This window comes from Schistocerca americana, chromosome 1, assembly GCF_021461395.2.
Source record: "Schistocerca americana isolate TAMUIC-IGC-003095 chromosome 1, iqSchAmer2.1, whole genome shotgun sequence".
Taxonomy (NCBI): domain Eukaryota; kingdom Metazoa; phylum Arthropoda; class Insecta; order Orthoptera; family Acrididae; genus Schistocerca; species Schistocerca americana.
Genome location: NC_060119.1, coordinates 513,126,993 through 513,415,350, shown reverse-complemented (window position 1 = coordinate 513,415,350; position 288,358 = coordinate 513,126,993). Strand labels below are relative to the sequence as shown.

The following is a 288,358-nucleotide window of genomic DNA, read 5'->3' as shown; positions in this document are numbered from 1 at the left end:
TCATTCTGCCCTCATGGTACCTTGTGCAGAAAGGTACACTGAGGTAATAAAAGTCGCGGGGTACCTCCTAATCTCGTTTTTGACCTACTTTTGCTTGGCTTAAGCTGGGTTTACACTAGCAAATCGCCTGCAGAAGTTATTTCTGCAAGTTAATGCTAGCCGCTTGCAGCTGTGTTTACACAGGAGCGCAAGAATTAAGCAAGATTCTTCCGCAAGTTCTTTGGCAAGAAACTTGTGTCAACAACTTGCTGATACTGTTTACATATGCTTTCAGTACCACTACGAGTGTCAGCCGAAGTGTAAAATGACAAGTAGGCGGGTGAGATATGCTGCAGCTCTTGTAATTGTAATGCAAAACGTGAAAAAGAAAAAGAGAAGTATTTGGGTTAGAGAGTAGATAATGAGAAGGTCGCAAAATGGTGGCCGTAATAACCTTTTACAAGAACTTAGTATCGAGAGCATGGATACTTTTGAAAACTTTTGCAGAATGTCCTCAAATGATCTGGAGTATTTGTTGATGTTAATAGCACCCGTCATATCAAAACGAGACACAAACTTCGGTACTGCTATTTCAGCAAAGGAACGTTTGCTAGTCACTCTATTATTTATAGCTACCGGTGAGCTACGAATAAAATTGGCATTTCATTTATTTATGTGAAACATACAACCCAAAAAAGATTGAATTTTGAAATCTTTTCTTTGTAGGAGACTCATACAAGTCCCTAATGTACTTGTGTCATATTCCCGTCAGCACCATTTCTCTGATCGTACCCGATTTATGTAGAGCCATTTTTAACGTCTTGAAAAGGAAAAATTATTTGAAGGTATGTGAAAACACAACAATGAAATTAAATTTTTATTGAAATAAACTGCATTTTACAGAATGATATGATTATAAAAATGTTTTTTTTTCTAATGCTCATAAAATGGAAAGTGACAAGCTAAGTAAATAGAACATGTAATAATTACGCATTGTCTTTTTCTAGACTCCTAAAACAACAAGCGAGTGGATGCAGATGGAAAAGGTGTTGTGTCTTTAAGTTATGCTACTTTCTATGTACTTCTTTTATAGATGTGTCGAATATCGACGAGATTTCATTTAATGCGCTCATCTTCTTCACTCTATCCTTAAAGTCTCGGTTATGCACGTTCCGTATTTCGGGGTAGCTCTCCGCGGCTTCAATAAAATGTTCTGTATCCTGCTTGATCCATTTCCGTTTCTCCTCCATTTCTGAAATTTGTTTGCATATAATACGTAAGATGGTTGCATAAAATTAAGTCACCACATTAAGTAAAATGTTAAATATGAGTGTTAGGCAGACGACATAATACTATAACTTGCGCTTCCTACTTGCAGGAAATAGAAATAAATCCTAAAAGCTGCAAGTTATTTGCAGATACTTCTTGCGTGGTGTTCACACTGGAAGCAGAAACCGTGCAGCAAGTCACTTCCGCAATAAATTGCTACGGTGGCAAGTCGACATGGCGATATGTTTACACTTGCAAATCGCGCGGCAGGTTCCTCCGCGCAAGTAAATTGCTGCAATAACTTGTTAGTGTAAACCGAGCATTAGTGCAGCAACTCGACGTGTCCCAGAAAACATCCAGTGCAAACCCACTTGCTGAAAATAGGGTCATAGCTCCAGTATGTAACGTGTGCAATCCTTATCTTTTACTTTACATAAGTATAACTGCATCTCGCACATGCTGGTGCCCATATGCCAGTACCATCTTCTTTTGCGATCAGCAGTACCTTCTGTCCCAAAGTTCAGAGTCAGCTTCATTGGCTAACGATGGCTTGTGAATACCGCATCCTTCTCTGCCTTGTCAAGAGTAATCCTGCTTCCAGTGGTAGTACATGAGTGCCCCCACTCCACTCCTGGTAAGGTGGTGCAACACTGCTAAGATAAGGACTCCCCTCATCTTTTACTTTGACATGTGGCAAACTGGGAAGGCGGAACTCTCATCGCTCCCCTGCCCCCTTCGAGATGTCTGCCGTTACGTAGACATACAAAAGAAAACCCAACCCTACAGCACCTACCCTAGACTCAAACGAACATAACAGAATAATTCTACATATAAAATAAACGAAACTTCTTCCTCCTATCCTCATCCTTTACTGATATGCTAATCCTTCATGCTCACACCCAAACATAAACTATTCGCTCCTGCCACGTGGAGTGACCGGGTGGTTTGAGGCGCCATGTACCGGATTGCGCGGCCCCTTCTGCCAGAAGTTCGACTCCTCTCTCGGGCATGGGTATGTGTGTTGTTCTTAGCATAAGTTAGTTTAAGTAGTGTATAAGTCTAGGTATAAGTCTAGAGACCGATGACCTCAGCAGTTTCGTCCCTTAGAAATTCACACATATTTGAACATTCTATTCCCTCCTATTTCCATGGTCTTAATCCATACAGCATCTTCTTCATAGGTCGTGTAAGGTTTCCGTCTTCCTCTTCTTCCGACTACCCACATTTATACCCTCAATAGACGACGACACTTGTGTCAATGCAATTGGAACACCTCAAAATGGCTTCAAACGCCCCACATGCACAATTGTTGTAAGAGTTGGTAACTGAAGTTTGACGTTTACTGGTGATGTTGTCTTTACTACATGATAGGGCCCTTGATAACGAGTTACAAATTTCTTACCATTCAGAAATATGGGTTCAATAACATTATCCACTGACCAATTTTATATGGTGGTAATTGCCTACAAGATTCCTCAACTGCTCTTGACGTTCCAGGGCTCTAATGTTTGCTCTGTCAACACTCTTCCAAATTTCTCTCACATTTATAACAGAATCCTTAATGGACTACCCATCCATGGCAATTTCTGACCTTGTTTTGTCAAATGGCGATGGTTTGCACCCCCTGTAAACTATGTTATATTGTGATAACCCTGTCCAGAATTGACTTTTGAATTATATGCACTCACACTAAAAGATAAATACATATGCCAATCGTTAGGGGGTATGCCTAAATAATGGCTAAACATCCTTCTGATTGTGCAATGTACCCTGTCTGTCCTACTGTTAGACTGAGGGTGGAATGGACTCATCCCTGACATATTAAGCCTTAGTCAAGTTTCACAAATGCTTTAACAAATTGGATATAAAGTATGTCCTTCGATGAGTGATCATATTTTCCAGCACTCCAAAACTGAGCACTCAGCCGTTGACTAATGCTTGTGCTACTGTTGCTCTCTGTTGATTAGGGTTCGCAATCATTTCCATATATCTAGAAAAATGCTCAATAATGGTTAACACAAATCGGTTCCTGGCTGGAGTCTTGTTGAATGGCCCAAGGACATCCAATCCTATCGTTTGGAAAGGCTTCATTGCTTTTGATAACCTCCGCAAAAATATGAACCTATGGATCATATCTGCCGACTGCATGCATTTCGCACAACCCCTTGATATCAACCCACATCAGTAGTGCTCTGCCACTCGCCCATTCATTTTTCTACAACCCCGTGCCCTGCCAACATGTGGTCATGCACAACTTTCACAACTGGTCATAATTGGTAAAATCTACTTACATTTCCTTATTTACACTACATGCAGCAAAAAACTAAAATCACAGAAGTCCACCTTGGTAGGTGCATGGTCAGTGCAGCACATTCCTATGTGAAGGGGCCCACGTTTGATTCCTGGCTGGGTTGAAGATTTTCTCTGGGTGAGGACTGGTTGTTGTGTTATCCTTACGTTCATGTCATCATAAATGGAATTCTTGTGTTGAGACAGCTGTGTAGGTGCATTCTGTAAATCGAAAAAAAATCGCAGAAGCAAAATGCAATAAACTTTTAGGTCATAGTAGAACTAAATGGTCATCTCTTCTACCGGCTATTGAAATGGTCATTGGTGTTTTACAAGAATTAAAATCCTACTTCCTATCCTTAGACAAGCATCCTACCACCCTAAAAAAATCTCTCGAAAATCCCCCTTGAGTTCATTTCAAGCCAATTAAATACACAGCCTGACAAAAAAAGCGAAGCACCCAGAAGGCGAGAAGCAGATGAAATGAAATTTAACAGTCTGAGAGTATGTAATGTTACTCTATTTATTATAAAACTGAGTTAAAGCTACAAAAAAACTTGGCAGTATGAACCCACTTATCAATATGAGATTGTACACCCTCTGGCCTGGATTGCATGCACTGATTCGGTTGGAAGGGCGTCATAAGGCCACTGTATTCTCTCCTGAGGCAAGCTAGCCTATGACTGTTGCTACTGGTCCTTGATATCCTGGAGACTGGCGATGGGATGGAGTTGACATCCGAACTGGTCCCACACAAGTTCTATCATAAGCAGATCTGGGGATCTTGCTTGCCATGGAAATACCTCAAAACCCTGCAAACAGTTCATAGAGACATGTATCAAGTGTGGGCGAGCATCATCCTGTTGAGAAATGGCACTACAATACTATCACTTGAGAACTAATACACTCAACGGGAAAAAAATGAGTTCATGAAGGAATTATCTGAGTGGGATGTTAATCAATAAATGCGACCTGGATGTTCAGACAAAAAAATAATTACAATTTCAGAAAAAATGGAAGATTTACTCAAAAGAAAGGGCTTCACAAATTGAGCAAGTCAATAATGCATTGGTCCACCTCTGGCTCTTATGCAAGCAGTTATTCAGCTTGGCATTGATAGAGTTTTGGATGTCCTTCTGAGAGATGTTCTGCCACATTCTGTGCATTTGGCGCGTTATATCGTCAAAATCCCGATTGGTTGGAGATTCCTACCCATAATACTCCAAACGTTCTTAATTTGGGTGATCTGACTACCTTGCTTGCCAAAGTAGGGTTTGGCAAGTGCGAACACAAGCAGTAGAAACTCTGGCCGCTTGCATGCAGACATTATCTAACTGAAATGTAATCCCAGGACGGTTTACCATAAAGGGCAACAAAACATGGTGTAGAATACCATTGACGAACCACTATGCTGTAAGTATGCCGCAGATGAGAACCAAATGGGTTCTCCTATGAAATAAAATGGCGCCTCAGGCCATCACTCCTGCATGTCGGTCCATTCAGGAATGAAAGTCTGGTTCGTATCCCACTGCTGTTGGGGTCGGCTCCAGACACATCGCCTCTGAGCAATGAGGCTCAGTTCAAAGTGGGACTCAACACTGAAGACAATTTTACTCCAGTCAGAGAGATCCAGACCGCAATGATCAGCAAAGATGTGCCTAGAGACACCACAGACAGTGATGAGATACCAGCCTGTCACCTACTGTACGGTCCAACAATCAAAAGTGATTGTCTGGGATATCATTCCACTCCATGTCAGGGCCCCTTTGGTTGTCATCCACGGCACACTTCCAGCACAGCAGTATGTCGACGTTATTCTACACTCTGTTTTGTTGCTCTTCATGACACACAATCCTGGGCTTACATTTGAGCTAGATAGGGCCCATCCACAATCGGCGAAAGATTTTACTGCTTGTCTTTGTACTTGCCAAACCTTACCTTCGTCAGCAGGTCGACAGCTCTCTCCCCGGTTGAGAACCTTTGGAGCATTATGGGCATGGCCCTTCGAGGAGCTTGGGATTCTGACGATCTAGCATGCCAATTTGGCACAATTTTCCACAGTATCCCTCAGCAGGACATTCAACAACTCTGTCACTCAGTTCTTGCATGATGGCCAGAGGTGGACTTAACGCATTATTCATTTGCTCAATTTGTGAAGCTTTTTCTCTTGAATATATCATCCATTTTTTTATTTGTAAATGCACTTCACATTAACTGATTTCTGTTCCATTTAAATAATTCCTTCGTGGTGCGTCGTACTTTTTTGTCTTAAAGTGTACATGAGGATGCAGGTGTGTCAATGTACTGTTATGGTGTCAGAGATCCCTGAGTCACCACCATCTGTCACCTGAAGTCCTACCAAATGGTTCCCCACAGCATGACACCGGGAGTAACACTGCTGTGACCCTCCAAAACATTGGATAAATGGGACCTTTCACCAGGTCACCGCCATATTTGCTGAAGAAGGTCATCCAGGGTAGAGCAGAACCATGAATCATCGCTGAATACAGTGCAGTGCCACTGATCAGCGGTTTATGTTTCATGAGCACAACAGCACTTCAAACACAGACGTTTGCGTTGCGGTGTTGATGGCAGCCTCTGCAAGGGATGCTAATTCCCTAGTCCGGCTGCTGATAGTCACCAATCACTGGTGTGTAATGACACAGAATGTTGCATGGAGTCCATTACTTGTTCTCGGATGGCAAGCTCAAATGCAAAGACCCACAATGAGGCCCCTTTCAGACTCAGTCATGTGATGATAACATGAGTACACGGCTTGGTGCACAATACAGTGATCCTTCAATGTAGCGGTCAGACGTGTTTGACCAGAATCTTGACGATGAGAATGCCTGTCCTCATGTTCCCGTGCAGTCCAACATCTGGTCATTGTCACGTTCAAATGCCCCATAAATCTAGATATTGCACCATTCGACCAGATGGGGAAACTAAGACCCACAATGAGGCCCCTTTCAGACTCAGTCATGTGATGATAACATGAGTACACGGCATCTTCGTGTCATTCACACTGATCACTCAACATCTGTCACAGAGGGATGCAATTCTAACCATGTCTTCTGGGTACTTCACTTTTTTTGTCAGACTGTAATTTTATCCAACAGTAAAAATTAATTCTACTGAGTTGCAAACAGAACACGAAAATATGATGCTTAACAAATTAGAACCCAGAAAAACCGAAAGATTTTTGACGTCTGCAGTAAAACGACACCTACTTGAGATGTAAAGTAATGGGCTAGTGCCATTTAATCAGTTTAACGATATCACAACAACATTCTATGATACCTGCATTGCATATGTTCGTGACTTACGCGAACATTTTCTGTAACCACTTAAATCAATGAAGTGGATCAGCCTAAAGAAAATCATCATCTGAATTAGTGTTTAAGAATTGTACAATTTTGTAAAATCTAGTGTCAAGAACTTGAGGGTGTGGACGAGAGAGAACTGTTTGACAAGTACTGTTGTGTAACTAAATACTGTGAAGGTAAACTGATAGACTGAAATATGAAATTAAATTTTACTGTCAGGATGGGCGTCCAAAGAAGTTTATCCAGGAGGTGGGAAAATTCTGAAATTTCCAGCTTTGGTATAACTGATTTAGTGGGTTAGAAACCGTGTCACGGCTGTAGACTAATTTTCGAAGAAATAACCGATTGTATTCAAACGACTGACAATCAACTACTGCAAGTTTAACTATAGATTACTTTGATAGACAAACAGTATCCATATTTGAGTAGGTACGCAATCTTTAGATACTATGAATATTAAATAAGGATGCTATCTGTTTTCTTCGAAAATCTGAAATTATATCATCATATGGTTACATCCAGTGTATCCAAAGAGTTATGAAATATAGGTAAAAAACATCCACAAAAGACCGAGCGAGGTGGTGTAGTGGTTAGCACACTGGACTCGCATTCGGGAGAACGACGATTCAATCCCGCGTCCTGCCATCCTGAGTCAGGTTTCCCGTGATTTCCCTAAATCGCTCCAGGCAAATGTCAGTATGGTTCCTTTGAAAGTGCATGGCCGACTTCCTTCCCTAATCCGATGAGACCGATGACCGCGCTGTTTGGGCTCTTCCCCCAAACAACCCAACCTATCCACAAAAAATCTGTTTTATTCCCAAAATGTTAGGCTGAAACAAAAATTAAAAATTTGTAACATAAAAATTCAGATGAGATAAAAGGAATCATTCAGATAGTGAAGGGACTGAAATACGATAGTAGGAAAAGGAAGAGAAGGAAAAGTTGTAGGCGAATATGGAATGGGGATACGGAATGAAAGAGGAAGCTGGCTGGTAGAATTTTGCAGAGATCTTAACTTAATCCTAGCTAACACTTGGTATAAAAATCATGAAAGAAGGTTGCATACGTGGAAGAGGCCTGGAGACACTGGAAGGTTTCAGATAGATTATATAATGGTAAGACAGAGATTTAGGAACCAGGTTTTAAATTGTAAGACATTTTCAGGGGCAGATTAGGATTCTGACCACAATCTATTGGTTATGAAATGTAGATTAAAACTGAAGAAACTACAAAAAGGTGGGAATTTAAGGAGATGGGATCTGGATAAACTGAAAGAACCAGAGGTTCTAGAGAATTTCAGAGATTGACAAGAACGGGGGAAAGAAATACAGTAGAAGAAGAATGAGTGGCTTTGAAAGATGAAATTGTAAAGGCAGCAGAGGATCAAGTTGGTAAAAAGACGAGGGCTAGTAGAAATCCATGGGTTACAGAAGAGATATTGAACTTAATTGATGAAATGAGAAAATATAAAAATGCAGTAAGTGAAGTAAGCAAAAAGGAATATAAATTTCTCAAAAATAAGATGGAAATGAAGTGCAAAATGGCTCAACAGGGATGGCTAGAGGACAAATGTAAGGACGTAAGAGGCATATGTCACTAGAGATAAAATAGATACTGCCTACAGGAAAATTAAAGAGACCTTTGGAGAAAAGAGACCCACCTGTATGAATATCAAGAGCTTAGATGGAAAACAAGTCCTAAGCAAAGAAGGGAAAGCAGAAAGGTGGAAGGAGTATGTAAGAGTCTATACAAGGGCGATGTACTTGAGGGCAATATTATGGAAATGGAAGAGGACATAGATGAAGATGAAATGGGAGATATGATACCTGCGCGAAGAATTTGACAAAGCACTTAAAGACCTAAGTCGTGACAAGGCCCAGGAGTAGACAACATTCCATTAGAGCTACTGATAGCCTTGGAAGAGCCAGCCCTGACAAAACTCCACCATCTGGTGAGCAAGATGTACGGGATAGACGAAATATTTTCAGACTTCAGAAAGAATGTAATTATTCCAATCCCAAAGAAAGCAGGTGTTCACAGGTGTGAAAATTACCGAACTATCAGTTTAATAAGTCACAGCTGCAAAATACTAACACGAATTCTTTACAGACGAATGGAAAAACTGGTAGAAGCCGACGTCGGGGAGGATCAGTTTGGATTCCATAGAAGTGCTGGAACACCTTAGGCAATACTGACCCTACGACTTCTCTTAGAATACAGATTAAGTTAAGTCAAACCTACGTTTCTAGCATTTGTAGACTTAGAGAAGGCTTTTGACAATGTTGACTGAAATACTGTCTTTCAAATTCTGAAGGTGGCAGGGGTAAAATACAGGGAGCGAACGGCTATTCACAATTTGTACAGAAACCAGATGGCACTTATAAGAGTCGAGGAGCATGAAAGGGAAGCAGTGGTTGGGAAGGGAGTGGACAGGGTTGTAGCCTTTCTCCGATGTTATTCAGTCTGTATATTGAGCAAGTAGTAAAGGAAACAAAAGAAAAATTCGGAGTATGAATTAAAATCCATGGAGACCAAATAAAAACTTTGAGGTTTCCCGATGATATTGTAATTCTGTCAGAGAGAGCAAAGGACCTGGAAGAGCAGTTGAACGGAATGTACAGTATCTTGACAGAATGATATAAGATGAACACCAACAAAAGCAAAACGAGGATAATGGAATGTAGTCTAATTAAATCCGGTGATGCCGAGGGATTAGATTAGGAAATGAGACACTTTTACATCTACATCTACATCCACACTCCGCAAGCCACCTGACGGTGTGTGGCGGGGGGTACCTTGAGTACCTCTATCGGTTCTCCCTTCTATTACAGTCTGGTATTGTTCGTGGAAAGAAAGATTGTCGGTATGCCTCTGTGTGGGCTCTAATCTCTCTGATTTTATCCTCATGGTCTCTTCGCGAGATATATGTCGGAGGTAGCAATATACTGCTTGAGTGCTCGGTGAAGGTATGTTCTCGAAACTTCAACAAAAGACCGTGCCGAGCTACTGAACGTCTCTCTTGCAGAATCTTCCACTGGAGTTTATCTATCATCTCCGTAACGCGTTCGCGATTACTAAATGATCCTGTAACGAAGCGCGCTGCTCTCTGTTGGGTCTTCTCTCTCTCTTCTATCAACCCTATCTGGTATGGATCCCACACCGGTGAGCAGTATTCAAGCAGTGGGCGAACAAGTGTACTGTAACCTACTTCCTTTGTTTTCAGACTGGCATCTGCTTTACCGACGATTAATTTTAAATCGTCATTCCATTTTAAATCACTCCTAATGCCTACTCCCAGATAATTTATGGAATTAACTGCTTCCACTTGCTGACCTGCTATATTGCAGCTAAATGATAAAGGATCTTTCTTTCTGTGTATTCGCAGCACATTACACTTGTCTACATTGAGATTCAATTGCCATTCCCTGCACCATGCGTCAATTCGTTGCAGATCCTCTTGCATTTTAATACAATTTTCCATTGTTACAACCTCTCGATATACTATAGCATCATCCGCAAAAAGCCTCAGTGTTATTCCGATGTTATCCACAAGATCATTTATATATATTGTGAAAAGCAGCGGTCCTACGACACTCCCCTGCAGCACACCTGAAATCACTCTTACTTCGGAAGACTTCTCTCCATTGAGAATGACATGCTGCGTTCTGTTATCTAGGAACTCTTCAATCCAATCACACAATTGGTCTGATAGTCCATATGCTCTTACTTTGTTCATTAAGCGACCGTGGGGAACTGTATCAAACGCGTTGTGGAAGTCAAGAAACACGGCATCTACCTGGGAACCCGTGTCTATGGCTCTGTGAGTCTCATGGATGAATATCGCGAGCTGGGTTTCACAGGATCGTCTTTTTCGAAACCCATGCTGATTCCTACAGAGTAGATTTCTAGTCTCCAGAGAAGTCATTATACTCGAACATAATACGTGTTCCAAAATTCTACAACTGAACGGCGTTAGAGATGTAGGTCCCTAGTTCTGCACATCTGTTCGACGTCCCTTCTTGAAAACGGGGATGACCTATGCCCTTTTCCAATATTTTGGAACGCAACGCTTTTCTAGAGACCTACAGCATACATCTCCAAGAAGGGGGGCAAGTAGTACATGACTTTTGCTATTTGGGGAGGAAAATAACTGATGATGGTCGAAGTAGACAGGGTATAAAATGTAGACTGGTGATGGCAAGGAAAGCATTTCTGAAGAAGAGAAATTTGTTGACATCGAGTATAGATTTGTCAGAAAGTCTTCTGAAAGTATTTGTATGGAGTGTAGCCATGTATGGAAGTGAAACGTGGACAATAACTAGTTCAGACAAGAAGAGAATAGAAGCTTTCGAAATGTGGTGCTACAGAAGAATGCTGAAGATTAGATAGGTAGATCACGTAACTAATGAGGAGGTACTGAATGGAATTGGAGAGAAGAGGAATTTATGGCATCACTTGACTAGAAGAAGGGATCAGTTGATAGGACATGATCTGAGGCATCAAAGGATCACCAATTTAGTATTGGAGGGCAGCGTGGAGGGTAAAACTCGTAGAGGGAGACCAAGAGATGAATACACTAAGCAGATTCAGAAGGATGTAGGTCGCAATAGTTACTTGGAGATGAAGAAGCTTGCGCAGGATAGAGTAGCTTGGAGGACTGCATCAAACCAGTCTGTAGACTGAAGATCGCAACACAACAACAAACAACAACAATGTAAAAATTCAGAACGACAAATAAAATTCTGTGATATATCAAGAAAAACATGCAATAAAAAATGGCACTATAATTTTCTGCGAAGTGGAGGAACGGGGAATAAACTTTAAGAAGCACTTATTCAACTTGATGACGTCTATAACACTTTCTTTGCGTATGAAACTTCACAATTGATCACATTAACGGATTTATTGGATTACTTCCATGTTGACTGGCGTAGTTAAAACCGAATAAGACATATTTTGAAAGCTATATTTTGGGCTGGATGAAAAAAAAAGCTTAACCCAGAGCCAAAATTTGAGTGGATGAACATGGAAAATCTCTAAAAACCACTCCCAAATTGGCCGTTAGAACCTGCTTCTGGCATACTAGGACTGAACCAAGGCACTGAAGGCAAGTGCTCGTCTCTTCAATTTGTCACTTATTGTGCAATCAGGCCAAACGGACTGCAGAATTCGTAGCGCTTGCGCTCTGTTGCACTCCAAAGAGTTTTAGCGAGGTCCAGTCCTTGGAGAGGGCATCTTTTTCATATTGAAATTTCACACTTTTTTCCTCTCTTCGCTCACAGAAAAATGTATTATCTTTTTTCGACTCATGTATTTAGCTCTCAGTATTGCACCTAAATATACACACCTACGGAATACCATGACAATGTTATTCAGAGAACACTGCAATAATTTTGGCGTGTAGAACTGCATATAGCTACCATGAGTCGTCTTCGACCACAGAAAATGATAAACTACTGTTCTGATTCTTTAGTGTACCAAAGGGAAAGAGTGTCCATATCGAAACTGGAGTCGGATGACGGGCGCATCTACCATGTCCAAGTTCTCCTGGGAACTGACGACGGGGTCCGCGCGCCAGGTAATTGCACGTCAATAATGGCTGTATGAGGAAGTAATAGAGCAAATATTGAGAACACTATTTCGGAACGCCACAGTGAAGTTTCGCAACCGTCCTGACTGCAAAAGAGCGCGGAAATCGCCGCTACATCTAGGAATCTGCATAATTTCTCCTGAAGTGCGTGACAACCAAAAAAATTCCAATTCCAAGATATGTAGTGATTGCTAAAGTCACGGTATTTCCCGTATGGCTCAGCAGTGTCAACCCCCTGGGTTACCCTCTGTCTCTCGGTTACTGGAGCAAGAAGATTGGTCGCACGCCGAGCCATTGAGCTGTTTACCTGTGTGCTTAAAACCATGCAAAAGACATGCACCGTATGACGAATGTTTCAGCGCATCATAAGGAGCAGTAAAATAATAAGGAACTTTTGGGCACAACCAGTAATTTTCTGGGAAGCAAATATAATCGATACATCTATGAACAAAATGATTTATTATTTAAAAGTGGGTAATGTACCAGTAACAAGTTGTAAATTAATACTTAATTAAAATTAATTATGTTACGAGAACACTCCCAGACAATGATCGTCAGCTGTCTGGTAATTTTCGAAACAAAGAGGTACTTGTAACGCAACTTGACCATTTTTTACGTTTCTATGTCATTTTACTCCATTTCTTATCTTTTGTACGTGCTTTTCAAGACCTTATTGGATACTTTTTCAGTGACGTGGGATCTACAGGATGTTACAAAGCGACAGCGACGAACTTCGAGGGGTTGTAGAGGGCGTCTTGAGGAACAAATTGAAGTTAGGAACAAGAGTCCGGAAACGTCATCCAACGACGCTACGTAGCGTCGAAGTTATAGGTGCCGGCACCTCCCGCCAGACCACCCCTTCGGCAGCAAAGTGTCTTTTGTACACTGACAGACGATAGGCGGAACGTCGCATAATACTGTATGTTACTCAGTGCTCACGACTAATTGCCACGATCTCCAGCGGAGAAAGTGGAGCTAGCTGCTGCGTAGACACGCCTTGTCTCCCTTGATTGTGACGCTTTGTTTCTCGATGGATGACGGTTTCAGATACGGGTTTCCAACCACAGTTTATTTTTCTTCCGGAACAGTCTAAAATCTCCGTTGTTTTTTGGTATACAGGAGAAAAATAAACTTCAACTGGAAATCAGTGTCCGAAACTCCATCCACCAAGGCAACAGAGCATATTATTCGGAGGAGACAAGTCCTATCTATGTAGCAGCTAGCTCTATCTTCTCCATAGGCGATCGTGGCATTCAGTAGTGACACTGAATAACAAACAACATTGCAAGCCATTCTGCCTACAGTCAGGTGCTGTCTCCTATCACTTTGACGCTCTGTAGCGTCATTGGATGACATTTCCATTCACGGGTTCCTATCCTAAATTTGGTTTTCAAGACATCCTCTACAACCCCTCGAAGTTTGTTAGTATCGTTTTGTAGTACCCTGTATATATTTTGGAAAGTGATCCCAATGTTTTGTATCTCTGAATCCCAGGATCCCGGGTTCGATTCCCGGGCGGGTCGAAGATTTTCCCCTCCCGTGGACTGGGGGTTTGTGTTCTCCTCATCATCATTCAGGAAGTGGCGAGATTGGAACTGGAAAGACCGGGAACTTGTGCGGGCGCTGATGACCACGATGTTGAGCGCCCCCACAGACCAACATCCTCTTCATCATCGTCAGCATCACCCAATGTTTTGTGTTTAGTCTCGCTGGTACATCTCTACAATTTTGTGACGGCTTATTTTAATTTTACTTTTTTGCGATCACACCCAACGGACTGTGCACTGCTACAAGTTTACTACTCTATCCATCGCTGCCATCCACCATCTGTCCAGATCTATCGCTAGCTGTTGCAGGTCTTCATGGAGAACTCCACTCTTCCTTGGTCTTCCCAGGGATATCTCCAACCCGTGAGGATGAAATCCAAGAGCTTCTGTGGCCACCTGGTGTTGTCCATCCAAACCTCATGTCCAGCACACTGTAGTTGCTTGCATCTTGTGACTGCTGCTATACTGGCATCTCGGTACATTTCACCTAATTCATGGTTGTGCCTGATCCTCCATTCACCAGTTTTTGCGTCCACATCTTCCGTGGGGTAGAGGCACAGACTCAGGTGCCTTGTCGCGGTTCGCACGGCTCCTTCTGTCGGAGGTTCGAGTCCTCCCTCGGGCATGGGTGTGTGTGTAGCCCTTAGTGTACGTTAGTTTAAGTTAGATTAAGTAGTGTGTAAGTCTAGGGATCGATAACCTCAGCAGTTTGGTTCCTTAGTGCCTTACACCCAAAATTTCTTCCACAGGACTTTTCTCTCGTAGAAGTTTATGAAAGTCCTGCTTTCAGATACTCCACATCTCACATCATGGGCTAGATCAGAGTTTTATATAATCAAATTTTGAACTATCTTGAGAGACACATGGGCCAAACAAGTTGGGCTAGATCAGAGTTTTATATAATCAAATTTTGAACTGTCTTCAGAGACACATGGACCAAAGAAATTGTGTTAGGCTGTAGAAGGACCAATCTCCTGCCTGTATCCTGACACTGCTCTGTACTTTGTATGACAAGTTCTCCATGAAAAGCGCTTTCAGATATTTAAATTCGTGGACAGTTGTTGGGCCAGTCTCCCACCAACATTTCAGTGCCCTGGTGTTGTCGATGAGTCATAACAAAGTAATCCGTTTTGGATTCGTTTATGAGTAACCCAAATTAACTAATATCCATCTCCAGTCCCCTGATCACTTGTTTCAGCTCCTTTTCAGAGCTGCTGATTAAACAGATATCATATGCATAAGCTAGATATGCTGAGTTCTTCCCTTTGACTTATATTCCTTCAATGTTCTTTTTAAAAGTGTCACGTGTGATCTTCTCAAGGACAAAAGTGAACAGGGTAGGAGATAAGCCATCTCCTTGCCCAAGATGCATCACAATTTCAGAGTCACCTTTACTCAGTTTCCCATACTCATGGTCCACGTGTTTCACTCAGGCAGATCTTTAACGCGCTGATGAGCTTCTGTGTGATACCAAGCACCCGTAAACAACTGAACAGGCTCTTGTCTATATGCAATGATAGGTTTTCTTGAAATCTACAAACAAAATGTATAGTTCTCTAACGCGTTTCCCGTTTTCATTGAGCTGTCGGAAACATCTCAGGCAAATACCTCCCTGATGTTCTCCAATTACTGATTCTGTCTGAGTGTTGAAACCTCTGTACAAGACAGCTGGACAGGCTCTTGTGACATACATCAAGCTGGGTGATTCTTCGATAGATGTCACGTTTCAATCCGACGCCTTTCTTTTGGACTGGATAAATCAGAGTCGTTTTCCATTCTGTTCATAGTTCTTCTTTATTCCAAATTATTTGTGTGGGCTGGTGTAGTTTTTCTCAAAGTTCCTCGCCTTCTGCCTGGATCATTTTCGGCTGTATTCCGTCTTCACCACTTATTCTTCTTAAGCCATTTGATTTGCATTTTGATCTCCTCCACCGTCAGTGGGGAGTACTTTGGGTCAGCTGCGATTAGAGGCTGGAAATCAAACTCTATTTTGGGACCATCACAGGTGAGAAGCTGGTTGACGTACTACTTCCATCTTTCGGCAATTTCACTATCGTTGGTCAGGATTTTACCATTTTGAGTCATGGCAACCTTCTGTCTGGCCTGGCAACCTTTACTAAAATGCTTGACTTTTTGGAACATTTCCCCAGTCTTGTTTCCCATAACGTTCACTGCTGCCTCAACGATGATGTCATTAACTTACTATGGGGTTATAATTAAAGGATAGCTGATCACAAGGGTCCAGTTTTGGCTGTGACTGTATTATGGTAGTGGAACTTGGTAGATATTCTGATGTGTTAATGTGGAATCGATTTACGCTGGAAAAAATTAGTTCCAATTTTGGCCACCAGGTGAAAATCTGGCACTGAGAATGCGCACAGAAATGATTCCATATGCAATGGATTAGGAGTGGGATGTGGACAGAAAGGGTCAAAGAAGTGAGAAAGGCATAATATTGATTTTATTATTCACTGATGCTTACATAATTTCTTTAATATCAGCACCAAAGACATCGATAAGATGCTGCATCCATAAAACAACGTGATCAACAGTTGCTCACACCAGTTCTGGTGGAATCTGGGCATGGTGCTCCTGTATATTGGCCTTTGATCAGGTAGCGACCATATATGTCCCTGGTAAATGCATTGCGTTAGAAGTCCCCAGAGCCAAAAGTCACATGGATTTGGATTAGATCAATTTTATTTAGCGTATGGCTAATACAGACATATCATGAAATTAAATTACATATACATATGTACATATTGACATACAAGAAACTAAAGTTTGTCTTTACAACTGAATATCCAGTCCTTCAATCCAGTGCACTGCATCTGGAGTTGCTAGCAAGAAGTCCTCGTCGGCGCCGTGATAGGCTCGAATGCTGCATTCACTGACAATGTGGTGAACAGTCACAGGCTGGATCAGGCAGCTTCTTCCACTTAAAGAGAGCATCTCTGCATCGGCCATGGCCGGTACGGATTCTGTTGAGAGTAGTCCTGGTCTTGCCATGGTAGGTCGAATCCACTTGAAAGTTTAGCACATGAGAAGATGTTATGCATGTGCACATCTGTCACTGTTTCCCACCGACCTTACCATTCTTCAAGAGGTTTGAAATTCTTAGCATGTCAGCAGCATCGCACAGAGTTGGATGGCGTTATTTCAGTCACTTACGATTTAAAAGTGGCAGGTCGCTATGCACGGGTAGGTTAGAATTCCTGGAGATCTTGTGGAATTCTCTCATAAGGGCAGTACATTTGCGTAAATCAGGAGGCATTATACCGACTAACAGTGGAAGCCAATAACCTGGAGTAGATCTGATTGCGGCAGATATTATGCGCATTGCTGTATTCAGCTGGGTATCAATAAGCCTTATATGATGACTGGGAGGTAGCGTTGTTCACGTCCATAGATTTAAACTTAAAATACCCTACACATGCCTCCTGGGTGGAGCTAATTGAGCAACAGTGATTACAGGCAGCCAGACTGTCCATAGGACCTCCTAGGAATGACATATCAACTAAATAGCAGGAACAGTTCTTTCCGGAATAGATCAATTTGTAGGCTATGCATCTGGAAAACCTCTGGAGGGAACAAATTCGTAGAAGGTTACATTAAGCAGATCTTTCACTGGGCGAGTGAAATGAGGTGTTACCCCATCTTGCATGAAAACAGTGGTTTCTACACAGTTGTGCTCGTCCAGACCAGAAATCACATACCATAAAAAGAAATCTCGATATGCAGACACACACCACACATACAGATATGGCGAGTGCAACGGCTCTTTGTACACAACACGCAGTTTAACAGTATCCCAAATTCAGCCAGTATGAGTATTCAATGCACATTGTAGTATAAAGTGTCCCTGTGTCCCTTGGCACTCCATGGAATATTATCTGGCCATATGTCATGATCTTTGATGCACGTCAAAAACTGAACAGCAAATTCAGAATGTTGCTGTGGTTCATGAGGTTCCAGTTGCTGCACAGTCATTACCTTGTATGGATACTGGTGTAAAATAGATCACAAAACTTTCCATACTGTTGATCATGGAATGGACAATTCTTATGACACTGCATGAGGAATAACACTAGAGTCTCTGAAGGATGTGGTGGCCAATGCACTGTGACCAGTTTTCGTCCAAAGCATTGGGCGAGTTCATTCGTTTGTTTGGAAGGGGAGGTCATTATTGTTTGACACCTTTTGGCTAGTTGGCGATGGCAGAATCGAGACTCACCCCCTGAAATCTTCCTCAAACGATTTTACCGAAACTGTTCGGTAAAAAAGAATGTATTTTTTGAGTTACTTTTAGCTTTATATTTCAGGTTCATGACGATGCGCCTATCAATTCGTTAATGGTTATAGTTATTGTGATATTTATGTGGATGTAAGGCACAGCGAGAAATTCGAAAAAGTTTCAAATTAAAAATAGGGGTCGCTATGATTTCGCGTTTGGTGCATATTGTGTAATATGTTCATGCACATAAAATTTAGCTAACATACTGCATTTTTTCTTTAGACTTGGGTGGACCTCTGTCTCCAATCTCACGAAAACTGATCTGGTGTAGCACAATCATTTGCCATTGCGCCATGCCAGCGACCCAGAGAGAAATACTCACAACATTCCTAATGTTTCATGAACAGTTTGAGAGATCGAACTGAGATTTTAGCAAATGATGGCAAACAAAGAGGAGACTATTTTACCATGTGGTCATTATGCTAAACTTAATTATCACCATGTTACTCCACCAACTACTGACTTTCTCGGTGAAAGAATTTGATTTTTTAAGGGACATCGATATCTGGCGAAACAAGAAATGTAAGTGAAGACATATACATGTAATTTGTACCAAGGATGTGCTGTTTCATAAGCTAATGACTTTACTTTTCCTCACTTAATAAACTTAATAACAAATGTTTCAGAATTCTCTTGCAATTGCATCTGCATGTGTTAATGAGATGACCCTGTGTAAACTTGGCTGTGATGTGGCAAAAGAAGCAAATTTTGACATGGCAACAAGAGAAACATGTAGCTTATATTGAAAATTCGCCAAACGGTTAACAAGCCAGACGAAAATAAACTGCTGCATTTACAGTGGAATTCCTTTTAGATAATAACAAAAGCAGAGGTGACATGTTTTTGAATGGTCACCATGTAAGTGTGGGTGTGGAGGGTCTAAACTTAATATGTAGAAAAAGTGTAAGCACATGTTTCAGTTTAAAATGGCGCTTCCCCTTCAGCGCTTGGCATTTTCCCAACAGCGCCTGCCGGTAACCCCCACCACTACCTCTCCCCCAATGTGTGCCCTGCCAACTACGCATCCACTGGCCACCGTATTCTGTTTGAACTCTACCCGAGGCATATGTTGCATGGTCAGTTATAGTAATGGCAACCTTGTGAATAACTTCCACCAGAATAGGACGTCTTCCTCTTCCAGGTACCACACCAAGCGCCCCCCCCCCCCCCCCCGTGATTCCGTGATTTCGAATTTCACTATCATCTTGGGGTTTAAATCATTTAATGACATCGAGCCTTTCCTCAGAACTTTTAGTCAGTGACATTCTTTAATTCAGTACTGTAATTACTGCTGTTCACAAAAAGCAGTTTCATTAATAGTGAACAGTTTCTCTTCTTGATAGCCATACTGTTCACTCTAATTACGGTTTGGCAAATTACAGCGTGGATGTCATGGTCATACAAACAGTGTACAGTGCCAGGTTTACACCTGTTGTACATTACTGGAACTGATTTGTTTCCCCATTACCGCTTTAGCATATCTACCAAATTTCACTGCTATACGATAATTATGGCCTACACTGGATCTCTGTGAGTTGTAACCACCAAGTACTTTCCCTTTACTCTTCCCAGAGTAGCTTGGGTAACTCTTTTAACCTCCTCAAACTGTGCTTTACCCTGCACCAGATCTGCAGCCACTTCCACCTGTATTCTTGTCTCCATTCTAAAGCATCAGTGCATTCCTTTCCAAACTAGATCATCTTGCCAACTGGGTTTCTCTTTATTGTTTCCTTTGATGTATCAAAACAATGAGCTCCTGATGTCTCTCCTTATTCGACTGGGTCTTCTCTGCAGTCCCATTCACTGTTTCGAGGGGGCTGTTAAGTGGCAGCTGAAATTCGGTCTTTTCTGTTTGATCTTTTAGCCATTCAACATGGTACCTGAAAGCCTTCTGTAGTTTAGCCCTGCTCCTTCCTGTATACTATACTTGTAACATGCCTATGGCTAAAACTGGTCACTTCCACATCTCATACTGTCTTAAAATCTAACACAATTTTTTTGGCTCATCTCAATGGCCATGTGGTCTATCTGGTTTACTGTCTTCCCATCTGGTGACACCCAGATTCACTTATGTCTTAACGTTGGAAGTTTGTGTTCGAGACGAAAACACCTTTTGATGCAGCAAAGCTAATGAACCTCAGACCATTACCGTTGCTTTGGTTATGTTGACTGTGCCTTTCTATTGTGTCTTGGAATACTTGTCTTTCCCAATTTTAGCATTCATATCACCAATGAAGACCCTCCAGTGTCCATTTGGGATGATATCCACCACTGTTTCCAGCTGTAAATAGAACTCATCTATCACTTCAGTCTTACTTCTTCTGTTGGAGCATGACAATTCATAAAACTGTTTTTTTTATGCTTTGAATTCAGCGACAAGACAGACATTTTTGGGTTGACAGATGCAAAATTTGAAACACTAATTGCAAAGATCTTGCTCACACAAAAGCCAGTAGCTAGCATACATCTTCACTCACAGGCTCCTGAAAGATTGAATAGTCTTCAACATCGAGACTGGCTGAGTCTTTCCACCAGATTTCTTGCGGAGCAGTTCCATCTAGTCATTTCTTCAACCACACTGGTTGCAGCTCCTGCCTTGTATAGAAGTATCACATTCCATGATCCGTATTGTATACCATCGTCGTCATCTGGTATTTTAATCAGTGTTCTGAGGCTTACTTGTAGCTTTATAAGCGTGTTAATTTTTTTTTACGAAGAAACGTTGCTGGCCTGACCTGAGGTATTACATCTGCAGCTCACAGTGTTGCTGGCTTTTTTGTAGCGGTGGGCTTCCATAGCATTTTTTGTATAGCTTTTCTCTTTGTTAGCTCATAAAGCATAGCTGAGGTTGATTTCTCAGCTCTCTAATACAATCACCCAGTTTCCCACTGCGATTTATTACCCAGCCTTCCACTAGGTTACTCGACTTATCAGCAGACTGTGTTTCACATTGGAGTGGAGAGGATCTACAAGGATCCTGTTCAATGAAACCTTAAGCTACCAATGCTGTCGTCCTGTATCAACGCACTACATCCTCATTTGTCCAGGCCTCCTGCTGGTCTGTGACATATTCTTTAATAATGCTTCCGCTATTTGAAGTCTATCCTCGTTGCACTTCTCGTTTTTCATACTACTTTTGTTGTACAGAATATATGAATTATGAAGTGCCATATCAAATATCTAAAAAAAAGATTTTGCGGTACCCTTTCAAGTATTTCCTCATAACAGGGAAATTCTCTAATTTCTGATCTTTAAAGTCAATATTAATCATTCCCCTGTTGAAATCAACAACACAATTGCTTTGAAAGTACAGTTTCATTGGCTTCTGTATTGTTTAGTAATTCTTACACTTTCATGCTTTGTAGAAATAATGTGGACATCCTGTTTATCCTTCCAATTCAATGCTGAATACATTTTAAAATTATAGCAATAGGGCGATGCTGACTCCCACAGTTTATGAAATTTTATCCCAAATCTTGCCCTCTTCAAGGTATTAAATTGTTTATAAGACATGTGTCCCTTAAAGTTCATTAACAATCCATTAATAAGGATGTTCTCTTCCATCCCATGTATTTCTTTGAACTTTTTATTAAAATAGTTTGCCACAGGTGTGACTTTACGTAATTTATCCATCTTGTTAATCACATCATTACCTGCAAAAATCTTTTTGGTGGAATGGTTTACCTGAATATCAGTGTTTCTATGACCACTATTTTTGATCAGTACATCTGTTTTTTTTTTCTTTTGCTTGAGCCATTATTTTGCATGATGCAAAGTATATTTTAATTTCGCTACAACTGGCTGCCACCCACATCTCATCAATTTTCACTGCTCATTTCATTTTGCATGCGGATTCATTTCCATGATAAATTTATCACAAAACACATTGTCGAACATTATAGAAAAAAATTCTAAATCTCTTGCATTTCCATCTAAATGCTCTGAAATTTGTGCTCTTACGCCAGGAGTCTGCAAATACTCACAGATTTTTGTTTCTTATTCTCTTCTTTTCAAATTCATTGCTTTGATGATTGGTGATTGATACTGTCTTCGTCATCGCTGCCATCTTCAGTAATGTCAGACATGTTTCATACAGGAAACATAATAACGCTATTGTCTTTGTCGTTATCAGCAGGAACTACTGAATCACTGCCCACAATAATAACACACACACCACGACTATTATCGATGTTATATGTTCATTTTACTGACATGTTAGGTGCGTGTGTCGTTTAATTCCATTAGGGAATTATAAATGGCACATGTGAATGCAACAAAGCAGTATACATACCTGAAGTAAGAGACTATCGAGAAATGTTGAACCACAAATCTGATTCTAGGTGTTGTCGTTTGTCCCAGGCTCCATGAACCAGGCTGGTGTTGTTTACAAGTGGTCTGCACAGAGCACCATGAGGCAGGATACTGCTTATAATTTATGTCTCAACTTCCTTCATACGAGTCTCATCTGAGGTTGTAGGTCGAGGAGTTAAACCTGCGGTTCGGATGTAGTCGCTCACAATCATTGCTACAGATGCGTGAAAAATCTGTAGTGAATATAAAGCTCGTACCCAGATTCCAGGAGGGGGAAGTGCCCCCTCTTGCCACCTCACCCCCCCCCCCCTTCTCTTCTGGACACTCATGAGTGTCATTGAAAATGGCAAGGAATATCTACTCATTTTCACAATAGTGTACACACAGGAAGAAAGTAGGTTCCCTGCGCATGAGAGCCCAGTGTGAAGCAGCATGAACCAACAAGGAATATATCCCCCATTATTTGCCCATTTTGGCGCCCTGGTTGGCGATGCACGACGCTCACAGAATCGAGGCATGCGTCCTACAGTCTTTCTCAAACAATTTCACAGAAACTATTCTGTAAAAAAATTGATTTTTACCTTACTTATAGCTTTATACGTCGGCTATGAGTCACTATGATTTTGCGTTTGGTGTATGTTACACCACTAGCAAACTCTGCAACACTTTGCAATAGCTAAATATGTATGGGAATTGGATATACATCTCAAACTTCACCCCCCCCCCCCCCCAAACCCTCCTCTCTGCTCGTCTCCTCCTCCTCCTGCCCCCTCCTCCCCCACTCTGTCCTCTTTACCCTCTCTCTGATATTGACTGTTGCTGATTGTCATCATGAACGAAATCTTGACAAGAAACTGAAGTGCTTAAAATGAATGGGTAAGTCAATTGGGTTCATGGGTATAAAGCGTGTTAGAGAGATCTCTCCAGCTGCAGTATCTGTGAGAATAGTTGCTTCAATGACAGTATTTCGCATAGTTTTAACCTTCACATAGGTAGGACTCAAATTTTCAAATGATTCAGATTCCTTAGTAATATTCCAATCATAAACCAGTAAGACATAAATACACTACTGGTCATCAAAATTGCTACACCAAGAAGAAATGCAGATGATAAACAGGTATTCATTGGACAAATATATTATACTAGAACTGACATGTGATTACATTTTCTCGCAATTTGGGAGCATAGATCCTGAGAAATCAGTACCCAGAACAACCACCTCTGGCAGTAATAACGGCCTTGATAGCCTGGTCATTGAGTCAAACAGAGCTTGGATGGCGTGTACAGGTACAGCTGCCCATGCAGCTTCAACACGATACTACAGTTCACCAAGAGTAGTGACTGGTGTATGGTGACGAGCCAGTTGCTTGGCCACCATTGACCAGACGTTTGCAGTTGGTGAGAGATCTGGAGAATGTGCTGGCCAGGGCCGCAGTCGAACATTTTCTGTATCCAGAAAGGTCCATACAGGACCTGCAACATGCGGTCGTGCATTATCCTGCTGAAATGAAGGGTTTCGTAGGGATCGAATGGAGGGTAGAGCCACAGGTCGTAACACATCTGAAATGTAACGTCCACTGTTCAAAGTGCCGTCAATGCGAACAACAGGTGACCGAGACCTGTAACCAATGGCACCCCATACCATCACGCCGGGTGAAACGCCAGTATGGCGATGACGAATACACGCTTCCAATGTGCTTTCGCTGCGATGTCGCCAAACACGGATACGACCACCATGATGCTGTAAACAGAACCTAGATTCATCCATTCGTGCACCCAGGTTCGTCGTTGAGTACACCATCGCAGGCGCTCCTGTCTGTGATGCAGTGTCAAGGGTAATCGCAGCCATGGTCTCCGAGCTGCTAGTCCATGCTGCTGCAAGCGTCGTCGAACTGTTCGTGCAGATGGTTGTTGTCTTGCAAACGTCCCCATCTGTTGACTCAGAGATCTAGACGTGGCTGCACGATCCGTTACAGCCATGCGGATAAGATGTCTATCATCTCGACTGCTAGTGATACGAGGCCGTTGGGATCCAGCACGGCGTTCCGTATTACCCTCCTGAACCCACCGATTCCATATTCTGCTAACAGTCATTGGATCTCGATCAACGCGAGCATCAACGTCGCGATACGATAAACCGCAATCGCGATAGGCTACAGTCCGATCTTTATCAAAGTCGGAAACGTGATGGTAGGCATATCTCCTCCTTACACGAGGCATCACTACAACGTTTCACCAGGCAACGCCGGTCAACTGCTGTTTGTGTATGAGAAATCGGTTGGAAACTTTCCTCATGTCAGCAAGTTGTAGGTGTCGCAACCGGGGCCAACCTTGTGTGAATGCTCTGAAAAGCTAATCATTTGCATATCACAGCATCTTCTTCCTGTCGGTTAAATTTCGCGTCTGTAGCACGTCATCTTCGTGGTGTAACAATTTTAATGGCCAGTAGTGTACTACTTGCCTGTTTTCTGTCGAACTGACAGTGAGGAAGAAAACAAATCAGCACATTGTTGTGTATATGATTTTTGTTTGAAAATATATATAAGGTGACAGAATAATATGGCAGAAGCGCTTTCTGTAATGCCCTCCTAGCGGAGTTGAAACATAAATAATAATTCGAAACTGCAAATTTTCACAGCACAATATTTGCTTCCTCCTTGTCGTTTTTAACAGACAACCTTTATATTGCCATTTTTTAAAAAAATACGTAGCCTATATCCTTGCGAATGGTACTGGAGTATACGTAATTCGGTCAAAACTTTTTGAGATTTTTGGTAGAAAATGTTACCCATTCTTATGTTACATGTATATTTATGTATTGTTTGTCCGAATGTTCATAACCAATGTTCATAAGAGAATTATGCAAAAATTCGAGGCAAAACCGCCAAGAATGTTTCGAGATTTCCGATAATAAACGTTTCCCCTTTTTTTCTGTATCTCCTCTTTAAACCCAACCAAACATAATATTTGTATTATCAGCTGAGGCAGACACAAATTTTGACCCCAAATAATGGACCTGTAGAACATGTGATAAGACAGCTGATGTTTCATTTTCGTCAGAAAAGAAATCTAGCAACTTTACGTGTACCCTACTTCCAGGTTTGAAATATCCAACAATGAGAGGAAGTAATTTAGTAGATCTATGATTGCTGGTATCGATAGAAATGCTTATAAAATTCGCTACATTAAAGTCTTCAGTAAGAAGCTCGTGGAGCCAATATAGTATTAACAATACATTCTGTTTTTGTCCTTGCACAACTCAGCTTGATATCATACAGATTTTTAATCATTTTAGATGTGTAGTCCATGGAACTACAGCTGTGAGACACAATGTAGTAGGCAACTGTTCCTTCTGCTGCAGGAAGTTTTAATTCTTCATTGCCTGAGACAGAAGGAATTTGTAAAAGTTACTAACAAAATAAAAAAATTGCGGTAGTTAATAACAAAAGTATAAGATTTCAATATTACAATATTCTGTTCACATACCTAATGTTGTACTGGCGAAGAATGTGCTCATTTTCGGTGATGTTGCAGCAGCTGTTGAACCCGATTTACGTTTCCTAGTTTTCTCGTACTACAGCCTGAACTTCCACCAAGTGCAATGGACAATGTGTTGTGACAAGTTGTGAAATAAACCTCACAATGATTCTCTGAATACTGAATATATTTGTCGATATTCAAATATGTAAAACATAAGAACATGGTTAAATTTAAACCTGCACTAAACAATAGTTTTACTTAACAGCTGAGTCATGCATTGTTGCTGTTTGAAAGTGAATATTCACATGGTTTACTGCAGTTGAGATATAGGAGGTGTGGAAAGAAGGAGCGATTGTTGATCATTGTAGTGTTGTGTGGAAGCAAACAGGTACTTCAACAGTATCCTAATAAAAATAAATAAAGCAATAACGTAGGAAATAAGGTAATATTACGAAGTATTTTCTAAATTACAAATCCCAACATTTTCAAACAGTTATATGTAACTGAAATGTAAATCAGGTTAATTTGAGAAATTTTAATACATGGGACATTTGTGCGTCCCGACAAAAATTACGGAGATGCTTGACACCTGGGCCAGAAAGAGGGACTGTCCCCTATTTTACGGGGCGTATGGTAGACTTATTACCTTATGAACTGCTTGAGACTACTCATTAAGGTTAAAAAAGATTATAAATATATGTAATTTACCTCTAACACGTCGAAACATAGTTAAGGTGAAGAAGTTCATTCTGAATGGTACACTGCTTGCTGCAAATTATTTTCATATTTCTCAGATGCAATAGGGAAAAAATCATTTGGCAAGTTTCCATTCCAGTCGTACCCTATTAAAAAATACAGTGGGTTACAGGATCCCACCAAAATTGCAACACCATTGGCGTCTTTGTCTGAATTGTTAACCTCCTCTGGTGTGAAGAAAAGTCATACATACATTAGTTGTGAATAACGACTACACTGCTTTTTCAGACAGGTTTAATTGTACTTTCTTTGCCATAACACAGCATAATTTGCACAAACTCACCTTGTATTAGCTATTGCGACAGAATTTTGAAACAGTGTGTCTGCTTAAACGAGCAACTAGCCAACAGAGAGGTCAATAACTTACAGAAAACCCCAGGTTATTGGTTTGCAGTAACATAAGAGCAAAAATACCATGGTTTTTTTATAACAGCAAATTCTCTTTTCACCAATATCGATGGTTTTTTTTTAAAAAATTACGGTACTGGACTGAAAAAACATTAAATAAAAACTGTAGCTTTGGTTACATTATCGTAGATAAGAAAGTTCGATTTGTTAACCCTGCATCCTATCATTTGCCAAAATCTCGTTCCGTTACCTTGAAGAGTTTAGGAGATACAAGCTATGTTATGAATATTTTCACTCTCACATGTGTTCGATTGGAAGTGAACACGCTGCATAAAATCCAATTTCTCAAGACTGGAGACAGGTAGGGACCTCATCCCAATTCTAAAGAAAAAATCAATATCTTAACGAAATTTCATTCACAGTAACTTATGTTGTAATATGTACCAAATGAAAAATCACAGCCAGCCCTCTTTACCATTGCAAACTTTTCGAATTTCGTGCTGTGTTTTCCAGTGGCGGACATAAAAATTTTGCGCCCCTAGGCACACCATATTATACGCCCCCCCCCCCCCCCAAAAAAAAATACATGTTTTAAATAATAACTATTACCCGATCACTTCACAATTGCCGTTTTGGATGGGAGCGCTGTGAGCTGTTTCCGTACTCTGCTATTCGTCGTTCTGAAGGACGCGACAGCGGTCTGGTCGTGCTCAATCAAAATACACTCCTGGAAATTGAAATAAGAACACCGTGAATTCATTGTCCCAGGAAGGGGAAACTTTATTGACACATTCCTGGTCGTATGCAGTCCTGATTGTGGCGCTCACCTGCACGGCGCCAAACACGCATACGACCATCATTGGCACCAAGGCAGAAGCGACTCTCATCGCTGAAGACGACACGTCTCCATTCGTCCCTCCATTCACGCCTGTCGCGACACCACTGGAGGCGGGCTGCACGATGTTGGGGCGTGAGCGGAAGACGGCCTAACGGCGTGCGGGACCGTAGCCCAGCTTCATGGAAACGGTTGCGAATGGTCCTCGCCGATATCCCAGGAGCAACAGTGTCCCTAATTTGCTGGGAAGTGGCGGTGCGGTCCCCTACGGCACTGCGTAGGATCCTACGGTCTTGGCGTGCATCCGTGCGTCGCTGCGGTCCGGTCCCAGGTCGACGGGCACGTGCACCTTCCGCCGACCACTGGCGACAACATCGATGTACTGTGGAGACCTCACGCCCCACGTGTTGAGCAATTCGGCGGTACGTCCACCCGGCCTCCCGCATGCCCACTATACGCCCTCGCACAAAGTCCGTCAACTGCACATACGGTTCACGTCCACGCTGTCGCGGCATGCTACCAGTGTTAAAGACTGCGATGAAGCTCCGTATGCCACGGCAAACTGGCTGACACTGACGGCGGCGGTGCACAAATGCTGCGCAGCTAGCGCCATTCGACGGCCAACACCGCGGTTCCTGGTGTGTCCGCTGTGCCGTGCGTGTGATCATTGCTTGTACAGCCCTCTCGCAGTGTCCGGAGCAAGTATGGTGGGTCTGACACACCGGTGTCAATGTGTTCTTTTTTCCATTTCCAGGAGTGTATAATGTGGTTCCTGAACTGTACCTGGTGTACGGCAGCGGATAAAACAAACTTAAAACTGCGTTATGTTAACACATTCTTCTGTCGAAAGACAACAGAAACTAACACAAGGAAAATAACTTTTCTTTTATGGCCTAAAAATTCAGAAGCGCGAGTAGGAGACGACGGATTTTTGTTATACATTCACTTTTAATATGTTCTTTTACACGAAACCGTCGAAAATAAAAAAATTGTGTGACGATCTAAAAATTGAAGCGAACGTGTCATACATTAGAAATTAATACGTACTTTTACAGAGATGCGCGTTCAAAATTAAACTCTCGTTTTACGTTCTGATAACTTGGATGTGTAGCGCATAAAAAAAAAAAAAAACACGTTCGGTATTAATACGTGAATCTGTAAGAAAGCGTAAGAAATGAAAATGAAATAGAGATTTCGGTGCACGAACTAATAACTAACTACAGACAAACAAACACAGAACCGGAATTGCTATTACATAATTTTACAGACTATAGTGCAAAAATCAAAAGTGTTTTATAATCTAATGGTTAACGTGTAAAGCATTAGGGTCGTATAGCTACATGCTGCATAATAAGTGTTCACAATACCTTTAATCCGCGTAAGGGCTGAACAGTTTTGTACTGCAGCTAATACTCTCACCATAGCCCTTTCTAATGGTGTTAGCAAAGCTTTTATGCGACAGAACTGAACAACGTTGTTTATTAACATTTTTTCATCTGAGCGTACTCTCCGATAACGTATATTTCCGCGATAATAATACATTTTAGCAGACGCCAAGAATAAGCATCAGTTGTACTGTAGTATCAATATACCTTGACTGTACAGCGCCGAGCGGCCTGTGTCACTCGGGTTTTGTTTAGTCTTGTCGGGCGACTTCTGTCACATCTGCACGTAAACGAGGTTTAGTTTTTTGCGTTCTGCCGTAGTTTGTAAATCCAGAGAATGTGCTCTAAGTTACAATAAAAATCACATTACAATCTTAATTTTTTTTAAAACTAATATGAATAAATAAACTAACTCACCAGTCGGTAAAGTTTTCGTCTGTCTTTGGTGGCAAAAAATTCGTTGATCATATCTTCATAGTCAGACGATTATCAGTTAGGAGGTCGGCTTCGATGTGAAGAATGGACAAGACGTTCAATCTCTCCTCAGACAACGTAGAACGTAGGTACGATTTCAGTCTTTTTGGAGCCGAAAACGAGCGTTCTGCTGAACAGTGTGTAAATGCCATACATATAAATATTCTAAGAGCAATGTCAACATTCGGAAACACGGACTGTAAACTATCTTTTCGTAAAAATTTACTTATTGCGACTGATATATCACTAATCTCAGAATATATCAAAAGTTCCGCGAAATGTAGACATTCGGTGGGAAAGGAAGGATCTAAATCTGTGTCATATGATGCTTGGAGTTTTGCTGCACGTTCAGCAATATCGTCAGGTGAACTGTTCTTAAGGTTACTGAAAACTGTGAAGGAGTCCAACAGTGTTCTGTAGTTTCCTTTCTCCTCACTAATTCGGCATACAAGTTGTCGAGTGCTGGCAGAAATGTTTGGAATCTACATTTTTCCCTTCCAGTCATAAAAACTTCTTCAGAGTCCGCTTCTTCGTCATAATGAAGTTCGCGTTTTCGGGATCTTTCATAGGTGCATTTGTAGTCTATATCAGTCACTATCTCCATGGATTTATTTTCATAATAGTGAACGTGCCACGAATAGATGCAATAAATCCTACAAGTGATTCATGTAATTCATGCACTATTTTAGTATCAATATTTACACTTGCAATTTCAGATTTACTCTATTAATTCTCTGGAGTATGTCCTTCCAATCTGTCATCATGAATACTGTTTCTAGTCTGCTGAGTTGATTCAATAAAGCTGGAGCCTCATTTTGCACTAGTAGTTTTTCAAATGTATCATTGGAAATATGTGTGAGGGCATTGATAACGCCCTCCCAGTTTTCATACAGACTTACACATGCTTCCTCTCTTGCTGACCAACATGTTTTTGAAAAACTTTTCAGCGTTTTGCTTCCTGGTTTCATGAAAGAAAGAAGTTTATCCCAGCACTGTGTAGAAGCAGATAAAAAATTAGAACGGTTTTTCTCTACATTGAAAAATGAACATGCTTCCCGACAACAGTTTGCAGCACTAGTGCCGACTAAATACAAAGAATGTGCTCCACAAGGCACATAATGCGCTTTCGGATTTCCTTACTGAGTGCATGCCTGCAAACCAATGTAGGTTCCTGACATATTGCTTGTGTTGTCATATGACTGCCCTCTACGGTCAGTAATATCAATGGAATTTGTAGATAGGACTTTTAGTACGGCCTCAGCTAAGTTTTCGGACTTGGTTCCCACGTTTGGTCAAAACAGAAGGAAATGTTCAGCAGGTTCACCATTCTCGTTGACATATTATAATGTGAAATGTCCGCAGTAGAATCTACTGTTATAGAGAAATATTTGTCCTGCTTTATTTCACTTATGATAATTCTTTTTATTCGTTCAGAAATAAGCTCTATTATTTCATCACAGATTGATGAGGAAAGATAACTTGTATGTCCCTGCCCTGGATTTCCATATCGTTCAAGGATCGAACTCGGCTATAAGTTCAAGAGACATCATAAATTGACCATTATGTAATGAATGATTCTTTCAGCGTGTCCACGTAGGGGAAGTCCACGACTTGTTAGCTTCTTCACTACGATAAACACCCTTTTCAACACACTGTTTTTTCTGTTTCAACACGACTTGAAATGGTTATCTATTGCTCCAAGTGACTTTTTCCTTTTTAAGACTGGTAACTCAGAACTTATCTGTAATACCATTAGTGTCAATCGTGGCCTTACTCCGAACAATTTACGTATTAACATGGTGCACAAAAAACAGCACTGGTGCTACAGGAGTATACTAGAAAATCACGCGAAGTTGATTCACCAAATAAAAATTTACGGTAAAATATATTTTTGTTCAAATATCTTGTTTTATCGCCTATTGATCATCTTGAATTAGAAAAATCATCGTTACAATTCTGATTAATTCCACGTTGTAAGAAAATGTCGATTGTTCATTCATTGACACACCATTCTGCAGGATCACCACTGATAAGGTTATTTCTTTCTATAATGGCTGACTCGACACTTCGTTTTTTGTGAAACTCGAAATCAGGAACAATTTACTTTTCTTCATTTTTTTACTTTTGTTTCGTCTGTATTTACCTCTTTTACAACGGCTGCTGTGCCAGAAATATCATCCGTACTACTTGAACACGATGACGGAACAGCAACATTTTTTTCGAAAAAATTATCTAGTCTGTGTAGCCTTTTTGGAACATTGGCTTCTCGTTCTCGCCTTTCCTTTGATAATTTTCGAAATACCACCCCACTTAATTTTGCACGTTTGTTTTTTTTCGCTGCTGTTCATGTTAAGGCACTTACAAATTGTCAACCAACAGTCAAAACAAAAGAAAAAAGTTGTAAAAGGACACAAAGTAAGTCTGTATCCAGTTCCAATCGTACCACACCGCACATGAGCAAAAGCTTTTTACTTTAAACATGGCACAGAAGCACAAAGATTTTTTCTTTAAACATGGAGCGATGAACTAATCAAGTCGGATTACTCGACGTAACTGTGCTATGAAAGAACGACAAAGCAGAATAATTTAATTTCATTGTCCCCTGTTCCTCTGTTCTCAGTGAACTGTAGAAGCACACATGCCGGCTGGAATTCGTCTCGTAAAGAAAACGGGACAGTCCCTTTTTTTGGCTTTTGTTTCCCGCGTCACCGGAGTTTTAGCTGGGACGCAAATATGTTCTGAAGATTCTTGATACTGTCTGTCTAATTTAAAAAGCAAATAATTTTTGCAATCTCTTGCAATGGGGTGTGCTGTTAAACAGGTGTCATTAAATCAAATCTCAGATGTTGAAGACCACATAGCTTTCACATTAATTACAATAATGGAGAGTTGACTTGATACTTCCCCGTAATTTCTACATGAAATTTAAATAGAGTCGGATTTTACATACTGAGGCCCACACATGTTCCAGTAATTAAGAAACTGCTGATTAATTTATCACAGCGTTTCAGGGGTCCCGGTATTTTCACGGGGAAAATATGGTGTGGTTTAGTAGCGGCCGACAACGTTCTCGGAATAATAATGTTTCAGACATTGTATTGTAGATTGCCGTCTTAACAGCTTACTTCAAAATATTTTGAACGATCATGATGATACCAGACAGAAACCCAATGTTAAATTTCCATTCAGTCACCAAGTAAACTACGTGTATTTCCAAGCTTGTATTGTCGAATTTCTTTCTTAAGGCTTCTTTAAACTAGCAAGTTGTTTAACAATATTTAAAAAAATTGTCGTTTGTAAGCGCAGTTATTTTAAAACGTAAAAGGTTAAAATGAGAACAGAACAAAAAGTGGCACCCCATGTAAGGTGCCGCCCCTAGGCCCGTGCCTAGTGGGCCCATACGTAAGTCCGCAAATGGTGTCTTCCTTAAATGTGAATATCGTAATAAGTATCGCCGATATAAAAATGACGGCTGTTTCATCATGAAGATGACACATAAAGCCACAAGTAACATAAAAGCAAATGTTTTGCCAAATAGTTCCTGTAAAATTGTTTGAGGATGCGTGCTTCGATTCTTTCAGTGTAGCGCATCATCAACCAGCACGCTGAAAGTGGATAAACTACGTTTCGTTCATTTCTGTTTGCCAACAGCCACAAGACCGCACCGACACCTTTCTGCTATCACATTAGACGAAAGGGAATATTTTCCACACTGGGTAAAGCTGCATCGTGCTGCTTCCTGGCTCTCCATGCTGGCATGCCAAAACTTTGATGCACAACAAAATACTACCGAATACTACACAATGCAAACTCATTAAATTACCTAACAGAAACAAGAATAAAATCGCCAAAACGAAACAATAGAAACCCCCAACAGCTACAGCAGAAACGAATGTATACAAATAACAAAAGGGAACTAAACATGTGGTCTTAACACATACCATATGCTATGGGAACAGTTTTAACTTCTGGATTCAATCACCTTCCTAGAATTTTTATTCTGTACACCTTTGTCAACTGATTTGGGCCCTGGTACTTGGTTAAGAAACTTTTTTGTTCTTCCTTTTGGTGTGTACAAGTATGTTATCAAAACCCAATGATCTACATGATACTGTGATAAATTCCCTGTACGTAGTCTCACCTTATCTTGATGTTCAGGTGTTTTTCTATTTGCTCATCCAACCTTCTGCCAAACTTCTATTATCCATTTCACAAACTTCTTCACCAACTCCTCATACCTAATTTATGTTTCACGACCCCAAAACGACATGGTATCTTTCTACTGTATACCACCTCATATGGTGCAAGTCCTGAACTACCATGTATTTTTTAATTGTGCTGACGTAACATATTTTCAATATAAAATGTCAAATTAGAACATTTTCTGCCACCTAAATTTCCAGTTTTATTTTATTTTTGCTACCAGTTTTAGTGTTACACTAGCCATCTTCAAGGCCCTCTGACTGATTTGTAGGAAGAATCCCACCTCTTGTACAATCAAAATGGGGACAATATACAGTCACTGGTATCTGTAGATTTCTTTGTAACAAAGTGATTCCTTTGATCATCACCTGCGGGTGTCAGGAGGCCTGAAGATGGTGTGAGTGTAATGCCGAAACTGGCAGGAAAAATAAGATAAAACTGGAAATTTAGACAGCAGAAGATGTTTTATTCTACTTTTTTATTGAGCAGTCGAAGTCCCACAACCAGCCAAAGACTTATTGCAAAGATATGTATCCCAATTATCACGTTGACTATTAACATAATGACTTATCATCTTGAAAACTGTATGGTGAGCTCATTCAGTACAACTGTTCACTTGTGGATGGAAAGACTAGTGAGCAGTTTTCAAATCTGACACAGGTGACATCTGCTTCAAAAGGTCTGTCAAAACATTTGTACCCTGATCTGTAATTATAGTATCAGGAATGCAAAACATTAGTATCCAATTATTAACCATCGTGCTCATGACTGTACTTGCTTGCTGGTCCAGAATTGCTATAATTACTGTGAACTGCGAAAAATGATCTATTAACATTAGGATGCACTTGTTACCAGATGCTGTACTAATAAAAGGTCCAAGAATTTTGTCATTTCTGGTGATCTTTGCAATAGCACACATTAGTGACTCCAATCTGCTCCTTGTGCACACGGCACACTGTCTTTCACATACTGGTCACCATATTGCTTTCTGCTTCTCCGCCAAAACTTTTCTGCTATGCATCTATCTGTCTTTCTATATCCTCCATGACTCATCAACAAATGATTACGATCCTGCTGCAAAACGTCATTTCTAAACAACGCAGAAACCACCATGTGTGGTCCATACTTTGTACTTCTACATAGAAAACTGTCATGCGTGACAAACTGTGGTTGTGATGTTAAGGCCCAGCAGTCTATGTCCATTGCTTGTGCTTTTTGTCATTCTGGCAAGCTTTTGCCCAGTGCTCACAGAATTCCAATTTATATACTTAGTGTGACTGAGTTAGTGTAGCCACTTAACGGTAGAATGATCAGTTACTTCCTTAAATGTCTATACATACAAATAACGATGAAAGTAGGAAACACTATAAATGACAGCAAACATCTCCGTTTATGTTGTTGAACAACTGCATTCTGCTTTATTCAATCATCTCAGTGCATAAGTCACTGGATGTTCATATTACCCATGATTTGGCTCAAAACACAACCAACTGCATATGGCTTGCATCACAGGACAGGATGAACTCTTGTCTGAAGTTATGAAATACCAACATAGGACTGGATAATAAAGCAAGCTTCAGTCTCTCAAATGCGCATTGATACTCTACTGGCCTCTTGAATTTACACTCTACTGAACACTTGAATTTTGATCATTTTCTTAGTAGACAATTTGAGGGCTCAACAATTTACACAAAAAGCCTTTTGAATTTTCTATAATAATTAGAGATGTCTAAAAATGATTGAAATTGTTTTGTACTTTGTGGTGGTTCAAAATCACAAACTGCTGACATTAATTGTGGATCAATGTTTACTCCTTCCTGATTAATTATATCTCCCAGATAGTTGACTTCTATTCTAGCGAAATTTCATTTATCGGCTCTGAGCGTTAAGCATACTGTTTGTAGTCGTTTAGAGACTTTCTCTAATCAGTTCATGTGTTCTTCCATATCCTTTACAAATAAGATTATATCATAAAGATACATCATACATTTCTTTGGTTTAAGTCGGCGAAGTACTCTATCAAAGAGTATCTGAAATGTAGCAGGTGCATTTTTTAGTCCAAATGCCATTCTATGATACCGCTTTGATTTGATTTGATTTGTGTGGAAAAGCTGTCTTTGGCCAGTCATCAAATACTACTTCAAGGTGGTGTAGCCACTCGTCAGATCCATAGTCGGAAAGTATTTACATTGACACAGATTGTCAGGTGTCTCCATGATGCTTGGGACAGGATATACATCAATGACAGTTTTTATATTTAAGGTGTGATAATTGCACCCAAACCTGTAATTTTTGGTACTATCTGATGACTTTTTGAGCACAGCAATCAATGCTGTTCACTGAATTCCTCCATTAGTGGTTTTAATTGATTTGGGACCCTCTATGGCTTTTTATGTACCAGAAAACTGCTTCCTGTTGGTATACTATCCTGTGTGACTGGTATTACTGGTAATGGACATACTGTACTGAACAAATTCATGAACCTAAGCAATTAAGCTTCCATGTCTTTCCCATCTTTTTCTCGCAAGTGTTTAGCTTTATCACATAGTGCAGAACTACTAACAGTATGCTTGTGACTGTGGTCATCACCTGATCTGTCTGTATCGTCTTCTTCTATGACACTCAAAGTGGAAACCATCAGACAGACGCACCTCAGCCATACAAAAATTGTATAAACTCATGGGAACCATAAATTCCCCCTCTATATCCCAAACACGTGCTATGCTCCTGCACACCATGCAGTTTAACTTATGTAATACCTTGTTCCATGCCAGTGGTCCTACAAAGTACAACAGTTCCCTCAGTAAGCCTGTACCTACACTAACCAAGATCAATTTTCCTGTACCTGCTGGTATGTTATCCATATTATCCTGCAAATTAACCTCTAGTACACATATACGTAGTTTAGCTAGTACTACTTACATGACAGGCACACCTTACAACATTGCTTCACTAGCGGCTTTCTCCCGCAATGGAAATAATTTTCTACCAAGTTCAGTCATACACTGGGAGGGATCAATTGTTGTGTGAAACTTATTCAGAAAATCGACTTTGAGAATTGCATAGTACGCCTCACCAACATGAGACAACACACCCAAATGTTCCTTGAACTGTTCAGCCCTTAACCCTGAAAGCGAGCAGTGTTGTCCCCAATGAGTCTACCTCATTGTTACACAGTCCATGTAATGTGTATTGTGGAGACAGAAGTCTCTTCCTACCTAAGAGATCCAGGTTAACAAATGACACTTGTGCAACCTTGTCAACCAAGAATTTATGTTCTTTATTCCCTATCATGCCAGTCAAGCAACAATCTATCTTTGTGCTCATCCTTACAGTGTACTGTTTTTTTTTTTTTTTTTTTGGGGGGGGGGGGGGGGGGGGGGAGGGAATGACCTTTGATGGTCAACACATTCCTGTTCCCGTTTAGCAGTTACTCCTTATTGCACTTCTCCTGCTTACTGTTTCTGCAGTCACACATCTTATGTCCATCCTCATCACATTCAAAGTGCCGCAGCCAGTGATATTGCTTCTTCACATGGCCCATTTGCCAACATCTGTGGCTTTAATATCAGAGGAGAAAAAACCTCATTCACCCCATGTTTGAGTCAAAACATTAGACTTGTAGTTACTGATTTAGAAAACGTTACTGTTGAATTGAGTATTCTGCGTGTAGATGCTTTTGTAATATGTATGCACTTTCAAACTAGTTTTAGAAGCAAATATCGTTCTGAGGGGAGCCAGAAAAAATTATGGATTTATTGAATTCAAACCCACATTCAAAAGGTATAAAGAGTTTGTTGACTGGCATCTCAACAGTGCCAGATCTTTGGGTGATCCTATCAAAGAGGGTCCTCTAATTGAGACAGTAATCTTCAGACTACATCTTAGAGTGAGAGAGAAATGACTAGAGCAAGACAGGTTAATGATTTGTTGACTTTTGGATTTTTTACAGTAGTTAATATTTGCCAGAAAAAATGGAAAAGGGGAATCACAGCGTTTTTTTAATTACATTGTCAATGGGAATCTAATTATGGAAGAGGAGATAATCAATTAAAAGTTTGAGACATGTTTAAAGAAGAAAAGTCCACACATTATGAGATAATAACAACATGAATTATGGAGAAATCAAATCAAAATCAACCTCAAGTGCAATGTTGGATTAACAAAGAGGGGAATAACAATTACCACTGGGAAAAATGATAAGCTTCAAGTTCATGACCCAGTTCCGTGAGCCAGCTGCAATATTGCCTGTTGTGATCTGCTCAAAATTAATTTGGTTCCAGGCTGACAATAAATTAAGGTATGAATTAATTTCAGAAAGGTTGTGTTGAATCTGTGGATATTGTCAAACCTGTTGATGAAGTTACAGACAACTGAGGCAGTGGTGCAGTACATTAGTGACCAGCTGATACCATATGTTTTTGTAAGCGGAGGGAGATTGCAGCAAAGAAGAGGGCTAAAGGAGGGAACTGCTCAGCTATCAAAGACTTTTTAAAAACATCAAACCTGTAAGTTTCACCCTTATTGTTAGGCCTAACTTTTCAAATATGTGTAACCATACAATCATACTTTACAATTCAGATCATTTTATGTTTCCCATAATAATTTTTGAAGGGTGCAGTATGTACATAACAAACACTTGTAACTAGCATTAAGTAAGAAGTCAGAAATATTAATATAATAGTGATCTGGCATGAAAAGAGGGCGTTTTGAAAGGTACAATTGGAACTGGAAGAGTGACTTTATAGAGCTCCAGCCTACCTGGCTTGACCTTCCCACATAAGGCTGGATAGTCAACAGTTTACTGTAGTGCTATCTCTACATCATGTTCTGGAGTTGTAAAGGAAGAGCATGAATTGTGAGCTTGAATACTCCATGTTTGTTCTATGTTTGTTCTAAGAGAGTAGCATATTCCTCATCCATGCATCCAACTGGCACCACGTAGGAGCACGGAAATGTGCGGTTTTTTTTTTTTTTGACCTTTGGCTCATATAAAAGCTACAAGAAGGGATGTCAATGTGATAGAAACATTGAGAATGATACAAGAGAGACACAGCAGTTATAGCAACCTGTCAGTTGTACAGCGAGGAAGGCAGATGGTTCAGTAAGACTAGTAATAGACACCAGAACCTTAAACCAGTTAATTAAAATAGAAAGAGTGTGGCCTCGTACTGTATAAAAGTTATTGGATAAATTTGGTAGTTTAATATATGAATATGATGGATCTGAGAGGAGTATATTGGCAGATGCTTCCTGCAGATTGGCCTCACATTATAGAAAATTTGAAGCGTGCGCACGAATAACACTGTATGGCACATTTTGACATTTCGTAGAATCGTGTGGAATAATGCTGTATACGGCAGTCTGCATTGCCTGCTGTTATAATTGACATGTTCACCGTACGAGGGCACCACTAAACAGCGACGAGAAGCACACACTTTTCACACCTCTGCGCGAGCAATGCTGTATGTTACAAGAATGGCGGAGTACAGCAAGGTGACGCTTACCGCAAGTGGTTTGAAACGAGCAAATAATGCATGGAAAAGGAACATTAATATTGGTAGTTGGCAGGATATTAATAGGAAAAGGCTTCATGATGCTGGACTGGAACATAAATCAGAAAAAGGAAAGGTAGTTCCTGTGAAACAGCCTCCAACACAGGTGAGTGGAATAATGCCATATGGGTTTTGTAAAAAGGTGTATGTCTTTAGAGAAGCATATGTGTCCTGTAAAGCGGCCACATGCCCTGTAGAGTACATGGCTCTAATGACATGTTATGTGTATCTTCTGAAAACATTACAGTAAAAGTATGTAACGTGAATGAAATTAACTACAGTTCTGTAGTTATCATTGGCGAAAAAATAGAATACTCAGTCTGAGTAATGCTATATTATTAAAAGAAAATGTGAAATTTGATAATGTAGTTGAATATTAGGTAGTAATAGTGATTGTTTTCGTGATTCAGGATCGTGTATGCAATGCAGAAGTGTGCTCAAAAGAAGGATGCAAGGACATAAACCTGGAAGAAGTTAAAGCTGTACGAAGAATATCATGCCTTAACATACGATGAGCAGTCCATATACTTAATAAAATCCATGGAAATAGGTGTGCCAGCCAGGCGCAAGAGTGGTAAGACAGACGATACTTCACGGAAACAAGCTACTTTCAAATACAAAGTTTACTCAAAAGAAGTGTGCCAAAAAACATTGCTTGACATATTCTCCTTCACCCAGCGACAAATGCAGACTCTGCAACGTAAAGTGAAAGGTGGAATAACCACTCCTAAAGACGGTAGAGGAAAACATTGCAATAGGCCAAACACCGTATCAAATGACAACAGGGCTCTTATTCAGCAACACGTATCAAGTTTCCCAAAGCAGATGAGCCATTACAACAGGAATAAATCCTCAAAAGAATGTCTGCACCCCGATCTCAACCTCTGTAGAATGTATCAGTTGTTTACTGAAAAGTTTCCTGATAAGTCAATGAGCAGGTCATACTATCAAAGTCTGTTTCAAACACATTTTAATCTGCGTTTTGGAACACCTAGATCAGATACTTGCAGACTGTGTGATTTGTTGTTTAACAAAATGATTGCAGCTTCAGATGAAATAGAACTGCACAAGATTGAAATTGAGAGTCAGTTGCATCATTCAAGGGCAGACCAAGCATACAAAGCCCTAAAAAACAATACGGAAATGGCTAAGAGGAATAACAATACACATATGTGTTGACCTACAACAGGTTTTACTTTGTCCTGCATTGACTCATTCCACGGTATTCTACCAGAGAGAGCTGTCATCGTATAATTTCACGATTCATGACATTGGTACTGGAAACATCACCGTAAATTTGTGGGATGAATCCACCGCAAGGAGAGGTTCAGCCAAAATAGTTTCTTGTCTGCTTAAATTTGTGATGCACAATTATGATACGCTTGAAGAAGGTATGGAACAAAAACTGATTGTTTGGTCTGACCGCAGAGTCAGGCAGAACAACTGTAGAGTTTTAGCACTTTATTTCTATCTGATCAACTGCAAGTACTTTACAGAAATACATCAGAAGTTTTTATGTTCGGGTCACAGTTTCCTACCTTGTGACAGGGATTTTACAGTCATTGAGAAAAGAAAGAAAGTGTCAAATATTATGGTTCCTTCAGAATGGAAGCACGTCATTGCTGAGGCCTTTGTCGATCCTTCAAAACTGACCATTCACGAGATGATGATGGAAGACTTCAAGGACATAGGATCCATCGAGTTGCTTTTGAAGAAGCCACCTGCTTTGAAAATTACCGATGTACTTTGGTTGAAGCTGTGTAATGACAATCCTTGAGGTTTAAGCATGCGCCGTACCCACAATGTGCTTCGCCCATGGGATAATGAAATGTCGTGTGGCTAGGGCCTCCCGTCGGGTAGACCGTTCGCCTGGTGCAGGTCTTTTGATTTGACGCCACTTCGGCGACCTGCGCGTCGATGGGGATGAAATGATGATGATTAGGACAACACAACACCCAGTCCCTGAGCGGAGAAAACCTCCGACCCAGCCGGGAATCGAACCCGGGCCCTTAGGATTGACAGTCTGTCACACTGACCACTCAGCTACCGGGGGCAGATGCCCATGGGATAGACACAGTATTGTAAAGCATGGTTATGAACACCAAGTAAAAAATTGTCCATTGCCTTCTGAATTCCGGTTGCTCTATAATGGGACACTGAAAGTTCATAAAGAGAAGAAAAGGGATCTATTGGACATGACAAAATATATGGAACCAAAATACAGGCAGTTTTATGAAAACCTGTAGTGTGACAACTGACTATAATGTACTAGATTTGAGCCTAAACTTGATAAACTAATGTTGTATTATTATTTTTTTTAAGATCAAGCAATTCAGTTTCCAATAAATATTATTTAGTATCTTGTTTTAAATCTCTTACTTACTATTTTTGGATTCTAGATATCTTATAATTACAGCAGAGCACTGGCTGATCTGGAATAACGCTGTATATCCATTGCCATACAGCGTTATTCCATTTTAAAACTTTCTTATTTTCGAAAAATCTGTGCTTAGCGCAATTTTAAAAAACCAGAAATTAGTATTTTCCACAGTCTGTATGCACAAACAATACATATCTGCTATTACATTATTATATGGTATTAATTCTCTGGAACTAACAGTTTTTGTCGATTTCCCAACAACTGCAAAATGTGCCATACAGCATTATTCATGTGCATGCTTCATTTATTGGATGGGTTTTTGGTAGTTTAATGTATGAGTATGATGGATCTTGGAGGAGGATATTGGCAGGTGCCTCTTATAGTAAAATCTCACCAATCCCTCAAATTTTTAATTTAAAATTTTGCTCTTCACGTTAATTTTTCAGTTTCTTGTAATGAGCCTAACAATGCCCAAGAGTCCTGAACTAAAGGAGAAACTAAACTTGTATATAGACAATGTATTTAAACCTTGAGTGGGCATGCCGATTTTCATAACACAAATGGGTGCATGGTGTAATTTGTACACATATAAGGAATACATGTCTTTATGTTATCAAGGTAAAGGTGTAAGGGCAAAATCATAGTTTAATCTTAGTTTGATTAAACAACAAAAAACAAACTTACATAATATGTGCTAAAGCACTCTTTAATTAAACAGTAGTGAAATAAACTTCCATTATATCACACTGTTGCCATGGACAGGTGTTACCCTACAGTAATAACCCACTCGCTGAATTAAATAGAACAGGCGCATCAGATACAAGCCAACCACTTATTTGATTACTCATTATCTCATAGACAACTACTCCACTACGGGATTGTGCTGCAAGCTCATAATGTGGGTCATGTTCTTGCATGGATCGTAAATTTTTTCTCACCTATCTCGCTGTTTATTTTATATTACTGGTGCTCGCTTGGATGCATGACAATGAAATTTATCACTGTGTTAGCTGAAACAATAACAATGGAATCGGTATAGGCTTGCCAGTGTGAAACAACAATGGAACAATGCAAAACAATTTAATATGTGTTTGGTGCAATTTACACACAGGTGTGCCCACATGAGGGTTAATGTGTCAAAAACTTGGGATGATTTACCCTGCACAGAGTTGAGAGTACTGACAATTATCAATCTGTACCTATATCAAAAGCAATTACAGAGAAGTTACAGTAAGGAAAGAAATTCATCATTACGAAATCAAAGTTAATGTATATCTGAATATACCAAGGGCGAATATGAAAACTCATACAAAATAAATCCAGCTGGAATCTTCAATAAATTGTCACACTCTACCTACAATTTTATTTTAAAGTTAGGTGATGTAACTTGACTACCAAACAATCAATTTTATAATTTACGAGAGTATTTTGATACATAAGAGACTGACAGATTTTAAGAATTTTTTGCTTCAGTATTTTACACTTCTATATTATTTAAACAATGGTGATCGTAATTGTAAAGAATTTTGTACTAATCTATAGTATTCTTGAAACTTCCTGGCAGATTAAAACTGTGTGACCAACCGAGACTTGAACTCGGGACCTTCGCCTTTCGCGGGCAAGGTTCGCAGGAGAGCTTCTGTAAAGTTTGGAAGGTAGGAGACGAGATACTGGCAGAAGTAAAGCTGTGAGGACGGGGCGTGAGTCGTGTTTCGGTAGCTCAGTTGGTAGAGTACTTGCCCGCGAAAGGCAAAGGTCCCGAGTTTGAGTCTCGGTCAGGTGCACGGTTTTAATCTGCCAGGAAGTTTCATATCAGTGCACACTCCGCTGCAGAGTGAAAATCTCATTCTGGATATAGTATTCTTGTTTACTAAATTAATATGTATTTTATTTTCTTTCTAAAAATTTGGTGAATCCTATTTCATTGCAAAATGATCAATGGCCAATAAATATTCTTAAGTCTCTGTTAAAAACATTATGAGTTCCTCCACAGTAGCTACTGGAACTGAATTGTTGCTTCACATGGTAATCTTATAGCTACACACCCAAATTTCCTGCTATGGCTGCTTGAGGAAAAAGGGATTACTTATTCAGACTCCTCACTATCATGATCATGTCTCTTCTCCTGGAATACTACTTCTCCATGGGACATGTAGACAAGGTATATTTTTCTGATTGGGGGAAGTACAATGCAGTTCCACAAAATTCAGTATTAGGTCTTCTGTTGTTTCTCATATTTGTCAATAATATTACATTTAGCACAAAATGGCTCTAAGCACTATGGGACTTTACATCTGAGGTCATCATTCCCCTAGACTTAGAACTACTTAAACCCAACTAACCTAAGGACATCACACACATTCATGCCCAAGGCAGGATTCAAACCTGCGACCGTAGCAGCAACGCGACATTTAACACATATCAAGCAAAATTACAAAGGGCATTCAGTAATGCAACACATTTTATTTCTTGGCCAATTTTGGGTGAAAAAATTCAGAATTTGCTGTAGGATATCGTGGAATATTTTTGTTTCAGGCCTTGTAGTTTCTTGAAGTTCCGATAGGAGGCAGCACTTTACGTAGCATTCAAAGTGTCATCTGTAACAGAGGTGCATTCCAAGCAGAGAGCTGTTTTGATGGGAAACCAGAGCATTGCAGATATTCATAGGCACTTGCAGAATGTCTGTGGAGGCCTGGCACTGAATAAAAACATGGAGAGTCACTGGATGAGACATATGTCACCATCACAACAAGGCCACGCAAACCTCTTCATTCTCCTGTGTGCTGGATGGCCACACATACACCTATGACTTCTGCTATACTGGAACATAGCAGACACACTCATTTGAGGGGATCAGTGGATCACAATGAAACACCTCACAGCATAACTGGATGTCTCTGTTGGTAGTGCTGACACTCGTCTACCAGTTAGGGTGCTCAAAGATGGGTGCCCGCTGGGTTCCTCACCACTTAAAAGAAAACCAAGAAGAACAATGAAGGACTATCTGTGCAGAGTTGCTTATGCATTACAAGGCTGATCATGAGAATTTTTTGTCGAACATCGTCACAGGTGATGAAACATGGGGTCATCACTTCAAACTGGAAACAAAATTGCAGTCCATGGAGTGGTGCCACACCACCTCTCCTCTGAAGAACAAGTTCACCCAGTAAAGTACTGGCTATGGTCTTCTGTGACTCTGAGGGGTTATCCTTTTTTGACAGTGCAACAATTAACCACTCCAGTGTGTCTGTCACCACAAAAAGTGCAAATGAACCTGTCCTTCTCTATAACAAAGGAAGGCCTCACACAAGTCTGTGCACCTGAGAGACGCTCATGAAACTTCATTGTACTGTTCTTTCTGATCCACTCTACAGCCTGGATCTTGCACTTTAGGACTTCAATCTGTTTGGCCCAATGAAGGACGCACTCCATGCAAAGCACTACGTGGATGGAAAGCAGTGTGTGGATGATGGGAAGTTATTGACACAGCAAGACATTGGCTTTGACGTCAACCAGTAGAGTGGTATCATGAGGGCATACAGGCCCTCCCAGTAAGGCTGTCACATTGGGCAAAGTTTATGTTGAAAAATAGAGTTTTGTAGCCAAAAGAGTGGGGGACAATATGGTGTACTAAAAATCTTGAATAAAATCAGTGCTTTCATAAAAAAAAGTGTTGCATTACTTACTGAGTGCTCCTCATATTTCCTTTAACAAATGACCTATAATTAATCTCAATGGACATAAAGCAACAGAGAAAACTGCAGTGTGGCTAGAAGGATAGCCTCTCTCTTAATTTTAAAAAAAATAATAATCATTTTCAAATATGCATAGCAATGGGTATAACTACAGTGATGAACCTGAAGCATGTGCAGGTATAAGCAAGGAAGAATCTTCAAAGTTTTTGGGCGTATATACCAACAAGAATTAAATACATAAAAATAAATAAATAAAAATATTAAAGCTTTATAAACAACTCAGTTCAGTTGCTTGTGCAATTAATGTTATTGCAAGCCTTGGAGATGCATAAATAAATATGTTAACAAACTTTGTTTATTTTTATTCAGTGATGCTTTAAGAAAAAAAGCCTTTACTGCACAAAAGTGTGCCTCAGGTATGTGTAGCGCTCACTCCTGATTATTCTGCGATAAATTTTTCGGAAGTTAGATGTTTTAGCTGTAGCATCATAGAAGTATAGATGGCATTCATTGAAACTGACTTTAGCTCGAAAAGGGTGAATAATACTGCTACTGAAATCTTGATCTCTTAAATGACGTTTTAAATTTCTGGCAGATAGCAGATCTTAATTTGCAAGTAAGCTGAGAAAGTTTATCTGGGGCAACTCATCCTATAGCATAGAATAAATTTTATTTAGAAGCTTGCAGATTATTTAGTGTAAAAATGTTACATACATACATACTTTTAAACTAAACACTGTTTTGTTTTGTGAACTCATCTGTAAATGGTCAGCATGCAGCCATTTGTAAATACCAGTTACTTTAAAATTCTCTGAACTGTCTTTTCTCACATATTTATAATGTATTGGAAAAAGTGAATTATGGAAAATAACCATGACTTAACATCTTTGCAATCTGTCAGAACATTATAATACGTTGATCTCGTCCCTTCTACGACACCATGTAAAAGTGCCCTTAGGAGACAAAATTATTGTCTCCACTGAACCTGTGCTGTTTGCCACATACTGTTAAGTCCAGTCATTATCCATATATTACAAAAAACTGAGTCTCCTCTTTGGTCAGGTAAAACATGGGTAATGCCACATATTTCTCCCAAATCTGTGAATACCTCAGGATATATTCGGTTCAGTCACTGTAATGTGACCACCACCTATGTTTAACGTCACTGTACAGGTGACAGCACTAGCAGTGGAAGGTATATAAAGTGTGTTTGTGTGTGTGTGTGTGTGGGGGGGGGGGGGGGGGGGATGTAGAAAACAGAGTAGTCATTGTAATAGTGTAGAAATGGAGGGATTAACCTGCTGGCCAAAAGGGTGTGATCAGTGGCTTTCGGGCCAAAGGAGGAAGTATTTCAGAGACAAATAAGTTTGCGTACTGCAACGATTAAAATGTACTATGCATGGTGAAATGGCACTACCCAAAATTGGCGCTGAGGCAACTATGGTGCACCATGGACCATAGGGGTGAATGATGGCTGCAGAGATGTGTATAGGTGAATAGATGTGCAACTGTTAAGCAACTGCCCACCCAGATGAACCAGGCAACATTTCATGCATCCATTCTGCCTGCTGTTCATTGGTGACGAATGCTGTAATTTGAATAATACTGCAGCTGGATGTGTCACCTTTTCAGGTGAATCATATTTATGTGTCATCAGACAGATGGGCATTGGCATGTACAGGGTGAGACACCATGCACTGCAACAATCGAGGGATTGATATGGTATGAGGAACGTTTCTGTACCATTCCCCAGGTGATCTCATCATTCTGGAAGGCACAATGGATCAACACACATTTGCATCTATCCATAGGGACTATGACCATCACTATGTGCACTTTATAATATAATTGCAATTGGATTGATAAAAAATTTGCCCACTAATTGACAGCAGAACAAAAACATATAAAGATTCAGAAATCCGCAAGATTTTGAAGACAGTGACTCCTTCTTCTGTCAGAAGGGTTGGAGTGGAAGGAAGAGAGGAGAGGTTCAGGAAATGCGTGGAGTTCGGATAAGTTCCCCAGAACCTTGGGTCAGTGGAAACTTACCAGACAGGTGAGGGCGTCTGAAGAGGTGAGGGGGTCTGAAGCATCTTGCCTCACTTGACGTTGTTGAATACTTTTTCTATACCAACAAATCCTATGAATGTTTCTTTATTTTTCTTAAATGTGACTTGCATTTACAAACATAACATCAGTACTGCCTCTATGGTGCCAATACCTTTCCTAAAGCTGACTATAGTGTCATACAACAGGTCATTAATTTTCTTTTTTATTCTTCTGTATATTATTTTTGTTGATATCTTGATTGCATAAGCTATGATTCTGACTGTGCAATATTGCTTGCATTTAATTCTGTCAGTATTGTTATGAGTTGGGCTTCACACACTGCGGCGTAGCAGTTAGCACTGTTCTCTGTCTTGTTGCGGGTCACCAGTTCAATTTTGGCCACCAGAAACTAATTGTTATTTAGTATTTATGATTTCTGGAAGGTTCTCAAAATTTGTTTCAACATTTTGGAATATTCAAAGTTTCTGTAAATAGCAGCACTCACCATCCATATGTTGAGTTCCATTTATTCTATCCATAGCTTGGTGTTTGTAATGAACATGCTTTCAGTGCTAAGTGTTACGTATACTTCATTGGTGACTTGGACATGATTCTGATTACAATGTGACCTTGTTTGGTGGAGATGCCAGGTACTTTCGAACATCTGCATCGCTGCGGCTCCAATCAGGCAAGGTGTGAAAGCTGTCACCTATGGAGACAGGAACTGGAATACAAGGAGTACATCATTCCCATGGTCTGTATTAGCAAGAGACTAATGGATTCCAAAATAGCAGTAAGTCTGCTGACCATCAGTGTTTTCTGCAGATGCAGATCAGAACCTGATAAAATGGCTGAAATTATTCAACCTAGTTGGCAAATACAAGAGGTGATAACATGATATGTTTGGAAAATTTGTGCATTTACTTGGACAGCATAGCCCAGCAGCAGTTTGAGAGCAACAGAGATTAGCTTAATAGCTGGAATAGATTTCAGCTCAAACTGAAAAAAATCTTCCGGTGATAGCAGAAAGTCTGCTTAGCAGAAGAACAATTGAACAACAGAGCAACATAGGTGAGTAAGTTACTACTGGACTCGCAATAGGACTGGTCCGGACTGAGGAACAATGTTGGCAAGTATTAGCTGATCTGTGCAATTTTTTTTGCATGCTTTCAGATCTGAAGTGGGGTAAAGGCAGACCAAGATCCCTTGGTTGTGGTGATGATGATGATGATGATGATGATGATATTTGGTTTATGGGGGATGATGATGAGGATGAAATGATGAGGACAACACAAAACACCCAGTCCCTGGGCAGAGAAAATCCCCAAACCCAGCCAGGAATCGAACCCAGGACCCCGTCATCCAGATGCAGCAATGCCAGCCACTAGACCACAAGCTGCAGGCAAGAGCCCATGGTAAAACACGTATCAGTGCTAGGGATCACCAGCCAACTAATCTTCCTGGTGATATCTGGCTGTGGGAAAATTTTCCAACTGAAACTAGTATTAGAGGTAATGTCACGTTCTGACATCACCCACAGAATGAAAACTGCCTACCACCCACAGGTGAATAGTCTCACAGAATGATTTAATAAGATGTTGGCAGATATGCTCTCGATGTATGTTGATGTGTAACAGTGAGACTGAGATAAAATATTGCTCATTGTAACATTTGCATACAACACTGCAAAGCAAGACACATCGTTCTTTCTGCTCTGCAGTCACGAGGCTGAAGTATCAATGGGTGCACTGATCAATCAGATGACACTCAGGCTGACTGTTTGAAACAACTCATCATTAGAATTGAAGAATCAAGACAGCTGGCTTGCATACGGAACCTGGACGCCTAGGACAAGGACAGAGAGCCCTATAATGCCAGGATCTGGCCAGCAAGATACAGACTGGGAGACTTGGTGCAGATTTTTTCAGCAGAAAGTGGGACTACTGGCTAAGGTATTAAGGTACTACTGTAAACCACATTGTATTCTTTGTCTATTACAGTCCTCAGGTGCAGATGACTGTGGGGGGCTTCTTGTTCAAGGAAACTGAAGAGTTACTCGATGATCATGAAGCTTCGATGAAAGGGGCTACCTTCAGTGCTCATCACAGTGAAGAGGATGTGACAACACGACAAAAATATAAGGATCCACCATACAGAGTATCATTGACAAGATATATATCTAGGGTACTGTAATCAGTTCCAATGATAACTTCTGAAACAGTGAGTCACTCTTACTCCAGGAGAGGGAGGAATGCTGCGAGTTGTGGTTCAAGTGGCTCTGAGCACTATGGGACTTAACAGCTATGGTCATCAGTCCCCCTGCGAGTTGTGCTGGATGCAATGCAGCATAGCAAGTAGCACCGCTGGCGAGGGTGCTGCAAGTCCCAGTTCAATCCTAACCACCAGAAATTATTTATTATTTAGCATTTATCATTTCTGGAAGGTTCTCACAATTTTCTATGTTTGTGTATTCTGGATTATTTACTATTTTTTATGAATAGCAGCACACACTGTCCAGAAGTTGAACTCTGTTCTCTTCTGTCATACATTAGTGTTTGTAATAAATGTGCTTTCAGTACTGAATATTGTATACTGAGGTGATAAAAGTCATGGCATGCCTCCTAATGTCATGTGGGTCCTCCTCCCAGCACAGTGCAGAAACTCAATGTGGCATGGATTTAACAAGTTGTTGGAACAGAAAATCGGTTCTTACCAACTGAAATCAGGATCCATCTGACCTGGCCACAGTTTTCTAGTCATCTAGTGTTCCGTATGGTCATGAGGCATTGGTTGTCTGCTGCCGTAGCCCATTAACGCCAAAGTTTGCCGCACTGTCCTAACTGATAAATTCGTCGTATGTCCCACATTGATTTTTGCTGTTTTTTTTTTTTTTTTTTTAATGCAGTGTTGCTCATCTGATAGCACTGGCAGCTTTACACAAACTCCGCTGCTCTCAGTTGTTAAGTGAAAGCCATCAGCTACTGTGTTGTCCGTGTATGAGGTAATGCCAGAAATGTTGTATTCTTGGTATACTCTTGACACTGTGGATCTCAGAATATTGCATTCCCTAATGTTTTCTGAAATGGAATGTCCCATGCCTCTAACTACAACTACCATTCTACATTCAAAGTCTGTTAATTCTCATTGTGTGGCCATATTCACACCAGAAATATCTTCAAATGAATCACCCGAGTACAAATGACAGCTCCGCCAATGCAGTGTCCTTTTATACTTTGAGTACACGATCATACCACCATCTGTACATGTGCATATCACTAGCCTGTTGAATTTGTCATCTCAGTGTATTTTTTTGACAACCCTGCTTTTGGATTTGGATTTGATTCTGGTTATAATGTGACTATATTCTCGGCACTGTGTGGGTGATATTCTTCCAAAAGCCCAATGATGTATCTCCAGACACATAGATTCTACACATTAATCTGAACATTCATTTTGATCCACTGATTTTTAAGCCTTCTAAAGCACTGTTAGACACTGTTCCTGATACTACATTACCTAACGCTTTCAAATCGGTATCCATTTCATCTTCTGTTACAGTAGCAGGCAGTCCTCAAAGTGCTCTTTCCAACTATCTGCTTTCAACTTTGATTTTAATAGTGGCATTCCTCTTTCGCTCATAGCTGTATTAACATCATTTTTATCTGCTCTCAATAACTTGTCTTCTATCAGTTCCACATGTCCCTGTTTATCTTGTTCTCCCACATCTCCTCTCGTATTCATTGCTGCCGTGGCCCACAGCTTTAATTTTCTTCCCTGAAAAATATCTCCGTTATTTTACTCTTCACAAACAAATAATATAAACTATTTTTTCTGCCATAGCTACTACTGTTTTTACAGTGTGAGATACCATGCTTAATACAACACATATTGTAAAATCCGCCATAATGATTGTAATGATAAAGTAAGAAGAATGCCTACTTAGCTGTAATATTTCTGGGATAAAAAAATGTGTCTATGGAATCACAGTTTGTGATTTCACACTCAGTTTTGTTTCTCTTTTCATACAAGAATGAGGCTCTTGTGAGCCAAGATTAATATTTCAATGTAGTTAGTGAAGCAGAATGTGGATAATAAGAAATTTCTGAGCTACACGTCCAGAAAATCACAAATGAAAGGAATGCTGTCATTAAGGTGTAGTTTTTATAAAAACTTAAACTGAAAACATTACATAATTGTACAGCTAAAATACACAGTGTATACATCATAAGTGCACAAACAGAACCTGATAGCACACAAAGTAAAACAGGTCAGAAACCTAAGCAGGCATGAAAATGTAAGAGATCTGATTATTATTTTATATACCTCATTTGAACAGAAAGTGGAAGCAAATAAAAATTGTGGAATGTGTTGCCTGATTTACAAATCTATATAAAAGAACAACACTACAGTAGTTTAAAGCTATTACACAATTACAAGGAAATTGTTTCTTTAAAAACGGAAACACTACTCTTGCTATACCATGAATTTAAAAGACAGAATTTACTGTATAAATGGTATAACAATACAAAAATACACTGTAAAAAATCTGCCATTGATTAAACATCTTTGCATCAAAGGCACAAATTTCAAATTATGTCCCCTGTGTCTCTCTCTCTCTCTCTCTCTCTCTCTCTCTCTCTCTCTCTCTCTCTCCCTCCCTCCCCCCCCCCCCCCCTCACAATCCCTCAAAACACATAAAAACAAACAAACAAACAAACACACACACACACACACACACACACACACACACACACCAAAGTACTGATACAGCAGTATAATAAATTGTTTCAGCTGGTTGAACACCATATGACACAAATCTTTACGGAAAACATTGACCAGGTATGTTCTGAAAGCTGTAAGATGTCACTTGGTGTTGGAGTCATACAGAAGATTAATGGCATCTAACATTGCTTTTCTGTTTAAAAGTATATTAGGTTATATACATTATGTAAAAATAGTACCAAATTTTCCAGTAAAATACCTCTAAAACATTTCAATTAAAATGTTGTAAAAGTTGTACCATATAAATATCACGAGTATTAGTGTAGCTTACAAGGAGCTATGAGATTCTTTCATTTCCTAACTTTGATTGCCATGCAAAAATCTGAGATAAAAATGCAGCACGAATTGCACTCTTCTCACCTGAATGTACCATCACATAAGTCTATGTCTATGTAATGAAGCAGCAATTCTAGATGTTGCTTTTGTTACGGTTTGGTACAAGACCCATAAAGCGAAAATATTTAAGCACAATTTTCTTCACTAAATCAGCTTCATGTACTACTGGCACTGTAACTGGCAGTACTGCTGATGGAATTTCCATTGACACTGCGATTCGTGAGATATTCCTGGCTAAGTAACAGGGGTGTCACTTCAGCTGGACCAGCCAGACCATTCCATGATGCGCTCGGGCTTAAGTTTGGTGGAGATGGTGTATAGGTAGGTAATGGCTGGGACCATGGCATCTGCAGTTGTTCTCTGGCTCCACCTGAAGACCAACGCCGATAGACGAGACTGTTGAATAATGCTTGGAGTGGATTTGCAACAGCCTACAAAAAAATCACCACCCTTTTATTGCAATATCAATCTACACACACACACACACACACACACACACACACACACACACACACACACACACACACATTCTAAAAGCTCATTCAAAAGCTCATTCTAAAGCTAAAAGCATTCAAAAGCTCATTCAAAATATTTTTATTAAATTATATAATAAAGAATTTAAGAATAATTGTATGATAAACAGGATTAAAGTGTTTTTCATTTAGTTTTGTTTTATTCATCATTAAAATGAGTATACTGGAACTGGATTCACTGAGACCATTCACCACAATGCCATAGCTGCTTTTCGTTATTTACATCTCTTTCAAATCTGTGAAAACTAACATGGGTAAAACAAGTGCAACATTTAGCTTCTAAATCCATTTAGCCCAAGATCACTCCCCCTCCCCCGCCTCCAAATTCTTTAAGAGCCACTACTGAAAACATTTCTGTTTTGCTTTATCTACATGTGAAATTCATTGTGCTGTCCACCAAGTCCCTTGAACTCGGTACCTTCTTTCTAACTAGGTAAGTACCACAGCTCAATCAGCTCAAAAAGAATACAGAATATGGAAATTCCACTTCCTATCAAGGTTATTTATCTGTACAATTGACGTTTGAAAGTTAACAAATCTAAAGAGTACAGTAGCACAAGTTGTCGGAGAAACAATACCATGCAGCAGGCAATTAAAACTGAAAGTTTCACAAGAGTCAAAAATGAGGTATTATTTGGCAAAAAGCTAAATATCTGCTTGACAAAATATATGTTAACGCATGCAGTACTTAGGTATACATTAGGTGGAAAGTGGCTCAAAGTGACGTTACTAATAATGTTGTCTTTCACAATTCATGGATGCCAATTGAAATCATGCAGACGTAATTTTTTATTAGACTGATGTTTCTAGAGTAGCATATGCATAAATACACTCCTGGAAATGGAAAAAAGAACACATTGACACCGGTGTGTCAGACCCACCATACTTGCTCCGGACACTGCGAGAGGGCTGTACAAGCAATGATCACACGCACGGCACAGCGGACACACCAGGAACCGCGGTGTTGGCCGTCGAATGGCGCTAGCTGCGCAGCATTTGTGCACCGCCGCCGTCAGTGTCAGCCAGTTTGCCGTGGCATACGGAGCTCCATCGCAGTCTTTAACACTGGTAGAGTGCCGCGACAGCGTGGACGTGAACCGTATGTGCAGTTGACGGACTTTGAGCGAGGGCGTATAGTGGGCATGCGGGAGGCCGGGTGGACGTACCGCCGAATTGCTCAACACGTGGGGCGTGAGGTCTCCACAGTACATCGATGTTGTCGCCAGTGGTCGGCGGAAGGTGCACGTGCCCGTTGACCTGGGACCGGACCGCAGCGACGCACGGATGCACGCCAAGACCGTAGGATCCTACGCAGTGCCGTAGGGGACCGCACCGCCACTTCCCAGCAAATTAGGGACACTGTTGCTCCTGGGGTATCGGCGAGGACCATTCGCAACCGTTTCCATGAAGCTGGGCTACGGTCCCGCACACCGTTAGGCCGTCTTCCGCTCACGCCCCAACATCGTGCAGACGGCCTCCAGTAGTGTCGCGACAGGCGTGAATGGAGGGACGAATGGAGACGTGTCGTCTTCAGCGATGAGAGTCGCTTCTGCCTTGGTGCCAATGATGGTCGTATGCGTGTTTGGCGCCGTGCAGGTGAGCGCCACAATCAGGACTGCATACGACCGAGGCACACAGGGCCAACACCCGGCATCATGGTGTGGGGAGCGATCTCCTACACTGGCCGTACACCACTGGTGATCGTCGAGGGGACACTGAATAGTGCACAGTACATCCAAACCGTCATCGAACCCATCGTTCTACCATTCCTAGACCGGCAAGGGAACTTGCTGTTTCAACAGGACAATGCACGTCCGCATGTATCCCGTGCCACCCAATGTGCTCTAGAAGGTGTAAGTCAACTACCCTGGCCAGCAAGATCTCCGGATCTGTCCCCCATTGAGCATGTTTGGGACTGGATGAAGCGTCGTCTCACGCGGTCTGCACGTCCAGCACGAACGCTGGTCCAACTGAGGCGCCAGGTGGAAATGGCAGGGCAAGCCGTTCCACAGGACTACATCCAGCATCTCTACGATCGTCTCCATGGGAGAATAGCAGCCTGCATTGCTGCGAAAGGTGGATATACACTGTACTAGTGCCGACATTGTGCATGCTCTGTTGCCTGTGTCTATGTGCCTGTGGTTCTGTCAGTGTGATCATGTGATGTATCTGACCCCAGGAATGTGTCAATAAAGTTTCCCCTTCCTGGGACAATGAATTCACGGTGTTCTTATATCAATTTCCAGGAGTGTAATTCAAAATAAAATCATTAGTTTCACTACGAATTCACAATTACAAAAATGTTGTGCATGTGTTATTTTGCCCAGTGGGACAAAATGACACATCTTTTCTCTTGGTAGATTTATTCCTTTATTTTTTATATTAAATTTTTAGCAAAATCATAAATTATAGTAATAACATACATTATACATTAATTAAGTGTTAGAACAGTAATCTTAACAAAATAACAATGTCCATTAGTAAAATATACCAAAATTTATGGCAAATTATTTCCAGTAACTTAGAAACTTACAATGTAATTTCTAATAGCTTTTTTATAAACAGACACACTGCATTTCAGCAATTGACACTGCATTTCAGCAATTGATAAGGTATGTGATGGAGTAGTAAAAAAGCAACAAAGTCCTGTGTCATTTTTCCCTCTTCAGCACAAGCATAATATTTGGCCATAAACTCAAAAACTAACAAACACACAATAAAAATATTTTTAAAGACTTAACTTTACACGATCTCCCCCTTGATAGTAAATCTTCCACAGAAACAATCAAAACCAGACAATTTTGAAAATATTCTAACAGAAATAATGGTTTTGTTGACTTTGAAAATAGTTCCCTACATGCCACCCCACCAAATGGAAGCAAGCAAATATTAATCATTTGTGGGAAAAATGCAGCCTGCACAAGCAACTAAGTAAATCAAAGACTGTGATCTTAACAACTGTCAAATTTAGCAAAAAAAGTCACAATGTCATTTGAACTTCTATGTCATTTTGGGCCACTTTCCCCTATTATATTTTTAGAGAACGAAAATTCTACTGCAATAATCAATATGACTTCTTCAAACAGAAATACTGTGAACTCAGCTCACTCTTCCTATCCATGACATTCAGAGTGCCAACAACATTGGCACACTGATTGACATCATCTTCCTCGACTTCTGGAATGAACTAATACATTTCCACACTGCTGTTTAATGAACAAAATATAAGCCCACGAGTATCAGATCAAATTAGTGATATGCAAACAGAAAAAAATTGACTGGTGTAATTCTGCTCAGCCACTCCGACTGGCAACATCATCTACATTCATTATACCTCATTTTAAAATTATTTTAATTATATAAAAGCTGTTAAATTATTTAAAAAATTGCTTAATTTAATAAATTTAACTGTAAAATGTGAAGAAATGGTGGGTGATACAGTTTTTAAGTGTCATATTTGGATTTCCCACCCTAAAAAACATAATAATAAGGTATTTTCACCAAAAAAGTTTTTCCATCATTGGCTTGTGTTATCAGCCAAGTCAAGGTGGCAATGTTTTCTACTTGTCATCTTCAGGCAAAGTGTCCTGATCACATCCAGTTTCTATAGCCACTGGACTGCAGGCTTCTCTGCCTGGTCTGTGATGGCTGCACCAGTCATGCACCTCCAGATTGCCAGGATACTGGAGAAAAACAACATTAAAACCATTTCCCACTTATCAGCTAAAATCAAAAATATCCTTGACTCAATGAAAGACAAACTAGGACTTCTGACACCTGGAGTCTTCAGCATCAATTGTGAATATTTTTGCCAGGCGTATTGGTGTATATTGCAGTACTGCTCAGTACTTGTGAGAAGCATTTGCATCGGCAAAACGGGTATATCTTCAGTGGCAGAGTACAGTCTCAATAAAGGTCATACATTTGACTTTGAACACTTGGTGCTGCGCAAATGGGTTCTGGGACTCAATCTTCAAAGAGGTGGTGGAGATATGGGGACAGAATCAAACAGACAGGCAGGCAGCACTAGGATGCAATAACTGGACCCTCCAATGTGTCACAGGGCTCCACTCCCTCCCGTCCCCTCTCCTGTCCACAGTTCCCTCCCCATCACCATCTGAAGGTGTGCATCTGGCCCAGCTGTGGCAAATGAGGCAGGGGAGCCTATGGTCCAGAAGCTATAAAAATATAAACTGGACATGAACCTGAACTTCACTAAAAATGACAAGTAGGAAATTTGGCAAAACGTTGACTTAACCTGGCCGATTACCTGAGTAAACTTCATCATCAAAATTCACTGAGAAAGCCTGCATTGCCACATTTAAGGAGACGTTGACCAGATGTTCTAGGGTGGACAACACATATTATCCTTGTTTCAAACCTCTGTGCAACAAACACTTTTACTTCCTCAATGACTCATTACCCCAGAATATGAGTCTTAAGACATTAGTGAATGAAAATAGTACATCATCCAAAAGGAGCTAAAATATTTGATGTCGTATAACATTGGAGAACATACAATTGCATCTCTAACTTGGTCAAAGAACTGCATATAGTATTTCAGTTAGTTTGTGTATTCATGCCACTAGGCCCTCCTCTGATGTTAAAGCACAAGCATATGCCAAATGGTTCACAGTCCACACACAAAATCAAAAAGAGGCATTAACATCTGGTGACTGTAACAGTCAAGGGACAAATCAGCCTCCAAAAATCTACTGATCTGAATGTGCATAGGACAAAGCAGTCATTTCTATATTAATTTGACAATAGAGCTCCTCTGCTATCATCAACCTTACTGCACAGGTACATAACACTAACTATCCAGTTCCATTGAAAACTGACGATTATGTGACACTAATTAATAATCTGCAGATGTTGGTTGTATCATTCTTCATTTCTGTTTCTTGTTTTCATATTCAATTACTCAACCACAGTTTATCTTATTAGGAACAGGGTAATCAAAGTAAACTTGATGGCTCTATTTGAATTTTTTTTTACTGTATTGTACAAAGCTTTCTGCAATACACTAACTGGTTTCTGTCTTTTACAGTTTCATCATATAGTCTGGCGCTCCCACAAATTTTCAGATATTTGTGCACGCACGCATACACATGCACGCTCAGAGAGAGAGAGAGAGAGAGAGAGAGACACACCCATCCTCAAATCATTCCTGAATTTTATAAGTATTATTAATGTTACTATTGTTATTGCTGTTATTTCTACTTACCATAGTGTACCAGATAACAACAATGACTGTTTCTGGAAGATTAAACCAAAGTGTCCAAAGAAGAACACCATTCACAATGTTGGGTAGCCAACAAAGATAAAATGCAAGAATAATGAAGCAATACTTAAGTTTTATTGCATCAACCAAGCTACGTTCTTTGCTTGTAAATTGGCTCAAGCTGCGTGCTATCACATTTTCAACATCTCTTGTTGTGCTAACATAGAGAATAGGATTAGCTATCATAACAACTGCCATTGGTGCATATGTTGCTATATAATTTGGCAGTATTCGCAATATTGTTGCTGTAAGGGATCCCAAATGATGACATCTGGAACAGAAATATAAATAAAACTTAATAACTAAAAGACTGCACAATGGTCAGTGTAAGAAATACAGAACTACAGATTTTATACAATAAGTTTTATTTATTTACTTGCACAACACCCAGGCAATCATCAAATCGATAATTTTTGTTAAGTGCCAGAAATATTGGTAATACAACAATTATATACACAAACTGTTACATAAAACAACTGATGCATCCAATATCTACAGTTCATGTGCTACTGCTCCAAATTATCCTTAACACAAGCATTACTGCCAATTATAATGCTTTCAAGAAAGTTAAACAGTTTTCTTTCAAAACAGATTTTAATACTGTACTGAAATCATTCCCATTACTGAGACTGGCAGTTTGTTAAATCAAACCAAACCATTGATAAGTATCCTTAACTGTCATTTTGATTTTGTTCTTCATCTAAAGTTTTTATATTTTGGTGGTTTTCAGTAAAATACAAGTAACAATGCAGAAGCATTGAGTCTTGTTAAACTTTAATGATAATCTATTTGCCTTGAACCATCTACAGAAATTTTCAAATACTTCATTAACTGTCCTTTCAGTAAAGGACAGACATTACTTTTTATTCCTGTATTTAATCACCTGCAAAAAGGACAAAATTTGCATCTTCTGACAACACAAGAGGAAGATCATTTACATATATAATCTAAAACATCAGTTGCTAGGTATCATGATCTGATAGATCATCAACTATAAAATTTACACATTGGTTTTGCAATTTCACTGTGCCTATAAAAATTTTATCAATAGCAGAGCTGCTGGTTCCCATAACTCCTATCGAAAATTGTACGAGGGGAATTAGATTATATGAATGGCACGGGATTCTTGTATAGCTCTAGAATAGGTATTCTCTAAAAAAATAAATTAAAGTTCCCACTTACTACTACCACTTTCTGCTTCAAAGCCAATAAATTTAATAATTGATCAATATTGTGAAAAGGATAGTTGCTACTTACCGTTTAGTGGAGATGCTGAGTCACAAATCGGCACAACAAAAAGAATGTCACAAAATGAGCTTTTGGCAACACTGTCTTTGTCAAAAATAGATGGCATGCCTGTTGTCTTATTTTCGACAAAGGCCTTGTTGGCTGAAAGCTCATTTTGTGACAGTCTTTTTGTTGTGCCTATCTGTGCCTCGTCACCTTCGTTATACGGTGAATAGCTACTATCCTTTTCATAATAATGTTACATTCCATCCTGGATTTTCCATTGATAATTGATCAAGTTGTTTGATGAATATCTCAAGTTTACTTGTTGGAGCCCTGCTTATTGTGTTTATTATTATCAGCTGTCCATGAATCACTACTTTGGCTGATTACTGTAAAATCTTTGAGTGTCAATGTTTTCATGTTAAACAATGGAAAGTTCAGGATGAAATGACAACAATATTATAAAAAAGAATAGATTGCTACTCACCACATAGAGGAGGTGTCCAGTCACAGACAGGCACAATAAATTGATAACCAACATTTAAGTTTTCAGACGCAAGCACAACTCACACACACATAGCCACTGTTGCCTCCTATTTCTGAAGATTGACTTTTTTGTGCCTGAAAGCCTAAATGTTAGCAGTGTTTTCTTTGTGTCTGTCTGTGACTCAACACCTTCTCTGTGTGGCCAGTAGTAATGTTCCCATATTTGTATTCCTTCTTAATGTACTCCTCCTCCTCCTCCTCCTCCTCCTCCTCCTCCTATCTCGATACTGACCCACAGTAACTGACTGCTGAACTATATGCATCCATATTTAGCTTTCGTATTAGAAATTTCAAATTATGCTCAAAAATACATATTAAATCTAAATTATCTGTAGGGTACAAATCATCTAAAAATATCGTATATTCACTGATTCATATTTTTTAACACCATAATATTTAGTGGAATAAGAATAATATGAAGATAACAGATTTCTATTCACCATGAAGAGGTGGTTTTGGGAGACAGGCATAATGAAAAAGACCGCAAGATATTATACACTATCAGATAACGTCCTTTACTGGATGCAGATAAAACACACACACACACACACACACACACACACACACACACACACACACACACACACACAAAATATATATTGGCCAATGTTGTCTCAGATGCCAACTCCTGACTGTGACTGCATCTGAGGTGAACAGTGATCTAAGAAAGTGACACATAGCAGAGTAGAGGTGGGGTAAGATGCTAGTGCTGCCTGCGGGAATGTCAGGATGCAGGGGAGGTGGGAGGGGGAGGGGGGGGGGGGGCACGTTAGTGGGTTGCTAGGTACAGCATCGGGAGGCTGTGCTGGAGATGACATGAATGGAGGGGGATAGCAAACAAGAGTAGAAAGAAGAGGAAGGGACTATGCAGGTGTGATTATAGGATAGAAGTCATGTTAAGGCTGGCATGGTAGCAGGGAAGGGGATTGACATGTGCAACACAGGGACTAGTGAAGGATGAGGTTGGGGGGAGGGGATGGGAATTGTGAGAATGAAGGGTATGTTACAGTGAGAGTTCTACTTAGTGCATTTTAGAATAGCTGATGTTGGTGTGAACAATGCATACGACACAGGCCATGAAGCAATTGTTGAAGTCAAGCATGTTGTGTTGGACAGCAAGGTCAACAAATGGGTGGTCCATCTGTCTCTTAGTCAGAGTTTGGTGGTGGTCATTCATGCACACAGAATATGTTTATGGTCAGGTCCATACAGAATGTGACACAGTGATTACAATTATGAAGGTAGATCACATGGCTGCTTTTGTAGTTTGCCCTGCCTTTGATGGTTTAGGAGATGTGTGTGACAGGACTAGGGGTAGGTGTTAGTGGAAGGATGTATGAGACAGGTCTTGCATTTAGATCTATTGCAGGGATATGATACATGGGGTAAGGGTTTGGAAGCAGGGATGGACGAGGATATTGTGTAGGCTTGGTGTGCTGCAAAATACCACTGTGGGTGGGCTGGGAAGGATTGTGGGGAGGGCACTTCTCATATCAGGGCATGACTGAAACCCTGGTAGAGAATGTGATTCAGCTGCACCAGCCCTGGCCTGGGTAGTACTGTGACTCGTTGCGGAGGAGGGGGGGGGGGGCAGGGTGCTCCTTTGTGCCCTGTCTGTGTGTACATGGGAAATGGAAGATAAAGCACAGAGATCTGTTTCCATACAATGTGGGGACGGTAATTTCAGACCGTGAAGTCCTCAGTGTGACCCTTGGAATATTTGGTGAAGGAATGCTTGCCTCTACAGGTGCAACAACCTTGGATGACTGGGCTGTATGGAAGAGACATCTTGGTGTGGAATGGGTGGCGGCTGTCAAAGAGGAGATACTGTTGCTGGTTGGTAGGATGGATGTGGATGGAAGGGAGCATAGAAATCAAGGAAGGTGACTTGTTGGACTAAGGAGGATCAGGTGAAGAGAAAGTGGGAGGCTCTGAGGGAATGTGGATAGGGTGTTCTTGTCGTCAGTCCACATCATGAAGATTGTGAGGGTTCATTTATATTTTCTACAGACCCCCAACTTGTTAAATAATCTTCTTATCTGTATAATTCTTATCTGTAGAATAACTTTTTTTTACTAAAACAAGAATGTGGCAGCTCTGATCTTTTAAGGGTTTTATTGCATCTTTAAATAAAACACATATTAGATGGTAAGTATCTTTATACAGGAGACCTTAGGGGTTCCGAATAATAAGTATTTTCTTCACTACATACATATATACATCAAACAATAGAAAATCCAGGATGGAATGTAACAATAAAAGTGGAAGTTGCTATTCACCATATAGCGGAGATGCAGAGTCGCAGATAGGCACAACAAAAAGACTGCCACAAATAAGCTTTTGGCCAACAGGCCCTTCATCGAAAATAGACCACACACACACACACACACACACACACACACACACACACACACACACACACACACAAATGCAACTCACACACACGTGACTGCAATTTCTTGCAACTGAAGCCACACTGCGAGCAGCAGCACCAGTGGATGACGGGAGTGGCGAGGTAAGGAGGTGGGGGTATGGAGAAGGCTGGGCTGGGGTGGGGAGGGGGAGGGATAGTAGGGTACGGTGGGAGACCGTGAAGTGATGCTGGGGAGCATGCAGGGAGGAGTTGGAGAGAGAGTAGGGCAGCTATGTGCAGTCAGGAGGTTAGACATACAGCAGGGCAGAAGTGGGGTAGCGGAATAGGAGAGAAGTAAAAAGACTGGGTGCTATGGTGGAATGAGGACTGCATAGAACTGGAATGGGAACAGGGAACAGGATGGATGGGTAAGGACAGTGACTAATGGAGGTTGAGGCCAGGAGGGTTATGTGAATGCAGGATATATTGCAGGGACAGTTCCCATTTGTGCAATCCGGAAAAGCTGGTGTTGGTGGAAAGGATCCATGAGGCATAGACTGTGAAGCAGTCATTGAAATGAAGGATGTCATGTTGGGCAGCATGCTATGCAACACGGGATCTACAGTTTGATGGTGGTCATTCATGTGAGCAGATAGCTTGGTGGTTGCCATGCCCACACAGAATGCAGCACAGTGGTTGCAGCTTAGCTGGCAGGACTCTGCCAGCTGTCAAATACATCCACCTAGAAACCTTGCCACAATGACCCCATTCCAGAAATCCAGCAGGATCTCCAATCACTCCTCAAATCCCTAAAGGACCATCACCGGAGTCCATCCCTCTGCTCACCCCTACCACTCCCCGCAGACCTACCTTCTACATGCTTTTTAAAGTCCATAAACCCAACCACCCGGGATGCCCCTTTGTGGCCAGTTACTCTGTTCCCACTGAGAGAGTATGCCTGCTCATCACCTTTACACTGACATCCCTAATGTCCACTGCCTTACCGCTGTTGAACACTAACTTTCCCAATGCCCAGTACGATTCCAAAGCAATGACCTCCTTCCTAGTCGCCATGACCAACTATGTCTTCACCCGCAATTACTTCTCCTTCGAAGGCATTACCTACAAACAAACTCAAGGTACAGCTATGGGCACCCACATAGCACCCTTTTCATGGGTTATCTAAGAGGAATCCTTCCTAAACACGCAGAATCTTAAACCCCTCACCTGGTTCTGATGACATCTTTGTGATCTGGATTGAGGGTGAGGACACCCTATCCACATTCCTCCAGAACCTCAAGAGCTTCTCCCCCATTTGCTTCACCTGGTCATATTCAACCCAACAAGCCCCTTTCTATATGTTGACCTCCACCTCCAAGATGGCTACATCAGTACCTCTGTCCATATCACACCTACTAACCACCACTACCACCACTTCGACAGCTGCCACCTCTTCCATACCAAGAAGTCCCTTCCATACAGGCTAGCCACCCTTGTGTGTCACATCTGCATCTTTTACAAAAACAAATCTCCTGTGCCCTGTCATTCCACTCTCCCATCACCTCCCAAAGTCTCACTGTCCGGCCACAAATAAGCATTCCCCCCATAACTCAGTACCACCCACGACTGGAGGAACTGAATTAATTTCTTCGCCACGGTTTCAACTCTCTCTCATCGTGCCACGAAATGAGAAACGTCCTACCCTATCCCATCAATGGCAGGGCTACCTGTGAAACTTGTCATGCGATCTACAAGCTAAGCTGCAACCATTGTGCTGCATTCTATGTGGCCATGACAATGAACAAGCTGTCTGTCCACATGAATGGCCACCGACAAACTGTAGCCAAGACACAAGTGGACCACCCAGTTGCAGAGAACGCTGCCCAACGTGATATCCTTCATTTCAATGACTGCTTCACAGCCTGTTCCATATGGATCTTTCCCACCAACACTAGCTTTTCTGAACTGCACAGGTGGGAACTTCTCCTGCAATATATCCTACCTTCCCATAACCCTCCTGGCCTCAACCTTTGTTAGTCATTGTCCTCACCCATCCAGCCCCTTCGCTGTTCTCACTCCAGCACTACACAACCCTCATTCCACTATTGCATCCAGTCTTTTTACTTCTCTCCTTTTCCGCTACCCGCCCCCCCCCCCCCCCCCTCCCAACCCATCCCTGTGGGCTCCCCAGCAGCACTGCACTGTCCACCACCCCTACCATACTATCCCTCCCCCTTGCCACCTCAGCCACCTCCTCACCCCAACGCAGTCACCACTTCCATCATGCACTGGTGCTACTGCTCGGAGTGTGGCTTCTGTTGCCAGAGACTGCAGTCATGTGTGTGTGAGTTGCATTTGTGTGTGTGTGTGTGTGTGTGTGTGTGTGTGTGTGTGTGTGTGTGTGTTCACCTATTTTCAACGAAGGCCTTGCCGACCAGCTTATTTGTGAGTCTTTTTGTTGTGCCTATCTGCAACTCAGCATCTCCACCATATGATGAGTTGCAACTTTCCTTTCATAGTATTGATAAATATATACATTATTGATATAAACTTCTGGTCATTGGTATTTCTTGACAGCATGGCTGGTGCAGAAGACTCTCTGCCGCCTTTTGACTACTTTGCCCGTCAAGACTCCAGGTATGTCTTCAATTCTCCTGGAACAGCATATAGGCTAGCTGGAATACCTCATGCAAATCTCTATCAGAGCTAATTGATAGGTTGAGGACAGTAGGTATTTTCTTTGATTTAACAAAAGTATTTGACTGTGTGGTCCATGCAATACTTCTACACAAGTTAAACTATTATGGGATTATGGAAAAAGTTAAACAATGGGCACTTCACATTTGGAAAGTAGAAAGCAGAAAGTCAATGTATATCCTCAACAAACAGGGAAGAAGTTTGAATGTGATTGGGGTCATGTTAAGTGGGGGTTGCTATAGGATTCAGTCCTGGGTTCAGTGCTTTCCCTGATACATATCAATGTCAAGCCACTAAATATGACAGATGACTTAAAAATATTACTCTTTGCAGATGACACAAGTGTTTTAGTGTAACCAGTATCATCAGCCCATGGCTTTCAGAGAATAGACTAATGGCTGACAGCAACAAAATGTAATACAAACAGGTTCTGACATGGAACTCCTTAAAAGTGAATTTTACTGCCTCAACCTGGTCAAGCAGTCAGTGAAGTCAACCACTTTAAATTCTTAGGACTGAGGGTAGATAGAAGGCTTTCTTGGAAATACATGATTCAAGATCTTGTGCAGTAATTAATTGCTGCTACCTTCATTAAAAGAATATCTATGAGGTTTTATCTGGCAGACTGGTCTTATGTGAATAGATAAAATCAAAAAATGAATAAAAAATCGAAACACACCTGTTCAAAGTTTAAAAACATAACGACTTCTTGACATCAACAGTTAAGAAAAAGCTGTTTCATAATGCATGGACAACACCTGAATCAATCTGGTAAAAAGATACTCGCATCAAATATGAACAAAGCTGTTGACTAAATATATTAAGGAACGCAGTAAATGCAGCCAAAAAGCTCCAGAATGATAACTACCTCAAATTGTCATCAAATAAGAGCAAAAGCATGTGGCAACTTCTTAATATGAATACTAATAGAGGAAAACAGCTACAAAGTGATATTAGCTTAAAAATAAATGGAAAATTAGTCTCCAGTGGGAAAGAAACAGCAGAGGAATTCAATAACTACTTTACAAAAACAGTAGAAGACCTGGCGAACCATCTTAAAAATAGCTGTCCCTTACAACTAGAACCAAACTTATGCTCTGAGACTCTATTTTTAAGGCCTACATCTGAAATTGAAATAGAAAAGACACTTCATAGCAAAATTAAAAAAAAAATCATCTGCTGGACAAGATCAAATCCCATGCTTTCTCCTTCATAATTGCAGTAACTTCATCAGTAAACCCCTAGCCCACATAATAAACTTCTCATTCCTGAATGGTACATTTCCTGGTATGCTCAAAATTGCAAAAATTATACCTGTCCACAAAAAAGGAAGCAAAGAGGATCCCATTAATTATCGACCCATTGCACTGCTTTCAACTTTTAGTAAAGTATTTGAATATATAATGGTCACCAGAATCATGTCCTTTCTAGGCAAAAAAAAAAAATATCCTGTCACCTGCTCAGCTCAGCTTCCAAAGTAAGAAAGCTACAACTGATGCAATACAAGAATTTCTAGATCATGCACTGGAGCTTGTGGACAAAGAACTCCCAGTCATAGGTATCTTCCTAGATCTAACAAAGGCATTCGACATGGTTAATCATAGTATACTTCTGCAAAAGATGCATTCCTATGGAATAAGAGGAAATGCCTATGACTGGTTTAAAAGCTATCTGGAAGATCGACAGCAGTATGTCGAATTAAAGGAAACTAAGCTCTCAGGTACAGCTAGCACTGTACATTCCTCCATACGTACCATAAAGCAAGGCATTCCCCAAGGCTCCGCCCTGGGCCCCTTGCTGTTCTTACTTTACATAAATGACCTTCCTCACAGCCTACCAAACACAAAAACCCTTTTATTTGCTGACGACACCTCTATACTCATATCTGCGCCCGAACAAATTCTCCAATCTAATATAGATAGGACCACAGATCAAATAAGTCGATGGCTTCAAAGTAACAGGCTGCTGCTTAACGCAAAAAAGACAATTGGAATAACCTTTCACACTGCCCAAAACAGAAATCTATTACTACCAACTATATCACTGGAAAAAAATAATGTTAAACTTGAAAATGAAATAAAATTTTTGGGGTCACTATTACTGATACGCTCATATGGAAAAGGCACATTGATGTTACCAGCACAAAACTTAGAAAGTATGCTTCATGATTAGATCAATAAGGAATGTCACTAACACAAGTACCCTAACCACAATGTACCATGCACTCTTTCACTCTGTACCTAACTACGGAATCATCTTCTGGGGCCAAAATTCTGAATCAATTAAGATATTCAAACTGCAAAAGAAGATAGTCAGAACAAATATGTTCAAAAAACAAAGAGACACTAGTAAACCATTATTTAAGAAACTAAATATTTTGCCCCTCCCATGCCAATACATACTAGAATTATTATTCTTTACCAAAAAAAGTATCAACAAAATTAGCAAAAATATGGATTACCACGATTATGACACAAGATCAAAAACCTCTCTAAGAATACTTCCCCACTCAACAAAACTGTACAGTGATGGTGTCAAGTGCATGGGAATAAAATTATATAATCATCTTCCAACTTTTATACAAGAAATCCAGGAAATAAATAAATTCAAACAGACAGTGAAATCTCTTTTAATAAAAGACTGCTTTTATACCATCCAGGAATATTTGGAATCAAAATTGTCTTAGTGCATGATAATGTATCAAAACTGAATGTTGTTAAGTCAATTTTGTCACATCATGTAACAATTCTCTGTAAAGCTGTAACTTTAAGTAACATAATTTTGTAGGTCATGTAAAATAATCATTCTTCTGTGTTCTTGTTTACCATTTTAGACTCCTGTAAACTGTATATTTGTATTGACTTATCCCATATCAGTTGTACAAGCCATTGTACTGATTTGATCTATGGGACAAATAATAAATAAATAAATAAATGTGAAAGCAGCTGCAAAAACAAACAAGTGATCACTTCAAATGCTCACAGACACGGAAGCTTGTGAAACACTAACAATCCAAAAGAAGTGTTCAATACACAGGTGGGAGCTTCTTTATCTCGTAATCATAATGATCAGTGGTCTTTGTGGTATACAAATCCTATTAGAAGGAATTAAACAGTCAGTAAATGTAATATGTGTAAAGGAACATTGGTATAAAACTGAAAATATCAGTATCCTCAGTGAACTTAAGGGCTACAAACTGTTACAAGATTTGTAGAGGTAAGGGGCATTGAAGCTCTTGCATACTAGTTCATTCCTCAGTACACTATGAAATTACTGAAAGCTGTTGTACAGAACTTATAACGCATTATTCATTAGTATATATCACATCCCTGGGTACCATATAAGCTCTATATTCTTATACAAATTTGAAACATTGTTAAAAACTGAAAAACAGCATAAGAAACTAGTTGTAAGTACTGAATTAAACCTAGCTGTAAGAATTGATGACAAATCTGCTTCACATTTAAGGAAACTGATTGCCACAAATGGGCCAAATCTCAATTTTGATGAATGCACAAGAGTTATTTCAACTGCTTTAACATTTATTGATAATATTGTAAGGTATTAGGCTATGCAGCACTATTTGTATCACATTCAAAATTAAATTGCAGCTGCACACCAAAGGTGTAGAAACTTCTGTCAAGAAAGTAAGGAAGTATTTTTTTAAAAACTAAGCCTTATCTTGTGGCTAGTCATCAAACACATTTCAATAAATGACAACTGCAATAACTTTTTAACTGATTACAAGATCATGTTTAACAAAAGGAATTAAAGTGTGTAGGATTAAGAAAGGGAAACTGCATATGGATGTAAAAGTTAATTGAAATCATAAATTTCTTAAATATGTAAGCACACACACAAAAATTTGATAATATAGTTAAAATAGTAAAGTGTACTGCAAACAATAATTTCATGTCCAATACCAAAAACAAACAAATCAAAAGCTGTTTGGTCTGTTATAAGAAGTGAAGTTGGCAGTGCAATGGAGAGAAAATGCCCCTCTAAACTAACGAAAAATGGTAGAGCTGTTATAGATCTCAGTGCCATATGCGAATCTTTTAATGACTTCTTCATTAAGTGTAGTAAAATTTGTGACTGCTCACCACCAAGTACAGACCCCAGTATGACAGACAGAAATTGCTCAGGTTTTACATTTGCCCATGTTTCAAGCTCTGATGTTACAAAAATCATAATGTCCCTAGAAAATTTAAACTCAATGGGTTGGGATGAGCTTCCCACACTAGAATAACAAAACTAATCTGTTACAATATTGCATACCCAGTCTCCCTCATAATCAAGCAGTCTTTTGAAGAGGGATGTTTTCCAGATTGATTAAAATATGCTGGAGTTTGGCCAATTAAAAAAAAAGGGCATACAATGTGAAATGGGGAACTAGGACAAAGGTTTTCAAAAATATTAGAAAAAACTGCATGTGATCAGACAGAAAATTATAATCCATCCCACAACAATATTTTATACCATCAGTTCAGTTTCTGGAAAGACTGCAGCACAACCTATGCAATAAATGAATTGGTCACAAAAGTTAGCAGCTGCCTCAGAATGCATGTATCGGGCATCTTTTGTAACCTTACCAAAGCCTTCGATAGTGTAAAACATGACCTGCTTCTCCAGAAACGGACAAGCTATGGTTTTCAAGCAAGATCTCTTAGCAGGATGTCATCATATTTGTCGAACTGAAAGAAAGACTACTTGTTAATAACAGTGGCAAGAAATTATTCTCTGGCTGAAACCTCACCACCTACAATTAGGCATTCCACAAGGTTAAGCAGTAGGGCCACTGTTATTTTTGCATCACGTAAGTGATACGCCATGCCAGGTTCAGTCTGAAATCATCCTTTATGAAGATGACTCAACTGCGATAATCTGCTGCAAAACTGACAAAGACTTGTTACATATTACATGCCCACAGGCTAAAACTATATTTAAAAAACTGCACATAAGATGGACATGAAAATTATAAATAGAATCTGGAGGAAGAAGTGTGATGCAAATGTAAAAAATAATGGAGTCCTACAAGAATATCTGAAAAGTAAACGGTATTACAGTACAGAAGATTCCTTTAATGATATCCATGTAAAATAAGAAGAAGGTAACAATATATGCATTGTAACCTTAGCTTAAGTTTGTTAGTCTGGGTTTGCTGTTAGAATTGACAAGTCCCCTGTGCCACAATAATTGACTGTATGAGGTATGTTATCTGATGATAAAAATATGATTTAATTTGAGAATGTCTATGACAATAACGTGTGAAAGTTTATTTACTTAGCTTACTACCCATTTATCTTGTATGGTGTTATATTTTGTGGGAACTCTGTGCAGCCACCAAGAATATGAAGAATATTCTTAGCTCAGAAAAGGGAGTCAGACTAATCTGTGGTATCAGTCTGCAAACATTGTTCAGGTATCTTGAAATTCTAATTCTGCTGTCCCAATACATATATTCCACCATGGGATTTTTTACTGATAAAAATGATTCATTCAGAAGTGACTGCAACATTCATTCAGTGAATATTAGACAGGAACACAATATGCACTTGGATGACAATTCCTTATGCAATGTACAGAAAGGTGTGCACTATTAGGTTTCCAGAATAAGTGAAAAAAAAATTGTGTGATAAACCCCAAGTATTCAAATGCAAGTTAAAATGATTCCAAGTGGCACACTGCACTTAATCTGTGCAAGATTCCTCGCAGCAGTTGAGAATTTTTCTTTGTAATGTGTTATTTATTTGTATACTCTCTACCAAGTTTTTTTTATTTTATTAATTCTTTCACCTATAAACGGTCTAATCAGCATTCTGTAAATTCTGTACCAAGTAGCTGTGGCTCACATTGTTCCCAAGAACCTAATGTATAAATGATTAATGGAAAATCTCATATAAAGATGTGAAACAAATACTAACAAAGAGATAGAGGGGCTGGCCAGTACTTACCTCAGCTCAGTACAGCCGATAGATACACAAAAAACAGAACCGAAAATTTACGTTCCTAGCTTTTGAAACAAATGTTCCTTCATCAGGGAGGAGAGAGGGGAAAGAAAGGGAAGAAGGGAAAGTGGATTCCGTTACTCACAACCCAGGTTATGAAGCAACATGGAAAGGAAAACAGGGAGGGTAGCAAGGATGGAGGCATGGTTGTCAGAGGGAAGCCAAAGATATTCTACTGTAAGTACTGTGCCAGCTTCAAACCAAACAGGATGCATACAGAAGTAAAGAGGTATACAGTATAAAGATAAACACAACTATGTAGGATGAATAGATGCGTGAATGGCTAAAGAGGAAAGGGAAACAGGAGAAGACTGAAGAGTAAATGGGAGTGAGGTTGTTTAACATAGGTTCAGTCCTGGGGGATGGCGGGATGAAAGGATGTGTTGGAGTGCAAGTTCCCATCTCCGCAGTTCAGAGGGACTGGTGTTGGGTGGGAGAAGCCAAATGGCACATACGGTGTAGCAGGTTCCTAGGTCCCTAGAATTATGCTGGAGGGCATGCTCCGCTACTGGGTATTGGACATCTCCTAGGCGGACAGTTCATCTGTGTCCGTTCATGCACTCAGCCAGTTTAGTTGTTGTCATACCGATGTAAAAGGCTGTGCAGTGCAGGCATGTCAGCTGATAAATGACGTGTAGTTTCACACGTGGCCCTGCCTTGAATTGCGTATGTTTTACCAGTAGCGGGGCTGGAGTAGGTGGTTGTCGGGGGATGCATGGGGCAGGTTTTGCAGCGGGGTCGGTTACAGGGGTAGGAACCACTGGGTAGAGAAGGTAGTCTGGGAATATTGTACGGAGGTTAGGGGGGCGACGAAAGGCTACTCTGGGTGGTGTGGAGAGAATTTTGTCAAGGGATGATCTCATTTCAGGGTTTGACTTGAGAAAGCCATATCTATGGCGGAGTAATTTGTTCATGTTTTCGAGGCCAGGATAATATTGGGTGACAAGGGGGATGCTTCTGTGTGGTCTGGGGGTAGGAACATTGTTGTTGGATGGGGAGGAATGTATTGCTCGGGAGATCTGTTTGTGGACAAGGTCTGCAGGATAGTTGCGGGAGAGGAAAGCACTGGTCAGGTTATTGGTGTAATTGTTGACGGATTCATCACTGGAGCAGATACGTTTGCCACGAATACCTAGGCTGTAGGGAAGGGAACGTTTGATGTGGAATGGATGGCAGCTATCAAAGTGAAGGTACTGTTGTTTGTTTGTGGGTTTGATATGGACAGAGGTGTGGATGTGAGCTTCAACAAGATGAAGGTCAACATCCAGGAAGGTGGCTTGGGTTTTGGAGAAGGACCAGGTGAAATTCAGATTCGAAAAGGAGTTGAGGTTATGGAGGAAATTAAGGAGTGTTTCTTCACCATGAGTCCAGACCACAAAGATGTCATCTATAAACCTATACCAGGCCAGGGGAAGCAGCTGTTGGGTCTTCAGGAAAGCCTCCTCCATGCGGCCCATGAAGAGGTTAGCATAGGACGGAGCCATCCTGGTTCCCATGGCCGTTCCCCTGATTTGTTTGTAGGTCTGGCCTTCAAAGGTGAAGTAATTATGGGTTAGGATGAAGTTGGTAAGTGTGATAAGGAACAAGGTTTTTGGAAGATCTTCGGGTGTCATTGGGAGAGATAGTGCTCAAGGGCAGAGAGACTATGGGTATGTGGGATGTTTGTGTAAAGGGATGTCCCTCTGAACTGCGGAGATGGGAACTTGCACTCCAACACATCCTTTCATCCCGCCATCCCTCAGGACTGAACCTATGTTAAACAACCTCACTCCCATTTACTCTTCAGTCTTCTCCTGTTTCCCTTTCCTCTTTAGCCAATCACGCATCTATTCATCCTACATAGTTGTGTTTATCTTTATACTGTATACCTCTTTACTTCTGTATGCATCCTGTTTGGTTTGAAGCTGGCACAGTACTTACAGTAGAATATCTTTGGCTTCCCTCTGACAACCATGCCTCCATCCGTGCTACCCTCCCTGTTTTCCTTTCCCTGTTGCTTCATAACCTGGGTTGTAAGTAACTGAATCCACTTTCCCTTCTTCCCTTTCTTTCCCCTCTCTCCTCCCTGATGAAGGAACATTTGTTCCGAAAGCTAGGAACGTAAATTTTCGGTTCTGTTTTTTGTGTATGTATCGGCTGTACTGAGCTGAGGTAAGTACTGGCCAGCCCCTCTATCTCTTTGTTAGAACCTAATATATAGATAGATAAACTAACAAAAATAATGACATAGAGGAGTGGATTGGGAGGGGAAGATAGTACACAGGATGAGGGAGATTTCATAAATGGTGAGAGTGCAGGATGACTAAATTGAGGGTCATAGAGGCTGGGGTGCACATGGGTGTGGGACAAAGACTAGCAGAGATGAGGACAGATGGATTATAGGATTGAAGACTGTATTGTAAGGGCAGTTCCCATCTATGCAGTTCAAAGAAGGTGGGGTTGAGGGAAAGTTCCAGATGGTGTAGGTTGTGAAACAGCCACTGAAGTGAAGCATGCTGTGCTCGGCAATGTGTTCAGACACTGTGTAGTCAGGTCTGTTCTTTGTCGTGGTTTGACAGTGGTCAGTGATTTGAGCGGACAGCTGGTTGGTAGTCATGCCCTCATAAAATGATGTACAAACGTTATGTCACAGTGGCTATGATATACCTCCTTTGGCAGGTGGCCCTGCCGCTGACAGGGTAAGATGGATGCATTAGGCAGGTCCTGCACCTGGGTATACCACAGGGGAGTGACCTGCATGATAATGGCTTGGGAATAGATGTGATTTAAGGATTGACAAGGTTATTGTGTAGCTTAGATGTTCAGAGGAATCTAACTTTGGAAGGAATGGGGATTGTGGGAAGTTCTTCATTTCTGGATGTTATATTAAGTAGTGTGAAAGATATGCTTCAGTTGTTCTAATCCAGGATGATAATGGGTGGAGGGTTGCTGCTTGCAGCTGTTTCCTGAGGGCATTTGGAGGATTGTAGGCTTGTGTAAGTGTGAATATGGCATGGGAAATCTGTTTGCAGACTAAGTTTGAGTGATAGATTTCCAGAAGGCTTTCGACACCGTTCCTCATAAGCCTCTTCTAACCAAACTGTGCGCCTAAGGAATATAACCTCAGCTGTGCGAATGGATTCATGATTTCCTATCAGAAAGGTCACAGTTCATAATAACAGATGGAAAGTCATTGAGTAAAACAGAAGTAATATCTGGCATTCCCCAAGGAAGTGTTATAGGCCCTCTATTGTTCCTGATCTACGAGGGTCACTCCAAAATAAATGCACACTATTTTTTGCAAAACCCATCTTTTATTCTACATGTTTGAAAGTTTTACAGTGTGTAGATACATCCTTTAGGAACAATATTTTCATTTCTCCACATAATTTCCATCCCTCTCAACTGCCTTATGCCATCTTGGAACCGGCGCCTGTGTACCAGCACAGTAAACCTCTGGACCAACCTGTTGGGGCACTGTTTGGCAGCGTGCACAAGGTAATCATCATCTTCAAACCTTGTTCCACGAAGAGAGCCTTTCAGTTTCCCCAAGATATGATAGTCACGTGGAGCCAGGTCAGGACTGTAAGGTGGGTGTTTCAGTGTTGTCAATCCAAGTTTTGTGATCGCTTCCATGGTTTTTTGACTGACATGTGGCCGTGCATTGTCATGCAACAGCAAAACATCCTGCTTTTGCTGATATGGTCGAACACGACTCAGTCGAGCTGAAAGTTTCTTCAGTGTCATCACATATGCATCAGAATTTATAGTGGTTCCACTTGGCATTATGTCCACAAGCAAGAGTCCTTCGGAATCGAAAAACACCATAGCTATAACTTTTCTAACAGGAGGTGTGGTTTTGAATTTTTTTTTTCTTGGGTGAATTTGCATGATGCCACTCCATTGATTGCCTCTTCATCTCTGGTGAAAAATGATGGAGCCATGTTTCATCACCTGTCACAATTCTTCCAAGAAATTCATCTCCACCATTCTCGTACTGTTCCGAAAGTTTGCAGCATACCATTTTTCTAGTTTCTTTGCAAGCCACTGTCAACATCCTGGGAACCCACCTGGCACAAACCTTTTTTAACGCAAACATTTTCAGTAATCTGCAAACACTTCCTTCCCCTATCCCAACGTAGCGTGACAATTCGTTCACTGTGATGCGTCTGTTAGCAGTCACCAATTCGTTAACTCTCTGCACAGTGTCTGGAGTGTGTGTAGTACGAGGCCTGCCGCTGCGAGGACAATCCTCAATATTGCCGTGCCCGCTTTCATCACGTAGCCTGCTTGCCCACGATCTAATTGTACTGCGATCGACAGTAGCATCTCCATACACATTTTTCAACCTCTTGTGGATGTTTCCCACTGTCTCATTTTCACAGCACAGGAATTCTATGACAGCACGTTGATTCTGACGAATGTCAAGTGTAGCAGCCTTCTTGAAGACGTGCTGTGATGACGCCACTCACGGGAACAGGTTGAACCAAGTTTGAAAACAAGTGGTAAGGATGTATCTACAAACTGTGAAACTTTCACACATGCAGAATGAAAACTGTATTTTTACGAAAATAGTGTGCATTTCTTTTGGAGTGACCCTTGTATATTAATGACATAGGAGACAAACTCAGTAGCTGTCTTAGATTGTTTGCAGATGATGCTGTCATTTACCATCTTGTAAAGTCATTAGATGACCAAAATGAATTGCAAAATTATTTAAATAAGATATCTGTATGGTGCAAAAAGTGGCAATTGACCCTGAATAAAGAAAAGTGTGAAGTTATTCACATGAGTGCTAAAAGAAATCCACTAAATTTTGATTATGCGGTAAGTCACACAAATCTGAAGACTGTAAATTCAACTAAATACTTAGGGATTACAATTAAGATAACCTAAATTGGAACAGTCACGTAGATAATAATGTGGGTAGAGCAAACCAAAGACTGTGATTCATTGGCAGATCACTTAGAAGGTGTAACACCTCTACTAAAGAGACTGCTTACACCACGCTTGTCCGCCCTATTCTGGAGTATTGCTGTGTGGTGTGTGATCAGTTTCAGGTGGGACTGATACATGACATTGAAAAAGTACAAAGAAGGGCAGTTTGTGCCACATACATGATACGTGAACTGGAGTGGCAATCATTAAAACAAAGGGGTATTTCGTTGCGACAGGATCTTTTCATGAAATTTCAGTCACCAATTTTCTCCTCCAATTGTGAGAACATTCTGTTGGCATCAACCTACATAGGGAGAAATGATCATTACAATAAAATAAGAGAAATCAGGGCTCGCACAGAAAAATTTAAGTGCTCGTTTTTCCCGCACGCCGTTTGAGAGTGGAACGGTAGAGAGACAGCTTGAAGGTTGTTCATTGAACCCTCTACCAGGCACTTTATTGTAAATACCAGAGTAATCATGTAGATGTAGATAGTGCTTGTCTGTGAAAGCATTACTGAGACCTTCAGCACATTGGGCGATGGTATTCTTGTCACTGCAGATGTGCTATCCACAAGTGGCCAGACTGTATGGGAGTGATTTTTTGGTGTGTACAGATGACAGCTCTTAAAATGCAGCTACTGTTTACAGTTAATGAGCTTCATATGGACAGAGGCTTGGAGGGAGACACTGGAGGGTGGTCACCATCCAGAAAGGTGGTGTGATGGACTGAGGAGGACCAGATGAAGCAAATGGAGAGAAGATGTTTGTCACTGTGGGGAAATGACAGTACAGTGTCTTCATCCTTGGTCTTGATCATAAAGATGGAATGAGGTGGTGGGTTAAGAGTCATAAGAACAATGGGAAAAGTAGCATTTGATAGTGGCAACATCATGGTCATGGAGGAAGTTGGTCTACAGGGAAGCAGCATCTACACTGGTAAGCTGGAATCCAGATGCTATCAGAGTGCAAGTTACTCATAGTCAGCAAAGGTTTACAGAGGTTAGCAGTCAATGCTTGCACATAATTGTTGTTAGCTAGACCAGTTAAGACCTTTGTGTCATTCTCAATAGCTCTTAACCGATAGCTGAACAAATTTCCATTACCATGCCTACAAACCAAAATGTCAGGCACACTGCTGCTTCCTCAATAACAATCCAACATAGATGAAATAGACATACAGTTAAGAAAATAAAACATATAACAAACAAAAGGCAGTTTTAATGGCAGAAAAATAGTAAAAACTATCATCAATTTAAACATTTATGTAACAGAAAGAGAACTGTAGGAGGGTGAAAAGGAGCAAAATGATTAGGAGAAACAATCTCATTCTCCATGTTCAGTTTAAGCACAAGTAGCAAAGGAAGTTATTGACATTTATGACACTTTTCTTTTAAGAGATGTTCAATAGCAGCTTCGGAGGTGTGGAAGACAGTGTAGTGCTCCATTTTAAAAATTAAGTATGTTTTGGGCATGTTTATGCCTACCAAATAACATATTGTTGGAATGAAAAAACTGCAATAATTTATCATTAGGAAACATATCAACATAATAAAAATATTTAAAAATTGCTAAATGTCACCAAAGTCAATCTAACTACACCAAGTCATAGTACAATATATGAACAATCTCCAGCTCACAAATTATTGCATCTTTAGCAAAAACTGATTGGGCAATGATCCAGAAACTACTCACTTTATATCAGGACTGTATAATATGGAGAGCCCAACTGATGTGAGCGCTCCAGGTATTAGCCAAGAAGCAGTATGGTACCACACAGGATACCCTTCACGCTCTTTCAGGACAAGACGAACATCCACAGCATAGCAAAGGGTCCAAATCCAGGTAGCTGTGTAAAAGTATTGTATCCATGCCTACAAGATAAAAATCAGAAAGAAAAACATTTCACATTGTAACTATTGCATGTTGAATACCGGTGCCAGAAATTAACTGCTTTATAAGATAAAGTAACAATGAAAGATTTGTTTATAGAAGTTTTGGTACACTCAGTATCAAGTTGATGGCAGCATTCTTACCTCGGAATACACATCACACGAATGTGAGAATTTACACAGTGTAAGGGAAAGGCAGCCACTAACTATACTTGATATGTAACAGCTATGCTGCAATTACTGTGAAGCATTCAATGTGGAATGACAAGTAACCAACTGTCTATTCACATGACTGGTTTCTGCCAAACTGTGGCAAAATGCAGATGAGGGAATTCTCCCCCAAACACATCCTACACTCTTGCAGTCCTCTTGGTCCAAATATCTGCGAATCTGTTCTCACTGCCTAACTTTACCTTTTCCCTACTATTTTTTCCACACCACTCCTTCTCCATCCAGATCATGCATCACCTCTTCTCACCACTCTTTCTCCCCACTCTCTCTCTCTCTCTCTCTCTCTCTCTCTCTCTCTCTCTCTCTCTCTCTGCGCTATCTGACTCTTCTTTCTTCTCTCTCACCTCTCTTTCTCCCTCTTCACCTTCACCTTTCTCCTTTTTCTCCCCTACCCTTTTGTCCCTCCCCCTTTTCTTACATATCTTTTTGTTATAGCCTCTTTACTCTTTTTGTCTTCTGCAGCAACATAATCAGACATGCCTCTTTCTTGCTACCCTCTCCTTGCATCCTTCCCTGCCCCTGCCACCTCCATCAAATTAGGCAACTTCTTTCAAAAATTGAGTATTAATAATTAGTCTTGCTGTGGCCATGGGAGTGTGTGTTTGGGTGTGTCTATGAGTGAGAGAGAGGGGTGGTGGGAGAGAGAGGGAGACAGTTAACTTAGCTGTAGAGCTACAATAATTCTACCTTTGTTTAGAGTAATTATATACGATTTTTTTAGTGTTTGCTCCTCTAAAACTTTTCACTGAAAGTAAGTGACTTGTTGTTAAGTAATGTTTATACAATTGATCAGTGCTAAACAAATTATAAGAACTCACTGAAATAACCGCACAAGCAAGAACATTTTGTGAGGTATCAGGAGGCTGCAGCCAGCTTCTGTCATTTATCCACAATGCCGATCGTACAAAGACACCTAAAACAAATGAATTACAGTCAGGCATACTGTCATTCAGCAGCATAATACACAGACAGAATTTCTGTAAATTGATATACTTGTTACTCACAATAATGATGACAACAACAACAACAACAACAACAATAATAAGATTACAGCAAATAGAAGAAAGTTACTAAGAGCGACAGGTATGGGAACATAAGGAAAGATTATGATACTTCTACAGGGTCTTTGGGATGCTCACATTCATGTGCCTACAAGTTTACTCTCTAATGGCATTTGTGGTAACTAATAAGAAAGAATTTAGTTTCTATCACAGTAGTGATTGCTTACTTGTTTGAAAGCAGAACCCATGACTGACAGGTAAACAGTAAAACTGCTTGCTGGCTTGGTTAACAAGAAAATACATTGCCAACAAAAATGTGATGCACCCAGAAGGAGAGAAGGAAACAAAATGTAATTTCTCTGACTGAGAAGGTAAATGAAGTTACATCAGTGATTACAAAATGGATTCAAATTTACAAATATTGATAAATTGGCTAATATTGCCAAATTATAACAATGCACCCCATCTGGCATGCTGACATAGTTAGGATGTGTGTCATAAAGCTGTTAGATACTATCCTGATGCAATTTGGTCCACTTGATATCCTGGATACTGGCACTGGATCGAGTCATCTGAACTGGCTCCACACACAGCCAATAGTGTACCTCAAGATCATGCAGACACTTGACAGACTTGTGGATGAGCATTGTCCTATTGAAAAATGGCACCACAATACTGTAGCATACACAGGCGGATGCAGTATGTCCACACAAAATGCTGTTATGCCAAACTGTCAACAACAGGATCTGGCCTGACCCAGGAGCAATGTTGGTGAGCCTTAGTATTCTGTGCCAGTTTTTGAAATCCAGAATGGACAAAATTTAGGCAACATGGCCCATGGTAAAACACATATCAAGGGAATCATCGAACAATTAGCCAGTGCTTGTATAGAATGTTGCCAGCTGAATACTGGATGTTGTTGTTGCCATCTTCAGTCCAGAGACTGGTTTGATGCAGCTCTCCATGCTACTCTGTCCTGTGCAAGCTTCTTCATCTCTCAACCTACACCTTCTGAATCTGCTTAGTGTATTCAGGTCTTGGTCTCCCTCTAGGATTTTACCCTCCACTCTGCCCTCCAATACTAAATTGGTGATCCCTTGATGCCTCCGAACATGTCCTACCAACTGATCCCTTCTAGTCAAGTTGTGCCACAACTTTCCCTTCTCCCCAATTCTATTCAATACCTCCTCATTAGTTATGTGATCTACCCATATAATCTTCAGCATTCTTCTGTAGCACCACAATTCTAAAGCTTCTATTCTCTTCTTGTCCAAACTATTTATCGTCCATGATTCACTTCCATTCATGGCTACACTCCATACAAATACTTTCAGAAAAGACTTCCTGACACTTAAATCTATACTCGATGTCAACCAATTTCTGATCTTCAGAAATGCTTTCCTTGCTATCACCAGTCTATATTTTTTACCCTCTCTACTTCAACCATCATCAGTTATTTTGCTACCCAAATAACAAAACTCATCTACTACTGTAAGTCTGTCATTTCCTAATCTAATTCCTTCAGCATCAGCAGACTTAATTTGACTACATTCCATTATCCTTGTTTTGCTCTTCCAGGTCCTTTGCTCTCTCTGATAGTATTACAATGTCATCGGTGAACCTCAAAGTTTTTATTTCTTCTCCATGGGTTTTAATACCTTCTCCGAATTTTTCTTTAGTTTCCTTCACTGCTTGCTCAATATACAGATTGAATAACATGGGGAGAGGCTACAACCCTGTCTCACTCCCTTCCCAACCACTGCTTCCCTTTAGTGTCCTTCGACTCATATAACTGCCATCTGCTTTCTGTACAAATTGTAAATAGCCTTTCACTCCCTGTCTTTTACCCCTGCCACCTTCAGAATTTGAAACAGAGTTTTCCAGTCAACATTGTCAAAAGCTTCCTCTAAGTCTACAAATGCTAGAAACATAGGTTTGCCTTTCCTTAATCTATCTTCTAAGATAAGTCATAGGGTCAGTATTGCCTCACGTGTCCCAACATTTCTGCGGAATCCAAACCGATCTTCCCTGAGGTCAGCTTCTACCAGTTTTTCCATTCGTCTGTAAAGAATTCACGTTTGTATTTTGCAGCCGTGACTTATTAAACTGATAGTTCGGTAATTTTCACATCTGTCAACAACTGCTTTCTTTGGGATTGGAATTATTATATTCTTCTTGAAGTCTGAGGGTAATTTGCCTGTCTCATACATCTTTCTCAGCAGATGGTAGAGTTTTGTCAGGGCTGGCTCTCCCAAGGCTGTCAGTAGTTCTAATGGAATGTTGTCTACTCCAGGGGCCTTGTTTCCAATTAGGTCTTTCAGTGCTCTGTCAAACTCTTCACGCAGTATTGTATCTCCCATTTCATCTTCGTCTACATGCTCTTCCATTTCCATAGTATTGCCCTCAAGTACATCGCCCTTGTATAGACCCTCTATATACTCCTTCCAACTTTCTGCTTTCCCTTCTTTGCTTAAAACTGGGTTTCCATGTGAGCTCTTGATATTCATATAAGTGGTTTCACCAAAGGTCTCTCTAATTTTCCTGTAGACAGTATCTATCTTCCCCTAGTGAGAGATGCCTCTACATCCTTACATTTGTCCTCTAGTCATCCCTGCTTAGCCATTTTGCACTTCCTGTCAATCTCATTTTTGAGACATTTGCATTCCTTTTTGCCTGCTTCATTTACTGCATTTTTATATTTTCTCCTTTTATCAGTTAAATTCAATATAACTTCTGTTACTGAAGGATTTCTACTAGCCCTCATCTTTTTACCTACTTGATTCTCTGTGCTGCCTTCACTATTTCAACCCTCAAAGTTACCCATTCTTCTTCTATTTCTTTCCCCCATTCCTGTTAATCGTTTCCTAATGCTCTCCCTGGATACTCGGTATGAAATGGATGCTGCAAGATGAGATCATTGAACCTTCAGAGTGTACTTGGTCCTCTACTGTGGTCCTTATGAAAAAAAAAAGGATGGCACATAGCATTTCTGCGTTGGCTGCTGATAACTGAAAATGGTCATGAAAAAATATGTCAATCCACTGAGGATACATTTGTCTGCTTGAAAAAACAAAATATTTGTCAACCACAGATATATTTAAATATATCTGCTTGTGTCTGTATGTGTGGATGGATATGTGCGTGTGTGCGAGTGTATACCTGTCCTTTTTTCCCCCTAAGGTAAGTCTTTCCGCTCCCGGGATTGGAATGACTCCTTACCCTCTCCCTTAAAACCCACTTCCTTTCGTCTTCCCCTCTCCTTCCCTCTTTCCTGATGAGGCAACAGTTTGTTGCGAAAGCTTGAATTTTGTGTGTATGTTTGTGTTTGTTTGTGTGTCTATCGACCTGCCAGCGCTTTTGTTCGGTAAGTCACCTCATCTTTGTTTTTATATATAAATTATTTAACAGTTACATTGCAGACCCATACATATTCCCTGATACACTTACACATGGAATAACTTATCTGAAACCTAAAGATCAAGCAGACACAGCAAACCCAGCTAAATATCGCCCCATAACATGCCTACCAACAATCTACAAAATATTAACTTCAGTCATTACACAGAAATTAATGACACATACAACACAGAACAAAATTATAAATGAAGAACAAAAAGGCTGCTGCAAAGGAGCACGAGGATGTAAAGAGCAACTGATAATAGATGCAGAGGTGACATATCAAGCTAAAACTAAACAAAGGTCGCTACACTACGCATACATTGATTACCAAAAAGCTTTTGATAGTGTACCCTACTCATGGTTACTACAGATATTGGAAATATACAAAGTAGATCCTAAATTGATACAGTTCCTAAACATAGTAATGAAAAATTGGAAAACCACACTTAATATCGAAACAAATTCAGATAATATCACATCACAGCCAATACAGATTAAGCGTGGAATATACCAAGGAGACTCATTAAGTCCTTTCTGGTTCTGTCTTGCTCTGAACCCACTATCCAACATGCTAAATAATACAAATTATGGATATAATATTACTGGAACATACCCACACAAAATCACACATTTGCTATACATTGATGATCTAAAACTACTGGCAGCAACCAATCAACAACTCAACCAATTACTAAAGATAACAGAAGTATTCAGCAATGATATAAATATGGCTTTTGGAACAGACAAATGTAAGAAAAATAGCATAGTCAAGGGAAAACACACTAAACAAGAAGATTACATATTGAATAACCTCAGTGACTCCATAGAAGCGATGGAAAAAACAGATGCCTATAAATACCTAGGATACAGACAAAAAATAGGAATAGATAATACAAATATTAAAGAAGAACTAAAAGAAAAATATAGACAAAGACTAACAAAAATACTGAAAACAGAATTGACAGCAAGAAACAAGACAAAAGCTATAAATACTTATGCTATACCAATATTGACCCACTCATTTGGAGTAGTGAAATGGAGTAACACAGACCTAGAAGCACTCAATACACTTATACACGTTCACAATGCCACAAATATAGAATACATCACATACATTCAGCAACAGAAAGATTCACATTAAGCAGAAAGGAAGGAGGAAGGGGATTCATCGACAAAAAAAACCTACATTATGGACAGGTAGACAATTTAAGAAAATTCTTTCTAGAACGAGCAGATACTAGCAAAATACACAAAGCAATCACTCATATAAATACATTGGCTACACCACTGCAATTTCATAACCACTTCTACAACCCTTTAGATCACATAACATCAACAGATATGAAGAAAGTAAATTGGAAGGGGAAGGCACTACATGGCAAGCACCCGTATCATCTAACACAGCCACACACCGATCAAGACGCATCCAACACATGGCTATAAAAAGGCAATATATACAGTGAGATGGAAGGATTCATGATTGCAATACAGGATCAAACAATAAACACCAGATATTACAGCATGCATATTATTAAAGATCCCAATACCACAACAGATAAATGCAGACTTTGCAAACAACAAATAGAAACAGTAGATCACATCACAAGCGGATGTGCAATACTAGCAAATACAGAATACCCCCGAAGACATGACAATGTAGCAAAAATAATACATCAACAGCTTGCCTTACAACATAAACTTATAAAACAACAAGTTCCCACATACAAGTATGCACCATGAAATGTACTGGAGAATGATGAATACAAATTATACTGGAACAGAACCATTATAACAGATAAAACAACACCACATAACAAACCTGACATCATACTCACCAATGAAAAGAAGAAATTAACACAACTAATCGAAATATCCATACCCAATACAACAAATATACAAAAGAAAATTGGCTGAGGAAGTCAAGGGCATGTGGCATCAGGATAAAGTTGGCATTATACCAATTATACTATCAACTACAGGAGTCATACCACACAATATCCACCAGTACATCAATGCAATACAGCTACATCCAAACTTGTATATACAACTACAGAAATCTGTAATTATTGATATATGTTCAATTACCCGAAAGTTCCTAAATGCAATATAACATATACCATACAGTTAAAAGGAAGTGACACTTGATCAAGGTCCATGTCACTTTCCATTTTTAACCAGACTTAATGGCTGAGAAAGTAAAGAAATAATAATAATAATAAATGTATGCATAGTGTAGTGACCTTTGTTTGGTTTTAGCTTGACATGTCACCTCTGCATCTATTATCAGTTGCTCTTTACATCCTTGTGCTCCTTTGCAACAAACTTTTTGTTCTTCATTTATAATTTTGTTCTGTGTTGTATGTGTCATTAATTTCTGTGTAATGACTGAAGTTAATATTTTGTAGATTGTTGGTAGGCATGTTATGGGGCGATATTTTGCTGGGTTTGCTGTGTCTGCTTGATCTTTAGGTTTCAGGTAAGTTATTCCATGTGTAAGTGTATCAGGTAATGTATATGGGTCTGCAATGTACTGTTAAATAATTTAGTTACATGTGAATGTGTTGAGGTGAACTTCTTTAGCCAGAAATTTGCTATTTTATCTTTACCAGGGGCTTTCCAATTGTGAGTAGAATTAATTGCTTGGGTGACTTTATGTTGCAAAATTATGACTTCAGGCATTTGTGGTATCATCTTGTATGTGTCTGTTTTTGCTTGTATCCACCATGCATGCCTGTTATGTTGTACTGGGTTTGCCCATATGTTGCTCCAGAAGTGTTATATGTCTGTTATGTTTGGTGGATTGTCTATTTTAATGTGTGTGTTATCTATTGTCTGATAAAATTTCTTTTGGTTTGTGTTGAATGTTTGGTTTTGTTTCCTTCTATTTTCACTTTTTTTGTATCTTCTAAACCGTTTGGCCAATGCTTGTAATTTCTGCTTCTTTTCATCTAATTGCTCTATCGCTTCTTATTGTGAGATTTTACCAAACCTTTTTCGTTTTTTGTCTGATATTTCATTTCTTATAAATTGTGTTAGCTGTCCGATGTCTTTTCTCAGTTTTTCTATTCTGATCTGTAGCCTGTGTTGCCATGCTGGTTTTGTGGGTTTCTTCTGTGTGTTGGTTGGTTCTGATCTCTGCCTAGTGTGTATATTTAGTGTAGTGAGTGCACCTATATTAACCAGTAGTTGTAACTCTTCCATAGTTGTATTTTCATTTATTTTGTTGTGTACTATTGTGTTTATAGTTGTTATTGTTGTTTCGACTTGTGGGTTATTTGGTGGTCTATGCAAGAATGGTCTAATGTCTGTATTTGTGTCTTTGTATTCAATATATGTCAGCTGAAATTTTTCTTCTATATCTAACATGTGTGCCACTTCATGTTCTATTTGTGCTTGTTCTGGTGGCTGTCTTAAGATTTCGTTTTCCTCTGATTGTTTAATTGATGCATGTTGTTCTTTGTTTGTTTGCTCTGGGATGTTTGAGTCCATTACTGTATTTTCTTCTTCTTCTTCTGATTGCACATTATTTTGTTCTAGTATTTGTTGTACTTGTTGTTTAATGTTCTCTAATTCTGACTGGGGTATCTTGTTATTTTTGATTATTACACGGATCTGATCAGCTAGTCGTTGTTCTGTTAAAAATTTTAATTCTGGGTATCTGGTTGGTTGGTTGGTTGGCTTGGGGAAGGAGACCAGACAGCGAGGTCATCGGTCTCATCGGATTAGGGAAGGACGGGGAAGGAAGTCGGCCGTGCCCTTTGAAAGGAACCATCCCGGCATTTGCCTGGAGCGATTTAGGGAAATCACGGAAAACCTAAATCAGGATGGCCGGACGCGGGATTGAACCGTCGTCCTCCCGAATGCGAGTCCAGTGTCTAACCACTGCGCCACCTCGCTCGGTGGCTATCTGGTAATAAATGTTGTGTATACTTGTGATCTGTATCCAGTTGTGTTGCTTCCTAAGTTTGTTGCTTAGTAATAACAGAACATGAGGTGTCGGTTAACTTCATCTGACCTTCTCATCCTCTGTCTTTGTTTTTCTTCTAGAGTGGTTGGAGGAAGCATATCCTGCAAAACACCTCTATTTGGATTTAAATCATTTTCCATGTGGCTAGCAGTGTCATTACCATTGTGGACGGGCATAGTGTACAAGCGTTGTCCCCGACCATTACAGCGCTTGTCCGAGGCTTCATTAGTTCTGTCCTGAACCAACTAATCATACTAAAAGGGGGGTCAGCCCTATTAGTGGTTTGTTCTTTTCGTTGCCTTTTACGACTGGCAGAACGCACCGACGGCCTATTCTTTTCCCGGGCCTCCACGGGATTACCAAAAAACTTTTGATAGTGTACCCGACTCATGGTTACTACAAATATTGGAAATATACAAAGTCGACCCTAAATTGATACAGTTCCTAAACATAGTAATGAAAAATTGGAAAACCACACTTAATATCCAAACAAATTCAAATAATATCACATCACAGCCAATACAGATTAGGTGTGGACTATACCAAGGAGACTCATTAAGTCCTTTCTGGTTCTGTCTTGCTCTGAACCCACTATCCAACATGCTAAATAATACAAATTATGGATACAATATTACTGGAACATACCCACACAAAATCACACATTTGCTATACATTGATGATCTAAAACTACTGGCAGTAACCAATCAACAACTCAACCAATTACTAAAGATAACAGAAGTATTCAGCAATGATATAAATATGGCTTTTGGAACAGACAAATGTAAGAAAAATAGCATAGTCAAGGGAAAACACACTAAACAAGAAGATTACATATTGAATAACCTCAGTGACTCCATAGAAGCGATGGAAAAAACAGATGCCTATAAATACCTAGGATACAGACAAAAAATAGGAATAGATAATACAAATATTAAAGAAGAACTAAAAGAAAAATATAGACAAAGACTAACAAAAATACTGAAAACAGAATTGACAGCAAGAAACAAGACAAAAGCTATAAATACTTATGCTACACCAATATTGACCTACTCATTTGGAGTAGTGAAATGGAGTAACACAGACCTAGAAGCACTCAATACACTTATACACGTTCACAATGCCACAAATATAGAATACATCACATACATTCAGCAACAGAAAGATTCACATTAAGCAGAAAGGAAGGAGGAAGGGGATTCATCGACATAAAAAACCTACATTATGGACAGGTAGATAATTTAAGAAAATTCTTTCTAGAACGAGCAGAAACTAGCAAAATACACAAAGCAATCACTCATATAAATACATTGGCTACACCACTGCAATTTCATAACCACTTCTACAACCCTTTAGAACACATAACATCAACAGATACAAAGAAAGTAAATTGGAAAAAGAAAACACTACATGGCAAGCACCAGTATCATCTAACACAGCCACACATCGATCAAGACGCATCCAACACATGGCTAAGAAAGGCAATATATACAGTGAGATTGAAGGATTCATGATTGCAATACAGGATCAAACAATAAACACCAGATATTACAGCAAGCAATTGTTAAAGATCCCAATACCACAACAGATAAATGCAGACTTTGCAAACAACAAATAGAAACAGTAGATCACATCACAAGCGGATGTACAATACTAGCAAATACAGAATACCCTAGAAGACACTACAATGTAGCAAAAATAATACAACAGCTTGCCTTACAACATAAACTTATAATACAACACGCTCCCACATACAAGTATGCACCACAAAATGTACTGGAGAATGATGAATACAAATTATACTGGAACAGAACCATAATAACAGATGAAACAACACCACATAACAAACCTGACATCATATTCACCAATAAAAATAAGAAATTAACACAACTAATCGAAATATCCATACCCAATACAACAAATATACAAAAGAAAACAGGAGAAAAAATTGAAAAATACATCCAACTGGCTGATGAAGTCAAGGACATGTGGCATCAGGATAAAGTTGACTTTATACCCATTATACTATCAACTACAGGAGTCATACCACACAATATCCACCAGTACATCAACGCAATACAGCTACATCCAAACTTATATATACAACTACATAAATCTGCAATTATTGTTACTTGTTCAGTTCCCCTTAAGTTCCTAAATGCAATGTAACATATAGCGTACAGTTGAAAGGAAGTCACGCTTGATCAAGATCTGCGTCACTTTCCATTTTTAACCAGACATGACGTCTGAGAAAGAAAAGAAATAATAATAATAATAATAATAATAATAATAATAATAATAATAATAATAATAATGCATTGAGATGCATACTAAACAGCATGCAGTTACCAGACTCAATGTTGAAAGGCATAATTAGTGGAACCATGGTGATAACACATAGAGATAGTAACCTAGTTTGGGCGTTATTCGCAAAGCACGTTGCTAGTCCTACTGGTAACATAAGGCCCTCACGAAATGTAATGGACGTGAACTAGGCAAGAATGATAGTTGGTACTAATCTATGGGATCATTGGAGGGAGGTACAAAGAAAACAGGTTTCGCATTTAGTAGCTGAAGTGGTGCGAATAAATTCACGCCCACAATGTGGAAAGTGCTTCTTCCAAAGCTGACCAGTTTTCCATTTCTATGACTGTAGTACGTAAGTGCAGATGTTTTCTAGAGGACCTGCTGCAATCGCTGTAGACGATGGAAACGCCACCTGGACTACATTTACCAAATAAAAATCATATGCCTCAACCCAGGATCGAACCCTCAGCCTGCTGCATGCTAACCCAAAACTTTATACACTGCACCAACTGCACAGTACAATGAATATGTGTTGACAGAGGTAGCCACCATACACGTGGTTACAGTGTTGCCAGATTGTCACTCTTTAACATCCTTTTTCTGTCAGATGTACTTGTCAAACGAAATTTTTTTTATCGCTGGCATGTGAGGCGTCGGGCTGCGAAGCCTGAGTGCGCGAATTTCGCTTCCCCCTGTATTCTTTTAGCTTGTAATGCTCATAGCATATTTGGGTTACTTCGATCGGTTTTGTGTATTACTTGGTCATTACATGATTGATGACGAGTTTGGAATGGTTTCTGCATGTGTGCTCTTTAAGTGCGGTTTCATCAAGTTTAGTCATTATGGACACCATGGTACTGGTCTTGACTTAACAGCTTACTTCTGCATTGACCACTTTGTCGGCTTCCACTAACAGACACTGTCAATCCCCCCACTTTTCCTCCATGTGATGATGCAGCAGAGGATTGGGAAGGTTATGAAAAAAAAGACTCAGACAGCACATTTTGGTTTTCAGTGTGACAGACTTGTGGATTCCACGTAAGGTGTATCAACTACTGTGTCAGCTTGCCCCTGTACAAGAACTGGCAGCTCTTACTTTTGATTACATGTGCAGCTTACTGTCCAACAACCATCGTAAATGAACTCATGTCATATCAGCGTAAGTTGAATTCTACCAATGCCACAAAACACCAGACCAGTCATACAGGGCCTGGGCAGCCAGACTTCACTCGTGCCATGCCAATTCGTTAGTGAGGCCCATAAAGACTCTTATGCAGACCCGACAGCATGGGACACAATTACCTGTTTAGCACCTGATAAGGTAGTGCACCAGAAGGCTTTACTCTGTGAAAATCCCCCACTGGCAGAAGTTTTGCAAACAGCACAATCTTTTGCAGCAGGTGACCAAATTGAAGCGTGGGGCTATGTGGCAGTAGTGCCACAAGATGTGCCCACTAGGACGACAGGCAGCTCACACAAGGAAGCAGCAGTGGTGGCGGTAAACATGGAGGCCCAGCACCGAGCACACCAAGGCCAGATCTCGCAGCCGCGACCACCACAGCACCAGCATTAGCGTTCTGTTTCCATCTGTCTGTTTTGCCCACCAACATTTGGTGTGCTCTATGTGCTGGGATACTGGTAATGCTCACCAGAGAAAAGGCAACATCGCTTCCATGTCTCATTCACCAAAAGTTACTCAGGATATGGGCATGCGTGTAAACGTATGATTCCTTGTGGCTTCTTCCAAGTTATTTATGGACTTAAGTGTTTTTCACCAAGTGCTCTGGCTACAGGCCAATACAGGTGCTGCAGTGACATTAGTGAATTCTCAGACCTATGTGACTTTAGGCTTACTGCCATTGGCACCGATCATGTGGAAGCTGGTCAGTTATAACAAACAGAAGGTCAGTTATACCAAACAGAACATTGTCCTGTTGAGACAATTTATGGTATCTGCCTCCTATAAGTCAGTGGTCTGTTCCACTGAAATTTTGTTGGCTGTTCATGCCGGTGTTGAGAACTGATTTGTGATGGACGTATTTCTGGAATTTGGATTTTCTGTCGCTGATGCAGTTCACCTTGTGTCCCATCAGGTACAGTGGTCTCAATTGGAAACATTGTGTATGGAGTTTTTGGACTTGTTTTTGGAAGGTATACAGTGTGCCACGAATTTTTCTGCTCATATTTCTTTGAAATTTACGATTTGGCCCCGTTTTTGTCATGCACATCCTATTCCTGTCGCTCTGAAAGATCAAGTGAAAGCAGAATTGCAACAGACTTCAATCTCTAGGGTTGGTGCAACCTGTTATGACTAGTGAACAGTCGTCTCTGGTCGTAATTCAGAAGCCATTGGGGAAATTTAGCCTCTGTGGCAATTTCAGTATTACTGTGAATGAGCAGTCGATTGTGGATGTCTATTCTCTCTCATGCAAGAAGGAACTGTTGGCGAAAATATTGGGTGACCATATCTTTTCTAAAATTGATTTGTCTGAAGCGTATCTGTAGGTACCTGTGATTGGAGAGTCTCTGTGAGTTCTGGTTCTGAATACCCTTTTTGGTCTCTATCAGTATTTGTGCCTTCCTTTTGGTGTAGCTAGCGCGCTTCCTATTTTCCAATGATTTTTAGAGCAACTAACTATGCCTGTTGCGGGTTGTATTAATTAATTGGATGATATTGTTGTCACTTGCTCCTCCACAGCCGATCACTTGAAAAATTTGGGCATTTTGTTTTCTGTCTTACAATCCACAGACTTAAGGTGTAATCTCGCAAAATCTCAGTTTTTTCAACCTTTTATTATTTATTTAGGGTTCAAGGTCTCAAGGGATGGGTTTACCATCTGCCAGACCACATCTCCGCTGTCACGTTTATGCCTCATCTCTCATCCATGAAGGAGTTTCGTGACTTCCTAGGAAAGGCAGCCTACTACCATAATTTCCTGCCGGGGACGGCCACTTTGGCTCACACACTGCATGTCTTGTTACGCAAGAATTTTGCAGGCCAACGTGGTGTTAAGGATAAAAAAAGCATTATAATATTTTCCAAATTTTGCATTAATTTTCTTGCAACTACCACTACGCCCCAGTGCTGTGTTGTGGGTTACATAAGCAGCTCCACAACACCGGGTATGGATGCCACGATCGGTTCCGCTGAGCTCAGGATGCTACCCATGGGGCTGCTGAGCAAGTAACACTTTCAGAAGGTTCAAATTCAACCAGTGGGAGAGCAGAGATCTGTCATGTGGGGTGTGCCAGTTGGCCGGTGAGGCAGTAGCCACATCAGCGGATCACACTGTTGTCCATAAGCCCTCCTGTGCTACGGATCGAGCTGCTCCTCTCATCGAGAGCGAAATGCTCTCATCTCTATGCACAGTTCCCTCTGCAGTTATAGCAGACGATAGACCACATATACCCTTAAAATAGGAGAAGGAGAATAAATCTCCATTTTTCTGGCACTCTCTTTTTTCATTCCATATGGTAGAGTGAACAGGATCAGTCCTGGATGCCCATTTACGCTCCTAAACCCTTCCTGACACGTATAAGTGGTGTCCTGATCTGGGATCACAACTGTTAGGTCCACCCAACCTCTCATGTGCTGGTGTACACACACACACACACACACACACACACACACACACACACACACACACACACACACACACACACAAGCGCGCGCCCGGCTCTACTTTGCCGTGGGTTACATGTCCGCCTGAGCCGGACGTGCACCTGATGTGATCTCACACATAATTTTGCCTGGCGAGTGCAGTCAGCTGGGAGGATTAAGTAACGCCGCCGCCCGAGCCAAGCAGGGGCGAGCTGCTGGCAGTAGTTGGACCGCCACAGGCCACATCACTGCGACGGACTCAGTGCGACGCCCCAGGCCGCCTTCAAAACTGTTGCCGCTTCAGCCGTGATGCTACTGAGATGGACACCACCTTCGAAGCTCCTGACAATGCCGCCCCCTCCACATGACTTAAAGCATTGCTGCAATGCATTCTGCTAGTTAACAGCTCCACCGAGGGATCTTTCATTGCCTAGGATAGTGCTATGCATCTTTGTGTGCATCTGTTTCGCCCAGTTTTGTAACTATGCCTGATCTATGTCCTCGCCAACCAGCAGAGAGGACGGAATTGGCGCCCGATGCTGCAACTGCGGCCACAGACGAGCCTGATTACTTTACTGCAACAGCAGATAAGCACCCTGGCACTTGAAAAAATAGAGCTACAGGAATGGTTTAAAGTGGTAACTTACGAACGTGAAGCCCGATCTGCCAAAAATGCCGCAACTCTGAGACCCTCAAGAGCCCCTAAAGTTGGGCCTGAAAAACTAGTACTATATATAGCCAGTATGATTCCAGCTGTAAAGTTTGTACCTTCTTTTACTGGAAAGCCAGGCGAAAATGAAACACGATTTTTGCAAAATGTCAGGGACATGGGACGTACATGCGCATGGCCAGACTTTTTTCTTTCTTTCTTTTTTTTAAATGTCACCAAACCGAAGATTCCAGGTGATGTGTGAACTTACTTTGAGTCTGTAGATGTGTTGAGGGAAGTAGCCACTTTCGAATTTTTGGGAAAAGGGTTAGCAGAGCGCTACTACTACAAGTGTGGGATTAGCTATTACCGTGATCGGTTGTCCACCCACAGACAGAAAAGCGGCGAGAGCTTAGAAGCATTTGGTTGGCTGGTTCGGGGTATAAAGGGACCAAACTACAGGGTCATCAGTCCCTTTTTCCTGACGCAAGCACGGCTCAAGGTACAAAAACACCCAAAGCACGTTTGAGAAAGTAAAAGGGGGAAAAGGAATGGGGTACCACAACTAAAAAGAAAACGAATGGAATGAACAAAAAACGGGGAAAACATACACCACAAGGAAAAGTAGAAAGAGTTATTAAAACCATAGAGCAGATGGTCTTGGCTGGCTGATCACAATAATAAAAGAGGATGAGCCAGCCACTCTGCAACACATTAAAATGTCCACCCCAAAAAGACAAGGCGAGATGAACGCATGTATGGAGGGAGGGCAGCGGCCTCAGAGAGAAGGCTAAATGCCCACTCTTAGACGGTACGATAAAAGCGCCCTCACGAATAAAATGTAAAACTAAATCTGCTGTTGAGGCATTGTCACCCAACACCGAAGGCAGGGTGCTGGGAAGCCACAGAGCAGCGAAATGTGGGCAGTCCAGCAAGATGTGGACAACAGTCATATGCGAGCCACGGTGACACTGAGGTGGGTCCTCGCGATGGAGGAGATACCATGTGTTAGCCACTTACGGCCAATGTGTAGCTGGCAGGGAAACTACAGAGTCCCTGTGAGATGCCTGCATGGACGACTTACACACATTTTTTGTGTGTACTGAGATTATGCCATTCGTCTCCCAAAACTGAAAAAACTTGTGGCGTAATAATGGTCAGTTACAGGGCTGCTGATCTCCAGAAGCAGTTTCCATGTAGCCTGTTTGGCCAGCCTGTCGGCAAGTTCATTTCCTGGGATTCCAACGTGGCACGGGGTCTACACAAACACCACAGAATGAATGGACCATTTCAGGGCATAGATGGACTCCTGGATGGTCTCTACCAAAGGATTGCGGGGTAGCACTGGTCGATAGCTTGTAGGCTGCTCAAGGAGTCGGTACAGAAAAGAAACGACTCGCCAGGGCATGAGCAGATGCACTCAAGATCACGGGAAATGACCGCCAGCTCTGCTGTGAAAACACTGCAGCCATCTGGCAAGGAGTGCTGTTCAGTATGTCCTCCATGAACATATATGAAGCCAACGTGGCCATCAGCCATGGAGCCATCGATTTAAACCACTTCATGGTCCTGGTACAAATCAAGAATCGAGAGAAGTGACAGCATAGAGCTGTGGGGTTAACTCAGTCCTCAGGACCATGTGAAAGGTCCAGGCAATGCTTCAGCTTAGGTGTACACCATGGAGGTGTATGTGAATGGACCTCGAGTATAGGTGGTAAAGGCAAGGACTCCACTTCAGACAGAAGAGATCGGATGTGAACTGCAATCTTACACCCTGACCTGGGCCTCCAATGTGGGAGATGAACCTCCGTGGGTGGGAAATGTAGATGGTAATTTGGATGCTCAGAACTACGAATGACCGCAATATAACTGGCGAGCAGTTGTACACACCTAACCTTCTTCAATGGAGGGACTCCAGCCACCACCAGGACACTTGTCAACAGACTCGTCATAAAGGCTACCGTTGTCAGTCTAACACCACAGTGGTGCACTGGGTCTAGTTAATGCAAACCTGATGGCGCCGCTGAACCATGAACCAGACTCCCACAGTCAAGGCGGGATTGAACAAGGGCTCTGTAGAACTGCAGCAGCGTAGAGCTATCTGCACCCCAGTTGGAGTTGCTCAGGCAATGGAGGGCATTGAGGTGCTGCCAGTAGTTCCGCTTCAGCTGACAAAGATGAGGAAGCCACGTCAATCGGACGTCGAAAACCAGTCCTAAAAATTGATATCTCTCCACTACAGTGAGTGGATCATTATTAAGGTAAAGTTCTGCTTCTGGATGAACGGTACGAAGCTGACAGAGGTGCATGACACACGACTTCATGGCCGAAAACTGGAAGCCGTGGGCTACAGCCCATGATTGCGCCTTGTGAATGGCTCCCTGTAGGCGCCGCTCAGAAACACCAGTACTGGGGGAGTAGTACAAAATGCAGAAGTCGTCTGCATAGAGAGAGGGTGAGACAGGCGGCCCAACAGCTGCTGCTAGACCGTTAATGGCCACTAACAATAGAGATACACCCAGCAGAGTGCCCTGCGGGACCCCATTCTGCTGGATGTGGAGGGAACTACGGGAGGCACTGACTTGGACATGGAAAGTATGGAGCGACAGGAAATTTTGGATAAAAATCATAAGCGGGCGACGGAGACCCCACTCATATAATGTGGCAAGGATATGTCGTCGCCAGGTCTTGTCGTAAGCTTTTGATAAATCAAAAAAGACGGCAACCAGGTGATGACATCTGGAAAATGCTGTTCTGATGGCAGACTATTATCTACATCATCACTGGTAAAGTGACCCTGGCGGAAACTGCCCTGGCATGGAGCCAGTAGGCCATGTGACTCCAGAACCCAACACAACCGCTGACTTACCATACATTCTATCAGCTTACAAAGAACGTTGATGAGGCTGATGGGCCAATAGCTATCCACATGAAGTGAGTATCTGCTGGGTTTGAGCACTGGAATGATAGCGCTCTCTCGCCTCTGCGATGGAAAGAAGCCATTGCACTAGATCCAGATGAAGATGCCGAGGGGATATCACTTGTAGTCAAACGAGAGATGTTTGATCATCTGACTGTGGATCCGATCTGGCCCAGGAGCTGTGTTGGAGCAATGTGCGAGGACGTTGAGGAGCTCCCACTCTGTAAATGGAGCATTATAGGGCTCACTGTGACGTTCAGTGAACGAGAGCACTTTCTTTTCCATCCGCCATTTGAAGGTGCGAAATGCTGGGGGACAATTCTCCAATCCAGAGGCTCGAGTATAGTGCTCAACAAAGTGTTCGGCAATCGCGTTTGCATTGGTAGATAACACGCCATTGATGTTAATGCAATGACACCTGTTGGGGTCTGGTACCCACAAACACGTCTGATCTTCGTCCAGACTTGGGACGTGGTATGTGGCACCCTATGGTTGAGACGTACCTCTCCCCCAATATTCCTGTTTCCGTCTTTTTATGAGCTGGCAAACGCGGGCATGAAGTCGTTAAAAGCTAATAGGTGCTCTATGGAAGGGTGCCGCTTATGTCGCCGTAGAGCTCGCCGACGTTCTTTAATGGCCTCAGCGATTTCCGACGAAAACCAAGATACTGACTTCCGCCGCGGGCACCCTAAAGAATTTGCCACAGAAGCAATCGTCCTAGTGACCCGCTCAAGTACCACATCGATGGTACCATGTGGGGGAGATGCAACAGTGACAGCAGAGGTTAAAGCTTCCCAGTCTGCCTTGTTTAAAGCCCATCTTGGTAGACGTTCAGGGGAATGGCTCTCGGGGAGTGAAAGGAAGATGGGAAACTGGTCACTACCTCACAAGTCATTGTGGGCTCTCCAGTGGACAGATGGGAGAAATCATAGGCTGCAGAGCGATAAAACAATGGCCAAGTAAGTGCCATGAGCCACACTGAAATATGTGGGAGCCCCAGTATTTAAGAGGCAGATGTCAAGGTGAGATAAGAGTTTCGACATCTCTAACTCGGTCAGTAAGCTCAGAGTCACCCCACAAGCCGTTATGGGCGTTAAATTCTCCCAAAACTAGGAAAGGTTTAGGGAGTTAATGAATCAGTACAGCCAATGTGTTCAGGGGTACTGCACCTAAGGGCAGCGGTCCGCATTGCTGGGAACTAGTTTTCCTGGAGGACAATGCAAAGAGCAGGTGTGAAGCTTAACAGTTGCCGTAGCTCAGCCAGGTGGTGGAAAAAACCGCAGCAATTCCACTGGAGTATGACGTTATCATGAGGCTGGGAAGGCATGAAGCATGCAAGGAGCCAGGTTACACCTCAGGGTCACCTGCTGCGACCGACTGAGTATTTGTATCCATTACAATTGAGGATGAAGACTCAGTGAGTTCCAGGTCCCTAGGGGGCGCTGAAATCTCCACCTCATCCGCAGGTGCAGAATTGGCAGGGAGTGGTTGTGTTGGGGCCACCAAGAGCATCCTTTTTCTTAGCAAACTTCTTTGCTCGCTTGCCCTCTTACTTCTTGTTAGAGGTTTGCTGGGAGGACTTCTCTGAACTAGCTTCAGGCACAGAGGAAGACTGTGAAGCTCTTCATACAGCAGCTTTTGGCTCCTTAGCCACTGGCGAGTGTCTGCTGTGGCATTAGTGGAGACCTTGGGAGAGAGGGCCCCAAGGGACGCCTTCCACACGAGGGGAACCAGAGGAGGCTGTTGCTTCTCTGGCTGGGGGGGGGGGGGGGACTGATGTCCACTGCATTTGAGGGGGGGGGACTTGCTCCTGAAGTAGGAACTTTCGGAGCAACGGAATGAGATACTCCTCCCAACCACCAAGTGAGGAGATGTATTCTGGAAGTCGAAGGGCCTACTGTCTGTGGCACAGAGTGTGGTATGACTGATACTTGTGACAGTGATGGCAATGTAGCTGCAGCATATGTGGACATCAACCGAACGGGGTGTAATCGTTCAAATTTACGTTTAGCCTCTTGGTAAGTCAACCAGTCCAGGGTCTTGTACTCCCAGATTTCTTGCCCTTTTGGAGTACAGTGCAGTCTGGTGAGCAGTTGATACATGGGGGAGGAGGAGCACAGGGAGTACCTGGGTGCTGTAGACGTCAGCAGTCTCGACATGTGGCACTGGAGGTGCAGCAGGAAGAGGTGTTTGAATTTCCAGCACTTAAAGCACTGCATAGGGGGAGGGACATACGGTTTAACGTCACAGCGGTAACATGGCTGTGTTCTTTATGTAGCCCTACGTTCCTCCCATGGTGTAGCGAGGGAGGGAAACGATTTAGGGTCATATCTGTCAGCATTGTACTTGATATTGCCCTTCTTAGAGTTTGCTGGCGCCGTACAGTCACCAGGGTCATCTGCTCTGATGCCACCCACTCCGATCAGGGGCTCTCTCTACGGGTGCCACCCAAACACAGCAAAGGCCACCTGGCATGATGGCAGTTGCTGGGAGTCTTGATAACTCAGAAAGACAGGCATTTACTCCTTGGCATATGTGGGAATTTTACAGCTCAGGCATTAGCAGTGTGATCCCTCTGTTGTCAGGGGGCTATCACCAAATGGGTACATGACAGCCCCACCACAACGGACTGGCTGCTGTGCTGGATACTGGGGGCAGAGAAATTCAATACTGCCATGGGGCGAAAGAGGGCAGGAGACAATGGAAGAAGATGACATAACGTGGAAAGTGCCCTTGCCCAAATAGCTGAATTGCAGGTGGAGATGCAAAGCCATGACGAGAGGTTCAGGAGACCGAATTTAAGGGCACTATGGAGAACTCCTGCACCACGTAAGGCGTGTACTTCTGCATATGGCCCGCTCTTCTGTAGAATTTGAGAAGTGGCAGGTCAAACCATAAAATGGGACCTCAACTTATAGGGCCGAAAAGAGTGAGACTCCTTTTAGTCCCCTCTTACGACAGGCAGGGATACCTCGGGCCTATTCTAACCCCTGGACCCACAGGGGGCTCGAAGCATTTGCAAACAGAATTAGGGTAGTATCTTGTCGCACATACACCCTCATGTAATGGAAGTGTTAACTGAAGCACCTCAAGCAAGAGCAATCGATATATTCATACATGTAATAAATCCACAAACAGGGATTGATGTAAAGGCTGTCTCCCCCCCTCCTCCTTGCATGAAGCACTCACTGTTAGACTTGCTCTACTATGCGAGTAAGAGGCAAGATTCGTATCAGCCCCTGTGCGCACCAGCGAACCGCGACATGTATTTACAAATGACACGAACTGCCAAATATGCGGAAAGCCTAACACTATGGTTGAGTACTTCCTGTTGTAAGAAATGCCATATAGTTGGACATGAACAGGGTGGTTGTCCGTAAAACAAGTGGCCGAATTTCCCCAGGACTAATGTGACCGCAGGCAGCAAAAACTATAACAGTCAAACAGGAGTACTAATACATGGGGAAATGAGTGTGGGGCACATTCTGCCACCCACCCTCGCCTCCAGTGAAATATACGAACATTATAAAAAGGGAAGAGCCCACTGAGGTGGCAAATTTAGTTTTAGAGGCCAAGCTCAGAGGGAAGACTGTCAGAATTCTTGTGGAAAGTGGAGCTCAGATTAGTGTTCTTTTTGTTTCTAGTAATGACATGTGACAATCTTGTGCTAAAACCCCAACGCTACAATATACAAGGGCGGATCAAATATATACGGAATTTTATTTTTTATTTACATTCATTTACTGAAAAACTCAAAGCAATTAAAATTTATTTTTCCACATAGTGTCTTGCTTTGGAAATACAGTTGTCCCAGCGTATGGGCAGCTTTTTGATGCCATCATCATAAAAAGAACTGGGTCGTGTCACCAGCCAGTTGTGTACGAAGTCTTCTACACTCTCGTCATCTACAAATCGTCGCCCTCCTAGAGCTTCTTTAGGTGGTTTGAATAAATGGAAATCGCAGGGCGGTAAGTCTGGGCTGTAAGGAGGATGAACAAGTGTAGTCCAGCGCATTTCCTGTAGCTTGGAGACAGACAAAGCTGCAGTATGGGGTCGCGCATTGTCGTGAAGGATGATGACCTGTCGAGTCGCTTGGTCTTGTCTTTTGCGGCGATATGAAACTCTCGTCTTGTTCAATAGTTCGCCGTAGTAAGCAGCATCGACTGTGCCTCACTCATGCAAAAAAACAATCAGCAAAATACCTCGCTGATCGAAAAAAAAAAAAACCGGTTGAAAGAACCTTGCAAGCTGACAGCCGAGTCTTGGCTTTCACTGGTGCTCCTCCCTCCCTGTTCCTCCGCCACTCCCTATTGGTTTGTTTGGAATGTAGTTTGAAGTGTAGTGATGAACCATGTTTAGTCGCAGGTGGCAATCCGACTAAAAAATGCATCGCCTTCTTCCGCACACCTTGCTGTAAGCCTCTGACAGACCTCCAAACGTCTCAACTTTAAGAGACCCTTCTGGGACACGCTTCACGGAACTGGAGGTTGTTTATGATGATTTTTTGACAGCTCCCAAACTGATTCCGAGTTTTTGTGCAATTTCTGATACTCTCGCCCGTCGATCGTCGTAAATAATGTCTTTAACCACACGAATGTTTCTGTCTGTAACGCTGGTCCAAGGACGGCGATCGTGTTGCTGATTTTCCACATGTTCTTGCCCTTCCTTGAACTTTTTATGCCAGAAAACACACGCGACCTTGATAATGTTTTATCACCGAACTGTGCAGTCAATCTCTGGCAAATTTCCGCCGCTGTAACTCCTTTACGAGCAAGAAATTTGATAAATATGCGTTGCGCTACCGTGAGTGTTACTGACGAAACGGCGGGAAATATCTAACAGCCCGCTCTCCTCACTTCTAACGGTTCCTCCTAAGCACAGTATAAGTGCGGGGCCAGTCCTACCAACTCTTGATGTTCAGGAACATTGTTCCCCCTCGTAACTGCACTTGGAGACGAGATTCCTGCAGGCACCTGCACAACAGGTCTGCACGCTGAAGGGAAAAAGTATGTCTTTGATACGGAGGTAGTAAGGAAAGACACACAGGACTTTGATGTTATCTTAGAGAACGATTTCCTAACACGCTATTAGACTGTGATGGATCAAAAGATACGCACAGTTTGATTCAGAGATTCCATACATAGTTTGAGCAGTGATCGTGTATCACAATCGCGAGAAACTCGTGAAGGCGGGCCCATTGGCAAGATGGCGGTGCAAGCAGGAAACTGCTCATACAAATCTATCGACCAAAAAAGTGCCTGTTGCAACTTGTTACCGTTATGTCCTGTTAAACATAAACATGGTGTTAACACAATACGTGACAACAAGGAATGGCAAACAGAAAAACAAACAGTGGCGGAAAAAGAAGAAATTTACGTTCTATCAACGAGTCATGGTAAGGGACTAGCTATAATCATGTCCGATATCCAGTCAGACTACAAAGTCACTGGAATTACAAAACCTGGAGCTCCTTTACGAGAAGTGCTTAAAAACTGTGAAACTCCAGTAAAAGGTGGTGTGAACTGTATCGTAATCAGAGGAAATAACGATGTGTATAAAAACGAGAGTAGCCTTGCTCTAAAAGCACTGAAAGAATCACTAGGAAAAGCATTCCTAACCGGAACGACTTAATTGCAAACTCGTGTGTAAATAGTGAAATCACTGCAACAAACCGAAAACTCAGAAAGATCTGCAGCAGTTTTGTGCACACAACCTTCATTGAGGCAACCAGCTCTGTCAGAGAGCATTTATAAGACATGCACTGTATAGAAATCAGCTAGGCAAGAAAGTGCTGGCCAAAGAAATTCTCCATGCAATAAAAGTGGTAGGGGTAGACATGCACAAAAAACTTGCACTACCTGCAATAGGTTCATTGCTAATGGAAAACAAATGGAGAATGCACCAACAGCACATGAGGAAGAAACATCTCTAGAAGAAATTAGGCCTAAATCAGCAGCAGAATGGGAACCACCATTGTTACCATTGGCACCATCAGAAGCAGTTGTAGAAAATATACCAGCTATAGAACCACCTCCACAAACCGCAGCAGAAGTTACACCAGCAACAATAACTACATTCCTGCCAAAAGGAGGGAAGAGAACTTCAGCAGAACAATCAGTATCAAGTGTTGTAAGCGAAAACAGTGCCTCCTCTCCATCTACATGATATTTTAGTGGAACACAGCAGGATGAAGAAGCCCATAAAATAGGTAGTGTAAAAGATATTATAACTCCTAAACAAACTGTTAATTCTAAAAACAATAACAATTCTGATCTTAAAATTTGCTCTCAATATTCAAAGCGTCAATGTAAATAATTTTGGACTAGAGAACAAATTTGATATTTTTTGTCTGAGTGAACACTGGGCAACTTAGAGCTATCAAATTTGATAACTATAAAATAGCAAATGGTTACTGTAGAAAAGTGCATAAAAGGAGTGGTGTGGCATTGTACACTAACCAGTCACTCAGTTAATAGGTTGGATCTAGATTATGTGTGTGATGAACAAAATTTTGAAGCCACTGGTATATTTAGTGACAATTTTAAGTTAGTGATAATAGCCTTATACATATCACCTAATGGTATCATTAGTGTATTTTTAGAAGAACTGGATATGCTGTTAGATGTATATAGAAAGACAAAATGTTTACATTATGACATTGTAATAGTTGGAGATTTGAATGCAGATTTTGATGTAACAACAACCAAACATAGTCTCACTGAGCTCAAAAATCTTCTAAGACTGTACAATCTGCACTTTATCAATAATAGACCCACAAGAGATGAAGCATGTCTTGACAATATCTTTGTCAGTTTCAATACTACAGAAGAATCATGTGACGTGACAGTATTCCCATTCTCAGATCATGATTTGTATCATTAAATTACATAAGTAGGTTCTGTGCTGATAGGAGTAACACTGATAAGTCTGTCCCAAAAATGGTAATCACTAGATCGGTCACAAATGATAAAACTGACAGGTTTTCTAAGTCCCTTACTAACAGAGACTCGTTTGTCCAATTGTCTGGTGATACAAATTACAGCCTATGTAAATATCTGTCAGCAAAACTAATATTTGAAAGGTTTTTCAAAGCATTTTTGAAACAATTTAATGACTGCATCCTGATAAAGAGATGTAAAATAATTGACAAAGGCTCCAAAGGCGAGGGTATAAACAACAGAGCCCATGGTATACCGCACAATTAAAAAATCTGAAAAACCAAGTTACGTTGTTGCACACTATACATAAAAATCTGTAGACCGAGCATGCCAGATCAGCCTATGTTCAATGTAGGAATAAATACAAAAAAGCCATTGTGGAAGCCAAAACAGCACACAACTTCAGTAGTATTGAGAATACCATGAATAAATGGAAAGCTGCATGGAAACTAATAAATAGAGTTACTAAAGACGAAAGAAACAAAAAAATCAATATATGCCTTCAGAAATTCAATGATTTCTTTATTAAATCAGTTCAAGAAGTAGGAAATGCTACCACCTAACCTGTCATTAGCTCATCTGAGATTCTTTCAAAAAATGTCTGTAAACCACTAGTAAATACAGGTATGTTTACCTTCTCTGAGGTCCAACCTAGGCTCGTCCTAAAAATAGTTAAACACCTGAAACCCTCTGAGAATGTAGACATATATGACATTTCTTGTAACATTCTAAAAAACGTAATACATTGTATTGTATATCTTTTAACATATTGCAATAAATAAATGTATTTTCCTGATGAGCTAGAAGTGTCTAGGGTAGTCCCAATATATAAAAAAGGAGATACTGACTCACCTTCAAGTTACAGACAAATTTCCTTAGTCCCAGCTCCCTCTAAAGTGTTTGAATGTGTAATATACCAACAGTTATCCATGTACTTTGAAAATGCAGGAATAATTAGCAAATTACAGTGTGGTTTTTGGAAAAACTTGTCAACTGTTGATGCTATAGACTCAGTAGTCAAACATATATATCAAGTGTCTGAGGATAAAGGATTTGCTCAAGTCATCTTTTGTGATCTAAGTAAGGCTTTTCACTGTGTAGAGTATAAAATACTCCTAAAAATGGAGTGCTATGGCATTGGAGGTAACAGCCTTAAACTATTTAAATCATACCTACAGGATCGCAAGCAAGCTGTTTGTGTAGGTAAAGAAAAGACCAGAATTGAATTAGTTAAAATAAGTGTACCACAAGGATCTGTACTGGGGCATTTTATGTTCCTAATAATGATTAATGATCTGCCATCATTCATCAAGTCCATGACAGTCCTATATGCAGATGATACAACTTTCCTTCATTGTAGTGATGATTTCTGTAGCTTCAAAGCTTGTGTTGCACTGACAATGGGCTCAAGCATACTACTGGTTTAAAGCAAATGGCTTCCTACTGAATGATAACAAAACACAGCAGATAGTTTTTAGTCTAAAAGACAAGCCTCCATCAGATGATCCTAGCTGTGTTAAGTTCTTAGGGCTGTATATATAGGTTGAAAATTATCCTGGGGTCAACATGTACAATATATTAGTGGTAAAGCGTCTAAAGTGATGTATTTACTATGGCGACTTATGGACTGTGTACCTCAAAATTATGTTAGAAAGTCTTATTTTGCATTTTTCCAAAGCATCCTAACATATGTTATTATTTTATGGGGCAACTCGAGTTCTGTGTGTGACATTCTAATACTACAAAAGAAAACCATTGGGATAATTACTGGTTATCCATATAAAGCACACTGAAAACCACTGTTTTGTGAACAAAATATCATGACTGCAATAAACCTATATATTTCTTACGTTTTACTCCCACAAAAAAAGAAGTTACCAGAAGCAAAACGTAGAGAAAATATATATTTCTACAACTCAAGAAGGAGCACATGCATTTATACTCCTTACCACAGGCTGTCCAAGTCACTTAACAGCTGTGACCTGATGGGGCACAAATAATTTAATAAGATTCCACAATATGTACAAGAACTACCTGAACAAGCATTCAAACAAAAACTGTACAAATGGCTATTGTTCACCTATTCTTTGACATAAATGATTATTTCAAATGTAATATCATTGTGTAGTATTAATGACGTGCCTCTTGTTTTCTTTGAATTAACAGTTATTTTGTATTAAATGCCTGACTTTGTCTATTGCTGTAATGGCCGAATGACAGTAAAATTACTATTATTATTATTATTATTATTATTTTGCAAGCTCCAACCAAGCTGCTATGTGGGCGCTGAAAACTACCATACTTGTAAAAGTCAGTGATGGAATGGGAAGAGATCATTGGATCGATATCAATGACCGGGAACTGCCGACATCGGACTTTCTCGACAGGTTGCATGTTAAAAGAGGTCTGAGTAAACCCAAAATTAAAGGGAACAGGTTTCAAATACCTGTGCGTGTTGACAATTTTGGTCAACGGGATATAGAAATACCAGTGGTGAGGTGTTTACAGAAACTGAAGCGGCAAAGCCAAAGCAGGTTACAAGAAGTAAAAAGAAGTATTTACCCGTACGTCAGGTCTGCATGATAGCACCTTCATTAAGGGATCAGTTAAAGAAGAAGTTCGCACATTGCCAGAGTCAGAGCAAAGTCTTTTATACCAATTTTAGGGGAATATGCGCGGTTGGTTGAGGAAAGGCAGTATTTGCCAGCTACTGACCTCAAACAGTACAAAATTTCCAAGGGATACACAAGACCAATCGTGCAGGACAGATATCGAATACAATACCACCTACAGTCTGTTGTTAAAGATACTATTCAATAGCAGCTGGCTGCGGGGATAATTCAACCCTCTGCAAGTCTGTGGTCGAGTTCTATCGTCGTCGTGCCCAAAAGAATCAATCAATGGGTGGGGGGGGAATCTAATGTTTATGGGTGGCAAACAAGGTTACCACATCTCATACCTACTCCTGCCACGTAGCTATGAGATCTTACAGAGATTTTAGATATCATCAGATTCTGACTGCATTACAAAATAGACTGAAAACTGCCTTTGTGGTTCCGTCAACACTGTATGAATTGTTGTGCATGCCTTTTGGTCTAAGAAATGCGCCAGCTACTTTTCAAAGATTGCCAACATCTTGTTATGAGATTTAAAACCTATCGTGTATCTCAACAACGTCATTATTTTTTCAAAAACAGTTTAAGAACATGCCGAGAAATTAAGAAATGTATTATCTCGATTTCAAAATGCAATTTGACGTTTAAAGTTAGAAAATATTCTTTTGCACAGTCACAGGTTCAGGTTCAGTACCTGGATGTGACATTAGTTCAGGAGGAGTTCAGCCAGATCCTAGGTTAATTGATGCAGTGGGTAATTTCCCAGTGCCAAAAATGTTAAAGAGTTTTTTTGGCTTAGCCAGTTATTATTGTCGATTTGTACAAGATTATGCTACAGCAGCAAACCCATTGACAAATCTATTAAATAGAAGTACAGTGATTGAATGGACAGAGGAGTATACCTGTACACTGACAAACCATGCACCCTTTTGATGAATGCATCAGATTACGCAGTTGGGGCTGTTTTGAGACAGGAAACTGATGGTGAGGAAAGACCAATACGTTATGCCTCCAGACAAACGAATGCTGCAGAAATTAACTGCAGCGCTACCAAGAAAGAGTTGTTAGGTCTCATGTTTGCCATAAATTACTTTAAAGGCTACTTGTATCGACGCCACTGTGGTTACAGACCACACTGCACTAGTATGGATGCTGGGTTTAAAGGACCCCAGCAGTGGTTTGACTACACGGGCATTACAATTATCTACATGTAATTATACAGTTTAGCATAAACCCGGCCGTTTGCACGGAAATGTTGATGTGCCTAGCAGAAAAATTAGAGTAGCACAGACAGGTGATGCTTCCATAGAAGAATGTCTGCATCAGTCTCTGATTTTGTTACAGATGATGATATACTATATCACAAGACCCCATTGGGTAGCAGGGTAGTAATACCTAAAGAATGGCAACAACAAATAAAAACACAGTGCAGTTTACAGGCCTGCCATAACTGGCTACCAGCCACAGATACAAGAATAGCCTCAAATTACTGGTGGAAAGGTCGACAAACTGCCATTTGTAAGCATATACAAAACTGTCTGCCTTGTGTGCAAAGAGAGCTCGACCAAGGACTAAAGCTCCTTCACAAACATTACAAGATGCATTGAAACCTTTTTCAAATTGTTGCTTGGGATATATATGCGGCCCATTTCCCCAAAGAACCACGAGTAATAAATATATACTATCAATAATTGATCACTTTGCAAGGTACTTAATTTTGATCTAACACTGCGGATATGACCACTGAAACTGTTTCTTGCATCTTTGTCAATCACTTGGTACTGCCGTTTAAAAGTATCGATGCAGTACTCACTGACCAAGGCTAAAATTTCATGTCGGCGCTGTTTGTACAAATTTGCAAAATGTTACGAATCACAACATGGCAAACTAGAACCTTTCAGCTTAAGGAGAACGGGCGCCTGGAGCGTGTGCACAAAACTATTGTGCGAATGTTACCACGTTATGTATAAAAAATACACTTAGACGGGGACAGATGTGTAGGATTCGTCGTTTCCGTGTACAACAGTCGTGTCCACGAAGCAACTGGGTACTCCCCATATGGATCCGTTTATGGCAGATCCATGAATTCACCTTTTGAAATTGCCAAATTGCGCATGGGTGCCTATGTAGGCGAAGTGAGAAGGCTATCCCGTTGTCTCAAAGGTATTTGGAAATAGGTTAAACACAGTAATCCCATATCTCCACAAAATACACTCCTGGAAATGGAAAAAAGAACACATTGACACCGGTGTGTCAGACTCACCATACTTGCTCCGGACACTGCGAGAGGGCTGTACAAGCAATGATCACACGCACGGCACGGCGGACACACCAGGAACCGCAGTGTTGGCCGTCGAATGGCGCTAGCTGCGCAGCATTTGTGCACCGCCGCCGTCAGTGTCAGCCAGTTTGCCGTGGCATACGGAGCTCCATCGCAGTCTTTAACACTGGTAGCATGCCGCGACAGCGTGGACGTGAACCGTATGTGCAGTTGACGGACTTTGAGCGAGGGCGTATAGTGGGCATGCGGGAGGCCGGGTGGACGTACCGCCGAATTGCTCAACACGTGGGGCGTGAGGTCTCCACAGTACATCGATGTTGTCGCCAGTGGTCGGCGGAAGGTGCACGTGCCCGTCAACCTGGGACCGGACCGCAGCGACGCACGGATGCACGCCAAGACCGTAGGTTCCTACGCAGTGCCGTAGGGGACCGCACCGCCACTTCCCAGCAAATTAGGGACACTGTTGCTCCTGGGGTATCGGCGAGGACCATTCGCAACCGTCTCCATGAAGCTGGGCTACGGTCCCGCACACCGTTAGGCCGTCTTCCGCTCACGCCCCAACATCGTGCAGCCCGCCTCCAGTGGTATCGCGACAGGCGTGAATGGAGGGACGAATGGAGACGTGTCGTCTTCAGCGATGAGAGTCGCTTCTGCCTTGGTGCCAATGATGGTCGTATGCGTGTTTGGCGCCGTGCAGGTGAGCGCCACAATCAGGACTGCATACGACCGAGGCACACAGGGCCAGCACCCGGCATCATGGTGTGGGGAGCGATCTCCTACACTGGCCGTACACCACTGGTGATCGTCGAGGGGACACTGAATAGTGCACGGTACATCCAAACCGTCATCGAACCCATCGTTCTACCATTCCTAGACCGGCAAGGGAACTTGCTGTTCCAACAGGACAATGCACGTCCGCATGTATCCCGTGCCACCCAACGTGCTCTAGAAGGTGTAAGTCAACTACCCTGGCCAGCAAGATCTCCGGATCTGTTCCCCATTGAGCATGTTTGGGACTGGATGAAGCGTCGTCTCACGCGGTCTGCACGTCCAGCACGAACGCTGGTCCAACTGAGGCGCCAGGTGGAAATGGCATGGCAAGCCGTTCCACAGGACTACATCCAGCATCTCTACGATCGTCTCCATGGGAGAATAGCAGCCTGCATTGCTGCGAAAGGTGGATATACACTGTACTAGTGCCGACATTGTGCATGCTCTGTTGCCTGTGTCTATGTGCCTGTGGTTCTGTCAGTGTGATCATGTGATGTATCTGACCCCAGGAATGTGTCAATAAAGTTTCCCCTTCCTGGGACAATGAATTCACGGTGTTCTTATTTCAATTTCCAGGAGTGTGGTTGGGATGTCGCAACAAATGCGCCAGTACAAGTCTGGCGATTAAGTATTGCTTCAAAATCCCATGGTGAAGAAAGGACAAACGAAGAACTTCACTCCTCCTTATGAGGGCCCTTACCCACTCTTATGGATAATTTCTCCGGTAAATATTGAAATACAAGTACCCGATAGTGCTGCCACGGCACATTTTGATCGACAAATCGTATCACGGTCCAGCTGCGTCGTCTCAATTAGCTCCACCTGTCTCTCCTCCTAAAACGGGTATGGCACGTAAAAACGCCGCAACGGTGAAACCAAGGAAAAAGGAGGGCCAGCTGATGCCAGTCCGTCCCCGCTATGCCTTACGCTCGGTTTACACTAGCAAGTTATTGCAGCAATTTACTTGCGCGGCCGGCCGGTGTGGCCGTGCGGTTCTAGGCGCTTCAGTCTGGCACCGCGTGACCGCTACGGCGCAGGTTCGAATCCTGCCTCGGGCATGGATGTGTGTGCTGTCCTTAGGTTAGTTAGATTTAATTAGTTCTAAGTTCTAGGCGACTGATGACCTCAGAAGTTAAGTCGCATAGTGCTCAGACCCATTTGAACCATTTTTACTTGCGCGGAGGAACTTGCCGCGCTATTTGCGAGTGTAAACATATCGCCAAGCCGACTTGTGACCGTAGCATTTATTGCGGAAGTGACTTGCTGCACGTCTTCCGCTTCCAGCGTGAACACCACGCAAGGAGTATCTGCAAGTAACTTGCAGCTTTTAGGATTTATTTCTATTTCCTGCAAGTAGGAAGCGCAAGTTATAGTAAGTATGTCGTCTGCATAACATTCATATTTAACATTTTACTTAATGTGGCGACTTAATTTTATGCAACCATCTTACGTATTATATGCAAACAAATTTCAGAAATGGAGAGAAACGGGAATTGATGAAGCAGGAAACAGGACATTTTATTGAAGCCGTGGAGAGCTACCCCGAAATACGGAACGCGCATGACCGGGACTTTAAGGATAGAGTGAAGAAGATGAGCGCATTAAATGAAATCTCGTCGATATTTGACACATCTATAAAAGAAGTACATAGAAAGTAGCATAACTTGAAGACACAACACCTTTGCCACCTGCATCCCCTCGCTTCTTGTTTTAGGAGTCTAGAAAAAGATGATGTGTAATTATTACATGTTCTATTTACTTAGCTTGTCACTTTCCATTTTATGAGCATTAGAAAAAAACAAACATTTTTATAAGCACATAATTCTGTAAAATGCAGTTTATTTCAATAAAAATTTAATTTCATTGTTGTGTTTTCACATACCTTCAAATAATTTTCCCTTTTCAAGACGTTAAAAATTCCCCTACATACATCGGGTACGATCAGAGCAATCATGCTGACGGGAATATGAAACAAGTACATTAGGGACTTGTATGAGTCTCCTACAAAGAAAAGATTTCAAAATTCAAACTTTTTTTGGTTGTATGTTTCACATAAATAAATGAAATGCCAATTTTATTCGTAGCTCACCGGTAGCTATAAATAATAGAGTGACTAGCAAACGTTCCTTTGCTGAAATAGCAGTACCGAAGTTTGTGTCTCGTTTTGATATGACAGGTGCTATTAACATCAACAAATACTCCAGATCATTTGAGGACATTCTGCAAAAGTTTTCGAAAGTATCCATGCTCTCGATACTAAGTTCTAGCAAAAGGTTATTACAGGCACCATTTCGCGATCTTCTCGTTATCCACTCTCTAACCCAAATACTTCTCTTTTTCTTTTTCACGTTTTGCATTACAATTACAAGAGCTGCAGCATATCTCACCCGCCTACTTGTCATTTTACACTTCGGCTGACACTCGTAGTGGTACTGAAAGCATATGTAAACAGTATCACCAAGTTTTTGACGCAAGTTTCTTGCCAAAGAACTTGCGGAAGAATCTTGCTTAATTCTTGCGCTGCTGTGTAAACACAGCTGCAAGCGACTAGCAATAACTTCTGCAAGCAACTTGCTAGTGTAAACCCAGCTTTAAGGAATAAGCACCCTTATGCTCCATGATCTCGGGACTAAATACGTTCCTTAAGTGAGCAAAGACATCAGTGTTATTGCTGAATAAAGTGTAATGGAAGTTTTATTTATGCAACGTACTGGGAGAATGCCAAGGAGATGCACTGCTGCGCCCTGTATGAATTTTTAAGATCATATGAGTTTTTATTTGTGTCACTGTTTTGGGAATTAGCAGCAAGAGTAGAGAAATAATTTTGTAACTAACAATAGGAAATGAGGATGAATGTTAAATGGAAGTCATAGTAACTGCTTTTGCAGTCGTGGCAACATAATGTCAATCACAGGCAAACATGAAAGTACAGATGAGCTTTAGAAACAGTAATGTCTAAGTTACACAGACTACTATTTGGCAACCAATTGTCCCCAGTAATGGACGAAGTTAATTCATGTAGAAAGGACTTAGTAATTACAAAATCATTGAATTCGTAAGTCATGTAAGACAAAAGACCTCTGTGATGAGGCATATAGGAAGTATTTGGTTTACACAATATTACTGCCGCTAGGAACAGACATGAGATGTCGTAAAAGGCCTCTCAAATGCTTACCAATAACCGTCATTCAGGATAACGCACTCGCAGTCGCATTTGAATTAAATGCATTCAAAGACTACAAATTACACTCCGTTAGAGGGTTTATCAGAAACTACTACTTGTGCTGGACCTCGATCACTTCACGAGAATAATTGCTGAATTTCATCCAGTCGGTCGTCCTACATGAGGACCCAACATTGAACTTACGTATCTGATATTGTGCTACATTTCGGTCTAATGTTCATTCTCAGTTAATAGCTGCTTAACAGAATTCTGAAGCTAGCCCAGCATGTTAACAACAAATAACCTGCAACACGCTTGAGTTTACGAGTACTTCACTGTATCTCGATACAGGGAAACACCTGTACATCATTACACCAGTATTTTACACTTTGAGTACTGTACATGCATTGCAGTTTTGCCTAATTGAGTCAACTAAAAATATTTTCAGTACAATGATTTACAGCACCATGAGCAAGCTTTTAAGGATACTTATATATGATATATCATAGCCCAGCCCAACGATTATAACCGCTGATTACACATTCATTCAGATTACTTGATACAGAACTGATATAATTCATAAGAACCACGGAAGTTCTTCACGCATTAATGCTCTTATCACCCCTGTTCATACTTACGAAAAAGAACTAGAACAACGAGAAATCTGTCAACGAAAAAATTAACTCTGTCATCCTGGAGACAGTAGAACTACGAATGTGTCACTACAGGTCATCAAATCGTAGCATCACGTACATGTTAACCATTGACTGCTTTCACCCCTCCATTTTCAAAACTATGAGTCGAAAAGCTCTGTCGCTACTATACGTGAAGTCGCGAACAGCGCCAGATTGTACCAGCGCGCGGCTCTGTGGCGTCAATACAGCAAATTGGTCGTTGTGTGATGTCACATAGCCTTTATAGTCAGTCATAAGGCACCGAGTGTCAGCGAGCAAGGAAGCGCATGCCGCCTCAACTCTACAAACATCGAAAGATGAATTTTTCTCACCAAGTTTGTAGCTTTTATCGTACTTTAATAGCGGGGTTTAAAACAGAGAATCGAAAATGAAACCCACTCGTAGTGTGAATAGCTACGCATTTGCCTACTGGCTTGAATAAAAGCAATTTTGGAAGGTACAGTGCTCACCAAGGCAATTGGTAGAATCCTTGCATAGAAAGCAAATATTTGACTCCCTTTCAGACGAAAAAAGTAGGCATATTGGAGGCCTCTCACATAATTGAACAGCGTTGTGTGATTGACAACTCAGGATATAAATGCCACTAACCTCGAATAAACAGAATATTCCAGGCCTGTTCACTTACTGATTGCTGACAGATTTGGCTGCCCTCTCTGTCGCCCTAGCCCATGCAATTAACAGAGATTCACGTTTTGCCACGCACCGCTACAGCATGCATTTACGCGAAAATTCTCGATATGAGAGAGAGAAAGAGAAAGAGAGATAGATAGATAGAGAGAGAGAGAGAGAGAGAGAGAGAGAGAGAGAGAGAGAGAGAGAGAGCCTGAGCCTCTAAAGTAACCACGCGTAACCTGCCTTTTAATCGTAATTTTTACTTGCATTTCGTTTCCCTCGAGGAACTTACATAAAGGTAATTTCATGTGCTTTGCACGCAGAATTAGAAAGCGAAAGATATCCGTCTTGCTGAGTTCCACATTGCATTGCCGATAAGCACTGACCAGCAGACCGGCCATACCGAGCGTAGCTTTTGAACAAAAATGACATTTTGTCTCTCTACATTTGCAAATCGCAGTATCATACATAACTAATTACACACATGTGAACAACACATCTGAAACAAACAAAAAATTTAATTTGGATTAATTTTATTTCATCTATCAGATGCTACGCATGATGTTCTGAAACTATAAGCAATTAATTTACGATGTACAGTACTGCGCCGACGAGCAACCTACACGCATGAACATAAGTTCATTACAGGAGAATCTGCAGTCGCCAGCAAAGACTACATAATGAACAACGTAGACGCAAGTACTAAAACCACGCACAGATACCAAACTTTTATGAATATACCACAAAATTATTAACGCATTTGAGAGCCGGAAATTATTACGAATACTTAGGAAAGATCGTGCCTTGCTTTTACATCGTGAGAATAGTATTGAAGTATACAAACGTAATAGACCATGAGACACACACTACTTCTGATCAAGGGTCAGAAATACGCAGTACTGACCATAATCACTAAACCATTCTCTCATCTGTTCCTGCTCCGTTGCTAATTGCTAATTTAAGGATTGGGGCTCCACCTTAGGTGTTGTATTTCATGTACTATGTTCATTTATTTCGCCTGGCAGTCTGCCCTTTCTCTTTGAGCTCACCCGCCATCTGATGAAGTGTTTTAATTTTATGACGCTAATATGTGTGAATATTTCTAACCAGTTAGATGTTGCACAGCATGAGCCTTTGGGAATTAACGTATGTAATTACTCCATGGGATAGCAAGTTGGTTCATTTGTAAGTGATATCTTACAAATGTAAGGATGTAGAGGCATATATCACTAGGGGTAAGGTAGATACTGCCTACAGGAAAATTAAAGAGACCTTTCGAGAAAAGAGAACCACTTGTATGAATATCAAGAGCTCAGATGAAAACCCAGTTCTAAGCAAAGAAGGGAAAGCAGAAAGGTGGAAGGAGTATATAGAGGGTCTATACAAGGCTGATGTACTTGAGGACAATATTATGGAAATGGAAGAGGATGTAGATGAAGATGAAATGGGAGATATGATACTGCGTGAAGAGTTTGACAGAGCACTGAAAGATCTAAGTCGAAACAAGGCCCCGGGACTAGACAACATTCCATTAGCCAGCCAAGACAAAACTCTACCATCTGGTGAGCAAGATATATGAGACAGGCGAAATACCCTTAGACTTCAAGAAGAATATAATAATTCCAATCCCAAATAAAGCAGGTGTTGACAGATGTGAAAATTACCGAACTATCAGTTTAATAAGTAGCGGCTGAAAAATACTAACGCGAATTCTTTACAGACGAATGGAAAGACTGGTAGAAGCTGACCTCGGGGAAGATCAGTTTGGATTCCACAGAGATGTTGGGACGTGTGAGGCAATACTGACCCTACGACTATCTTAGGAAATAGATTAAGGAAATGCAACCTACGTTTCTAGCATTTGTAGACCTAGAGAAAGCTTTTGACAATGTTGACTGGAATACTCTCTTTCAAATTCTGAAGGTGGCAGGGGTAAAACACAGGGAGCGAAAGGCTATTTACAATTTGTACAGAAACCAGATGGCTGTTGTAAGAGTGAAGGGGCATGAAAGGGAAGCAGTGGTTGGGAAGGGAGTGAGACAGGGTTGTAGCCTCTCCCCGATGTTATTCAATCTGTATATTGAGCAAGCAGTAAAGGAAACAAAAGAAAAGATCGGAGTCGGAATTAAAATCCATGGAGAAGAAATTAAAACTTTGAGGATCGCCAATGACATTGTAATTCTGTCAGAGGCAGCAAAGGACTTGGAGGACCAGTTGAACAGAATGGACAGTGTTTTGAAAGGAGGATATAAGATGAACATCAACAAAAGCAAAACGAGGATAATGGAATATAGTCGAACTAAATCGGGTGATGCTGAGGGAATTAGATTAGGAAATGAAACACTTAAAGTAGTAAAGGAGTTTTGCTATTTGGGGAGCAAAATAACTGATGATGGTCGAAGTAGAGAGGATATAAAATGTAGACTGGCAATGGCAAGGAAAGCGTTTCTGAAGGAGAGGAATTTGTTAACATCGAGTATAGATTTAAGTGTCAGGAAGTCATTTCTGAAAGTATTTGTATGGAGTGTAGCCATGTATGGAAGTGAAACATGGACGATAAATAGTTTGGACAAGAGGAGAGTAGAAGCTTTCGAAATGTGGTGCTACAGAAGAATGATGAAGATTAGATGGGTACAACACATAACTAATGAGGAGGTATTGAATATAAATGGGGAGAAGAGAAATGTTTGGCACAACTTGACGAGAAGAAGGGATCGGTTGGTAGGACATGTTCTGAGGCATCAAGGGATCACCAATTTAGTATTGGAGGGCAGCGTGGAGGGTAAAAATCATAGAGGGAGACCAAGAGGTGAATACACTAAGCAGATTCAGAAAGATTTAGGTTGCAGTAGGTACTGGGAGATGAAGAAGCTTGCACAGGTTAGAGTAGCATGGAGAGCTGCATCAAACCAGTCTCTGGACTGAAGACAGCAACAACATCAACATCTACCTAGCTTTGGGGCCACATCTATTCTTGCACTTAATATTGCAGCGCATTACTATTCTTATAAAGATGCTCATTACGGATATTTTTCGTGCATGACATGAGGCTCAATAAGCGCAATCAGACTCATTTAATTTATATTTCTGTTATGGTAATAATCTCCATCTTACGGACTACGACGGATTATTTCCATAAGAACTGTGCAGCACAGCTCTAGAACTTTTGTTTACCTTTGTGACACCACAAACTCTAGCTCGCTCCTGAACTAAGGCGTACTAAATCGTGCGCACAAGTAGTATCGTTACCGAGCCCATAAGTGAATTGGAACTTCGCACGCGTAGTTGTGTTAATCAAAGCAAGATAGGCACCGGACAGTTTCCGCGTTAGACTGATGCGTGAAGAAACAGTTTCATCAACGTTGTTCCAAATTTACTCATTTACCCTGCAGTCATGTTGTGAGATCTGTTCTTTCTGCAGTCGATGGGAAGCTAATCAGATTAATTGGGACTAAGTCCTCCGACAATACCACCATTACCATATGCTTTCCCAGCCATTTAATATCAAGGTATTGCTCTTTCCTTGTTGCAATATCCATATTATTTTAATCAGATCTAATTGCGAGACACCAGCCGCCACTCCAAAAACTAGACAGGCACACTAACTCTTATTTTAAGAAGAAAGAAATGCCTTTGTTCCCTCACTACTGGAACTGAATCCCTTGTTGGTGAGGACGCTACGAACTTCAGCTACTATGCTCTGATACTTTTGTACTTCGTGAAATTATCGTCTTGTGACAAGCACTTTGTTTTATTGCTGTCCGGGACTTCGAAACCTTCTGTTTGCCGGTGACAACAGTCATTATCTAGATTCTACTCACCATCACTGCAAGGTATAGCATACCAGCACTGTTCTCAGCTGCCAGTCCACTTATGTGGAATATATCTATATAATGTAAGGACTGTTTCACCTTTGTAGTAATTAGTGTATTGATGCATTTTAGGTACCTGGTTGTCAGGCCGGTACTGCTGTTTGCAAAACCGACCAGGATTACTGTGTTTACCCAGAATTTGTAATCGCTACACCCTCTTAGGCATGTGGTGCTGTATGGTATCGTATTGTATTAATACTGTTTATTAAGCCATGTATGCCTCACCCTGTCAGCCTCGTCACCAGGCATAATGTTCTATGCCTAGACAATTTATTGTATACTCCAGATCAAGCGTCCATAGTGGCCGATCAGAATCTAATGTTTTTAAAGGAGGAAGAAACAGCCTTGCAACAACTTACTAACTGCTTTATCTCTTATAAATCAACGCTACAAAGCCTAGGCCATACCAAAACCTTTCGCACCCTGTGGGACATTAAACTGATCTTACTGCATCACAGGAACAATTGAGAAGCTTTGCAGATGCTGTACCACTCCGTCATGCAAAATGAGCCTGGTTTAATGCAGGTAGCACTATAATGAAAACAATATTCGGTACCACTAACAAGACTCACGCTGATCGTTGAGGCAATACTTTAAAACAAGCCACATCCCTTTCCACGCATAATCACGAAATTCTTACATGCCAACAGGTCTTTCATGAACACACTGAAGATAGAATTCACAAACATGTACTCTGGCAAACTAGTGACATTCTAATATTCAGTAAAGCTCGTCAAACACACGACACCATGCATTTTAATGAATTTCAATCCCATATACATACCAATCAATTACTACATGTGTCCAACATTATCACTCAACACTGGGGTGAGGAACTGTGAACCTGCATTATTCCTAGAGAAAACTCCTACTCCACTTTGCCCTCCTGTTGTTCTGAATGTGTATGAACATTCGTTTGCCCTTGTCGCAACAGATTATTGTATTCTGTACACCAGTCCACTACAGTATTTTTGATTTGTAATCAACCCATTTTCCTGTCCCATATGTTTCAGGTCACGTTAGTAGACAGTGGTCTTTTGTTCAATACTTCTTCACGTGGTATAATCGCCCCTAATGTCAACCTCTCAGCACATTTAGTTTATACCCATAGCACTAGCCTGAGAACTTTCCTGCTGTACCTACCTGAAATGCCAGTCCCCTTGCCACAACTACATCTTAATTCTCTGACATTATCCAACATATCTCAGAGTCACTTCTTCGAATCCATTAATAAACACCTAGCCAAGGAGCACGGACAGATTTCTCTGGATCATGCTACCGCACACCTTACCAAATGGCGCACTCAAAATTATTACAAATAAGTATTCATTTCAAGCGTTACGACCATGGCTTTAGCTCTACTCGACGTTGGCTTTATTGTATGCATTTTGCACAAATATAGCTACGGTAAATCACGTGAGCCAGCACTGCAGGTTGTACCAAATCCCCAACCAGCTGGCAGGAGTGGGTGAGGGAGTAGGGGGTGGGGTGGGGAGGAGCAAACTGGGGAACTGCCCCGGGTGGGAATTTCGGCGGTGCCAAATTACTATTCTTGAAGAAAAAGACCTTGTTTCACAAAGCGCCTAGCATCTACCGCACATTCGTCTAACAATTGTTCATATGATTTTGAAATTTATTACTGCTGGCTTTTGAACATATTATGAGTTGATATCTGAACAAATCATAAGTTGGTATTTGAATGTGTGCATAATGTACATGATGTCTCTGCCAGGGGAATCCCCATCACATCCAGAAATAAAAAATTTTCCCGCAGACAAAAGGGGACGGGACTATATGAGCTGAGCCGAAAAAATCTGAATGGTAGAATGCCAATTGCTGTTTGTTTATGTGGTTGAGTGGGTGTGCGAATAATAAATGTTTTGATGATTACTAGCGAAGTACATAGATTCAGACTACCAGAGTAGAAATAAACAATAATAGCAATAACAGGTAAGAAAGATTCCGTATTATCTTCTCGGTGTAGCCAAGAAAATGAAATTTTTACAGAAAATTTTTGCCAGATCGCTAAACTACTAGTTAGCAGCTGCTTAATTCTATTCTCTGAATTCCGTGTAAAACGCGTTGTTCGAACATGTACGATCATTTTCACAATGGCAGGAATAGTTACAAAACTAGTGATGACCAGGTTGTTTGATAGAACGAGGAAGAATATGACGATTCCAAATTTATATGAAAATTTCATACTATTTTCCAATCTAATTCTTGAGAAACTAGAACATATGAATGAAATGTGAAACTTTTTCCTAACATAAAACTTTTTACTTGTAATAGGCCTAATACGCATTTGATATCGCTACTTTGTGAAGTATATTCTGTACTGTTATTTATGTAAATAAGGTAGATGAAAATGATCAATTGTACCAAAATAGTCTCGCTTATTTGGCGTGTGTTACAACTGCTGCAATATTAGAAAGATCTGTTTAGTTTTATCTACCAGACAGTAACAAAATAGACGCAATCAAATAGAGAAACCACACCAGTCTTGGGTACTACTCGTATTAACAACTTTTTCAGTATTAGACAACGACATTTTGATATTTCGTGTAGCAAAATGTTTGACGAACTTTGATAAGGTAATAGATTCTTTCGCACAGGGCTTCCCAACGTGTGGTCCGCGGACCCCTTAAGGGTCCGCAGGCTCTTTCTAGGGGGTCCGCGGCCTCCTTCCACCAAATCGTGTAAAATAATGAGTAAGATTATTGAATAAGAACGTGAAAACCAAATTCATCACTTTTTTGTCCTGTGAAAAACATGTGTACTTTAACTTCAGGTCGTATTACCATGCAGCCTTTGCGGTTCCTACATGAGAACGCATACACAGTGTAGTGACGGAGAATGCGGCTTCTCTGATCGACTGTTTCGCAACAATACGGGGCTCGTTTGTGCGCCGGCTCACGGCGCTAGATGCGCTGAAACCTTAGTGTACGTTTACACTGCCTGCGACGCGATGCGAAGCATAATGGCCTAAGCGATGCAATACTATGGGGCGTTCACATTGCACACGATACAGTGCGCGCGCGCGATCTGGCCAGCAACTGAGCAGTCTCGGCACGATGTCGAGTTTCCTCGACCCAGGAAATTCTTTTTTATTAAAAAACAGTGCTCTGAGAATTCAACGCAGTCATGAATGGGTGCATGAAATCAACAAGAAGAGGAGGGCTTTAGGAGAATTTCATCATTTGTACAGTGACTTGAGAAAAGATGAGGACAAATTTTGGAGTTATCCAGAATGAGTACAGAGACATTTGATTATATAGTGTCGTCTGTTTCAAATAGATTACAGAAGCAAAACACAAATTTCAGAATGGCTATTACCCCTGAAAAAGTTATGATCACCATTAGGTAAGTACAATATTAAGTTTACAGCAATCATTTTATTATGAAAAATTTACAAATTGTGATAGATTCAAACTTTCTTTTAATAAATTTTGACATAGTTGACAATGAGAAGTAAAATACATCACAGTTCACTCACTTAAGTATCAAAGTTTTCAGAATTTTGGTGGCAGGTTCAATTTCAGAAATGACTATTTGATTCTGCGGATTTCCAGCAATTACGATTTCAACTGGATTTTCAGGTGCATAGAGTGACATCAACGAATGTGCAGTGGAAGTGGTTGATTGTTCCAATTCTTCCAAAAGAACCTGCTGAATTTTTATCCTGGCTCTCAACTGAGCTGCTGGTGATAGTTTTCGCATTGCTGGCAGCAAACTCACTACAAAATGATAGCTGTCATCTTGCGTTTCTGATTTCGACATTTGTTGCTCAATTAACTTCAACTTTTGCTTCTCTATATTTAGCAACTCAGAGTTTGTCGATTTCTTGGATCTCTTGTTTTGGTTTGTGTGTAGGGTGGGTGAGGGAGGAGGCATCGAAACGCTACCCTCTGAACTTACAGACAGTCTTGAAGACCTGGCTTGGTTGGTTTCATCAGGTGAAACACTCTCTTTCTCTGTAAGAGCTGGTGAAAATGGTTCGTCGTCGTGTGCGTCGTCGTGTTGCGATGCTGTTCTTTTACTGTGATGAACATTAGTCTTGGTCTTCCGTCTCGTCTTTATGTCAGTCAGGAAGGTCATTAGCTCGTGCCACGGCCAATTGGATTGGAAATGCGGCATGCCACCTTCGTCTCCTGAACGTTCAGCACGAGTTTTTTTGAGTTCAGAGCGGAAAGTGTCACGTACGTTCTTCCATTTATTCTTCAGTACCTCGCCTGAAAATATAGACGTGAAATTCCAAAATGACAGAGCAAACAGTAGTGCTTCAAGAAGAGCGAGGAGTGTGAAAGAGGCCTTCAAAAACTATGTCAACAGTCATTAACGCAAATATATTTCATGTCGAAATTATCAAATACTGTAACTATTGTGAACGTCATTTCATTATCAAAATACTGTAATAGTATCTATACACAATTAAAATTAGAAAATAAACGAAGTTGTTTGTGTTACTTATTTCTTGGAGTCTTGTAGCTATTTATTTTACTTTTTTGTACTTACTGCCCGTTCCACAATCTTCAGCTATTGCATACCATGCTTGACGAACAAAATCCCTATTGCGGTAATATTTATTTTTCTGCTCCCTCAACACGGAGCGTTCACGCACACTGTTAATTAGTCTTTCGATGTCCATTGCAAGCAAGCAATTACTTCAGACGCAAGCGCAAACAAGCAATCGCTCCAAACACTCGCGCGAAACGCAAACTCGGTTGCGACTACAGCGGAGTCATCGCATCGCACCGCATCACATCACATCGCTCGACCCAGCCTTCAGTCTAAACGGGCACCGCTCTGTTGCACTGTTAAACCAAGCCTGCCCATTGTCACGCGATTTCAGTGCTTCATCGCTCCGCACGGCTCGGCATCGCATCGCGGGCAGAGTAAATTTAGCCTTACGCATGCGCGGAGCGAGCTTTGTCGACCAATCACAGCGCTCGCTGGCACTTATGCGGCCCTAGGCATCATTAAATGTTAAACCTGCTTTGTCAGTGAACTACCTATTTCATAAGTCAATTTTTGACCAGTTTATTACTTCTAACATGGATCGGTGGCTGAAGTCAGGATCATTGAAGAAGGGTGCAGTTTTTCCATCGCCTTCACAACAAGGGAAGTTTCCTGTTGAAATGAATGAGGAGGGAGGACGACCAAAGGAAGAACAATCACAAGAAGCACCACAGCCGTATTTATTATGTGAAAACGCTGCAAGTACTCCATTGGTTGCAATATCCTGTGGAAGTGGAATAACCATGAAGCGTAAGTGCAACGAAAGCTATTTAGAAATGGGCTTTATGGAGACAAAGGAGGGTAAAGCTCAGTGTGCAATTTGTGCGCGAGTCCTTCCGAGCAGTTCAATGGTTCCACTTAAATTGCGCCGTCAGTTTGAAGGTACTCACCCGGATTTCCAGGCTAAACACACCGATTTTTTCAAAAGGAAGAGTGCTGAACTAGCTGCTTCTCAGCATTGCATGAAAACTCATGCAAAAACAATTGATGAAAATTCATTAAAAGCTTCTTTCTTCGTTAGTTATCGAATGGAAAAAACAGGCAAAGCTCATACCATTGCAGAAAATCTCATAAAGCCGTGTGTTAATGATATTGTTTCTTGCATGCTAGACGAAAAGGCAGTAAAACTTGTATCTTCGGCGCCATTAACAAACAATACTGTCAAGAGACGCATTGTTGACATGTCAAATGATATGAAAGACACTCTTGTTTCTTGCATCCAACACAATTCATTTTATCTGCAGATAGATGAATCCACTGATGTTGCAGGATTAGCGATTTTATTGGCTTTTGTCTGTTATGAATATTTTGGATGTTTTAGGAGGACCTCTTATTGTGCAGACCACTACCTGCCAACACAACAGGTGCTGAAATATTCCGCCTATTGGATGATTTTTGAAGGACTAACGAAGTTTTGTGGTCTAATTGCACAGATGTGTGGACAGATGGAGTAAAAGCTATGACGGGTCTTACGGTCGGAGCAATAACGAAAATAAAAGAAAACGCCAAGAATTGCAGCAGTAGTCATTGTGCTCTCCACAGATACGCTTTAGCTACGAAACAAATGCCTGTTTCGTTCAAGAAAGTTTTAGACGAATCTATTCAAATCATAAATAAAATCATAAAATCAAGACTTTTTCACAATACTGTGTGAAGATGTTGGAAGCCTTCATCATTCCCTACTTCTCCACATAGAAGTGAGGTGGCTCTCACTTGGGAATGCACTTTCTCAGTTGTACGAATTAAGATTGGAAGTCTTAGCTTTCCTTTTGGAGCATAACACCAAATTAGCAGACCTTATTAATGACGAAAATTGGCAGTGTATACTTGCCTATTTGTCAGATATTTTCTCGAAAATGAATGAAATGAATATTTCACTCCAAGGGCAAAGTGAAACAAAGGTCACTGCTATCGACAAAGTTCGAGCATTCAAGGGGAAAATAAATTTTTTGGGCAGAGAGTGTCGAGGAGGAGGAGGTCGAGTGTTTTCCTCTTCTCAAGGAGTTTTTGAAAAACAAAACATTGGCGCTTGGGAAGAATTTGTTTCATCAAATCCTGGAACATCTCTGAAGCTTTATGTCATTGTTGGAGCATTATTTCCCAACAGCTGAAGATGAGAAGCTGCAGAAATATGAATGGGTGGTCAACCCATTCACTGTATCCAAAAAGCCGAACATTCTATCATCAAATGAATATGAGTTGTTGATAGAAATTGCCACAGATCCTACCTTGAAATCAAGTTTTGACATTGACGGTTACTCACACTTTTGGATCCGTTTGGATAACAAGAAATACTACCCCCTTGTTGAAAAGGCAAAACGTATACTTCTTCCGTTTGCCACAACATACATGTGTGAAACTGGATTCTTGATCTATGCTGCCCACAAAACTAAGTACCGAAGCTGTCTAGATGCAGAACCAGACATCTGTCTCCAGTTGTCAAGAATTGAACCCAACTTTTCAAAATTGTGTCAGCAGAAGCATCCTCAACCATCACATTAGGATCCCATTATTATTCCTACAGACTCATCTATAATAAAGAAGAAAGCACTTTTCTTCGTAGATGCACAGTGAACGTACCTGAACTGTAACTCTGTTGGAATTTTGTTTCTGTCTTCTATCATTTACAAAATAATTATTAATTGAATTCTGTTGGCATTGATATTTTTGTAATGAAAATTAAAATGATCTCTAAAGCTAATTTCTTTTCTTTATAATTTATTCAGTCCTCTCGATTAAAAATGTGGCCTGCCTATACTTCAATTACAATTACTTGCTATTACTCTGACACTATACTGAGGCAACTGGCTGTGAGCGTAAACAAGTGAGGACTTTCCACGTGCCACCTGGTAGAAGGGAAACCACCTCTGCCAGAATTGTTTCCTTTTTCTCAAAAGTCGTACGTTCTGTGAAATGCTTTGTCTTCTTATATAGAAATAAGAGAGTCTGTTTGTTTGTTTTCCTAATTTGTTTACATTCGAAGCTGACTGGCACGATATAGTGTCCAAGTAGTAGTTGAAGTTGTCAGCTGTGGTTAAACTGTTGCCACGCCGCCTGCCAGTTGCCAGCTACCAACTGACAGTACACTGTTGCAACACCGCCTGCTAGCTGCCGGCTAAGGACTGACAGCTGCCTTTCAGTAGATACTAAAGACGTAAAAATAACTACACTTTCCGAGTTGTTTATGTGGGCACGAAAATCGATTGTGGACCTGGAAAACGGCTATATAAAATCAGATTTACAGAATCGATTTTGAACTGTTTACCTGACCAACCAAAAGCGGAACTGGGACATCGGCTTACGAAATCCGGTTTTGAAAACGCATGTAAACTGGGTGAATGTATTCCCACACATTGCACAACAGATGTCACACTAGTCCTTTAAAGGCAATTCCTTCGCCTCTTTTCTTTCGTGATGTGTTTGTATCTCGAATCATGGGTCTGCCTCTTTCCTTCACAGCCGCGCGGTTAGGCCACTCAGTCTGAGGCGCCATGACGTCGTGGATTACTCAGCTGCTCCTGCCAGAGGTTCGAGTCCTCCCTCGGGCGTGTGTGTGTGTGTGTGTGTGTGTGTGTGTGTGTGTGTTGTACTTAGTGGAAGTTAAACTGAGGTTAATAGTGTGTAAGACTAGGGACTGATGACCTCAGCAGTTAAGTCCCATAGACTTTACATACATGTGAAAATTTTTCTTCGAATTTCACGAAAAACCACACACACACACACACACACACATACACACACACACACACACACACACACACAGCTGTTACGAAATATGCATGCTCCTTACACAACAGTAGCCAAACAGTGGAAGTGAACAGACTACAAGCAGCAGCTTATCAACAGTGAACAGTTTGGACGTGACGTTTATTGCTCTTGGAGGAAGGCAGCTCCAACGTGTGAAGTGTCAATTACCAAGTAATTTTAATCAGGCTATAGTGTGTTCCATTTCCATAATATTGTCCTCAAGTACATCGCCCTTGTATAGACCCTCTATATACTCCTTCCACCTTTCTGCTTTCCCTTCTTTGCTTAGAACTGGGTTTCCATCTGAGCTCTTGATATTCATACAAGTCGTTCTCTTATCTCCAAAGGTCTCTTTAATTTTCCTGTAGGCGGTATCTATCTTACCCCTAGTGAGATAGGCCTCTACATCCTTACATTTGTCCTCTAGCCATCCCTGTTTAGCCATTTTGCACTTCCTGTCGATCTCGTTTTTGAGACGTTTGTATTCCTTTTTGCCTGTTTCACTTACCGCATTTTTATATTTTCTCCTTTCATCAATTAAATTCAATATTTCTTCTGTTACCCAAGGATTTCTACTAGCCCTCGTCTTTTTACCTACTTGATCCTCTGCTGCCTTCACTACTTCATCCCTCAAAGCTACCCATTCTTCTTCTACTGTATTTATTTCCCCTATTCCTGTCAATTGCTCCCTTATGCTCTCCCTGAATCTCTGTACAACCTCTGGTTCTTTCAGTTTATCCAGGTCCCATCTCCTTAAATTCCCACCTTTTTGCAGTTTCTTCAGTTTTAATCTACAGGTCATAACCAATAGATTGTGGTCAGAGTCCACATCTGCCCCTGGAAATGTCTTACAATTTAAAACCTGGTTCCTAAATCTCTGTCTTACCATTATATAATCTATCTGATACCTTTTAGTATCTCCAGGGTTCTTCCATGTATACAACCTTCTTTCATGATTCTTAAACCAAGTGTTAGTTATGATTATGTTGTGCTCTGTGCAAAATTCTACCAGGCGGCTTCCTCTTTCATTTCTGTCCCCCAATCCATATTCACCTACTATGTTTCCTTCTCTCCCTTTTCCTACACTCGAATTCCAGTCACCCATGACTATTAAATTTTCGTCTCCCTTCACAATCTGAATAATTTCTTTTATTTCATCATACATTTCTTCAATTTCTTCGTCATCTGCAGAGCTAGTTGGCATATAAACTTGTACTACTGTAGTAGGTGTGGGCTTCGTATCTATCTTGGCCACAATAATGCGTTCACTATGCTGTTTGTAGTAGCTTACCCGCATTCCTATTTTCCTATTCATTATTAAACCTACTCCTGCATTACCCCTATTTGATTTTGTGTTTATAACCCTGTAGTCACCTGACCATAAGTCTTGTTCCTCCTGCCACCGAACTTCACTAATTCCCACTATATCTAACTTCAACCTATCCATTTCCCTTTTTAAATTTTCTAACCTACCTGCCCGATTAAGGGATCTGACATTCCACGCTCCGATCCATAGAATGCCAGTTTTCTTTCTCCTGATAACGACATCCTCTTGAGTAGTCCCCGCCCGGAGATCCGAATGGGGGACTATTTTACCTCCGGAATATTTTACCCAAGAGGACGCCATCATCATGTAATCATACAGTAAAGCTGCATGCCCTCGGGAAAAATTACGGCTGTAGTTTCCCCTTGCTTTCAGCCGTTCGCAGTACCAGCACAGCAAGGCCGTTTTGGTTATTGTTACAAGGCCAGATCAGTCAATCATCCAGACTGTTGCCCTTGCAACTACTGAAAAGGCTGCTGCCCCTCTTCAGGAACCACACGTTTGTCTGGCCTCTCAACAGATACCCCTCCGTTGTGGTTGCACCTACGGTACGGCTATCTGTATCGCTGAGGCACGCAAGCCTCCCCACCATCGGCAAGGTCCATGGTTCATGGGGGGGAGCTGGTGAATATCGGGAGTAAAAATATCACTTCACAGGCATGGCCCTCCTTTATGTTAAGGTATGAATTCTACTGCTGCAGGTCTAATCAGACCGGATTTGTAAACGAAAAACTCACCTTGATTTGTTAACTTTAAATATCAAGTGTTTGCTAACTATTCTGAGTTATTGTAAAGTTTTGTTAATTCATTTCTTTTGCACTAACTCCTTTAAAGGCAAACTGTTGTATTTATAATGATAGTCATTATTCCTCCTCTGCCCCTTTCTATAAAATGTAAACTACTCAAACCCTCATTGATACGACTTCCGTCCGTGAGTGCTGCAGTCAGTGATAGCCCACCTGCTACTCGTCAGCCTTGATGCCAGGACCTTATCACAGAACTGGTACAGCTTCAGCCCAGCTGACTGCTGCTCACAATCATGTCTGGTTGATGACCGACCACTGCAACAACTCCAAGAACAACGTCGCACATTGGGAATTAACATTTTAAACAAAATTCCTAAGCAAGGCGATTCAAGAACAAATACTTGTGAACATGATTTATTGCAATACTGAAACTTTGTACCCTCTGCCCCTACCACATTTTTAACATTTGATTTACACCCTCCATTAGGATAAGTCCCCTTTTGTTAAAACATCAAATGTCTACCAACTTCCGGGGAGCCACTTCAACAGTTATACATTTTTTGATTATCAAACTCAATGTAAATCGATTAATGATCCGTAACTGGATCTCACGGAAGAGGGAGGGAATTCTACAGTCCAAAATGGTGTTAAGACTAAAAATAACATTACTATCTTTTCCAAATTTTGTAATAATATTCTTGTGGCTACCACTATACCTCAGTGGTATGATGTAGGTTACATAAGTAGCTCCACATCACCAAGAATGGATCCCACACTTGGTTCCGCTGAGCTAGGGACGCTATTCGTGGAGTTGCTGAGCAAGTAATGCTTTGAGAAGGTTCAAAGCCAACCAATGGTAGTGCAGAGATATATTACGTGGGGTGTACGGGTCGGCCGGCGAGACAGTATCCGCAGCAGTGGATCCCTCTCTTGCCTACCAGCCTGCTACCTCACGAACAAGTCCGCCTGCTCCTTCTATTGAGGGCGAAATGCTCTCCACCACTTAGAGCGTTTCCCTCCATGATTGTAGAAGATGAAAGATTATATGTACCTCATTGAATACGGGAAGGAGAATAAATCTCCATTTTTTTGAAAACTCTCTGTTTTCATTCCACATACTAGAGTGAACAGGATTAGTTCTGAATGCCCACTTACGCTCGTTAACCAATCCTGACATGTACAGAATGTACTTTTTTGCAGGAGTCTGGACTGCAAATGTGCTTTTCAAACGTTGACATCCAAACTACTCTTAGTCCCTTGTTTAGCTATATTCTCTCCAGACCAGAACATAGTTTCGGGGACTAACGCCTTACAGTATGGCCTTGGCACAATCCTAGCATACCAATATGCTGGCGGCTCTGAATGACCTGTTGCTTTTGCCTCTAAATCCCTCATTACAGTCCAGCAGCGTTACTCTCGGCTCTTGTCATAGTCTATGCTCTCCACAAGTTTCTTGTTTTGTTATATGGCACCAAATTTCACCTTATTACTGACCATAAATCTTTGGTTTCCTTGTTTAATCCTCACACCTCATTACCTGACAAGGCAGCACACCACCTACAGTGCTCAGCATTTGCTCTTGTCTCGCTACAATTACAAAAGCCATTTTCGAACTACTTCTAAATATACCTATGTGGACGCCTTGTCCCGCCTTTCTCTGTGTCCTGACCGACTTTGATCATTAAGAATGGTTTTGCTTCCATCCTGATACTGAAATGCAGACTGTGGTCGAGGGTTTCCCAATTATGAGCTCGCGCAAAGCAGCTGTTGTTGCTGCCACCCGGTTCTCCGCCAGGTGGTTCAGTGAGCTCAACAGGGCTGGGCAGATAAACCGCTGTGTAAGGCTTTGAACCCCTTGTGCAACTATTTTTCCTTACAGTATCATCTCTCTGTTTTTGATGGTGTTTTGCTGCTGTCCATGGGAGATCTCTCTCACAGAGTATCATTCCCACCACGTTACAGTGCAAGGTCCTATGGCTTTTCAACCAGGGCCATTGGAGAATATTGCACACTACATTGTTAGCTAGGAGATATGTTTTTTGGCCATGGATTGATAGCGACATTGTGTATTTTGAGGCAGCTTGAGCCCAATAACAGGCACCTCCAAGGGTATTTTTGTCCCCCTGGCCCGCTCCACATCAGCCATGGAAACGAATTCATACAGACTTTGCCAGTCCCTTCTGGACGACCTATTGTCTCTTGGTTGTGGATCCATTTCCTTCCATTCTCTGGTGTGCACTGACATTAGCGAACGTTGCAATTCATATGCTTTTGAGAGTTTTCTCTGTTGGGAGGCTGTCTTGTACCTTAATTTCCGATAAAGGGCCCCAGTTCATGCCCACACCTTTCAATTGTTTTGTTCCCATCACAGCATTCATCATGTTATGGATCTGCCATTCCACCCTTAATCAAATGATGAGATACAATGACTGCTATGTACATTCCAGTCCAAATGAAAAAGTTTGTTATGAATTCTTTGCCGGACAATGACAATCTCCGTTTTCTGAGCATCTATCATTTCTTACCCATGGGGCAGTGGAGCCTGGCTGATATACTTCACGGTTAGCAGCTATGCACGTCCTCCACCTTCTGCACCCTGTGTCGCACCTGCCATGGCCGTGTTTGTCCGTGGCTTCGCACCAGGACTGCTGGTGTGGGCGCAATGGTTTGGTCGCTGGCTCAAGTGGATACTGACCACTGTTGTCTGCCATCAGGGATGCCGTCTTTATGATGTCCAACAGGCTCGTGGTGCACCACTTTGATCAGTTGCACTCCCACTCACTGCCAGAAGCTACGATTTTGAGGGTGCAGTCCCTGCCGCCATCCACCTCCATCCCATTGTCACCTGCTGTGGCAGTGACCCCTTCCAATTGGCTGCATCTTCCAGGTATGGCACCCTGGAGTTCCAGCTTCCTGGTGTTGGGCATCAGCCTGTCTCTGGCCTCAAGTACATTGCCGCAGCCTGCTGATCTGGTCGGGCTGCCTCCACCAGTCCCCTCATCATCATCGCCTCAGCCTTCACCAGAGGTGCATCCAGCCCTGTCTCCTCCACACTGCTGATGACACAGAGACAGGGGTGGTACTCTCCTCCCTGGTGCTGTTGTCAGGTGCCACATGGGCCCACTGCCCTCAAGTGTGCCTGTGTCTCCGCGTGTTCCAGTCCTATGCTCAGGTGACAGCCCAGCATATTGCCACGCCCCTGCCATCGGCAATAGCTGCCACTGCTCCAGATCTAATGGCTGTGTCTCTTATCAGAACACCGGCATCTCCTAGTCACCTGGGAGCCTTCTTCGCAGGAGGGAGAGGTCTGCTGTATCCCGTTGCTAAAGTGCACGCCATTTATGACGGCGGCCGAGTTTAGGTTCGTTCTGCGCATCTGGCGTCACAAAACACAGTCAGCCAATGAACAGAAAACGACGTTGCCAGAGCTCGACTGCAGTGCAGAGCATGGATGAGTGTCTTCAGTTTTAGAAACGTTCAGTCATAAACAAAGTAATAGAACATATGCAATGTCTTGATAGCAGACTTTCTTTTATAGAAAGTTTGGAAAAAACCATTCTTTACACCAATTGCTTCATATTCTATTAATTAATTAAACCAAACAAGCAATACGGCTCCAAATTCAGGCGATAGCAAGGACAGGTGTTTGTATCATTCTCACGAACCGCTTTTTCGCAATAAAGAACAGCGGTAATTGCTTATTTCCTATTGTACTTCGACGAAGCGTGAGTAATTCATAGTCATACTAACAGTGTTTGTCGGTATTTTGCGTGACACAATCATCCAGGAGTTAAATTGAACAACGAGCTCCGCTAGTGTAATGGTTAAGGTGTTGGGCTGCTAAGTGAAAGGTTCTGAGTTCGAACCTTCTGCGGTGACTAATATTTTCTTCATTTAAAAACAATATCGAAGTGTCTTAATTCATGAATTTTATTCGTTTGAATGTAATTTTTTGAAATTTCTAGTGCTTTCTCCCTTCATTATCCCTTTCGCTGCTACAGAGACGTGCTCCCCGCATTCCGCGCTGTTTCGTGATTTTGTCATCTCTGCACTGCTCGCCTGTGCAGACTCATGGTGTTCCGAGTGCTATGACACACTTATTCGATTTCACAAAAACTATTTGGCGCAAAAATTTGATTTTGACACATCTTCTTGACTGATACCTTCCCCCCATAAATGACTTAATTTTGTCTCGATGTTCAACGCAGTTATTGTGCGTCATTAAATGTAGTAAATCATTGCACGAAATTTTGAAGAGTTTGCAGAGGTAAAAGTCCATTCTCTTTCCGTATGGTCGATTTTAGTTGCCACAATGTTGAGAATGAAATGTGGACAAATACCTAAATTTCATATAAAATTTACTGTGTAACAATATCTCATTTAATTTAAATACCAGATACGTGTCGTATGCAATATTGAGAAATATTCCGTATTTCGCGACTGTAATAAAAGTTTTATTTACAACGGGCGCGTTTGGCTTTATGAAATAAAATTAAGTCATTTATGGGGGGAAGGTATCAGTCAAGAAGATGTGTAAAAATCAAATTTTTGGTCCAAATACACTCCTGGAAATTGAAATAAGAACACCGTGAATTCATTGTCCCAGGAAGGGGAAACTTTATTGACACATTCCTGGGGTCAGATACATCACATGATCACACTGACAGAACCACAGGCACATAGACACAGGCAACAGAGCATGCACAATGTCGGCACTAGTACAGTGTATATCCACCTTTCGCAGCAATGCAGGCTGCTATTCTCCCATGGAGACGATCGTAGAGATGCTGGATGTAGTCCTGTGGAACGGCTTGCCATGCCATTTCCACCTGGCGCCTCAGTTGGACCAGCGTTCGTGCTGGACGTGCAGACCGCGTGAGACGACGCTTCATCCAGTCCCAAACATGCTCAATGGGGGACAGATCCGGAGATCTTGCTGGCCAGGGTAGTTGACTTACACCTTCTAGAGCACGTTGGGTGGCACGGGATACATGCGGACGTGCATTGTCCTGTTGGAACAGCAAGTTCCCTTGCCGGTCTAGGAATGGTAGAACGATGGGTTCGATGACGGTTTGAATGTACCGTGCACTATTCAGTGTCCCCTCGACGATCACCAGTGGTGTACGGCCAGTGTAGGAGATCGCTCCCCACACCATGATGCCGGGTGTTGGCCCTGTGTGCCTCGGTCGTATGCAGTCCTGATTGTGGCGCTCACCTGCACGGCGCCAAACACGCATACGACCATCATTGGCACCAAGGCAGAAGCGACTCTCATCGCTGAAGACGACACGTCTCCATTCGTCCCTCCATTCACGCCTGTCGCGACACCACTGGAGGCGGGCTGCACGATGTTGGGGCGTGAGCGGAAGACGGCCTAACGGTGTGCGGGACCGTAGCCCAGCTTCATGGAGACGGTTGCGAATGGTCTTCGCCGATACCCCAGGAGCAACAGTGTCCCTAATTTGCTGGGAAGTGGCGGCGCGGTCCCCTACGGCACTGCGTAGGATCCTACAGTCTTGGCGTGCATCCGCGCGTCGCTGCGGTCCGGTCCCAGGTCGACGGGCACGTGCACCTTCCGCCGACCACTGGCGACAACATCGATGTACTGTGGAGACCTCACGCCCCACGTGTTGAGCAATTCGGCGGTACGTCCACCCGGCCTCCCGCATGCCCACTATATGCCCTCGCTCAAAGTCCGGCAACTGCACATATGGTTCACGTCCACGCTGTCGCGGCATGCTACCAGTGTTAAAGACTGCGATGGAGCTCCGTATGCCACGGCAAACTGGCTGACACTGACGGCAGCGGTGCACAAATGCTGCGCAGCTAGCGCCATTCGACGGCCAACACCGCGGTTCCTGGTGTGTCCGCTGTGCCGTGCGTGTGATCATTGCTTGTACAGCCCTCTCGCAGTGTCCGGAGCAAGTATGGTGGGTCTGACACACCGGTGTCAATGTGTTCTTTTTTCCATTTCCAGGAGTGTAGTTTTTGTGAAATCGAATAAGTGTGTCAAAGCACTCGGAACACCATGTGTCTGCACAGGCGAGCAGTGCAGTGATGACAAAATCGCGCACAGCGCGGAATGCGGGGAGCATGTCTCTGTAGCAGCGAAAGGGTTAATGCGGCTGTGGTGGTTTTACTTCATAAACTGTGCGCTCCCCCCCTAAACGTTAAGTTTGCGAACTATACTATACTATGGCGCTGCTTCTCTTGGCGCAAGCGTCGTTTGCAACTGGCAACGCAGCAATCTCCCGCGTCTGGGCAGGCATGCGCGAGCCGCCAAGATAAAAGAATTGAACTATAGTGTGTGAGTGCACTAGTGCAGCATAGCTGCGTGTGTGGTAGGGGGCCACTACAGGCCATCTGTAGGAAGCATGCACATGGTACAGTCTCCACCGTGCCGTCTACTGCTGATTTGTGCCTATATACATGCAGAGCAGTGCTGACTCCACCTCAATATGTCCTTTTAGTATGTACTGCTCATGTCAGTTGTTCCATGTACCACTACTTTTGCACCTTCTGTATTACTCTTTTGTCTTGTTACATGTGGAGCCACAAGGGGATTATTTCCCGTATTGTTCAGAGGTTTATGAATAAAGGCATATTAGTGTTACTTGGATTACTTGTGAATCGTACAATCAAAAGCTTTTGTGAGGTCACGGAAACAAACAACAGGCAATATTTCGTGACTTAAGTTTTTTATTATCTGATTTGGGAATTGAAAAATAAAATGTTCTGTGGGGAGACTCTTCTGAAATCCAAGCTGAGACTGACTATCTTATTTTGAGGGATGTTTATGTCATCTTTTCCAGTACCTATGGAGGTAAGTAGTGAGACTGCTTCATAATTATTAATATGCTTTACTACCTTTCTTGTAAAGGTTTTGATAATTGCTTATTTCAGTCTGGAAAACATCCACTGTGATGTGTGTGACGTAGTCCATATGTGATTAAATAAGTTGCATATCACAAGAAATACATGCCTCATAAATGCAATGTTAGCCAAATCAGCTGGTTGTGCTGTTGTATTTAATGACAAATGGTACCTATGCCCTGTCCTAAATTCATTGAAAGTGTCACTCTTGGTCAGAGCAGTAATCTGTGTAATTGTGAGTGCATCAGGCTGGACCTCAGTGCATCCATACGCAGGCAAAATTGTTGGTGCTCATATTGTTTATATTTTCAAGAGGCACTGTGTCAAAGATTTATACCATCTACACGGAAAGTGGAAAAATATCATCTGCTAAGTTACAATACGGGCAGTGTTGAATGATCATGATGGGTGGTCATTGAAGAAGACTATGATGAAAAATAACAGGAAGACAGCTGCAAACATCACTGCAGAACTAAATGTCACACTTATGAATCCTGTCAGTACCAAAACAACGTGAATAGGTGCTCTACAATCTGGGAATTCCAGGGCGAACAGGAATTCCAAAACCACTCATTGGTGGTGCAAATGCCCGTAACAGGAAACGTGATGTTGAAGTCATAAAACCTGGACTCTGCAGCAATAAGGAAACTGTTTGATCAGAAGAGTCTTGTTTTACACTATTTCCCATTCTCGGCCGAATTTATGTCCCAAGAGGGAAACGTAACGAGAGTCAGGTGATGATTTGGGAAGCCATATTGTAGTATTCCATGGTCCTCATGGTTACTTTGCAAGGTTGCATTTCTGCCAAGGATTAAGGGACCATTTTCGCTAAACAGGTCCATCCCATTGAACAATACTTGTTTCTAATTGGTGATCTTGTATTCCGAGACAACAGGGCCCCTGAAACTTCTTGGCAGATTAAAACTGTGTGCCGGACTGAGACTCGAACCCGGGACCTTTGCATTTTGTGGACAAGTGCTCTACCATCTGAGCTACCCAAGCATGACTCACGCCCCGTCCTCAAAGCTTTACTTATGCCAGTACCTCGCCTCCTACCTTCCAAACCTTACAGAAGCTCTCCTGCGAACCTTGCAGAACTAGCACTCCTGAAAGAAAGGATATAGCGGAGACATGGCTTAGCCACAGCCTGGGGGATGTTTCCAGAATGAGATTTTCACTCTGCAGCGGAGTGTGCACTGATATGAAACTTCCTAGCACATTAAAACTGTGTGCCGGACAGAGACTTGAACTCGGGACCTTTGCCTTTCACGGGCAAGTGCTCTATCATCTGAGCTACCCAAGCATGACTCACACCCCGTCCTCACAGCTTTACTTCTGCCAGGAGATGAGATACTGGCAGAAGTAAAGCTGTGAGGATGGGGCGTGAGTCGTGATTGGGTAGTTCAGATGGTAGAGCACTTGCCCGCAAAAGGCAAAGGTCCAGTTCAAGTCTCGGTCCAGCACACAGTTTTAATCTGCCAGAAAGTTTCATATCAGCACACACTCTGCTGCAGAGTGTAAATCCCATTCTGGAAACAGGGCCCCTGTTGACGCAGCTCACATTGTTTAGGACTAGTTTTGTGGGCATGAGAATGAATTGATGCATCTCTGCTGGCCCCCAATGTCACCAGATTTCTATATTACTGCACCTTTGTCATCTACTTTGGAGAGAAGGGTGCGCAATTGCTATCCAGCTCTATCATTGTTACCTGAACCTGTTGGCTGGCTGAATGGCACGAGTGTCCCTTGAAAACCATACAGAACCTGCGTCATGATAACCCCATTCCTTGAATGAGAGGTATCACGTACTTAAATACAAGTGTCAGAGAAAAGATGTTTGTGACAGAGTAGTCGATAAGTGGTGAGCACCGCACTGTTGGGAGGTGTTTTAAATTGTAGGTGCTGATACCAGAGCTAACGATCCAATGACTCTACGGAAATGGGTAGCAATCAGACGACTCTACCTGCTGAGGTGGCAACAGGAATTCCGTGGAGCGGGTGATGTTGAAGAAAGAGTTCCATGAAATCTAAGAACGCAAAATGTCAAAGATAATAAATGTATTGTATTTTTAATTATCAATTTGAGTATCAATCTGAATATCAAACTGTTATGTATGTAGTACAGAGAGGCAGTATATAAGCTGGTAGCTGTCCTCATTGATCACGTACTGAGTTGTTATTTTGAAGATCATAGAAGAAAGTGAATTGCATCTCACTTCTTATTTACATGGTGGAGTGAATGGGAATGAGAAGTTAATTTTCAGCAGCTTTATCTGCAGCCTGTATGGAGGCAAAGTTTGAGCCAAGTTGGAGGAAGAAGGCACAGGGATTCAGGGCATATACTAGCTGAACCCTGATTAATAATACTTATAATGGTGACCAAATATTTTGTAAGCAACATTCATTGTATATAAAATAAACATTCAGGTGGCAATTTATTTAGGTGCCTGGTGCATGTGCTGGAGTATAACAAACAACAGGAATATGTCAGAAATAACACCTTGAATTGACTGTGATAATCAGTAATTCATGATAAGACTAAAATAATAAGACAAGCTGCATTTCTTCAACATAGTGGTGATGAGAAAAGTAAATTTATCAGTGGATTATGTCGTATGTAGAAAGTAAATTCACACTTAAATGTGGCTTTGTCCTATGACACACCAACATTACTTATACAAAAATGCTGGATGCTTTAGCTTACAACCTGTCGGGCAAGTAAATGCTCATTGACAAATCACACCATCTGAGTAGAATATTTCAAAATAATGGTTTCTTATCAAATAAACTGAGAAGATATTGCAGCATAAATGAATGATTCCTCTGTAGTACCAGTTTAAGGCCCAAGTAACATAAGCCACTGCTTGGAGTGTCAGAGTCACTGCAGCTGTAAGATTTCTGTACAGGACAAATCAAAATTAGTAGTGGCTGCTTGGGTTGCCAAGCTAAGATTGGTCCCAGTGGCATACAGTGTGTGTCACAATTAGTAGCAAAAGCTGACATGGGCGAAAGTGTACAAGGGAGAAGGGAAAAATGTTCTCAGGCTGGTGCTGTTCCTTTGGAAGGCACAGAGGTTGATAATACCAAATTAAGTTTGAAAACATGGCACTGTCAATGACTTGGCAGAGACCTAAGTTATTTGTGAGTGAGAATAACAAGAACTAATCAGGACAGGTCTCAGTGTCCAGTTTGGAATATTATGCTGTGCAACTGAATCACGGGCCTTGACCACAGTGGGGTGTCTTGTGTGCCTCAGTGACATAAATGGCCATACGATAGGTGCAACCATATTCAAGGGTGATTGTGGAAAGACCTGATTACCATATGGTTCCAGAAGAGGTGCAGCAGCCTTTTCAATTGTTTCAGTATCAACAGTCTGGATGATTGACTGATCTGGTCATGTAGTCGACAATGCCTTGAAATGATGGTAATTGTTGAAAGCTAAAGGAAACTGTAACTGTTATATATTTTCCACAGACATGCAGCTTTACTGTTTAGTATGACGATGATGGCAAATTCCTGATAAAAACAAATCTCAGTTTGTGTCTCCATGTGAGGCCTACTCATTAGGATTTTTCCATTACAAAAAGCAAAGTTGATATTCTGTAAGTTAAAGAATAGAGAGTTAGATTCGTTGCCTGCATCTTCACATAAAGGAGTGGACAAAAATATGGAAATGCCAAAAACACATTAGCATGCATAATATGGTGTAGAGAAATCTTTTGCAGAGAAAACAGCTTCCAGTCATCTCAAAATGTATAAATACAGGTGAGGTGTTCCTAGAATATTTTGCCCGGGTGGGTCATTAGAAAAGGTAAAACTTCCTCCATGGATTTTAAGCATGGGATATGACACAGTTTTGAGTGGTAGCTGTTGGAATGGCATGGTAGGATGGTCAGGATTCGAGTACTGCTGGTTCCATAATTACAAAATTTAAATTTATTTAAAGAATTCAGTTTATATAAGTAAAATTAATATGCTGAGTTTAGTTATCATTATTACACTTGCAAGTCAAAAGGCTATATGCCACCACATTGCAGCATGTTGGTAAAATTTTGCAGAAGCTGCCACTGGCTTGAACTATACTGACATAATGAGTTTGCCGGAAAGTGCATCATGTATAAACCGGCTGTTAGAGCCAATAATAGACTTTCTATTAACATCCAAACAGTTGCTTTGGAACCTTGCCAATTTCAAGACTTTAGAATTGTGCTCCATCAATAGCATATAATACAATAATGTTTGCTTCTCTTGCACTACACTTTGGAGCATTGTATGAAATTATGAAGAACGTATAATTTGAATATATATGGTTATGACCTTGCTGTGTTCTTTGGTATTTTCTTTGTTACAATTGGACTGTTAGTGAGTAGCTTACAAAGAATTGTTGTAACTATTTAGGGTTTCCACTTCCTCGTGACAAAGCTGAATGAACTGCAAAGTGTTGATTATTTACTTGCATCTGATGATTAGCATCCATTACATATATTGGATAATTAGCGACTATGTTTTGACAGTGACGTAGTTAGAAGGTACTATTTATTCCCCATTAACCAGGTAATGAGCTTATGCAAGGGCATACCTGTAACGGGACCTTAAGTAGGAGATTAGCTTTCCTTTAGGAACTAGTTTTCTTAGTTAATGTTCTATGGTGTTTATTGGACCACTTTATTTAATTTAATAAAAAGGGTTTTTCTGCTATCCATTGGTGTAGTACTTCTCCATTCTCTCATATCTCAACATATTTCTTTCTTCTGAAATCACGCATCCTATTTTCTGTCTACTAATCTTGGTTTCTTTTTTTGTCTATTTTTTAAATCTTCTATTGAAATTTGAAGTTCCATTATATAGACCTCTATTCCTTTAATTCATCTGATGTTGCTCTTAAGTTCTATATTTTATCTATTATTCTTGTGAAGATTCTGTTTTGTGTGGCCACAGGAGTCATTGTATGAAGAATGAGATGTTTTTCTTCCTGATGTGATTATTACAAGTTCCATTTTCTGTTAAACTGTTTAACTAGAAGCTAGTTTCCAGTGTACATTTTTTAAAATGTTACGTTTTTGCAAAATCCACTTAATCTTCTTTCTATCTTGAGTGTTCTGTTTATTCCCGCAAAGTTACCCATTATGAATATAGTTTGACTTACATCTGTAATTAATGCCTGTGTAGCTGTTTTGAAGTATTATAATTTTGTGGCTACAGAGAGTACCTCTTTCTGTTGTGTGTGAGTTTTTGATGATACTGTCCTTTAATCAATTAGTTTATTTATTATGCCACATATGTTTTTTGTTATGATTTCTCCCAAATATTGAAATTTGCTCTTTATATTAATTTTCTGTTCTCCTATTGTGTTTCTCTTTATGCGTGGTGGAGCACTTTCTGTTTTTCCCTACAGACAATCTGAGGCCGGTTTTCAACATTGTTTCCTCAAGTGATTTAATTTGTTCATTATCCTGATCTTGTTGGATAGGGTAGCAAGGTTATCAGCAAATCGTAGGCAGTCTAATTTTATGTTGTCTTTCAGTCTTCCAATTTTGATGCTCTGCAGATTAACCTTATATCAATCTCTCACCATACATCACAAAGCACAGCTGAAAAACAGCATGAAAAGCAATGTCTCATGTTTTAAACCAGTTTTTTTTACGAGGAATGGATCACGATATACCCCTTGAAGTTGACATCAGATTTTGTTCAAATGGCTCTGAGCACTATGGGATTTAACATCTATGGTCATCAGTCCCCTAGAACTTAGAACTACTTAAACCTAACTAACCTAAGGACAGCACACAACATCCAGTCATCAGATTTTGTGTTGGTTATGATGATTTCTATCAATTTTGTGTGCAATCCAGAATGTATTAAGATTTTCAATATAGGAAGACTGTGGACACCATCACATACCTTTTTAAAATCTACAGAGGTTACTGCAAGAGTAATGTTTGGTTTCTGTTAATAAGCTATGACTAATTTTAAAGTGAATATTTTTTTCCATGCAGTTTCTTCAGGATCTGAGGCTTCCCTGGTATTCACCTGATACTTGCTCAAGTTGTGTAATCCTACCATATAGAATCATGATGAAAATCTTATACATGCAGTCAAACAGGTACATTTTCTGCAGTTATCTGCATTATTTTCATCCTCTTTTTTGTGGCTTGGATGGATTAGAGGTGTGGTCCAAAGGTTTTATAAAGCTATGCACAGGGATGTTTGAAACTAATTGCTGGCATACTTACACATTTCTGCGAATAAATGTCTTTTCTACATGCTTGCAATGTTTCTATTAATTTTCAAAAGTTTTACAAATACTAACAAAGAGATAGAGGGGCTGGCCAGTACTTACCTCAGCTCAGTACAGCCGATAGATACACATAAAACAGAACTGAAAATTTACATTCCTAGCTTTCGGAACTTTGTTCCTTCATCAGGGAGGAGAGAGGGGAAAAAAGGGAAGAAGGGAAAGTGGATTCAGTTACTCACAACCCAGGTTATGAAGCAACAGGGAAAGGTAAACAGGGAGGGTAGCAAGGATGGAGGCATGGTTGTCAGAGGGAAGCCAAAGATATTCTACTGTAAGCACTGTGCCAGCTTCAAACCAAAGAGGATGCATACAGAAGTAAAGAGGTATATAGTATAAAGATAAACACAACTATGTAGGATGAAAAGATGCGTGAATGGCTAAAGAGGAAAGGGAAAGAGGAGAAGACTGAAGAGTGAATGGGAGTGAGGTTGTTTAACGTAGGTTCAGTCCAGGGGGATGGCGGGATGAAAGGATGTGTTGGAGTGCAAGTTCCCATCTCCGCAGTTCAGAGGGACTGGTGTTGGGTGGGAGAAGCCAAATGGCACATACGGTGTAGCAGGTGCCTAGGTCCCTAGAATTATGCTGGAGGGCATGCTCCGCTACTGGGTATTGGGCATCTCCTAGGCGGACAGTTCGTATGTGTCCGTTCATGCGCTCAGCCAGTTTGGTTGTTGTCATGCCGATGTAAAAGGCTGTGCAGTGCAGGCATGTCAGTTGATAAATGACATGTGTAGTTTCACACGTAGCCCTGCCTTGAATTGTGTATGTTTTACCAGTAGCGGGGCTGGAGTAGGTGGTTGTGGGGGGATGCATGGGGCAGGTTTTGCAGCGGGGTCGGTTACAGGGGTAGGAACCGCTGGGTAGAGAAGGTAACCTGGGTTGTGAGTAACTGAATCCACTTTCCCTTCTTCCCTTTTTTCCCCTCTCTCCTCCCTGATGAAGGAACAAAGTTCCGAAAGCTAGGAATGTAAATTTTCAGTTCTGTTTTATGTGTATCTATCGGCTGTACTGAGCTGAGGTAAGTACTGGCCAGCCCCTCTATCTCTTTGTTAGTATTTGTTTCACATCTTATATGAGATTTTCCATTAATCATTTTCAAAAGTTTTCTCAGTTTCGAAGTTTATTGAACTCCCTTGTAGCAATTTTTTTGTTCACACTTTTCAGCATTAACATAAATATGTTGTACTTTTGTAGTTGTTTTCAAAAGGTTTTATTTTAGTGACAGTTTTTTTAAACTGAGTTGATCAGACCTTTCTGATATTGTCTCTTACTTTATTCAATAATTTGGATAATTTTTTCTGATAATTTTGAGTGTGACAGCATTTTCTTCTGTTTTGCAGATCTAAAATTTCATCCATTTCTGGTGTTTTTCGTCATGGAGTTGTCACATTCTGAAGTCCACCGGGCATGTCTTAAGTGGATGAAAGGGTTGTTGCTTGACAGTATTAACACCTGGAAACTGCCCATTAATGTTGCAGTTCGTTTGAGTACCGGTACTCATATTTGTCATTTCTGGTTAATTAGTGTTGGTTGTGCTACTGCTTATTTTGGATGGTTTCTCCTTCTTTACAAATGAGAGTTTTATTTTAATTCTCACTGTGTAATGGTCTGATCCTGGGTCTAGTACTTTAAAGTAGTAGATTTCCTTGTGAAAGGATTTATCCAAGCATACATAACCCAGTTGCCATTTCATTAGAACATTCCTCTCATTAGTAGGAGCACAGACACATATGATGATACATATTTTTTTGTAAGTATAAAGTAGCGGTTTTTGGTGAGATGGCTTAAAACTCAATTATTGAATCTATTTCTTTATGTTTACTATAAATCCTGTTCCAAATTGTGGACATTGTCTCATGACTCTTTGTGCTGCTTTCCTGTGGCAAATTCAATATTCTTAAGATCTATATGGCTCTTCTGTTTTATTTCACGTCTCCTTGATCATAGCTGTTCAAATATTTTGTTTATCCAACTCAATCATAAAGTGCATTCAAAAGTAGTTAATTTGATTACTTTGAGAGTGCTTTGGTGCGTTGGTGGCTTTTCGTGTGATTGTAAATTCATAGCTGTCTTCTCCATGGCCAGCTACCAAGTCAGATGTAGCCTTTCTGGGATTCTTGTTGGCCAAATTGGTGGAATTTGTTTTGAAAAAAACTTTTTAATTTTTGACTTTCAAAGTTAGATGGCCTTCAGTGGAGAAAACTAAGATTTACAACTTCTGGTGTTAACTGCAGAGAAACTAGTGGTTTTAGCCCCATAGGCTGCCTCACGATGTTCTATGGTTACTCTCTTATCATTCTCTTTTATCTGGATTTGAGGTTAGCAACAGCAGCTACTGAGCTACTTGATCCACTTATGGGCTACTGCAAGCTCATTAATAAAATGAAAGACATATGGCTCCCAGATTATCGTAAGCTTTTATCTCTGAGTAACTAATGGCCAAACTGTAATTATTAAAAGAGAGATGAGAAGAATAATGTTGTGACGTGAACTTCAGGTTTTCGAACAGTGTAATACAGGACTCATTTGGAATTTGCGTGGTGGAAAACAAAATAAATAAAGGGGCTTCAATTTTGTAAATCTTGGGACTGAGTAATCTTGAGATCCAATTGGACTTTAGTCCTTTCTATTAGGATAGTAATATAGTATGAAATACTACTGTTGCTGTTGAGTGGTACACACAAAGGAGTGCGTCAGCAATGGAATGTGGCCAATAACTCCTTAGAGTATGGTTGGAGTCAAAATGGCAGGCACATCCAGAATAACTTTTGCAGTTTTAACAATAACTAAGGCATTTTTGAAATATTTTATAAATAACTAAATCAACATCCCGACAGGACACTAAGATTTTTTTTTTTTTTATTGATATTGTTGGAGGAGCCCGACATATCTGTAATTTGACAATATGTGAATATGCAAAGTTGTAAGATTTGGTTATAATAATAATACTAATAATAATAATCAAACTGAAACTTCTGGATGAAGTAACAGGGTGTATACGTGGACAACGAAAAAAATTCCCGGATTTCACGGTTAAAAATACACTTTCTCCCGTGTGAAAACACACCTTTTTCGTGTTAAAACTTGTCAATCTTTTGAATGGTTATGGTTTTATACACAGGAGTAGAATTTCCTGGCACTTTAGAAAACGAAACTCAGGGAAAAAGACATGTTTTGAAAATACCTTTGATGTGCAGCAACATGTACGCTGCGTATTTTCGTATTAGAAAGTATACATTGGAATTCGGCCAAACACCGTATGTTACTTTCCGAATCATTGAGACAGAGATTGCGATGCGCTTTTGTAAGCCAGTCATAGCTCATGTCACGTAATCTCGCCAGCCGATGACAGCGGATATTCAGAGCACAGGACAACTGATGTAGTCAGCCGACAGCAACATCATCACTGTTAAGTAGCACGAAAACACAAACAGGGAAAGTTAATGGTGTAAATTAATATACATAGTGTTGCTACAAGAAAAGCAAAGCTTTCACATATAATATTGGTCTCTTAGGTTAATAAGATCCTTTATTGCGCATGTTACACTTCAAGATATATCACACAAATGCGCCAGTAAAATTTTTAATAATGACAAATGGCTCTGAGCACTATGGGACTTAACATATGTGGTCATCAGTCCCCTAGAACTTAGAACTACTTAAACCTAACTAACCTAAGGACATCACACACATCCACGCCCGAGGCAGGATTCGAACCTGCGACCGTAGCAGTCGCGCGGTTCCGGAGTGCGCGCCTAGAACCGCTAGACCACCGCGGCCGGCTTTAATAATGACATAAATGTCTGATCCTCAGGGTTCGAAATTCTTCTAAATGGCTCATCATCAAAGAGTTGATTTTTAAATGAGAACCAAATGTTCTGTGATTTAAGAAATTCAGGGTACCCTTGCATATAGTTCAACTTACCTAAAAGGATATTTACTTTGAAAGTAACGCTTTTCAAACCACCATTCGCAATATGTTCCCGCGACTAGTTAGAAATGGGTTTGTTTCAGCAGTTGCCAGAAAGCGCAGATTACAGGCGACACCGCGCTTGCGCAGCTACCATGACGTAAGAAGCCCGTATGTACGAACGTGTAAAACATTGAAAGATCATATATTATGGGGAAAAAAGAGAGAGACATCAGGGGATACTCCAAGAGCATAGGAATTTCGTGAACCATACTAAAATGTGCACATTTGTCCAGATGCTCAATGAAATAGACCTCGACCTGATATTAAGCTTTTCAGTGTGGTTTTCGGGATGTAAATTTTCTTGGAGCACCTGTACTGTATTATATCATGTTTGGTTCTTTATTATAGCTTAATACCATATGTGCTAGAAGATGAAAACGTGCACTTGAAATGCAGCGAACAGTTGAAATTAGACAGTACTGTGGAATTAAACATTTCGTTTCAAATACACTGACTGCCTCTGCGGAAAAAATTTATAAAAGTCAAATTTCTTTAGCAAACAGACAAAAATAACTTCACTGTTCTGCAAGGCGATTAATGCTTGACAGTCAGAAAATAAAATCTGAAACTAATGACATCCCGGAATTATGTGAATGTATTTTAATTCATTTGATAGCTTCCGACTACAGATATTCATTTTGTTTTCATTTCACGTGAGGGTAAACGAAGGGGAAAAAGCAAAATCACTAAATGTTAACACGAGTCAGTGGAGACTACCCACTATAATTCAGACTGCTCTAGGCATCAGCCCGGATCTATGATATTTGCGAACCGGGTCAATACTAAAAAAAATAAAGTTTTCAAAAATATGTTCACCTTGTAGCGCACATCTTTCTGAAAAGTCTGAAACGTAAAACGTGTGTTCAAGGAAATGTAAGACATGTTATTTGGTCTTGAGCGTGCCAAAGTGCAGTGCCACGCCTCTTCACAAAGTATTCTTCTATCGCACGTCACTGTATTTCGCTCTGTGGAATTGAAACGCGTATATTTTGTAATGGATGCCATCAAACTATTGAAATGTCCTGTGGTGCCTCTCCTGCTCCCAGTCAGCCGGTTTGACAACCTGCCCCACACCCCCTTAAAAAAAAAAAAAAAAATCTCGCAATTAATAGCGGATGGGATTATCTGTAATCGGGAGAACAAGAACTCTTCAGAAAATTTGCACTCTGTGTTGCCTATTAGCTAATAACTTGCTGTTTTGTGTGACAAAATTAAATATAGGATACATAAAACCAATAAAGACAAGCAAGAAAGTACACATTTCTTCAATCCTTAGCTCCTAGCATTTTTTTCTCTCTAACCTTGCTACAGCTTTACATTGCGTGCTTTCCTTTTTGCGAAAGAATCTATTACCTCATCAGAGTTCGTCAAACGTTTTGCTACATGAAAAATCGAAATGTCGTTATCTAATACTGAAAAAGCTGTTAACACAAATAATACCCAAGACTGGTGTGGTTTCTCGATCTGATTACGTCACTGTCTGCTAGATAAAACAAAATAGGCCTTTCAAATATTGCAACAATTTTGTAACACACGCCAAATAAACGAGACTGTTTTGGCACAACTGGCCATTTTTATAACACGACAGAATATAATTCACGAAGTACCGATATCAAATGCCTATTAGGCCTACAACAAGCAAAAAGGTTTATGTTAGGAAATAGTTTCACATTTTATTCATACGTACCAGCTTCTCAAGCATGAGATCGAAAAGTAGTATTAAGAAATTTTTATACAAATTTGGAATTGTCTTATTCTTCCATAATTTCTGTGATGACCCTGGTTCTTCTCCTTCCTCGATCTAACAAACAATCTTGTCATCATCAATTCTGTAGTTATTCCTGCCACTGTCAAAATTTGTTCGCCGATTAACTTCACTAACCCTGCCAGAATCACAGGTTTAGTTATCGCACGATTATTTTCCGGTTAAGCGTCATTACGTGTTCGTACAACACGTTTTCCGCGCTACTTCCAGAATAGAACTTAAGCGGCTGCTAATCGGGGACTGTACAACTGGTCCTTACTAGTGTAGCGATCTGGCCAAAAATTTTCTGTCAAAATTTCATTTTCTTGGATACACCTAGAAGATAATACGTAATCTTTTTCACTTGTTATTCCTGTCAGTCGTTTATTTCCATTCTGGTGGTCTGAATCTATGGATTTCGCTAGTAATTATAACAACGCTGATCATTCGCAAAACCAATCAACCACATAATGAGTCAGCAATTGGCATTCACTCGTACGGCTTTACTCCACTCAGCTCGTACAGCCCTCTCCCCTTTTGTCTGCGGAAAGTTTAGTCTAGATGCGACGAGGGTTCTCCTGACAGAGACATTGCGTACACTATGCACGCATTCAAAAATCAACATGGTTCATTCAGAAATCTACTTAAAATGTGTTCAAAAACCAATAGGGAAGAGTTTCAAAATCATATGAATAATCGACAGACAAACGTGCGATGGATGCTAGCTATTGTGGTGAATTTGTTTACAGCAGCGAATCATAGTTATTATGCTGTAAAAAATGCTTTGTGAGAGATTTATCCAAATACTGGAGATAATACCATCATGAAATTTTGATTATATTCAGCGAATTTATCTCTTTACAGAACGAGAGTTGCACGAAAGATAAAATCCACAGATTCAGTGGCCTATTAATGAACAACTGTCACTGGGACCTTAAACCAAATGTCATAATCTACTTCCTGCTGTAAGATTACAGCTGCATATTATTAATGAGGATAATGGAATGTAGTATAATTAAATCAGGTGATGCTCAGGGAATTAGATTAGGAAGTGAGACACTTCCAGCTATTTGGGGAGCAAAATAACTGATGATGGTTGAAGCAGAGAGGATATAAAATGTAGACTGGCAAGGAAAACGTTTCTGAAGAAGAGAAGGTTGGTTGTTTGGTTTAGAAGAGGGGAGAAGGGACCAAACTACAAGGTCATCGGTCCCTTGTTACTAATAAAACAATGCCACAAGTGTGAGAATAAAATGGACAAGACATATAACACAAAACGGAAAGAAAGGAAAAACCACAAGACTCAAGGAAAGGCAACGAACACTAAAAGGAACAAAAGAGGACAAGAAATCAACAGAGAGACGCTACAGACAGAAAACAGTAAAACAAGAAAGCAGATTACAGTGGCTGGTCGACCACGAGAATAAAAAGGAAAAGCTAGCCACTCTGCAACACATTAAAACTTCCACCCTAAAAGCAATAGGGTGGAGGACACAGTGGGACAAAGGACATGCGCTAAACCCTACACAGAAGTATAAAACCCACTCTCACGGATAAAACATAAAACTAAAGCTGCTGCTGAGACATCGTCACCCAACACCGAAGGTAGGGATCTGGCAAAGTTAAAAGTCCTCCAAAGAGCGGCTAAAAGTGGGCAGTCCAGCAAGAGATGGACAAGTGTCATTAGGGAGCCACAGCGACACAGAGGTGGGTTCTTGCGACGGAGTAGGTAACCCATGCATTAGCCTTGTATGGCCAATGCGGAGCTGGTAGAGGTCAACTGATTCCCTGCGAGAGGACCGCATGGAAGACTTCCACACATTTGTCGTCTCCTTAATGACACACAGCTTGTTGTGCGTACTGTTGTGCCATTCCATCTCCCAAAGCCTGAAAAACCTGCGCTGTAAGACAGAATACAGGTCAACTTAGGAGATGCCCATCTCCAGAAGCAGTTTCCACGTCGCCTGTTTAGCCAGCCTGTCGGCAAGTTCGTTGCCTGGGATTCCGACTTGTCCTGGGGTCCACACAAACACCACTGAATGACAGGACCGTTCCAGGGCATAGATGGACTCCTGGATGGATGCTACCAGAGGATGGCAAGGTTAGCACTGGTCGATAGCTTGTAGGCTGCTCAATGAGTCAGTACACAGGCGAAGTGACGTACCAGTGCGTGAGCGGATTGTGCTCAAGAGCATGAGGTACGGTCGCCAGCTCTGCAGTGAAAACACTGCAGCCATCTGGCAAGGAGTGCTGTTCAATATGTCCACCATGAACATATGCAAAGCCTACGTGACCATCAGCCATCAAGCCGTCGGTGTAAACCACATCAGAACCCTGGAACACGTCAAGAATCGAAAGGAAGTGACAGAGGAGAGTGGCGGGTTTAACGGAGTCCTTAGCGCAATGCAAAAGGTCCAGACGCAGCTGTGGCCGAGGTGTACACCATGGAGGCCTAAGTGAATGGACCGCAAGTAGATGTGGCAAAGGGAAGGACTCCAGTTTGGAGGGAAGGGACTGCACGCAAACTGCAATGCTTAGCCCCAACCTGGGCTGCTGATGTGGTAGATGGGTCACTGCAGGCAGGAGAAGGAGACAGTAATTTGGATGCTCAGGAGAGCTATGAATGTGTGCAGCATAACTGGCGAGCAGTTGTGCACATCTGATCAGCAATGGAGGAAATCCAGCCTCCACCAGTACACTGGTCACCGGACTCGTCCTAAAAGCTCCTGTCGCTAGTCGAACCCTGCAGTGGTGCACAGGGTGGTGTAAATGTAACACTGAGGGCGCTGCCGAACCATAAACCACACTCTCATAGTCGATTCGGGATTGGACGAGGGCTCTGAAGAGCTGCAGCAGTGTATAGAGATCCGCACCCCAATTGGCGTTGCTCAGGCAAAGGAGGGTACTGAGATGCTGCAAGCATTTCTGCTTAAGCCAACAAAGATGAGGAAGCCACATCAATTGGGCGTCAAAAACCAGTCCTAAGAATCGATGTCTTCACTACAGAGAGTGGATAATCATGTAGGTAAAGAACTGGGTCCGGATGAATGGTACAGTGCCGACAGAAGTGCATGACACACAACTTCACAGCTGAAAACTGAAAGCCGTGGGCTACAGCCCATGACTGTGCCTTGTGGATGGCTCCCTGTAGGTGCCGCTCAGCAACATCAGTACTGGAGCAGCAGTACGAAATGCAGAAGTCATCTGCATACAGAGAGGGTGAGACAGACGGCCCGACAGCTGCTGCTAGACCATTAACGGCCACTAAAACTAGAGATACACTAAATAAAGAGCCCTGTGGGACTCAATTCTACTGCATATGGATGAACTATGGGAGGCACCAACTTGGACATAAGAAGTACGGAGCGAAAGGATGTTTTGGGTAAAAATAGGGCGCGGGCCCCGGAGACAATGTGGCAAGGATATGATGTCACCAGCTCAGGTCGTATGCTTTACGTAAGTAAAAAAAGATGGCAACCAGGTGTTGGCGTCTGGAACAGGCTGTTCAGATGTCAGACTCGAGGGACACAAGATTATCAGTGGTAGAGTGACCCTGGCGGAAGCCGCCCTGACATGGAGCCCATGTGACTCCAGGACCCAACCCAACTGCCAACACACCATATATTCCAGCAGCTTACAAAGAATGTTGGTGAAGCTGATGGGCCAATAGCTATCCACATCAAGTGGGTTTATACCAGGTTTGAGCACTGGAATTGTGGTGCTCTCCCACCACTGCGATGGAAAGACACCATCGCACCAGATCTGGTTGAAGAGGACTAGGATATGTCGCTTGTAGTCAGATGAGCGATGTTTAATCATCGGGCTGTGGATCCGATCAGGCCCAGGAGCTGTGTCGGGGCAATGTGCTAGGGCATTGCGGAGCTCCCACTCTGTAAATGGTGCGTTATAGGATTCACTGTGGGGTTTAGTGAACGAGAGGACTTTCCCTTCCAGCCGCCATTTGAGAATGCAAAAGGCTGTGGGGTAATTCTTCGACGCAGAGACTCGAGCAAAGTGCTCGGCAATCGCATTTGTGTCGGTAGATAACACGCCATTTATGATAACACTGGGAACACCTGTTGGGGTCTGGTAACCGAAAAGACGTTTGATCTTTTCTCAGACTTGGGAAGATGATGTATGGCACCCAATGGTCAAGACGTATCTCGACCAACACTCCTGCTTCTGTTGTTTGATGAGTTGGCGAATGTGGCCACGGAGCCATTTAAAGGCTATGAGGTGCTCTAGGGAAGAGTACCACTTATGCCACTGTAGAGCTCGCCGACGCTCCTTAATTGCTTCAGTGACTTCTGGCGAACCACCAAGGGACTTTCTTACACCGGGGGCATCCTAAAGAGCGAGGGATTGCGTTTTCTGCTGCAGAAACAATTGTTGTAGTCACCTGCTCCATTATCACATTGATGTTATCATGTGGGGGAGATTCAACAGTGACAGCAGAGGTGAAAGTTTCCCAGTCCGCCTTATTTAAATCCCATCTGGGCAGGCGTTCATGGGCCTGACACCGGAACAGTGACAGGAAGATGGGAAAATGGTCACTACCACACAGGTCATCATGTGCTCTCCATTGGATAGATGGGAGAAGTCCTGGGCTGCAAATTGATAAATCAATGGCTGAGTAACTACCATGAGCCACACTGAAATGTGTGGCGGCCCCAGTATTTAAGAGTCAGAGGTCACACTGAGACAGTATAGTTGCAACATATCTGCCTCGGCCAGTAAGCACGGTGCCACCCCACAAGGGGTTACGGGCATTAAAATTCCCCAGAAGTAGAAAAGGTTTAGGGAGTTGATCAATCAGTGCACCTAATACATTCAGGGGTAATGCACCATCTGGAGGAGGATACACATTGCAGACAGTTACTTCTTGCGTCATCCTTATTCTGACAGCCACAGCGTCAAGAGGAGTTTGAAGGGGCACAGTGCCACTACAGACTGAGTTTAGGACATAAACGCAAACTCCACCTGACACTCGATTACAATGGCTACGGTTCCTGTAATATCCCTTATAGCTGTGGAGGATAGGCATCCACATTGGCGAGAACCAGGTTTCCTGGAGGGCAATGCAGACAGCAAGTGTAAAGCTTAACAGTTGTCGGAGCTCATCCAGGTAGTGGAAAAAACCACTGCAATTCCATTGGAGGATGACGTCATCATGAGACTGGGAAGGCATGGAACATTCAATGAGGCAGTCTACACCTCAGAGTCACCTGCTGCTACCGACTTTTTGCCTGAGCAGTCTATATCCACTGTGGCTGAGGGTCTGGCGAGATCTAGGTCCTCAGCGGACGCCAGAATCTCCACCCCATCCTCAGACGCAGAGCTTGTATGTAGTGGTGGTCTGGGTTCCACCGCAATTTTCTTGGTCTTAGGGGTCTTCTTTTTGGATTTCTCGCTACTCCTTGGGTTTCCCTGGCTGGGAGGACTTCACTCGCTCAGTCTCCCGGACTGAGGATGAGTGTGAAGCCCTATGACCAGCTGCTTTTGAGCTCTTCAGTCACTGGTGGGTGTCATCTCTCCCACAAGCAGAAACTTGGGAAGGGAGTGTCCCAAGGGACCCATTCCTAGTGAGAGGAGCTGAAGAAGACTTGTGCTTCTCCGGCTTAGAAGTGGGGACAGACATCCCCAATAGTTGGTGGTGTTGCTCCCGAAGTAGGTGGTACGGGATCCACATGGAGGGAAATGCCCCTCACCATCAAAGGGGCAGGTGTAGTCTTCTGGCCCTGAGAGGTGGCGGGTTAGTGGAGCTGATGGTTCCAGAACTGTTGTAGCAGTGGCATAAGATGATGTCATACATACAGGATGCAGCAGGTGTTCAAATTTTCTCGTAGCTTCAGTGTAGGTCAGTCAGTCCAGGCTCTTGCACTCCATGATTTTCCTTTCTTTCTGGAAAATCCAGCAGTCTGGCGAGCAAGGCGAATGGTGCTCTCTGCAGTTGACACAGATGGGAGGCAGGGCACATGGAGTATTGGGATGTGATGGGTGTCCACAATCTCCGAGTGTGACACTGGAAGTACAGCTGGAAGACATATGGCTGAACTTCCAGCACTTAAAGCACCGCATAGGGGTAGGGATATAGGGCTTTACATCAAGCGCTAGACCATCACCTTGACCTTCTTGGGCAATGTATCGCCCTCGAAGGCCAAGATGAAGGCACCGGTGGCAACCTGATTATCCCTCAGTTCCCGGTGGACATGCTGGACAAAATGCTCTAAATTGGCACGCGGCTCAATAAGGTCCCTGTGAAATATCATATCCTGGGCCATATTTAAGATCTTATGGGGCGTGATGGTTACAGAAACATTCCCTAGCTTGTCACAAGTGAGTAACGTCCGTGACTGGGCAGAGGATGCTGTTTTGATCAAGACTGACCCAGATCTCATTTTGGACAATCCCTCCACCTCCCCAAACTTGTCCTCTAAATGCTCAACAAAAAAACTGAGGCTTCATCGTCATGAAAGATTCTCCATCAGCTCTTGAACATACAAGGTACCGGGGTGAATAAGATCCACTGCCATCCTTAGCCTGACATTCCTCCCATGGTGTGGCCATGGAGGGGAACGATTTGGGGTTGTACTTCTGTGCATTGAATTGAGCCTGTGAATGCTTAGACTGCTGGTGTTTCACCACCAGCAAGAGATGATGGACTACGCTTCATCGCATGTCATCCGCCCTGATGCCACTCGCTCTGACCAGGGGCCCTCTCCACTGGCACCACCCAGCTGCAGCGAAGGCCACCTGGCAGGATGGCCATTGCCAAGAGTCCCAATGCCCCAGGGGGATGGGCATCTACCCCTAGGCATATGTGGGGAACTAACGGCGCAGGCATCATCAGAGAGAACCCTGTGTGGTCAGGGAACTACAACCAACAGGGTACATGCCAACCCCACCACAATGGACTGGCTACCGTGCTGGATATCAGGTGTAATGAAGTCCATGGTCATCGTTGACGCAGAAAGCGACACTGCATAGTGCATGGTGGAAAACGCACCCTGGAAGGTGTCCTCGCACAAGAGATGGAGAATGAGCAGGACTGAAATGCCATGACAAGAAAGTGGGCTAAAGATCACAATGCACGATGGACACAATGCACCATGTAAGGCGCCCTTCCCCAATTGGCTCGCTCTTCGGGAAAATTTAGAAAGATGGTCAAACCCGACAGGGGACCATCACATAAAGGCTGAAACATGAGAGACTCCTTTTAGTCGCCTCTTATGACAGGCAGGAATACTTTGGGCCTATTCTTACCCCCAGGACCCACTGGGGGAGGAAGAGAAATTTACTAACATCAAGTATAGATTTAAGTGTCAGGAAGTCTTTTCTGAAAGTATTTGTATGGAGTGTAGCCATGTATGGAAGTGAAACATGGATGATAAATAGTTTAGACAAGAAGAGAATAGAAGCTTTCAAAATTTGGTCCTACAGAAGAATGCTGAAGATTTGATGGGTAGATCACGAAACTAATGAGGAGGTACTGCACGGAATTGGGGAGAAGAGGATTTTGTGGCACAACTTGACTAGAAGAAGGGATTGGTTGGCAGGACACTTTCTGAGACATTAAGGGATTACCAATTTAGTATTGGAAGGAAACGAGAAGAGTAAAAATCGTAGAGGTAGACAGAGAGTTGAATACACTAAGCAGATTCAGAAGGATGTAGGTTGCAGTAGATACTCGTGAGATGAAGAAGCTTGCACAGGATAGAGTAGCATGGAGATCTGCATCAAACCAGTCTCTGGATTGAAGATCACAACAACAACAACAACAACAACAACAACAACAACATTGTCATTTATGTCATTCTTAAAATATTTGTGTAATGATATTTGGTTGGTTGAAAGTTATGTGTTTATCAGAAAATGTTGCAAAATCTCTGGAGGCCTATAACACTACTTAAGAATCACATATCAAAGATGAACAAAATTACAGACAACTATATCCAAATCTAAGCAAAATGTACCTTTCATTTGATTTGGTTCTGCAGACACCTCTTCTTTCACATCATACAGGGTTCTACTGTTCAGAAAAATTTGCGTTACTCTATACCATACATATTTAAATATACTTCAGTAAAAAATAGCAGTAAGTGGTCTACCACATAATTAGATTATCAAACTGAGGTCCCTCCTCTTGAGAAATGCCTATTGCCCTCTGCAGACATACTCAACATTCAATTTAGCTGTGATTGTTTTGGTTTAATATACAAAAATAAATGAAACACAGAATATACTGTTCTTGTGATGGTTTCAAATATGAGCAGCCTGATTTTATTTTCCACATGACTGTCACTGTAATTTCAGACAACAAACTTCGACTAACATTTCAAATGATCTTATGCTGGCACATCTTCATCATCACAACAATTCATTCAGACGAGTAAATTATTGTCATTTAATGTAGTGACCAAGTTATCTAATTTGTGGCAATTGCCTCACTGATGATGACTGATGAGGTTCTTTCACATTTCTCTTTCTTCTTCTTTCTTCTCATGACCATTGCTGCAAGTGCCCTCTCTTTCAAACTACCTGCTGTAATCTGTCTTTGTTCCTTTACTCTTCACAAACTAGCACATTTGAAGAAAGCAAGCTTCCCGATCATAAGAAGGTGCTTACTTTAGAGCATGAATGAAAGAAATGGAACTATGGGTGTATAACAAAAAGTTGTGTAATTGTAGATGCCTCAGTTAATTTTGGACCTTACAACTTGTTTCAGATAGTATCTCTTTATTTTAATAACAAAAAATTAGGATGCAAATTTTATTTATGTTTATAGTCGTGAAACCTAAATGAATGTTAAAGTCAATTTCTAGTGCAGACTTACATTTTTTGAACAACATTTAAAATAAAAGAAAGATAAAAGTATATTTTTCAGTTTACCAGACATTATAAGCTTGCCACATGTTTTCTCTATGTATGATTGTACGGGGTGTAACTAAATTACCTTTACAGACTTTGAGGACTTGTAGTGGGGGCCTACATGGTTGAGTTTAAAATAGTTACCCATGTCTGGAAACATACTATTTCCCCACTACACGCAAAGTACCCCAACGTAGATTGCTCTACGGCTCCTGCTGCTTGTTGTCTGAGTTCACTTTCAAGTATGGCTCAATGTGACAAACATCAACATCAAAACAGATATGATACCACCATACCATGTTCCCATACACATGATAACCAATGCCTGGTCCTCGAGCATCCACCACAGATATAACCAGTGCCAGTAGGTCTTCCTCAGATGCCACAGGGGTCTCATAAATAAAGAATTTCATGTGACAGCAGGCTCAAGTTGGGAGAATGTACAGGCCAGGCAGTCGGGCTAGTATGTGCGCAGCTGTGGGTTTTCATCAGGCCAGATGTGACTGTTATGGGAACTGGAACACCCTTCCTGGTGGACTTGGCTTCACCTGTGAAAATGATCCACCGTGGGAAATTGGGCTCATCCATACAGTGGTGCAACAACCACCTGCAGAAATAAGTTCATGATGCAAGATCCTTTAGCTGCACTGCATCTGACTTCTGTGGGTGCTGCTGCTACTCATGCAGAACATGCCAGACAGTTTGATGATCCACATTCCCTCTACCTGCTATGTTCCTGGTACACATCATCAAGTCATCTTCTGCTGCATGGAGTACAGTATCTTCAAACTCAGTTGTGCACTACCACTGTGGAGAACCAAAGTTGGCCTTGCTGTTGGTGAATGCTCACTGGTATATCATAGCAAAGAGGAAGTGCAAAGGTGCATGGCGGTGTGGAAAGTGCATAACTCACAAATGACAAGCAGCTCTCACATTGCACCATGCTTCTCTGTACAATAACAGCATGTTGGAGTATTCTGCAAACATGTAGTTTACCATGGTCAACAGCAGCAAACAAAAAATGAAATGTATGACAGCTTGCACTCTGTGCTGTAGGATGGCTCTGAGCACTATGCGACTTAACTTCTGAGGTCATCAGTCGCTTAGAACTTAGAACTAATTAAACCTAACTAACCTAAGGACATCACACACATCCATGCCCGAGGCAGGATTCGAACCTGCGACCGTAGCGGTCGCTTTGCTCCAGACTCCAGCGCCCAGAACTGCACGGCCACTCCGGCCGGCCTGTGCTGTAGGAATGATCACTACTGTACAGTAGTATAGTAAGAACAAAGACCACAGGCACAACAGGAAGTACAAAGCTTCCTGGGTAGATCACAAACTCAACTGAATGGCACGTAAATAAACCTGCAGTGGGCATGAGACCCTAGACAGTGGAACCAAAAATGCAGGAGATTTGGACGTGTGTTGTGGTATTTTGCGTGTAGCAGGAAAATGGTACATTTCAGCACATGAGTTCCTATGCTAAACTTAACTGTCTTTGTCTCCACTACAAATCCTCAACTACTATAAAGGTAATTTAATTACATCCTGTATAAAGTGACTGATACTCTACACATGCAGCACTTTCAAAATATACATGTTGCACAGAAAAACTTATGATGCATTTTATTTATATTGAGCAGTGGAAAGAATTAGTATGTTTGCAAATCATACTCACATTACTCATACAAGCTATAAAAACGTGAACTGTAGTTTATTATGTTTGTTTTAATGTAGTTAACTAGTTTTTCTTCTACACTGATGAGCCAAAGAAACTAGTACACCTGCCTAATATCATGTAGGGGCCCCAAAAGCAAGCAGAAGTGCCACAACATGACGTGGCATGAACTAGACTAATATCTGAAGTTGTGCTGGATGGAACTGACACTTGACACCATGAATCCTGCAGGGCTGTCCATAAATCTGTAACAGTATGAGGGGGGTGGAGATCTCTTCTGAACAGAATGTTGCAAGGCATGCTGGATGTGCTCTATGATGTTCATGTCTGGGGAGTTTGGTGGTCAGCGGAAGAGTTTAAACGCAGAAGAGTATTCCTGGGGCCACTCTGTAGCAATACTGGTCCTGTGGAATATCACAAGTGTCCTGCTGGAATTGCTCAACTCCATCGGAATGCACAATGAACATTAACGGATGCAGGTGATCAGACAGGATGCTTACGTACATGTCCCTTGTCAGAGTCATATCTAAACTTATCAGGGGTCCCATATCACTCCAACTGCACATGCCCTACACCATTACAGAGCCTCCACCAGCTTGAACAGTCCCCTGCTGACATGCAGTGTCCATGGATTCATAAGGTTATCTTTGTATCAACATACATCCATGTGCTCGATACAATTTGAAACGAGACTTGTCCGACCAGGCAACATATTTCCAATCATCAACAGTACAATGCTGGTGTTGACATGCCCAGGTGAGGCATAAAGCTTTGTGCTGACACTTGATGGTCCAGCATAGAAATCTGCAGCAATTTGTGGAAGGGTTGGTCATATGGGAAAATCCCCACTTCATCGCTACCTTGGAGATGCTGTGGTCCATCACTCGTGCGCCAACTACAAGACCACACTCAGACTCACATAAATCTTGATAATCTACCATTGTAGCAGCAGTAATGGATCTAACAACTGTGCCAGACACTTCTTGTCTTATATAGGCATTGCTGACCGCAGCGCCATATTCTGCCTGTTTACACTTCAATGTATTTGAATACACATATTCTTTGGCACTTCAGTGTATATTTGCTGCGACAGATCTGAACAAGGATAACGATGAAACTGGTAAACATAATAAAGCACATATGTGATCAATGGCTGAAAATAATTGTAGCGAAAGTAACAGAAAATAAGTTGTTGTTCTGTTCCACCACCTAGTGTTTCCAAAGTTTAGTTGTTGTTATATCTAAATGTTGTATTCCATGTTAAATGCATGACTTTTGGTAACAGGTGTTTCTTAATGAACAAAGTATAAAATATGTAGAATGACTGGTGAACTGTAAAAAAAGGATCTAATCTTACCATGATAAAAAAATAAATGCAGAGGGAGTGCAAGGTTGGATTGGGGAAGGAATTTTGATGTATCTTCACAAAGAAACCATCCTAGCATCTGTCTTACACAATTTTGGAGGAATTATAGAAAACCTGAATCTGTATGGTCAGACAAGGATTTGAACCACCGTTGTCATGAATATGAGAGTTCAGCAGACATTTGGTGACAGTGTTACAGTAATAGCACAGAAAACAAAACAAATAGCAGTAAATACAGCTCTGCTTGATGACAAAATAATTATCTGTTAATGTTGCACAATCTAAGTGTAATAAATTTGTAACACCTGAAAGAATAGATTCATAGTACAAGTTCATGAATCATATAAGAAATACAATATTTACAGAGAAGAGCTACTTACTTTCATATAATAATAGTTAATAGATGAATTAACAACAGCTGAGTTGAAACTGATACAAACTGCATAAAATATCAGAATTACAAGAATGACAGCTGGATTGGCATTATGTAATATTCATTATCTGAGTTAGTACCAGATGTGCAGTAAAATATAGAAAGATTAAGCTTCAACAGCATGTCAATAATGAGGTCATTACAGTGAAGCACAAGCTTTAATTGGACAGGAAACCGGCTATGGATTATTCCAAGGAAAATTAAGTGATTTAGGGAAACCACAGAAGCAGTACAATAATTTACCTAATGATGCAAGGAAATCAGCCACTGCTAACCAAACCACAATCTGTCTGCCTCGAGTTGCAGAAACTGAGTACCATCTGTGGTTAAGACTTGTTTCTTTGCGAGGTATCATCTGCAAATAAATTACAGATTTATAAATGTGGCATTCCTTAGCGTTAACTAGTGTAAACGTTAAAAATTATACTCATAACATATTCAAGAGATGGTATTAATGTGTTGTCTATAATCGAAAATGAATGTGTGTGTGTGTGTGTGTGTGTGTGTGTGTGTGTGTGTGTGTGTGTGTGTGTGTCAAGGGGGTGGCATGACTGCTCATAACCCCAGTGCCAGCAGAGGTTGCCAGAGTAAAAACTCCTCGGTGGACAAGTTCCTATAAAACTTCCTGGCAGATTAAAACTGTGTGCCCGACCGAGACTCGAACTCGGGACCTTTGCCTTTCGCGGGCAAGTGCTCTACCAACTGAGCTACCGAAGCACGACTCACGCCCGGTACTCACAGCTTTACTTCTGCCAGTACCTCGTCTCCTACCTTCCAAACTTTACAGAAGCTCTCCTGCGAACCTTGCAGAACTAGCACTCCTGAAAGAAAGGATATTGCGGAGACATGGCTTAGCCACAGCCTGGGGGATGTTTCCAGAATGAGATTTTCACTCTGCAGCGGAGTGTGCGCTGATATGAAACTTCCTGGCAGATTAAAACTGTGTGCCCGACCGAGACTCGAACTCGGGACCTTTGCCTTTCGCGGGCAAGTGCTCTATATCCTTTCTTTCAGGAGCGCTAGTTCTGCAAGGTTCGCAGGAGAGCTTCTGTAAAGTTTGGAAGGTAGGAGACGAGGTACTGGCAGAAGTAAAGCTGTGAGTACCGGGCGTGAGTCGTGCTTCGGTAGCTCAGTTGGTAGAGCACTTGCCCGCGAAAGGCAAAGGTCCCGAGTTCGAGTCTCGGTCGGGCACACAGTTTTAATCTGCCAGGAAGTTTCATATCAGCGCACACTCCGCTGCAGAGTGAAAATCTCATTCTGGAAACATCCCCCAGGCTGTGGCTAAGCCATGTCTCCGCAATATCCTTTCTTTCAGGGGTGCTAGTTCTGCAAGGTTCGCAGGAGAGCTTCTGTAAAGTTTGGAAGGTAGGAGACGAGGTACTGGCAGAAGTAAAGCTGTGAGTACCGGGCGTGAGTCGTGCTTCGGTAGCTCAGTTGGTAGAGCACTTGCCCGCGAAAGGCAAAGGTCCCGAGTTCGAGTCTCGGTCGGGCACACAGTTTTAATCTGCCAGGAAGTTTCATATCAGCGCACACTCCGCTGCTGAGTGAAAATCTCATTCTGGAAGTTCCTATAAAGCTGAGTGTGCCACAAACTAAATTCAGTTTGCATATGCCTATGAAGTCTGTTATATATATCACAATAATACTATGTTGCTAGCCTTCCTTTTATTTTGGGACTACTATTTGGGTACAATTGGTACTCTGTATTTTTCTTGAGAAAATATTGGCTTTTCTATAAGGGGAAGTTGGATTGTAACATCTCATGTGAATTAGCTTTCCTCTCATCCAGGCTTATACCATATATGTATGTATGTAGGTACTGAACTGGGGACCTAGAAACGAAGGAGAGGCTTCGTCCCCACTGTAGCCTGCAGTGATACACAACCCCACAACAGGCTACAGCAGTCCATTCACCCCACCGCCACCCTACACTGAACCTATGGTTATTGTGCGGTTTGGGTCCTAGTGGACCCCCCCCCCCCCCTCCCCCACCGTCCGGGAACGTCTCAGTCCAGATGAGTGTAACTCCAATGTTTGTGTGGTACAGTAATTATGGTGTACGTGTATGTGGAGGCAGCGTTTGTGCAGCAATCACCAACATAGTGTAACTGAGGCTGAATAAGGGGAACCAGCCCGCATTTGCCGAGGCAGATGGAAAACCGCCTTAAAAACCAACCACAGGCTGGCCGGCACACCAGACCTCAACACGAATCTGCCCAGCAGATTCGTGCCAGGGACCGGCACACCTTCTCGCTTGGGAAGCAGTGCGTTAGACCGCACGGCTAGCCGGGTGGGCAGGCTTATACTAACTGTGATTGTTACCAACACATTTGAGTGTGTGTGGATTCATGGACTTTAATTTTAGTGCCACTTCACAAAACTTGCTCCTTACACTGGTATAAAACAATTTGTGCTAGAATCTTGTCAGATAAAATCATCGTACATTGCTGACCAATCCATCTTCAGTCCTATTAAGTCCTTGAAACTGTGGCAACAGCAATTAATGGCACATCAACAGGAACAACAAGAGCATGGTGAAAATCAACAGCAGTTGCAGCACAAAGCTCTAACAAGAATTTTTCAGAAGATGCTTGCATCGGCAAACACAGTCCACATTATGAGGTACGGAGTAAGACATTAGGAACTTTGAACCCCACCCCACATAGTTTGACAATTTCAACTAGACACAAGAATCTTCATCACTATATGTTTTGTCGTGAGGCACGTGATGTTACTGAGAACTCAGCAGTTACCTCTCTCCAAGTACCACTCTGTATGGATCTGTCCACTGACAGAACTACATAGTAGTATACAATATTCTAATATTTGGGAGTTTCAGACTACAATCATATGTTGTTGCTACTAGGCTGCACTTAAATCAACACCATAAACCTTGCTCACTAATTTGTAAGGCCTCAGCTTTCAGCTGCCAGCTACCAGGTGTCAAGGATTTTCTTAAGCTGACATGATGTAGGAGGGTTTTAGTAGTAAACAATAAAAGCATTAATGCATGATGCAGAATATTTTTAAGGACCTCAGTGTTTATGAAATCATATCTCTTGAACTAGTGTCATACAATGATGTAGGTACAGTCAGCGGGATATTTGGACACAGTCTGCAAAATGTGTTGCGAATAAAGTTACTTGCACAGAAGTAATAAATTTAAATGTCATACACAATCGGACAGTTTTTCACGCATCTCAGTGTTCATGATGTCATACCTCCTAAACTATATGTAGTAGCCTGATATAACTTTGTAGGTGCATTTAATGGCATATGTGGATACTGTCTGCGAAATTTATTGAAAATATAGTTAGTAGCACAGATGTGATACATTTAAACATTACACATGCTGCAGCAATTTTTCACGCATTGTTCGTACTCTCATATTTCCTGAACTATGATTTATTCTTACGTCCATAGCAATTTTTGCTTGACCTGTAAGGGCTACGTGCACCAAGTTTGGTTGAAATTGGTCCAGTGGTTTAGGAGGTATGGAACTTACACACATACACCCAAACATACATACATTTTTATAATATGTGTGGACTGGTGAATGGGCAAAATGTTTTGAAGATTGATCTAAGGTAGGTGCATGTGTAATTGGTGTTCGCACAAACACAGCAGAAACAGGTAATTAACACACCATTGAGTTTATAGTATTATAATAGAAAGCCATTCACTGTCCCAGCCGAATTTGTAATATTTTTGTGCTATTTAGAACAACTCATCCACAGTATTTCATTATGTGGAAATTACCTGCATGACAATTATAACAGAAGCTATTTGGAAACAACACCACAAAAAATTTTACACGTTGTCTGACAGATTATGTTGTAGGCTGGACAAACATAGTTTTCTTAAGCCAAGCATTAAATATACTGTATGTAGCATATTTTGAGTAAAACTGTTCTTATGATCGTGGTCAAATGAATTGCTGCCATAAATAAGCTACTGGCTCCAAAAAATTTGGAAGAGCTACGATCATTATTAATTAATTATGGGAAATGTATACACAAATATAGCCTATAGTCCTTACCCCTTACCCATCTATGCAAAAAAGATATCAAATGTGTGTGGTCTAACATATCACAAGGTGTTACTTACATTTTTTTAAAATGTGTCTAAAATCAACTCCTTGACTACCAAATTTTACACCAGGAAGACACTTGACACTGGCAACAGACATGTCACAGAACAACATCGGCATATTATACTGTTCCATAAAAATGCTGGTGGGATGAAACATCCAATAGCATTCACCACATAAATGTTGGGGAGGGGGGAGGAGGAGGGGGGGGGACGGGGGACGGACCACCCTCATGAAGTGAATGGGACGCACTCAGGACAATCTATGGCATTTTAAACTTTCCTTTATGGTACATCAGTTTATTTAATGAACTATAAGCCAATGATTGCCCTGTTTGGACCATAGTGAAAGCTCCCACAAGAAATATCATAAATGCTGCAGATGTGGGACTTATTCTGCAGAAACTGTAATTATGACATTCATTACAGACTGATCACTTAACATGTTCAAGCTAATGCATTGTCCCACCTCCCGATGGACCCATAAACAAACTTCAACAGGCAGGAGGTACACTGATCTGTGGCTTATGATAAGATGAAGCACAACCTAGATACGTTTCTGATTATGACCCATGGGGTGATTCAAGCAGCAAACAGAGCCATAGTCTCCACAAAGTGTTATCAATCCAACTGAGTTGCCCAAAGTGCCTATTGAAAGGCACAAACCCAACATTTAAAACTTATTTGTCTTAACCTCACCAAAGGTGTCAAATTACTTGCCACACTAAATAAACTGTGTGGTCATCATTCCACCTGTACTCCAGTCCTGCATCCCTCAGCTCCTACAACTGTCACACAAGGGGGATTGGGAGAGGGGGGGAGGGAGGGGGGGGGGGGGGAGAGAGTAGCAAAATAATAGCAATGGCATGACACCATGTTTAGTGGCCAGGGGTTGATTATTATATAGAATTAATGGTCTGGAATGGCCAAGTATTTGTGTGAAGGCATTCTTTCTTCTATGCACATATGCTGTATCGCAAATTCCTTCATTCACGTTATTCTACAGAATTACCTTCTACATTAATTTATGCAGCAAGTTGAAGGGTAGGAGCTGGGTGTGAGCCAATCAGAGTTCTTCCACAAGCGTCAGAAGCTCGCTCTGTGGCCTGTTTGGTAGGTACAGAAGAGTCTTGTTAAGCACTTCAATATCAACATTGTCCAGTGTGAAGATTTATTTAAATAGGCTGTCAGTAGACCACACTAGGGAAACATTTGGTGCACCTCATTTTCTGTTCAGGATTTCGAGCATCATTCAAAGGCACGTTGAACGTTTCTCTGATCTACTTATTTCTTTTACACAAATCATTTCATAAAATATTTGGCTGATTTCTTTCATTTTTTAATTTCAAGTTTTATTCAGAAAGCATGATCTTATGGACTTCTTGTTTGTCTTCATTGATTTGAAGGAAGCCTTTTTAACATTTAAATACTGCACCAACGTATCTTTTTATGTGCAAAATAGCAACGTCTTGAACAGACGAAATTTTTGACACTTCTTTTACAGCAGCTTTTCGTGAAATATTTCAATTTTTCCTCAGCTTATTAATTAAGTTTTTGTTAATTACCCTGATTACTTTCAAGCAGTTAAATATTTTCATGCCAAAGTAGACCTCATGCTGGTCACTTTGATACCCCATTTACCTGTTTCTCTCCCTTTGTTTGGCTATGAAAATTTGGACAAAACCTCATGGTGTAAATTATAAAGTCTTGTTTTTGGCTCTGCTCACGCATTTACAAAAATGTATCTAGTGTTAATCATATGATAAAATAGTCCTTTCTGTGTGCTGTCATTTCCAAAATTTGTCATTTCGATATCTTGAACCTTTTATGAGATACGACGAGTTTTACGACCACTTGATTCCTGAAGCACAGGAAAGGTTTGGACGCACGGCGAGTGACCCGTCCGTGGATATAACAACCAATATCTCGAGAATGAAGAGAGATGATATTCTGGTCTCAACTTTAAATACAATTTAGATACATTGGTTACATTTCATACATAATAATGTATGGCCTTAAATGAACTATACAGAAAGTCTACACAATGTGATTTTACCTCTGCAAATTTTCAAAAATTTCATGTGGCCATGTACTCAATTTCGTGCAGCACAGGAACTATGATGAATAACGAAAATAAATTCAGACCTCTATCGTTTAAAGATATCAAGCTATAGGTTGCGGAAGATTCAAATTTTTTCACTGAATAGTTTTCTTAAAATCGGATGTTAAGTAATTCATAGCTGCTGTCGCAACTGCTCCACTGCTTTGCCAACAAGACACGTGGCTGTCGCTCTCTGTCGCACATGCTGCAGTGACAAGATTCAAACATGATTGAATTCAAACATTTCCAGTTGCAGCGGGAGACAGGCAGTGACACAGATGTGGTTCAAGGGCACTTCCGTAACCACACCTGCGGTTGTTTTGTCGCCTGAAGCTGTCACGGGATGTCGCTCGCTTCTGTTGCTCATGTAGGACACGGCCTTAGTAAGCTGCCATTTGGGTTTGCATGTAGGTGGGGTAGGAGTCAGCAGACCGATAGCATACAGGAAATTGTCACTCGAGTATGTGTCAGAGAGAACGTACCACTCGAGACAATGGGCAAGCTGTACACTGCAGACAAAGAGGTTCAAATGGGAACACATGTGCTTTGGGTCTGAAAGGAACTTGGGTGTTCATGTGTTAAGCCAGAAGAGGTTAAGTTGATTAAGAAGGTCAGCCAAGAGGGCACCTCTTGGACAGGTACTGGAAAGCCCCCAAAGTGGATGGTGCACATTAAAATCGCCAAGCAGCAGAAAGAGATGAGGTACCTGCCCTATAAGCTGGAGTGCCCTGGTGACACTGAATGATGGAGGGATGTAAATGGTAAAAACAGCAAAGGTCAAGTGAGGAAGGCAAAGGCGAACTGCAACAGCCTCAAAGCGGGTAGTAACGGAGATGGGTTGACTATGAACGTCTGTATGAGCAGCGTGGCACCCCTATGAGATGGAATGCTGACCTCGGTGAGAAGGTCAAAACAGACTGGGAAGAAATGCGAGAGCTCAAAGCGGTCGTAAGGATGCAATTTTGTTTCCTGACGGCAGAGAACACATGGACACTGCGATGCTAAGAGCAGCTGTAAATTCTCTTTGTTGGATGAAGACCACGAACTTTCCATTGGAGGAGTGCCATGATGAGGAAGAAATGAAGGGGTGTCACCTTGACAGCTGCAAAGTGTCAGCTTTCGAAGACTTGCTGCTACAGGGTACAGAGACAGGAGGATCCTGCTCCATGAGGTCTACAGGAGTGTCTGCATTCTCCTGCTGTCAGCCTTCGGAGTCCAGTGCAGCAGAACCATTGGTATCGCGCATCGACGACATGGAGGTCAGCTAGGCAAGGGTATCACATGGCAACATTGGTGAAGAGGCTCTTCGAATTGGCGAAAAAGAAGAGTGTGTGCCTTTGTTTGACTTCTCTGACCTTTGCTGGTTAACAGAGGAAGACTCAGATGTTGGTTGGCTTGGGGGGATGCGGGAAATCTTCACAAGAATATTCCTTCTGTCCTTTGTGGCCTGCAGGTTGTGTAGCAGGTGACTTCGGCCTGTGAGGTTAAAGTTTGGTTGTGTGTTGTACAGCTGAAGAAGGAGATGGGGTCACTACCATGACACTGGGTGATACTGCAACCACAGAGCTGAATTTGAGGTTGCATGCATGTGTGGCCATGTACTTCGTGGAATGAGAGGTAGCAAGAACAGTACCATAGGTACCAGATGGTAGAATGCAGGGTTTCCGACTAGCCAACAACTTCTGAGTGACTGGGTAAGGCACTTTTCCTTCACCCGAATCTCCTGACAGCCCATTCATCGAGATACATGGGAATTTCGTGGGAGGAAGTGGAATGGTCACCACAGCAGTTGATGCAGCAGTGAGGGGGAGTGGACAATCGCCCTCATGAGCATCCCTGCCACAGGTTACACATTTCGCTGGGTATCGACAGGATTCTCGAGTGTGTTTGTAACAATGACACTGACAGCAGCCCATCGCCTTCGGAATATATGGTGTGACTGTGATAACTTCATAACCTGCTTTGGTCTTTGATGGAAGAACCACCCTATCAAAAGTGAGAAAGAGAGTGCGTGTGGGCACTAAGGAGGCATCTGCTTTTTTCATCATCTGATGGACGGCAGTGACACCCTGATCAGACAGGTACATTTAAATTTCTGCCTCTGTCATACCATTAAGCAGCCTAGTGTAAATAACAATACTGGAAGAATTCAGTGTTCTATGGGCCGCAACATGAAGAAGATAGCCGTGGAGGAGCAAAGCTGTAAACAGTTTTTGTGCCTGTGAATCAGATGTAGTCTCCAAAAGCAAAGTGCCATTGGATAAATGAGAGCAGGAATTCACAGGGTTGGTTGGTTTGGGGTATAAATGGACTAAACTACAAGGTCATCAGTCCCTTTTTCCTGACGCAAGCAAGGCTCAAGGTACAAAAACAACCAACACCACAACTAAAAATAAAACAAATGGAATGAACAAAAAATGGGGAAAACATAAACCACAAGGAAAAGGAGAAGAAGGTATTAAAACTATAGGGCAGATGGTCTTGGCTGGCTGATCACAATAATAAAAGAGGATGAGCCAGCCACTCTGCAACACATTAAAATGCCCATTCCAAAAAGACAAGGCGATATGACCACATGTAGGGAAAAAGACGACCACCAAGACAAACAAATGCAAAGAAAGTGCAACAGAGTTAAAATGTAGGGAGGGTGGAGATCACAGGGAGAAAGCTAAATGCCCACCCTTAGATGGTACAATAAAAACCCCCCTCACGAAGAAAACGTAAAATTAAATCTGTCATTGAGGCATTGTCGCCCAACACCGAAGGTAGGGTGCTGGGAAGGTTAAAAGTCCGCCGCAGAGTGGCTAAAAGTGGGCAGTCCAGCAAGATATGGACGACAGTCATATGTGAGCCACAGTGACACGGAGGTGGGTCCTCGAGATGGAAGAGGTAGCCATGTGTTAGCCACGTATGGCCAATGCGGAGCCGGCACAGAACCACAGAGTCCCTGCAAGAGGCTTGCATGAAGGTCTCCCACACATTCGTAGTCTCCTTAAGGGCATGCAGTTTGTTGTGTGTACTGAGATTATGCCATTCTGTCTCCCAAACCTGGAAAATCTTGCAGCATAACAATGATCACAGGTCAGTTACAGGGACGTCAATCTCCAGAAGCGGTTTCTGTGTAGCCTGTTTGGCCAGCCTGTAGGCAAGTTCATTTCCAGGGATTCCGACGTGGCCTGGGGTCCACACAAACAGCAGTCAGTACAGAGAAGAAACAACTCATCAGGGCATGAGCAGATTCGCTCAAGAGCACAAGAAATGGCCGCCAGCTGACCTGGGCCACCGATGCGGTAGATGAACTGCCGTGGATGGGAAAAGGAGATGGTAATTCGGATGCCCAGGAGAACTATGAATGTGTGCAACGTAATGAGTGAGCAGTTGTTCGTGCCTAACTTTCAATGGAGGGACACTGGTCTCCACCAGGACGCTGGTCACTGGACTCCTGTTACCAGTTGAACACCACAGTGGTGCACTGGGTTAAGTAAAAGCAACACTGAGGGCACCACTGAACCATAAACCAGACTCCCATAGTCAAGGCAGGATTGAAAAGGGCTCTGTAGAGCTGCAGCAGCATAGAGCGATCTGCACCCCACTTGGTGTTGCTCGGCAATGGAGGGCATTGAGGTGCTGCCAGCAGTTCCACTTCAGCTGACTAAGATCAGGAAGTCACATCAATCGGGCATCAAAAACTACTTCTAAAAATCGATATGTCTCCACTAAGGTGAGTGGATCATCATTAAGGTAAAGTTCTGCTTCCGCATGAACAGTACGATGCCGACAGAAGTGCATGACACACGACTTCGAGGCTGAAAACTGGAAGCCGTGGGCTAAAGCCCATGACTGCACCTTGTGGATGGCTCCCTGTAGGTGCTGCTCAGCAACACCAGTACTGGAGGAGCAGTACAAAATGCAGAAGTCGTCTGCATACAGAGAAGGTGAGACCGACGGCCTGACAGCTTCTGCTAGACCGTTAATGGCCACTAACAATAGAGATACACTGAGTACAGCGTCCTGCGGGACCCGATTCTCCTGGATATGGAGGGAACTATGGGAGGCACCAACTTGGACACAGAAAATACGGAGCTATAGGAAACTTTGGGTAAAAATTGGAAGCGGGCCCCGGAGACCCCACTCATATAATGTGACAAGGATATCGTGTCGCCAGGTCATGTCTTAAGCTTTTTGCAAATCGAAAAAGACGGCAAAGAGGTGTTGGTGTCTGGAAACAGCTGTTTGGATGGCAGACTCGATGGAAACAAGATTATAAATGGTAGAGCAACCCTGGCAGAAACCGCCCTGGCATGGAGTCAGTAGGCCACTCAACTCCAGGACCCAATACAACCGACGAGTTACCATACGTTCTAACAGCTTAAAAAGAATGTTGATGACGCTGATGGGCCGATAGCTATCTACATCAAGTGGGTTTTTACTGGGTTTGAGCATTGGAATGATAGTCCGCTCCCGCCATTGTGATGAAAAGATGCCATTGCACCAGATCCGGTTGAAGACGAGGAAGAGATGTCACTTATAGTCGGATGAGAGATATTTGATCATCTGACTGTGGATCCGATCTGGCCGAGGAGCTGTGTTGGGGCAATGTGCAAGGACGTTGAGGAGCTCCCAATCTGTAAATGGAGCATTATAGGGTTCAATATGACGTTCAGTGAACGAGAGGGCTTTCCTTTCCATCCGCCATTTGAGGGTGAGAAATGTTGGGGGATAATTCTCTAATGCGTAGGCTTGAGCATAGTGCTCATCAAAATGGTCGGCAATTGCTAACATACCACTGATGCTAATGCCAATAACAACTGTTGGGGTCTGGTACCCGCAAACACTTCTGATCATTGTCCAGACTTGGGAAGGTGACATACGGCTCCCAATGGTCGAGACGCACCTATCCCCAACATACCTGTTTCCGTCTTTTTATAACCTGGTGGACGTGGGGTATGGAGCCGTTTAAAAGCTATTAGGTGCTCTAGGGAAAGGCACTGCTTATGTCGCTGTAGAACTCGCTGACACTCTTTAATGGCCTCAGCGATTTTCGGTGACTACCAAGGTACTGTCTTTTGATGGGGGCACCCTAAAAAACAAGGGATCATGTTTTCTGCCGCAGAAATTATTGTTCTAGTGACCTGCTCAAGTACCACATCAATGGTATCATGTGAGGGAGATTCAACGGTGACTACAGAGGTGAAAGCTTCCCAGTCTGCCTTGTTTAAAGCCCATCTTGGTAGGCGTCCGCGGGAATGGCTCTGGGGGAGTGACAGGAAGATGGGAAAGTGGTCACTACCACATAAGTCATTGTGTAAAGCTTAATACTTGGCTTAGCTCAGCCAGGTGGCGGAAAAATCTGCAGCAATTCCACTGGAGGATGACGTAACCATGAGGCTGGGAAGGCATGAAACATGCAACGTGGCAGGTTACGCTTCAGGATTACCTGCTGCCACCGATTGAGTATTTGTATCCATTCCTATTGTGTTCTAAATTGGCATGGAGCTCATCATCAGACTGCAAGAGGAGGTCGTGATGGAAAATAATACCCTGGACCGTATTGAGGCTTTTATGGGGAGTGACGGAAACAGTAATATCACCCAGCCGGTCACAAGCGAGTAGGGATTGGGCTGGAGATGCTGTTTGAATCAAGATTGCACCGCTTCTCATCTTGGACAGCACTGTCCCTTCCCCAAACTTGTCCTCAAGATGTTCAACAAAAATTGAGGCTTCATAGGTAGAAAGGAGTCCCCGTCCATTCTGCTACAGATTAAATACCAAGGCGAATATGACTCTCTTCCTCCCATGTTGTAGCGATGGAGGGAAATGATTTAGGGTCATATCTGTCAGCACTGTTCTCGATCTTGCCCTTCTTAGAGACTGCAGGTGCCATACGGTCACCAGCAAGAGATGACTTAGTCCACTTCATTGTGAATCATCTGCCCTGATGTCACTCACTCCGATTAGGGGCTCTTCCCACAGGTGCCACCCAGCCACAGCAAAGGCCACCTGGCATGATGGCCGTTGCTGGGAGCCCTGATGCACCAGGAAGACAGGCATCTACTCCTTGGCATACGTGGGGAGTTTACAGCTCAGGCATCAGCAGTGGCAGTGAGATCCCTGTGTTGTCAGGGGGCTACCACCAAATGGGTACATGACGGCCCCACCACACCGGAGTGGCTACTGTGTTGGATATTAGGCGCAGAGAAATCCAATACTGTCATGGGAACGAAAGACAGGAGACAATGGAAGAAGATTGCATACCCTGGAAAGTGTCTTTGCCCAAATAGTTGAATTGCAGGTGGAGATGCAAAGCCATGACAAGAGGTTCAGCAGATCAAATCTAAATGCACTATGGATAACTCATGCACCACATAAGGTGTCCTTCTCCATATGGCCTGCACTTCTGCAGAATTTGGAAAATGGCAGGTCAAACCATAAAATGGGACCTGAACTTACAGGACTGAAAAGTGTGAGACCCCCTTTTAGTCGCCACTTACGACACGCAGGAGTTCACAGGGCCAGTATATTGCATCAGCACCTTTCTGTGTAATAAATGGATTTACTACTGCGAAAGACTAACCACCTTCAGTACAGTAAACCACGAGGAAATATGGTGCAGCTGGGAGTCTATGAATGATTTGCCTCATTGTGAGAAAATCCTCCATGATTACCAGCATCTCCAAATGTGCACTCCCTCCAACAGGAGGCCCCTTCAGAAGAGGGGGCACCCGCTTTAGGTGACTGTTCACACCTCATGTCACATCTCCCAAACACCTGACAGAGGTACTAATCGGCAATTTGGGAAGGTAGCAGCTCTGGCAATCACCCCTACCTGGGCCTAGCCTGTACCCGGGGGTACGTGTGAACTCTACTGTCGACGCGGGGCTAGGAAGTATGCGTTACCCAGTCACCCGTTACGCATCAGACACGTGGGCTGACCTTCAGGAGTGCACAGGGATAAAAAGAAAAAGCTGAGCCTCAAACGCCAAAGCAAAGGAAGGACAGGACAAGGCGTACGAAGAAAGAAAAAAGGATCGAAAAAAGAGTGGTGAGACTGCTCCGATGTGAGGCACTGAAAATGTGGAGAACATTCCGAAAAACAGCCCAGACATGTTCCCCGAGGGAGGGGAAAAAGAACAGCAAGAGGACAGACATACAAGAGGACAAACATACAGCATGGAAGGGAAAAGATGCTGCCAAGGCTGGGGCCCCGTGGTAGCCAAGCACGAACCCGCCAAAGAGCGGCGAGCCCCCTACTTATGCATAACAGAATGGATGACTACTCAACTACTAAAACAAGTGATAAGCAGCAGACAAAGGAAAGAGGAAAGATCACTTAGCTTTTGAACAAAGTACTTCTTCATAAGTAACATATAAACACATACTTACAGGGTGGTTGGTAAGGAAATGGAAGGCAAAAGATGTGGGAGATGCAGTTAAGAGACAGGAAAATATGGGAAAGATCATGCTAGGGCAGAACAAGTGGGTGTGTGCTGGAGCATACCAATGGACTGCTAGGAGGAATTATGAGAGAGAAAAAGTGTCAACTGAAGGGTAAGGTGGAGGATTCAGAGCAGGAAAATCAAATTAGGGTCGAATGGTGAAATAAGTCACTCAGAGGCTTCTGTTATCCTTAATTACTCCTTTTCCATATTTTTCTTGGCTAAGGTATGGTAATGCCAACATAAGAGCACCTGGTCATCCAGGTTGGGGGAAGTATTCAGTACTAACAACCCTTTCATGCAAAAACAATAGTTCTGAATCTCTAACCCCTCAAAATAATTTAAGAAAGAACCCTCAATACATAATGCCAAATGACAAATGGACTTGCGAATCGGTATATGGAATGCAAAGCATCTATGGAAACATGGGTGTATAAAAAGACTACAAAATGAATTAGAGGAGTTCGATGCATAAATTGCTGCAGTCCAACAAACAAGATTTCTTGGAGAATACTTACAGAACCTTGGGCAATACACTGTGTTCAATATGTGTAACAGCAAACTACAAATTGAAAAGCATGAATTTGGAACAGCATTTCTCATTACAAAAAAAGCCATCATGTGTGTGACAGTTAATGAGAGAATGTGCTGTGTATGAGTGAAAGGTAGATGGTTCAATTTTTGTAGTGTCAATGTTGAGGCACTTACACATGACACAGAAGGCGTTGTAAAATAGAGTTTCTATTCCTAGAGAATGTGTCTACCACAACACAACATCAAAACTATCCTGGGAGACTTGAATGTCAAAGTAGGAAAAGAGAAATATTGGCAACCATTATCAATGAAAGTCTCCATGAGGAAAACAATGAAAATGGAATCAGAATGATCTCATTTTGTGAATAAGAAAGCATGAATATTACCAGTAAAAGGTTTCCACACAAAGAGACATGGTATATTTAGATGGAAAGACAGGAAACCAAACTGGCCAGATATTAATCTCAAACAGGCACTCGAGTGCCATCAGCGACATTTGTATGTGTTGCAGAGCTGACATAGGCTCAGAACACAGCTTGATGGTTGGATCTATGGTAGTCAAATTGAAAACAAATCACAGAAAATACCATGAACACACAGTACATTATGAAGTTCAACCACCAGGAGACAATCATGAAACTTGTCAGAATCAAGAGTAAAACTAAAGACATAAATGGATACATTACCAACAACAGAATGAATGAAGAACAAATGGTTCAATGGTCCATGCAAAATCATAGTAAATGCTAATATCACAGCCAGGAAGGTAGGTGTGTGTGTGTGTGTGTGTGTGTGTGTGTGTGTGTGTGTGTGTGTGTGTGTGTGTGTGTGTGTGTGTGTGTGTATGGGAGGGGGGGGGGGGAGGAGAATCCCCGTGATATACAGTCACTGAACAGAAACTTCTAAGGAAACACAGATTACTGCACAATAGGAGTAAAACAAAGTGTAGGCCTACAGATAGAGAGAGATGCTGAGTTTGGCTATCAAGGGAGCAATATGTGATGCCTTCAATGACTGCAGTAGCAGATTCTGGTCGTATGTAAAGGCTGTTAATGGCACCAGAGTTAGTTTCCAATCCTTAGCAAATCAGACAGGAACTGAAATTGGATAGCAAAGCAAAAGATGAAGTACTGAACTCTTTTTTTCAAATGTTCCTTTACACAGGAAAACCCAGGAGAATTGTCCCAATTTAATCCTCATACAACTGGAAAGATGAATTAAATAAGTATTAGTGCCAGTGCTGTTGAGAAATAGCTGAAATCATTAAAACTGAACAAAGCCCCGGCCCTGTTGGAATCCCTGTCAGATTCTACTCTGAATCTGTGGCTGAGTTATGCCCTCTTCTCACTATAATCTGTTGTAGATTCCTCAAACAAAAAACTGTGCCCAGTTTATGGATAAAGGCACAGGTCACACCCCTGTACACAAAGGGTAGCAGAAGTGATCCACAAAACTACTATCCTATATCCTTTATATTGATCAGCTGTAGAATTTTAGAACATATTCTGATCTCAAACATAACGATGTATCTTGAATAGAATGACCACCTCAATGCCAACCAGCATGGATTTCAAAAACATCGATCATGTGAAATCCAACTCGTACTTTTCTCACAAGACATACTGAAAGCTTTGGATCAATGCAGTGAGGTAGATGCTGTATTTCTTGATTTCTGAAAAGCATTTGACTCAGTACCACACCTGTGCTTATTGTCAAAAGCAATGGGGTATCAAGTGAAATTTGTGACTGGGCTGAGAACTTTTTGGTACAGAGGACACAGGATGTTATTTTGGATGGAGAGTCATTGTCAGATATAGAAGTAACACATGGAGATGTGTTGGGGCCCTTGCTGTTCATGTTGTATATTAATGATCTTGCAGGCAATATTAATAGTACAATCAGGCTTTTTGCAGATAATGCAGTCATCTATAATGAAGTACTGCCTGAAAGAAGCTGCATAAATATTCAGTCAGATCTTGATAAGATAAGAGTGGTGCAAATATTGGCAACTTGCTTTAAATGTTCAGAAATGTGCAATTGTGTACTTCACAAAATGAAAAAACACAATATCCCATGATTATAATGTCAATAAGTCACGGCTGAAATCAGTCAACTCGTACAAATACCTGGGTGTCATATTTTGTAGGGATATGAAATGGGATGATCACATAGATGCAGTCTTGGGTAAAGCAGTGGTAGACTTGAGTTTATTGTTAGAATACTGGGGAAGTGCACTCAGTCTACAAAAGATACTGCTTACAAATCACTCGTGCAACCGGTTGTAGAGTACTGCTCAAATGTGTGGGTAGTTGCGGGACCCTCTACCCTCCCGACCTGGTACAGAAGCAAATAACCAGAGCCACTTCCTCATCCCCTCAAACCCAGAACCTCCCACAGAAGAACCACAAAAGTGCCCCACTTGTGACAGGATACTTTCCGGGACTGGATCAGACTCTGAATGTGGCTCTCCAGCAGGGATACGACTTCCTCAAATCCTGCCCTGAAATGAGATCCATCCTTCATGAAATCCTCCCCACTCCACCAAGAGTGTCTTTCCGCCGTCCACCTAACCTTCGTAACCTCTTAGTTCATCCCTATAAAATCCCCGAACCACCTTCCTTACCCTCTGGCTCCTACCCTTGTAACCGCCCCCGGTGTAAAACCTGTCCAATGCACGCTCCCACCACCACCTACTCCAGTCCTGTAACCCGGAAGGTGTACACGATCAAAGGCAGAGCCACGTGTGAAAGCACCCACGTGATTTACCAACTGACCTGCCTACACTGTGAAGCTTTCTATGTGGGAATGACCAGCAACAAACTGTCCATTCGCACGAATGGACACAGGCAGACAGTGTTTGTTGGTAATGAGGATCACCCTGTGGCTAAACATGCCTTGGTGCATGGCCAGCACATCTTGGCACAGTGTTACACCGTCCGGGTTATCTGGATACTTCCCACTAACACCAACCTGTCAGAACTCCGGAGATGGGAACTTGCCCTTCAGTACATCCTCTCTTCTCGTTATCCGCCAGGACTCAATCTCCGCTAATTTCAAGTTGCCGCCGCTCATACCTCACCTGTCTTTCAACAACATCTTTGCCTCTGTACTTCCGCCTCGACTGACATCTCTGCCCAAACTCTTTGCCTTTACTAATGTCTGCTTGTGTCTGTGTATGTGCGGATGGATATGTGTGTGTGTGCGAGTGTATACCTGTCCTTTTTTCCCCCCTAAGGTAAGTCTTTCCGCTCCCGGGATTGGAATGACTCCTTACCCTCTCCCTTAAAACCCACATCCTTTCGTGTTTCCCTCTCTTTCCCTCTTTCCTGATGAAGCAACCACTGGTTGCGAAAGCTAGAATTTGTGTGTATGTTTGTGTTTCTATCGACCTGCCAGGGCTTTCGTATGGTAAGTCACATCATCTTTGTTTTTGAACAATAAGATGAACTTCACATAGAAAACTACACTCTCAGGAACACTCCTAACTTCAAATCCGTTGGTGTAAATTTAAATGACTGCAATAGAAGACAAGTCAGATACCAAATTAGGCTATGAAACACAAACAACGTTTACTTTTTCCTTCAAACAAAAACTTCTATCCATCAAACTCCTGAACACGAAAATCAAGCTGAACACAAAACCAAGCTGAAATCTGCAACAAAATCATCTGGCCAGTACTGCTGTATGGAGGAGAAATGTGGAGTGTGGCCAAAAGACAGCACCCAGTCTTAAAAAATTAAGGGCACAGAAATTTTTTTTGGTCAACATTTGAGAAAGCAACAGAAAGGTGGGTCTGCAGATCGGACTTGGTTTTTCAAACAGCACTCTACAGCATTTGCCCCTCAATTAGCTTGCAAGCAATCACGAATCTCTCGCCCAGCACAAAGTCCCAAGTGACTGGAAAAACTGCAGGTAACTGCTGTACACACAAAGGACAAAAGAATGGACCTGTAAAATTACAGACCAATGTCTCTAACATTGGTTTGCTGCAGAATCCTTGAAAAGTCGCTTGTGCGATACTCAGTTTGATCTTTTCTCACATGATATGCTTTGAACTACGGATGAAGAGCATCAGCCAGTTTCACATTTCTAGATTTACAGAAATCCGGTCACAAGAACTGACAACGGCCGGGAGGGTGGTGCGCTGACCACATGACCCTCCATATCTGCATCCAGTGACGCCTACAGGCTGAGGATGACACAGCGATCGGTCAGTACCGTTAGGGTCTTCTGAGACCTGTTCGGACTGAGTTTAGCTTTCAGTTTTAGATTTCCAGAAAGCATTTGGCATGGTGCCCCATTACAGGCTTTTAAAGAAGGCATTAGCATATGGGATAGGTTCACAGATATGTGACTGAATCAAAGACTCCTTAAGTTACAGAACCCAATATGTTGCCCTCAACAGCGAGTGTTCATCAGAGACAAGTGTATCATGAGGAATGCCCCAGGGAAGTGTGACAAGCCCACTATTATTCTTTGTACACGCAAATGAGCTGGTAAACAGGGTGGGCAGCAATCTGTGATTGCAAGCTGGTGACACTATGATGTGTAGATGGTGAGTGAATATAGGAGGATACAAAATGATGTAGATAAAATTTCTAGTTGATATGATGAACAGCAGCTAGCTCTAAATGTAGAAAAATGTAAGTTCATCTGGGTGAGCAGAAAAAACAACACCTAATGTTCGGATACAGCATTTGTAGTGTCCTGCTTGACGGAGTCACATCATTTAAATATCTGGGAGTAACACCGCAAAGCGATATGAAGTGGAATGAGGATGTGAGGACTGCGGTAGGAAAGGCGAATGGTCGACTTCAATTTGTTGGGAGAACTCTAGGAAACTGTGCTTCATCTGTACAGTAGACCGCCTATAGGATGATAGTGGGATATATTCTTGAGTAGTGCTCTAGTGTTTGGGACTGTACCAGGTCACTTTAAGGGAAGACACTCATGCATTTCAGAGGTGGGCTGCCAGATTTGTTACTGGTATGGTCAAAACACATTCAACTGTTATTGACATGTTTTAGGAACTCAAACGGAGATCCCTGGAGTGAAGGCGACATTCTTTTCGAGGAACACTATTGAGAAAATTTAGAGAACTAGCATGTGAAACTGACTGCAGAATGACTCTACTGGCCCTAACGTACATTGCGCATAAGGATCATGAAGATACAAGAATTAGGGCTCATACATAGGCATACAGACAGTATTTTTTCCCCCTTGATCTAGTTGTTAATGGAACAGGAAAGAAAATGACTAATAGTGCTACAGGGTACCCTCCACCATGCACTGTACGGTGGATTGCAGAGTATTTATGTAGATTTAGATGGAACCCGTGGTCTAGGGGTGGCGTCTTTGATTCATAATCAAAACGTCTTAGGTCCCGGGTTCGATCCCCGTCACTGCCTAAATTTTGATAAATAATCAGCATTGGCGGCTGAAGACTTCCGGCATAAGAAGTCAGCCTCATTCTGCCAACAGCCTTGTCAAGGAGGTCGGAGGATCGGATAGAGGTTCAGGGCACTCTCTTGTCCTAGGGGTGGGAAATTGCCCCTAAAGGCAGAAGAATCAGCAATGATCAACGACATGAGGATGCAGAAGGCAATGGAAACCACTGCATTAAAGACACGTAACGTGTATCCACAGGACATGTGGCCTGTAATTGAAGCAGTGTCATGATGATCTCTCCATTGGCAAAAGATTCCGGAATAGTCCCCCATTCGGATCTCCAGGAGGGGACTGCCAAGGGGGAGGTTACCATGAAAAAAGAATGAATAATCAACTGAAGGATAACGTTCTGCGAGTCGGGGTGTGGAATGTCAGAAGCTTGAACGTGGTAGGGAAACTAGAAAATCTGAAAAGGGAGGTAATATCAACAGCAGCAGAAAATGGTATAACAGGTGTAGGATTCGTTATGAATAGGAAGGTAGGGCAGAGGGTGGGTTACTGTGAACAGTTCAGTGACCGGGTTGTTCTAATCAGAATCGACAGCAGACCAACACCGACAACGATAGTTCAGGTATACATGCCGACATCGCAAGCTGAAGATGAACAGATAGAGAAAGTGTATGAGGATATTGAAAGGGTAATGCAGTATGTAAAGGGGGACGAAAATCTAATAGTCATGGGCGACTGGAATGCAGTTGTAGGGGAAGGAGTAGAAGAAAAGGTTACAGGAGAATATGGGCTTGGGACAAGGAATGAAAGAGGAGAAAAACTAATTGAGTTCTGTAACAACTTTCAGCTAGTAATAGCGAATACCCTGTTCAAGAATCACAAGAAGAGTAGGTATACTTGGAAAAGGCCGGGAGATACAGGAAGATTTCAATTAGATTACATCATGGTAGACAGAGATTCCGAAATCAGATACTGGATTGTAAGGCGTACCCAGGAGCAGATATAGACTCAGATCACAATATAGTAGTGATGAAGAGTAGGCTGAAGTTCAAGACATTAGTCAGGAAGAATCAATACGCAAAGAAGTGGGATACGGAAGTACTAAGGAATGACGAGATACGTTTGAAGTTCTCTAACGCTATAGATACAGCAATAGGGAATAGCGCAGTAGGCAGTACAGTTGAAGAGGAATGGACATCTCTAAAAAGGGCCATCACAGAAGTTGGGAAGGAAAACATAGGTACAAAGAAGGTAGCTGCGAAGAAACCATGGATAACAGAAGAAATACTTCAGTTGATTGATGAAAAGAGGAAGTACAAACATGTTCCGGGAAAATCAGGAATACAAAAATACAAGTCGCTGAGGAATGAAATAAATAGGAAGTGCAGGGAAGCTAAGACGAAATGGCTGCAGGAAAAATGTAAAGACATCGAAAAAGAAGGAAGGACAGACTCAGCATACAGGAAAGTCAAAACAACCTTTGGTGACATTAAAAGCAACGGTGGTTACATTAAGAGTGCAACGGGAATTCCACTGTTAAATGCAGAGGAGAGAGCAGATAGGTGGAAAGAATACATTGAAAGCCTCTATGAGGGTGAAGATTTGTCTGATGTGATAGAAGAAGAAACAGGAGTCGATTTAGAAGAGATAGGGGGTCCAGAATTAGAATCGGAATTTAAAAGAGCTTTGGAGGACTTACGGTCAAATAAGGCAGAAGGGATAGATAACATTCCATCAGAATTTCTAAAATCATTGGGGGAAGTGGCAACAAAACGACTATTCACGTTGGTGTGTAGAATATATGAGTCTGGCGATATACCATCTGACTTTCGGAAAAGCATCATCCACACAATTCCAAAGACGGCAAGAGCTGACAAGTGTGAGAATTATCACACAATCAGCTTAACAGCTCATGCATCGAAGCTGCTTACAAGAATAATATACAGAAGAATGGAAAAGAAAATTGAGAATGCCCTAGGTGACGATCAGTTTGGCTTTAGGAAAAGTAAAGGGACGAGAGAGGCAATTCTGACGTTACGGCTAATAATGGAAGCAAGGCTAAAAACAAATCAAAACACTTTCATAGGATTTGTCGACCTGGAAAAAGCGTTCGACAATATAAAATGGTGCAAGCTGTTCGAGATTCTGAAAAAAGTAGGGGTAAGCTATAGGGAGAGACGGGTCATATACAATATGTACAACAACCAAGAGGGAATAATAAGAGTGGACGATCAAGAACGAAGTGCTCGTATTAAGAAGGGTGTAAGACAAGGCTGTAGCCTTTCGCCACTACTCTTCAATCTGCACATCGAGGAAGCAATGATGGAAATAAAAGAAAGGTTCAGGAGTGGAATTAAAATACAAGGTGAAAGGATATCAATGATACGATTTGCTGATGACATTGCTATCCTGAGTGAAAGTGAAGAAGAATTAAATGAATGCTGAATGGAATGAACAGTCTAATGAGTACACAGTATGGTTTGAGAGTAAATCGGAGAAAGATGAAGGTAATGAGAAGTAGTAGAAATGAGAACAGTGAGAAACTTAACATCAGGATTGATGGTCATGAAGTCAATGAAGTTAAGGAATTCTGCTACCTAGGCAGTAAAATAACCAATGACGGACGGAGCAAGGAGGACATCAAAAGCAGACTCACTATGGCAAAAAAGGCATTTCTGGCCAAGAGAAGTCTACTAATATCAAATACCGGCCTTAATTTGAGGAAGAAATTTCTGAGGGTGTACGTCTGGAGTACAGCATTATATGGTAGTGAAACATGGACTGTGGGAAAATTGGAACAGAAGAGAATCGAAGCATTTGAGATGTGGTGCTATAGACGAATGTTGAAAATTAGGTGGACTGATAAGGTAAGGAATAAGGAGGTTCTACGCAGAATCAGAGAGGAAAGGAATATGTGGAAAACACTGATAAGGAGAAGGGACAGGATGATAGGACATCTGCTAAGACGTGAGGAATGACTTCCATGGTACCAGAGGGAGCTGTAGCGGGCAAAAACTGTAGAGGAAGACAGAGATTGGAACACGTCAAGCAAATAATTGAGGACGTAGGTTGCAAGTGCTACTCTGAGATGAAGAGGTTAGCACAGGAAAGGAATTTGTGGCGTGGCGGGCCGTATCAAACCAGTCAGTAGACAAAAAAAAAAGATACCCAATCAGTCTTCAGACATTTACAACTGGCAGGCCGTGTTGTCAGAATGGATCCTGGCAAAATAGTGTAGCACAAATATGGCAGGGAGAGGGAAGCTGCAAGACCCTCTGCAGAGCCAAGAAGTAGATGGCAAAATAAGATGACCTCGGACTGCTGAACAATGGGTACCACTAGACAGTGCAGGATTGTCACTTCCAAAAGAAAATAATGGAGTGAGTGAGTATGAACATTAATAACCTGCGCAAGAACCTCTGTGAAATTTGTTTTCCTCCAAAAGTCACTTTCATTGTGTTGATACAAGAAAAAAGTTCTTTTAATTTATTTTTAGTCTAATTTGTCCTACATGAATTCTTATGACTCTAGCAACAATGGAAAAAGTCAACAGCTAATCAGAGGTAGATGTCCTCTGGATTATTACACTAGCAAGCACAGCATCTTTTAACCTTACAACAATGGCGTTTTTTTTAATTAATTAATTAATTAATTTTTTTGTGGATAAACTGCTAAGCATATAATCATGAGACAACATCTAAAACAATTCCAACCATCCACGAATTTTTTGTAACTTTTAAAGTGGTTAGTTAGTTACCTATTATTCTTTTATCAAAATGATGTGGAACGAGTCGCTTTACAGTATGTGTATTCCAGTACATCATTAATGTAAACATTGACGAAAACATTTTTTAGTCCTACACATGCCAGTACACTTAAAAAAACCCAGTATTTTTAAGGGTTACCAGTTTTTAAATAGAAATTCATCCAGGGAATAGGAGGAGATGTCCAGCAGAAATGATTTTAGGTTAGATTGAGAATTTGTTTAGATAGCTATCGGGTACTTTACTTTATTGAGCAAACAATCAGAGATTTTTGTTGCTGCATATTGAAAACCTTTCTGAGCCACTGACAGCTTTAATAATCGACAGTAAAGGTAATTTTCCCCCTCTCGTGCTGTAGGTATGGATCTCACTGTTCTCAAATTGTGATGGATAATTTATGAATAATTCCATCAGCAAATACGTGTATTATGACAGCGCAATTAATCATGAGGTATGCTACAAGGATACCTCATTATGTCCATGCGTGAATATTGAATATTATTCTTAAAGCTCACTTTTGTGCAATTAATACTTTTGATCTAAATGGTGAGTTATCAGAGAAAATTATTTCGTAAACATTACTGAGTGAAATATGTCAGGAGGTTAATTCATTTGTGCCCAAGATTAGCAATTATATGGAAATCAAAAGTAGCTGACTTTAATTGTTTGAGGAGCTCTGAAAAATGCCTTGTCCAGTTCAAATTTTCATAAATATGCACACCAAAAAATTTTGAGCCTAAATAGATAATAACTTCTGCTCATAGGTATATGTATTTTGGAGAAACTTGTATAAAACAGTACTGCTGGATACAGACAAGTGCCTAAATCACATGTGTTAATTGTAAATCTTATCTGCCACTTGATATACAATTTTAATCACAAACTGCACTTAATAAGGAATGGCACTTAATGCAGCAAAATAAAATTCTGCATGTGCAAAAGCAGATATATTAACTTTAAGTTCTTATAACTCCTAAACATTATTGTATATAAAATGAATTCCATAGGATGCATGTTAAAGTATGGTACGTCATAAACAAGGGGTACTATTGATGAAAATGGAGTGGGTGATTAAAAATACACTTGTCAAGTTTGCATATACCGTACAAAATACATTACAGAATGTTTTAAAAAGATCTTACTACAACATATGTAAAACATTGGCAGAAAAGAACTATGTACGATTTTAAAAACTTTTTGATGCCATGACTAGAAATGAGAGAGGACTGTGTTTGATTGTCATTCAATGATTGTGAAGTACTTCAGAACCTGTTAATAAAAAAAGAAAAAGAAGAGGTGGCCCTATGGCACATTTGAAGTGCGACAACATTGTTGCAAGGGCACCGTCATAAACAATAAGTAGGTACAGTTTTCTGCCAGTTTTAACATTTGAAAATCTCATACGGCTGTTAGGACGACAATGTTAATGTTTATACCTGATATATTGCTCCAAAGATGCCAATTAAGGAAGAAAATAAACAGACTGAATTGTACGTATTGGTATTAAATTCATACATAATAGCCACTGATCTGTCAGTCGAATTCTGTTGGTGGCAACATAGCGTCTGAATTGTAGGATCGGCCATTTTACTACATAAATATAAATTATTTACTGCGGTTAAACAAACGCGCTCGGAAACAAAACCCTACAACATCGTTACATAACATCTGGTTAATTGAAACAGGTGCCACAAGCTGCTTGACAGGTATTACACAGGTATCGATCATTATCGCGCGCCTACAGAGAGAATGTACTCGTTCGAAGAACTTCATAATTCCAGCTTTTGTTCTTAATTCCCCTCAAGTTCGATTTCAAGAACAGCGGAACACGCCAGTCTCCACACTTTCTTTATGAAATGAAATGAATCGCAAGCTGTATGCTCCGTAACTTTAAATAACGACGATGTAGTGGACATCTCGACTAACTCCTCTCTCGATTATGTAACTGTCGATTACGACAAGATCTCAAATCGATTGTAATGTTTGTAAACTGACGTGTGCCGCTATACTCAATATATACATACAAGCATGGTTCGTTTCAAGAATAGGTAAGGCGTGTTTGGTATGAAGTTGTAACGGTTCATTTGCTTAGATAAATTGATACGGTGTTTCTGTTAAGTTTATTGGCTATTGCGTAGCATATTTCCTCTATTTGCAAATACAGTTATTAAGTTGTAAACCAAATGGATTGAAAATGTACGTTATGAGATGAATAAAACCCAATCACAATATGTACAACACAAGTGTGGTGACAGATATTTCTCTCGCGGAAAAAAATATAGACACAAATACCAAAATCTTATGTATATTAAAATTGTGCGAAAGACAAATTGTTGTATCCCTTTCGAACTCAAAAGGGCCTGTGTGTAAAATAAAAATAACTAAATTAGATTTTACCGTCGTTCAACAGTTACAGCAATAGACAACGTCAAGGTACAAGTGTATATAAATATACAAAACGGATTAGTTCATAAAAACAAAAACTACAATAAATTTCAACAAATTGCCAATAAAGTACAATGTTTGAGCTAAAAAATTTGAACAAAACATCTTGCTTCATTAAATTTATTAACTGAGTAAAGAGGATTAATTAATAACCAACTGTACAGACTGTGCTTAAATAATCTAAATGGAGCTTCTACCCATTCTTTAGGCAGTTTGTTGCACATTTTCATACCCATCGCTTCATAGCTGTTCAATGATTTAGATAATCTACAGTAAGGACTGTCAATATGTCTTTTAGTTCTTGTGCCATGAAAGTTCAAATCCTGTTAAAGTTGGTGTTCTGATAAGCTATTCTTTGTAAGCAATAGAAAGGTGTAAATGTAGATGTTTATTACAATTAATATTTCTAGGTCAGTAAACAATAGTTTGCAGTGGGCAAGTTTTTCTAAGTTTGTAATAATCCTAATAACTTTTGAAGCACCAAATATCCTGAACGTAAAAGCCCATACAATATAATGCTGTGAAAAATAGCAAACTAGGCTGTTCTTATGTAAATCAAAGATAAACAATTTTTTAAATTTTTTTAACAGGAACACAACTGTAGAAAACCTTGCCCTAACGTACTCATAGTGTGGATTGTAGGACAATTTACTATCAGTGATAATATCTAAAAAGTTACACTGCTGAAACAATCTTCAACTGCGAGATCACTCAAACTAAATACAATTTGTTAAGTTTTACTCTCATTGAGCAGGAATCCATTAGCATGAAACCAGATTGATACTTTTGATAGGGTGTCTTTAGTCATAGTTCGAAGAGTGTGAAAGTCTCGACTGATAGTGAAAACGTGGTTTCATCGGTGTACAGAATGGAGTGAGAATTTATATAAAATGACAAATCATTTATCATTGTTGTTGTGGTCTTTAGTCCTGAGACTGGTTTCATGCAGTTCCCCACGCTATTCTATCCTGTGCAAGCTGCTTCTTCTCTAAGTAACTTACTGTAACCTACACTCTTCTGAACCTGCTTAGTGTATTCATTTCTTGGTCTCCCTCTACGGTTTTTACCCTCCACGCTTCCCTCCAAATCTAAATTGGTGATCCCTTAATGCCTCAGAATGTGTCCTACCAACCAATTCCTTCTCCTAGTCAAGTTATGCCACAAATTCCTCTTCTCCCCAGTTCTGTTCAGTACCTCCTTATTAGTTATGTGACCTACCTGTCTAATCTTCATGACTCATATGTAGCACCACATTTCGAAAGCTTCTATTCTCTTCTTGCCTAAACTATTTATCGACCATGTTTCACTTCTGTACATGGCTACACTCCATACAAGTACTTTCAGAAAAGACTTCCTGACACTTAAATCTATAATTGATGTTAACAAATTTCTCTTCTTCAGAAACGCTTTGCTGCCTGTGACAGAATTAAGACATCAGCAAACCTCATCGTTTTTATTTCTTCTCCATGGATTGTAATTCTTGCTCCAAATTTTTCTTTTGTTTCTTTTACTGCTTGTTCAGTATACAGATTGAATAACATTGGGGATAGGCTACAACACTGTCTCACTCCTTTCTCAACCACTGCATCCCTTTCATGCCCCCCACCCCAGGGGGCTCATGGTCCTTTCACGTGTACGTGTGTGGCGAGCACGGGTCGACGAGGTATTGCAGCCTCCCTTCTTTCCCGTGCAGCATTTCCTTTCCCTTCCCCTCCTTTCCTGTCCTTGCTCCTTCCCCTCCACCCTCTCCTCTCCCTCTCTTGGTGTGCTTCTTTATGTTGGCCCCACTATCCTCCTGGTTATGTTGGCTTTGCAATTTGGTTTTGTTGTGTAATTACCTCATCCTTTTGGCATTCTCTGGTCCCCCTCTGGAGTTCGACCTTCATTACTAAATTTCTGATCCGTAACGAGAGCCATTTGGGGAAAGCACCTTACCTAATGTCTCCGACATGTGCCCTCCTTGTTCCTTTCACCTTTTCCTTCACGTTGTTGTCTGATGCTAGGGTGCATAGCCAACACAGTAGCCAGCCCGTGTGGTGGGGTTGCTATCTACCCTTTTGGTTGAGCCCCCTGAAAACACAAGGATCACACTTCTGATACCTGAGCTGTGACCTCATGTAAGCCTAGGAGTGGTTACTTGTCGTCCTGGACCATCGAAAATCCCGGCAATGGCCGCTGTGCCAGATGGCCCTTGCTGTGGTTGGGTGGCGCCTGTGGGGAGAGCCCCTGATCAGAGTGGATGGTATCAGGGCAGACGCTATGCAAATGAAGTTCATATGGATCCAGAAATCTGGCTGTTCTTCTATGGCTGTCTCTTTGCTTGGAAATGATTCTTTTAGTGCTGCTTTTTCTGCCCCTTCGGCCTTCCCTTCCGTGGCTACCCCCTAGGGGGAGGGTCAGGCTCGTCAGCAAGGGACGACACCTTTCCTCCGCTATCTGGTTTGCACCAGGACAGATGGGGATACTTTCACCAATACCAAACTTTATTTTTTGTGGAAGGCATTGAAGACAAATTTGGTGAAGTGGACTCTCTGAGCAAGATGCGGTCAGGTTCGTTGTTGATCAAAACTGCTTCAGCTGCCCAGTCTGTGGCCCTTCGTGCCTGTAACCATCTTGACACAATTCCTGTGTCCATTACCCCCCTGCCAGTCTTTGAATGTGGTTCAAGGTGTAATTTTTCACGGGGACCTCATCCTTTAAACTGATGAGGAACTTAGGGACAATCTCGGGCGGCGGGGTATTCAGTTTGTTCGGCGTGTTCAGAAGGGTCCGAAGGATGATCACATTGGTACTGGTGCCTTTATCCTGGCCTTTGAAGGGGATACCCTCCCTGAGAAGGTCAAGATTATGGTTTATAGATGTGATGTGAAGCCGCACATCCCACCACCTATGAGATGTTTTAAGTGCTTGTGTTTTGGCCACATGTTTTCCCGCTGTTCGCAGGCCCCTCTCTGTGGTAACTGTAGATGTCCACTCCATGAGGGGAGCTCCTGTGTTCCCTCTCCTGTGTGTGTCAATTGTCATGGCAATCATTTTCCACGTTCATCGGATTGCCCAACTTATAAGAAAGAAAAGAAGGTACAGGAGTATAAATCCCTTGATCGTCTAACCTACACTGAGTCTCATAAGAAGTATGCACGTCTTCATCCTGTGTCCATGACGTCTAGCTATGCTTTAGTTACATCTTCACCCCTTCCTCCCCCCTCCTTACCCCAGTCCCAAACCCCTCTCCTCCCCCCCTCCCCTGCGGCTCCCACACCATTACCTCTGGGCACCGTTCCCCCTCCCCAGCTGGAGAAGTGTCCCACTTCTTTGGCGTCTGCCAGTCAGGGGTGCCCCTCCCAGGATCCCCCTTCCCAGCACCTTCCAGGCCAAAGGTCTGCTGCCACATGACAACCACGGTTTGTGGGTCCCCAGGTCGCCCGTTCTCTTTGTGTTCCAGATCTTGCTGCAGCTGGCTCCTTTTTGCTGCACAGCCTTCCTTGGTCTCAAACAGAAAAGAAGAAGAAACATAAGTCCTGGGACAAGGAGCCTTTGGTGCCACCAGAGGTCCTGTCCCCACCTTCACAACCTGACTCTGATTTGTTGTTCATGGATGTCACCCCATCTTTGTCGGTGACGGATGGTGACCCGGCGGCATAACTGGCTTTAGCCTGTTCACCCCCCATTTGAATCATCGTTCTGTGGTTATCCAATGGAATTGTAATGGATACTATCGTCACCTTCTGGAGTTGAAATCCCATATTTCGTTTTACTCTGCAGCTTCTGTGGTTCTACAGGAATTTCATTTTACTGATGATCACTCACCGACACTCCATGGGTTCCATGCTTTCTGTCGAAATTGGGTTGCCCCCCTGCAGGCCTCTGGTGGCGTTTGTACATTGGTTCCTATGAACGTTGCTAGCACTTGGATTCCTCTTCAAACTACATTGGAAGCGGTTGCTGTTAGGGTTCTCCTGACAGGACTCTTACGCCTGATGCCTTAACTGCCCTTCTTCAGCAACCTCCTCCTCCCTTCCGCCTCCTTGGGGATTTTAATGCTCATCATCCCTTGTGGGGCAGTGCATTTCTGTGTAGTCAGGGTCTTCTCATATACCAGTTTCTTGCAGACAATGACTTGTGCCTTCTTAATGATGGCTCTCCTGCTCATTTCAGTGCTGGTCATGGTACCTTTTCTGCCATTGATCTTTCTCTTTCTTCTCCCTCCCTCCTGCCTTCATTCCACAGGTCGCCACATGATGACCTTTGCAATAGTGACCACTTCCTGTTGATTCTCTCGCTCCCTTCCCACTCCCCGAGGGACAGGTTACCTTGTTGGTCTTTCCAATGTGCCAATTATTCTCTATACACTGCACAGGTTGTTCTGTCTCCCTTTTTGTCGGGTTGTATTGATGACATCCTCCATGATGTGTCTGGTGCAATTGTTCGCGCCTCTGGCCTTGGTATCCCATGCTCATCCAGTTCATTTTGCCGCCGACAAGTCCCATGGTGGAGTCCGGCCATTGCTATTGCCATCCGTGATTGCCGTCAAGCTTTACAACACCTTAAGAGGCACCCACACGCTGTCAATCTTATTACCTTAAAACACCATCGTGCCAAAGCCCGTTACTTAATCAAATGGAGCAAACGGATGTGTTGGGAACGCTTTGTTTCTTCCCTTGGTTCTACTGTCCTTATGTCACGGTTATAGGCTATGCTTCACTCTCTCCAAGGTTGCCATCAGCCATCTACCCTCCCGGGCCTTGCCCTCCTGGGTGGCCCTTGCACAGACCCTTTGGTTCTTGTGGAACATGTTGGGACCCATTTTGCAACAACATCAGCAACAACTTCCTATCCGGCTGCTTTCCTTCACCAGAAATAGCGGGCCGAAGCTTCCGTCTTATGTTTTACCCCTTGTCAGTCAAAGTCTTACAACGAACCTTTTACTGAATGGGAACTTCTTTCCGCACTTTCTTCTTGTCATGATATGACCCCTGGCCCAGACTCCATTCATAACCAATTGCTTCAACATCTCAGTGCTCCACAACGACAACATCTTCTCCAGGTGTTTAACTGTATTTGGCTCCAGGGTGACTTCCCATCTCAATGGAGGGATAACATCGTGGTTCCCATCCTTAAACCTGGTAAGAACCCCCTGTTTGTTGAAAGCTATCAGCCAATTAGTCTGACAAATGTTGTTTGCAAGTTACTTGAACGGATGGTAGCCCGTCAGCTCAATTGGGTCCTTGAATCTCAGGATCTATTGTCCCCTTACCATTGTGGCTTCCGAGAGGGACGGTCTCTGATTGATCATTTACTTCTCTTGGAATACACAGTTTGGCAGGCTTTTTCCCAGCTCCACCATTTGGTTACAGTATTTTTCGACCTTCGCGAGACCTATGACACTGCTTGGCGCCATCACATCTTTCTTACATTTCATGAGTGGGGTCTTCGGGGCCCACTCCCGATTTTTATCCACCAGTTCCTGTCCCATCAGTCGTTCAGGATTCGGGTTGGTACTGTTTTTAGTTCTCCACGGAGCCAGGAGAGTGGCATCCCACAGTGTTCCGTATTGAGTGTACTTCTATAGATGGACTAGTGGCGTCTGTCAGTCCTTTGGTCACCCCTGCTCTGTATGTGGATGATTTCTGCATTTGGGTTAGTTCTTCTTCGATGGCCTCTGCAGAGCGGCAGCTCCGAGGAGCTATATGGCATGCCTATGCATGGACCCCCTCACACTAGTTTCAATTATCTCCTTTAAAACCTTGGGTGGTCCACTTCTGTCACCGTACTATGGTCCACCCTGATCCGGGGCTCTACCTCAATCCACAACAATTACCTGTGGTCCCACAGTTTCGTTTCCTGGGTCTTCTTTTCGACAACAAGCTCACTTGGCTGCCTCATATCAGACTTCTGAAGGTAGGATGTTTCCATAAACTCAATGTCCTTCGTTTCCTTGCCCACACCTCTTGGGGTGCTGACCACTCCAGCCTTTTCCGCCTTTATCGGGCTTTAGTGCTGTCTCGCTTGGACTATGGTTGTCAAGTTTATGGTTCAGCTGCTCCTTCCACACTGCGCCTCCTGGATCCGGTCCACCATTGTGGTATCCGTTTGGCTACCGGTTCCTTCCCTACTAGCCCTGTTGAGAGTCTCCTGGTTGAAGCTAGGATCCCCTTCTTTCTCTTCGGCGGTCCCAGCTTCTGGTTTCTTATCCAGTTGCTGTCCATTCCTCTCCCACTCATCCTTCCTATTCTATCCTGGTCCCAGACCAAGGACGTCCCCCACCTGATTCCCGATCTCGGGCGGGTTTACCGGTTGGGCTCCGCCTTGCGTCTCTTTGCCATGACTTTCCGCTTCCTTCTTTGTCCTGTCTCCCACATACATCCCCCCCCCCCCCCCCCTCGCATCCCTTGGTTAGTTCCTTGGCCTTGTTTTTTCCGAATTTTATGGGAGTTTCGGGATGCTGTTATTTTCTACACCGATGGCTCTAAATCTGCTGATCGTGTGGGATAGGCCTTCACATCCTCTGTTGGCATGGAAAATCATCTCCTGCCAACTACATGTGGGATGTTTACTGCGGAATTAATGGCAATTTCCCAGGCCCTTACCTATATTACACAGCCCCAACTCAACCACGTTTTGTTATGTGCAGACTCAATGAGTGGCCTTCAAGCTATTGACCGGTGTTTTTCCCGCCATCCCTTGGTCTCAGCCATCCTTGACAGTCTCGCTGATCTTCACCATGCTGCTTGTTCCGTTGACTTCCTTTGGGTCCCTGGCCATGTGGGTATCCCAGGTAATAAGCTTGCTGATCGTTTGGCTGGGGGAGCAGTCACTTACCCCCCCTTTCTCTGTAACCCCTCCTGTGGTGGATTTATGGCTTCACATCAAATTCCACTTTGCACAATCATGGGCCAACTCTTGGGAGGCTACCTCCCTGTCTAATAAACTTCATGTGATTAAGGTGACACCTGTCCCATGGCGTTCTTCCTTGTGCCTCTCCTGAAAGCACCCGACCACCCTGTGTTGTCTCCTCATCAGCCATACCAGGCTGACCCATGATTTTCTTTTGCGTAATGAGCCACCCCCAATTTGTGGTTGTGGAGTCTTCCAGTCAGTACCCCCACATTTTGGTGAAATGCCCCCTTCTTTTGGCTCTGCATGCTAAGTATAGACTTTCCCGCACTTTACCTTTAGTATTGGCAGACGATTCCCGGATGATTGAACTGGTTCTAAGTTTCCTCTGTGAAAGTGGTTTTTATTTTCGGTTCTAAGGTTTTTAATCTCCCTCTGGAGTAGGGGCAGGGCGGTGAGGGTTGGGGTGTCTCCCACTATAAGCTGTGTTTGGAAATTCCTGACTCCCTTCTCTGGCCAAGATCCTCTTTTCTCTCCTTTTTACTCTGTTTTTATCACTCTGTTTTAGATTTGGTTAGTCTCTTTTTCCAATACGCACTTTTACATTCTAGCAGTTGAATGCTTTTGAATAGCAGGTGGTCTTGCCTGTACTGCTTCAGGGGTGAGACATTTCCTGCCTCTTGCATAGCCTTGGGGTTGCCCAATTACTGACTTCACTTCTTTTGTTTTCACCATTGGAAACACGACTGCACTTTTACAATGTTTTTTTTTTAGTCTTTTACCTTTTATCGTTATGACTCTTTTGAGATGTAAATCCGTTCGAATGGACCACCTTTGAAACAAGGGACTGATGACCTTGCTGTTTGGTCCCTTCAACCCCAATCAACCAACCAACCAACCATTGTAAATAAGCAGAAGAGGCTCAGGTGATACCCTTCTCTTCTCAGAATTGTGAGTGAACAATGCCGCCTTTACTGTGAGGGAGCTAGATCGTGCACTCATTTAATCCTGATCCGCCGCCCCACCGCCAGATGCATTTACAACCTCATCTGGGCAGAGGGCATGTTTCCTGGATGCTGGCATGAAGCCACTGTCATACCTGTCCGTTAAGGACAACCACCTTTCTTCTAGCTACAGCCCCATCTCTCTCACCAGTTGTGTTTGCAAGGTGATGGAATGTATGATTCATGCCCGGCTGTTATGGTGACTTGAGTCTTTCAATTTGCTAACCACTGCACAATGTGGTATTTGAGTGTGCCGTTATGCACTTGACCACCTCGCCACTTCCTCCACCCATGTCATGAATTTTTTCCTGTGGAAATCCCAGGCTGTGGCCATGTTTTTTAATTTGGAGAAGGCTTGTGACACCTGCTGGAAAACTGGCATCCTCTACATATGGGGCTTCCGTGGCCACCTACCCCATACCCTTCAGGAATTTTTATGAGACTGAGTATTCAAGGTCCGTGTGGGCTCTGCCTTGTGGGACACCTTTATCCAGACAAACGGTGTGCCTCAGTGTTCCGTCTTGAGTGTCGTCCTCTTTACTATTACCGTTAACCCTATAATGACCTGTCTCCTGCCGAGTATCTCCGGTTCCCTTTTGTTGATGATTTTGCCAGCTGTTGCAGTTCTCCATGGACCTGTCTCACTAAACGGTGCCTTCAGCGATGTCTTGATCGTCTTTACTCCTGGAGCATCAACAATGGTTTTCATTTTTCCACTGACAAAACTGTCTGTATGAATTTCTGGCTGCACGACTTCTTTCTCCCACCATCTTTGCATCTAGGGCCTGTTGCTCTCCAGTTCGTTGAAACTATGAAATTCATGGGGCTCATGCTTGATAACAACCTCTCTTGGTCCTGTCACTTGTCTTACCTGGCAGCCCACTGTACGCCCTCCCACAGTATCTTAAGTGTCCTTACTGGTACTTCATGGGATGTAGATCGAATCACTGTCCTCCATTTGTACTAGTCCCTCGTCAGTTCGAAACTAGACTATGGGTGCTTTTTTTATGGGTCTGCACATCCGTGCCTCTTACACCATCACAACACTGTCCACCATAGTGGCATCTGTTTGGTTACTGGCACCTTTTACACTACGCCAGTTGAGAGTCTGTATGCAGCAGCTGCTGAACAACTGCTGTCCTACGGCTGTGACTTTCTCCTCAGCATATACCCATGCCATTTGTCTGCCATATGTGGCCACCCATCCTATGCCTCCTTTGATTACTCCTTTGATTGCCAGTATGGGGCACATCCCTCTTTTCTGTTACCTCCTGGAATATGCTTTCGGCTCTTGCTCCAGCAGCTTAACTTCACACTACCTGCAACTTTCACGGAGGGTGTGAACCCTTCACCGTCCACAGCTCATGGTCTAGGGGCTAGCATTGCTGCCTCTGGGTCAAGGGGTCCCGGGTTCGATTCCCAGCTGGGTTGGGGTTTTCACTGCCCGGTGACTGGGTGTTTGTGTTGTCCTCATCATTTCATCATCATCATCATCATCATCATTTGTGAGAGTGACTAGATTCGATTGTGAAAAGGAAATGGACTGTGTAAAAATCGGGACTTTGTATGGGCACTGATGATTGTGCAGTTGAGAGCGCTACAAACCAAATAACGTTGTGAACCGTTCACCACCTTGGCTTCATGTGGCGACTTGTTTTCACCTTGATCTTCATTTGCTTCGTAAAGACATTACTCTGTTGCCTTCAGTTTCATGACCTTCGCATTAAATTTTGTGATGGTACCTTATTGTACACTGATGGCTCTCGGACTGACTGCGATTTTGGGTGTGCCTTCATCGGTGGCACCGATGTTTTTCAGTATTGGCTTCAGGCGCACTGCTCAGTATTTACAGCTGAGCTCTTTGCGAACAACAGGCCATGGACTACATCTGGTGACACGTGCTTTTCAATTATGTCCTCTGCTCAGACTCTCTCGGCACTCTTCAAAGTCTCTGTGCACTGTACACCGCCCATTTCTTAGTGCAGTGGGTCCAGGAAGACTGTCACTTGCTCACTCTTGATGGAGCCACTGTGATATTTATGTGGGTTACCGGTCATGTCGTTCTGCCAGGAAACAAGGGTGCTGCCACGGGTGCAGTCCTCATACCTCAGCCCACTAGTTCCTATATTCCCTCAAATGACCCCTGTGTTGCCGTTTGTCAGGAGGTGGTGTCACTTTGGCATTGCTATTGGTCCTTCCTTCATGGGAATAAGCTCCAGATTATAAAGCCTCTCCCAGTGACTTGGATGACCTTCTCTCGCCCCTCCCGCTGGGAGGAGGTAATTTTAACTAGGTGGTGTATAGGGCACTGCCTTTCTAGCCATCATCATGTGTTAAGTGGTGCTCCCCCATCACTTTGTACACATTACACCCAAGTTTTAACAGTCTGCTATTCCTGACAGAATGCCCATGTTTCAACTGTTTACGCTCCCATTTTGGTTTGCCGTCTGAGTTATCGGCCATTTTAACAAACGACCCACAGGCTGTCGACTGTGTTTTACTTTTTATCTGTCATAGCAATATGGCAAAGGCCATTTAATTTTTAGTTCTGTACCGCAATTTCCATATGGTGTCTTTTATAGCCCACGTCCCTTTTTTTAGCTGTCTTTACTTACATCACTTGGGGTTGGTGTATAGTCGTTTTTTAACTCCTTTCTGTCTTCGTGTTCTACATTTTTGACTTGGGCACATATGACCCCAGTTGTTTTTACACCCTAAACCCAAACAAAACAAAATCTACATGTCCAACCTCTGTGATTGCTCTTGTTGGAGATGTCCATTCCTCTTCAACTTAACTGCCTGCTGTGGTATATATTCTTGCAGTATCTACAGCTTCAGAGAACTTCATACAGCATTAGCATTCCTGAGTACTTTATTTTCCCACTTATTGTCATGTTCACGCTTCCCGATGATTCTTTTAAACTCCAGCCTACTCTTAATCATAATTAAATTATGATACAAGTTTACATCTACTGCTGGGTATGTTTTACTTCCAGTACCAGATTTTGGAATCTCTGTCTCACCATGATTTAATCTAGTTGGTGTCTTCCCATGTCTGTAGGGATTATCCAATTAAACCTCCTCCTCTTGTGATTCTAAAGCAGTGTACTTACTGCTACTGGCTCAGATTTATCACAGAGCTCATGGCCTTTCTCTACTCTGATTCTGTACAGGTTGGCAGCCAGTCAAGGAGTATTTTCAGGAACTGGTTTCAAAAATGGAGTACCTATCTTGCGCTTGTATGTGATGGAGACACTTAACATTTATAATGTCATCTCTCTTGGACACCTATGTGCTACTTACAGCATTTTTGTAAGGCCTGCGTGTTATAGGCAACTATTAATATCACCATTGTTTGCCTTGATGTTGTAACCTGTATGTGTCCTAAGATCCGATGATGGCGGCTTTAGTTTCGCCGAAACTGGTAATCATGGAATAAAAAGAATTCTTGCGATCTTGGTTACCAGTTTTACTTTACAAGTTTTCTCCCAGAATAACTTCACATGTGACAATGTGGCCCAAACTTCCTGCCTTGAGACAGCTCTGTCCTGTTAAAGCTGCTGACAAGAGACGCCTGCTGCCCTCTTCTGAAGATGCTGTTGAATTCAAACCATTGGTTTAGCCAATAGCAAGCATGGGGTGCAGGTCACATTTGTGGCTACTGGAGGGTTCTGGAGAGCAGAACATGGAGAACATATTTGCTTCTCTCTCTTGTGATCTAGATCTCAATAAGAACAGATGTCTTTCTTGGGAGGCAGAGCCAATGGCTCTGTGCTCCATGACCAGCCACCAGCAGAATTTAACATGAATCACCACCTCTCCCGTTGGCCTGTTCTTCAGTTTGTTTGATGTCCTGACTGGACTACGCCTAGTAACTTCCTACCCTAGATGCACTCCATGTACTCTATATATTGAAATATATGCTGTTTATTTGAGCTAATTGCCTGTTCTCATTTATCATCTCCCTGGATTCCCACTACCAAGCCCTGACCACATGACAAACTCGTACTGCTTAGTCCTTACTCTCCCTGAACTCGACCAGTCCCGTGATCATCACATTTTAATTTGCTGTTACATACTGAGTTACGATTTCAGCTATCTCGTAATGGAATATTGGGTGAAGCAAGGAGCAGGGGGGAACGTGGTTGCACTTCTAGGAACAGCATAGTGGCTCCATTATAGCAGAGATAGACACAAAGGCAAGACCCACCACAATAGTGCAGTTACATATGCTTACTAGCTCCACAGTGATATTGAAATATATGTAGGACGAAATATAAGATACTAACCTGGCAGTGTTTAGTAATTGCTAAATATGATTGGGAATTACATAGGATAGTGGCTTCAGTGAAAATATTCACATAGTATTAATCTGTGAATGGGTATGATTACAACATTTAGGACAATTCAGATTCTCTCATTACATTCTAATTAGGAGCCAATAAGCCACAAATACAACGTCCCTTTTTTCTGTAAAACCCACAGTGGGGAAGAGAACATACGAGCACTTTTGAGTATACAATTTTTGTTTGAAGTTGTATGTTGGGAGGAAGAATATATATGGGAAAACAATTTGTTCAGTGATTTACATACCCTGCTATTGTAGCTGAAACTGACTGTGAGAAAGAAAATTAAACCACAGAGTCACATAGAAGTATTTTCTTTCTAGCAGTCATATTTAACAGAAAATTTTTGCACTGACCATTAGAAAAATATGTAGCCTGTGTCAGTCTGGCTGTTTATTAGTGTATTGTGTAAAAGTTTGATGATGGTGAGTATAGTGAAGGGTGCTAAAAAAAGTTTGAAATAAGTCATGCAAGTACTTTGCAAGGTTTTTGGTAAGAAGATTAAATGATGACTTGTTTTTATACAGAAGTGTAGATATTTAGTACATTAAGGGAGATTTGGGGGAAAGAAATGATAGGGAAAGCCATGTGACGGAACTTACTACAGAGAATTTTTTAACCTTTGCAAACACTTGGTTTACAAGTTTTGAAAAAAATATTGTTTACATGGGAGAAACCTGGAGACACTGGAAGGTGTCACGTAGATTATATAATGGTAAGACAGATTTTCAACTGTTTTAAACTGAGAAGCATGTCCAGGAAATTTGTACTCTGGTCATAATTTATTAATTATGAAATACAGATTAAAGCCGAAGCATTTGCAAATGGGCAAGGAATTTAAGGAAATAGTCTGGACAAGTTGGATCACCAGAGGTTGTTGGGAATTCTGAAGAGACCATTTGCTAATAACTGACTGGAATAGGCAAAAGAAATAAAATAGATGATTATTGTATAGCTTTGAGAAACAAAATAGTGAAGTGGCAGAGCAACAACAATTAGACAAAAAAGACAAGGGCAGTAGGAATCATATGATAATAGAAGAAATTTAAAAGACAAGGTCAATAGGAATCATATGATAAAAGAAGAAATTAAATTTCAGTGTTTAGAGGGTAAAGTATAAAAGTGAATTTGGCAAAAGAGAATACACATCAAAAATTTGAGATTGACTGAAAGAGCAAAATGACAAAGCAGAGATGGCTAGAGGAGAAATGAAAAGCTTTAGAAGTATGCAAGGCTGTATGAAACATACAGGCTGATCGAAAAGCCCATTACCATTTGAAAGTTCAGTACTTCACAGAATAATGTAGATAGAGAGATAAAAATTGATGCACATGTTTGAAATGACATGGTTTTTATTGAAACCGAAAAAAAGTGCACAAAGTGACCAACAGATGGCACTTCATGTGATACATAAGCAATACTTCTAACAACAAAAACAATCAATTATTGACAAAATTATTTAATTGGATAGATAAAAAATATACTCTCCAAGTAGCAGCAGAACACACACATAATAGATGGTTGTAACTGGCAACCCTTCATAGCCAGTGGCTCCTTCTTCAGGCAGAAGGGTTGAATGGGAAGGAAGAGGGACTTATCTTCTCATTCCGTCCAGTAAGTCTCCCCTGACCTGCAGTTCTGGGTGACTTTGCCAAAATCTACCCTTTTTCCTAAGCATCTCCAGCCCTTTCCCTTCACCCGTCTTCCTGCCCCTTTAACCCTTCTGCCTGAAAGAGGAGACACTGCCTCCGAAAGCTGGCCAGTTACAACCATCTTTTATGTGTGTGTTTTGCTGCTGTAATTTGAGTAGATATTTTTTATCCATCCAATTAAATAAAAGCACAATACTTAGCAAAACAACTGATTTTTAGTGAAGAGACTGCTCTGTATAACAAATGCTCAACAAGTCGACCATCATTCATCAACAATACCTGTAGTTGAGGAATGGTATTGCGACCAGCACTGTACAGCATATCAGTAGGTATGATGAGAAATTTCCGTCGGATTTGTCTTTTACCATCACTAATGAGTTTGGATGATCATGGTGGCCTTGAGACCTCATGTAACCCCATAACCAATAATCACATAGGTTGAGGTCTGGGGATGTGGGAGGTCAAGTATGACAGACGTGGTGACTCAGTACGGGAGCCTCACCAAGAGATCTTTCACACATGTAGCCATATGGGGTGGGGTGCCATTATGCATAGAAGGCATACCTTCCAGCTGGCCTTTGTTAGTCAGTCCGGGGGTGACCTGACTCCCTCTCTCACTACAGCTCATTTTATACTCAATTCTGATACATCACCACTGACGTGTTACTGTCCAGCGTCAGCTGTTGGCCAGTTGTTGTGCTTGTTTTTGGGTTCAGTAAAACCTGATGTCATTTCAGGGTGAATATTAAGAGCTCAGATAGCAAGCCGGTATTAAACAGAGAAAAGAACACAAAATGTGGAATAAATATGTCTAAAATCTATACAAAGGAATGAAACTTGATAAAAATGTTTTGGATAGATGAGAGGGAGTGGATAGAGATGAGACGGTTGATGTGATACTGAGAGAAGAATTTCAGTAATGTTAGAAGTTTTATGTTAAAACAAGGGACCTGGCATAGACAGCTTTCTTTCAGAATTGTTAAGATTCCTATGGAAAAACTTATCATGGCAAAACTGTTCCATCTGGTTTGCAGTAATATGAGGGATATTCACAAATCAATCTTCAGTCGGCTATTAAAAAAAGAAGAAATATATAATTCTATTATATACAATCTATATTTACATGTTGCCAATACTTAACCACTTAAATTAAAACATTTGCTGTATCGTCAAACCAGCTTCTTTATCCCCTCATAAAACAATGGTGTTGCCTGGCACTTCACCCAGGTCTTGACAGCATCCTTGAGCTCATCATCAGTTTTGAAGTACTGAGTTATGAGCCAGGCCTGCATCTTGGGGAAGAAATGGTGCCAAATCTGGACTGTAGGGAGGACATTGAAAAAATCTCACTGTCTATACTCCAATTAGCATTACTTTGTGGTTGATGTTTCAGTAAGTTGAATGGTAGGGGTCAGGCACCAACCAGTTGTAGTTCTTTCACGAGTGCAACATGCTCACTGTGTTGGCTGTCTTGTAGGTTCGTGCAGTACCTTGTGAGGCATGGCTGGCTGCAAGTCGGAAACACTGCCACCATCACTGCAACCTTTCAGTCACTGTAATGTTAATCAGAGTACAATAGTCTTGGTTTTTCCTTTGTTTGTTTCCCAATAAGGGGTCACATATTGTTGTGAAGGTGAATGATTTCTTTGGGAATCAGCCCAAGCCGTTTGTTTTGGGTTGACCTTCAAAGTTTTATAAGAGTCTCACAATAACCCTGTGATGTCACAGTATTCGCACACATCATTCTAATGAAATTTATTGTCAGAATTCCATTGTAACCCCAAAAACAAGTATCCATCATTTTTAATTTTGACAGTGTCTGCTTTCAATTTTGACTTACTGGGAGAAGGGTCTGCATCGGGTTCCTTAGTTTCATGGTTCATGAACTGTACTCATATCTTGTCCTTAATCACAATTCTGTTCAGAAATTCCTCCTCTTCTTCATTGTAGCATTGAAGGAATGTCAATGCCAAACCCGTTCTTTCAGTTTTGTGAATATCAATTGGACGTTTTGGTATCCATCATGCACAGAGCTTATGGTAACCTAATTTCTCTGACAGTGTTAACAAAGATTTTCTTTGAACTCTGAGGCAAATCGTCAGAAAATTATTAAATTATAAAACAACATCTCAGACACACTGTTTCATCAACACGTTGCATAAGTTCGATAAGCACATCCGAATTTGTTCTTTGATCTCTTTAATCGTGCACATATGTATGATCAGCCTTGAATTTACTCCACCACTCCCTCACAGCATCATCACTGATAACCTCAGTCCAATACAAATGATACAATCTATGACAAGTCCTGACTCCTCCTGCTTGCAGGAAACAAATGATAGAACCTACCTTGTATTTGGTGGATGAAGCAAGAACACCATCCATTCATTCACTTACTGCTGACACACTGACAAATGCAAGAGAGTGCTGACTGTGTTTATTTTTAACATCCAGTTGATCATTTATTTATGAACAGCCCTCATATGAAACAAGCAAATGGACTTCAGGAATGTAATAATTTCAGTACTGAAGAAGACTGGTGCTGGCAGTGTATTCTGGAACCATCAGTTTAATAAGGCATAGTTGCAAAATACTAACATGAACCAGTTACGGAAGATTATAAAAAATTGTAGAATATGGCCTGGGAGAGCATCAGTTTGTACTCTGGAAAAATGAATGCACAAGGCAACACTGCCCCTACTCTTGTTGTAGAAGAGAAATTAAAGGAAGATAAACCTACATTTATAGCTGATGTGTCGACAGAAGTGCCGACACAGTGTGATTTGAGGGGACCGCAATGCACGCTATAAACACACGAAGGATGGCGTTAGATCTGAAACAGGATACGTAATGAATGCTATAAAGAAAAGTACGTAGCTTTTGGAATACTTAACTTTAATCCATCCTTGTTGTATACATCGTTCTTGATGAGACATGCTTTATACGATAAGTATCAATTGCTATGTAAGGCTAATGGCGCCTTGCTAGGTCGTAGCCATGGACTTAGCTGAAGGCTATTCTAACTATCTGCTCGGCAAAGGAGCGAGGCTTCGTCAGTGTAGTCACTAGCAAAGTCGTCCGTACAACTGGGGCGAGTGCTAGTCCGTCTCTCGAGACCTGCCGTGTGGTGGCGCTCGGTCTGCGATCACTAACAGTGGCGACACGCGGGTCCGACATGTACTAATGGACCGCGACTGATTTAAAACTACCACCTAGCAAGTGTGGTGTCTGGCGGTGACACCAGAATAGCAGCTGTAGATTTACTCGCATGTGAGTGGACTTTCTGACTGGATTTCTCCCTTCACTAGGCTGTGAGCCTCCCACCAGATCCAAAGATGCCAAACTTACAGCATGAATTAGTGAAACAAATGAGTAGGATGGCTGGCATTCATTGCTGAAAGTCAAATTTTGCCAAAGATATGTAGATCAGGGTTTCATTCAGTCCTTGTATTATGAAATATTTATTGTGCTATTCTTGGGCATTTTGACTGAGAATTTATGGTTCCCATATACAACTCTCCCATTAAGTGGTTTTGACTGCATAAAACAGAATTTTTTTTTGCACTTCATATGGCTTTACTGTAGTTGGCACTCAGTACTAGACACAAAACTCAGCTTTCACTTCTTGTGGTGCCACATTGAGGATAATCCAGAGCTATTTGAAACTATAGAAATCAGTACTTTTAAAGAAGATTGGTTGGGGGAAAGAAACAAATGTCTTGTAGATTTAGAAATTCCCCATAAGGGTGATACACAGATGCAGCTTCTGGTGTTAGAAATCAGAAAAACCCATAAAGGGCCCTTTTGAATTACCGCTGGACACAGATCAGCTCCCACCCTTCCCTTAAAACCATTTTCGCAACCTGCTGGATACTTTTGTTACAAAGGTAGTATGTTATCCTCATTCTAGAATTACTGCTATCTGCAATAATGACTACTACCTCATTAGACCTTGTCTAAGAAAATGAACATTAATACAACTACTCTCACAGTGAAGATTTCTTGGCTGTATTATTAATCACTGGAATAATTCTGGGCATTTGCACAGAATCAAGCACATTGTGCATATGTGACTAGCTTCTGTCGCAAAGTTATCACTATGGTAGAAAATTGAGTCATAAACATGAAAAATGAGAAAATAAAGAAAATTTTATATCAGCGCCAAGTGTGACACACCTCAGTTAATTAAAATGAAGTTATTTCATTCTTGATATTAAGTTAATACTGATTCTATGTCATCCTCTTAGTAGCCTCCTTGCTTCATTTGAAATGTGCATTACCTGTTGAAAATTTTAAGATTCTATGTAATTAGTTCCATAAATTATCCCCTTTGATACAAGTTACAATTCTTATATGTCTTGATCAATTTATTGTAAGTAGTTTTGAAATATTGTTACTGAATCATTTTCTTTCAGTATAATTAAAAAAAAAAATTATTGTTCTAATGTGGTGGTAACAGAGAAATGCAGACATTAGTGCTGTGTGCTTTTGTTACAGGTACTTTGCAGTAGAAGTAAATCCAACAGGCAAGCAACAAAAGGTACCATTTTACTTAAATTCATATGCATTGCAGGCATCTATCCTTAAAAAGGTGGAACAGTTGCATGGAGATTTTGGAATTGCTGCAGTTCAAGCTGGTTTCACTGGTAGGTATTTATTTACCAGTTCATCAAAATTTAAAGTGTTCCTTTTGTTAATTATGGGAGCGTGTTTAAGCAACAACAAGATGCAACAGTAGATATTGTGTAGCAACTTGTCACCTGTGGTAGCAAGTGCTATGAAATTAAAAGTTGGAAACGTGATCCTGCAACCCTCACTTGACGACTCAAATTTACTACCCCCGTATGGTCCAAAATAATATCGCAAGTGAGTGTTTCAACTCTATTTTAGCTTATGTTAAATTAACTAATTAATTATTGATCTTTCAGCAAGTGAACTTCGATGGTCTCTGTTAATGCCAGCAAATGTCTAAATAATTGCTGAACAAATATTGTATGGTAAATATCCACAGAAAGGCAATTTTTTATCTGATATGATGAAGACTGAAGTGACACATACATCAGTTAGTTACGATAATTGATACTAGATGGCACTTGTATACTTGGAAGTCATATTACACTCCACCAGATGTCTCTAGTTTGGCTTCCCTCTACTTTTGTGTCAGCTGTTGTATGCTGCTGACAATTGTGTGCATTTTGTGCAGAAGTGTGTGAAAAAATGATGTACTAAGTATCCAGATAGTTTTTGTATTTATCTGCTGTGCCATAATAGCATAAATAACATTAACTTTGTGTTTCTATAGTTAATTATACAAATATTTGGCTTTACAGGTTATAGAAAAGAGAAAAGGTATTTCAGATTGCATTTAAAATTGAGCAGGGGTCTGGAATCTCAGCTTTCCCTCAAACAGTGTTAACACACCTTGCTGATCTCAGCCTAATGAAGAAAGTACCTGCAAAGAAAGCCCACCCACAAAAAGCATGTTGAAGAAAGAAGCTTTCTTGGAGTGTATCAACACTAGGCATCTGAGGATTGGAAGAGAGTGATTTTTTCGGATGAGAGGAAATTTAATGTGTGTGGTCTGAAACTGTGGACGAAGTCAGGAGAAGATCTGAAGGAAGATTGTGTTGTGCTAGTTAAATAGTTCAGTGAAAGTGTAATGCTGTGGGGAGTGATGTGTTCTAAAGCAGTAGGAAGAATTACAGTTTGCATAGATTCAATTATAGGGTTAAATTAAAGTGATATTGTTAAAAATGAGGTAGCAAATACTAAAAGGGATCATTTTAGTCGAGAAAACCGTGGGCCATTCATTTTCCAAGATGACAGTGAGCTAGTCACCTTACCAGGGTTGTACAGGAGTGTTGCGCAGGTCTGATTATTGAGCAGTTATGGTGGCCTCCAAATTCTCCGGAAATGAATCATATTCAAAATTTGTGGGCTATTATGTCTTAAAAACTAAGTAAATATTCTTGACCAATAGAATAGAGTTAATTGGGGGAATTATTCATGCCTGGTACCATGAAATTGAACCTGGTGCACATGAAAGACTTATTGAGTCAAAGACAGAGTTCAAGCCCTTGAAAAGGCATGATGTGAGGTGGACATAATATTAATTTTGATGTAATGTATTTTGTACAAGTTAATTTCACTTTGAACAAAAGCAAAAAGTGCAGTAAACCAATGAAATATAGCCTCTTGGTCATTGTTTTGACATACATTAAGTAAAATTTTTTAGGTGGGGGTTTTGTTTTTAAAAATATGCTTATGTATAGAAACTAGTAGGCCTAATGAGCTCATTTGTTGTTAGCAGTGGGAATAGTCGTGCAGTTTCTTGCTTACAGTGCACACTGTTCAGACACATTTTTAAGATTTACCATTTGTGGAGTCTGTAGCTCACGATCTATGCCATATCATATACATTGGCAGTGTCATATCATTTATGTGGCTATAGCAGATGGATTTTTTAAGCTTGAATTTGATTTGGCATGTGGTTTTACACAATATGTTGTTAAGGTTAAATTGGGCATGAGAAGCTACCACATCTTGGATGGAATTTTGCTTTCATGGAGAACAGTGGTAGGCTTTTGTTGGATTTGACTTTACTGCTGCAGGTTGTTGGAATTGGCACCTGCCTGTATAAATTAAGGGAATTTTCACCTGGCTGTATCAAGTATGGAAGGAAATGAAGAAAGAGTAAATGAGAGAGCTTAGATCTGCTGTTTGTAGTTGAGGTTTTGTTGGTAGTAAAATAACCTCATAACAAAATCCTATCATTTGATGATCACACTGACATAAGAATGTTCCAGTATCATGGTGAAGTGTGCTCTGGACTAGCCAGAGAAATCTGCAGTGGCCAAACATTGCCTCAGCACAGGACATTGTATGGAATACAAAAAAACCTAAATTCTGTCATCAGTGTCTTCGTACTGGGACAGCATTATTAAAGAAGCAGTGGAAATTCACAGCTCGATTAATTTGCTTAACAGGGACACAAGGTACCAACTCAGTATGGCATGGGGTCCAGCACTGACCATGTTAAAATCACAGTGAACACAAAAAAGATCTGTTGGTCATATGAGGGACGGTGTTGCAGTGGTGACATATGTATTTGGTTGACAATGGTGAGCATGGGCATATGTCAGCGTGGACACACATTTCAGCAGGTGGTTCCTGACAGAGGGTGCTGGGGCGGCCGACAGCAGTGCACGGTAAGACTGACGCCCATCTGTGCCTGTGTTCATCATCCTTCATGTGGTGTACTTGTCTATCTCACTACCGATCTACAAATCTGTCCTATTGGTCACCAAACTTTTGTGAATCAAAACTGCAGCAGTATTTATCTCATGAAGAAACATGCACCATATAATGTCAGTAATTTTAAAACAGCAGGGATTTGAAATGTATGCTGATGACAAAAGGAAAGTGAGAGAAATGATAGGGGATGTTGAGAATTTAAAAGAATAAGCAATTTGAATGAAAGGCAGTTCAGGTAATCAAAAAGGAATCTGAGGTGCAGAGTGCAATAATGGCTGCAGACATACTTTTCAAAGTAATTATTATTGTGATGATAAAGAACTTTGAACTTTATTGTGATGACTTCTGCAGAGAACTGAAGATTGATGCAGGGACTGCATTAACATAAGCAGAGAAATCTGTTACTATATGATTACACTAGTGGTGACAAATCTCAGGAAACAGTAACAATCACAATATGCCTAGGAGTGACCATCTGGAGCAGCTGAAAGTGGAATGACTACATAAAATAAACTGTAGGAAAAACAAGTGCTATGATGAGATTCACTGGAAATTGAAAACAATGAGAAAATAGGCAGTTTCAGAGAAAGGTTGTATGGATCTTAAGGAATTGTAATACACCTACGAAAGAAGTGGCATACAAACCATGTGGTTGACTGATTCTTGGTTATTGTTGTCAGTCTGGGACCCCATACTATGTTGGAATAATAGAAGAGATAGATGAGATCCTCATGAAGAGTGGTGCACTTCGTTTTGGGGTCATTAATTGGCATGAAAGTGTTACAGAAATGCTTAGCAAACTCCAGTGGCAGATCAGCTACTACAAGAGAGCTTCAATGAGCCACATGATATGAGTGTGTTCTGAGAAGAGTTGGGCAACTTATCAACTTATTACTTCCTCCCACACACATCTTGCAAAATGACCACAACATTCTTCCCATACATCATTTGTCAATGGAAAAGGGCAGTTGAAGGGGGGTGGGGCGGGGGGTGATAGTGGTATAAGAAGTACCCTCCACCAAATACTGTAAGATGGGTTGTGGAGTGTGTAGTATAGATGTGTGTGGAATGGTGTGTGTGAGTGGCTGTGCGGGTGTGTGTGCCTGCATCTGTGTCTGCATATCTGTGTTTGGAGGGGAGGGGGGCAAATATAACATGAATCAGTTTCTAATAAAGAATAGATTTTTAAACTTTTGAAAAATTATGTGTGTGCCATCAGCTGTACAATTTTCTGTTTATTCTCTACCACTTTCAGTTGTTACAACCATTTTCAAGGAGAAAATCATTGTACATCAATATATCAAACATACATTTCAGTCACATATTAGCCATATAAATGTAGAATTTATATAATTTCACAACACGCTGTCTTAACACAGTCCATATAAACGTGCTGAACCATGTCTGACCCACCCCACACTACAATTACTGATTCAAATTATTTATATAAATTCTGTTTCTGCTGATTTTCAGGACATATACTTTGTCCTTCATAACAGCACACTGATAGGGATCTTCTTTCTTATTTTCCTGCAGAATATTGACAAAATATTTGGATTTGGGGGAGTTCACAGGTTTGATCTTGTTGTATCAGTTTTAATCAAAACACTGAATAGGTTTCAGTTTTCCTCTCATATATTCTTGAAATCATTTTACAAATTTTAAATAACACTTTTTCTTTTTGGTTCACAGTTATAAATAGATACTTTTGAGCATTGTTATTTACACATAATGGGCAACTTTGACCACATGCTGGCATACACAACCTCTCTTACCAAACAACTCCAGAGCAAGTCACCTACTTTACTCACTTATAGTCCATAGATTGTTAAACATAAAGATAACAATGTATTGGTCAAAGATTATTAAATGTCTTCATGCTTACATACCTCTCTGACATTTACGTTTATCAAAATAATCAAGACAATTTTTTGTAAGAAATATTTACAGAATTTATGACAATTAAGAAAGGTTATCGCAAAATGTGTGATAAAATATCTTGTATCAGAAAGTAAATGCTGTAGTGAGACCAGCTTCATACACAAGCTCACCAGATGGAATGCGAGCACGAGAATGATAACTGGCTGGTGAAAGTGGGGAACTGGTGTGACTAAAATATTACAGTTCTGATCTTATACTGTACAGAATAGTATGTTTTATATTTCTTCATGAAGATCTCATTTGACATTTTGTCCATAGTATTGCGAGCTTCTCCTGCTGCAGTTCTTTAGCATGATTGGTTTTGTGGTACATACCCATACTGCTTCACCATCATTAGATGTTTCTGGAGATAGCTGCAACAGATATGACACTTTGTCACAAACTGGTGAGGACCCAAGTCACCATCACAAATGGGTTTCAGCAGTGAGATGCCAACATGAGACCCAGTGGATTGTAAAATGTGAAGGGAGTTGTCACAGAACTAGGAATAATATAACAATGACAATAATATGAAAGTACATAGCATAAAACATATAATAAAAGAACAACTAGAACTAAGAAAAATGAGAAACTGTATCATGCTGTGCTTAGTGTGGTTAAGTTTTTTAGTGTAAATATAGGCATACTGCTTTGTAAGTTTTGCTTCATTAATCAGACATAATAGTTTCTGTCTACCTTTTAAATTCAGCCATCATTTGGGCTAGTTGTAACTATTCCTCCTGGAATCTGTTATTCCATACTTCAACCCATCTTTTTTTTAACTTAATTAACACTTGCATTTTTAAGTGTGACCTCCAAAGAACATCACCAATCTTCTCAGTACCCCAGTACAACATTTCTTCACTATAATAACCCAATACATCATCTCTACCTCAGATTCATCACATTATAACATTTTTTATTTCTTCTCTCTACAATAAATCCATTAATTAACAACAAGTTATTCAAGTCTTCTCAAAGGTTTTTATCTTACTTTACTCTCCAGGTTTGAAAAATATTACTTTCTTTGCTTTCAATTTTCTCTGCTTCTCTAAACACAGGTATATTTAGTTACAAGATTATTACCATGCAGAATGACCTCTACATATATATCCTACAGACCATTGTGAGGTGATGGCAGAGGATGCATCCCATTGTGCAAATTATTAAAGTTTCTTCCTGTTCCATTCATGTATGGAGCACAGGAAGAACAACTGTTTCAAAGCCTCTGTGTGTGCAGTAATTATTCTAATCTTACTCTCACGATCCCTGTGTGAGCCATACGTAGGGTCACAAACACTTGAGCAATATTCTAGAACCAGTTACATAAGTGATTTGTAAGCAATCCTTTTTACACTGATTACCCTTTCCCAGTGTTCTACCAATAAACCAAAGTCTACAACTTGCTTTACCCACTACTGAGCCTATATGATCATTCCATTTCATACTCCTACAGAATGTAAACTCAGGTATTTGTGTGAGTTGACTGAGTCCAACAGCGATTCATTGATATTATAGTAATAGGATACTATGTTTTTTTAATTTTGTGAAGTGCACAATTTTACATTTCAGGACATTTAAAGCAAGTTGCCAGTTTCTGCACCACTTTGAAATCTTATCAAGATCTGACTGAATATCTATGCACCTTCCTTCAGAGAGTATTTCTTTATATATGACTACATCATCTGCAAACAGTTGATGTTGCTTTTAATATAGTCTGCAAAGTCATTAATATGCAACATGAACAGCAAGGGTCCCAACACAGTTCTATGGGGTACACCTGACGTTACTTCTACATCTGACGATGACTCTCCATCCAGATAACATGCTGTATCCTCCCTTTCAAAAGGTCCTCAATCCACTTACAAATTTCACTTGATACCCCATAAGATCGAAGTTCTGACAATAAGTGTAGATGTGGTACTGAGTCAAATGCTTTTCGGAAATCAAAAACTAACGCATCTACTTGATTGCCTTTACCCAAAGCTTTCAATATGTCGTGTGAGAAAAATGCAAGTTGGGTTTCACGTGACTGATGTTTTTGGGATCCAAACTGGTTGGCATGGGGGAGGTCATTCTGTTCAAGATGCCTTGTTATGTTTGATCTCATAATAAGTTCTAAGATTCTACAACAAATTGTTGTAGATGATATTAGATGGTAGTTTTGTGGATCACTTCTACTACCCTTTTTTTCCAAGAACTGGGCATGGGGTTTTGGTCATGGGATCTATGATAGATTATAGTTAGAAGAGAGGCTAACTCAGCGGCAAATTCAGTGTAGAACGTGGCAGGGATTCCATTGGGTCATGAAGCTTTGTTCAGTTTTAATGATTTCAGCTGTTACTGAACACCACTGACACTAATATTTAATCCACTTGTCTTTTCAGTGGTGTGAGAAATAAACTGGGGCAGTTCTCCTGGATTTTCCTTGGTAAAGGAACATTTGAAAACTAAGTTAAGCGTTTCGGCTTTTGCCATGCGATCTCAATTTCAATTCCTGACTCATTCACTCGGGTCTGGACACTAACTTCGGTGCCACTAACAGCCTTTGCATACAACCAGAATTTCTTTGGGTTCTGTAAAATATTCTGCTACGGTAGTCATTGAAGGCATCACGAATTGCTCTCTTGACAGCCAAATGTATTTCATTAGCATCTCTCTATTGATAGCCCTGTTTTACACATTTTATGCAGTAATCTGTGTTTATTTAGAAGTTTCTTTACAGTGACTAATTACCATGGAGGTTCCCTCCCATTATGGACTGTTCTGCTGTGTACATATCTATCCAGTTCATGGTCAAATATTCTTTTAAACTTAAGCCAGAGTTCCTCTACATGCTCCTGCTGTGTGCTGAAAGTTTCAAGACCGAGGTATTGCACTGTTGAATTTTCATCTAGTTTACTTAACATGTATATCTCTCTGCTTGATGTAGTTGTCATTTGTGCTTTGATAACCATTGTTACTACAAATGTGTCGTGGTCAGGTCTGTTTGTTGCTAGTATATCCAATATGTTTGCACCATGAGTGGAGTTCCTATCTACATGTTCTAGGTACTTTTCAGAGTGGACATTTAGGACTGTTACACAGGTTATCTTATCATGCCCACCACCAACAAACCTGTAATTTTCCCAGTTAATTGTTGGATGATTAAAGTCTACAGCAATGTTTACAGTATTATTGGGGAACTTCATGTACAAGTGAACAGAGGTTTTCTCTGAAGTTATTGGTGACCTCAAGAGATGAGCCTGGTGGGTGATAGAGAGATCCCATTACCATTTTATGCCCACTGCTGACACTGAGTCTTGCCCAGACAACCACAGCTTCAGTTTCTATCTTTGTGGATTTGACTTTCTTGTGTACTGCGATAAATACACCTCTAATTCCCATTTGTCGATCCTTTCGATATACACTTAAATTTATCCCAAAAATTTCACTGGTAACAGTTTCAAGTTTCTACCAGCTTTCTGCACCTAGTATTATGTGAGCTTCACTGCTTTTCCTGAGCGCTTCAAACTTGGGCCCTTTGTTGCCAATGTTTTGGCTGTTTACCATTAGGATTTTAATACTCTCATGTTGGAGGCATTTCTTTTGATCTTATACTGGTACTTCTGGCTTTCATACAGCTTTTGTTATTTGTATTGATTGGAGAGTTGCCTAATCTAAAAGACCCTTGTGTGTACCCCACACCTGAGTAGTAGCCACAGATGTGCAGTACATGCCTCACCCATGTAGGGGGACTCTACAGTTCTCAACCCTGTGGCACAATTGCAGGAAGCCACAGCCTAGCTTGTCACAGAACTTTCAGAGTCTCTGGTTCAGTCCTCCTGCTTGACTCAGAACCAAAGGGGTGCAATCAGTTCTGGAGACAGTGCTGCAAATTGTGAACTTTGTTGAAACTCCGTGTGCAAGGCTGGTCTCCTCAACCTCCTCTGCCAGTCACTGGAATAACCCAAGTATGACCTCAGAGCCCAGACGACAGACATCATTTGTTCCAATGTGCTCCACAATCTTCTGTTGTTTGCACCATGTTCCCTCAATAGCTCAGTAGCTGTTGGAATAGCCTTTCAATGAGTTGAATGAGGCCCCCAGGCAAACACAGTGAGTGCACCTGGTGTCCTTTCCCATTTCACTACGGGGTACCATCAATTGCTGTACATTTGAACTGCTGACCCTAAACTCTCTGCTGACTGGCAAAATTGCTAGTTTTATAGCAAAAAGCTGACCCTCATATATGGGTCAATCCATATGAAATGAAATGATCCAGTGATGGTTGCTTGACCATTTTTAAATATTTTAATTTTTTTATGTGTGATTGCCCTATATTTGAGGAGTTCAGTTTTTTTAAAATAATTTATCTTGCACCTTTACTGGATGGCGGTCATTTTTATTTGTAGGCGCACAACGATTTTTCAGTCTGGAGACATTAGTGAAAATTTGAATATCTCTGCACTGAGTTAAGTTACAACAATGCAACTGACATGATTGGTTTTAGAAAAGTGTCCCCTACAACATTGTCTATTACACAAAATACCCTAAATTTGAAAATAACCAGTCAAAATGACCTCCAAAGTTTGGTATCCAAATTTTCAAAAGTCCACTTTTCAGGCCCAAAAATAACAAACAAGGAGTGATTTATGAGAGTATTTTTTGCCTATAGTTAGCTATCATACACTACTAGCCTCATATAGAGCAAGAACACTTACAAACATTTCCTTAATTTTTTATCAAGTTTTGAAATTTGAAAATTTTAATTTTTTGTTAAGTTTGGGGTTAGTTATCTCAGGTGGGACTGAATATAAAAATATTATTACTGCACAGTTTTTACACCTATGTGATAGATGTGTACTGTAAAAAGTTCAACATTGATGTATGACTGTGAACAAAGATATGAATTTTTGAAAATGAGGAAATGATTCACATTACTCTACAACTGATCTTATGGGTATTACCTATTTAAATGGTTTATTGTTTCATTGTAATAAAATTTAATTGTGACATATATTTAGTTAACACTATCATCCAATATTCATTTAGTTTATTTATTTTTAATAATGCAGTATTAAACAATAGGAGCTTTCGCTTTGTTCTATGGTAATAAAAATGCCCATTTACATTTACGTTTATTGTCAATAAAGAAGTACATTATTGCTGGGTGTGGCATTGTTGCAGTCAGTCTGTTCTGAAACCTCTGTTACAGTGGATGTACATACTTCATCGAGAGTGTAGAATGTGTTATGTGCTTTGTTCTGTGTGCAATTTTTAATTAATTTTGAGAGATTAACTGGAATGCAATAACATGGATGGACAGTTCTCTGTTGGACAGATCGCAAGTGAAGTGTGTCACAAAACAGTTTACGGTTCAGTTTCAAAAAATTTGAAAAATGTTAATGACTTTGATGAAGTTAGACAAACTTTGTTTAAATTTTTAGGAAGTTCTTCTGTTACATCAGTGTATGAGTATCAAGAGAAGAAACATATTCTGAAGTACAACCACATTTTTGGAAGAAAGTGCTGTGATCCAATTAAAGTTCATAAAAAGCCTATTACTAAAGATTTGAGGGAAATAAAACTTGAACATTTGTCCTTATTATGTGTTCTAAGTGAGATGTATCTCCTGCTTCGAAAATAATAAAATTAAGTAGCAGAAAAAGAAAAGCAGCTATTGAAAATACAGTACAACAAATGTCAGACAAAATTAGAAAAGACTTGGAATCATGCTTTAATAATACAGACACCAACATTATTTCTAAAGAAGAAGGAAACCTACCACCAGCGTCATCTGACACTGAATATTTGAGCGTAATAGAGAAATTAAAAATTAAATGTTCATTGACATCTAAAGAGGAAAAAGTTAAAATTTTAAGTTTGCTCTCTGACTTATGGTCAAGAGAAAAAATAGTTCATGAATTCAACGTTTCTCACTGTTTGTTTAAACTAACCTGAAAATTAGTGAAAGAGCAAGGCATTCTTCCAGTTTTAGGAAAGAAGAAAGTAGTAGGTATAATAGATATAAGTGAAGAAACAATTAAAAAGATCCAGCAGTTTTTTGAAGATGATGAAAACAGTAGAATGTACCAAGGTTGCAAAGATAGCAAAAGAGTTTTTATAAATGGAGTTAAAATAACATAGCAGAAATGGCTAATGCTGTCAAATTTAAATGAACTTTATGTAGCTTTCAAAAATTCTCATCCTGAATGCAAAATAGGAAGGTCAAAACTTTGTGACCTCCACCCTAAGTGGTGTATTTTGGTTGGATCATCAGGGACACACTCCGTATGTGTTTGTTTATATCATCAAAATGTCCAACTGATGATTGCGGGTGTAAAACTCAGTGATCTCAACTACAAAGAGTTACTAGATTTAATGGTCTGTGACACTAACAGTTATGACTGCATGGTGAGTTTGTGTAATAAATGCCCTGGTAAGGAAACCATTATTGAATTGTTTCACGAATATGATGAGGAAATGCCAGACAGTATTACATTCAAACAGTGGGTCATAACTGACAGGGCAGAAATGATAACAGTGGCTAAATCTCAGGAAGAGTACTTGGAATCTTTAATTGATAACTTACAAAAACTCAAAAGTCACCATTATGTTTCTAAAATCCAAAGTAAGTTTTTGAAGGACAAAAAAGCACAACTTTGTGAAACTAAATGCATAGTGCTAGCTGATTTTGCAGAAAATTTTACATTTGTGATTCAGGATGCAATACAAGGGTACCACTGGGTCAATGACCAGGCAACAGTGCATCCATTTATTCTCTGCTTTAAAAATGAGAAAGATGAAGTCTGCAGTTCGTCAATTTGCATTCTAAGTGACTACTTGGAGCAGAACACTTTGGCTGTGCATGTTTTTCAAAAGTATCTAATAAATTACATAAAAGAAAATTTTCCCAATGTTGAGAAGCTGATATACTTTTCAGATGGAAGTGGTAGTCAGTATAAGAACAAAAATAATTTTTCAAATCTGTGCAACCACAAAGTAGACTTTGGGTTGGAGGCTGAATGGCACTTTTTTGCATCTTGCCATGGTAAAAATGCCTGTGATGGGGTAGGAGGTACAACAAAACGTGAAGTAAGTAAAGCCAGCCTACAAAAACCAACCACAGACCAAATTCTCACAGTACAGGACATGTATGTCTTTTGCAAGGATAATATTAAAAGCATTACCTATTTTCTGATCAAGAAAGAAGAAGTGGTTCTGCATACGAAAACAACACTTCAAACCAGATTTGAAAACTGTACAGCAATAAAAGGAACCCGGCATTTCCACTTCCTTGACATTGCCGAAAACTTAGTTCGATGCTATGTAACATCAGAAAGCAAAATTTATGAGGATAATTTTGTCAGTAAAATTACATCTCTGTCTTTAACATTGAATGACATAGTGGCATGTGTGTATGATGCACAGTGGTGGCTTGCAGAGGTTGAAAGAAAAGTTTGGAAAACAATGATGTTTTTGTGCATTCTTCCACCCTGCTGGCCCAAGAACATCATTCAAGAAATCTACTAGTGACAAAGTTTGGATACCAATGGAAAATGTTTTAAGGAAACCTTCAGTGGTTGAACTTACTGCAGCTACTGAGAGGTCTTATTCTATATCACAGAAGCTGTATGAAAAAGTAAGTGTTCTTAACATTCACCACGTTAGGAACAGTCGCATCTCAAAGGATGATAATTGAAAATATTTATTTTAAGTACGTCAAAATAATATAAATATTAATTTCAGTGATGTTTCCACTTTTCGTATATAATTCAGTACCTTACTTCAATAACAATTGATTATATCCCACCAGTATCAGACATGAATAGGCAACTGTCTTACGATCAGTTGTAGAGTAATGTGAATTATTTCCTCATTTTCAAAAATTCATATCTTCGTTCACAGTCAGATATCAATGTTTAAATTTTTACAGTATGTTGCTATCATATAGGTGTACAAACTGTGCAAAAATTATATTTTTATATTCAGTCCCACCTGAGATAACTAACCTCAAACTTAACAAAAAATTAAAATTTTCAAATTTCAAAAATTCATAGAAAATTAAGGAAACATATGTAAGTGTTATTGTCCTCTATCAGGCTAGAAGTGTATGATATCTAACTATAGGAAAAAAATAGATTCTCATAACTCACTCCTTGTTTGTTATTTTTGGGCCTAAGAAAATGGATTTTTGAAAATTTGGATACCACACTTTGGAGGTCATTTTGACTGGTTATTTTTGAATTTAGGGTATTTTGTGTAACAGACAATGTTGTAGAGGACACTTTTCTAAAAACAATAATGTCAATTGCAATGTTGTAACTTAACCCAGTGCAGAGATATTCATATTTTTGCTTACATCTCTAAACCCAACATCGTTGGGTGCTTACAAATGAAAATGGCCGTCATTCATTAATGGTGACCGCCATTCATTAAAGGTGAAAGATAAGATTAAAAAAAACTGTTTTGAACTTAAAGAAATGGCTTTTTGTAATCACCCACCATAAGTATAGTAATGAAGACAAGCTTAGTATCTAGTTGCATGGCTCTGAGAATTTCTCAGATATTCAGAATGTTCATTCATCATTATTTACAAATACACACGAGAAAAGAAATGTGTATATAGCTAAAAATAAATGTTTTCACAAATGAGGCAGAAATTGTAATATTAAATAGTGAAAATTCCTTCAAGTGGGTAAATGTATATGCAAGTATTTGGTTTATGGTGTATAGTGCACAGTGACCTTATGAGGTAAGTTGCATAAATGATAAAGACTTGCTCAGAGACCAGTTCTGAGACTTCTTAAGGGTATTTACATAAACTAGAAAATGTGCTCAGTGAATAATTCAGAGACTTTAAAGGTTTCTCCTGGTACAGATCAACAAAACAAGTCACTAAAGACTGAAAAAGAGTGTTTTCTCAGAGAACACTTCTGAGACTTTTTGTTTGGTGGCACTTGCCAGTAAGACTGCTCAAGCAACAATATCCGAGACTTTTAGTGGTGATATTGCACAGTGAAAACCACTATAAGTTTGTAAGGATTATCATTAACATATTCATTTTGTCTTTATCAATTTAAAGATAGTTTTTCAGCATTTCAATCTGAGAAGAGCTACTTTATCATCCTAGCGGAGAAATGTCAAACACTACTTTTTTGCTAAAGAATGATGTTGAACTGTTTTCTCCCACTGCTCCCTACTTCCAATTATTATGTTGTAAGGCTTGTCTAAGCAGTTAGGAGTTATTATATAGTCAGCGGGAATTTCCCCAGCCATTACTATATTTACCTCACCCACTATGTTAGTGTGTGATTCTGGATATCCAAATGAGACCCAGTTTTGGCCAGTTTTAAGTCTGTATGCGCCAGCTGCTGCCTCCATCTTAACCTAAAGGTGAAGTGGAGGCATATCCAGCATGGTTTCCATTCCAGCGGTTGGTGTGCTGCTAATTCAGCCCGTTATGGCTAAGCAGGCCAATCTCTGCACCTTAGCAAGCTCTTTAGCAGCAACCCACTGTTCTACCTTCTTCCACCACACTACAGCCCCATAGGAAATCCTAAGTCTAACCACTGTGGTGTATATCTAGTGCATACCCCTGGGGCTTAGGCCCCAGTTTTTGCCACAAGCCCTCCTAGTACTCAGTGAAGTGCTTTTTGCCTTGGAGCAGATACTCTTAATATGAGGGGTCCAAGTTAGCTTCTCACCCTAGGTTACCCCTAGATATTTCACTGTCCCCTTCACAGGTAGAGTTTCATCAAAGAGCTTTAGATTACAACTTGCTTGCTGAATATGTCTCTTCGTAAATGGTACCACAACAGTATTCTTAGGATTAAGTCTCAGATCCTGTGTAATGCACCATTTTTGCACAATGTCCAACCCTCCTTGTGCCATATTCCTGACTGTGTCAGTGAATTTGCTAAGTATTACTATGACAAGGTCGTCTGCGTATCCTTGGCAGTAGCATTGTCTTGAATTTAGTTCCTCAATGAGTTCGTTCACCACTAGATTCCACAATAGAGGAGACAAAACTCCTCCTTGTGGGCAGTCTCTAATGGTCTTAAATACCATCTTTTCATTCATCATGGTAGTCTCTACCTTCCTTCCACTAAGCATGGCTCTGGTCCACCTACATATAGTGGTCCCCAGGTCATGCACCTCTGCTGCCCTTACCATGGAATCGAAGGTTGTGTTACTAAAGGCCCCCCTCGATATCCAGAAAGATGCAGAGGGCTGTTTCTTGGAAGTGAAGTGCTTTTTCCACCTTCCTGACGAGTTGGTGGAGAGCTAAATGGTTCAAATGGCTCTGAGCACTACGGGACTTAACATCTATGGTCATCAGTCCCCTGGTGGAGAGCTGTTTCACATGATTTACCTGGTTGGTATGCATGTTGGTTCAGGTGTAGAGGGACCCTACAGAACCTTCTCTCCCCAACGTATACATTAACCAGTTTTTCCAGTGGTTTGAGAACAAAGGAGGGCAGACTGATTCGTCTTATATCCTTGGCCTTGGTATGATCAGTTCTCCCTGGCTTTGGAATGAAGACAACCTTCACTGCCCTCCAAACATTGGGAATGATTCCTACTGCTAAGCTAACCCTAAATAGCCTGCATAGGATTCTTATAAGCTTTCCTCCTGCCTGTTGCAGGAGAGCTGGAAAAATTCCATCTGGGCCAGGTGAATTGAATGGCTGGAATGTTCCCACTGCCCACTGGATTTTGTTGAAGTTCACACGCTCCTTGGCCGATTCCCAGTCCTCTCTTCGAGTGTCTGAGAACCGTTGTCTCTCTGGGGTCACATACTGGTCCATGTTATCCGGCAGAGCATATTGAGGAAAGTGAGTTTTGAGGAGCAATTCCAGTGTCTCATGTGCTGTCTTTGTAATATGAAAGTGCTTCTTCATGATTGGTGTCTTCAAAAACAAAAGATAACATTGACAATAGAAGAAAACATTGATAGAGACGAAGATAGCACAAGAAGCTGTGGTACAGAAAACTAGCAGGAAGCAGTACTACAATAGCTAAGGCCCTTGTACTCACCAAACACATAAAGTGCAAATAAGTGTACACCCCTCTGTGTATTACAATCATGAGATCAAGACAACATATTTGCATACACTTTATCACAATGTGTGATTTCACAAGTACATAATCCCAGTTTAAAACTGTGTTACTTTTACTTTACTGTCATGTGTCCTTTCTCGTGTCTCTCCCTGTTTCTTCATCGTTTCTCTGACAATCTCCTCTTTCCTCTATAGACATAATTGTCAACTGTGATAGAATGTCTGCAGATTTCTTATGAAACATAATCTCAAAAGGTGTCAATCCAGTGGAACTGTGTTGTAAGCTAATCACAATGTCTTCAAAATCACTAATGTGTTGAACCATGTAGGATGCTTATGATTACAAAATGTATGACATAGGCGACTATCTCTTTTGTGTATCTTGCTTCAGGGTTTGATGACGGCTTATAAACGGAAATCAAAATGAGTTAAATTGCTGTTCTTTCAACAAATTTTTAAATATGAGCTGTGATCCTTTATCTGACAGAATGGCTTTTGGTTTTCCTACATTTTTCAAGTCATCCTTCTCAGTCTTAGAAATAATCTCCTTACTTATGGCAGTTCTGACAGAGCAAAATTTTATAAATTCAGAAAAAAATGTCAACCATAGCAAAAATGTAATTTGACAATCCCTACTCTTTGGCAAAGATCCAGAGAAGTCAACAGCTACCAAATCCATAAGTTTTTCAGGAATGATGTTATGGATTTCACCTTGACATGTAATATTACTTACCTTTACTCACTGACATCTATCACATGAAGACAGTTCTTTCCTTACCTTTTAAGACATATTGTAAAAATAAACATTCTGTTGAACTAGAATGAGATTTTCACTCTGCAGTGGAGTGTGCGCTGATATGAAACTTTCTAGCAGATTAAAACTCTCTCCCAGACCGAGACTCGAACTCAGGACCTTTGCCTTTCGCGGGCAAGTGCTCTGCCAACTGAGCTACCCAAGCACGACTCACGCCCCATCCTCACAGTTTTACTTCTGCCAGTACCTCGCCTCCTATCTTCCAAACTTTACTTCTTTCAGGAGTGCTAGTTCTGCAAGGTTCGCAGGAGAGCTTCTGTAAAGTTTGGAAGGTAGGAGACGAGGTACTGGCAGAAGTAAAGCTGTGAGGATGGGGCGTGAGTCGTGCTTGGGTAGCTCAGTTAGTAGAGCACTTGCCCGCGAAAGGCAAAGGTCCCGAGTTCGAGTCTAGGTCCGGCACACAGTTTTAATCTGCCAGGAAGTTTCATTCTGTTGAACTTTTGGATGCATTTTTGAGTGCCACAGTGTCCTTATCATTCATGAGTTTACCTGATAAATTTTTCAGCTTCTCCTCTGGTCAACATAGCTTTCAGTTATTTGAGTCATAATCTGTCCTCCTAAATAGTGTACCTTTGCGTACATTGTAAAATTTATCCAGTTTTTCATGCCCTTTCTTATCTAAACAGCTTTTGACTAACCTCCAGTTTGAATCATGATTTTGATTTCTCTTGTTTCTGTTGCACATAGCTCTAATGACTTCCTCATTGTGAAAATCCTTCATATATCTCATCTTAAACTCTTTTCCCTCAGTCTGATCATGTAATTCATTAATTCCCCCTAAGGGTAACCTAGATAAAGCATCTACAACAACATTGTCAGTACCTTTGATGTGTACTATTTCATAGTCAAATTGCTATAAAAACATACTCCATCTTGTGGGTCTTTCATGGTATAATCTGCACTCTTGAGGGTAACTTAGTGCCATGTGGTCTGAATATATTTTTGTGACCTATCAGATAATATTGGAACTTGTCAAATGCCCGGTGAATAACCAATAACTCATTTTCAGTAACGGTGTAAGATTTTTAATATTTGAGTAACATTCTACTTTGAAAAGCAATTGGATGATGTGTAATTTTACCACCATTTTTTTTCCTGAAATAACTCCTTATCTATTTCATAATTACAGCTGTCAGTGTATAAGCAAAAAGGCAAACTGAAATCAGGTCTGTGTAATAAGTGTTGGTTGTTCGAGTATATTTTCAAAAGCTTTCTGACATTGGTCACTCCAAACCCACACAGTATTCTTCTTAAGTAAATTTCTCAAACATGGTGTTTTCAGACTTTGATTACTAACAAATTTTTGATAGAATCCACATAAACCAAAATGTGGCTTTAACTGCTCTCTGTTATGTAGTGCTGCGAATTTGAAAATGGCTTCTATTTTCTCACAGTCAGTAAGACCCCCATCTTTAGCAATAACATGATCTAAAAATTTAACTTCTAGCACAGTAAATTTGGTTTCTCTAATTTAAGTGTCATTCCCCATTCCCAAGTTTATTTGCATACCTGTTTCAAAAGTTGAAAGTGTTCATTCCAATATTGCCCAGTTATCAAAATGTCAAGTACATAGATTGTAAGTTGTGATACAAGTTCTGTACCGAGCACATGATTCAAAGCTCTAATAAATTCAGCAACAGATGAATTCAAACCAAATGGTACAACACAATATTAATAACAATGACCAATATATAAAAAGGTAGTATACATTCTTAAATCTTTTGCTAAAGGTACCTGGTGAAATCCTAATGTCAAATTGAGGCTTAACATAAATTGTATTTTCTTAAAGATGTGTAAAAGCTCATCTGTGTTTTCAGGGTGGTCTGTTTTCTCTGTATAAAAATTTGTTTAACTATCTGTAATCCAACACTCATCTCACACTTCCATCTCTCTTTATAACTAGTGCAAGTGGGTTACTGTAAGGACTAGTACTTTTTTCATTAACGTCACATACTTCCGTTTTGTGTACTTCTTTCCCTACTGATGATCTTCTAGCAATTGGTACACTATAAGGTCTTGTAAAAATGTTTAGTGAGGTTTCAACTGTAAAGTACGCTGGTAACCTCTTACTCTTCTTGGCACATTACTAAAGACATCACTATATCCCCTAGGTAAAGATCTTAATTTCTGTTTTCGATATTCACTGAGTCCAGTTTTTCAAACTCTGCCTCTTTGTGTCTATAACAGGAGTGCCACAGTTCACAAATTTTCTTTCAAAAACTGAATAATATTAGCTTTATTGTTACTGTTGAAAACTGACTTGAGAAAATTGGTTACAACACAGCCTCAATCTGGTTTTGAAACACAAAGCTTTTGTTGTTCACAATCAAGAATTAAATTGACGTTGCCTATCCAATTTATCCCCAGGATAAAATCCTCTGAAAGTTCTGCAATTATGTAACATCCTTGAGTAATCTGTACTCCTCCAGTACTTCTTCACATTAATTCCATTGTGCATAGTCCTGATGATAACAATGTCGATGCAGGATTGCTCCTCCGCTGCTCACGCAAATTCATCTTTTTCTGCTCCGAACCTCCGGATGTAGGGTTCTCAGCATGGGCGAAGTGATGGACAGACAGGTGTGCGATGTTTTGAATAAAACTTTACTTTCCTAATAACTTTTCCTAACACTTTTAATGTACACTTGAAATACACATTTTTAAATAATGCTGTTATGATGGATCTAATCATATGTCCACCTGCTACTGTGCTACTGCTTCTAGTAACAAACAGGTGAAGATACAGAAGTTAATCAATTGAAGAGTGAACCACTTTTTTTTTTTTTTTTTTTTTTTTTTTTTTTTTTTTTTTTTTTGTAATCAAAACATTATCTCTGCCACAAAGCAACTCGTTAATTTACCTTTGTCTTTGTGACTCACATGTATAAAAAGAAAAGAACGAAGAAAGAGAAAGAAAAAGTATATGATTCATCATAGTCGTCAACTGTGTCTTTTTGTTTTTGTGTGTGGCATTAATTTTTCTCTACTGTAATGGTGCACAGTGGATAATACACTTCCTTAAAATAATTATTTGTGACATCAGATGACTTTGTTTGCTGTGGATAATTAATTTGGTTGGTCCATTTACTGTTACATTTCTACATTTCTCTGCTGCTAACTTGCAGACTGACAATGGAGCCTCCCCTCCCCCCCCCCCCCCCCCCCTATTTTTTTTCTTCATATAGAGTTGTGTCTTGGGTATTCTCTTGAATTGTGGAGATCTTGCCAGTGTCTGTTTCTGTATTTGAAATTTATATCATCATTCCTTTGCCAAACTGTGGTGTGATAACCATTCTGCTGATACTGCTTGTTTTCACCATGACAACTGTGATTCTTAAAGTTGTTGTGGTGGTGATGATAGTCTTTGTTTTCTTTTTTGTGATAATTATTATTTCCTGATTTTTGATTCCTATTTTTGTGTGGAAAATTGTGCTAACTATTGTGCTATTTTCCTATTCTTTCCAAAGTGCTATCCAACTTGTCATCATACCTTAAAAACTGTTAAAGTGTGTCATCTGGTCCATAAAACAGATCCCACTGAATTTCAGCTGCTAATCTCCGTCTTAAAGCATCAATCAATTTGAGCTCATCAAAAGTTTTACCAATGTCTGCTAATGTGCATATTGTCTACAAAATTTTTCATACTGTTTTTCTCCTCCCGCTACCTTGCTCCATTCAAAAATTCACTTTTGACACATGCCTGCTCTGTTTCTGACCAAAATTTATGTAAATGTTTCTTTCAAAAAGCTTCAAATGACATGTCAGCACAAAAAGTTTGGTTAGCCCATGACAGTGCTTTACCCTCAAAAAACTTTTTAGTGAACTTAATTTCCAGGCAGTTGGCCATGTTTGACATAAAATTGTCTTTACAGTGCTGCATAAAATCTACAGTATTACACCACATTTTACCAGTGTCTTTAATTAGGTTTCTACTGACAATGTGTGGATTGAGGCTTTCTGCTTTTTAGCTAGGTTAGAAAAATTACCTTCTAAGTTGTTTACACCATTTTTGCTGATTACACGTGTAAGTTTTTTCATCTGCCACTTTTACACTCTGTTCTAGGCTACTTGTAATAGTAACTAGCTTCACATTCACATTTCCTCAACAGTGTTAATATTTTCCTCTGGATTCTCATTGACAGTAGTGATTTTCATAATTTAACACTTTAACTGCTCTGGACGTGTTAACGTGCGCACCTTTGTACCTGTCCCTGTGAGCTCTGAACATGTTTACGTGTGCTACCAGTCCTTCTACCTGGTACTCTGAACATGTCTACGCATTCAGAGTACGAAGTAGAAGGGCTGGTGGCGCAAGTAAACACGTTCAGAGCACACACAGACAAGTACAAAGGCGCACGCGTTAACACGTCCAGAGCAGTTAAAGGGTTAATTGCTCAATGTTTTTAATAATGCCCTTGTCAAGTTCGTCTACTCGTGTCTGAAGGGCACCCATCCATACCTCAACTGTGTCCAATTTAGTAGACATTTGATCTAATTTTTGATTCAACTGTTCATTATTATGGTCCATCTTTTGATTGTACAGTTTTAACCGCCTGCCTATATCTAGCATTAACTGTTTCAAATTGGCTATCTTCGTACTACCATGTTCCAGTTGTTCATATCTCTCCCTTACACCATCTTTCTCAACAAAGCTGGGTTCCCCAAATGAAAAATTTTCATCCTTCACTGTTGCACGTAGGTCCCTGTTATTAAACATTTCACTGTCCCCATTATTATGCAATTCCTTGTCCTTCCCCCCCCCCCCCCTCCCCCCCCCCTTCTGCCCCCATTCTGAATTTTCTTTATGCCCTAGAATGGTCTTTTTCACTTCTGTTCACTACAAAGTGAAAAAGAAAAAAAATTCTTTTTTATACTCAGCATTCTGTTGTCTTCTCCGATGTTACTGATGATTGTTAATTCTGGTTCATCCTTTTTGATTTACACCTGCACACATTTAAGCACTACATTTGCACATTGAATGGTATGATGATAGAAAATGTATACTTCATATGAATCATATATTACGTAAATGAGGTTGACCATTAATTTTTCCTCTGGCTTTTCTTTTGTGGTGTTCCCAGTTGCAAGTTTTCACTGTAATTATCTGCTTGTGTGTAAATCAAAGAACAACCTGTACAAGCCACTCCTTTGTGGAGGCAGCCTGTGTCAAAGATTGGAGTGCAGGATTTGGGGGGTGGGGGGGAGTTGCAAGGAGAGTGGCGGTTTGAAATGAAAGAGAGCATTAAAGTAACCAAGTAACCTTTTGACTATATTCTGATGGTATGGTGTAAGCAAGGGCTTGTCCATGCTGAACTGTAGGGGTATCTGCCAGTCTGAGTGTTAGCAGAAGATGGGAATAGGAAAGGCACAGATAGGTGGTTCATGTTTGAGCTAGCTGGTGACCAGTTGGAGGCCAATGGTGTGAGGCCATCTCCTCCATCTAAAATCTAGAAACCAAGAGAGCAATTTCACTGTCATCTGCTGTTCAGGATACAGCTAGCAACAACCATGTACCCCCTTTCTCATGCCTCCCTGTTAATTAGCCAGTTTTATGAGTGTGTTAGTGCATTCAGCAGAGGTCTAAAAGCATGCCATGTCAACAGCGTTTGCCAGAAGGAACTGCTGCTGTGGTGGAAAGGCCAGTTTGCCACATACACACTACAGAAATTGGTGCTGGGAACCCATGTCTGCAGCCTGGCTCCAGCTACATATGAGAAACATTCAATAAATAATGCAACACATTTTTTTTCTCCATCAATATAGGTTGAAAAAATGAGGAATCTTTTGTGTGATGTTCCTGCTTTAGCCCCTATAGTTTCATGAAGTTCCAGTAAGTGGCAGTGCAGTAAGTAAGCCTTAAAAATGTCATCTGTAAGGGAGGTGCATTCCAAACAGACAGCTGTCATTTAGTTTATTTTGGCAGAAAACCAGAGCATCACATAGACCTGTTGACTGCACTCAGCTGTGACTCCTGCATTGTTGGACCATGAGGATACTCTCATTCAAGGTGATCGACGGATCACAATCCAACACTTCACTGCTCAACTGGACGTCTCTGTTGGTATGCTGGCACACTTGTCCACCAGTTGGGGTACTCAAAAATGTGTGCTCTCTGGGTTCCTTGCTGCCTGATGGTTTCATCACCTAACCAGAACCATAGTGGCAGTCCAGGGAGAGGCACGACACTACCTCTTCTCTGAAAAAAAAGTTCAAAGCTGCACCTTCAGCTGGTCAAGTTATGGTGACAGTCTTCTGGGACTCTGAAGGGTTATTCTGTTTGATGTCCATCCTCATGGTGCAACAGTTGACCCTGAAGTGTATTGGGCTACACTTAGTAAATTGAAGACTTCAGTCTGTTCATTGTCACAAACATGCAAACAAACTTCTATTTCTCCATGATATGGCAAGGCCTCGCACAAGCCTGCACACCCAAGATGACCTCACAAAACTTCACAGGACTGTTCTGCCTCATCCATCTTGCAGCCTTGATATCTCACCTTCTGACTTCCATCTGTTTGGCCCAATCAAGAATACACTCTGTGGGAAGCAGTACATTGATGATTGGGAGGTTATTGATGTGGCAAGACATTGCCTCTGACGTCTGACGCCGGCTGGTAGAGTGGTAACCTGTAGGCTTACAGGCCTTCCCAATAAGGCGGTCTAAGGCGGTCACATTGAATGGAGGTTATGTTAATAGATACGGTTTTGTAGTCAAAAGAGTGGGAAATAATTTGGTGCATTGGAATCCTGAATAAAACTAACCTTTCGGGAAAAAAAGTGTTACATTACTTATTGAATGTCCCTCGTATATGAAAGAAAATTTTAAATTCTCAATTAAGTGCAGTACATTCTCAAAGAGTAAAGTGACGGCTTCATAGTTCTGAATTGGCATAAGTCAGTAAGAGTTTGTTGACTTTGGTTCCCTCATGTTTTGTGTCCAGTTGGCCAGTTTCAGCAATTTCATGAAGAACTTTGTGTATGTAGCCATTGTGAAGTGACTATTGTGCTGTGTTGTGTTCCATATTAAAGTAATAATATCTTGATGGGTGATGAAGCAGTTCCTGCCCCATAATGGGCAGGGTCAGAGACACCCATTCATTGGAGAAGGGCAAGGCGTTGGACATTATGGGCTAGAGCAAGGAAAATAATTAATAATGTTGCTGAATGTTGTGAACATGACAGCAAAAATAGAGTTGCTCTATCCTCTCTCTCAGCTGACAAGATGGTCAGCGACATACATGTGAGCAAGCTTCAGCTCTGCAAAAAGGATTTGCAGATTGTAAAGATAATCCTGGGAAATTGTTAGAAACAGTTGGCAAGAAGGGGTAAATTTCAGTTCAATTTTTTCTGTTCTGTGGTGGGTTGAAACTGCCTTTCACTTTGTCTGAATTTATTTAAAGTAGTAATTTTGCTTGTGCATGTAAAAGAATTTCTTGTTATCATGTAGGTGGCTGAAGATGCAATAACAAAGTGGATTACTCAGAAACACCCATGTAGCATAGTGGTTAAGAGACTTGGTGTGCTAAAGGTAGTGGGCATGAGTCCTGAAATAACTGTACTCATTACTTTTATTCAATTAATTGTGCCTGCGTTGTATGATATCTGTGACCATAACCTACATTACTATATACCAGGTGTACCGGTATGAAATGAGCGTTAAGATACAAATGTGTCGATAGGCAACATTTGTTGTGAACGAGCCTTAATTTTTTTTTGGTTGGTATGACATCTGTCAAAGATATTTAGTATACATCAAGTCATGGAACAAACAACTTCATATGTTTTCATCGTGTTAACAATGTCGAATTTTGTACCAGAAAGTGATGATTTGCGGAAAGCATTGATTTTTTTGTTTTCATTTGAAAAAAAGTGCAGCAGATTCACATTGAATGCTTGTCGAGGCATATGGTGATCATGCTGTATCAGAAGCAACATGCAAAAGGTGGTTTCAATGGTTCAGAAATAATAATTTTGATGTAAGAAATGAAGAACGTGGAAGACCACCAAAAAAGTTTGAAGATGCCGAATTGCAAGCAATATTGAATGAAGATGATACTTTGAGTCTGAAGCAAATGGCAGCAATGCTAAATGTTGCACAAAAACAATTTATGATCGTTTGAAAGCTATGGGAATGATCCAAAAGTGTGGAAAATGTGTGCAACATGAATTGAATGAAAGACAGATGGAAAACCGAAAAACCATTTGTCAAATTTTGCTTCAAAGACATGAAAGAAAATAAATTTTGCATCGAATTGTTACTGGCAATGAAAAATGGATTTATTTTAAGAATCCTAAATGGGGAAAATCATGAGTTAATCCGGGACAACCATCAACATCGACTGCAAAACCAGATCGATTCGGCAAGAAGGCAATGCTCTGTGTTTGGTGGGATCAGAAAGGTGTGGTGTATCATGAGCTTCTAAAACCCAGTGAAACTGTGAATGCAAATCACTACAGACAACAAATGATCAATTTGAACTATGCATTGATCGAAAAAAAGACCAGAATGGGCCAGAAGACATGGCAAAGTAATTTTTTACACGACAATGCACCTGTACACAAAGCAAAACTGGTTCAGGATACAATCAAAACACTTGGCTGGGAGCTGCTACCCCACCCACCGTATTCACCAGACTTGGCCCCTTCTGACTACCATTTGTTTTCATCAGTGGGACACGCATTGGCTGAGGAACACTTCGATTCCTACGAAGAAGTCGAAAATTGGGTGCCTGATTGGTTTGCTTCAAAAGACGAACATTTCCATTGATGTGGTGTCCACAAATTGCCAGAAAGGTGGTAAAAATGTATAGAGAACGATGGTCAGTACTTTGAATAAAATGTTTTTACTTTTATATTCAAAATTAGTGTTTCATTTTCACCAAAAAAAAAAAGCTCATTTCGTACTGGTACACCTGGTAAGTGGTTTCAAAAAGTCAATCCTTCGCCTGAGGCCCTCTTTTGATACTTGTAAACTATACATTCTGCATAAAATGGAATTATACTTTTGCGGTTTTTTTTTTTTTTTTTTTTTTTTTTTTTTTTTTTTTTTTTTTTTTTTTATATAAATTCTCTTTCTCTTAGGCCGGATCTACTGGGAAAATCCAGTTGAATAGCTCCGATAGAGGTACCTTGAGACCAACAATCGAATACTTCTACATGTGCAGAAAATTGCTCCCAGTCCGTACTCAAGGAAAAGATCAGCTTGATTGGTGGTATTATATCTCTGTGAAATATTTTCCTATCCATGAGATTCACATGGGGAAAAATGCAGAATAAGAGGTCGTCACTACTAGAGTGAGGAGACATTATTGACTGGGATCACATTTTGATGTAGAAATTAAAAATATTAGGGAAGCAGCCACAGAAATATTCTGTTTAAATGGAACTTGGATAGACAGTAATAGAGTGGTAGGTCAATGTTTGCAGAAGGTTGATGATGTCGGTGTTATGTGGTAGGGAAGCTCCTCTAAAAGACTTCTTATAATAAGTGTTGGATCAAGGAGGGGATTCATCAGAGAGGTCCAACTAAAATTCTGGACTAAATCCACAAAAGGTGTTCACTATGGTTAAACGAATTCTGGAAACTTTGAAAGCTGGTTTGCAAATACGATTCTCCCAAATATTCCTCCAAAGTCAGTTGCAACTGTTGGACAACATTCCATGTGCTGTAACAGACATGAGGACAAAACACCCACATGGTATGATATCAAAGGAAGAATTTTGGAATGGCTGCAAAAGAGGTATGATGCCTGTAACATTAGCCAACAAAATTTTTCTTTTTTTTCTGTAAATGGCATGAAAAAATCTATCCTTTATGTTTTTGGCTGTGCTGATAATGAAAACTTTACATTATTGCCTATACAAGCTTATGCATGTATTTATCATGGTGTTGTCCCTCAGAGGAAGGTCACTGAAGGTGCAGCTACTTTGCCTGGTGTCTGTAGTTTTTGCTGGTGATTCACTGATTAGTGTTCAGCCATAATTGGCTAACACTCCACTTTCCGTGGTATCTCATTTCCACGTCCGAAATTTGTTGGTGAAATCGTTCTCCGCGCTCTTCAGTTACAGCACTACAGTTGTCAGAAAAGAAAGTCAAGTGGGAATATAGGAAATGTTGCACCACAATCTATCGTAGCAATGTAGAAGATTAGTGACAAGATTATTATAGTTTTCTTCCCTCTTTATTCCCTAGAAAGTTTGTTGACACTTGAATAAAGGCATCCCAAGCTAACTTTTCATCATTTGTAAGGAAGATGTTGAAATGTTCACTTTTGTACAATTTGTGTATACTGGGACCCACTAAAATCCTCTCTCTTATTTTTGCTTCACTAAGACGTGCAAATAGAGAAATACTTCCCCAGTTTTGTCAATGGTCTTAATGAAGTTTGTCATTAAACTCAGTTTTATATGAAGAGCAGGGAGAATTATGTTCTTGGATTCAACAAGTTCTTTGTGCATAATATTGTGAGATCCTGGTTCAAGTGAATGACAGTTAGGCTAATTTTTCTTTTTATAATTAAGTGCTTCGGTGCTGCTATCCCAGAAACACAGTAAGCCGTTTTGTATTCCAGGTAATATGCCTATAACTTTCAGATTTCTGGAAATCTGCCATTTAAACTTGTTGCAGTTCAGCCGCAATAACAGTTGCTCACGTTATCATATGTGCCTTTCATGTAACGTGCATACTCAATTGGAATTGATGGTAACACATTGCTGTTATGTAGTAACACACACTTGATGCTTACTTTGGAGGAGTTGATGAACAGCCTTCACTGATCTCTTTTATAGTCAATGCCCATAGGTGTCATTAGTCCCTGTAAATCATTACGACTAATGACCTCAGCAGTTGAGTCCCATAGTGCTCAGAGCCAATTTTGTAAATCATTACAAAATACCAAGTTCTTTTCACTCTTGAAAACTGTAAGAATTGGAATATAGCAGTTACAGAAAGCAGTCAGTGTTATTTTGCAAATATCTGTACATCCATCATTACACACAAAATCAGTATCTTTTGAAGAACTGGGTTTTGAAAATGATGGTGTAGCACTAGTTTCACTACCGTCCTCATCATGATCAGTATCATGTAGGACAGGAACAAGCAGTCTGACTCCATAAGGCTCTGACAGCATGGCCAGCAAATGTTGGTGTTACATATGCGCATGAATGTTCAAAATTTTACTTTTCCTCATTTTTTTTCTTTGCTGCAATGTAAGTTGTACTACTGGTTAGATCTAATTTCAAATTGTCTGAGAAATAATATGAAATGAATTCGCAAGTCACCCAATGTGGCATCAACTGAAAAGGGGTGTTAAACCATTTGATGGCTGAACTTCCCCAGGTGGGGACTCCTGGCCATCAATGCCATACAGTCATTTCATTTCAGTAGCAACAAACACCATCATTCAACATGAAACTATACATTTAAATTTTGTGAATAAACTTTTATTATGCGTGTCTCTCTTGTTTGGATATGCCAAGGAAGAATTTTTCTTCTTTGAAATACGTTGTGTTAATGGGAAGTTGTCATACAAAAGTAACAACCATTGACATGGTTTGATGGTTTTCACCAGGTCATTGGTATAGCAAAGCCCATGGAAGATCGTTTACAATTCAACCACAAATGAAGACCTGAGACACAAGATTTGCAACATACATGAGGAGTCCAGGGCTATTTCTGGTTCCCAATTTCACAGCCTAAGAATTGTCTGTACATCTGCCTAATATATGGCATTATTGCCCTCCTTTGCGATTTCAGTATAGTCTGTTTGCAAATGTAGCAGAAATTGTCAGCATTGTTTATGCATTTGTGAGGCATATTGAATCCCAGGAATTACAATGGTCACACGCACTAACGACACTTCAGTATCACGTTTTTCCAGCACACGAGCAGAACACACCTTCTAAGAGACTGAAATTACAATTAAATGAAACATGCTCTGCTCCTCCCTTCCTCTTCCACTCCCCCTTGTTACTGTGAACCCAGGCTAAAAATAGTGACAAAATACACACAGATATTGTTGCATGAAACTTCACCGCTCTGTCTACCGTCAGCAGGATTTTGAAGCCTGTATGGGAAGAGACTGACAATGAATGCTAATAAAATATAAATGTAATTAAATGCACCCCCTTTAACTTGGAAACAAGAGTTAATTCAAGTTTTTCATTGTTGTTTCTGTTATCAGAGTGGTTGATATAGTTAACGTCATTTATTTCATCCCGTTATATATTCACCTTTGGCTAGTGTAATGAGAGCATGAAGAAGCATGCTCTTTTTGCTTTCGTTCAAAATTGCAAGTGAATCCCATCTGTCAGTAGCTGCTGATGGCTGGGAAGATCATGGCAGGAAGATCCAACAGCAGGAAGGAGGCTACTGGAGGTGTGAGGTTGTCATCAGATTTGCAGTAGATGAATTCATTATTAATGTTGCTGAGTAGCGCACTAGCGACAATAATGTATCATGCACAGATGAGAAACATAATGATTCTGATACTGAGTGTTAAAGTATTCATACAGTTTAGTGTTACATATGCGCATAAATGTTCAAAATTTTACTTTTTCTCATTTTTTTTTCTTTGCTGCGATATAAGTTGTACTACTGGTTAGTTCTAATTTCAAATTGTCTGAGAAATAATATGAAATGAACTCGCAAGTCACCCATTGTGGCATCAACTGAAAAGGGGTGTTAAACCATTCGATGGCTGAACTTCCCCAGGTGGGGACTCCTGGCCATCAATGCCAGACAGTCATTTCATTTCAGTAGCAACAAACACCATCATTCAACATGAAACTATAAATTTAAATTTTGTGAATATAACTTTTATTACGCCTGCCTCTCTCGTTACCTTCATAGACATGCTGTACACAGCAGCAGTTATGGTGCAATTAATAGATGGCACTATCAGTGCCGCTTGGAGCACAAATTGTGTGTTGCCAATACTCTTTGACTCTGATGCTACTTGTTCCCCCCTGCACTGTCCATTTAGCACAACTTGTTCCCCTTCTGCACTGACCCCCTTCCCTGGGCAGTCTGTATGCTGGGAGTCGGTGGGTGGAGCTTACATTCTTCACTCCCTGCACTCCCCTCAGAATTCGGAATGATGGAATTTGGTCTGGCTAGTCATCTTGACTTTGGTTTTTCAGGGATTTTGTAAGCCATACCAATATATTCCATTTGCGTGTATATTTTTGAGCTATTTATTTTCATTGCATTGTAATGGCAAATCCTGCATCATTGTAAGATGGTCCTTGAATGAATAAATAAACTGAATGTTTAGTGTTTTAAGTTATTTTGTCTCATTGTTATTAATTTATCTAATTGTGGATTCTGCAGCTATGTGCATGGAAAATTTCTACAAGGGCTCGGTTATCAGGGACTACTTATTTTCAGTGTGTACATTTTCTTCAAAGAGTTACTGAAGTAACATTGGCAGAAACATCATGTTCCAATATGTAGGTGTACCAGTTATTGCAGTAAAATTGTGCTGGAGAGCTTATCATCAAATTACAATGGTCTTTACAAGTCAGCCTGACTCTGCCATTTACTAGCCTCCAGTTATGCTCAATTACAGACTTTTACATTAGTTGAGAACACTTGTAAAACCTAACAAATTCCTATCTAGTTTTTTATTCTCTGTTTTTGGTCATTGTTAGGTGGCTGAATTTCACGACATGTTTCAAACATATTTTGAAATGTGGAAATGGCTATCTGTGGCAATGTTGATTCAGATCAAATGAAACAATGTTTCTGGCAAATTAGGACATATCAAGCTGCTAACTTATGCTTATATTTCATGTTGTGATTTTCTCTACAACTACAGAGTTTGTTTTCGAGGCAGGAGATTGTAGAGTTGGTGTCGCAGTATTGGGCAGTGGAACACCTGTTGAAGGTTAGAAGTAAGGAGCATAGTAACAGTAATAAAAAACAAGACTGCAGAATGTTGCTGTTATTTTTGAACCAACAAAAACTGCACTGGGGAAAAAAAAAAAAAAAAGATTGCTTGTTGTGATGTACTGACAGGAGAAGAAAGATTAAGCAGCAGTTAGGGCAATGTATACGAATGTTTTGTACTTTTGCAGTTTTTTGATGACATTCATGAGCCAAAAGAAATGACAGATACCATGGAGAAAGAAGTACAAATAATTATACATTCTTGTCTTTATTTGTTTCATAAACTGTACAGTAATATTCGTCCATAGTTATTTGGCCAGTGTATACTTTTGGTAGACCAAAAACGTAGTTGAAACTTGTCACAAATTTTTTTTTTTTTTAGTTAGAAACTTTCTGTAGTATGATTTGGGATGCAGTAAAAGTAGATACATTATCATATTGCCTCCATGTGCCTGGGATCATCTCATCTGCCTATAAATCGTATGAATCAAAACTTCCTTATGGGATATAGTGGTTCCACATGTCAGCATTTTGCCTAAAGAAATTGTGGGGGTACCCAGTTGTGGGGGCTGACCAGACAGAATGCAGACTGGGAGTGCGGTTCAGGTCACAGCAAATGACTGCAGCACCCAGTGGCAATAGATGCCATGTAGGCAAGAGCGGCTGACTGAAGCAACTGCCTTTGCTGCATCAGCTGTCACACAATGTAAGTGGTCTAAACCTCAGCAACAGCTTGCGTATGTGGCATGAAACTTGTGACAGTGTGAGAACACAATAGTTAAATGCACCAACAGGTGCACACAGTGTCCAGCCATTGCGCGGAATCTGTATTTTGAGAAAACTTGGTGCTGGCCGGGGCAGCAGGTCGTTGGCCACTGTGTCAAAGCCACCTTCTGTGTGAATGACACAGTGCAGTAATGAACACTTCAGTGACTTGATGTGACTTGGCCTGGTTGTTGTAGCTCAGGACCATAGGCTGCACCATCAGGCCACATTTGGTCTGGCCAGGCCTTAAGCGTAATAGTTCCCGCCTTTTCAGGTTCAAAGCTTTTCTGAAGATACGGAAATCCGAAACTGTGTTACCGAATGTGTCCTTTACAACCATTCTAACCCTTGACAGGCAGTAATTAAAAATCTTTCTTTTGGATCTTGAATATACCTTCCTGGGTATGAATAACATTTTCCTGTAATGAAAAAGTGTCATCTGCTTTGAAAACATATATAGGGTTTTGTGCCTCCAGGTAAGCATTCATTTTGTGGCAAGTTCAATTTCTTGTGAATTAGTTCACTTACGTTCACTTTCTTGAATAGACCTCCATCTGAAATTCTTGCTTGGCAGCCAATCTCTGCATACATCAAGTTGTAGCAGGTTGTGAGAGCAAGTTGCACAGTGCTAATTGATCCTTTGTAATTATGAAATTCGCTCACACTAGTAACAGGAAACTGTAGGACTATAAGAGTTCCATCACATTTTCGTATGGGGAAAGTGAAGTAGCTGTGTGAACACACGTACCATTTTGCATCAGCTGTTTTCAGTCTCTGGCATCTGAAATAAATAAATTTGAATTCAGGTTTTGGAAGCTTCGACAGTGAGAGGAGATGATAAAGAAGCGGAAGTTACTGGCACTTTTACGCCATCTCCTCCACACTAAAATATTAAAATGCTGGGGTGCACAGCAAGACTGATGCAGCCTTACTTACCAATACTGAATGAAAGGTTTGCAGAAGCAGAAAAATGAGGACACTGATGAATGCAGCCCTATGGCAAGTTTGTGGAATGCAAACTCGTGAAACTGCCACCAATATGGAGGGCAGTGACAATGCAAAAGATGATTGAGGTCTTACTTCAAGTAGAATTAGACTTGCACAAGAGTATGTAGTCATCACACTCTTTGTAGATGTGTCAGGGCAACAGGGGGTGATGGTTGCTCTGTCACATTCATAAGCAACACGGATACTGATGGCACTGCCATGGAAATCATGCTTTCTGATGATGTGTGTTCAGTTCTTGAATCAAAATGAGTAAAAATTCAATAAATGCATGAGTAACGATGATTTTATTTAGTTATCTTTACATAATCCTTCAGGATTTCTGCCAGTGAGTAACAAACTTGGAGTAGTATTTGAGATACAGCTTCCTTCAAAACATGAAATAAATATCCAAGGTTTTGAATTACCTGTCCTGTTACCAAAGAATGAAGAGTAACACCATGTCTTCGGTTGGTTGGAATTACTGTCCTAAGATTTGAATCTTTCTTATTAAAAAAAAGTGGTACTGTATGTGTTTGTACTTCACAGTGTGTATGCAGCTTTTTGCTTTCCCCATAACATGTACGCTGAAGAGGCAGTGGCAAAGCAGTAACTGAGATGCAACATACCACAGCTCACCATTTGTCACACTCTTTTAAGCTGACATGAACATAACAATGTACAAAGTGAACACAAAGAAATAAATAAAACATTAATTATGCATCCTTACATATATTTCTGTACCCCCACGGGGCTCGTCACTCTTTGGCGGGTTCTTGCTTGGCTACCATGGGGCCCCAGCCTTTGCAGCCTCTTTTCCCTTCTGTGTTGCATGTCTATCCTCTTGCTATTCTTTTTCTCCTCTCTTGGGGAACATGTCTGAGGTGTTACTGGGAATGTTCGGCATTGTCTGTCATTGACATAAGAACTGTCTCATCACTGTTTCTCGTTCCCTTTTCCTTTCTCTGCTTCGCTTCACCTCTCATTCCTCTAATGCAACGTTTGAGGTTCCTCTTTTTCTTCTTCCTCACTGTATGCTCCTGAAGGCTGACCCATGCATCTGATGTGTAACAGGTGACTGGGTAACACGTAATTCCCAGCCCCGGGTCAACAGGTAGGGTTTGCACATATCCCCCTGGTACAGGCCAGGTGGAGGGAGGGGTGATTGCCTGAGCTACTACCTTCCCAAATTACTGATTGGTCCCTTTGTCAGTTGCTCGGGATGTGTGACCTGATGTGTGAACAATCACCTAAGGCGGGTGCGCTCCCTTGTGAAAGGGGCCCCCAGTTGGAAGGAGGGCGCCATTGGAGATGCTGGCAACAATGGGGGATTTTCTTGCTATGAGTCAATCGTCTTCCCAATCAACATCTACAAAAAGTAAATATAATGAGGCTAACAATTCAAAGAGCCTTACCACTGCACCATGGTTATTTGTGGTCTCACTTTCTGAAGACGGCCAGTCCTTCGTCATGATAAATCCATTTATTATTCAGAAAGGTGTTGATGCAATTGCTGGCCCTTTGAAATCCTGCTCTTATTTACGGAATGGCACTTTGGTTTTGGGGACTACTACTGGTTCTTAAGTGCAACATGTGCTTGCTGTCTCGCACTTCTCCACGGCTATCCTGTTTATGTCGACGCTCATAGAACTTTGAATTCTTTCTGTGGTGTTACTTACACTAGGCTGCTCAACAGTCTAACTGAGGCCAAAATCCAATCTTACCTCTCTGATCAGGGTGTCATTGCCATCCATCGGGTATGAAAAAGGTAGAATCCTCCTTAGTGCCCACCCACACACTTTTTCTCACCTTTGATAGAGTGGTGCTTCTGTCCAAGATCAAAGTAGGCTATGAAATTATCACAGTCCGACTGTATATTCCGAACCTGATGCGCTTCTACCAGTGTCATCATTTCAACCACACTAGAATGTCTTGTCTACACTCAGCCAAATCTGTAACCTGTGGTAGGAATATGCACGAGGGCAATTGTCTGCCTCCTCCTTCACACTATATCAGCTGCTAAGGTAGCCATGCTGCCTCTGCTCGGGATTGTCCCATGTATCTTGACCAGTGGGCTGTCCAAGAGGTCCGGGTAAAGGAAAAAGTGCCTTACCCAGTCGCTCGCAACTTATTGGCTAGTCACAAACTGTGGGTTCTCCTGTCTGGCACCTATAGTTCTGTTCTTGTTACGCCTTGTGCCGTGAAGGACATGGCCATGCAGACATGCAACCTAAGATTCAGCTAACATCACCCAGTGTCAAGGTAGCATCACCATCCCCTGTTCAGCTGTGCAACAATCCATCAAACTCTTGCCTCAAGAAGCAAAACCAGCAGCTACACTACCGCTGTGCCGAAAAGGACAAAGGAGTACTCCTGTGAAGACTTCCTATGTCCCTCCAGCCAAAGAACACCCGAGTCTTCCTCTCCTAACTGGAAAGGCTCGAAGAAGTCCACTAAAGGCAAATGGTGTTCTCCTTTGCTGACTCAAAGATCCTCTTTGATGGTGTTGCCGCATGATACCTTAGCCCGGCTGCCCTCCATGTCACCAGTGTACACCACCAACTGTTTCTCAGTGTTGGGACTCCACAGACCGACACCTCACGCAAGCTGATGCTTCCGAGGACCCCATGGAGCAGGATCATCTTGTGTCTGTGCCCTGTAACAGCGACTGTTCACAGGCTGTCACTCAGCAACGGCCGAGGTGAAACCCTTATATCTCTTCCTCATAATGACTCGCCTCCAATGGAACGTTTGCGGCCTTCGTTCCTACGTAGCGGATTTACGGCTGCTTTTAGCATCTCAGCGTCCACTTGTACTCTGACTTTAGGAAACAAAATTGTACCCTTTCGACTGCTTTGAGCTTTCACATTTCTTCCCAGTTCATTTTGACCTTGAGGTCGGCATTCCATCTCATGGGGGCATCATGCTGCTCATACAGGATGATGTTCATAGTCAACCCAACTTCCTGACTACCCGTCTTCAAACCGTTTGCAGTTTGCCTTTTCCTTCCCCACCTGACGTTTCCCTCTGTACCATTTATGTCCCTCAGTCATTCGATGTCACGACGGCAGACTTCCTTCACCTTATTTTCCAGCTACCTCCCCCATTTGTGCTACTCTGTTTTTAATGTGCATCATCCCTTTTGGGGTTCTCCCAGGACCTGCCAGGGAGGTGTCCTCTTGGCTGATCTTCTTAACCAACTTAACCTCTTCTGCCTTAACACTGGAGCACCCACTTTCCTTTCTGACTCCTTGCACGCCTATTACATTTTGGACCTATCTTTCTGCACTGCCCAGCTTGCTCATCGTCCCATTCTTACTGACACCTACTCGAGCCATCATTGCATGTGTGCTATCAATTTACTGACTCTTCCCCCAACTGCGTGCACATCCAAATGGCAGCTTACTGAGGCTGACAGGTGGCTTTACTCCTCCCTGACAACCTTCAAAGAACAAGATTTCCCCAGTTGTGATGACCAGGTGGAATATCTCACAAACATTACCCTTACTGGTGCAGAATGTTCCATTCCTTGCACTTCACCTTTACCACGTCATGTCCCAGCCCCTTAGTGGACTGAAGCATGCCGTGATGCAATTCTCACACGGAGATGTGCTCTCTTCGTTTTTAACCATCATCCTACGATGTCAAACTGCATTCACTAAAAACAGATGCATGCAAAGTGTCATCGCGTTCTTCAGGATAGCAAAAACGCTAGCTGGATTTAACTCACTAGTTCTTTTAACCGTTCCACCCCTTCCTCTGTTGTGTGGGCCAGCCTCCGATGGCTCTCTAGAACCAAGATCCATTCCCCAATTTTCGGCCTGACATTAGCAGACTGTCATCATGGACCCTATTGCTATCTCCAACACCTTGGGCTGCCTTTTTGCGAACATTTCAAGCTCTTCCCACTAACACCCTGTCTTCCTCGATTGGAACCGAGTGGAGGAGGCTCAGGCAATAACCTTCTCTTCCCCGAATCGTGAGTGCTACAATGCCGCCTTTATTGTGAGGGAGCGAGATCATACCCTCACTCGATCCCGATCCTTCAACCAAGGGCCAGACGCCATCCACATTCAGATGTTGCAACACCTTTCTCTTGCGGGCAAACACTTTCTGCATCTGGGCAGCGGGCACATTTCCTAGATGTTGGTGTAAAGCCACTGTCATACCCCTACCTAAGCCCGGTAAGGAAAAAAAACTTCCTTTTAGCTACCACCCCTTCTCTCTCACCAGCTGCATAGTTGGATGCCTTTATCCAGGAAAATGGTGTGCCTTAGGGCTCCGTATTGACTGTCGTCCTCTTTGCTATTGCCATTAATCCTGTAATGGCCTTTCCGCTGGGCACTTCCGGCTCCCTTTTTGTTGACTATTTTGCCATCTATTGCAATTCTCCATGGACTTGTCTCCCTGAGTGGCTCCTTCAGCGATGTCTTGATCATCTTCACTCCTGGAGCATCGACAATGGCTTTCACTTTTCCACTGACAAAACCATGTGTATGAATTTATTGTGACGCATTTGCTTTCTCCCACCATCTTTACATCTTGGGCCTGTTGCCTGTCCATTCATTGAAACTACAGAATTCCTGGGGCTCATGCCCAATAGGAAACTCTCTTGATCCTCCCATGTGTCTTACCTGGCAGCCTGCTGCCTGACGCGAGTCCTCAGTGTCCTGTGTGTCCTCAATGGTACTTCCCAGGGTGCTGATCAAACCACCCTCCTCAGTATGTACCGGTCCCTTGTCCGTTAGAAACTCAACTATGGGTGCTTTGTTTATGCATCTGCTCATCCATCCCTGTTACACTATCTCAACACTATCCACTATCCACTGGTGCCTTTTACACTAGCTTGGTTGAGAGTCTGTATGCTGAAGCTGCTGAACTACCACTGTCCTACCGCCTGACTTTCTCCTCAGCAGGTATGCATGCCGTTTGTCTGCCATGCGTGACTACCCATCCTATGCCTCCTTCTTCGATGATTCCTCTGATTGCCAGTAAGGGGCATGTCCCTCTTCTCTGGTACCTTCTGGAGTCCACTTTCAACACTTGATATGGCAGCTTAACTTTACACTACCTGCAACTTTCCCTCTGGGTGTGAACCCTTCACCACCTTGGCTTCATGAAGCTGCCTATGTTAACCTTGGCCTTCATTCGCTTCCTAAGGACAGTACTCCAGCCTTGCTCTGTCATCTTTGGTATCTCAATCTTTGCATGGAACTTTGTGATAGTACCCTTGTATACACTGAATGGCTTTCGGCATGACTGTGGGGTTGGGTGTGCCGTCATCATTGGCACCTATGTCTTTTGATATCGGCTTCTGCCACACTGCTCAGTATTTACAGCCAAGCTCTTTGCCCTGTATCAGGCCATGGTGTATATCCTGCGACACAGACTTTTTAATTGTGTCCTCTGCTCAGACTTTTTAATTGTGTCCTCTGCTCAGACTCACTCAGCGCCCTTCAAAGTCTATGTGTGCTGTACACCGCCAATCCCATAGTGCAGCAGGTTCAGTAAAATTGTCACTTGCTCACTCTTGGCAGAGCCAGTGTGATATTTATGTGGGTTCCTGGTCATGTCACTCTGCCAGGAAACAAGGCTGCTGCCAAGGCTGCAGTCCTCTTACATCTAGGTCCTATATTCCTTCTGATGATCTCTGCGTCTGTCAGGAGGTGGTGCCCCTTTGGCATGGCCAATGGTCCTCTCTTCGCAGGAAGAAGCTCCGGCTTATGAAGCCTCTCCCAGCAGCTTGGATGACCTCCTCTTGGCCCTCCCGCTGGCAGGAGGTCATTTTAACTAGGCTGCGTATTGGGTACTGCCTTTTTAGACATTGTCATTCGATAAGTGGTGCTACCCCACCACTTTGTACACATTGCACCCTAGTTTTAACTGTATACCACTTCCTGGTGGAATGCCCATTTACGTTCCTGCTTGGGTTTGCTGTCTGAGTGATCAGCTGTTTTAGCAAATGACGCACGGGTTGTCTACCATGGTTTACTTTTTTATCCGTCAAAGCAATATGATGAAGGCCATTTAATTTTTAGTTTTGGACCTCCATTTGTGTATGGTGTCTTTTGTAGCCCTTTCTCCATGTGCCTTATGTCAATTGGGACTGATGTATAGTCATTTTTTAACTCCTCTCTGTCTTCATGTTCTATTGTTTTACTTGGGCGCATATGACCCCAGTTGTTGTTTGCACCCTAAAGCAAAACCAAACCAAACCACTATATTTTTGTTTAAGAGGTTGTAAGGGAAGGTCTCATAGATGTAAGAGACATTTAACTTCAGAGGAGAGCAGAATTCTTATCCCATACACAGTGAAATAACAATTGTTATTCTAGCCATAAAAGATGTAGTTTGTATTTTAGCATTTTAGTATTGTACTCACCATTTCCATCAAGAGAGAATGGATTTGTAATTGATTAAAAAAAACATGACTGTGAAACTTTGATTGGTGTAGCAAAAATATTGAGAATGTTTTGTTTAAAAATTGTTCTAACTAATGAACACACAAAATAATAATCCTATTAGATGATGAAGATTGTGAAATTTGTTTCCTGATAGCAAAATACTGTAACAAGTGGACACGCATTGCTATGATTCGGACTCGACATGGTCCTCATCGCCTTGTCGCCAGTACACTTCCTATGATGAATGACGTCAGTGGACACCAAATAACTCTGCACACTCTGTATGTTGGTGCTACTCTGCAACAGTGTTACCGTTTTGTTCGGGTGAGTGTAAACATTTTCTGGAGTAGATTGGATACAGATTAGACTTTAAGAGTACATGTATTTTTTTGTTAAAATGCTTCTGTGTGCAATTCTGACTTGTTTTGGTAGAATTACTGATATTTACATTAGTGCAAAGTTGATTCACTGGAAAGAAACACATTTTTCACATTGTTTATAAGAAATTGATGGAAATAATTGATGAATATGTTGTATGGGTAGCTGAGGTGGCTAGTAAATGCAAGCAGACATCTACAAAAAGATAACTCATTAATCTGTTTATTTACACTATGTGCACTTAATAGTTGATTTATACATAACTTTGAATGCTTTAGGTTCTTCTGTGGTGCTGAATTATACACAGGTGATAGTAACATTTACGATTGTAACAAATGGTCTCGAAGTTGACTGACATGTGTAAGTCTTTCAGTATTAATAATACTTAGCAGCATCATGCTACTTCAATACAGTGTTCCTCACTGCAGCGTTTCACACTTACATCCATAAGCCTATAGACAAACTTGATGTGGAGGCGAGCTCTGAATTCTGGCTGCTTGGAATGATACGCTGGCCAAACAAAGTCTCAAGCAGCGAGGGCGTGTGTATTTACATCCTCTGGTGGTGTGTACACGCGGTGCCCCTCATTGGAGACAGTGAGTAATGGAAGGGTGCCCTCAACTGGTGGCAAGTTGACAGGAGAGTCAAAAGTGCCATCTTTCATGTAACTGTGAGTGGCAGGCTGGGTGGAATCAACAGAGATGCTGTTGATACCTTATTTGTAACAACACTTTTTGTTTTATGCTTGCACACATTAGTATTGACAACGTTTATGCAGTGCCTTTGTAATATGTTGATTTCTATGCTTACCATAATGGTAAATTGTGTGTTAAATACAAATGACAGCACAAGAATAGACATCCATCACCATAAAGAGGAAGCATGGAGCAACAGCAATTATCTGACTCGTTCTATTTCAATAAAAAAATCATTTAAATGATCTATGAAACATGAAACTAACTAAATATCAAAGAATTGTGTATTGTATGATTTACAAAGTTCAGTTCATCTTTAAAAAACACAGAAATGGTGCAAGTTCCTCTCCCCTTCCCAACTTTCTCTCACTTTCTCTTTCCCTTAAACACACAATGTCAGGAGAATGATGTAGCTGTGTGTGCAAGTGCGCGTGGGTGAAAAACCCTGTCATCTTCATTACATCAGCTGAAGAGACTGTATTGTAATGAAACATGATCAATCATACTGTGTATAAAACAGATTCATTGTAAAAAGTAGCATGTTATGTCAAGTGATCAAATAAGATTGAAGACTTGTATATTTGAAAGTTACTGAGGACAGTGAAAGTCCACAATATTATCTCTATCATTTGAGTACATGATGCTTGTGATGACAAGGAGTATTAGAATGCTGAAAGATTCCATTGCTTGCTGGGGAAAAAAGTGCAACATGGTTTGAAGCACTCAGTTCTGAGGGATATTGTGATCCTAGCAAATGGCTGTGTATTTCTCTTGTTAAATAACTGTTGCCATCAGCCTGCTTTGTGGACACTAATTGGATCCAGTGGCTCAAGAAGTTAATACCATGTATCCTTGTACTTACTGTTAAAATTGGATGAAACCTGTGGCTCATACAATGAAAACACTTTCCTTCAGTTGTTTTACATTGATGTGTACTTGTCACGTCAAGTGGGTCATTTTTTCTAATGAAATTGTGTGAAGCAGGGGTGACAGAGAAGGCACCTGCTGAAATAACTCATGTATTCAAGTGTGTTGGCATGTGAGATCATCACTGACTCATATATGCAAGTGTGTGTGGGGGATGTGAGGAGATCAGTAATATACTCTAATGTCAGTTAGGCATTACAGTTGTACGTAGTGATTTGATGCTATCTGGTGTTGTGTCTCTGTTGGCTTGTTTCAGTCACCCATTATTATCCACCTTTTGCTGTCCTTTACATTTTTACCAGTGGTTCATTTCCACTTTTTGACATCAAACTCAATTGAATGTAATTGACAATTCTTGTACATTATGTGTACAAACCTATAGCAAGAATACAAATCTACACAAAAAATTATTAAATATGGCTTCTCACTGCTGGCTTGCGCTACATGCTGTGTGGAACTACATGATTCAATGTGAGCATGTGAAACATGGTTTATTTGCCTCGGTACACACAATTTCATATAATAAAACATTTTTATAAGAGTAACTCAAAAGCTTTACATTATTTCACACACAATACTGTGATACAGTTACACAGTACTCACTATTAGTTTTTGAGTCTCCAAAAATGGTATACAATTGCCTAAAGTTTTAAATGGTGTGCAGGAAGTTTAAAAGTTTTTTCTGTAGTGAGTGCTGTAATTGCTTTGGAAATGGAAAGTTTTAAGTGTATGTTGTTTTCTAAATAAGAAAATCAATACCTCATAAATGTAAAGGAAGGTGTGTTTTACAATTCATTTCTTCCTGATTATTTTATTTTTTTAATTTGCTGTTGTTGAGTGACATTTGTTGATCCCCTGCCTCCAGAAGCAAATGCTAAACTATTTAGTATATTTCCAAACGTGTGTATGTGTGTCTTCCAGTTTAAATTGTGGTCAATACATCTGGTATTTCTGGAGAAGTAAGGAGTGATTCATTGAATCAAATGTTTTTGTCACATCACAGAATGTGTGACTTTTTAATCCTCATCTTGTATGGTGCATATCTTGTGGGTAAACTCATTGATTGATATTCCTTTCTGGATGGCAAATGGGCTGTTAAAAATTATTTTATTTATTGTAATATTTTTTGAATTTGTTTCAGTGCAATCTTATTAAACACTTAAGAGAAGTATGGCAGAAGTGAGATAGGGCAGCAATTCTCCATACCTTTTATCGATCCCTTTTTTAATAACAGTTTTAACTCAGTATGTTTGGAAAACCTCCCTGCCTGTGAACAGCTTGTGCATAATAATGGACAATGGTTGTGAAATAATCTCATTAACGATCTTGGTTACATTTGTGGATATATCATTTCTTTCAGGTGAATTTTCGTTTTTCAAAGACAATATTGCATTTTATGCATTTGTGTTGTGTGATTTTTCAGATTTTTTAAAAAGACATATTCTTATTGTCGTGTCTGCATCTAATCTTGTTACATTTTAGAACAATTCATTGAAACAATGTAATATATGAACAGGATTAACTATAATATAATTTTCAAAATCTCTTGACTTTTGACTTTGGCTCCTAGTTCTGACTGAACCACAGACCACACTGCTTTTATCTTATTTCTGTGAGGTCGTAGGATTGCATTAATTGCCAGTTTAAGCTGCTAAGACAACTTTCCTGAATACAACTTTGTAGTGTCCAACAAACTTAATGAAATCATGTCTTTGTTAAAAGTTAGCTCACTGTGGAGCTGCCCCTTCCCAGCTCATCAGATTTTTATTCTTGATGTGATACTTTGAAAGTTACTGATTACTTTCCTTTTCAAGTTCTGGGAGCAGAAGATTCAAGAAACAATTTAAGAACTAGTCATAGTTTCTGCTGTTAAGTTGTGGTGATCTGATGGCCTGACTATGATGTTAGTTTGTTATGGGACAAAATCCATAGTACCTTTGCCGACCTTTTATTGAGTGTGCATTTCGTAAGACTGCATTTTATATGCTTTCAGAGGCTCAATAAGTAAACCTGATTGATCAGAAATCTTTAGTCTTAGGAGTACTTATTCACAAATCAAACATAGTTTGTTGTACAATAATACACTGGCATGCAAAACTTGAGGATGAAAGTGCCAAATAATATAGTTCAATGAAACTTTGATGATACATAGAAAGAACTGCTACAGTATAGTGTAGAAGATATCTGAAAGAAATATGCAATTAAATTAACAGAGATGAAACTTTTATTCAAAGACAATTATTACACAGAAGTCATTATGATTCATGATGATCCCCTGAGCATTACAAAAGGTCGGTCATGGTTCTTAATAGGGTGTGCAATCACCATGGATGGCAAGATTTTCCTATGTCAGCAACAAGATTGGTAAGGAGTTCTTGTGATAAGGCATTCCATTCCCCCACCAGCATGGTTGACAACACTGGTTATTGTTGCTTATGGAAAAAAATATTTATTTCTAATTGATTCTTCTACCAGATTCTGTAATTATTTTATTTTTGAGTTAAACTTAATGAAAAAATTTAACTCTAGTTGAGGTGGTCATAAAGTGTGTCCTCCCTTAGGAGGAGATATGAAAGGATATTTTCAGCTTCTGGACCCTACTTACACATTAGTATCTTTTAAAGAGTATGTTTTGAATAAAAGTCAACATCAGTTGGACCAGAATAGCAATGGCGATCCAAGCTCCAAAATCACAATCTGAGATATTCATCCATTTGCAAACCTTCTCATTGTAAAATCTGTGTTACAGCTATCATCTCCAAAAGTGGTGGAAATTTAGACAATTGTGTGCACTGTATTAAAAATATACTAACGTTTAAAAATATTTATGCAGTGTTGTGTTGCCTATGTCTTTTAGGCCATTATCACTTAGTTAGCAAGCTAATATTCTGGGTTGAGCAACAATAAATCACCACTACATGGTGCATATTTTGATGTTGGCAATGTAGTTACAACGAGCACACATAATACATTTTTCAGCAGTATTTAGTTAGGTCATACCGTAATTCAAACCAGTGTTCTGTTTTGCATATCATGCAACTTTATGTCATGACTGCATTTTATTCAAGAAATTACACCAATAAATCATTTGATGCCATCAATGACTTGATCATCTCCAAAAATGAGAATGATAAAAGTGCTTGGCATTTCTGGGTATCAAGTGCAATACAGATTTCAGATCTTCACTCGGTAGGTACTGTTCTAGTAATAAAATCTGACCACTGGCCAACCACTGCAGGGACTAAGCTGAGTTGTTCATTTAAGGCAGTCCGTAAAACCAACTGCCCTCAGAATTCAAAGTTAAGCCATGTACATGACTTGACAACACTGTAGGATGCGAAGTTGTCTGTAGGAAGTGTTATCTCCTTCTCGAGCTCTTACAGAGCTGCATGAGCTTGTGGTCTAGTGGTAAATGTTGCAGAATGGAAACATGAAGTAGTAAGTTCGAGTCCACACACTCCGTTATTTTTTTAAAATCTCATTTCGACTGTCTGCTAAAGTTACCAGTCTGATGGAACCCCAAAGGTAATTTGCTTCACTTTCTAACTCACCAGTAATAGCAAAAACTTCAGGAAACAATCCTGCAAAACAGCTTGTAGTTGCACCACAATAAGAACAGTATACATTTGAGGTTCCTTGCCCTGTTGCAGCCATTGGCCACACGCCTCAAGTACTCTCTGGCCAGGTGGCCGCAGCGCAGTGCTGTGAGTGTACTTATCAACTATGAACGTATTTATCAACTGTCATTTTCTTGTCTGAGGTTCTAGTATTTATCTTGCAGTTACATATTAGACTTTGCAGACTTGAAACTTATGATTATTGTGTATGGTAGTCACAAGTGATGCTGTTCACTTTGGGCTTAATAGAGACATGAAGGCAGCGGTGGCACCTCAAATCCTTTGTTGTGCCACACAAAATAACGCTTTTCAGCACAGTGGTGGGTTCTCAAATTTATTTCTGGAGGAACCTGAGTTGGTACTATAGTACTTACAAAATATTAGATCACTTTATTATAACTTGAACAAGATGAAATATTAAACTTTGAAGTAATCTGTTGCTAAGCAAGGTTGTTTATATTTGTTTACATCACTTTAATAAAATTCTTGCACTGTTAGCTGTAGAGAGATGATGCTGTCATCTTTGGCAATGATTACAGACTGGACCTTAGTGGCAGTCTGCTCTGACGTAAGCAAACCTTCTCCAGCGATGGCATATGGAAACATGCCACTGTCACTCATTTGTTGTTGTGTCTGGTAGGGACTTTTCTTACCTTGCCTTGGGAACTTGTTCTTTGGTGACACCACACTTTGTATTACATGTTTTTGGACAAAATACATCTGAATAGGATGTTATATTGGTTGGGGAGAGAATTATATGTAGTAATTATTGTAAGCCACACCAAAAATATCCGCCCAGAACATGTGCAAACATAGATGCATGTGTGTTAAGAATGTTGTGGCAGTTCTAAAACATAGAATTCATATTAATATCTTTTAGTTTAGTCTGTGGCTTGGTAATTTACTTTTTCTCCCCAATGATGTACAACAATGCTGTTGTGGTTGCGGTGGCTATTCTCTCTTCTTGTTGACTTCCTCTCCGAAGAGCTGAATTTTAAAATGCGAGTCCTCATTGCATTGGGGGAAGGAAATAAATAAATTGGGATGTAGCTTGGTAGCAGAATGAAAACAGGTGATTTCTGCATAGTAGAACTTTCACTTAACACAGTACCGAGACAACTCAATTATGTGCATCTTTCTCGCAACGGCTGTATGCTGCACGCGCACTTGAGTTTGTTAGCGCTGCAGTTAAGTTGAACTGTCCACAAGTGTGCTGCAGTTTCATTTACTTAACCAGTCAATAAACTTGTCCATCCATTGCTGCAATGCGGCGTACTGAGGCTTGTGCATAGTGGATCCATTGATGTTGTGGCGAGGAGGTTCATTCTTCATGGCCCAGGCATGTATTCCTGTTGTAATCCACATGTTTCAGTGGTTGAACCAGGCTCATGATTTCAGCATCCTTAAGACACTTGAATGGGTTCAGGGTAAGTAACCAGTGCCTTTATTCATTTCCATACCCTCTCTGTGGTAGAACATCGTGTCAATACTAGAGTCCACCAAGGATATAAATGTTCGCTACTGCTCAGCACTGGCACACATTTCTCACAGGAGCACTTGTAATTACAGGTTTCAAACCTTCACAAAATTATCGTAGCACATTTACTGTTATTAGTACCTGAAAAATATATTCAGCTTTACATAGTCTTACATTTCATCATTGTTATGATAACCTAAATATTTACACTTAAAAATGTATTGACACATCGGGTTTGCATATTTATTACTCTGTACATATACATTTTCATATTGCATTTACATTTCTTAACATAAATATTATACAAAAATTTACATAAACACTGGACATTTTATATTATGTACATCTCTTTCAGTTTTTGCATGATCATTTTTATCACATTTTGCTCTCAGGTATTACCCCTTTGAATGTTCATTTGTGAGCAATCGTTATTCATAGGCTCATCTTAATTTAACATTACTCAGGTTTTTTTCTTTCAATCTCATTTTCCAGTATTGACAAAATACCGGTTGATCAAAAAGTCAGTATAAATTTGAAAACTTAATAAACCACAGAATAATGTAGATAGAGAGGTAAAAATTGACACACATGCTTCGAATGACGTGGGGTTTTATTAGAACAAAAAAAAAAACCAGTTCACAAAATTTCCGACAGGTGGCGCTGGACAGCAAAACGTCAGTGACTGTGCATGACAGTCGTGTATAAAAGGAGCTGCAATGAGAGAGAGAATCAGATGCGCCATCAGTCGCAGCATGTTGACGTTACCTGAAAAGGCACTTTTAGTGAAGCTGTATTATCAGAATGGGGAATGTGCTAGTTCAGCGTTATGATCCTATTGCCATAGAAAGGGGATTCGAGCGGGTAAAGGTCCGTTGACAAATGCAGCTGTGGCGAGAATGATTTCGAAGTTCGAAGCCACGGGTTGTTTAGACAATAGACCCTGTAGTGGCCGACCAAGCACAAGGAGTAATGCTGCTGAGACAGTTCAGGAAGAAATGGAGACTGTAGCGGGTTCGTCTATGCATGGGGAAGTCAGCGCTCGTGCAGTCGCACGTCGCACCGGCATTCCATACACTACTGTTTAGTTGGCACTTAGGCGTACCCTACGATGCTATTCGTAGAAAATCCATCGGCATCATGAACTGTTACCTGGCGATTTAGTGAAGCGGAGGGCATTTGCTGTGTGGGCGTTTCAAAAGATGGCAGAAGATGACGATCGGTTGAGTAACGTGTTGTGGACCGAAGAAGCTCATTTCTCGCTCCGAGGGTCTGTCAATGCCCAAAACTACAGAATTTGGGCTACCGAAAATCCTAGAACTGTCGTGGAAACTCCATTGCACAACGAGAAAGTCACAGTATGGGTTGGATTTACCACATCTACCGTTATCGGGCCTTTTTTCTTCAAGGAAATGCGTGATACGGGTTTTGTAACTGCTACCGTGATGGGTGAGAGGTATGCCGATATGTTACAGAATCGCATCATCCCCAGCCTGGCTGATAAACACCTGCTGGAACGTACAATGTTTATACAGGATGGCGCTCCACCCCATATTGGTAGACGCGTGAAAGATCTCTTGCGCGCATCGTTTGGTGATGATCGTGTGCTCAGCCGCCACTTTCGTCATGCTTGGCCTCCCAGGTCCCCAGACCTCAGTCCGTGCGATTATTAGCTTTGGGGTTACCTGAAGTCGCTAGTGTACCGTGATCGACCGATATCTCTAGGGATGCTGAAAGACAACATCCGATGTCAATGCCTCACCATAACTCCAAACATGCTTTACAGTGCTGTTCACAACATCATTCCTCGACTACAGCTATTGTTGAGGAATGATGGTGGACATATTGAGAATTTCCTGTAAAGAACATTATCTTTGCTTTGTCTTACTTTGTTATGCTAATTATTGCTATTTTGATCAGATGAAGTGCCATCTGTTGGACATTTTTTGAACTTTTGTATTGTTTTTTTTTTTTTTTTGGTTCTAATAAAACCCCTTGTCATTCCAAGCATGTGTGTCAATTTGTACCTCTCTATCTACATTATTCCATGATTTATTCAGTTTTCAAATTTATACTGACTTTTTGATCACCCGGTATTTGCATATAACATTATCACATGATGTGCATAAGTTTTGTATTCATATACCGCACTTGACGTGAGCACCCATCGTTAACAGATACAGAGGAAGGAAAGCTTCATAACATGAAATTGTGATAAGCCTACACAATGACACTTAGCTACGCCTCTGACAGGTTTACTAGAATGTGTCTGATGGCCTAAAGGAAATATTAAGGGCAAGAAGCTGCATTCAATTCTTACCCTACTACTGAAATCCTTCGTTCATCTCGAGAGAACTACAGAGTGCATCATTTCACGACCATCTACTCATGTTAATTGACTTACTTCATGTTTGTTAGCTATTGATACATGTTGACAATACAGTATTGTGTTAAACTAGTGCCATCGATGACTTATACTTCCTTTGCTACAGGATATCACTCTTGTGTATGAATATGTCCCTATGAGAATTGTGCCAATGAACAACTGTAAGACAATGTTGAGACAGCTTGTGTCCATGTATAAATGTTTTGTGATAACTCTTGCTTGGCGCTCATCTCAGTTACATGGTCTTATAATGTGTAGTCTGACCCCTTGTCATTTGGTAGGACAAGACCCAAATTCAACCTTTTTATACATCTGACATACTGTAGTTTTTTTCATACACATATTCACACTATCATATATTTTTATACATGTAATTATTTATTTCCAGTGTGGCACTTATGCTAACTATTGTGTCCCATATTTTACGCAGGATGTGACTCTGCATCATTCACTGGAAGGACACTTAAATGCTAACTTGAAACTAAATATGTAGCTTCTTGCTGGCTACTAATGCATCACACTTTCAATATACATATATTCAGTTTCTATCAGTATGCAGTTCATTCTGTATTAAGTTTTTTATGAGTTGTAAGAGCACACATGCTTGTACTGTGGTTATCGTTTTGACTTAGATTTCTCTAAATGTAGATTGCTTGGCATTTCTTTGCTAAGCTACAGTTGTCATCTGGCGGTGATCCGTTGCCTTATGCTATGCTGTGCACATGCAAGGAAGCTGTCAACAATAGAGGTAGCTACTGTGCGTGCACAGCTGTCCCCACTTTACTTCACTACTACATGCATTGCATCTCAATTGCAAGCATACTGTGTGTTTAAACAGTACAGTTTCAAATTAAAGAATTTCTCGCACTTGGTGAGGGTAATTTTTTCTGAGCTTCTGTGGCCCATAAACATACAATAAAAATCTTAAGTACCTAAAACTTACATCCTAATATGGCAACAAATATGAAACAGGCAAAATGAAATCTAAAATTAACACTTAACATCAATTGTAATAAGTATATTCAAATGGACAGTAGATCATCTCTTGTATACACTTACATACATTCCCCCAAGCCATGCTTGATCAGCGTCAAATCCTGTTTAGTGCACAAATTCACGTAAATCCTTATATGGGTAGAGCCCTTTGTCTTTACCACTGTTTAAGTATACTAACTTATAGGCTCCTGGGTGAGGGATTTCTGATATAACAAATGGTCCTGTGTATAGCAGTTGCCACTTGTGATTCAATTTACCATACTTTGTCGGTTTTGGATTTGTTCCAAGGAGTACTTATTGTACCACATGGTACTCTACAGTGCGTTCTAATTGTTTATCATGTAGTTGTTTTCTGTACTCTGCCTTTTCTTCAGTGCTGACCAGTGCCTGACGGATTTTCTCCTCATGCGATATTTCTTTCCAAGGGACCTTTGGTAGAGGTTTTTCCAGTCGTGTACTTGTCTTTTGTTAAACAACAATTATGTAGGTGTAAATGTGGTTGAACTATGTGGGAGACTGTTAACAACTTGCTGGAATGGAGTAACGTATTCAATCCACCTTGTGCACTTGTGAGGAATGTAAGTCCAGCTAAATGTGTTAAATTCCTTAAATACCCTCAATAAGGGACTTTCTTCTGAGTGAAACCTGGATACAAGAATATGTTTAATTTTGTGAGTGTTCATAAACTTTTTCCGTCGGTTGTTTGTAAAGTATGACGCATTGTCCATCAGCAGTATTTCTGACTCGCCTATACAGGGTAGACAATCTATTGTAATCCTTTTGATGATGGGGCCCACAGTCACTGACCGCACAGCATACAATTTGACATACCTGGAGAAAACATCATATAGCACAACATATGCACACCTCCTTTCCATTGTGGATATGGTCCAGCTGCATCCAAGGAAACTATCTCCAAGGGTCTTTTAGGCAATATCGGGTGTAGTTCAATTAGTTTTGACTTATTTGTATGCTTAGCCTTCTGACAGACAACACACTTCCTTATTTCCTGCAGAACTTCTTGTCCTAAGTTTGGATAGTAACAACAAGAGCTTTTCTTACTGAGGCATTTGAAGACGGCGTAGTGTCCTCAAACATTGTGAGTGTATAATATAAAGTTATTAACACGATCCTCTAATAAACAAACACACCATTGGTTCTGCTCTGGGTGGTGTCGGTGAAACAATACATCTTGGTAAGTCATAAGAATTTTTTTCAACTTGTCGCCGTTGTTCTGCAGCAGTTTTAGCCATATCTTTTGCCAGCAGTTTTAGCCATACCTTTTGCCAATTGGCATCCTTCTGCTGTAGTTTCTCCATGCTTTTACACACCCTAACATAGTATGGCAGTTGTGTTGTAGCTTTCATCAACAGAAGCTTGAATTCTCACTTATTCTCCACAAATTCCAAGAATTCATCTAGACCTTGTGGTAGCAAGGATAAGATATCAGCAATTATGTTTTGATTACCTTTGATATAAACAATTTCAAAATCAAATTTCTGTGAATACAAACATCACCTAGTGATCCTCCTATGTAAGAGCTTACAAGTGAGAAGGAATGACAGACTGATGGTCGCACTACACCTTGGCATGCTTTCTCCACAGGTAATGTTCGAACATTTTGAAAGCCCATATTATCACTAGAGCTTCCAATTCAGTTGTGGAATATGCTCGTTCAGCTTTAGATAGGACTCTATTAGCAAAACTAATTACCTTGGGGGCGAGCTCCCAATTCGTCTCAGTACTTTGGGATAAACAAGCCGCCAGCTCTTGCGACGACGCGTCTGTACAGAGATAAAAATCCTGGGTCATGTCAGGATGATTTAAGATGTTATTATTCAAAAGAGCTGCTTTAATGTTGTCAAAATCAATTTGACATTGCTTGGTCTGTAACTAAGGGTGGTTCTTCTGTAGAAGATCCCATAGAGCATCACTGTTTAAAAGCTGCTGTGTTATAAATTTTCTGAGGAAAGATACTAGTTCAAGATATCCCTTCAACTCTTTCTTATTTTGAGGTACAGGGCAGTGTCTGGTAGCATTGACCTTCTTAGACTCTGGGAGTATGCCTTGAGGTGATATTGTGTGTCCAAGAAATTTAACCATTTCCTTATCGAAATGTTACTTCACTAGATTAGCTGTGGCTCCATATTCTGAAAACCTTTGCAAGACTTAAGCCAAGAGCCTTAAGTGTTCTGACCACATGGAGATAGCAATCAGTAGATCATCAACACACACAGTGACTCTACTTTATAGTTCAGGTACTAAGACTCAGTCTAAAGCAGAAGTAAATATGCCCAGACTAACGTTTAAACTAAAAGGGAGAACACAGAACTGAACTGTTTCTACCCCCCATGTACAAAAGCAGTGTACCAGTATGAGGTACGGAGATCTATTACAGTGAGGTACTTAACATTATTGAATTTTAGAAGTTATTCTTCAGGTTGTCAGCACGTCCTGACAGGCATAATAATTTTATTTATTCCTTGTGCATCAAGCACCAGGTGGACACTATTATCTGGTGTGCTAATGGCCAAAACGGGGCTACAGCACTGTGATAAGGATAGTTGTATTATTCCCCAATTCAGCATTCTATTGATCTCTTATCTTACAGCCTCCTCCTTGGCCCATGGAATGGGGAAACTGAAAAGCAGAAGGTTTTGTGTTGGGTGCACTTCCATTTTGTGTTTGTATCCTTTTATTATGCCAGGGCGTAGTTCAAAAACATGAGCATAACGTATTAAAAGCTTCTGCAGTTCTTCCTTTTGTTCTTTTGTAAGACATGCTGACTTGCTCACCTTGCTGTGCACGATCTTGGGGCATGTTTCCTCTTCCTGTGATTGCTGAGTTCCCTGTATGTTTACAAACATGATGGTAGGATAGAAGATTTGTATTTGAATGTCAGCAGTGTGATGTGGTTTGCTTTGTTTAGTGTTTGACCTGACCAGGTCTGCTGAATACTGTTGGTCGTTCACAACGAAATAACACTTCCCCTTACCAGTGTCAATTTGTGCTTGGTACTTCCTAAAGTGTCCACACTGATAAGGCAGTTTACTATTAGCCTTCCAACCACAAGAAAAATGGATTGTAAAGAGAAGCTGTCACTTTGAATAGGAATCCATGCCTGCAATTTTATGCCTTTAGACTTGCCTCCTATAGCTGTTTGTATTTTACAGTTTTGGACTGGAAGTGTCAATATGTGTCCTTGTTTTTGTAATTGGTCTAACAGGCCCTGTGAAATTATATACGTACCCTTGGTTATTTTTATATCCTCAATAGAATTTTTGCCCCTTTCTGTTACCAAATTGGTTCCTGTCATTGTTGTATCAAGGGGGATGTGCCTGCCAGCTGAATTGGTTGTTATTGCCATTCCGACCATGCTGTGTGTTAGTTCTTGTGCTGTTTGCTTACAAGCTATCACTTTGTGGTTGCACAGGTCTTTCATCGTAAATAAGATAGGGCAATCAAGAACTGAGAAGAAATTCTCTATATTTTGCTCAGGAGTGGTGATTAATTTCTCATGTATGTAGTCAGATTTTCAAGATTTTTAGGCGATCTGCATGCGATATCAGCTTTGTCTAGTAATGGGCTTTATTTAGATACTTCTTGAAGTATCTTCTGAGCCTTTCATGTCTACAGCTGGATGACACTGGGTTAAACACTTTGAACCTCAATCTCTCTTGCACCATGATGGACCAGAACTTTTCTAAGCATGCACTTTCAAACTGTTCGTAGGTGTGACACTTTTCTGCCATGTCAGTGGCCCATAGCAAAACATCACCTTGTGTATTACGTACCACAAAGCATGTCTTCTGCGCTTCAGTCCAGTTCCTTGGAAAAACACTTTGGAAGGCTCTTATGAACACGACTGGGTTTGTTTGCTTACCTTCAGAAGAAAAAATTGGAAACTGCCTGCACCATAATAAGCTTTCGTTCACGACCAAAGTAGAAAGGCATGTGGCACTGTTCGTTACCAGCATGGCATTGTTTTGATGTATCAGATTGCATCCCAAATACCTCTGACCAACAGGGACAGAAGTCAGCAGCACCTGCTGCATGTTATAGTTGTGATCTATTTCACCTAACAGGTTAGAGTTCAAGTGTGGATAGATGTTTGGATTTTCTATCCTGTCTGTTGACACCTGATAGCTTGGGATTGAATGTTCCCTTTCCTTTTCAATGTTACTAACAATTTTAGTTCGCGATTTTTTCCTCCACTGCTTTCAGTCTCTGTGATCTATTTCAGCACTTTGTTTTGCCCTTTGTACATTAATTGCTTCCTCGATCACATCTACATAACCCTTGAGTTCCTGGATTACCTTCTCTACCAGGGTACTGCCTTGGTCTAGGCTACCAGTTTTGACTCTGTTCTTTATTTCCTTAATGTCTGTAGCTATCCTGTCTTGCTCCTTTCTCATGAAATGAATATTTAAACTTATGCTACTTAGTTGCAATGACAGGTATTGTATGCTGTTTGCAACCCATCAATGGTACCTGCAAGTGAATTTATATTCCAGGACAATTTTTGTCTGACCCCCAGATACTTCTTCCACCTTTTCCACGAACTGTTCTTGTGTCATGCTTACTGATGACACTTTTTGGCTTACATTATTTATATATTGTGACAAATCAGTGAGCAATTGTGTTTTTAGGTCTTTCCCCATACTTAAAAATTTATTGGATAATTTATTTGGAAGATCAGCATGCAAATCTTTTGCCAAGTCATTGAATTGTTGTGTTACGTCAGTTTTGAAAACATCAAGAGTTTGCTTTTGCTGTTCAAGTAATTTCTTTTGTGTATCTGTCTGTTGCTTTGTAAAATGATTAAATTTTTCATCAATACTCTGCCTGAGTGTTTGTTTTTGCTCTTCCTTGAATTCATTCTTAAAATCTTTGACACTTAGTTTAAATAACTGTTGTAACATGTGCATCATGATCAGGGTTTCCAGTGTGTGTACTGTACCCTGTCCAACCAAGTTTGCAGTAGGCATAAGTTTGACACACAAATAATGATTTAATAAATCCACACTGTCATGCATTACATTTTCATCAGGGGAAAAAATACTCCCTGGGGAAGATTGTGACCCTGTCTTATCTACTGTCACCATTATATCATTTTGAAAGATAATGTTACTATCATCTGTATCCATATTAATTGATAAATGTGATTGGTCATCGTCACTACGACCAATTTTTTTCAGTTTTGATTTCATTTGTTGTTACATCTGTTTTGGCGACATCTTGTGCCTGGCTTACTGGCAATAGACTGACAACAGTGTGCCTGTTGTGTGTACTCATTTTTTGATAATTTTACAAAATGACAAAATAAATGAATACTTTTGAAAATGAATTATTCTGTTTGGAAGAGTGAGGATACCGCTACAAAACCTATTTAGTCGCTAACATGTTTCAAAATACATTGTTGGCGTAATTCAGTTGTATGCAAACATTTCTCTCGCTAAAATTAATTTTCTGTCCAAATGTCTACGTATTTTATGTGAATGCTTCAATTTGGGAATTGGATTAGGAAACATACTACAATCACTATTGGCAGAGATGCTACTAAGTCCAGTCATGCACCCAGTTGATCATGAATTCTCCTTTCTTTTCGTTGGCTTTCTTGCTGCCTCCTGAATGAATTCTCCAATTGATTATGCTTCATCTTTCACACAACATGTGATTTCCATCCTCGTTGCGGTAACATAGTATCCCATATGAAACAGAGAAAGACAATAATTAGTATAAAATATAATTTACAAAATTATATAATCATTTTAAATTATTACAAATATGCTAACTCTCTCCTGATGGTGATTTCGAATCACGGTCGTCGGATATATTGATTGGGGAGAGAGACATATGCAGTAATTATCATTAAGCCACACCAAAGATTATCTGCATAGGAACACGCACAGACATAGATGCATGTGTACTAAGAATGTTGTGACAGTTCTAAAACATAGAATTCATATTAATGTTTCCTAGTGTAGTGTGTGGATTGGTAGTATATCTCTTCTTACCAATGATGTACAACAACAGTGTTGCAGTTATGGCAGCTGTTCTTGCTTCCTGTTGACTTCCTCCCCGAAGATCTGATGTTTAAAATGCAATTCCTCATTGCAACAGGAGAAAGGAAATGAGGACGTAGCTCGGTAGTAGAATGAAAACGTATGACTTCTGCATATTAGAGGTTTTACTTAACACAATACTGAGACAACTCAATTACTTGTGTCTTTCTGACTCAAGCTCGTAATACCAACACACCAAGATAGGTGAAAAAAGACAAATGAGGTACATAAAATAATTGGTATTTTTGTTTTGTTCTTCAATTTTCTGTCAGCATACATTTAACCATACATCCCTATGATACCTTTGCCATACGGAGATGGCACAAATATCTATTTATATTTATAGTCCATTTAAAGAACCTACATAGTTTGCTTGTTTCAAGAAAGACTGTTCTGGCATGAATGATTTTCTACATTCAGGAAGTCCCAATGATTGACTGACATAAGCGATGAACTGTGATCCTGTAACCATCAAGCAACATTTGCATACTCTAGGCAAGATTCAGAAGACATGTACTCAAGCCAAGGGCAGTGTCAATTTAATATTTTCGATCTGATGTCTTGAAATGTGTATTGTGCTCTACAGTCTCCTCCCCAGTGGTCTGTTCATCAGAGCTGGTATTTGTTGCCACTGAGAGACCTTTTGGTCACACTGTAAGAAAAGTGACTGACAAAACTGCATCATGTGCTGCTACTATATATAAGGCACTTTGCTGATGTCACAGACATACATATCCAGGAGCTTGTTTGTGGAATCATGACTCGCACACTTATTCTACTGATCTTATGCCCTCAGGTTTTTAACTTTGCCGTTCCTTATCAAACAGCTATCAAGAAAATTCCTTTTCAGATGAAAATGCAATTCAAACCTTTTCTGACAACATCTTTAATTTGGAATGAGAAGGTTTCTGCAGGCATGAAATTGGTAAACTACATGAGCACTTGCCCGCGAAAGGCAAAGGTCCCGAGTTCGAGTCTCGGTCGGGCACACAGTTTTAATCTGCCAGGAAGTTTTACATGAGCATTGTCAGAGTGTTTCAGGTAATCTGAAAGAATATACAGGCTGTCCCAGGAGGAATGGTCTATATTCAGGGATATAACAGGAACGATCATTCAGAGCAAGGAAGTTGAGTAAACACAGGCTCTAAGATGCTTACCTTAAGGGTTATGAGCAGTTGTTTAGTATAAGAGAAGTGTTCCACTGCAGAGAAGGTGAAAAGTGCTTAATAGCCCTTATGATATGCACTTTGGACCCCAGTTTATTGGACCTTTTATCTTGTTTTGGTCCATACTACCACCTCCTAAAATATGGAAGTGGTGGAGTTTAGGTTTGTTCTTTGCATCTACATCACACATTATCTGACGACTGCTGAATGTTCAGTAGTGTTCTCAGTGCTGTGCTGTGAATGTCATAGCCATTGTGTTCATTAGACATGATCACAGTGAGTTATTAAGTTAATCTTTATTCCATTTGTTTCAAGTTGTCATGGCTGATGGTGGTGGTAAATTCTGCACAAGCAAGTGAGGCTATAATTTGGAGTATACACACATTATTCACTTGCAGAGCATGTGTTTGCACAACTGTAGCTTGAAAATGGCAACAATGGAATCCCTGTCCGTGCCTCTAGCTCACTTTGCACTTTGAAATGGTCAATGTTTACTCTCTGTCATTTGTCAAATGCAAATAGAATGGAAGTGTGGTATTTTATAAAAAAAATTTGTTTATCCATAGTCACCAAAAATTATATAGGCAGAAGCGAAAAGATGCATTATCAATTGTGCAGTATCATAAATTTTCACCCTTTCACTATGGCATACTGAAAATGAGCATGACTACTTTCGATGGAGGTGGTTTCTCAAGATTTCCTTACTGATTTTCAATCTGACTGCTTGTAACTTAAACTCTAGCTTTCAGTGACTCTGGGAGTGCAAGCCAAAGAAGCCATCACGTTAAAGGGGATCATGTTACCTTAGAGCTAGCGAAGAGCTTAAGTGTTTGTCTCTCCCTTCTTGTCCCTATTGTTGGTAGGACAGATAAATCAGAATGTAAAAGACGAGTGTAGTTGCAGTATTATATCTGCATGCAATGACTTTCTTTAAGTCTAAATCATAAATTGATAACCTTATGTCACACCTTAAATGAAAATCATGCCGATTATTCCATGGAAATGTCATGAAAATCAAATGAATTTAGCAGGCTAATTCTGTGCTAACCAGGAAGTGATTGATCAGTTAAAGAGTCGCCAAACATGTTCTACATTGTTGGCAAGATTGAGTTATACTACTAGCAGGAGGAACATTAGCCAATGAGTTCCATAAGTGTATCAAAGGTACAACTGGCAAGGCCCAGAATACTTGAAGCATATGTCAATGAGTCTTACATGCATTTCTGTAACTAGGTTTAGGGACTAGAACATTTTTACTAATAATACTCAGATCCTCTGAGTGCAAAATAAACATAAGTCAATAGCCATTTATGTTTTTCTGTCTTAAGCATAGTGAAAACTAGAAAGTTATTTCGTGAGGTGGGATTCACATTTTTGGATTGTTCTAGTGGTTACACACTGCAAACATTCTGAGTAGGCCACATATCTTTCGATAATTACAGACTTCGAAAATATTTTTCTTATGTGTGCTGTCTTTGGCACTGTCTCCAAAACATAGGAACAAAAATGATTAGATAAAAATACAGCACTGATTTCAAAACATTGACATCTGCTGAGAGACTTCATAAGCTACAAATAATACAAAGTTCCATATCAAGAAATTTTACTGTGCACAGAAACTATATATCATGACTAAAAAGGTGGGTTCAGATGGGAGTGGAGAAAGTCAAAACAGCTAACATGAAAGAGAAGCAGTTGTCACCAGAATGTAGAGCATGAAACACACAACACTGATGATATTGTGTAGAAAAAGCCATCCTTAAGCAAAACTGTCGTTTAGTCTATAAATACTGATAGTATGACAAAACTCATTTACTTTTGATAATTACACTATTACCACTTCTGATTCTTACAAGAGAAGATTCCTAAGTGTGAATATACAATCTTGACAAAACTTGCTGGGCGTGTAGACGAGGCAAAATAATGCAGCACACATTTTTTTGTTTTTGCCCAATTTCACTTTTAATGCATAAAACATACTGCAAAAAGCTAATTTGGCATATTAGTTTTGGAGGGAACATCTTTAAAACAATGATATATAAAAAATGTTTCTCGTATAAAAGTTGATATGCAATTAACATACTTGAAAACTGTATAATCAAATTTTGTAATGATGTGAAATTTTGCAAAATCCTCCACTACCATTACTTAAGTCTTAAAAATGAAAGCTTTGCTACAATATAAGTTAAAGAAGCTTTCAAACTACATACATCCATGTGTAATAAAGCTTGTTTCTGAAATACCTTTTTTGGAAAAGTAAGCTATATGCAATGTGCTGTCAGAGTATTTTCAACATACTCAATTAAAATATCTATTCATTCATTATTAGTGTACTTATTTTACCAATATTTGTTTTATGTTTGAAATTATTTTTTGTTTTACATTCATTTTTTGTTTGTTTTTCAGTTTACCATTTCACATACATGTATTTTGGTAGTTGAAGGTAATAAGTAAGTCATTATTATGATACAAAATCATTACAAAGGTGATAATCTGTAAATAAATGCTTAAAATGTAGCATGAATGAAATTTATTCACATAATAAACATGACAGTGAACAAAACATAAAAAAAATTCAGCAAAATTTCAAATTGTCGCAGGTGAGTCTGTAAATATCCTGTTTGTATCAGGCATACTTCAGTACATTGACAAGCCTTGGTGAAAAGAATTTATTTTGGACTAGTGACTGCAGCTTCCAACATTGAAAGCCATTTACATCTCATGACAGCACCTGTACCATTGAGCCGTTTGGTATTACCAGAGGAACAAGTTCCTTGTCCTCAGGTACGATGCACTATACAGTTTTTTCAGATGCAGAGCACATAGAACCTAGTGATAATACAGATTTTTCTCCATCTCTCGGAAAGGAAACATTTTTCAAACATCTTTTCTTCAGACATTTGTTTACCAGATTTAGATTTTTTCACAAGGACATTTGGGACTTCAAGAAAAGATTCTTGGTCCAAATCCACCATTAGTTTCTTTCAAAACTATGAAAAGGTGGGTGGTCACTGTGGGAAAAGAAAACAATGTTGACCATCTAGCAGAGCACAAAAAACTTCTTCATCTGTTGATCACAAAGGACTTGACAGCACAAGTGCAGATAAGGTACGTATATGTCTTTTGATGTTGGAAAAACCTTGTAAGAAGACTTTCAGAACTGTTTTGATGTCAATCTCCACTTGCAAAACAATATAGTTAATCAGCAGCCACTAGTACATATTCTGTTCTTTTTGCCATTGCACACCAATGTACTGAAATATATCTGATGTAGATCAGGATGTTTAGAGGATCCCTGCAACAATTTGATATCTGGCTGCATTTTGTTTTATATTGTATTCTCTGTCAGTATATTATGTGAAGAAATTTTGTCCATTTTATGTGCTTGGTGTAAGAAAACAATGTGTTTTAAGCATTCAGTTACAAATTATCATTAGTGTAATGACTTTTGCCGGCCGCGGTGGTCTAGCGGTTCTAGGCACTCAGTCTGGAACCGTGCGACTGCTACGGTCGCAGGTTCGAATCCTGCCTCGGGCACGGATGTGTGTGATGTCCTTAGGTTAGTTAGGTTTAAGTAGTTCTAAGTTCTAGGGGACTGAAGACCACAGATGTTAAGTCCCATAGTGCCCAGAGCCATTTGAACAATTTTTTTTGTAATGACTTTGTATCATAATAATAAGTTACGTATTATTCTCAATTAACAAAATACATGTATGTGAAACATTGTATTAAAACAAAAGAATGTAGAAGATAATATAACAGTATAAAATAAATACCAGGCTGATAATGAATGTATAGACATTTTTACTAGGTATGTTGAAAATACTTTGACAGCACACTGTGTACAGCTTATTTTCCAGAAATGGTACTTCAGAAAGAAGCTTTATTTCACATGGATGTATGTAGCGTCAAAGCTACTTTAATTTATTTTGTATCAAAAATTTTCATTTTTCAGAATTAATTAATTATAGTGGGGCATTTTTCAAAATTTCAGATTATTACAAAATTTGATTATAAAGTTTTCAAAAATTTTAATCATTTATCAACTTTTATACAAGAAACATTTTTTATATGTCATTATTTCAAGATATTCTCATCAACTGTAATATGCCAAATTATCTTTTGGGGCATGTTTTACTTGTTAAAAGTTAAATTGGGCGCAAACAAAAAAATATGTATTGTATTATTTTGCTCCCTCTACATACTTATGTTAAAGCCCTTTCCAACTTGTAATGCACATAAGGCAGAGAGAACCAAGTTGAGTGTGGTGCTTATTTTCCATCCAGCATTCCACAGGCAACATGGAGCATTATTAATTTAGTGCCTGATGGGCTCATACCAACAAATGCTTCTAAGCTACCAGAAAATTCAGGTCACAGTTACCAAGGTGTAATTTGACAGCTGTGATGGGTATTTCCCTGTCTTGAACTGGTGGGAGCAGCATCATCTCAGTGAATGGCGAGCCCACTCTATATGAGCAAGTTTTCTCCCTGAGCTGCTTATTGTGAGGGGAAAATCGCATAAATCCCTTGTTGTTGTTGTGGTCTTCAGTCCTGATACTGGTTTGATGCAGCTCTCCATGCTAATCTATCTGTGCAAGCTCCTTCATCTCCCAGTACCTACTGCAACCTACATCCTTCTGAATCTGCTTAGTGTATTCATCTCTTGGTCTCCCTCTACGATTTTTACTCTCCACGCTGCCCTCCAATGCTAAATTTGTGATCGCTTGATGCCTCAGGACATGTCCTACCAACCGATCCCTTCTTCTAGACAAGTTGTGCCACAAACTTCTCTTCTCCCCAATCCTATTCAATGCCTCCTCATTAGTTACGTGATCTACCCACCTAATCTTCAACATTCTTCTGTAGCACCACATTTTGAAAGCTTCTATTCTCTTTTTGTCCAAACTATTTATTGTCCATGTTTCACTTCCATACATGGCTACGCTCCATACAAATACTTTCAGAAACGACTTCCTGATAATTAAATCTATACTCGATGTTAACAAATTTCTCTTCTTCAGAAACACTTTCCTTGCCATTGCCAGTCTACATTTTATATCCTCTCTACTTCGACCATCATCAGTTATTTTGCTCCCCAAATAGCAAAACTCCTTTACTACTTTAAGTGTCTCATTTCCTAATCTAATTCCCTCAGCATCACCCGACTGAATTCGACTACATTCCATTATCCTCGTTTTGCTTTTGTTGATGTTCAGCTTATATCCTCCTTTCAAGACACTGTCCATTCCATTCAACTGCTCTTCCAAGTCCTTTACTGTCTCTTAACAGAATTATAATGTCATTGGTGAACCTCAAAGTTTTTATTTCTTCTCCCTGGATTTTAATACCTACTCCAAATTTTTCTTTTGTTTCCTTTACTGCTTGCTCAACATACAGATTGAATAACATCAGGGAGAGGCTACAACCCTGTCTCACTCCCTTCGCAACCACTGCTTCCCTTTCATGCCCCTCGACTCTTATAACTGCCATCTGGTTTCTGTACAAATTGTAAATAGCTTTTCGCTCCCTGTATTTTACCCCTGCCACCTTTAGAATTTGAAAGAGAGTATTCCAGTCAACATTGTCAAAAGCTTTCTCTAAGTCTACAAATGCTAGAAACGTAGGTTTGCCCTTCCTTAATCTTTCTTCTAAGATAAGTTGTAAGGTCAGTATTGCCTCACGTGTTCCAACATTTCTACGTAATCCAAACTGATCTTCCCCGAGGTTGGCTTCTACTAGTTTTTCCATTCATCTGTAAATAATTCGCGTTAGTATTTTGCAGCTGTGACTTATTAAACTGATAGTTCGGTAATTTTCACATCTGTCAACACCTGCTTTCTTTGGGATTGGAATTATTATATTCTTCTTGAAGTCTGAGAGTATTTCGCCTGTCTCATACATCTTGCTCACCAGATGGTAGAGTTTTGTCAGGACTGGCTCTCCCAAGGCCGTCAGTAGTTCTAATGGAATGTTGTCTATTCCCGGGGCCTTGTTTCGACTCAGGTCTTTCAGTGCTCTGTCAAACTCTTCACACAGTATCGTATCTCCCAATTCATCTTCATCTACATCGTCTTCCATTTCCATAATATTGTCCTCACGTACATCGCCCTTGTATAGACCCTCTATATATTCCTTCCACCTTTCTGCTTTCCCCTCTTTGCTTAAAACTGGGTTTCCATCTGAGCTCTTGATATTCATACAAGTGGCTCTCTTTTCTCCAAAGGTCTCTTTAATTTTCCTGTAGGCTGTATCTATCTTACCCCTAGTGAGATAAGCCTCTACATCCTTCCCTTATGCACCCAAATCTCTATAAATTCCTATGCATCCCTCCACCTCTTCTCAACCCGTTTTGTTCCACCACAAGATATTGTCCATACCTGCCCTGAATGAAAATGTTGTTGCACAACACAGGCAAGTACAGCTGGAGCCTTGTCGGAATCTTGGACTGAAATGTTAGTCTGCCACATGGGTTCTGGAGGAGGGGATGGGACAAAATGTGAACTGAACAAATCAATCAACAAAATATACACAAAGGAAATAGCATCTACTTGAACACATCCTATGCTACTGCATTTAATATTCATACCATGAAACTTTAAGAACATCAAATGGGACATACTCAGATTCAGTGAAATGTGGCTGAAATGCAAAGTGACTGTTGTCTTCATGTTGGGCACCTTCTGTTTCAGAATAACCCTGATGTAAATTCACATATGGGCAGTTTAGGTCTGGTATTTCACAATTGGAGGAAACACCTTATCACCACAAATATGCCCATATCAGACAGACTGATCTATGTGATCCTTGAGTTGTATCTACATACTTACGTGCATTCAACCATTGAAGAAATAGAACAATTCTCTGAAGACATGACAGTAGCAAAAAATTGAGAAAACACCATATTTTCCATAATGCTTGGCAATTCTAACATCAAAATGGGAGTGAAGTCTGCAGAAAACCTTCCCTCATTTGGAATTTGGTACTTTCATTGCAAGGCCAGAGAGGACAAATGATGATGAATTTCTTAAGAACCAACAGAAAAGTTAAGTGGAATGAAACTGAACAAACTCTTGACAGAAATTATCAGCAGTATTACAACAGCAGTAAATAGAGTCAGTGCACTCCAAAAACAGAAAACTGTGAGATTCAACCTTGAAACAGAACAGCTTATAGATGAAAGACGAAACATTGACAGAGACACGTCCCCAACACAGAGACCTCAACAAAAATGTAAAGGCGGTTATCAGAAGGGATCAGTGGATCCAAAACCCAAGACTGGCTAAGGAGACCATCAAAGCCAAGTGAACATGAGACTTTAATTTCAGCGAGTTAAAGCAAACTTAATATCCACGACATTCAGATCAGTTGTTACTGAAAGAGACAAAATTATAAAAACTGTTGAGAACGTCATGAAAAGCTCCAAAGTCAATCACTATCAAGCCAGAGTCTTCATAATGAATTGTGTAGGTTAATTATGAATGTCAAATCAGAAGAATTGGAACCTATCAATAAAAAGCCAGAGTCTTCATAATGAATTGTGTAGGTTTATTATGAATGTCGGATCAGAAGAATTGGAACCTGTCAATAAAAATCAAAAGGAGCTAGCTCTGAAACAACTCAAGAATTGTAAAGCACCAGGAGAAGATCGTATAACATGCATGATGCTTAAAATTGGGGCAGAGATGAAGCAGCATTCTTAATTATATAAAATAAATGTCTTTAGGAAGGGAAGATTCCAGAGTTGTGGAAAAATTGGGAAGACATTCTGCTCTACAGAAAATGCGACAACATGAACAAAAAAAATTACTGGCCTATTTGTCTTTTATACTCGTATATATTTTATGTTTACTAACCAAAATCATTATGAACTGGCTGAGTAAAAAATTTGAGTTTTACAAAAAAGTTGAATGGGCAGGATTCAGAAAAGGATTGAGGACTGTTGCCCTTATTCAAGCAGTATGTACACTGGTAGAGAAATATATGGGATATAAAATGTCCCACATTGTCTTCATAGGCAACCAGAAGGATTCAACATGGTTGAAATCTGGGCATATTGAGGTGATGAAAAGAACCCGCATGTAATGGGTCTATGTTGTGTGGGGGGTGCAGGGCTGTTGATGCTGTTCACACAATCTCGACTAAAATAAATCTAGGCTATAATAAGCTACCAATGGCACTGTTAAAATAAAGTAGTGGTATTTTGGCATCATGAATCAGCAGTGTGGATAGTCTGTAAATTGGAGAACCATCTGCTTTTCTATGCTGTAGCATTCTTCTCTCTCTCTTCTTCATTCACTAAATAAAGATATCCACTCCTGCACATTGACCTCCTCCACAGATTTCCGTGTCCTTTTTTCTTGTGGTTTGGGTCCAGGTTTCTCCTGCATATCATTGGATGTTGTCTCTCCATCTTGTCAGAGGACGTCTGACACTTCTTCTTCACTCTACCTGTGATACCACTGCATCAGTGTTGGGGTCCATTTGAATTTGTTCTTGGTCCATTTGAATTTGTTCCTGACTGCCTGTCCTGCCCAACACCACTTTAGTCTCAATATCTGCTTGACAATCTCACAGAACCCTGTACTCATCCTTTACTCTTATTTCTTGGTCCTGTCTCTCAGACTCACTCCAAGCATTGCTGTCTCTCTATAGCCTTTTGACAGCCCCAGAGTTGATTTGTACTGCTTGTTGTAAGGATCATAGTTTTGAGTCCTTTGTTGTTACAGGCAGGATGCATTTGTCATAAATGTTCCTTTTAAAATTTGTAGGGGTACTAAGTTTATAGAGCATATAACCAGGTTTCCCAAATGCCATCCAATTGAGGCCTATTCACAGGTAATTTCTGCTGTCAAGTTATCTTTTCTGACTTGGATTTTATGCCTCAGATAAACATATTCACTTATTACTTCCAGAGAGTAATTTCAATGGAGGTTGTAATACTGAGGGCTCATGACTTTGGTCTTTTGAAGACAAATTTTGAGACCTATAACTTGAGAAGCATTTTTGAGTTCTCAGATTACCTTTGACAATTCATTTGTGTCACTGCTAACAAGGATGATAATCTGCAAAGGAAAGGTGGTTGAGACATTTTCCAATCAATACCTTTATGTCCACAGCCCAGACACTTTAATACATCATCCAGAGTGAAGATGAATAACTCAATGGAGACTGTATCTCCTCGTCTATTGCTTCTTCTGACAAGAACCTTTCTAGTGATCCAATCATCCTTTATTTTCATATGTCAAGTGGCATTAATTTGGATTAGTTTGGTGTACCCCTAGGAAATATAAACTCTGTTCACCCAATACTGCCCAGGTTTTGATCATATCGAACTCCTTGTGGTGGCTACGAAGGCCATGTGACATGGGACAGTGTATCCCATATATTTATCTATCAGTGCGCGTACTGCCTGAGTATGTTCAACAGTACTGATCTGTTTCTGAAGACTATCTGTTCAATTGGCTGGTAAAAATCAAATTTCTCATTCTGGCAGTTTGTAACGTGCAAATCTCGATGTTCGTGTTGTCGCTTGTTTTGAAGAGAGGATGGTTTCTGCATTTAACTGTGACTCTGGGATGTCCCTTCTTTGAGACATTTATGAGGACATGTTAGAAAATAATGCCTCTGAAATTTTTATGTGAAAATTCTTTAAAGATGTTTCAATGAAAGAAATGTTACTAACATTCTACTTCTTTATTCTTCAATTCTGCATATTTATTTCTCAATCTAGTCACCCTGGTGATGGATGTATTTCTCCAACAAAAGACCAGTTTGTTGTTACTGTACATTGTAGAATGTATGACGTTGTTGATGAAACTACCACCTCACCTTTGCTTGCTTCACCGCTATGAAACTGAAGGCCTTGAAGGTGTTCTGCAAGTATGCAAACAGATGAAAATTGGATGGGCCAAGTTAGGACTGCATGGAGGATGATGTATGACAGTGAACCCAAGACATCAGACTGTTGCAAATGTCACAGTGCTCTTGTGTGGTAGGAAGGGGAGAAGCTGTAAAAACAAGGGAGTGGGGAAATGGCACATGTATTCAGCTGCATCCAGACAGAGATGATGCACGACACCTCAGTAAACAGACCATTTCATCTACTGAGATAAAAACAAGATTTTTCCAGCGTTTTTTTCTTTCCAAATTTCCCTGATTTCCCTAACAGTTTGAAATTCCCCGATATTCTTCTGTGTTCCTTGTTGCACATTCTGGTGACAACTGCTTCTCTTTCATGTTAGCTGTTTTGACTTTTTCACTCGGTTTTGAGCCCACTTTTTTAGTCATGGTGGATGGTGTCTGTGAATGGTAAACTTTCTTGATATGCAACTTTGTTATTTGTAGCTTAAAAAGTGTCTCTGTGGATGTTCACATTTTGCAATCAACACTGTGTTTATGTTTTTCATTTGTGTTCCTATGTTTTGGGAATAGCACCAATGACAGCATTCTTAAGAAAAATATTTTCGGTGTTTATAATTGTCAAAAGACATGTGGCTACTTGGAATGTTTACAGTGTAACCACTGGAACACTCCAAAAATGTGAATCCCATCTCACAAGTTAGCTTTCTAGTTTTCAGTATACTAAAGACAGAAAAACACAAATGATTGTGAAGGTTATTGACTTACGTTTATTTTGCAGTCAGAGGCTCTGAGTGTTATTAGTAAAAATGCTCTAGTTGGTTGGTTGATTTGAGGGAGGGAAACAAACCCTGGGGCTATGTTTGTAGAGCACAATACCCTTTCTGAACTACCAGATGAAAAATGTCATATTGCCACTACCCTTCACTCAAGTATATTTTTGTTGTTCAGACTTAGCCATTAATTTCTTACTAAGAAGTTAGCATAAACACATCATAATTCATCACCAGAACAATATTACATAGGAATGCTCAATGAGTGAACTGATTGAATTCTAGCAAATGTGCAGTAATGTTCCTCTGTTTTTGTTACTTTGAGTTAGAGCAAGCAGTACTCCTAAACTAGATTTCTGAACCTTGCCTAGTGAATGAAAATGTAGCATGATGGTTAAATGGTCATAGTTAATCACATATTTCAGTCAGTTATCAAGACTTCCTGAATGCTGAAAATCATTCACACCAAAATGGTCTTTCTTGAAACAAGAAAATCCCATTCCAATGTGTTTTGCCCAAAAACATACGCGCCATGCACACAGTACAAACGATTCGTGCTGCCACTGTTGTCTTCACCTCTCTATTAAACCCGAAACAAACAACATGATACATATGCTAGATCTTTTCCCCACTTGTGACTTGCTTACACAGTCTTCATAAGCTTAATATTCTTTTACTAGTAATCCAGATGTCCTGGATCCCAGGTTGAAATGATGCCGTAATCATCGTAAATGACAGCTGAAGACTTCCAGCATAAAAAGTCACCCTTGTTCTGCCAATGGCCGTATCAAAGAGGATGGAGTTTTAGGGCAGTCTCTTGCCCTTGGGGTGAGAAACTGCCCCTAAAAGGTGGAAGAATCATGATGTTCCATGGCATTAGGGTGGAGAATAGAATTGAAACTACTGCATTAAAGACACATAACGTGTGTCCACAAGATACATGGCCTGTAATTGAAAAAGTGACATGATAATGTACTCTCCATAGGTAAAAGATTCCGGACAAGTCCCTCATTCAGATCTCCCTGAGGGGACTGCCAATTGGGAGGTGACCATGAGAAAAAGATTGAATAACCAATGGAAGGGTAAAGTTCTACAAATATGGGCATGAAATGTCAGAAGTTTGAACATGCTTGGGAAACTATAAAACATAAAAAGGGAATTTCTAAGGATCAGTCTAGATGTAGTGTGGTCATTGAAGTGAAATGCAAAGAGACAATGATTTCTGATCAGAGGAGTGTAGGGTAATATCAACAGCAGCAGAAAAATACTAGAATGGAAGTAGGATTTGTTATGAATAGGTAGGCAGGCCAGAGCATGAGTTATTTTGAACAGTTCAGTGATGAGGTCATTCTCATCAGAATTGGCAGCAGAAATATACATGCCAGCATTGCAAGCAGAAGATGAAGAGATAAAGTATATGAGGGTACTGAATGGGTAGTTCAGTATGTAAAGGGATATAAAAATGCTGGTCTGAGCTTCCAGAGATAGTAGTCATGTGTGCTTGAGGTGTGCTTACCTGTGTGAATGTGTGTGTGTTTTCTTTTCTGAAGAAAACTTTGGACAACAACTAAATGTGTAACAGACTTTTTGTTGTGTGTATCTGCAACTCAGCGTGTCATCTTTGTAGTGAGTAGCAATCTGTCCTTTTCCTAACGTTATTGATGCTCCAATGTGGAGTTTGCATTGTTTGATATGAAAATCTAATGGTCATGGGCTATTGGAATGTTGTTGTAGGTAAAGGAGTAGAAGAAAAGGGTATGGGAGAATATAGGCCTGCTAGTAGGAATGGCAGAGGAGAAAGACTTATTGAGATATGCAATAAATTTCAGCTAGTAATAGCAAATACTCTGTATAAGACTCACAAGAGGAGGAAGTATAATTGGAAAACACCTAATGATACGGGGAAGTTCCAGTTAGATTATATCATTGCCAGGCAGAAATTAAATATTGGATTGTTAGGTGTACCCAGATGCAGATATAGACTTAGATCACAGTTTAGTAATGATGGACAGTAGGCCCAAGTTTAGGAGACTAATCCAGAAGAATCAATGCACAAACAAGTGGGATACGGAAATACTAAGGAATGAAAAGATATGCTTGAAGTTCTCTGAGGCTCGAGAACAGCAATAATGAATTGCTCATTAGGCAATTCAGTTTAAGAGGAACAGACATCTCTAAAAAGGCAACCACAGAAATTGGAAAGAAAAACATAGGCACAAGAAAAGTAACTGCTAGGAAACCATGGGTAACGGAAGAAATATGTCAGTTGATCGTCAAAAGAAGTAAGTACGAATGTGTTCTGGGAAATTCAGAAATACAGAAATACAAGTCTCTCAGGAATGAAATAAGCAGCAAGTGTAGGGAAGCTAAGGTGAAATGGCTGCATGAAAAATGTGAAGAAATCCAAAAAGAAATGAGTGTCGGAGGGGCTGACTTGATATGTAGAAAAGTCAAAGTTCAACCTTTTATGAAAATAAAAGTGAGTGAAGTAACACTTAGAATGCAATGGGAATATTACTGTTAAATGCAGAATAGAGAGTGAATAGGTGGAAGGAGTACATTGGAGGCCTCTATGAGGGGGAGGACTTGCCTGATAAAGTGGCGGAAGAAGAAACAGTCGACAGGGAGGAGGTAGGGGATCCAGTATTAGAATCAAAATTTAAAAGGGCTTTGGACACCTTAAGATCTGATCAAGCAAAAGGCATAGAGAACATGCCATCAGAACTTGCAAAATCATTGACAGATGTGGCAACAAAACAAATATTCATTCTGGTGTGTAGAATATATGAGACAGGCGATATACCATCTGACTTTTGGAGATAGCAAGAGCTGACAAGTGCGAGAATTATTGCACAATCAGATTAACAGTTAAAGCATTCAAGTTGCTGACAAGAATAATATACAGGAGAATGGAAAAGAAAATTGAGGATGTGTTAATGACAATCAGTTTCACCTTAGGAAAGGTAAAAGTACCAGAGAGGCAGATCTGACATTGCAGTTGATAATGGAATCAGGAGTGAAGAAAAATCAAGACACATTAACAGGATTTGTTGACCTGGAAATTCTGAGAAAAATATGGCATGTACAAGAACCAAGAGGGAAGCATAAGACTGGAAGACCAAGAACGAAGTTCTCAGATTAAAAATGTCAAGTGAGCAGTGATGGAAATAAAAGAAAGGCTCAAGAGTGGGATTAAATTTCATTTAGAAAGGATGTTGTTGAAAAGATCCACTGATGACATTGCCGTCCACCATGAAAATGAAGAAGAATTGCAGTATCTGTTGAATGGAATGAACCGTCTAGTTAGTGTAGAATATGGATTGAGAGTAAATCAAAGAAAGAGGAAAGGAAAGAGAAGTAACAGAAGTGAGAACAGTGAGAAAATTAGTATTGGAATTGGGGATCATGAAGTAGATACAGTTAAGGAATTCTGCTACCTAGATAGCAAAATAATCCATCATGGATGGAGTGAGGGAGATATAAAAAGCATTGGCAAAAGGTCATTCTTGTCCAAGAGGTGTCTACTCCAAAACTCCCTCCCACCACCATACAGAACGCAGAACCTAAACAGACCCGCAACACAGTTATGAACCTTTCCTCCAGAAGCCTTAGTCCCACAGAAATATCAGTCCTTTCCGAAGGCCTCACCTTTTGTCCCACTCCCACATTCAACCATGCAGGACTAGTTAAAGACCTTCTCTGCTACTTCCGGTCCCTACAGTGGAATCACTTTTTCGCCACCAACCTAACCAATCAGACTAAACCAAAGACCAATATTGAACCTTGCCTAACTCAGTTCACTCCTCCATCCAACCGTGAGCCACCCCCAACTGCCTCCAAATCACCCCCTGTTAACTTTCCAGAATTTCTTAACCTCAAACCTTGCCTCAAAATCATTCCCCAAATTCCTCAACATGCAAACTAACCTTACATCCCCAGAAAGAACTGCAATCCACCATCTAAATACAGATCCCGACCTTATAATCCTACCTGCTGACAAAAGCACCACCACCGTTGTTTTGAACTGCAAAGATTATGTGGCAGAAGGACTCTGTCGGATGTCAGATACTTCCATCTACAAACCATGCCACAGTGATCCCATTCCAGTAATCCAGCAGGATCTCCAGTCACTACTCAAATCCTTAGGCCCATCCCAGAACCTCTCCCCAGAGTCCGTTTCTCTACTTACTCCTACCACTCCCCACACTCCCACCTTCTACATGCTTCCTAAGTCCATAAACCCAACCACCCAGGACGCCCCATTGTGGCCAGTTACTGTGCCCCCACTGAGAGAATCTCTGCTCTCGTAGACCAACACCTTCAACTTATTACCAGGAACCTATCCTCCTATATAAAAGATACCAACCATTTCCTCGACCGACTCTCCACAGTTCCTGTCCCTTTACCACACGGTACCCTGCTCGTCACTATTGATGCCACCTCCCTGTACACTAATATTCCTAATGCCCATGGCCTTACTGCTATCGAACACTACCTGTCCAGACACTCTATGGATTCCAAACCAATAACCTTCTTCCTAGTCTCCATGACTAACTATATCCTCACCCACAATTACTTCTCCTTTGAAGGCATTACCTACAAACAAATCCACAGTACGGTTATGGGCACCCGCATGACACCATCCTATGGTAACCTATTCATGGGCCATCTAGAGGAATCCTTCCTAAAAGCCCAGAATCCTAAACCCCTCACCTGGTTCTGATTCATTGATGACATCTTTGCTATCTGGATTGAAGGCGAGGACACCTTATTCACATTCCTCCAGAACCTCAACAACTTCTCCCCCATTTGCTTCACCTGGTCCTACTCAACCCAACAAGCCACCTTCCTAGATATTGACCTTCACCTCAGAGATAGCTACATCAGTGCCTCCGCCCATATCAAACCTACTAACCACCAGCAATACCTCCACTTCAACATCTGCCACCCATTCCATACCAAGAAGTCCCTTCCGTACAGCCTAGCCACCTGAGGTCGTCGCATCTGCAGTGACGAGCAGTCCCTCTAAAAATATGCCGAGGGTCTCACTGAAGCCTTCACTGACTGTAATTATCCTCCCATTCTTGTACAGAAACAAATCTCCCGTGCCTTATCTTTCCAGTCTCCCACCACCTCCCAAAGTCCTACAGTCCGGCCACAAAGGAGCATTCCCCTTGTAACTCAGTACCATCCAGGACTGGAGCAACTGAATTACATTCTCCACCAGGGTTTCGATTACCTCTCGTCATGCCCTGAAATGAGAAATGTCCTGCCCACTATCCTTTCCACCTCTCCTACCGTGGTATTCCGCCGTCCACCGAACCTACACAATATACTCGTCCATCCTTACACAACCCCTGCTCCCAATCCCTTACTTCATGGCTCATATCCCTGTAATAGACCTAGACGCAAGACCTGTCCCACATATCCTCCTACCACCACCTACTCCAGTCCGGTCACTAACATCACCTATCTCATCAAAGGCAGGGCTACCTGTGAAACCAGTCATGTGATTTACAAGCTAAGCTGCAACCTCTGTGCTGCATTCTATGTAGGCATGACAACCAACAAGCAGTCTGTCCGCATGAACGGCCACCGACAAACTGTGGCCAAAAGACAAGTGGACCACCCTGTTGCTGAACACGCTGCCAAACATGATATCCCTCATCTCAATGGTTGCTTTACAGCCTCTGTCATATGGATCCTTCCCACCAACACCAGCTTTTCTGAATTGCACAAGTGGGAACTTTCCCTGCAATACATCCTTCGTTCCTGTAAACCTGGTGGCCTCAACCTTCGTTAGTCCCTGTCCTCACCCATCCAGCCTCCTCCCTGTTCCCATTCCAGCACTACACAGCTGTCATTTCACCGCCACACCCAGTCTTTTAATTTCTTTTTATTTCTCTCCTTTCCGGTACTTACCCTCTCTCCCCCCCCCCCCCCCCCCCACATTCTCTCTCCTGCCCTCTTTCTAAACTGCAACACTTCACTGTCCGCCACTCCCACCATACTATCACTCTACCTCCCCGCCATAGCCTCCACCTTACCCCCACCCAGTCACCACTCCCATCATGCACTGGTGCTGCTGTTTGCAGTGTGGTTTCAGCTCTCTGAGACTGCAGATGTGTGTGCAAGTTGCGTTTACGTGAGTGAGTGTGTGTGTGTGCATGTGTGTGTGTGTGTGTGTGTGTGTGTGTGTGTGTGTGTGTGTCTACTGCTGACAAAGGGCTTAAGGGCCGAAAGTTTTCATCGTGTGAATCTTTTTGTTGTGCCTATCGCGACTCAGCATCTCTGCTATATGGTGAGTAGCAACTTTCCTTCTCTGGTATTGTTACATTCCATCCTGGATTTTCCATTGTTTGTATAATGTTCTGATCTTGACACAGCTATGAGCTGTTTTTCAGAATTGTTTCCAGAAGTTTTTGATATTACTGGTGGTTTAGAAAGTGAAGCGAATTATCTTCGAGGTTCCATCAGACTGATAGATTTAGAAGACAGCTGAATGCAGTTAAAAAAATAAGAGTGTGTGTGGTCTCGAATTCGTGACCTCGTGTTTACATTTCACATTTACCACTAGACCCGAGCTCGTACTGGACTGTAACAACTCAAGAAGGAGGCAACACAACATCACTGAAATCAGCATCATTTAGCAGAAACGTATGCCTGGGAATTGGGAAACATAGTGAGACGGAAGTCAGAGAGATGGATGTTTTCCATAATAGATTTCACCACAAGGGTTATTTTTATATACTGGTTTTGGCAACCACATGAATCTGCCCACAAAATTAGCTAAGTAATTTTTTCCCTCACATTTTTATCAATATACTTCTTCAGACAGCAACCTACTTCTTGGGCACCTCGATCTGCACTGCCATTGACCCAAACAAAGCAAAACCCTTTTTCTGTTGCACCAGACTGAACTCCGCAGTTATACATCCACAACTGTTTTGTAGAATGCAGTGGTGGTTGGGGTTCTTGGCAACAACAATTTCTTCTCAAGATGAAGTGTGATCACTTCAAATCCTTCAAACTGTCTTGCTCTTTGCATATCTTGCCTTTTTTTGTGTCACTTGCAACTATTCAGTGATTTTTATGTTCTAAGTGAAATGCTTCTTTCTGAGTTGAATAATCTCTGGTTGCATTTTTGTACAGAGTGAGTGGCAATGGTTACAAGTACCCTTTTTCAGTGATTTGTTTTTTATGCTGAAGAACTTGTAGAATATGACTTTATGCCTTGACATGCTCATTGGATTGTTAACTTCCAATTGGTTTTGTTCATACATAAATTCTACTGTTATGTGGCTTTCAAAATATTCCTTCTCAGTTATGTTTGGACATCAAGGCAAATTGTATCTAGGAATTTTACTTGCTTTGATATACCACTTCCTGAACCCTTCCATCACCAATCTCATCAAGACCAACTTACCCTCCCCATGTGTCAGCAATATTGTCAGAGGTATCCTTTTGTAGTGCTGTCTTCATGTTTTGGGGAGAAATACAAAATGTCTACACAAAAGTATCAGGACAAACCTCAACACCAACATTGTATACACACTTGAAAATTTATTCCTTTCAGGTAATGCATTTCTTTTCCATTTAGTTGACACCTGTTTTCTCATAGAAGTAAAAAGGTCTTAGCATGATGTTGCAATTCATTGTGATTCTTAAATTTTTTATGTTGCTATGTCATGTCATGTTTCTTCATTCACAGCATCTGGTCTTTTTTCCCTCTCTTTTTTTTTCTCTCCAGACAAAGAATCTGAATTACGGCAGCTTGAAAACACCTTTAGCACTATAGTAATCTCCATTCTTATTTCTTTTCAGTTTCCATATTTTCACATTTTGCTAAGGATACTTTCTTTTTTGAACTTTTCTCAGCTGTCTTGTTTCAGAACTTTGCATAAATCTTCAGCTGGAGCTGCATTTCTGTCATGTAGCAAAAAAGTATATATAATTCCGTATTATTTCACCAAAATCAAATAAATGTAATAATGGCTGTATTTATATATGCTGGACTGTACAAGGTTGTGTTGATTAGGTTAGACCAGAATAGGAATGAAAAATGTTAAAATACATAAAATGTAACCTAACAAATGAAATGAACAAGAGCCACTGGTAATGTAGCCCTACGAAACAATTGTATACATTCAGGATTATTTGAATGTACACATCAATGGGAATGTAATTTATATGCAGTGTTTGTATGCCACGACTACTAATTGAACAACCTCTCATTCACTACTTAACAACACAAATTGTTAACAATATTGTGCATGTACATCTTACACTGAAATAAAAGATGTTGGAGCAGTTTATCGTTCATTACTTTAAGTCATTAGGAAATTCTGCTTAATTTTTCCTCTCCTCTTCAAACTGCATTTATTCCAAGGTCCATATTGTTTGAAATTGTACGATATGAGAAAAACAAAGTAGTTCTTTTGTTGCTGTCAGTAACGTCACTTGAATGACTTGGTTCACTATTGCAAAACAGGTGGTGTTTGATTCATATTTGCTGAAATGGAATGGAGAGATGGTGCCTGGGTTAAACTGCCCCTAGTTGGTAGCACATTAAAGATGTTTCTTGGATCTTTTTTGTTAAACTAGAATAGACTTGTCTTGTACGAGTGCAGTGTCAATCTCACTGTTCCCGTTTTGGTGCTTGGATCACTGTTGCTAACTGTTAATCACTTAATGAAATTCTTAATTTTTAATTTTTTGTGCTCTTCCCCCCCCCCCCCCCCCCCCCCCCGCCCCCTCCCTTCCCTCCACCTCCCATGCCCTCCCTATTGGTCATATATATTGCAGAAAATGTGTTGGTATTGCAAGTGTTAATACTATTCAAAGCATTAATACAGTCATCTGTTAATCAGTGGTTACTTAATTAGATATTTTCATTGTTAAGATATTCTGTAAGCATAATTTTAAGTTCACCACTTTCAGAAAATTTAAGGTCCTGCTGTTAAGCCATTGATATTCCATTAACCAGTGAATCATTTCTGTTCTTGATTGTGATTTTAAGTGTGTCCTTCCTTTGGTGTTTCATTTTCAGTTTGAATCTTGGATTTATCACACCCATTAGAACAAATCAATTTTCTTTTAGATTTTGCCCATGTCTACAAACATTTTACTGAAATTTAAAGTACCTAACCTATTGAGATGAAGCCTATCTTTCAGTAGACATTTATTATTTAAAAAACTCATCACACCACAGCCTAATGGCATTATTTATTCAGACAGTGTATGTATCATGCACCCATATTCTGTGGGCAATACTGATAATATCAGCCTGGAAGTTGTGTCTACAGTTTTCATCAACCTAACCAGATTCCATGTCACACTAGCAATTTATTCCTTACTGCAGCTGCCAATGGAGTATGTACCTACATGGTAAAATTTTTGACCACGTTCCTTTTCATACATAATGCTTTTAAAATATTTGTTCATTTGATGGAAGCAAACTCGAAGATTATCATCAGTCTTACAATTTCACACCATAATATTTCTCAACACAAAGTCACCTATTAACAGGAATTCATTTATATCTTCCCCATTTCCTTGTAGCTCTGTCACACTTACCGCTTTTATTGTAGATAACCATTTTCCATTCATATGTATAAACATGTTTTCCACTGAAGGAGGTCTCTCTATTATTTTTAATTATATTAATAATGCTTGACTCATCACAGCTTCTACAGCCTCCATGAGATCCTTTAGAAAGTTCACTAACGATTTGTGTCTTTGCTTTAGTGATGTATCATAAAATGTTACTAGAACTTTAGTGATTTACCATGTAAATGTTACTGTAATACACACATTACTCTGCCAGTACAGTACATGTTCTTTCTGCTTTAAAATATCTACTCTTTATTTTTGTACAATATTTGCTCTGTGTATTGTAACTCAGTGATCATTTAATATATAAATAATGACATTAATGCAAATTTAATATTTTATTTTGTTATACATTTGACTTGTCCTACATCATAATATACTATTTGTGTACTATATGATTACCAGGACCAATAAAACTCTACTCTACTCTACTCTACTCTACTCATTATGCTCCCTGTTTGCTCAGGATTCTTTGTTGCTAAGAGGTCAAGTATTCAGTATGATTTCAGATGACGTTTCATGACTACCATTGACTTTAAACATGTATTTTCACCAGCATATTGATCGTAGATTGAAGTCACCACCAACTATAATTGTGTGAGTGGGGAAACTATTCAAAATGAGACTCAAGTTTTCTTTGAACTATAAAGCAACTGTATCATCTGATTTGGGGAGTCAGTAAAAGGAACCAACTATCTCTTTATTCAAGTTGTCAGTTATAACCTCTACACATAATAACTCACAGGAACTGTCTAGTTCAGTTTGACTACAGTGTAGACTACTTCTGACAGTAATAAACACTCCACCACCAACTCTATTTAATCTATCCTTTCTGAACATGGTTAGGTCCTTTGTAAAAATTTTGGCTGAACTTTTTCTGGCTTTAGTCATCTTTCCATACCGATAACAACTTGAGAGTCAGTGCTTTCTACTACCACTTGGAGTTCTGGTTCTCATCTACAACAGTTTGCAACTACAATATTGTTTGTTGCTATGTCTACCCTCTTCCTGCTTTTGTCCTGCACCCTTTGAAACTGAAGTCCTTTCTGCACTTCCCCAATACCCTCTAACCTAACAAACTGCCACTATCCTCCTCACTGCCCTTGTTACCTCTGTCACAACTTCCTTTGTGTGTTGGACTCCTGATCTATGTACTTTCAGTGGGTGGGAATATACCTGCTTTACAGTGTTCACAAAAATATGGTTTGCAAATGTGTAGTGAAATGCCTATAGACAGATAGTTAGGACATAACAAGTGAACCCTGCAGGGTAGCTATAAGTGCCTCTCTGCCCCACTAGGCAGCTCAGTAGTACATAAAACACTTGATTAGACTTGAAGCCACTTCTAACACCTATTACATAAAGTAATAACAAGAGGGCTGCAGCCACCTTCACAGCTAATGAACACTGTTTCTCAAAATATGCTGTATTGGTTAAAAACAGTCTTGGCTGCAATTTTAGTTTTTTTTATTTATTTATTTTTATTTTTCAGTGACGCATTTCACCTTATTTAGGCATCTTCAGGCTATCTAAATAGAAAACAGAGAATAAATACATCTATTTAAGAATCGCAATCACGTTGTGCAGACTTGGATAACCTATAAGCATGTATAAATAGATCACCTATTGAAAGATCAAATACATTAATTTGGTATTTCTTAGAAGAATCCTTTAGTCAGTGTAGCCAGAGGGCATCGTCGAATATATCAGGCCAACACCGCCTTCATTAAACTCAGTAGCCTGAAGATGCCTAAATAAGGCGAAACGCGTCGTTGGAAGAAAGAAAGAAAAAAATAATGCAATAAAGACTGTTTTTAACCAATACTGTTAAGCACTGATTTGCTGTATGCCACATATGGATTGGAAGAATTTCAAAATATCTACATCTACATCTACATGCATAATCTGCAGGAGGGTACCCTGAGTACCTCTATCGGTTCTCCCTTTTATTCCAGTCTCATATTGTTTGTGGAAAGAAGGATTGTCAGTATGCTTCTGTGTGGACTCTAATCTCTCTGATTTTATCCTCATGGTCTCTTCGCGAGATATACGTAGGAGGGAGCAATATACTGCTTGACTCTTCGGTGAAGGTATGTTCTCGAAACTTTAACAAAAGCCCGTACCGAGCTACTGAGTGTCTCTCCTGTAGAGTCTTCCACTGGAGTTTATCTATCATCTCCATAACGCTTTCGTGATTACTAAATGATCCTGTGACGAAGCGCGCTGCTCTCCGTTGGATCTTCTCTATCTCTTCTATCAACCCTATCTGGTACGGATCCCACACTGCTGTGCAGTATTCAAGCAGTGGGTGAACAAGCGTACTGTAACCTACTTCCTTTGTTTTCAGATTGCATTTCCTTAGGATTCTTCCAATGAATCTCAGTCTGTCATCTGCTGTACCGACGATCAACTTTATATGATCATTCCATTTTAAATCACTCCTAATGCGTACTCCCAGATTATTTATGGAATTAACTGCTTCCAGTTGCTGACCTGCTATTTTGTAGCTAAATGATAAGGGATCTATCTTTCTATGTATTCGCAGCACATTACACTTGTCTACATTGAGACTGGATTGCCATTCCCTGCACCATGCGTCAGTTCGCTGCAGATCCTCCTGCATTTCAGTACAATTTTCCATTGTTACAACCTCTCGATACACCACAGCATCATCTGCAAAAAGCCTCAGTGAACTTCCGACATCATCCACAAGGTAATTTATGTATATTGTGAATTGCAACGGTCCAATGACAGTCCCCTGTGGCACACCTGAAATCACTCGTACTTCGGAAGACTTATCTCCATTGAGAGTGACATGCTGCATTCTGTTATCTAGGGACTCTTCAATCCAATCACACAATTGGTCTGATAGTCCATATGCTCTTACTTTGTTCATTAAATGACTGTGGGGAACTGTATCGAACGCCTTGCGGAAGTCAAGAAACACGGCATCTACCTGCGAACCCATGTCTATGCTGTAAAAAGGATGATTACTGTTCAGTTAGTTTTTATATGAAATTCTGTATGGATATTTCTGATCCAGCATTGCTACTGAAGTGTTTTACATGATTTTTGTTTCAGCGCTATCAGCAACGACAACTCATTAAGATTTGGTCTGTGCTGAAAACAGATGAGGAAAGGCATGCAATGGAAACTGCAGTCATGGATCTCAAGCCACTAGAGAGCTTCATTTCCCCTCAGCATCCTGGAAAGAAAAGTTCATAGTGTGTTGTATTTTGAAAGTGAAATACTTTTTCCTCAATATGTTAAAAATTCATCTGGAAAGCAGTTTCTTCTTGCCATATGACAACAAACACGATATTGATAGCATTCATTCCAGTCTTCATAACATGGGAATTCCATTCTAATGGTTTTATGACTTGTCACCAATTATCAATTTTTATTCAAGTTATATTGCATGTTTTGTGTTCATAATTAAATTACTGTAGATGTTAATTTTTCACAGATTGTGGGAGATGAGTAATTTCTACATTTTTTACAATGATTATAATTCATTCATAAATTGTTTAACATGTAAAATGAGGATACGTTTGTTAAAGTCTGCCAGTCAGTACAGAAGTCATATCACTGACAAGGCGACATAGCACCACTTGAATATCCCCTGTGGTGTTTGTGGAGACAAACTGGACTTGTGAAGTAAAATATAATTTTAGTGGGTGTCAAACTGATAAAACTGTCCATACCTCCAATTTTGAGGTTGTTCAATATTTATTGTAATTGTTTGTTAGAAATAAGACTGAAGGTGTAACTATCTAAAGTGTATCTAGCAGTGATTGGTTTGGTAGTTATTCATTCATCCACAAGTTATTTTCAAAATGCTATCAGACATGTCATCTTAACTGAAGGAGAACACAATTTATTTGAAAATATGTAACTGATTTATGCCTGTGGGTAATACTATGAAAAGGGAAGGATTTATTAAGTTTGTAATGCTTCCTGTTCCTTTGTTTAGTGGCAAATCAACACAGCTTTCATCATCAAACTCTCATTGTGTATTGTTCATACTTGAGTCTAAATGTTTTTATTTTTATGTTAATACTTCAGTGTAAAGTGACAAATGTTAGGTCTATAAATAGGGAATTAGCATTACAGTAATATTATCTTATTTAGAAATACATCAGCACTATTACTTTGTATCGGGCCCTTGATAATACTTCTTACATTCTGTTGAATTCCTTGTCACCTCCTTGGCCTATATGAAAAAAACTGAGTTAGCAAATCACCACAATGAATTATAGCATGAGTGAAGCAAAATGTTGAAATTGTCCATCAGAGGTCCATGTCTTGGCACTGTAGAGTTAGAATCATTAAATTATGACAGTTTTTGGTTGAATGACATTCTTTATTACTAAATGACGTCAACTTTTTACTATTTCCTACTCTCTTATCTAAATAGTCCTTAACTTTTTAATTTGAATTACTTAAGAGGTATGTGTTAACTGACTCCTTAAATAGTTTGATTTTATTTAGTTACAAAGTTACGCCCTCTTTGGCCAAAGTATAACTGATTATGTGAACCACATTTCAATTTACACACCCCAGATGCTTTGTATTTTTTACCATTACTTTTTTAATCCATTTTATCACTGTTATGTTTCAGCCTATATTCCAAATGACTTGCTGTCTGAAAAGCTACTCTGAAATTCTTAGGGAAGTCAGATGTTAATTTCTTGGTAAGCAGATCATAATATTGCAAAATAACAAATTCCTTTTTTTGGTGGTTTGATAAGTTTGTGTCTTTAAAGAATTTGTGTAACCACTTTACCCCTGTTCAATTAGCTACTGCCAACTCTTTGAGGATATTAAAATCTCACTATACTTCTGTATCATGCAGCGATAATTTACAAAGACATGCTACTATTGCGCATGCAAGAATGTTTTTTATGCTGCGGAGGATCACTGGAATCTGCCCTTATTATTGCATCTTGAATGTATTGTCTTACCTATTTTTATCCTCCTTTCTAGTGATCATTAAGTCCAAGAAATTTACCTTTTTATCTACGTTCTTCCCTAGTGTATACTTTACATTTTCATGTTGTTGATTAAATACATGTTGGAGGGCTGCTAAATCTGTCTCTCCTCCCCTGATTGTCATAAATTTCTCATAAAGATAATGTTTGTAAACAATTTTCTGTGCCAACTGGGGTTGTTTATGAACATGTTTGCTTCTAAGTTATTTATAAAAATGTCTGCAAGACCTTTTATTGTTGGTAAATTTTACCATCTAACACAATGTAGTTAAAATTTAAACTAGAATTTAAAAATTCTGAAAACTCAAACAGCTCACCCTCTCCCATTGTGTTACTGTTGTCAGATTATCCTTGTTGTTGTTGTTGTTGTGATCTTCAGTCCTGAGACTGGTTTGATGCAGCTCTCCATGCTACTCTATCCTGTACAAGCCTCTTCATCTCCCAGTACCTACCGCAACCTACATCCTTCTGAATCTGCTTAGTGTATTCATCTCTTGGTCTCCCTCTGCAATTTTTACCCTCTACGCTGTCCTCCAATACTAAATTGGTTATCCCTTGATGCCTCAGAACATGTCCTACCAACCGATCCCTTCTTCTAGTCAAGTTGTGCCACAAACTTCTCTTCTCCCCAATCCTATTCAATACTTCCTCATTAGTTATGTGATCTACCCATCTAATCTTCAGCATTCTTCTGTAGCACCACATTTCAAAAGCTTCTATTCTCTTCTTGTCCAAACTATTTATCGTCCATGTTTCACTTCCATACATGGCTACACTACATACAAATACTTTCAGAAATGACTTCCTCACACTTAAATCTATACTCGATGTTAACAAATTTTTCTTCAGAAACGCTTTCCTTGCCATTGCCAGTCTACATTTTATATCCTCTCTACTTCGACCATCATCAGTTATTTTGCTCCCCAAATAACAAAACTCCTTTACTACTTTAAGTGTCTCATTTCCTAATCTAATTCCCTCAGAATCACCCGACTTAATTCGACTACATTCCATTATCCTCGTTTTGCTTTTGTTGATGTTCATCTTATATCCTCCTTTCAAGACACTATCCATTCCGTTCAACTGCTCTTCCAAGTCCTTTGCTGTCTGATACAATTACAATGTCATTGGCGAACCTAAAAATTTTTATTTCTTCTCCATGGATTTTAATACCTACTCTGAATTTTTCTTGTGTTTCCTTCACTGCTTGCTCAATATACAGATTGAATAACATCGGGGAGAGGCTACAGCCCTGTCTCACTCCCTTCCCAACCACTGCTTCCCTTTCATGCCCCTTGATTCTTATAACTGCCATCTGGTTTCTGTACAAATTGTAAACAGCTTTTCGCTCCCTGTATTTTACCCCTGCCACCTTTAGAATTTGAAAGAGAGTATTCCAGTCAACATTGTCAAAAGCTTTCTCTAAGTCTACAAATGCTAGAAACGTGGGTTTGCCCTTCCTTAATCTAGCTTCTAAGATGAGTCGTAGGGTCAGTATTGCCTCACGTGTTCTAACATTTCTACGGAACCCAAACTGATCTTCCCCGAGGTTGGCTTCTACTAGTTTTTCCATTCTTCTGTAAAGAATTTGCGTTAGTATTTTGCAGCTGTGACTTATTAAACTGATAGTTCGGTAATTTTCACATCTGTCAACACCTGCTTTCTTTGGTATTGGAATTATTATATTCTTCTTGAAGTCTGAGGGTATTTCGCCTGTTTTATACATCTTGCTCACCAGATGGTAGAGTTTTGTCAGGACTGGCTCTCCCAAGGCCATCAGTAGTTCCAATGGAATGTTGTCTACTCCGGGGGCCTTGTTTCGACTCAGGTCTTTCAGTGCTCTGTCAAACTCTTCATGCAGTATCATTTCTCCCATTTCATCTTCATCTACATCCTCTTCCATTTCCATAATAGTGTCCTCAAGTACATCACCCTTGTATAGACCTTCTATACACTCCTTCCACCTTTCTGCTTTCCCTTCTTTGCTTAGAACTGGGTTTCCATGTGAGCTCTTGATGTTCATGCAAGTGGTTCTCTTATCTCCAAAGGTCTCTTTAATTTTCCTGTAGGCAGTGTATATCTTACCCCTAGTGAGATAAGCCTCTACATCCTTACATTTGTCCTCTAGCCATCCCTGCTTAGCCATTTTGCACTTCCTGTCGATCTCATTTTTGAGACGTTTGTATTCCTTTTTGCCTGCTTCATATACTGCATTTTTATATTTTCTCCTTTCATCAATTAAATTCAATATATCTTCTGTTACCCAAGGATTTCTACTAGCCCTCGTCTTTTTATCTACTTGATCCTCTGCTGCCTTCACTTCTCCATCCCTCAAAGCTACACATTCTTCTTCTATTGTATTTCTTTCCCCCATTCCTGTCAATTGTTCCCTTATACTCTCCCTGAAACTCTGTACAACCTCTGGTTTAGTCAGTTTATCCAGGTCCCATCTCCTTAAATTCCCACCTTTTTGCAGTTTCTTCAGTTTTAATCTACAGGTCATAACCAATAGATTGTGGTCAGAGTCCACATCTGCCCCTGGAAATGTCTTACAATTTAAAACGTGGTTCCTAAATCTCTGTCTTACCATTAGATAATCTATCTGAAACCTGTCAGTATCTCCAGGCTTCTTCCATGTATACAGCCTTCTTTTATGATTCTTTAACCAAGTGTTAGCTATGATTAAGTTGTGCTCTGTGCAAAATTCTACCAGGCAGCTTCCTCTTTCATTTCTTAGCCCCAATCCATATTCACCTACTACGTTTCCTTCTCTCCCTTTTCCTACTACCGAATTCCAGTCACCCATGACTACTAAATTTTCGTCACCCTTCACAATCTGAATAATTTCTCTTATTTCATCATACATTTCTTCAATTTCTTCGTCATCTGCAGAGCTAGTTGGCATATAAACTTGTACTACTGTAGTAGGCGTGGGCTTCGTATCTATCTTGGCCACAATAATGCGTTCACTATGCTGTTTGTAGTAGCTTACGCGCATTCCTATTTTCCTATTCATTATTAAACCTACTCCTGCATTACCCCTATTTGATTTTGTGTTTATAACTCTGTAGTCACCTGACCAGAAGTCTTTTTCTTCCTGCCACCGAACTTCACTAATTCCCACTATATCTAACTTTAACCTATCCATTTCCGTTTTTAAATTTTCTAACCTACCTGCCCGATTAAGGGATCTGACATTCGACGCTCCGATCCATAGAACGCCAGTTTTCTTTGTCCTGATAACGACATCCTCTTGAGTAGTCCCCGCCTGGAGATCCGAATGGGGGACTATTTTACCTCCGGAATATTTTACCCAAGAGGACGCCATCATCTTTTAACCATACAGTAAAGTTGCATGCCCTCGGAAAAAATTACGGCCGTAGTTTCCCCTTGCTTTCAGCCGTTCGCAGTACAAGCACAGCAAGGCCGTTTTGGTTTGTGTTACAAGGCCAGATCAGTCAATCATCCAGACTGTTGCCCCTGCAACTACTGAAAAGGCTGCTGCCCCTCTTCAGGAACCACACGTTTGTCTGGCCTCTCAACAGATACCCCTCCGTTGTGGTCGCACTTACGGTACGGCCATCTGTATCACTGAGGCACGCAAGCCTCCCCACCAACGGGAAGGTCCATGGTTCATGGGGGGAGATTATCCTTAATAATTTTAAATTATCAGTAATTGCTACATTTCTGTTTAACTTCACTGTGTCAAAAATGCTAAAATCATGTCATCAGTAATCAAAATTTCTTTAACTGTACTGCTTGACACACTGTAGTTAACAGGAAATTTATATGCATTCTTTAATTTTT

The 288,358-nt window shown here is 40.8% G+C and overlaps 2 protein-coding genes across 3 annotated transcripts; one reads left to right on the top strand and one right to left on the bottom strand.

Annotated features, from left to right (window-relative positions):
* Positions 1 to 52,453: 52,453 nt before the first annotated feature.
* On the bottom strand, positions 52,454 to 184,156 carry LOC124605024 (G-protein coupled receptor 143-like). The gene is made up of 6 exons (XM_047136528.1): positions 183,693 to 184,156; positions 159,179 to 159,290; positions 79,392 to 79,486; positions 78,146 to 78,324; positions 58,644 to 58,971; positions 52,454 to 53,314 (listed from the first exon to the last, which is right to left on the bottom strand). The coding sequence occupies exons 1-6, from the start codon at positions 183,840 to 183,842 to the stop codon at positions 53,039 to 53,041; spliced, it is 1,140 nt and encodes a 379-aa protein (XP_046992484.1). The 5' UTR covers positions 183,843 to 184,156; the 3' UTR covers positions 52,454 to 53,038.
* On the top strand, positions 127,608 to 283,919 carry LOC124605040 (ribonuclease P/MRP protein subunit POP5). Of its 2 annotated transcripts, none has more exons than XM_047136530.1 (4): positions 127,608 to 127,630; positions 203,035 to 203,183; positions 241,766 to 241,935; positions 282,642 to 283,919. In XM_047136530.1, exons 1-4 carry the CDS (start codon positions 127,623 to 127,625, stop codon positions 282,783 to 282,785), a joined length of 471 nt encoding a protein of 156 aa, XP_046992486.1. In that variant the 5' UTR covers positions 127,608 to 127,622; the 3' UTR covers positions 282,786 to 283,919. The 2 variants fall into 2 exon arrangements, with proteins under 2 accessions (XP_046992486.1, XP_046992485.1); XM_047136529.1 differs by lacking the exon at positions 127,608 to 127,630 and adding an exon at positions 184,209 to 184,304.
* Positions 283,920 to 288,358: the final 4,439 nt, after the last annotated feature.

Excerpts from the sequence above, each read along its gene's own strand:
- LOC124605040 (XM_047136529.1), top strand. The coding sequence starts at position 184,285 with ATGGTTCGTTTCAAGAATAG. Across the intron at positions 203,184-241,765 it reads AGTTCAAGCTGGTTTCACTG|CAAAATACTGTAACAAGTGG; the intron begins GTAGGTATTTAT and ends GTTTCCTGATAG. Across the intron at positions 241,936-282,641 it reads AGTGTTACCGTTTTGTTCGG|CGCTATCAGCAACGACAACT; the intron begins GTGAGTGTAAAC and ends TTTTTGTTTCAG.
- LOC124605024 (XM_047136528.1), bottom strand. The coding sequence starts at position 183,842 with ATGGCCGATCCTACAATTCAGACGCTATGTTGCCACCAACAGAATTCG. Across the intron at positions 159,291-183,692 it reads TCTTTGGAGCAATATATCAG|ATGATACCTCGCAAAGAAAC; the intron begins GTATAAACATTA and ends ATTTATTTGCAG. Across the intron at positions 78,325-79,391 it reads TTGCTTGTGCGGTTATTTCA|GCATGGATACAATACTTTTA; the intron begins GTGAGTTCTTAT and ends TTTATCTTGTAG.